General features: G+C 39.1%; 18 protein-coding genes across 31 annotated transcripts in view; 11 read left to right on the top strand and 7 right to left on the bottom strand.

The window, feature by feature from the left end:
- gria3a (glutamate receptor, ionotropic, AMPA 3a) overlaps positions 1 to 87,293 on the bottom strand; it is an 87,806-nt gene extending 513 nt beyond the window's left edge. The window contains exons 1-17 of one of the 5 annotated variants that reach the window (XM_028030991.1): positions 87,079 to 87,288; positions 86,834 to 86,947; positions 85,077 to 85,235; positions 70,376 to 70,615; positions 48,959 to 49,143; positions 34,134 to 34,187; positions 33,787 to 33,948; positions 30,261 to 30,428; positions 29,865 to 29,969; positions 26,866 to 26,973; positions 25,074 to 25,280; positions 22,725 to 23,098; positions 20,828 to 21,026; positions 12,225 to 12,472; positions 5,105 to 5,219; positions 2,122 to 2,370; positions 1 to 895 (exon numbers count right to left, since the gene is read on the bottom strand). The exon at positions 1 to 895 is cut by the window's left edge and continues 513 nt beyond it. In XM_028030991.1, coding sequence (XP_027886792.1) covers positions 2,125 to 2,370; positions 5,105 to 5,219; positions 12,225 to 12,472; positions 20,828 to 21,026; positions 22,725 to 23,098; positions 25,074 to 25,280; positions 26,866 to 26,973; positions 29,865 to 29,969; positions 30,261 to 30,428; positions 33,787 to 33,948; positions 34,134 to 34,187; positions 48,959 to 49,143; positions 70,376 to 70,615; positions 85,077 to 85,235; positions 86,834 to 86,921 — 2,658 coding nt within the window. In that variant the 5' untranslated portion in view covers positions 86,922 to 86,947; positions 87,079 to 87,288 and the 3' untranslated portion in view covers positions 1 to 895; positions 2,122 to 2,124. Of the gene's footprint in view, positions 896 to 2,121; positions 2,371 to 5,104; positions 5,220 to 11,342; positions 11,458 to 12,224; positions 12,473 to 20,827; positions 21,027 to 22,724; positions 23,099 to 25,073; positions 25,281 to 26,865; positions 26,974 to 29,864; positions 29,970 to 30,260; positions 30,429 to 33,786; positions 33,949 to 34,133; positions 34,188 to 48,958; positions 49,144 to 70,375; positions 70,616 to 85,076; positions 85,236 to 86,833 lie in introns of those variants that run through there. The other 4 variants (XM_028030990.1, XM_028030989.1, XM_028030992.1 and 1 more) reach the window with 4 other exon arrangements.
- A 13,155-nt stretch (positions 87,294 to 100,448) lies between these two features.
- cchcr1 (coiled-coil alpha-helical rod protein 1) lies at positions 100,449 to 112,973 on the bottom strand. 3 transcript variants are annotated; one of them, XM_028032549.1, is made up of 19 exons: positions 112,640 to 112,973; positions 110,843 to 111,143; positions 110,591 to 110,752; positions 109,240 to 109,357; positions 108,814 to 108,996; positions 108,396 to 108,559; positions 108,177 to 108,291; positions 107,881 to 107,991; positions 106,145 to 106,288; positions 105,963 to 106,073; positions 105,629 to 105,735; positions 105,437 to 105,549; positions 105,271 to 105,343; positions 104,973 to 105,091; positions 104,682 to 104,870; positions 101,465 to 101,566; positions 101,160 to 101,305; positions 100,961 to 101,072; positions 100,449 to 100,862 (listed from the first exon to the last, which is right to left on the bottom strand). In XM_028032549.1, exons 1-19 carry the CDS (start codon positions 112,698 to 112,700, stop codon positions 100,729 to 100,731), a joined length of 2,565 nt encoding a protein of 854 aa, XP_027888350.1. In that variant the 5' UTR covers positions 112,701 to 112,973; the 3' UTR covers positions 100,449 to 100,728. The 3 variants fall into 3 exon arrangements, 2 of the variants coding, with proteins under 2 accessions (XP_027888350.1, XP_027888351.1); XM_028032550.1 differs by having other exon boundaries at positions 110,843 to 111,080; XR_003597410.1 differs by having other exon boundaries at positions 100,845 to 100,862; positions 100,961 to 101,067.
- Positions 112,974 to 119,636: 6,663 nt separating this feature from the next.
- On the top strand, positions 119,637 to 144,624 carry LOC114153487 (neuroligin-3-like). Of its 3 annotated transcripts, XM_028032068.1 has the most exons (7): positions 119,637 to 119,976; positions 127,420 to 128,090; positions 132,143 to 132,202; positions 133,008 to 133,157; positions 135,202 to 135,387; positions 138,736 to 139,525; positions 142,569 to 143,361. In XM_028032068.1, exons 2-7 carry the CDS (start codon positions 127,610 to 127,612, stop codon positions 143,359 to 143,361), a joined length of 2,460 nt encoding a protein of 819 aa, XP_027887869.1. In that variant the 5' UTR covers positions 119,637 to 119,976; positions 127,420 to 127,609. The 3 variants fall into 3 exon arrangements, with proteins under 3 accessions (XP_027887869.1, XP_027887871.1, XP_027887870.1); XM_028032070.1 differs by lacking the exon at positions 132,143 to 132,202 and having other exon boundaries at positions 119,640 to 119,976; XM_028032069.1 differs by lacking the exon at positions 119,637 to 119,976 and having other exon boundaries at positions 127,610 to 128,090; positions 142,569 to 144,624.
- A 5,756-nt stretch (positions 144,625 to 150,380) lies between these two features.
- Positions 150,381 to 156,586, top strand: plp1b (proteolipid protein 1b). 2 transcript variants are annotated; one of them, XM_028031945.1, is made up of 7 exons: positions 150,381 to 150,554; positions 152,360 to 152,543; positions 152,634 to 152,790; positions 153,004 to 153,181; positions 153,442 to 153,515; positions 153,635 to 153,700; positions 155,717 to 156,586. In XM_028031945.1, the coding sequence occupies exons 1-7, from the start codon at positions 150,551 to 150,553 to the stop codon at positions 155,786 to 155,788; spliced, it is 735 nt and encodes a 244-aa protein (XP_027887746.1). In that variant the 5' UTR covers positions 150,381 to 150,550; the 3' UTR covers positions 155,789 to 156,586. The 2 variants fall into 2 exon arrangements, with proteins under 2 accessions (XP_027887746.1, XP_027887745.1); XM_028031944.1 differs by lacking the exon at positions 150,381 to 150,554 and adding an exon at positions 151,749 to 151,971.
- Positions 156,181 to 170,265, bottom strand: LOC114153404 (fibrous sheath CABYR-binding protein). Of its 2 annotated transcripts, none has more exons than XM_028031940.1 (9): positions 170,144 to 170,265; positions 169,623 to 169,762; positions 169,446 to 169,536; positions 169,223 to 169,300; positions 159,341 to 159,433; positions 158,209 to 159,234; positions 158,057 to 158,119; positions 157,800 to 157,902; positions 156,181 to 156,912 (listed from the first exon to the last, which is right to left on the bottom strand). In XM_028031940.1, exons 2-9 carry the CDS (start codon positions 169,630 to 169,632, stop codon positions 156,808 to 156,810), a joined length of 1,569 nt encoding a protein of 522 aa, XP_027887741.1. In that variant the 5' UTR covers positions 169,633 to 169,762; positions 170,144 to 170,265; the 3' UTR covers positions 156,181 to 156,807. The 2 variants fall into 2 exon arrangements, with proteins under 2 accessions (XP_027887741.1, XP_027887742.1); XM_028031941.1 differs by lacking the exon at positions 170,144 to 170,265 and adding an exon at positions 169,870 to 170,130.
- On the top strand, positions 162,225 to 165,898 carry LOC114153405 (tigger transposable element-derived protein 6). Its single transcript, XM_028031943.1, has 2 exons — positions 162,225 to 162,529; positions 164,351 to 165,898. Exon 2 carries the CDS (start codon positions 164,357 to 164,359, stop codon positions 165,656 to 165,658), a length of 1,302 nt encoding a protein of 433 aa, XP_027887744.1. The 5' UTR covers positions 162,225 to 162,529; positions 164,351 to 164,356; the 3' UTR covers positions 165,659 to 165,898.
- Positions 170,266 to 171,969: 1,704 nt separating the features above from the next.
- cwc15 (CWC15 spliceosome associated protein) lies at positions 171,970 to 175,038 on the top strand. Its single transcript, XM_028031090.1, has 7 exons — positions 171,970 to 172,129; positions 172,519 to 172,660; positions 173,160 to 173,272; positions 173,385 to 173,488; positions 174,016 to 174,126; positions 174,261 to 174,388; positions 174,466 to 175,038. Exons 2-7 carry the CDS (start codon positions 172,530 to 172,532, stop codon positions 174,593 to 174,595), a joined length of 717 nt encoding a protein of 238 aa, XP_027886891.1. The 5' UTR covers positions 171,970 to 172,129; positions 172,519 to 172,529; the 3' UTR covers positions 174,596 to 175,038.
- A 260-nt stretch (positions 175,039 to 175,298) lies between these two features.
- On the top strand, positions 175,299 to 183,090 carry mtmr2 (myotubularin related protein 2). Its single transcript, XM_028031087.1, has 16 exons — positions 175,299 to 175,547; positions 177,197 to 177,299; positions 177,386 to 177,409; positions 177,607 to 177,673; positions 177,808 to 177,902; positions 177,983 to 178,087; positions 178,216 to 178,320; positions 178,398 to 178,481; positions 178,561 to 178,710; positions 178,787 to 178,975; positions 179,409 to 179,594; positions 179,680 to 179,886; positions 179,990 to 180,082; positions 180,170 to 180,283; positions 181,344 to 181,520; positions 181,604 to 183,090. The coding sequence occupies exons 1-16, from the start codon at positions 175,471 to 175,473 to the stop codon at positions 181,766 to 181,768; spliced, it is 1,941 nt and encodes a 646-aa protein (XP_027886888.1). The 5' UTR covers positions 175,299 to 175,470; the 3' UTR covers positions 181,769 to 183,090.
- A 683-nt stretch (positions 183,091 to 183,773) lies between these two features.
- fam76b (family with sequence similarity 76 member B) lies at positions 183,774 to 189,614 on the top strand. The gene is made up of 10 exons (XM_028031088.1): positions 183,774 to 184,327; positions 185,247 to 185,311; positions 185,404 to 185,458; positions 185,640 to 185,795; positions 185,886 to 186,073; positions 186,824 to 186,874; positions 186,971 to 187,048; positions 187,162 to 187,297; positions 187,415 to 187,516; positions 188,507 to 189,614. Exons 1-10 carry the CDS (start codon positions 184,241 to 184,243, stop codon positions 188,594 to 188,596), a joined length of 1,008 nt encoding a protein of 335 aa, XP_027886889.1. The 5' UTR covers positions 183,774 to 184,240; the 3' UTR covers positions 188,597 to 189,614.
- Positions 189,615 to 190,351: 737 nt separating this feature from the next.
- Positions 190,352 to 205,679, top strand: taf1 (TAF1 RNA polymerase II, TATA box binding protein (TBP)-associated factor). Of its 4 annotated transcripts, none has more exons than XM_028031031.1 (41): positions 190,352 to 190,668; positions 190,841 to 190,955; positions 191,062 to 191,185; positions 191,277 to 191,393; positions 191,905 to 192,024; positions 192,149 to 192,390; positions 192,507 to 192,722; positions 193,061 to 193,303; positions 193,372 to 193,609; positions 193,744 to 193,851; positions 193,936 to 194,103; positions 194,195 to 194,322; positions 195,223 to 195,330; positions 195,437 to 195,610; positions 195,897 to 196,070; positions 196,169 to 196,273; positions 196,365 to 196,565; positions 196,642 to 196,783; positions 197,233 to 197,363; positions 197,460 to 197,540; positions 197,622 to 197,771; positions 197,866 to 197,985; positions 198,183 to 198,358; positions 198,469 to 198,701; positions 198,796 to 199,003; positions 199,105 to 199,270; positions 199,422 to 199,633; positions 199,745 to 199,853; positions 200,908 to 201,006; positions 201,086 to 201,263; positions 201,354 to 201,421; positions 201,498 to 201,620; positions 201,728 to 201,820; positions 201,932 to 202,016; positions 202,097 to 202,164; positions 202,699 to 202,815; positions 203,112 to 203,219; positions 203,395 to 203,490; positions 204,219 to 204,420; positions 204,799 to 204,964; positions 205,075 to 205,679. In XM_028031031.1, exons 2-41 carry the CDS (start codon positions 190,842 to 190,844, stop codon positions 205,295 to 205,297), a joined length of 5,934 nt encoding a protein of 1,977 aa, XP_027886832.1. In that variant the 5' UTR covers positions 190,352 to 190,668; position 190,841; the 3' UTR covers positions 205,298 to 205,679. The 4 variants fall into 4 exon arrangements, with proteins under 4 accessions (XP_027886832.1, XP_027886831.1, XP_027886835.1 ...); XM_028031030.1 differs by having other exon boundaries at positions 199,105 to 199,276; XM_028031034.1 differs by lacking the exon at positions 203,112 to 203,219.
- Positions 205,509 to 211,590, bottom strand: LOC114152898 (SLAIN motif-containing protein-like). The gene is made up of 7 exons (XM_028031036.1): positions 209,987 to 211,590; positions 209,543 to 209,676; positions 209,323 to 209,442; positions 208,409 to 208,507; positions 207,982 to 208,269; positions 207,649 to 207,774; positions 205,509 to 207,553 (listed from the first exon to the last, which is right to left on the bottom strand). Exons 1-7 carry the CDS (start codon positions 210,397 to 210,399, stop codon positions 207,303 to 207,305), a joined length of 1,431 nt encoding a protein of 476 aa, XP_027886837.1. The 5' UTR covers positions 210,400 to 211,590; the 3' UTR covers positions 205,509 to 207,302.
- Positions 211,591 to 211,929: 339 nt separating this feature from the next.
- Positions 211,930 to 226,217, top strand: slc6a7 (solute carrier family 6 member 7). The gene is made up of 14 exons (XM_028031035.1): positions 211,930 to 212,908; positions 215,578 to 215,800; positions 216,264 to 216,395; positions 218,849 to 219,059; positions 219,804 to 219,942; positions 220,068 to 220,202; positions 221,193 to 221,296; positions 221,382 to 221,506; positions 221,597 to 221,709; positions 221,784 to 221,921; positions 222,794 to 222,893; positions 223,042 to 223,160; positions 224,102 to 224,275; positions 224,897 to 226,217. Exons 1-14 carry the CDS (start codon positions 212,837 to 212,839, stop codon positions 225,065 to 225,067), a joined length of 1,956 nt encoding a protein of 651 aa, XP_027886836.1. The 5' UTR covers positions 211,930 to 212,836; the 3' UTR covers positions 225,068 to 226,217.
- A 1,441-nt stretch (positions 226,218 to 227,658) lies between these two features.
- Positions 227,659 to 252,383, top strand: rb1 (retinoblastoma 1). Its single transcript, XM_028031622.1, has 27 exons — positions 227,659 to 227,931; positions 228,333 to 228,453; positions 228,629 to 228,732; positions 229,710 to 229,844; positions 229,928 to 229,966; positions 230,352 to 230,401; positions 230,650 to 230,760; positions 230,980 to 231,125; positions 231,209 to 231,286; positions 232,295 to 232,404; positions 232,493 to 232,570; positions 233,788 to 233,875; positions 233,975 to 234,091; positions 234,167 to 234,223; positions 234,323 to 234,354; positions 236,378 to 236,454; positions 236,584 to 236,789; positions 248,211 to 248,326; positions 248,585 to 248,742; positions 249,096 to 249,241; positions 249,338 to 249,442; positions 249,543 to 249,656; positions 249,751 to 249,899; positions 249,990 to 250,020; positions 250,672 to 250,811; positions 251,063 to 251,109; positions 251,226 to 252,383. The coding sequence occupies exons 1-27, from the start codon at positions 227,819 to 227,821 to the stop codon at positions 251,294 to 251,296; spliced, it is 2,739 nt and encodes a 912-aa protein (XP_027887423.1). The 5' UTR covers positions 227,659 to 227,818; the 3' UTR covers positions 251,297 to 252,383.
- Positions 237,604 to 243,944, bottom strand: LOC114153226 (lysophosphatidic acid receptor 6). The gene has a single exon (XM_028031625.1). The coding sequence runs from the start codon at positions 239,177 to 239,179 to the stop codon at positions 238,178 to 238,180; it is 1,002 nt and encodes a 333-aa protein (XP_027887426.1). The 5' UTR covers positions 239,180 to 243,944; the 3' UTR covers positions 237,604 to 238,177.
- On the bottom strand, positions 244,855 to 246,788 carry LOC114153225 (lysophosphatidic acid receptor 6-like). Its single transcript, XM_028031624.1, has one exon. It carries the CDS (start codon positions 246,399 to 246,401, stop codon positions 245,328 to 245,330), a length of 1,074 nt encoding a protein of 357 aa, XP_027887425.1. The 5' UTR covers positions 246,402 to 246,788; the 3' UTR covers positions 244,855 to 245,327.
- A 221-nt stretch (positions 252,384 to 252,604) lies between the features above and the next one.
- On the top strand, positions 252,605 to 263,537 carry LOC114153635 (short transient receptor potential channel 2-like). Its single transcript, XM_028032309.1, has 13 exons — positions 252,605 to 254,025; positions 254,293 to 254,985; positions 256,047 to 256,247; positions 256,332 to 256,496; positions 256,596 to 256,770; positions 256,855 to 257,055; positions 257,738 to 257,900; positions 257,982 to 258,074; positions 258,269 to 258,461; positions 258,544 to 258,671; positions 258,757 to 258,829; positions 258,911 to 259,025; positions 261,152 to 263,537. Exons 1-13 carry the CDS (start codon positions 254,011 to 254,013, stop codon positions 262,027 to 262,029), a joined length of 3,093 nt encoding a protein of 1,030 aa, XP_027888110.1. The 5' UTR covers positions 252,605 to 254,010; the 3' UTR covers positions 262,030 to 263,537.
- An 865-nt stretch (positions 263,538 to 264,402) lies between these two features.
- LOC114152927 (ribonucleoside-diphosphate reductase large subunit-like) lies at positions 264,403 to 271,590 on the bottom strand. The gene is made up of 19 exons (XM_028031091.1): positions 271,422 to 271,590; positions 270,658 to 270,746; positions 270,399 to 270,576; positions 269,944 to 270,044; positions 269,782 to 269,841; positions 269,669 to 269,708; positions 269,401 to 269,563; positions 268,743 to 268,884; positions 268,563 to 268,646; positions 268,295 to 268,456; positions 268,132 to 268,211; positions 267,839 to 268,040; positions 267,574 to 267,723; positions 266,622 to 266,843; positions 266,452 to 266,528; positions 266,217 to 266,352; positions 265,239 to 265,334; positions 264,965 to 265,153; positions 264,403 to 264,880 (listed from the first exon to the last, which is right to left on the bottom strand). Exons 1-19 carry the CDS (start codon positions 271,438 to 271,440, stop codon positions 264,689 to 264,691), a joined length of 2,382 nt encoding a protein of 793 aa, XP_027886892.1. The 5' UTR covers positions 271,441 to 271,590; the 3' UTR covers positions 264,403 to 264,688.
- A 2,226-nt stretch (positions 271,591 to 273,816) lies between these two features.
- On the top strand, positions 273,817 to 283,990 carry rnf121 (ring finger protein 121). The gene is made up of 9 exons (XM_028031093.1): positions 273,817 to 273,980; positions 275,874 to 275,911; positions 276,239 to 276,380; positions 276,730 to 276,884; positions 277,026 to 277,133; positions 280,138 to 280,258; positions 280,338 to 280,471; positions 282,433 to 282,534; positions 283,615 to 283,990. The coding sequence occupies exons 1-9, from the start codon at positions 273,903 to 273,905 to the stop codon at positions 283,733 to 283,735; spliced, it is 999 nt and encodes a 332-aa protein (XP_027886894.1). The 5' UTR covers positions 273,817 to 273,902; the 3' UTR covers positions 283,736 to 283,990.
- The last annotated feature ends 732 nt before the right edge of the window (positions 283,991 to 284,722 follow it).

Here is a 284,722-nt window from a genome sequence, read left to right as displayed (position 1 = left end):
GAGAGTTGGGAATTGTTTCGAGCTCAGTAATGAGCTGCTAAGTGAAAACAAGCCGGCCTCTTCAGTAGAAATGTCTTTTTTCTTTTCTTCCAAAAGTGGCAGTTTTAAACAAATGACGTACTTGATTTAAAACAAGCATCCAAGTAACTACAGAGTAGGTTGAATGTCCGGCAGGCTATGAAACAAACACCATCCCAGCTGTTTCAGATGTACACAAGCATGACGTGTTGAAATTGGAGTAAAAAAAGAAAAACTGGTAGAAAATGCTGCCAGTTCAACTGGTCCTTAACCTTATTATTGTTACTGATGCTTGTCCTAAATGTTCTGACACTGGAAATATCCTTATAATAATAACACAAGAAAAGGACTTTACCTCACTAAACATAACATTTATCCAACTTAAGGTTTCACCACAAAAATATCTCTTTAAAGGATTTAAATTACTTAAGTACCTCAGGGATTTCATTGCAAACCATGGCTTTTTTTTGTGTCGTCTTCAAAATATAAAACAGTAATTACATCAGTCCATCTACATGAAGCCATTTCTTATCCAACCGCCGCCGTTTCCATGGATTTCTGTTTTTTGTTTATCAAGTGAATTTAATTTGTTCTGCATTGCCATGACGCCAAAATGCTCCTTAAGGCACTACAAGAGGCAATTCCCATGTTCCCGCAAACAGAAGTCCAGATGTGTGTGATTGCCCTCTGTTAGTGTGACAGTTCATAACCCCAAATGAGCACTTGTTGACTTATTGGCTTGAGTCCAAGCTGATGACGAGGAAGGCATCACTTCCAGGATGCCCACCTTCGAGGGGTGGAGGGTTAACGGGGTCAAGTGTCACGTGTCGGAGTGGCTCTTTCTATCCTTTATGCACCAGTGGGGTTTAAGAATCACCTGCAAAACAGAAAAACCAGGTAGAACATTTCAGAGCCTCAAATTCCCAGCTGCTCGAATTTGGTGGGATGATCTTTACAATTTAGTCGAGAGGAGACAAATGAAGGAAAATAATCTACAATGTTGAAATCTTCTAATTAAAAATGACCAATTTGGTATTTATATTACCAGCAGACAAAACAGGTAAGTTTTGTCTGCTGGTTTAAGCATTTTGGCCAGCTTAAACTGGAGCTGTTTAGAGCCAAGAGAAGAAGAACAAATGACATTAGAACTTCTCAAAATGTGTATGACAGAGTAACGTCACTGCAGAGCTGATGTAAAGATACCTCTGTCAGAGTCAGCACTACTAACAAACACAACAAGCTGTTTACACTCCTGCTTTTCGTTGCACCATTTTCTATATTTCCACAAATAGTCTATTTTTGGACAAATATTCAAAATGCACAATTTGTACAGTTTTTGTACTTCATTCTATTTCTGTCATCATCTGCACAACTGTGTAGTTTTTCTCCCGTTGTGTATTTCAGTATATTGTACAGTCTACTTTGCTTTTATTGTTATTAATGTGCTTCCATTTGCTTGTCATGCTGCTTCATCACCAGCCACAAGCAGATGTTTCCTCCTTTCATCACCGCGTAACAAATAAATAATTATAATGATTTGTTTTATTTCTAGGCGCCTTTAGACACTCGAGGACACCATACAGAGACAAGAAGGACAAACAAAGATAATTCTGTTATATTCTATTTTTACTAATAAAATTATGGACCCACAGGCACTGAGAGCAAAGGAATCTGTGTTTAATGTTCAGATTTTTCTAGCAAAAAGGGGCTAATCTACGTTTGTGGCAATGCATGCTAGATAAATGTTTTCTTCTTAAATATTAGGAAAATTGTGCAAAGTCTGGTTAAGTGTAGAATTTTAAAAATGATAAATTTAATGCAAACCCGGAAGCCCTTAACATTACCAGTCCCCATAGCAAAATACAGCAGAGGAACACAACATCATGGTGCGAGCGCGCTTTTCATCTGGTCGTAATTAATGGGAAGATAAATGAACCTTGGTACAGGGCTCTCTTTGGAAGAAAAACCAAATCTGTTAGAGCCTGTAAAATGTTTGAAAGCGTTTCTGGAAAAAATTCTCCAGAGTTGCAGGTTTCAGACCCCTGATCTATCGCAAAGAAACCCACCGGTGTTAGTGAATGTGAGAAACGACAGAAGACCTACCAGTTAGATTTTCACACTCTCCGTCCCGTAGACGTTGTAGCCTTCACGGTATGTAGCAAAATTCTGGGCGTTTGCTGGAGGGGCTGGCTTAAAGTTTTGGGCATTCTTCGCCAGCTTGAGTTTTTTTGTTTCCTGCCGTGACTTATAGCAGAACTCTATCAAAGCAACGGTCATAGCCAAGCCGAGCCCCCCGACCAGAATATAGAAGACGCCTGCCACGTTGCTCAGGCTCAATGCACTTGTCTTGTCCTGGGGGAGGTACAGACCACCATTAAGGGGTTTTAAACAGACACTGAGAGGCACAAAACCTACATGAACACTGCTACTCTATCTCTAGCAATTACTCTGAGGAGGTCGCTAAATGTGTGTATAGACATCCTGACGTATAACTGCCTAATCTGACTAAAAACAGTACATGTACAGACCTCCTCCTCTTAATCAATCTAAAAAAAAAATCCCTGAGAAGGTGAATGTAGAGAGACTTGTCGACTATCCTGCTTTATGGTCTCTTTACGAGGCCACACATAGAGGAAGGCGGTCGTGGTCGTACAGGTCTACAGATTAGCTTCAATTTACTACCATAGCTGCTGAACTCAACCTTCACAACACTGCATCTGTACAGTCAGAGTAGCAAGCTGTAAAAAAGGGGAACTGAACCATTTTGCTGCCATTAAAAGCCAAACAGTAAGATTGAAATTCAGTTCTGCAAGTGTTACCATTTGCATTAAAACCCAATGGAACGGTTCCAAAACCAGTTAAATCTGCTTTTATATGGTAAAAGTCGGATTACTTGTCTGCAAGCTAGTTATTTTATGATAATTGAAAATGCATAAAAAATGTTTGTTACTCTGACAAGCCATCATACGTCACACTGTGACCGTTAAATACCTCCTTGCCACTTACTTGCTATTTAAGGGTCACTTTGGTGTTGTCAGGGCAACAATGGCCTTTTCTGTGTTCAAAAAAAGTTGGGCAGCTGCAAAAAAAATGCAGAAAAGGAAAGAATTTAACTTTTTCTTTTCTTTTTCAATAACATAATAATTGTTGAAAATAGCTTACAGAAATTTTTAGCAACATGTCAAAAAGAAGAGACAGGACGCTAAAAAATTGTCCCTCATTTCACAAACAGGGTATTATCAGAGTAACAAAGTTGCCACCATTGTTCCTGATTTATTCATAAATACCAGAGGCAGCTCAGTGAAGCATTAGTGTGCAAATACACATGAGGTTGCATTGCAGAACTATTTTTGGTGACAATCGTGTCATGGGCTAGAGTAGAGGGACAAAGGACCGATCCAAATCACTGAAATCAGGCCTTTCAGTCCCTCCCATGGCAACAGCAGGTTGATAAAATCCAGCATCTAGATATGCAGACTAATTCTACAATCATTTGGGAACAGATGGGTTGTTCTCCAGTAAATCCCATCATGGTAGACTAATTGGACGTGCAATTAGGGCTTTAGTGAAATTTCCTCACTTCTTGATAATCAAAAGTCAACTGCTAGTGGGGATGTAGCAGGGCTGAAGCGATTAGAACGGAGGTTCACTACTTTCTGCAAGGCTACAGCATTCAGACTCCACGCGGCCTTTAGATTAGTTTGAGAAGACTGTGTAAAGAACGAACAGCTGCATCCAAACTTTGTCCACGACCAAGTGCAAAGCAAAGAGTCATGTCATTGGGTGGATGACAACTGTGGCTTTTTGGATGCTGTGTGAATGTTGTCAATTTACTGGCCTTTAGAGCAGTGGAGAAAGTTTCCAACGAAAAGGGACTCCTACTGCTGTTGGAGAATTTTAGGCTAACTTAGGGGGAATAGTTTGGAGATGGTCTCTTCCTCTTTCAAAATAACTAAGTTTCAGGCAAGACCCATAAAGACATAGATGAGTGAGGTTTTTTATGAAAGAACGGGATTCGAGTCCTGACACTAACCCAACAGAACACCATTATAAGAAATGGAGACCTTGAGCCAGGCCTTTTTGTCCAACATGAGTGTTTGACCTCACAATTGCACTTTTGAAAGAATAGTTAAAGCTACATTCTCTCACCTAACGTTTGACCTGCCTGAACTGGAGTGATATGAACTCACATTCTTGTTTCTTGGAGTGTTTTAGTTGTGATCATTTCATACATAAAATACCCCAGTAATAAAAATCGATAAGCTATAGATAAAGTCACTGCTTAGAGGAAGGATTTCTTTTTTTTTTTTTTTGGCTAGATCAACATCTGTAGAAATAAGCATGTCCAAAAATACAATAATCCAAAAGAAAATGTTCCAATATTTTTTTTTATCTGAACATCTTCATGGGTAATAAACTGCACTCTAAAGAAATGAAACTATTTGGGGGTTTGTTTACAGTATCCTACCAAAAACTGCAACTGGGGAGGTCCCAGACAAATCTGTGCCCCATCTTTGTTGCCACCCTGGGCAACCACCTACATCCTCCCTATTGAAACTACCACTAAACATTACTTGTCCCTCTTTTTATAAAACATGTTGCTATGTTAATTACTTGTAATTATAATGAATTTCTGGGTTTCATTCAGTTGTGGAACATTCTGCACAGCAGCCCAAGTTTTTTTTTTCCTTTTTTGTCAAAGGGTTTAACAACAACTCCACATACAAATGAATAAGACCAACAGAAAACTAAATTTCAATAGAAGTTTGAACGAAAAATAGCAGTATAATGGTTTCAGTTCTTGTCGTTAAACTTTTTAAGAGTTTAATGGGATGAATACAAACTGTGTGTAATCATGCTGCAGTTTTATGTGTCTGCACAGAGCGATAATGGCGTGGAGTTAAAGTAAAGCCTCAGTGCCCTGTTGTGTAAATGACCTAAACTGTGGTGTGTGAAGGTAATCTAGTCTCCATGACTGTGTTTCATGCCAACATGTCTGAGGATATATGCTCTACATGTCTGCATATGAACAGTGAAGGTAAAATGCATTTTTTCCATCAGTATAAAAAGACCTGCAGCGACTGACCTTACTTCCAGAGTCCTTGGTTCCACATTCACCCTTATCGTACCACCATTTGTTTTTCAGCTTGTCTAAGATGCCTTGTTCACTGAGTTTCAATACTGCAAGGTTTACAGGAGTTCTTCACGTGGGAAATAACATAAATAACATTGTAATATGTTATTTTATGTTATTCAACTTTTTAAAACTACTTTATACTGTACAAAGCGATAGAGTAGGGTCCTGGCCAACATGTCACAGATAGCAAGCAGAACTACATTGTATAGCAATAAAAGACTTTCACCATCCATGGCTAACCTAGCATGCCAGACCCCACCTGTATCGCTTTGAGTAATCGGCACACACTGATCACAAGAACAGAAGAGATTAAACTGTGCAGAATAAAGCCGCTGCTGCGTAGCTTTCAAAGAATGAGGGAGAAACAGAGGCAATGATTGCTGAGAGCACTTCTTCTGGCTGTTTGGTAGCCTTTTGTTGCCGTTTGGCAAAGTGGATCTAACAGGAACCCTTTCCTGACTAACAGACAATAACAGCAGTCCAATAATTACATAAACACTGATTGAGATTAATGTCTCGCAGATTGACCCGTTTAAAAGGGAGAGCAAGTCCAAAGGTGTTCTACAAATTTGCGTTTGGTTTGCTCTTCTGATCGAATCGTCTGCTGCTCCACAACGTACAGAAACGACGACGAAACGAAGCTCTACGACGTTGAAGGCAGATGTCAGACGTTAACTTGTTCTGCGAGACATTATGTTCAAGTTTCAACTGCTCCATTTCCAAGCTTATTTCCTCTCAGAAAAGGCTCCAGTGTCTATAATCTCAAATCAAATATATTGTATTCACCACTGTGTTTCCAGAGACAAACAGATAGAGCCTGTTTTGTAATGAAAATTGAAGGGGAGAGGGAGGGTGGCGTTTCGTCCTGGTTTCCAGTCAGAAGAAAGAAAAGTTAATCTATGACAATTTTAGTGGGGCATATTTTCACAGCAGCAGGCAGAATTTAAAGTACAAAGAGAAATATGAATCTCATAGCCTTTTACATGTTATTCAAAGTAACTCATAAGAGGAGTTTTTAGGTTGTCTTTAATTTAATGAGTTATCTGAATCAAGAAATGTGTATGCAAGACTGTAAGTACGGCAGTTTGTAGTTGAAGACATTTTTGGATTACATTCATTAAAATGTACTTAAACAAGGATTCCTGCAAAGTTTTGAAAAAAGTCTGCCAAATATGTGGTTTGAATATACATTTTTAAGTCTAAATAAATATGAATGGAGGAAACTGTGAATGTGAGTTTTCAGACTCTGTTGTTCTGTTTTCAGATGGGGAACAAGAAAGTTGCAAGAAAATTCTGGGAGTTATGCTATGCAAGCATAGATATTAATTTACGAACTACGAATAAAAATATTAGCAAGCATGAACGAATTAAGTTCATAATAAAACATTTTAAATTTGAGATTATCTGGTCAGGATGGCCTGTTAAATGCCTTCGCCCAGCCGTCCACTAACCTCTTATAAAGCAACATTATGAAAATAAACATGAATCCTGTTATAGTCGCTGTCTTGGTTGTGATACTGATTGTACCAGAAAATAAAACAAAACATTTACAGCTGCCCGTTTACAGCTCTATTCTTTCCAGTTTCCCCATTCATCAATTTGCATCCAGCTCTCTCCATACAAAAAACATTTTCTACCCGTGTACATAATCACTGGATATGAGTTTATTTCTTTAAATATTTTGAATTTAGATTAAATATGGACATAAATAATGCCAAGAGTATAATTTAATTGAACATTATGTTCTAAAAATTTCATATTACACCATCCAGGCTTCCAATGATTATTAGCCAGTTGATTAAAAACAACAGACTGGAAACTCTGATCAAACCAAAACACGTCTGAGCGACTTCTTGCTGGGAGGCATCATCTGACGGACTCACATAACTGCATTTCCTGTGAGTAGACTGCTAGCAGATTATAAAACACTGCTATAAATCATCAGGTTTCAAAGTTGGTATTAAGCACCCCCCAAAAAATAAAATGTAATAACTGATTCAAGATCGGCACAGTGGACAGCTTCTTTTTGGGCCTGAAAGAGTTTGGTACAAACGACCCAATTTACAGTATGACAACATGAAATGGCAAAGGGAAGAAATGAGAAGAATCTTCAGATTTTCTATGACTTAAAATCTTTTTAAAAACCACATCAGTTGGATCAGTTCATTTTAGACTCAACCAGGTTAGCAAAATGACCCAAAATAGCCATTTTGAACAGGAACATTTGTATAAGTGTATAAGTAAGGGGAGCAAAAAAACAAACAAACAAATAAAACCAACATCTCAGCAGCTGTTAGTTATTGGTATACACTATAACATTTTTATATTTACTTTTTACAACATGTCCATACTCCGATTAATGGATTCAAACAAATTAAGCTTTGACTGATAAAACTTTTTAAGACATCAGTATGTCTTATGCGGTATGGCACTGTGTACCTTACACAAAATATATATTTTAATTCTAATTAATTTTATAATTAGAATTAATTAACCTAATCTTGGGTAGAAAAGTCTTAAAAGGTGTCATTTTGCACTCCCCTCACCATTTTGAATGCATTCAAAACTATCATATTGTTTTTGTGAAAATTATATAAATAAAAGTACCTTCTATTAATTGCAAAGATTAAAGTTTTAACTTTGTTGATGTATCTGCAAATAGATTCCAGGTTCAACTAATAAAAAAAACATTCTGATTCTGTTAAAAGAGAAAATATGACAAACACCTCTGCAAAATATTGTGATGGAAAAAAAAAAGAAGTATTTTTATATTACCGTTTTTATGTGAAGACTGTATTTCCTTTGTCCTTTTTTTTATTTTTGAGGATGGCTGGATTACATCATATAAAATCTAAGTGCCAAAAAGAGCACATTTGTTGCACAGGAGTTTGATTTGATGCAAGAATGTCAAGTCATGACTTTACCTTCCAGTCTGTCTGCAAAACAGGAACGCGGGAAGGGGAGAATGGAGTCCGAAAACACTTATGATCATTCGCACAAACACAAAACAGCTCATGCAGACAAAACGACGACTCAAAATCACAAACCATGAGGACGAATGAGCACACAGGAGAGTACGGTACATGTTTCAAAATCATTAGTTTAAAGACTGAAGGAAACAGGGACAGAAACAGGATTTTAAGCGTTCTGTCTAGATTCAGCTTTTTCTTACGCAGTTTTTGGGTTTGCTTTGGCACCAGTGGTTGTTACATACAATATATTTTCCTTTCCTTCCTAAATAACACGCATGCTTTTTCTGAAAGCGAAATAAGGAAACGGAAACGTGGCAGTCACATGTGGTACTGTTTGACTGATCATCTCGGCTCCTTCCAACCATGCCTAAAAAGCGCTGAGCCAAGCAAGAGGAGGAAGGCGTCTTTGTGTTATTCTCTGGTAGCTTCCATGCCCTGCTCACTCAGAAATGGATATCAACAGAAAATGACAGCAAAGTCGCCCTGCTCTCCTCTTTGATGGTACTGCTGTCGTGATGCAAGCTGGAGAGCAGACATGAACTCAGCGGTACCACAGGGTGATGTCTAAAACAGGAGGGCAGGGGTTTAATATCGTCAAAATGACTCTGATGTAGGAAAAGATCTGAAGTGCTCTGCAGGGCTGAGCTCCTGTACGGCATCATGCTACTAAATCTAAGAAATGCTCGCAGCATGACAAACGAAAAAAAGAAAAATCACAAAAATAGAAGTTCATCTTTAACATAAAATGTCAAAAGAAAATATAAAATGTAAATTACAGGAGTTATTTACTCATTTCGACATTTATTGGTACATCTCAATGAATTCGAGTATCGTGAAGAAGTTATTTAATTGATCATGTAAAATAAATTATTGTCTATTGTGTAAGATAATACATAAAAGCAAATATCATGTATTGTCTTACATAATAGACAATACATTAGTAAATATTTTTTACTAAATATTTATATTTACTAAAAATATAATACTACGGCAATGTCAGCCTACTAAAAGGTATGTCCTACAGAAGAGGTGTCCAAAGTGTGGCGCGGGGGCTAATAGTGGCCCTTGAAATTATTTTGTTTGGCCCCTGATCACACGTAAAGAACCATAAAAATTTGACAAATAAAATAGAAAACAATTAATGACCAAAAAAAGTCTTTTTTTTTCAATAAGGCAACATTCTGAAGTCCTATTTATGTTTTGGATATTTAATGATATACAGATTTCATTTAAAAAAATTACATTTTAGCAAGTAAAATGAAGAAAAAGCACAGACTATTTTTTAATTTAATCTATTTTTTGGCCCACTAGTAGATTAAATTTGTCAGTTTTATCCACAGGGGTAAAAAGCCTGGACACCCCCGTCCTACACCAGATTCTTGATCTGGGCTCCTTTAGCATGAATTGCTGCATTAGAGTGATGCTGCCAGTCTGTGGCACTGCTGATCATCAGCTCATCTGCACTGTTGGGTTTGGTGTCTCTCATCTTCCTCTTAGCAATAACTCTTAGTTTCTCTATGGGGTTCAGGTCAGGAGACATGGTAGGTCAGTCATGCTCAGTGATATCATGGCCATCAAAGAAGGTTTCAGTTTGTTTGGCAGTGTGGGAAGCTGCTCTAAAACTTCCTGCGCTGAATTTGGCCTTGATAAAACCCAGTGGACGACCACCAGCAGATGGCGTGGTTTCTCCACATCGTCACTGACTGTGGAAACTTCACACTGGACTTCAAGCAACATGGATTCTGTTCCTCTCTTAGACCTTGATTTTCAAATCAAATACATTTATTTTCATCTGAAAAGAGAACCTCTGAAAGAGAGAAAGAGAGTCCATTTTTTCTCCTTAGTTTGTTTAAGAGGCTGCTAACATTGTCTCTGGTTCAAAAGTGGCATTTTATTACATTTTTTGTGGCACTATAGGTATTTAGTCAAAGTAATTCAGACAATGAACGGGCACAGAGAGAAAGTGGCAAGATGGAGCAATTACATCAAGAATAAAAACCTCAAAAGAGTGAAGATCTGACACATTTTGAAAATATCTCCCAAACTCATGAATGGATTTTGTTTCACAACCTGCTAAAGGCTTGTGCAACTTTTGCTGCCACACTTTTTTTCCCCCACACAACTTCAATAACCATGCTTGGACACTGTGATTGGTTTTGTTTGTTTTTAAAGGTCCATTTTCCATCAGGTTTATGTAATATTCAGATTGTATATTGAGCTGTGAGGACACAATCATCAAAATTAACAAGAATAAATATTTGAAATATATACGCTAATTCTGTGCATAGCAAATTTAACAAGCATTGTGGTCTCACTTTTTAATTTGAATTACTGAATTAAGTAAGTTATCAATGATTCTCTAATTCTTTAAGACGTACCAGTGTCACAAAAAAACTCAACTTAAACGAGTCATGTGTCATTTTGGGCTTTTTGCAGGATGGGATAAGTTAGCAAAGGTCGTATAGTCTCACAGTTTTCTGTTGCTTGTCATATTTGGAGACAACATCTTACTGACAAGAGAATAATCAAATCAAATCCCTTCATCCCCCTCTGGCAGTTCTCTTTACTACAGCGGGTTTTTACCAGGTGAGGGTGGCCATGGAAAGACTTTTACTGGTCTTAGATCCAGACCATGCAAAAGGTGGGAAGATGTTAGAGGAAATAAAAAATAAAGACAAAAATAATGTTTGTCCTGTTAGTTGTCATTCTGTCATTAGAATTCTCACGTTTGCCTGAGATGCTTAGTCCCCTCAAGACAACGCTGTTTCCCGTGCCTGCCCTAAACTCTGAGGCGGCAGATCGGAGAGTGGATTCCTACCGGCGTTCATCATAGAGACATATAGAGACATATAGAGACTTCCCAATTGGCCTGTGGGTATAAAAAACTGAGGAAAACGTTGTTTCTGCCTTTCATAACCACAGGTCAAGCTGCTACTCAGTCACAAACACTACTTGTAGTACTTTTACATCACAGAACTTCAGGTTTTCTCACATATGTTTTTTCCTCCTCCATTAGCCAAGTAAAGGGTTCCCATGTGATCACAGCTGTAGATTAAAGGATGACTAAAACAACCTTTTAAGGCTGTTTTTTAAAGTTTTTTTTAAAATCAGTTACACATCAGTGGGCGCTTGGCCCCTGATTCTGCAGTCAGTGACGACAGCCTTGCCGATTACTCTGCTCTAGGATACCCGATTTTGGTGACATCGAGGCTGACCTTAGAGTCACCTCCCCCGCTGCCGCACTCTCCCTTGTCGTACCACCATTTGTTTTTCAATTTGTCCAAGAGGCCTTGCTCATTCAGTTTTAACACTGCCAGGTTAACAGCATTTCTTGAAACGATAAAACATAGCTTGTAAGAAAATGAACAGGTCCGTGAGAAATCTAATATGAAATAATTAGTAGGAAATAGTGATCACGATCAATGGTTCAGAAGGGCATCACGGGAGGGACAAATTGGTAAAAGAGTTCCACAGGAGTGGAGGGATAAAAAGCACTTTTACAGCAAAACGAAATGTTAAATATTAGAGAGGTGGCATGGAGGGTTACATTACTTGTAACTGAAGTGTGCGGGATGGGGACATTCTGTCATTGTTGAAGTAAGTATTAAAAAAAAACATCCAGCATGCAGTTTAACATTCATCACAACTGACAGACCAGCATGTAAAACTAGCAAAAAAAATGATTCCGGAATAAATCAGAGTTAAAGTAGAGGTAATGCAAAAAAAAAAAAAAAAAAAAAAAAAGGAGCACCACAGACAACAAGGAGGAGGAGAGCTTGTAGGAGAAACTGAAAGAACAATCAAGAGGAGGTGGTGTTGCACACAGACATCCAAGTGGAGACAGAGAAAGTGAGTCATATACCATAACGTTTCGGAACAAAACAACAAAAGCGACACAGTCAAACTAGAAACATAGGACAAGACAATAAATGTGTTGATTCAATTCAGATAACCCATAATACTGTTCACCTAGAGATGCACTTGGAAACAAAATAGAAGAATTAAGGAGTGAGGAAGAAGAGTATGACAAAAGGAAACATCAGGGTAGGTGGAATACTATAACAACAAAGAGGATATTGTTATATTATCCCACCCACCTTAATGCTGAGCTTTTAGGTGTGGCCACACCGTAGCCCTTAGAGTCGAGGTTGCCGCCAACTTTCATGGTGTCGCAGGGCTTCCGCTGCTCTATGTACTCATTCATTGTGGATTCGAGCAGAAAGGCAAACTTGCCCTTCGACTTCCGGACCCGGGAGACCCCGTCCGGTGTCGTCTTGACAAACACGGTGGGTTCGGCCGATTTCATGTACGACCACATTTTCTCATAAACGGCTATTTTGGAGCGCTGCATTCAAAGGGAAAAAGGAGAGAAGAAGATGGGAGGTTTAGTTGACGAAAGGCATGAAAACTGTCACACAAATCTGATGGAGACAGGAGCTGGCATTCAAAGTTGTCACAAAAATATAAAGACTATTTATAGAAAGGATAACTTAACCTAAGTAGAGCATTTAAAACAATTAAGTCTGTTTAAATAATGGATTAAGTTATTTTTTGCCGTGCTAACCGTATGTGCTGCTAACGGTGCTAACGCCGTTAGCACGGTAGCACCAACCGTCGCTGCCAACGGTTGGTAGTACCGTTGCTTAGCAGCAAGAGGGTCCTGGGTTCAAATGACAGCCTCGGACATTCATTTTCATGTTCTCCCCATGCAAGTGTGGGTTCTCTGGGGATACACTGGCTTTCTTTCCACTGTCCGAAATCATGCTTGCTGGATTAATTGGTCAGTCTAAAATTAGCGGTGAATGCGTGGCTGTTTGTCCCGTGTCTCTCTGTTGTCCTCTGTTGGATTGGCGATCAGTCACTGCAGCACAGAGGAGGTTGTGATTTGATTATTGCGTCTAGTCATGATCCTTGTAAAACTGCTTATAGAACCTCAATAACCAGCTTTAATATCTGATAAATACTGGTAAAAATCTGTTACTACTGATAGAGTCTGGTTTACGGTTCCCAACACTATTACATATTTTTACGAGAATATGGTACAGCTTGACTTTTGGAAATCTGCTGTGGAAGTTTATAGAGTTATAACAGTGTGGTAAAATTCAATCTTTAGCTGAGGAAGCACATGGGTAATTTATATTTTATTTGAACTTTTCACTAGAGTGTCCATAGCTGCTTCACATATCCTAGAGTCTCGTGAAGTAAACCTTGAACTAATCGCAATCATGTCTATCGGAGGAATGTTAGTATCAGCAGTTAGACATGCATGATTTTGGACTGTGGAAGGTCGAACCGGGAGAAATCCAGCAAAGACTTTCACAAAACACATAAACATTAATGCCTACCAACATATGAACATGAAATTAATCATGTTTTTTTCTTATTTTGGTTCTGCAAGTGTTATTTATTTTTTAATTTCAAAAGGCAGAAATGTGGGAAAGAAATTGTAAAAAAAAAAAAAAAAATCCCATGGAGAAAAAAATCTAACCTGATCGTAGGAATCTGATGGGTTTGATTCATGCACAGCCCTTAATGTCACCTTTCTGAGGTTCTGACTACATATGTTAGCTCCCCACTTAGCACACAGTACATCAGTTTTCTATTTACCTCTCACAGCATAATTCTGAAAGTCCATACTAGTAATTACAAGCAGCTGTAAACCAAAGTGAAAATAAGTGCTGCTGCTCCTTATGACCCCACTGAGGGCACTGGTATCACAGCAGGTATTCTAAATCATTAACACCATGCCATGATATCATGGATCGGGTCAAAGCCAGACGAGCAATGCGCTTGAACATTTCTGCATACATCAGCCTGACAGTTATCGCTCTCTCTCTTTTACATCAGAGAGGATTCACCGTTTGAATGCAAAGCACACAGCAGAGATATAGTGGGCTTTTAGCCAGCAGCCTGAAGTCGGACAATCTGGCAGCTCAGCAGAAGTAAACTCCAGACCCTGTTTAGTATCAATATTAATGGGCAGATGAGCCCTCCCCCGTCTCAGTTTATGCTCCGCCAGCAGGTGACAGCTGATGACACAATCATTCCATTTTCATATTTTTTTAAAGCCAATTATTCATAACGTCCTTGTCGGAGGAGTTTTTCATCATGTGCCTGCACCGTGCGTGAGAAGTTTTTATATTTTAACACAATGCATTTATCTTGTTCTAAAGTGCAGCTTAAAATGCAGCGTGAACATGTACGCTTATCCATAGTAGATATCCAACAAAACATCCTTATGAACATTTTTATAGTGTGTGACGGCAATAAACAATATTTTATAGATATACCTGTATATATATCTATAAAATATTGTTGAAGGTATGTGCTGCATTACGCTACAGTGGGTTACATCACAGTCAATATAAAAAGCATGGGATTGGATAAAGATGCTGCCATATTTCCACTAGTGAACTGGTTTTCATGATTGTTTTTCTGGCCATCTTGTATCTGACCCTGATAAATCTGACATTCTTTACCAAGTGATGAACGGTCAGATTTACTAAATTTATTTTAGTAACTCGTTTCACTTAGCAACATTAATTACATAGATTAACTATACACAGATTGATGTTTTCAAGCGTTTTTTCCTATTGATTGTGACTGCACCATGCAAGCCGACGTTCAGATGGCATCTATGATGGAAGATCAACCTGGGTCAGATATTATTTTGTTGGTTGGAACAACTTTGTATCGCTTACCAATTATAAAGTAAGGTGTGAATTTTAGGTTTCAATAGAAAATGATGACAGAAAGTGCTGTGCAAAAGTTTAAAGAACTGGTTGGGGACGTGATAATCTTAGTAATATTAATTTATTTTCCAAGTACACGGTGCCCTTTTATACCACAAATATGTTACCTTCAGTTGTTATAAAAATATTGTCGCTTAAAAGCTCAGTTTATAGAAATTTGGCTTCTGATTCCTTGAAATTGGACCTCTTCTCTCTTTAAGAACCTACTATCCTTTCTGATACTCCCCCTTCAATATGTCATTACTACATTGCTTCTCCCTGCCATTACTAAATGCTTTTAGGAGCGTTGTATTTAATAGGATGAGCTCAGCAGTTTCAGCTCAGCTGCTGCCACTAGTCTGAAGGAGCTTTGGGAAAATAGGTAGGAGATTTAAGGATTTCTCAAAACATGCATGAATGAGTCAAAGCAAAGCTCCAGGTATGTGTTTAATGAGGGAATAAAACACATACCTGTGTAAAACATTATCAAAATTATAAAACGTTATCAAACTTCTGCAAGTCAATTTTGCATAGTACTCTTTAAACTCCTGACGATTACCCAACTCAGACTTATTTTGATACAAGAACATATTATTGAATCCATGCCAAATGTTAAGTCAAATTTAAACCTCCAACGTTTCTGTAGTTTCCAGCACTGTTTTCTAAGGGCAGTCGTCTTTTAACACGTTTGACCCCTCCACTCTGAGACTGACAGCTTCACCTCTGTGGCCTAGTCAGCTGCCAGCTGGAGCTGCTACAGACGTGCACACCACAACCCCGATGACACTCAGTACGCTGCTAAAAATGGCCAGCGAGAGGCTGATCGCCAGTCACTGGGGAGCATGAGTACACAGCTGTCTACAATAGAGGAGAAAATAAAGAGGCTGCTTTAAACTGGGCTAACGTGACCTTCTGTTCTTGAATCTAGGCACCAAGAGGGAGGAGATGCGCCACAGAGTTAAATGTAAGCTTGAGTCCTCTCATATTTTAACATATGACAGCATTTTTTATTAATTTTTTTTTCTAAGCGGAGGGTCTCGTATATTTGCTGGCTCATTTGAAGCGTTTGATGGAGAGGAACCACGTCCTGTTTTCATCCAGGTTGCGGCATGAGTCAGCCCGACATCACGTCTCGCAGGTTAAAGCAAATGAAAACATCCGGGTGAGCTGACAAACCATGGCAGCTCGGTGTTGTGCACGGCAAAAATAAATAATTCATCAGACATGTAATGGATTTGTGGGCTCGGGCTAGTAAGTGAATCATTCTTGACATATGCACAATTTCAGTTCAGTGAAGTGTGCATGTAAACACACCTCACATGACAATAATGGCTGATGACAGGGCCTGGCCACAGTGTGAAAACAGCAGTACTCATTCTGCGGTGCACAAAGATGAACTGCTTGTCAGCAGCAGGATGGTCATCTGTGTGGAAAACCGCGTGACTCCTCGAGCTGTCAGACTCAGAACAACTGCTGAGAAACTTCCTCGCAGCCGCTGTTTTTCGCAGAGACAAAGCGACTGACAAATATTTCCAATTAATACCTGACTGAACCTCAACGTTGGATCTGACAAACTGCTGACGGCCTCTAGCAAAAGCAAAATTTACGTCTACGTCTAGTCAACCATTCAGGAAATGAACTGCCTTCTTCTCCTGCAGCTCCTAGTTGGTCTGTCAGCAGACGACAGAGATGAGAGTGATTCATGGCGCTGTGTATGTTTGTCACGCTACCCAAACAAAAACAGAGACGACAGCCCAAACAAAGCCGCCACGCTCTTACTGAAGTTAAATATTTATATGATAGCAACCGCTAGCTACATGCACGTTAATTATGAGTTAAAACTCATTTACTGCATTGCACTCGGTCAGAGAAGGCAAATAACTACAGCGGGTAAATTATAGTTTATGTAAAGCATGTCATGTTGATTTTGTCATTGTTATGTAAGATCAAGTTCTGCCATTTATGATTCCAAACAGGCGTTAAACTAATCGCCTTCGCTGTTTTGAAAAACTGATGTCATGGTATGTGATTCCTGTCTATGTTTCTGTTCATTTGGAAAATTTCACAGTGGAGTTTTTAACAGTGTCAAAGAGGATGAAAGATCACACATTACATGTAGTTTAAAGAAGCTACGACATGTAAAAAGTTTAAACCCCACAGAGGCTAAATTTCAACTTCAAAGCTTCATAAAACCCTGTGGGTTTAAAAAAAAAAAAAAATCCCCTTTAAAGACCGTGGCAAAAAGTAAAAGTCACAGTGAAATTACCATGTTAGTTATTTCCATTTATTATGCACCCGGAGCCTTATGATTTATCTGCATTAACTCAAGCATCTTCCTTGATAATTACCATGAAATTTCATAGCTGCTATCAATCATGAGACTTTTGATCTCCTAAATTCAAAAATTGTTTCTTAAAATGTCGATTCTCCCAGTCTGGCAGAAAAACTGCCTGACTCTTCTTGTTCCAGGCAAAGTCACAACATGTCTGTCAATTATCTGCTCATGAGGACCTTTAATAACCCACATCTTGCCAAACAGACACTTGATTAGAGCATTTCCTGACTTCAGCTGCTGCCTGTTGAGCTGATTTAGTGGGACGAGTCACTAAGAAGCCTCTACAATATTTCATTTCCAACTGTGAGGAAAGTTCCAACAAAACAAACAAAAGCCATTTGCAGACTAAAACACGTGTCGGTAATGTATAGTATGCAATTTTTTATCCAACTTGTTTCAGGAAATACAAGACACACTACTTTTTTCTATTTCTATGACATTTTTGGTTTTTCATCTTCAAGTTTCTTGTGATTATTCTTTAGCTTGAAAAATATTCAAATTAAAAGATTTCAGTAAAAAATAATCCTTAGTAAATATTCTGTACTAATACACTTTCAGCTAAAACCTTCAATTGTTGCTCTAACTGTTTGTTTGGAGTAGCCGTTAAGCTGAAAGGTGAACTTCTATCCCAGTCTCAAGGCAAACCTTCCCACCTCATCACTGCCACCATTTTGTTTCACTTTTGAGAGAGTGTTGGTTCCCTGATTAATGCTCTCTCCTCACAGGAAATAGACGTGTTTGGTGTGTTTTTTAGTCTTTTTGATGCTCTTTGATTTAATGACGCACATTGTCACATTTAAAAAAAATGCTATGTTAAAAATGTTTGGTTATTGACATAAAAATGATCTAAATACTGTAGACCTACGTATTTTATGGTTGGGGTTAGAACCTGACATGGAAGGCATTAAAAATGCTTTCATCTTTTATTTTTAGAATGGAATAAAATCATCCTAAATCCCCCAAACAGACTTTAAACGGATATTGCTTTCCATTGATTCAATTTGTTAGTACTTTTGAATTACAGCATAAGCGAGGTTCTAAGTTACATTTTCTTTTGCACAGTTGTAAAAAAAATGCTTCAGGTCACTCCTTCAGAACTTGGTTAACTTTGGCACTTAAATTCATCCTGCTTGAATGCCTTCGTTAAAGGCGTTGAGTCACAGTGATGTTACAAGTAGTCACATCCCTACCAATTAATTTCCTCTCTAAGTGGAGCTCCTTTAACAAAAAATAATAATAACAAATGACTTCTCTCTTGGAGTGTTTTTGAAAGCATTTGTTCATTTTACTATTCGAAGACTGGCTGTGTATTAAAATAAAAAGTCGTCTCTACCCAGCAGCAGACAATGAAACCCAACAGAAAGAAATCTGCTGCATTCCTGCTGTTTGGATCTCAGGAGAGGAGATTGGAAGATGTGATTATTTTTTTTATAGCTCCCAGTGGACTGATGTAAGCAATGCAAAATGCCCTCCAGATTGCTCCCAGTGTCTGAAGGAGAGCTTGGATTTTATATTTATCAAATGTCGCAGTCTCACTCCGAGCAATCGCACCACCAGAACGACAAGGGCTAAAAATAGAAACGGCTCTAAGCTGGACTCTGGATGTGAATGTCATTTCTATTTCCTAGGAACATGCGTCATCTAGGAGAAAGCACTTTTGTGAAAAGAAGCCTGCAGATTAGAGTCTTATTTTTGAGTTGTTCAAACTTTGTTTTCATCAGAAGGAGCGACTCTGATCGGACTGAGACATCTCAGTTTACACACTTCTCTGTGTATTTTTTATTATTTTCAAAATGACATAACTTTCTAAAGTATGAACTGCAGTTTGTGAATACACTGCAAATCTTACTGAGTAATTTTTGCCTAATTTCTAGTACAAACATCTTAGTTCACAAAACTTTCAAAGACCCTTTCAGCAAGATATAGGAGCTTGTTTTAAGACAATAAAGTAATAGTCCCATTGGCATATTTTTTCACTTAAAACAAGACACATTTCCCAAGCTATAAGTGAAAAAAGTACATCTTTAAAAGTCAACATTATGGAATTACTGATTTAAAATAAGCTCTTTTCTTACAGAAAATTTAGTTTCAAGCTAGTATTTGTCTTTTTTCTTAAGGTATTTCCACTAGAAACTAGACAAAAGCAATACTTAGTAAGATTTTGTATTTTTGCATATTCTATTTGCATCTGTGCTCTTTCTTGAAAAAATATTCAAGACCCTTACTTAATTAGGTTTGTGCAATTTAATCTCAGTTTAAATGAATCTGTTCTGTGAAGTCATTAGAAGTTTGTTGGCGGACATTGGAGGACAAGATGGATGGTGAAAAATACAAAGCAATCCAAAAAGAAACTCTGTTAGAGGCTGCAAATGACTTGACCTCAACATACAGTCAGATCTGCAATGGAAGGATTTGAATCAAAGCATATTCAAATTCAAAAATACTTTCTGGATACCAAAGGAAAAAAAAATGCTGTTGTAACTCATATTAATTCAAATTCTTCAAAGGGTTATTCTAAATAGTGATGGCTGTTGGCAGGAGAGCTCTCCAGTAGCGGCCTGTATTACAGTGAATTTGAAGAAACCTCTGACTGAAGACACCTTGCTTTCCCAAGACAGTCTCATGAAGAGGATGGCCAGAGTTGTCCAGAAATATCTTGATTTTATTAGGAATCCTTTATTGAATCATCTCCAAGTCCAGACGTAAACCAAACAAAGAATCAGTGCCAAGAGTCGAAAACTGACCTCCACAGAGGTTTTCTCTACAAACTGAATGAGCCTGAGCTATTTTGTAAAGAAAATGGCCATAAATTTCAGTATCTAAATGAGCAAAGCATATCCTGAAAGACCTGCAGCTGTAACTCCTCAAAAAGGTAGTTGACAAGTGACAAAATATGAAAAGGTTGCATGACTACCTTTACAAGTTGCTGTGCGTCTGAGGTGGGTTTAATAACTATATTTGCATTTCAGCAGCACTCCAGAGAAATGTAAAATAGAAATGAGTGTGCATATTAATGGGAAAGCTAATCAAACTTTGGTTTATGACTCCACAGACAGGCTCATGAGGGAGCGTAATTGTCCCAGATTCATGGCAGAAATAATCCTATTGTACGGGCGAGAAAAAAAAAGTTAATTTGAAGAAACCAAAGTTAATCTTGTGAATAAAATGCATTGTGGACACACCGTTTGCAGGCCTTCTCTTCTAAACTTTGTATCATCATTTAGTTGAATGTAACGACAGCAGGACCGAGGTTCAGCTCTATAAAAATCATCTTAGCTTTTCATCCCAAAGTAAATCGCTGATCAAGGCAAATGCTTGTAATTTTATTTCAGCTGTTTTCTCCTATGGTAAAGTGTAATTTTACTTCATAAAACCACATTTATGATGAACTGAACTAATCAGTTGAAACTGTAGTAAAACTTTCTTTGGCTTCTGGACTTTGAAAGTGCTGTATGAAGTAAAAAGAAAAATACAGTCCTAGGCTTTTTTTATTGATTATACTTCAATCTGCTACGTGGCAGGTAATAAATCAAAACCCAAAGGAAAGCTCAAGAGACTCTGAGCTTCTGGCACGAACCGGGTTAGACCGGGCCTATCTATACGCAGCGTGGGGATTGCTGGCTGAGACACTCACCCTAAAGAACTCCTTAGTTGAGCCAGAGTCTAGCGTGCCGTAGGCGATTTCCGTCTGCTTGGCCAGATCCTCTGCACTCTCGATGGGAGAGACCATCCTCTCCACGGTGAGGAAGGCAGCCAGGTTGGCCGTGTAGGAAGAGATGATGATGAGGGTGAAGAACCACCACACTCCCCCGACAATACGGCCCGACAGAGACCTGGGATGAGGAGGAGGAAGAGAAGCAGACATGAGAGCAGAGTGCTCGGATCTACATGAGGAGGAAGGGATCACTTCCCATCATGTCCGTCAGATCAGAACTGACTCAATCCATAAACAACTGAACAATAAAACCACATTTTCTCTGGTGGCCAATGCAGATATTAATAACATGCTAACAATCAGCTAAATACTGCCGCCTGGACAGATGATTCTTATGTTGAGAGCAATATCAAGTCTCATTAACTCGATGTGACTGTTTCTCAATGTAGTTTTCAAAGGTGTGAAATGCCCCGAGACGGAGCAGATGACCGGACTTCAGCCCAGGGAAGTTCTTTCAGTAGCCGTGACATTTGAAAACAGAATAAAAAGAATAAGATCTCAACCTGGTAAAACACTAGCTTTATGTAAAACGCTCCGTATGAAACCTACCGAGGCCCAATCAGCACATCATGAAATCGCCGGCTTGGTTTATTATTTATGAACGACTAAAGAACAAAACTGGTCAAATATTAAATACAAATATTAAGACCTTGCTTTACGGCGACCACATTCACAACGTAGCACATTGATGACTCTATTGCTTATATACATTTTTAATGATTGCCCACAGTAGGGAGGTTAGAAAAAAAATACGTTGAAGGTCATCCTCATTTCTTCTATTACTTCTCTAACAGAGAAATTGAAAATTCTAATCTGAGCATTTCTGATTAGCATTTTTGTTCAAACGTCCAAGTTTGTTTCACTCAGTTGCTTTTAAAAAAAGGTGTAGAATATTTTTAAAAACGGCAAAGTTTTTTTTGTTCCAAAGAAGGTAATTTTCTGAACTTATTGGACCTTTTAGCTTAAAATGGCTCACCATCAAGGAAAAATACTATAGCCACTGCGCATAGAGAGAACTTAAAGACAGAGTTTGTCACATATTTGTAAGAACAAAAACAAACATGGAACAATTAGATTATTTGATAATTGCATAAAGTTACAGAATCAACATCCGTCTTTACAGAACATATGACCTCTGCCATCTTTCCCAAGAATATAAACATAATTCATAAGGTAATATGAAAATATCTGATAAACCTGGTTATTTACTGTTTAAAATGATTGGGAAAGAAACAAAATATGTTAAATCCTTCTTCTAGAATCCTCTAGAAGAAGTCAACACAAGCAAGGTTATAACAAATGAAGAAATAGCTGGGTGGAAATGTGAAGGACTGGATGAAAATGCAGCACATGATGTCTTTTTAATACAACAATGAGGGTTGTTTTTGTTCACACAAAATACTTCATATGCGCCAAGATGATGACCGTAAAATGAGACATGCAGCAAAAACACGGTAGCCCTCCAAGAATCGTGAGGAGTTCAAGCTGGTGTCTTGGATGAATCGCAATGACCTCAGTGCATTTTACAGCCCTCAGTATGGTGGATATAAGTTATTTTGTGGATGGAGGTCATCACTGCCAGCATGCAAATCCAAAACAAATGAGTAAACAGAGGAGGAAGGCTTCTTGCTCTGAGAGGAGAGGGCAACGGAGTGGAGCATGAGATTAAGTGGACAGGAGAAAAAGCAACGCTCAAAATAACCCATATGCACCGCTGCAGGATGGAAATGCATGTACGGGACTATAAAATGCAATGAGATGATGTGATATGAAAAGGGCATCTGAGAAGTGGTGGAGAATAAACACAACAACCAACCTTGGTGAGATATCGCATCCTTGCTGCATGAAGGCGCCCAGGGAGAACCACAGGCTATTAAAAATCCCAAAGTCGTTTGGAGGGTCAGGGGGGCTCTGAGGGTCTTTGGCCTCATCGTTCTCATCCAAGTGCCACTCATAGGGGCTGAAACGGCTCACCAGGAAGAGTACCACGCTCACGCCGATATAGGCAAACACTATGCACATCCAAATCTCATAGGCCAGTGGGTCCAGGAAGGAAAACACGCCTGGCTTGGACTTTTGAGGCTTCTTAATCATAATAGAGATTCCCAAGCTCATGAAGGGTTTAGAGAAGTCTATCACCTCCTCCCGTACCAACGTAATGGTGAGAGGAGCCACGGCTATGTCAGCTCTCTGTAAACATGGAAGCAGGAACATCAGGAGGGAGTTAGACTTGCAGGAGAAACCATGAAAAAAAAATCAAGCACGGCTTTAAATATTAATCGCTTCAAGGAAATATCGATTAAACACAAAACCAAACCAATGCAGCTTTACAATGCATTCACAGAGTAAAAAGCGTGGACCTGCAGAAATGCAGCAATTAAGTATATATTGAATAACAGACATGTTAAAAAGCCGGTCGGAGCAAATCTGCCATTTGGAAATGAGTCACTCAGCATTTGTGTTGGTTAATGTCTTTGTCTCAATCCAAATCTCTGTCGTGAATCAAAGCGAGAGTCGGAAAACAGAGGAGGGGGAGCTGATGCAAGCAGTTCATAAATCCAGAACCTGCCTTGAAAGATCCTCTGCAAAACCCCTCAGACATGCAATTAGTATTAGAGACCGCACTGACAAATGCTGAACATGAAGTCAGTCAAAAGCTGCTTTCCATTGGCTATTCATCAGCTGTGGAGCTGATAAACAGCAATAAAATGTACCGATGATACAGAGGTCTCCTCATAGCCATTTTAATTACAACAAAGGGGCATCTCTGTCTAAATTACTAAAACGGACATTGACACAACTGCAGACGCTAGAGAGCCAGATCAGGAATTCTGCAGTGACAGTTTGCCTGCACATCTTTTTTACAGTCTCCTTTTCTGAGTTGGATTTCCAACATTAGTCATTCAGTGGCTGAGGTCTCATAAAAGATGCATTTCATTTTTTTAGAGCCAGTTCAATTGTAAGTTATTCCTGAGCTGCACGATAAGAACCGCTCAGTAGATTTTAGGGTTCAGAGTTCAAAAAGGTTTTACATAGAAGTCAATCACTAGTAGACAAAATGAATGTACTTCTACAGACCTTTTCATGGAATGTGTGAACATTATTGAATTTACTAGTATACCAATGCCACATCTTCGGTCACCTTGAAGCTGACCATCAGACATAATAGTGGAGGACGTGGATAAAGTATAAAGTTTTGTCATGAACATAATTAATATTACGATGCCAAGTGTACTCTGTTATGTGATAGAATATGGAACAGTTCCAGTTCATTTTCAAGTCATGAAAGCTTGATTGAAAGTCAGTACTACACTGAGAATAAAACTGGACTACTTGAACTGCTCAGGATTTTTCTATAAAGAGGAATTCTCATGCAACACAAAAATATTGACATTCCAACACACAGTTCAGTGCTTTTGTGTCACAGACCAATATTAAATAAGTATTGCATAAATCTGTACTGGAGGATTTCCATGGCTTTCAAAGGCTTTTCGTTTATACTTTTTTTTACAAATAAAAATCTGTCCTGCTAATGACCTGATGATTTGATCCAGGCGTGTTGAAGCCAAGGCACATCTGGCTTCAACACACCAGATGTGCCTTTAAGGGTTGGTAGGATACCAAGTTCCACATCCCTGGTCTAGGTGGACAATCAAGTTTGGGAAAGTTTGTGCTCTTTCAATTTTCAGTTGATGGGTTGAACAGAGCTCTGTCAGATGTTCAAAGTTTGGGATACTGTTTTGTCACTTAACAATGCTGCAAACTTCTCAACTTTATCCCTCAACCATCTGCTCTGTTCTTGTGTCAAAACAGCTGGATTTATACTGAGAAAAAAACTGCAAAAATATGGACTATTAACTTATAAGGCGACTTCTGAAGACGTCTGATTACACTTGAGTTTAATTAGGAATATTAGGGTAATTCATGTTATTATTATATAAAAAGTAAACCATGCATCACATATTTTACCACATACTTCTGGATTACGTAATGTTCTGTCAAATAAAATTCCAATTAAATAAATTGTCCAATGGGTATGAATACCTGTGCAAAGCACTATGACAAAATCACATGTTGTTTTTCAGCATTGTAATTGTTTGGTTTGGCATTTACTGACTTGAATTTCTCTTTTAAAAACCAATAAATAAGGCAGGCAGACACTCACCCCATAAACCAGTTCACCCACCATCCCGTTCCACGTCTTGGTGTCCGGGTCTCTGGCTCCGTATTTTCCATCTGGCACTATCGACAGCTTATATTTTATCCCCACATGCTTTGCAATTTCAGAAGCTAAATCGACACAGTAGCCTTCATATCTGTCATTGCCGTCCATCTGCATATAGTTTTTCTTGTACATCACATACGGCGCTTCCTGTTAATTAGACATAGTTTTGAGTTCACGGTGAAAGCAACAGCACATCCACAGCGGCCAGAGTTCATGGGTCGCACAAGGCCTAAATTGGTAAATAAGCATGCATGCATGCAAGGCAAGGCGAAAAACACAAAAACAATTGTGGGACACATAAAAAAAAAGTTCAAACACTTCTCAGGCATGTTACAAAGGGACAGGACATGAATGAGCGAGCAGGATGAGGGATTAGGTTGTTGACCTTGGTCATGCTATCTAAATGTGTGGAAATGCTTATTGGACAAAGGGTTGCATGTAGATTGTAGGACGAGCTGAATGGAGCACATTTCCAGTTCATAAAGTAACCGTCAGTGACATCCGAGACATTAAAGTCATTTCAACTTATAGAACATGCATTTGCTCGAGTAACCACTGGTAGCCACATCAGAGTATCTCCACCACAGCATTCTAAGAGAAGTAATTGTCTGTCTGCTTGTTGTCTAAACTACATAGTTTGAAAGATACACATCACCACTGCTTGTAAGATTTAAAGAAAACATCTTTTTACCCCAAATTGTAAAACATGTTAGCCATTAAAGATGAATCAATGTCACCTTGAGGTCTTAATCAACAGGGATTTACTGTATCACATGGCATGTACATGTTTTTCAGAGGTTATTTGACCCAAGAGACCGGCTATCACATTCCACATCTGCTGATGTGGAACAGTTTTGCACAAGTGCTTATAAAGCAACATGAAAGAATTATCTTTCATCGAATATGTGTCATTCTTTAATGTTATGAAGAGTTGAAAAAGCAACGTGAAGTCAATGAGATGACTGTGATGTGTCTAAAATAACAGCTGTCTTTGTTTAAATCAAAAGCATGCCTGACAGACAATAATGCAATGGCACTACATTACTACTTCTTCTCTCTCTCACTCTGAATAGCACTTCCACTCTAGCTGAGTTGACAATGAGTTTTCAGAGGCTGAAATGGGAATGTGTGACTATTACATTCTGAATTTGCCTAAGATGCAGACAAAATAGACAAAGTCAGAAGGAACGAGAAAGCCATGGTTTTAAATGTACGATAAGGAGCACCTTATCGTACATTTAAAAATGGCTAATGATTTCTAACCTAAAGCTAATGTCGCTGCTAGCGCTGTGTCTGGTCCTCATCCTGGTCTATTTAAAAAAAAAAAAACAACTAACCCTCCCTTACCTACTGATCATTTTAACTCTACGTAAACCACCATCACTGACAAATTACTTAATGAGGCGGAAAGATTTTTACTTACGTACGCACTGAATGTGAATAAGATGATGTCTATCTTTATAGTTAGTCTTTACCAAAGCCGTTATTGTGATGTCACTACTACAACAGCCCACTGTAATATAAAAAAACCAAAATGCTTTGGCACCCACACGGATACAGTTGAAACACTCTTTGTGAGTCGACTGTTTCAACATGTAGTGAGTGGATGGAAAGCAACTGAAAAGTAAAATAATTCTACCCTCCCAGGACAGATTGCAACAATGGACACCTTGACCTTGAGTGGCAGAAATCTTATGGTGAAACACTTAGAACCTGCTTTGAGAGTGAGTACCATAATAGTAGTGACCACAATTGTTCGGTTTTCCACAGAAGAGGATTCGTTGGTGACCTGCTGATCCATAATATATACAAATTTTTCGTACTCATTCCAGTAGCCGATCTGAAAAAGTGACACAGAGGGTTCACAGTTATCACAGGAAGTGGAAAGCACATTTTGCAGTGGGCTGATTCCCACTGTCAGGATGATCCAAGGTTTTAGAAAATTATTTTTAAAAACCATAAAAGTTTTTTGTCATAGCATTTTAATGATTTCAAGTCTTTCTACTGATAAGTAAGGTTTTCGTTTGTTGTATGGAGCATGAAGTGATGCACCTTTGACCCTTCCCCACATGTTTCTGCACATTCCCAGTTACCTGGCTTAAAGAAGGCTATCAGACTTTTCCCTCGCTGACTCGCTAATAAGCGACAGTGGAGCAGCTTGTTGCACTTGTGTTACTTTATAATAGCACAAAGAAAAGTGATATTTTGAAAAATTGTATAAAACATATTGCTGTTTATATTTCTGCTCATGTCAATTCTAAATATTCACGCATATCATAATTATTGTTATATTACTTTAATTGGATTTGGAATAAGCTAACTGTTGTGTTTCGATTTTAACTTAAATCAATTGTTATAATTTTTTTTTTAATTCAAGGTCAAATATGTTAAAAAAGCATATTTTCAAACAATTGTTTATTATCCCGATGTGCTGTTCAAGGTAAAAACAATGAATTTCAGTAAAAGCGACAGAAATCTGTGTAACATGAGTATCAACTTAAAAAAGCCAGGTGACGTTAACATACAAATACTTGTAGGTAAATAAATAATTATGATTAAAGTCACTAATCACTGTGTGTCTCTGTGGAAACTTGTATTATTAGAGGTTCTCATGCCTGCTGTGGCGCCACCAAGCATGTAAAGTGTTGTTCCGCTCCGAGTGTACAGCTGGAGACAGTTTGGTTTTCCTTGATTTATGATTTAATAAAAAGCTTGTAGCTGCACTCCTCACTTCACCTAGGCTACACTTCAGCAGAGTAGGAGTAATCTATTCCTGGCTCAGCAAATGTTCTCTTACATAACAAGAAACCAGCACCACTAAACCAACCAAACATGAATAAAATTAATACCAGTGAGGAAAAACCCAAGATATATATATATATATATATATATGTATATATATATATATACATATATATATATACTGCTCAAAAAAATAAAGGGAACACTTTAAGTGTTAAACACCTGTTTAAGTGTTCCCTTTATTTTTTTGAGCAGTGTATAATGCCTTATATAGCAAGTGTAGTCATTCTGTTTTACTTTAACGATACCATGCAACAGAGAGCATCATTGGACATAAAAATGGCCTTGTTCCGTCTTACCCTGAGATGATTCCGGTAGCTGCATTGTTTATTTCAGATTTCTTTTTTCTCCGGTGGAAATAATACACTGCAGACACTCTGTTGTCACTGCATATCATCTCACACTGAGACGGGACATGAGGGGGCTGCTGATGTACGACGTCTTGTGAGCTGAGCTGCACAGACATTATGGGGCCGCTCCCTTTTGCTGTCAGCTTCTGTGGGGCCTTCAGGGTCATAGAGCTACTGTAGCTACGCGCTAGAGTTAGCATCTTCTAGACAGCACTGTTCATGCCTTTGGCCTGCCTAATGTTTAATATCCCAAACACAACCACTGAACTCAAAACCAATGGCTAAAATGTAATTAATGTGTGTAAAGGTTCAACCTAAATATGTCTTTGAATTCACATATGGATTTGTTGGACGGTCTCAATGCTAACTGTTGATTGTGGCTTACAGGCAAACCGTTGGCAAGCTGACTTTATTCTACAGCAGCCCTGTCAGTGCTATAAAGAAGCTGTCCAGCATGTTAACTAACAAGCATTGACGTCTGTTACAGATGTCAAGTTAACAAACTAAATGGCTTTTCCAAATGAGTGCAGCTCCTAGTAGCAGGCGTTTGTTTGCTAGCTCCTCATAGCAATCCCAGGCTCAAGGTCCAACCTTGTGGGCAAAATGGAAAAGCTCCAGCTGAATGTTAATGTGAGCTGAAGTTCTTAACTCATGCCTACATTTGTGGGTAACAATGGCAGCATACTATTTTTTCTATTGAGTTTTAGATAGAGAGAAAATATACTTTTATGTTTGGACACTGTACATTTGATTTAAAATGCAAGATTTGCTTTGACTTTCAGTTCCCCAAAATAGGAGCAGCGGCAAATTCTTTACATGCACTCTATCAAAAGACACACGGCATAACCTTTAGACTATCTGACCTAAAAAAACAACTTTTGACACTAAGCAAGTAAAGTTGGCAAGTTAGTTACAAATCGGCTAATGGTAATTACAATGGTGTAATTATATAATAATTATATCAGCAGTGATTTTTTTAAAATTGTGCACAAACTAAAGGCTCTTTATTAAGTGTGAAGTTATGCTACTGCAATAAAAACGAATTAATTTTAAGATTGTTTGCACATTATTTCAGAAACAAACAATACTGATTATTAAGCTCTACCTGTAAATGAGTTTCATATGGAAGAAATTGCTGTTAAAACTGCATTTGTAAGCTTAGTTAAACAATATCACATGCAAATGTGTTCACTAATCAAAGCTAAATGTGGTTGCAGAAAAATATTATGGTGTGAAAGCTATTCTTTGGGCTGGGTAGAATACTCTCTATTAATAATTTCTATTTTTGTTCTACACCAGGCTATTGTTTTTAGCTGAAAGGAAAATTTCCAAATCAAAATCTTTGAGGAAATTGCATCTCAGGTGTCACAAGAAGGATTTGCAAGACTGAGCTACAGCCAGCAGCTGTAAAGCTAGTAAGGAAAGAGAAAACAAACCACAGTGGTGTCCTACACTTCCTTCTATTCATGACTCGATGCACACAGTGCTGATAGTTATATCATATGCTGGTCCTTCAAGAAACAAACTCATTTAGAATTAATTAAATTATGATTGTTTTTGACGCTACGTGCTCACTTACCCTCCTGGGACCTTTGGGCTTCATCTCGTACACATCAATTGTGTAATTAGACCGTCGCCCAAATGTGTCAAACTGGATGTTTCCTGTCATACCTGGTACTTGAACCTGCCGTTGTACCAAGAAAACAATTATCACACCTGTTCTGAGCACACAGCAAGAAGGCAAACACTCAGCCTGGCAGAAAATGTTATACGAGACTCAGCATGTTTTGTTATGGCACATAAAAAAAATGATAATAATGTTTCCATTTGCAGCAGAGGTCTATCAAGAGTTGTTATTTGTAAGTCTTCCCTTGCGATAAAAGTAATGGCACCAGACATAATCAAACACAAAAAGTTAAGAAATAGACATTCAGAATGTATCAGAAGTGAAGACAAAGCTTCTCCTCAGTCCTACCATTTTGAGTGCCCTCTCTATGTCGATGCCTTGGCTCCAAGGCACAGCGGGATTGGCGAGGCAGTCGCCAGCACTTCCTCTGCGTGACACGTCTACTCGCTGGCGCCGAAGATACCGGAAGGCCTCCGCGATCACAAGGATGGCATCATGGGTCAGTGCTGATGTGTACTGAGAGAAAGACCAAACGAGAACCTTAAAGCAAGACGTGACGTCACAGTGACCCAACGCAGCGCTGCACCATCACAGCGAGTGGCTACAAGTACAGTGCACTGAAACAGTATTCATACAAAAAGAACATTTTCACACTTTGTCTCATGACAACCACAGAATTGGAAAAAAGCAACAAGTTTTCATTTTATTTTTTGTTGTGTATTATGTGTCTGTTTTTATGTCTGTCAATCAACACATAATTGTGCTAGGGAAAGGACACAGGGTTTACAAAATTGATTACCAATGAAAGTCTGAAGTGTTGTATTTACTTTGATACCCCTAAATAAAAATCCAGTCTGACCTACTTCCTACAGAAGTCTTCAGCAGAGCAACAACCCTAAACGTACAATCAGAGTTACAATGCAGTGGTTTATATTAATGCACGATTATGTGCTTGACTGATCCACTAAATTTGAGAATTGAAAATTTAAATCCACAGTTGCTTTCTAACTTGATTTTGTCAGGATCTGTGTTTTTCTGTGTTTATTTAGAGTTTTCTGTGTCCTTGAGTCTCTTCGTTGTCCTGTCCTCCCCTTGATTGTTCCCAGGTGTGTCTCGTTTCTGTGATTACCCGCCCATGTATTTAACTCCACCTGTGTTCCTTGTTCCTCGTCGGGTCCTTGTCGTTGTATGTCGTTGTCAATGTCTAGTCGTCGTGTCCATCTGCCTGCTGCTCGTTGTTTGGACTGTGTTCCCGTCATTAAAATCATCATTTTCATTTCTACCTGGGTCTCAAGCGTCTGCCTCACCACCTCACACCGCACCGCTTCATGACAGAAGGACCCGACCAGACCGAACGGTGAGGCACGCTATTTTTACTTTTCATCATGGACCCAGTGGAGTTAAAGGAGCTGACGGAAACGATCAGCGAGTATGAGGAGGCTATGGCCAAGCCGTACGCTGCCGGCCGACGCCTCGGTTTCGCCATCCGCTTGGGACTGTTGCTGGACTACTGGGTTCCTCGTTTTCCGCACCCGGGGTTGGTGGAGTTGCAGAGGGAGGCAGAGTGGGAGCGTAAGGCGGCCCTAGCCGTCATGGCTGGCGAACCTCTGCCTCCCAAGCCGCACAGTTTCTCCGCCAGCCCAGATCCCGCTCCAGTTCCGGGACCAGCAACTCCAGCCAGCGTTCCAGCCGGCGCCCCCGAGGCCGTTTCAGCCGGCGCACTCCAGGCCGAATCAGCCGGCGTTCCGGTCGGCGCACCCCCGGCCAAGTCAGCCGGCGTTCCAGCCGGCGTTCCTGCCGGCGCACCGGAGGCCGTTCCAGCCGGCGTTCCTGCCGGCGCACCGGAGGCCGTTCCAGCCGGCGTTCCTGCCGGCGCACCGGAGGCCGTTCCAGGCAGGACCGGCGCACCGGAGGCCGTTCCAGCCGGCGCACCAGCCGGCGCACCGGAGGCCGTTCCAGCCGGCGCACCAGCCGGCGCACCGGAGGCCGAATCAGCCGGCGCACCAGCCGGCGCACCCGAGGCCGAATCAGCCGGCGCACCAGCCGGCGCACCCGAGGCCGAATCAGCCGGCGCACCAGCCGGCGCACCCGAGGCCGAATCAGCCGGCGCACCAGCCGGCGCACCCGAGGCCGAATCAGCCGGCGCACCAGCCGGCGCACCCGAGGCCGAATCAGCCGGCGCACCAGCCGGCGCACCCGAGGCCGAATCAGCCGGCGCACCAGCCGGCGCACCCGAGGCCGAATCAGCCGGCGCACCAGCCGGCGCACCCGAGGCCGAATCAGCCGGCGCACCAGCCGGCGCACCCGAGGCCGTTCCAGCCGGCGTTCCTGCCGGCGCACCGGAGGCCGTTCCAGCCGGCGTTCCTGCCGGCGCACCCGAGGCCGTTCCAGCCGGCGTTCCTGCCGGCGCACCCGAGACCCAGACCCCCTGCGTTCCACCCGAGACCCCCAGCGTTCCACCCGAGACCCCCAGCGTTCCACCCGAGACCCCCAGCGTTCCGACCGAGACCCCCAGCGTTCCGACCGAGACCCCCAGCGTTCCGACCGAGACCCCCAGCGTTCCGACCGAGACCCCCAGCGTTCCGACCGAGACCCCCAGCGTTCCGACCGAGACTCCCAGCGTTCCGACCGAGACTCCCAGCGTTCCGACCGAGACTCCCAGCGTTCCGACCGAGACTCCCAGCGTTCCGACCGAGACCCTGACCTCCAGCGTTCCACCCGAGACCCTGACCTCCAGCGTTCCACCCGAGACCCTGACCTCCAGCGCTCCGACCGAGACCCCTTGTGCTCCGACCGAGACCCTACCTCGGGGGGCTCGTCATCGCCGTCTGTGGGCGGCCCCCGGGACTCCCCATTGCCACCTCCAGCGCCGCGGACGGCCGCTGGACCGCCTCCGGGGGTCCCGCCTCCGTGGTTCCCGCCTCCAGCGCCGCGGACGGCCGCCGGACCGCCTCCGTGGTTCCCGCGGACGACCGCCAGACCACCTCTGTGGTTCCCGCCTCCTTTGCCTCCGCCCACCCTGTGGGTAGTTTTTTGTTTATGGACTCTTGGCCCTTCTTGTGTTTCCGCCCACGATGGTGGGTTGTTTTTTGTTTTTCTGGACTCTGGCCCCCCCCCCGTCCAGCGCCCCTCCGCCCACCCTTGTTGTGTTTTTTTTTTTTGTGGGCGTCTGGTAGCCGCCCTTGAGGGGGGGGTACTGTCAGGATCTGTGTTTTTCTGTGTTTATTTAGAGTTTTCTGTGTCCTTGAGTCTCTTCGTTGTCCTGTCCTCCCCTTGATTGTTCCCAGGTGTGTCTCGTTTCTGTGATTACCCGCCCATGTATTTAACTCCACCTGTGTTCCTTGTTCCTCGTCGGGTCCTTGTCGTTGTCAATGTCTAGTCGTCGTGTCCATCTGCCTGCTGCTCGTTGTTTGGACTGTGTTCCCGTCATTAAAATCATCATTTTCATTTCTACCTGGGTCTCAAGCGTCTGCCTCACCACCTCACACCGCACCGCTTCATGACAGATTTGGACATCGTTCGGCAGCTTTTTGGTGTCCAGATGTCTAAATTTGGAACAGACACCTAAAGGTCTTGCAGCCCTTTTGCAGAACAAGTGGCTAAATACAAATGTATGGAACACTGTTCAGATTCTTCTAAAATATTTGTTAAAAAAGAAAGCTAAAATCACAAAGGATCTTCACAATTATGTGTTGCTCAAACAGACAATCCATTGAATTTCAGGGCACAAGTCATCAAAGCATTTTTCAGCAAATCAATAAGGAAAAAATACTTTTTGAGTTACTTTAAAACTTCTGTACTTTGGAAAACGAGCAATAGGGGAAACGCTGCCTTTGAACATAAATAAAAGTATCGGCAGCTATGCCTCGCTGACCTTCAGTGGAGTGTTTTTGGCTTCTGGAAATTCTCTTTCATCCAAGCGCTCCCAGCGCTGGAGGAACTGCTGCACGATGGGGCTGTCTGGGTTGATGATTTGGAAGCTTGTGATGTTGGCCCCACCAGAAAAGACCTTGTCCAGACTCGTGTTGGAGATCCCCTGAGAGCAAAAAGCACGACTGGCTGATAATAAAGCAAGAGACTTTAGAAAGTGATTCAGCTTTTCTATCGTGGCCATAGTTGTGTGACTTTTTGCCGTGGAGTTAAATGTGAGGGTTACATTCTTTTTTACTTAATTGCATCACACCGAGCATTATTGTGTGTTGAGTCTGTGCTAGCTCTTACCAGGTTGGCTACGATATAGTGGTATCCCCTGGTGTTCTTCCCTAAGGCCACCACCTTTGGTTTTAGAAGAATACACACAGTGAGGTGGAGAACATTTACAAAGCAATGAATCAGAAATGACAGAGTCCCTTAATTTGAAAAATACATGTCGGAAAGAAAGCAAAAACAAAAACATTTCAAGCAACATACAGAGGGGCAAGTAGGGCCATGATAGCAAATTTGTTTGTTTGTGTATGTGTGTGCTGTATGGGCCCATGCAGGGTGGGGAGAAACCACCATGACAGTGCTTGTTCCTTCCCATTAACTTCAATATGTAAAATAAGGTCATGGCTCTGGCAGGCCTCCCTCTCTCATTCTGCAGCTGCCTGAGTTCCTGCAGTCTGCTTCTTCTCAGTCGAACATTAGACTTAATTGAACCCAAACATTGTGAAATCACCTGTAGGACGAAGCAGAGTCTGAGAAAGCTCAGTGATTTCTTTAAACTTCAACTCCTGAAAAAGTCTATTCCTCTGTATTACAGGGAATGAAGCTTTAAAAAAAACGCCATGGGGAGTGGAAAGTTTTATTTATTTATTTTTTTTACTTTCTGCACAGCTTGATACATTCAAACTGCTAGGATAGCCTAAACGTGACGTTTTGAGGTATTGCAATAGAAAGATCACAATTTGTTTAATGTAAATCAGGAGCTAAAGTATTCACGTCATGTTGAAACCTCCATGCATTTTCTGAAGAAAAATGCTTTGCAAATTAATCTAAAGCTTATAGTTAATCTCTTACAGTTATCAGATTCCCTATGAGCCTGTTATACATTATGAGTTGTATCAGGTCTTGGCTCTGCATGACCTTCTTAACAAAACTCTGATTCTTTACATCATTCTTCCTCCATACTATGGCATCTTGTTTTCCACATAAAACACAATGAATAGAGGACTTTGGACCATTGAGCAACAGTTCAGTTATTTTTCTCCTTGGCCCATTGCAACACTTCTGGTAATTCCTCTGGTTATCGATACATCTGTGTGAAACGTTTGGTTTTTGTTTAATATTGAGTTGCCATTTAATTTTTTTTTCTATAGTTAGTGCTTGATGTGCAGCTGAACTCCAGTAGTTCTAATGTTAAACAGTGGATGGTGCAGCCTGTTTCAAAGACTGTAAGCATAAGAGTCTAAAGTGGAAGTGCATTCCTAATACATCTCTAATTACAAAGATTGGCCTCATAAGTGCAGCTTTTAACCGTTTTGCAAGTCTGTCAAACTTGCAACAATTCCCTGTGTGTTTTTATTCACATGCTGGTAAAACAAACATGCTTTCAACGTCTCCCTCGCTGCTCGTCTCGTTTCATAAGCGCTACTTGTGGACTGTTATAAAATGGGAACGTGTGACCGAAGGGCCCCGAGACGCCTCCCCAAAAAATCTTTTACTCTAATCGCAAATCTTTCAATGCTGGGTGAAGTGACCCATCAGTCACCTTCAATGACACCTGAGCTTTCCAACCGGTTTCCAGGACAACACTGGCCACCACCTCTAGCTCTGACCCTGGATCTGCAATGTATTTACTCGGAGATACAAATTCACACCACACTTTTAAGATTTTATTTGCAAAACATTTTGTAAAACAAGTGCTCTTATAGGTACATATCTGTGCAATAATCAACATAAAACAACATAAAATCCCAATAGATACGCTGTCATAATATGACAAAATATGAATAAATATTTTTTTTGCAAGGCACTGCGTTGCGTTCAGTGTCTTCGCTCCCCATCCAGTTTGTTTTCTCCTTACACCTCTGCACCCTAAAGCCCTTTATTTATTCTCGTCTCACAGCAGTCTCTAGAGGGGGACCGTCCTTGATACTCCGAGGCTGAACCCACGACAGCTTTATAGCTTTGAGCAATTTCAACAATAAATCCAATTACCTCTCTCACAGATACGAACTGATTTCATTGTGTTTCAACATTCTGCGCTCAGACTTCACTTTTGAAGTCGCACGTCATAGATTTTCAACACAAGCACAGATTCCCAGCACCTTCTCTGACTTATTGTTTCCCAAATTGTCTTGAAGAAGCTCTTGATTTGCTTTCCAGTCATGTGAGAGGCGAGTCGCAGTGACCAAAGTGACATTTAATGAAGCTGCGGTATCTAGAGACTAGCTACAAATCTTAGGAGACACTTCCAAACGAGCAAATAATCCACACAGAGAAACATGCACAATGTTCTCTTTATAGAATAAAGGATTATTAAGGTGATTGTGTACAATAACACGAAAACATTTGGTGTTTATTGTAAGTGCCCCAAGCAAAAACAAGGAACTAGAGAGGGAATTGCGCAAACAAAGCCCTTCAGTTTAATGCTTCATATTAGCTCTTGCAAGCTTCAAAAGCTCAGATTCACTAATAAAATGGAAATCCAATAAATTTTATGCATCTCGGTTTAGTCAGTAAAAGCTGACACTATATCCTCAATCAATGAATGCTGACTCTGTATTGCTTCGCGCACATTTGATTGCTTCATTTATCACTTTTTCTTTCACTTAAGTAACTAATTTCAGAACAATCAATGCTGTGACTTGAGTGAAAACAAAAATTCCCAAACAGCTTAATTAGTTTGCGCTCAGTTGGCAGCGCGTCCAAACAATATCAGCACATAAAAAGTAAATAAGTCTATTTCAATTCTCTTAGTATCTTAATCTCGGGGGAGGTAAACGATGGTTCAATGTTTGTAGCTGCTGTTGGACTTTTTTCTATGCTTATTAATTTGTAAGTGTCAAAAAAATATATTTACTGTACGTGGGTTGAGTTACATATAGCTAACATTAAGGCAGTTCTTTATAACCACTGAATAAATTTCCTTTGAACTCACAGAAAATATGACAAACAATTAAAATTAGGGATTGAAAAGTGACAGGTGAAAAGACCTTCACGTAAAGTTTCTAAAAAAGCTGTGTTAAGGCTAATCAGATAAACTACTTCAAACCGACTTTCACCGAATTTGATTGGGCTAAACCTGGATGAGACCCTGAGCCTCAAAAAGTCACATTTTTAAAGGATTTCTCTAGACAAAAACAAGTCAAAGTTAAATATGCAAAGGTTTTATCTGAATGGAGATGCTTAATTTTCACTATTTTTATGTTTTCTCAATTACATTTAGCATTTATTATGTTCTGTAAGTCTGCTGCCCCGTGGTGAAAATTCTTCTGTTTTAAATTTGCTCGTGGTCAGTATAATGCAATGTTGTAAGAGGGGACAAAAACGTTAAACAGTTAATTATTTGGTAACATTTTATTTGAAGGGGTGTGCATAAGACCGACATGGCAACATCTGTCATGAACATGAAGGAGTCTTCATGAATGTTTATGACTGTTGTCATGAAAGCTTTAAAAGTTTTATTAAAAGTCTATTAAATTTGCCAACTTTGCATTTTTGAATAAATAATGACACTCTAAAGCAAAGATGTTCATACAGGTGTTATGTCGTATTTATGACAGTGTCATGTCAGTCTGGCTGTAAAATGTAGTTCTATATAATCCCTCTTTGAGAACACATTCCTTTAGTAATGCAAACAAATATGTTATTCTTAAACTGCTAACAGCAGCCAAAAAAACAAAAACAATTACAAAATTGAGTTTTAATTTCAAAGGCAAATCAGATCTGATATGCTAATAAATCAAATATGTTTCCTTTTCATTTTTCCCTTGCTAAATCCAAGCTCTCAGATTTTGTTTTGTAAACATTTTTCATCAGTTTCTGTTCTTATATCAATATGCTGTTAAACTTATTTTTTATATTCTTATGACAAATTATTAGATTTACTACACCCGTAAACTTCCCCTCTGATGGCCGGGTTGTTCTGGAAAAAAAGAAGCATCTGGGTATGAAAAATAGTTTTAGGACTCTGATGCTCCAGTTTCAGCAATCCCTGGATTCAAAACATTTTTTCTGCCTGCGTAAAAATCGCTCACCACAGTTAACAGACTTACTCATTTATTATTACATGACCAGAAGAGCCTTGGTTAAAAGAGAGCTATTTGAAAAGCTATTGCTAACAGAGAGTAGAAAGGAAGACTCCAGAACTTAAAACAATATGAGGTCCTGAAGTAGGCATCAACTAAACTCACTTGCTTTTAATTTTTAATGTTCATTAAATGGAAGAGAAAGCAAAATCCCCATGCCGCACAGCTATCTCTGCAGTCCATGTTGGCAAGAATTCGAACAGGATGCCTGAATCACAAAACAGAGTCGATTACTTTAACTCAGACTCTTCTCTTCAGATCATCCCAGATATCCTCAGAGGGCCACCGGTCTAGTCAAATCAGATTTATAACAGTACTGATCCTGAGGTCTTTAAAATTGTGAATTTGTGCTTAAGATCAAACCATCTCAGCATTGAGATGCTGTTTGATTTTATATTTCTGTCTTATTTTTATTTATTTTTGGTGTCAATATTTAAACCTTTGGTGTTTTTGATCTGTTCTCTGATATTTACTGTAACGTCCCTGTGGCCCCATCCGACCCCATAATCTGACCCCAGGAGGAGGGGAAATGGGACAAATCCCCATGGTGAGAGCCAGGAGGAGTGTCTTAGAGCTGTCAATCATGTTTGTGTACGTGCTCCTTTCCTACAGCAGAGCCTGCCATGAACACTCAGGCTAGTTAGCATAGCCACCAGTGATGGCAGACAAACAGTTTTCCTATAAGGGTAAGTTGTTTCTCCATAATCACTAGCTTCTGCAGAACATTAATCTTAAGCAGCGCATACATAAGTGTGATTGACAGTTTTAAGACCTCTCTCCTGGCTCTGATTGGTTGTTTTTGACAAGAAGCAGATTATCCCTGCAGATGGCACAGAGAGAAATCAAAGGAGCTCAATTTTCTTCACGGATAATCTGTTTCATGTTTTACCGTCAGGATATACTGAAAGTTTTAACAGATATGTAAAAAAACAACAACAACATATTTTTGTAAAGGTTTCTCGCAACTTTAATAAAGTGTCAGAGTTTATCTGGCCATGTAAAACAACAGAGTAACCTGTTGCCGCATACTGCCGGTTAGCTGACTAAAGGAAAGTTACACTTTTAGCTTGCTTGTTAGAAATTCAGCTAAAAACTATTTTCTTTCATAAAAAAACAGATATTTTGCACTTCTAAAAATAATTACTTGAAAACCAGCATTAAATTTAACCTTTGGTTTACCTCTGTTCCTTTTACCGGCCAAGTCTCCTAATATTTTTGCTTTATAGGATGAGATGTTCAGGCTGGAAAAACAAGAACCAATTCACTGCATAAAGATGTGTAAAACGCACGATGTGAAGTTCAGACCACATTTGTTTCAGGTTTTCTGGATTTGTCCATCTTTAGGGCTCTTCCCGCCCATCGTGTTGTCTGAAGCGTGGCTGAGCTGCAGGACAATCGACCTAAATATTCCTGGGGGAACTGACTCTAATTAAGCAGGCTGGAGCCACAGTTCTGCACAGAGTTGGATGTCTGCCCGAGTGTCTCAAAGAGGATTTGCCTCTCTTCTCACAGATAGTGGCTTTTCTCCGTTACACTGAATTGACTTATTCAGAACTAGAGCGCACATCCTGAAGTCAATGACTGTCCTGTTACACTGATAATCTAATTACAGTTATGATGCTCAAAAACTGGGCAAGATGAGAAAAGGAATTTAATTGTTAACAGACCTGGTTACAGAGGAAGAAGGACATGGCAACATATCAGACAAACGTTGCTTCAAATACCTCGGTGGAAACCCTCAGCGAAGCTGAATCTTTAATCAAAACCTGGCAGCAACGCAATAATGAAATCTCTGCCTGCATCAGCACGTTTGCAGAAGTACAGAAAAAAACATATTACTCTTACCATCTATCAACTTATTTCAGTATAACACAAGCCGTTAAGCAAGAAATGCTTTCCCTCTGTGCATTTCGAAGCTGCTGAATATTCTGTTTGTAGTAGCCCACCAGCAGCATAATTTTAAACATCACAGTTTTCTTACTGAGCAGCAGTTTCAAAAAAACTGAAAACTAAAAAATAAAATAAATAGGAAAATCCAAATCTGTAATGTTCTTAAAGTCTTTGTTGGAGCTGTACACCTGCCTGCCAACTCTCCTGCTATAAATGCGTTTGATGTCGTTTCTTTTTCCTGGATTTGCTTTTAACGCAGACTTCTCCAGGGTCTTCTTTAGATGCCTGACAACAAACAAACTAGTGCTAAACCCTCCTCTATTACGCTCAAAGTTGAACTGTTTCAGAAGCCTGAAGCCTGTCCTCTTGATGTGAAGGTGAAGCCAAAGAAAATTAGGGTTTATGTTCATACAGTGGTCTTGTAACTGGGATATATTTGATAGGCAGTATAGTAGAAGCTGGTGCACCACACATACACTTTTCATGATAATATTTGTATATTTAATTTGTTGCTAGAGGATCACTGCACTGCAGCCCCTGTTAAATAATAATAAAAAAACTAATACATTTCCCAACTTCTTAAATAATATTAGAAAGTGGAAATTTACTTTTCTTTTGTTAGCATAAAAATATAACAGGCTATATTGTAAAAGTAATTGGTTTAAAAATGATCTCTTAACTACTTATTTTGGCATTTAGCAAACATAAAAAGAGCAGGATGTCTTAAGGTCTTTCAAAGTTTTTCTTTAGATTTCCGCCCCATTTAGTCTGTATTTAGACAAGTTTAATTTTTTCAATTGTGATCTCAAAATCAACTCCAAGACTGGCAAAAAAAATTAATTTGCACACAAGTCAAAAATATATCTCCAGCCAAAAAAGCAGTACCTGAAAATCCATCCAGACAAAGGACCTTAGAGATGTGCCATCCTTTAGTATGGCAAGTTTTCAGCTAATAACTCCTGGGAGAAACAAATTAGCGCTAATGTACTAGTTTATGTCTTGCCAACTGTTTTATATGAAGTTATTTGAAAATAAAACTAACTTAAAAAGGAATTTCACGGTTGCCTCTGTCGAGCTTAGAAAGACAGAGCCATAACAATTGCTTAATTTTTAGTAAGTACACTAAACTAAACTACGTAGACTAAATTTGGTTTTAGGTTATTTGGAGTTACCAAAATCTTTCATTTATTCACTATTTGCTGAAAGCCAGAATATTGAGAGAAATATTTTGTAGAGAATATTTTTAAAACTTTTCTATAAAATCACAAGTTTACATACACAAAGATTATATTCATTCATGTTCAAAACCATACAAAATACCCACCAATGCGGTTTGTTTATCAGATTAAAAGTATATCTACAATGAACAATGTTATTATTGCTATTAGACATACTTTTCATATATATAATAATCTTTTTTTACTTTGGTCCTTTGAGATATTCTAATCTTTAATGTTGCGTTGTCTTCAACTGTATGCAGAAAATTATCATAATCAACAGAAATAAAGGCGTCAAAACAACAGTCTGTGTAATTTATCTATATAAATTTCACTTAGTGAATTATTTTTTTTTTGCAATGGGTCAAAATACCTGCAAACTATTGTGAGAAGATTGTTTGAGAACACCCAAAATGTTTGACCCAAGTTGTTTAGTTTAAAAGACAACGTTACCAAATTCTAACATATATGCAAACTTCTCACTTTGGTGAATGTAAAACGAAAAAATCTCCTGTAATTCTGCTGTTTAGCACGTATAATTATCTTCGGTAATCCTAACACACTCTAAAACAAAGTTTAGTCTTGTTTAATGTCAGACAGTGCGAAATAAAAAAATGCCTGTGTCTTTTTATGCTGCATTAGCAGATTTGCACATTTTTGCTATGCAAGGCATTTGGCAAAATCACTATACAGCTGACACGTCCCAATTTGCGACATCTCTCATCAACTGAAAGTCCAGAGAAAATAAAATAGCAGCAAGTATTTACCGAAAGCATCACTGCCAGTTCAGAGTTTAAAAACAATCCAACCAGATTCCAAAAAGAGATTGACAAAACCCAATGATTTCAGGACTCCGTGCATGTGATCCTCCGTGTTCTTTAGTTGGACTGTAATTCCAGGGCGCTTCTGGGTGCTCAGCTCTGCTCATGTTTCCATCTAGGCATCAAACTGACTCAACAAGATCGATTCCAACCGGCTCTCTGGCTTTCCACTGCACCGGAGGAAACACAGCTCTATATCACAATGTCACCAGGAGACTCTGAACCCACAAGCACTGAACAAATGCTTAGAACAAATCAATGCATGGGTGTGCCATAACTTTCTCCGGCTGGACAGAAACAAAACTGGAGTTATTGTCTTCGGACCTAAAGAGGAACGATCCAGAATCAGCGAGCAGCTTCAGCTATTACATCTAGAAATAAGTGATCAGTCCAAAAGTCTGGGTGTAGTGACCTGGAACTTCATGGAGAAAGTTGGCCTTTTATCAACAAAATTAAAGGACTAATGTCTCAGCAAACTCATACATGCATTTATCTTTTATTGTATTAATACTAAAAGAATCAGACAGCTGCAGCTGATCTCGAACCCTGGTGCTCGAATTCTCACTAAAACTAGGAAAGTAGAGCATATCGCCCCAGTTCTAAAGTTCTTACAGTGGCTCCCTGTAGCTCGGAGAACAGACTTTAAAACACTGTTGTTAGTTTATAAATTACCAAATGATTTAGAACATGTATACATCAAAAATAGGTTATCTATTATGCAAGGTTTCCCACAGAAAACCTGCTAAGCCCAGTGGTTGTTCACTGGGGCAGTCATTCATCCAGTCATGTTTTTGAGTTAAAATCAACTCAAAACGTTGACAGAAAATTGTAATATATCACTTGATAATTATGTGTTATTAAAAGACTGGATGATCAATGCCTGAACACCAACTATAAAGTCTTAAAAAATGCAAACATATTAAAGAGACTTAAAAAATAAGCAATGCTTAGCCTGGTGGGGGCACAAGTAAAGCCTGGTGGCCCATCAGGCTTATAATGCACTTGGGAAACCCTGATTTTGTCATGCAGGTGTTCTGGTTCAAGTCTACTCTGCATCTCCAGAACCAAACCCAAGCATGGGGAAGTAGCATTCATTTTTTATGACCCTTGAATTGGGAACAAACTTCCAGAAAATTGCAAAGATCCCTTTGATTAATTGTAACTGGAACATTTATTTGATGTACATTTGATGGCATTTAACAAAATACAATGCTTATTGCTTGTTTCATAATTGGTTACTTTATGTTACTCTGAACTCTGTCTGCATATTCGGAACGTGCATCAATGGTTGGCTAAGGCATCTGGATTGCATTGCATTCATCAAAAAAGAAATGAAAGATAAACGTCTCACTGATTGAAAAACACATCAAGTCCAGAGCAGCTGATGCCTGACTGATCTAAGTCGCATTTGCTCACTCCTGCCTTCATGAGAGATCTTCCCTCAGGCTAGGAGAGTAGGCTATTTATAGTAGGCTCATTGTTGTTGCTGCAACGGGACAGTGTGTCCTACTTACACAGGAGCTGATGTTACATTTAAAAAAGTGTTGATGTCACACTCGCTTGTATAAGGAATCATCCTCACAAGATGAGGGCGTGGCCAGCAGAGGGATGGATGCCGAGTCTGACTCGACTTCAACGCGCCGCAGGCAAGACGTCCTCTCAGAATCTGCTTCATGTGCTGCAGAGAGAGACCTAAAATGTCTAATTGGATGACTTACATTTAATGGGAAGGTAATCCAAAATTGTTTGAAGAAACACTTTGTGTGACTGTGAAGGGCAGATAGAGAAACTCATATTTCTCTTGGTTAATCACACATTTCCCGGAGCTGCATAAAACATATCCCCCCTGCGTCCAAGGTAATGGAAACAGATGCAGATGAAGGTCAAAGTAAAGTCTGTCTGTCCATCAATAATGAAGATCATTATGCGCAGGGCAGAAGCTGTCATATTCAGAAATATCAACAAAGAACAGAAGGTTAAGACATTGAAGCTTCTTATAAGGATAAGGCTGTGTTAAGACGCAAAGAGGAAGCACATTACTCTAACACATAAATCCAGCTGCATAGATTTTAAAAGTTATTTGAAATTACATATTTCTGAGCTTTTATCTTCTATGTTCTCCTTATTTTGTCTGTAAAGCACTACTTTTTTATTATTAATGATACCTGACTGGACTTCATTGGAATTGAATCCAAGTCTAAACATTTTTTGGTCAAAGATAATCAACTTACATGCCGATATCTGTATCTTCATGATGTGTAGAAGTCTGGATATTTATCAGAATAAGGATTTATTTCATCATAAAAAAAATTACACATAATCAAAAATTATAATTATTACTCAAATTAAGATCAATGGTATTTGGCCTGTACTTGTATAGCACCTTATGTAGTTTGTAGGACTATAAAACGCTTAAAGCTAGCTGTTGACGCACTGAACTGGTCCACCCCTGCACGTTGCACCTTTTGCGTTGCCATGGCGCCTGGTCTGAATTTTCACTCTGGCATTTACAGGAACCCTCTATGAGGGCTGATTTTCAGAGAATACTGCACCAAGGTACACATCAAAATTAAAAGCCACAAAATTGTTGCTCCATGCGAAACTCTTAAAGCATGACTATAACTCAGCCTTTACACTACATTCAGTCTCCATGTGCTGACTACTTGGTGTCCACAGCTGGCCTGGTGCAGAGTGACAGAAGCAAAGAGGCACCGGGCTCTGTGACCACCTGCAGCAGCGAGGCAGATGAAGTGTCTTGCCCAGGAGCACAACGACAGATTCGTTTGAACCAGCCACACAAGGTCAATTTACTAAAAAGCACAAACCTTTCAGTTGCCTTATTCTTAAGCACTTAGGACCCTGAGCGCATTGATTTTCCCAGCACCAGAATACCACCTTAGCATAAAAAAGCAGGGAAGAGACGGCCTACCTGAGGGTCTGAAATCAGGCTTTTGGCTCAGTCAAAACAAATTTATGTGGATTAATGAAGCTGTTCTTTCCAAATTATTGAATGATAAATATTCATAAAACAGATTAGACACCAGATGTTTTTCTTTTCAGCAAAAACATTTCTGGGCTATAACATTCAGCGTGTCAAAGACTTGGGAAAGATCCTTCGGTGTGGGATGAAAGGCCAACATTATTTTCAAGGTAGTTGGTGAGACCACTTAAATGTGTGTGAAAGTTCAGATTTGACGTGTTGGAGGTCACTACACATATTTTCTGCTACACATGAGCAAAGATGCAAAAAAGCACTTAGGTCATTTTAGTGAAATTATTCACATTAAGTCCAAGTACTCAAACAGCAACCCTGGTTATTTTCCTTTCCATCAGACTCTTAGTAAAAGGGCTAATTAGGCATAACCTGTTTTCTGAAGCAATGACAGCACATTTTAAAATGTTACAACTCAAGAACTAATATTTTTTTCTGTTCCTGGATTCAAGTCTTTTCACTGAGATGTCAAAGAAAGTGACGGTGTCACCAGTTGGTCGCGGGAACCGAAGAGCAACGCATCGCCAACCATCCCCCAACTGTTACTGAGCACTGCTCACCAGCTGGCTGACAGAGGGCAACTACAATTATCCAATGTTTACAATAAACATGAATTTGGGGGAATATTTAAAGTCTTGGAAAAAAAAAAAAAAACACAAAAAGTGACAATCAAACGTGCCAATGAGTTAATATCAGCTTGTTATAATTATGCTGCTCTAAAACAAACAGCATGACAAAGCATAACTTATGCTGCTAATTGTACATTTAGCAAGTGATAGAGCTAAGTGACAACAAATGTCATTGACTTTGACTTTACAACTGTTTTAACTAATATGTGACTGATGGAGATAAGCAAACTTGCAACCATGCAAAGACAAGCGTTTAGATAATGGATGGATAAATTATATGTTTCTTGTTTTTAACAGCAAAAAATTGAAGAATGTTTTAATTTTGAATTCTTTTGGCAAAATACAATGAAACTCAAGCAATTTTACTTTAGTGTAATTATCCCATACCCACCTATCTCTACAAGACAGGCACAGTGAGAAAAAACACACCCATGTTTCCACAGACTGTGCTCAACGCCAAAGAAAAAACAAGCTATGCGACTTAGAAAAGAGCCTGCAGAAATACAAAACATTACTTTTATTTTAAGCAAGAGATTTAGAGAAGTAAAACAACAGAAAGCTCTATGAGTCACCAAGGGAATAGGTTTGGGAACTACATCAGTGTTTGTGGATCTGGCTGCCCAGATTCGCTGACAAACACTGACGAGGAGTGATGAAGGTAAAGCGACTTGGTCAGACAGAAAGCCATAAGTGTGAGTAGATGATACGGGCGGACAACGATCAGTGCACTGCTCTATGAATCTGGCAGTGTGGTCAGACAAGAGTCACGCTTTAGCAAAAAAGCCACATAACGGTCAGCTGGGGATATCCTGAACAGAAGAGGAAAAATCCTGCCTTAATAAAGCAAATATGGAATTATTTGGCAACAATTCCCAACGGCGTGTGTGTGTGTGTGTGCGTGTGTGTGTGTGTGTGTGTGTGGGGTGGGGGGGTGGGGGGGCGGGGGTGTGTGTGTGTAGGTGTGTGTGTATAAGAATTTAAGCTGCTCATTTTGATTACCATCTCTGCATTCCAGATGCTGGCAGATGCAACGTGTTGCGGGGATGTTTTTCTTTTCTGATACAAGCTCAGGAAGTAGTCAGGGATGAAGTGAGGAAATGACAGGATTCTTTTAAAGAAAACATAAAAAGTCATCACAATGTAATACTTCATTGAAGATTTCAGCTTCAGAAAATTTCCAATAACTTTTCCAAGGTGGAAGAATCCCAAGAGGAGCAGCAAGAGCTGACTTTCATTGAGTAAAGTCGACTTCGTGGGTGAGGATGATATAATGGTGCGAGTAGCGAGTTGTTGGATTTAAAAGTGTAAATAAGCAGCTATACAAAGAGTTAATATCGTCATCTCAACGTGTGAATTATGAATGACTAGATGGAGGTCAGCAGCAACTCATCGTTGCATGTCTATGACAGAAGTATTAGGTGAAGAAAATAGAGGAAAAAATCTCTAACCTTGTTTACATTTATGGTGATTTTGGAGCAGCTGTGGACTCAGGTGAGTGAGTGAATATGTTAAACAAACAGCTATTAGTGATGCACTCCACAAGAAGAAGGTTACTGCTGAAAGAAAGGCAAGAAGTCCTGTTCGCAGTTTGCAGTAAACCAAGTAGAAAACAACGGTGCAACAAGGTCCTTTGGCCAGAGGAGACCCAAATTTCTGCATATAGGTCAACCTTTTGGCCTACATAGAAAATTCTTTGTGTAGCAAAATGACTAACACTAAAACATCACCCTAAACACTGCAGATGCTGCTAAATGCAGGAGAATTGTATTTGTAACTTATTTTCTTCTGCACTGAAGTCAAAGCTACAGAAACATAAAATACTGCCCCGTAGAATCAACTTATTTTAATATTTATTGGTGCTCTAATGGAACCAAAAGAAGAGAAAACAGTATTAAAAAAACAATTTGGATAGCACAGCCACTTTTTCTTGGTGTTTTCAAACATCATTAGGAATTTATAGTTGTTCAATCAAATAATCAAAATTAGACACAATCACAATAAGATACAGTATATAAACAAAAGCAGGTTTTAGCGGTTTTTATCTTTTTTTCATGACATAATTACACTGAAATTTCTAATAATTTTTTGGGATCTTTTTTTTGTCATTAACTTGAAAACTGTTTTTTTTTTTTTAAATATCATTTCCATTGAAGAAAATGTATCCATCTTCTTTTTGTAAGACATTCAATCTGACTGAACTTGACCAAATTTAAGAAATCAAACGGGCAAAAATTTCAGCCTTAATGTTGACAAATATTTTGGCATACAATTTTTTCTACCTACTAAAATATGAAAAATTATACCAGGTTTCTGGTATAAGCTACGGGTTCTGGACTCGTAGCTCGGAACCGAGGCGAACAGACCAACTCTGGAAAACCCGAGTTCAACCGGACCTGTTCTGGGATCAGCTGGAGAAACGGCAGCAGGACGTTTCTGTTTGGACCCGATTTGTAATCAGATACCAGAACTGTTTTCTGTAAATTTTATGATAATCCATTTTTTACTGGAAATATTTAAGTTTCTTCCAAGTTTTCAAATTATTTAAACGTGTAGATTACAGGTTTTTGAATGAATCTTAAAAAGTAAAACATTATAAGCTCAAATTCTCGGTTCCCCCCATTGAACTAATCCAAGAAAGTCAGAAAACTCTTAACTTGGTTCTTATTTAATAGGCTACATTAAATAAACATTAAAAATTCTCGAGTGAAGCAACAACAAGCAGACAAGTTGTGGAAAAAAGGGACTGATGATCACCAACAAAACACGGATGAGCAGGCCATCTAGCTCCTCTATGTGAATTAAACCCAGGTGACCTCTTACTACACACACACACGCATGCACACACATATACGAGTACATCAATAAAGAGAACAGGGAATAACAAGCTTTAATTGAAAGCACCCAGTTTGCCTGTTTTAACATCGCTTCCAAAATGAGAATTTTGAGATGTGAGGCAATCGTGATGCACTCGAGGAGCTTAGGGTAATAACAAAAAACGAGGGAAAAGTGTGGAGCCAAATGCCAGGAAAATTGTCCTATTTTACAGAGTTTGTTTAAGGCCATGAAGTCTGAAGAACGAGAGGAATAAACATGTTTTCTCTTTTTCAAAAGATAAAACATGCAGAAACATTGGGATAGAGAGGAAGAAAAAAAACATCATGATCTTAAAGATTTATTTTCTGATGTTCAAGGACAGGTTTGCTTCCAGTGTGCTACTTTTCTTTAGCAGAACTAGGCCGAAGCAGCAGTGTGTGTTGGCTCAGTACCTCCTGGAGTATTAAGTCGATCCTATCCACCTCACAGTCGATGAGAAAACGTTTCTCCTGTCGGTTGTCCATCTCCCTGATGATTTGTGTGTACGTTGAGACGTTCACGTTCCCAACAGAGCGAGCCGTCACCTGCCAGTTATTGGCTACAGCCGACTCCATTATGGCCTGGAGGATTGCAAAGCCTTTGGGGGGGAATAAAGAGGAGAGAGCTAAATTACTGAACTGTGTGGGGTTTTTTTTTTTGGGATGACAGAGAAACACACAAACATAAAAAAGTGAACAGAATTGATGAAGAAAGGCACAGATTCAGTTAGCAAAAGTTTAACATTTCCATAACAAATGTGATCGTGCAGTTAGGTTTCTAAAGAAACTCAGATATTTGTTACATTACTACTAGAAACCTTTAAATATTTGTTGCAATTTTAGGTGATAGACCAACTCAAAGTTGCTTAACTGTGAACTTTTTTTTTTTAACATAAAACAAATCATACATATGTATTTGTATTCAGCACCCCTGAGTCAAAACAAAATGACTTTTTGTGTCCTTGTTACAGTCTTCTTGGGGGGCACATCTTCACCAGATTCACACATGTAACCCAGGGTTTCCCCCAGAAAACTTGCTAAGCCCGGTGGCCTGTCATCTTTTTGAGTTAAAAAATGTTTAAAGTTGACAGAAAGTTTGAAAATATCACTTGATAATTATGTACTATTGGAAGATTATTGCTTGAATACTGACTCTAAAGTCTTAAAAAATGCTAACATTTAAAAAACCTAAAGTAAATAAACAATGCTTAGCATGATGGGGGCCCAAGTAAAGCCTGGTGGCCCGCCAGGCTTATAATACACTGGGGGAAATCCTGTAACATGAATTGCTTTCCCATTGTTCTTTGCAAAACACCTTAAGTTCAACAAGAACGGACAGAGAGCATCTGAAAACACCTATTGTTGAGTCTTGCCAAATCTTCTCAATTAGATTTAGGTCTGAGCCTAAACTGGGCTGTTGAAAGACATGAGGTTCCTCTGATCTACTCCATTGTAGTTCTGGGTGTATATTTTGGGTCAATGCCATGCTAGAAGCTAAACCACTCCCTCAATCTTTGCATCTCTTTGTTGGAAAAGGTAAATATCCTGTACACATTCAGTCATTCTCCAATTCACGCACACATTCACACACTGGTGGTACGTTACACCAGCAGGCAAGCCGGGTGTAACTGAGTCAGACATAGCAGGGATTCGAACCACCACGGTCAGCCCGACTCGCTCTTCCACCAACATCAAAACTCCCACCAGCTGAATAAAAGCCTTCCCACAAATAGCATTTTCTATTTATGCCAAAAACTACATTTGTGTTCTTCTGTGATCAGAGCACCTGGCAGCTGCTGTGTGTCCTACAGGGCAAACTTTAAACTGCATGTATTTTGCCTCGCCTTTAATATTTTCTCTACTTCTGCTACTCTTCCTTAAAGGCCAGGTTTGTAGAGTGCACAACTAATAGTTGCCTTGGCAACAGATTTCCATCCCTGAGCTTTGGATCTAGAGTTACATCAGGCCTGTTGGCTACGTACATGATAGATGCTCTCTTTGCCAAGGCTGTCAATGTAGGTGGACAGCCAGGTCTTGGCTGTTTCACGGTTGTGTCAGATATTTTCTAATTCCAGAGGAGGGATTGAACATTATTCTTTTTGATGTCCAATGCTTTGGATAATTTTTTATAACCTAACGCTGCATTTAAACCTCTCTGCCCTGTCTTTTTCTTGGTCTCCATGATGTTCGTTCACTATGTTCTCTAACAAACCTTCACAGAAGAGCTCATACTGAGATTAAATTAGCCACAGTAAAGACAAATGTTAAAAATAACTAAAACAACAAAGAGAATAGAGACTGTAGAGTTTCACAGACTGGTGCCACAAAAAGATTACGTAAAAGCTGTGGGTGCTACACCCTAAATAGCAGGATTAGAGTGGATAATTAAACCATTAACTGGGCAATAACGGCGTGTCCTCTGGTCTGGTGTTTGGTAACTAGATGTCTCATCTCACACTTGGCTGTTTCATGCCTGGTGGACGAGTTCAAACTAACAAATCCAAAACCAAGAATCAACCTGAACTGCAACAATAAGACTTGAGAAATCAACTGACAGCTATGCAGTAAAACGGGCTGCAGCTCAGACGACACAATTGATGCAACTCAACGGCGTGTTGACTCTGCAGAGCTCACCGCAGCGGGTGATGAAAGTATGTGAGGTATAAGAAAGGGAGAAGCTGAGCTGACAGTAACAGGGCTGAGCTGTGATGCTAAAAAGTCTCATCACAATGAGGAGAGAGTCTAAACGGTCGTAATTTTTTAAAGGTTTCGGGATTTATGGTCAGCAGTCATGACAGGTTGTCTATAAATCAGCTGAAAATAAACATAACTAGTTCTTTTCTTTTACTTCTTAATATTTTAAGTTTAATTAAATTATATAAATAAATGCTAGGCTTCAACATTTGCTTGAAGCACTTGACGAAAGTTTCTGGGAAATATATTATTTATAAGCAACTTTAGCATTTTTGTGGCCACTCGTTTAAGGATGTGAAAAACTTCATCTTTTAGTGCAGGAGGCTAATTTCCCAAAAAAATCCAACTTTTAATTCAAGGATATTTATTGAGTGGAGCAAAATCCCAAGTTCAGAAATAATTGCTTGAATTATAATTATAGTAATATTCTTACTGTTTTAAAAACCATTGCCACCCTTATTCTTACTGCAGCCCTATTAGCCCTTTGAAAAATTAATGAAATTATTTTTAATGTATACTTTAATATTTATTTTTTATTACTATTCTAGTATTTATTAGAACCTTACTTCAGAAAATTGCTTGTACTTTCTGAAGTTTAAATATGAAGCTGTTCTTCAAATTGGGAAAAGTGGAAATGTGACCAACAAGGCTGGTCAAAGTCTCAAGAATTATGCAATAAATGTAGAAATGATAAAAGCAAATAGGAGAACCAAATACCTTCAAGTAGAACTAATGTGTGTAAACTCCACAATAAATCTTGAAAAAAAATTTAACTGACATTATGTCACACAGCAATCGTTTTCAGCACCATTTTAAAGTCAGAAGTCACCTTTTCTAAAATAAAAAAATAAAAATACCCACAGCTGAAGCCCAATATCAATGTTTTGGTTCACTGAGCTGTGTGAGTTGATGTTGAGAATGGATGCCTGCAGAAAGTTATGTGTTGTAGCAAAAAGTGGCATCTTGAAGTCAGCAACTGTCCATAACAAGCACATGAGATGATCTATCTGCCAACGAGCAACGACTTAGGAGGCATGCTGGGAAAAAACAGGATCTGTTTGCAGATTCTTTCATTCTTTCAAATGTTGCTAAAAAAGGCACTTCAAAGATACTCTGAAACATTTTTCTGTACATTTTCGGTCATCTGTGTAGTTGTCAAAATTTGACAAATGGAGATGTGCCTTGATCATCACCGACTCTCATGGATAAACACATCCATAAAAGAAACTGATAGTTAAGATATGCAAGTTAGTCTTTTGATACGCTATGTTTTACCTGTTTGTTCTTATTTCCAAGTACAGAAACTTGCACTGATTTTGATGCTGATGCTGAGCGATGGCTGTCTAATGGTACTTTCATTTTCAAACCATTTCCTTTATTGAAATGAATAGCAATGTACGACTTTGCTAAATAAATGGAAACTTTACCTCAAACTCTGCATGTGGTGCTGGCATGAAGCAGAAGGTGAACATGTTGGGATGGGAAAAAGAGATCATGCTCTGTTAGGCATGGTGGGGGCGCCGTTATGATGTGGGCCTGATTCTCTTCCAAAGACTCTGGAAATCTTGTTGGAGTCAAGACGTCATGGGCTATTTGAAATACCAGATTTTAAATAAAATGTGGTCACTTCTGCTTATCAGCGAAAATGTTTATTTTTTTCTCTCCAAAACCCACCGGCTGAAAACACATTTGCAATTTAATATTAATTCTTCACCAAATAAAGCAAATTCTTCCACGGCAGTTTCAGTCCTCAATCTTACAAAATGAGATCAGGACACAAGATTTAACCAGACAAAGGAGAGAAACAGCCAAAGATGTCTCCGTATGCACAAGACTTATAAACTGTCTCAGAAAACGAAGCAGCAAAAAGGCGACGTCAAAACTATCAACAGGGTTGCCAATAATTATGGCACAGAGGATTTTGTAAAAAAAAAGAAAAAGAAACAATAAGGCTTCTGCAAAAAAATAATCTATCCTGGAGGAACAAAATAGCACCGGAGGTTGCTCTGTGTTAATTGATGGCAGGTAAAATAATTGAACATTTCTAGTTTTGTATATTAATGAACATGAAACAACACTTCTAATATTAAAAGCGTAATTTTTATTTTATAAGCTGCTGCGCAACAAGAAACGTTATTAGTTTTTACAGGTGCAGTAAGTAAACTAATTCCTAAAGGTTATTTACATATATTTAGATTGCATTTACTTTTCTGCTTCCTGCTTCTTTGTAAACCCAGCATTTGGCTAATAAATGTGCATGAGAGAAAAATGGGACAGAGCCACAGGCATGAGGCTTTTTAATATTATGTGTCCCTTGTCAAATGTCTGTATGCCTCAAACTGCACAGCTAAAATCGGCTTTATTTAGATGTCAAATGGAACAAATACATTTAACTGCTCGTGTTATTCGTCATATTACACATATTTATATTAAAAGACCTCACATTATAAGCACTCTAAGAGAATCATGCATGACTCGCAACATTGGAAATAGATCAGAAATGTGGATACAGAAAACATGTCAGGCGGTGAAAAAATATAAAACATTGCACTGAAGTGCAGAATCTTATTGAGTTAAATATACAGTATGTCCTAGTTAAAGACAAAAAATATGCTCCAGAATAGATACTGATTATACAAAATGAGAGGCATCATAGTATGTTAGAGGAAGAATTAAGCTGCAAGAAATTGTAGATATTATAGTTGCTGAAAAAGGCAATTTATGAAAATATTAGTAAATCAATGTTCACAGGTAATCTCTGTAAGAAAATGAATTTCACGGCAGGTTAATGATAACTGCATTAATGTCATTAAACATATTTAGGACTGAATGCTAAAGCAGTGTTTCATAAAAAAAGATGCAAAACTAAACTGACTGGAAAATAGTCTTTTACTGTGGAGGATTTTTTGCACCCACTCTCTTTTGAAGAACTGTTTTCATTCACCCTCCTTGGAGGGTTTTTAAACTCAAATAAACCGTCTAAGATTATGCCACAATCAAATGTATGTCCAAGGCATTCCTAAGGCACTTGAAAACATTTATTTTATATTTCAAGCCATTCTGAGGCAGAGTTGCGAGTGTGGTGCTGCCTAAAGGCACAACTTGATGATCAAATATTGTTTTGCAGCGTTTCATGAATCCGTGATCCCGTTAATTGCAGCAAGCTGACCAGATGCTGAAACAAAAAGCTATGTTTGACATCCTAAAATGTTGTTTTATATCAAAAGTTCCACTTCGATACATGGAAGTTTGTAGTTTTAACATGACAATATGCGAAAAACATCAACGGGTATGAATACTTTAGCTGTCCACTGTAGCTTTCCTCATCTTTCATTTGCTTCCCGTCTTTGAAGCATCTCTTTTTCAGCTACTTTTTGATCATGTAACTTCTTGATCTGGGCATTAAAGCTCAATCACCTGCTTCCCAGTCTAACAATCCTGCTGCTACCATGGTTACTCATTATAAAAGATTTGTAAAAAAGTGGCAGAAGCAGCAACGGAAATGACTCAGACAACACAGCCTCTATATCAGAGCAGAAAAATCTCTCAAAAAATTGCATTTTTAACCAGATAAAGAGCCCAACAGAAAACCTCAAAGCTGACGGCTGAAGCTATACATCTTTCCAGGGGGGGTTTCTAGATGCAGCAAACAATATGTTAAAAAGGTCTAAAATCTCTTAAAACGTGTATATATCTCTGAGCATTCAAAGGATCCAGAATAAATATGCGGCACATTTTTGCCCGTTTCTCTTCGTCGCTCCTGGAACAGAAACAACCTGCTGCCCTTAACCCGTTCGGCCATTTACTGGTAATCGTTTCAGACCTGCCGAGTTGACGTGTTCGGCACGGAGCTGCTAAGTATTCAGAGCACAGCAAACTTAGCGGACACATCCGCCCTCCCTTCCCCTGCCGGTGACCTTCACAGTGAAGTGCTCAGCAGACGGCGCTCAGGTCAGATTTGGCCTTTAAAGACAAGTGGCTCTCGCTGCGTGCCGCCACGCCAGCCCCGCGGGGTGCGGGGGTCACGGAGGCGAAAGAGACCCGCGTCTCCGTGTTTGATACGCGCAGAGGTTAAGCAATCAAACAAGGGTGGCGGTTGCACTGTCAGGAAGCTCTGCGAGAAGGTCTAATGATTAACAAGAAGCTGACCTCAGTCTGGACGTTATCGGCTCACATTTGCAGGAACATGTGGTCGTGTTTATACTTGGGGGGGAAGCAGAGCATCAGCTCTCCTCCCAGTTCTGCGACGTGTGGCTCTGAACGTCATAAGCTGGGATACGTATGACATTTTAAAATTTATTAGCAGCTGCTTTACAAAGGATTTGGGGGGGAAGGGGGGATTTGCACGTTTCCCTTGAGTGTTATTTTTCGTCCTTTTCCTCCTGTGATTTTGGACTGAGACGTTTGTGCGTGCAAGCTGTTATTTGTAAGAAATGAACTCAAACGTCCTGACCTATGAGTTCACAAGTATGCAAACCTCTAAATGAAGATATGTTAGTCTCTTGGAAAGTATAAACTCTGCACTGCCTTATTGGTTGCTGTCCAAAACGACTCGTAGTTGTGGTTGACTTTGCAAACAGATGGTGCATTTTACAGCAGGCAGCAGGCCGGACGACCGTTAAAGGGCGTTTTTACAGACTTGATTATTCAGCACTGACCCGAACAATTACACAAATTCAAAATTGGGAGCGTACTGTAACAATGCTAATTATAGCGCATCACACATCTCTCCCGCTGCAGCACTTAGCAAAACTACCTGGACGCTGATGGAAATGAATTCCAGCGAGCTCCACAAGTCTTTAGATGTGCTCCAGTCTGGAGGGCATTTAGCTGTTATTAGCTCTGGGTTTTTGTTGTTGTTTTTAGGTTTTACAACCTGCATTTGCACCGTTCATCTCAACCTTCCCGAGTAGGTAGCAGTTTGCAGTAAACAAAAAAAGAAAGTAGGTCAAACATTTTAAGAATCCACTTGCTTCCCTCTTGCTGTTAAGTGGAGACCAAAGGCTGCAGGCTTGTTGAACTGTTTGCTTAAAGAGTTAATATTAAATGCTGCAATGTGAGGAAGCTCTTGAGGAAACTAAGATGACCTTGCATTGCTATGTTTAATTATAAGGATGACTAGTAGATTATGTTTACATGTGGCGAAGCTTTTTATTGACTGATTTTATCTGAGCCGGTGTTGGGAGCGCGCATTGCAGCCAGACAGGCGGATCTGACCATTTTCACGGCGCTTCTGATTGATTTCTCGGTAAAAACAACTCATATAATCATGTCAAGGTTGTAACATTCTGTTTAATCGGCAGCTATTGTTTTACAAAGATAGCTGCTTTTTAAAATAACAAAATTGTAAAATAAATAAATAAACGAGGTCTTGTGTGGAGGACTCCTTGCGCTGTTTTGTGTTGTTGTTTTAAACGCCAAGAGAACCGGTCTTTCACCAACTTTTGTCAAGCCTGACAGAAATAAAAGTCAGTCACCAGACAGTTTTCCAACATGTAGTGTGTATTTATAATTTCTCATTGCTGATATTAGAGGATGTTTGCTGGCTGATGGCAGGGCACAAGAATTAAGACTTCCTGAAAAGATGAGAGTGTAGACTTTCTGGTAAATCCTGTTCTAATGTAAAGTATGACAGATTACTGGATTAAGGAAATTTCTAGTATACTACATGCTATCACACATAACAATTTTTGAGAATTTGGAAACAGTTGCTCTTTATTTCCCAAAGTTATGCGGGGAGGAGAGGAGAGAATGGATATTTCAGCTGCCTGAAATAATCTGTTCCCCCGTCCATAAAATGGAAACAAATTAATTTACCTGCAAGTCTTTACCTGTGTTTATTCCTTTCATCATCAACAATAAATCATGTAAGTTTGAAAACATTTGCTCTTTATTTGACAAAGTTATGAGAGGGGAACCATATATCTTAGCTGCCTGAAATAATCTGTCCCCATCCATAACAGGGAAACAAATTAATTTACCAATAAGTCTTTAATTCTGTTTATTCCTCTCATCATCAACAACAAATCCTGTGGACCAAATATTTTAGCTGTCTGAAATAACCTATTCTTTGTAGGGGGAACAGATTATTTCAACTAGGCCGTTGCATATAAATACGTTTTTTTTTACACTATTCCATTGCTGCTCGGGCTGCACGTTTAAGGTCATTGTCCCAGTGTAAGACGAACCTCCATGTTGAATAATTGAGTCTGTAAAAATGCCCTCCCTGAAACAGAAAGGGAGGGAAAAGTCTCCAGCGACGCGACATATGCTTCCTCTGAAGCTCATTTTGCACCAGCACTCGAACCGACAGTTTGCTCTTTTATCAGCTTTTGGCTGAAATCATTCTTTATGGACAGCTACTCAAAAGAGACTGGGAAAAGGACCGAGTTTTCTCCTGAAGAGATTAATGGCGACACGAAGCAGGCCTACGACGTAACAACATTGGTTAAAAAAAAACCCCTCACATTTCAGACGTCGTGCAAACGAGCATCATAAGAACCAATTAGACGGAGAAGAAACGCGGGGCTGCTGTGTTACATCAATTGCTCAAACGTTCTGTGTGGATTCTAATTCTTCAGGAAAACAACTGCAACTTCATGCATAAAATTGACTTTATTTGGTCGTTTGTTCGCCGCAAAAAACCCGAAGACAGCAGCAACTGCTTGGGTGTGTAGCACAATGCAGAGTTGGCTGCTATGTGGGAATCTCTGGAATATATGAGCTTTGCAGCCCACACAGCTCTGCCAAGGCGATCAGTATGTACTCTGCTGATATAGTACTATTTAAAGCTGGGACTGCTGGCTTTACACAGCAGAACATTTTAAGATCCAACTGTAAGCAAAATAAAATTGGAGAGGGCTCATAATCATTTATATTACTTTGGAAACGGGATTATTATTATTTTTATTATTATTGGCAAATTAGTGGATATCATTAATTAATGGTTCCCACATTGCTTGAGTTAGTCTACGATGCCAGGCCTAAATTCTTTTAAGTAGTGCAATAAAAAAATGTATATATATTTTTACTTAAAATGAAATGCATCCTGTTGGGCTGAAGGCTAATTTTCAGCCTGGATGGATGGATGGAAATGAAAGCATATATTTCCATACCATAACCAAAGTTTGTTAAAAGCCAAAATATTGAAGGACGGATTTTTTTCTTAACATAGAGTCATAAGTTTGCATACACCTACATGACTGTGCCTTTAAATGACTGTGGAGCAATAAAAAAACCAAGTTCATTGCTGGGTAAAACAATATTCAAAAAAATCATATGCACATATAAAAATCGTGGAAATGTCCAGCCAGTCAACAGGGTCATTAAAATGAGTACTGAACACAGGCTGAAAGGTCACTCAGTTAAGAAGAAGTCACTACTTCAAAAGCAACATAAAAGTAAGGCGGTGGCAGCATCATGTTGTTTTCAGAATGTACTGGTGTGTTTCACAAAACAGACAATCGGGACAACAAAACATTCTGTAGGAACATGAATGCAACACTTCAAGACGTGTTCAAGACGTGTTGGGACAAAAATGTGTTTTTCACATAGAAATTAGCTAACTCTTTTGTTGTAATTTATGTAAATGCCTCCCGATGGGATTGATCTGTCCTGCATCAGTTCTGTTTTATTATAAAACCTTTTTCCATATCAATAATCAAAATATGTAATAAATGTAATGTCTAAAGGAAATGGGATAGGGAATTCCATCTGGAAGTACAGATTTTCTTACACTCCCCTTTTCTTTTTCCGCCCTCCTCCAGAATTTTAACCACAGGATTTGCATCCTCTGTGTGTTACTGAAGCAGCTCAGGCGCCAGACTGTGTCCTCCTTCCCTTCAGTCTTGGGCAGCGGATCACATGACGAGTCACAGAGGAGCGTAGTGTGCAGCCTCAACTGTGACTCAGTCGATCCTCCCCCTGCACCGGAGAAGGTGACCTCCTTCCAATCCTCTCGGAGGCATCCCAACAGCACCGTCTTCGCGGGACGCTCCGAGCCAAGCGTGGCATCAAAGCGACCTTAGATAAGAACAACCGAACCCACTTCTGGAAAATCTCGACAAACAATCTCAGCCCAATCACGTGGTTCAACAAAGAAGGCGGATTTCAGTGGGCCATTCAGACGGAGGCGACAAATTAAAATGGATTCAAGTTGGCAGATGACAGCGAAAGGACACTTTTGAGTACAATTAGTCTGACAACACCCACTCCAAGTGAAGTCCAGTGTAGATAGCAGCTCCTTGCTTCCAATTAGATGAACTGCGATGAGCTCAGTCACCTCCACGCCACCCACTCCTACTAAATCTCACATCTGAAATAATCAGATAGATTATTTTCTACCTAGCAAAAACTGTAAACCTCCAGAAAAAAAAACATTTAGCGGAATCCACTTTATATATTCTTCTGGTTTCCTTCACAAGTCACAAAATATCACTTTCCCATTATAAAAAAGGATAAATCCAAATAGTTTAAAGTTATATAAGCTGCTTGGAGAAACAGAACTCTGGTCAAAGTTCTGCCTGAGTTACAGGCCGGTGTGATGTGCGTTTTGTTCGTTGTTTTGATTATTTTTTTCACTAAAATTCATGTGTGGATGCTGGTGTATATCTTTTAAATGCATCACCTATACCCAAAAGATGTTTAAAAAAATAAACTGACTGAATTTTGCGTATACAAATACTAGAATGTGTTGCATATTTACCAATCAGCTAATCAGAATTGTTTTCATAAAATTTTGGGTCAGCAATTCATTTCTATAAGACAGAATTACATTTATTTGAGTCCAGCAAAACTGAAATATTTTATACTGAAAATTTTTGAAAAATGGAAACTTTAGCTTAAGTGTATATACAGTATATTTTTTAGAAAATGATTGACTTTAGCAAAATCACAAGTGCCGCACTTGCTGGGACCCCCGGTGTCACTACTTTGCACACCATTATCTCGCACTATCTTGACGAAATGTCCTTGAAAAAGGTCAACAGAAGTTGATCAGCACAAAATGAAGCTTAAAGCCCAATAAAATAAAATAAAAAGAGTGATGGCTTTTAGAGCGAGTCTCCTGTCTGTTGGTCAGCCGAGCTCCTCATAACCCACGCAAAGTTCAGAGGTGAAAGGATGTTTGAAATTTGAAGCGTTAAATAGCATCTGATGGATCTGACAGCACATCTGATTGGTGCTCTGCATTTATTTTTTATAAAAGAGGCACAAAGGATTTGCTGACTCTTCTGTTCCTTGTCTCTCTTTATCTTTCCATGAGATGTGGTCCTTGTATTGTCTGTGAGACACCGAGGCAAAGCTAAGGGGAGAATTAAAGAAAGCCTTTGTCTCACTTGAAATAAGACTTGCGCTACCACCCCCATTCAAACTCTGAGCAAAACACGGAGAGGATGGGTTTCTGTTCTTGTTATAAGATGCAGTGTTATGAATCACTCATCGTTGGCTTGATTGCATCTTTGTGTCCAAATCCATTTCTACATAAACAAGGAATACGTCAAAGCTACAACTGCTGCTCATCTCCCATACATCCCCTGCATGTCATCTTTGGTCTCTCTGGCCCAACAAAAGTTTAATTCCTTTGTTTATTTCAGGTAAACTTCCTTTGTTTTAGCAGAACTTCTGTTTCTCCTCAGTAGGGTTGTAACGATTCCTCAAATGATTCGAGTACCTCCATTATTAAAATTCCTTGAGGAAAATTTATCTGCCTCAAAGCTTCGTTAAAATTATGTTTTATTATTTAGCTAACCGTGTTCTGCCCGGGTCATTATTTGTGGCGGGCAGCGCTCTCACTTCCGCCTGTGAGTTGTTGCAACGTCCTAGCAGCATGACGTTGAATTTTCCATCTTTTTGCCAGGTGTTGAGGGACAAATAAGTATTGTTAAATTGCGTGGCGTGATGTTGGGAGTACGATAGCTTTTCTGCTGTCAGAACGGAGTCGTTACGTTTCCGAGAGAACGGTAGGAAGAGCGCTGGAGAGACAGAGAGGGAGATATCCAAATACTCGATTAATCGTAAAAATAATCTATAGAGTACTCGATTACTAAAATATTCTTTTACAACAGCCCTACTCCTCAGTTGTAATAAGTGTGTTACACCATCACAAGGTAGTGCATAACTGTGAAGTAGACAGGAAATGATTTTCTAAATGGTTTACAAAGACATGAGCAGAAAACTGTGATATACATTTGTTTTATTGCACCAGAAAGTCTTTTTGGGTATTTCCAAGTCTTGTTAAATTCCTAATTGGACTGAGATCTGTCCTTTGATTGGGTCATTCCAGTTTTGGTGTCATTTGCTCAGAAGATCTTGCTCCACATATTTCCTCAACATGGCTTCTGTTTTTTGGCAGACTGCAAATGGGAAACCTAAACCTCAGTCCAGGTGAACAGCCATGTCTTGGTAGGTCTGCAATATTCTTCTCACTCAGATGATAGATGTAACAACTCTCTGCAAGTAATTCAAAGTTTGGATCAATTTCTCCATAGTTTCTCCCTGACCTGATGTTTATTGTTTGTCCACTAAAGTTCTCTAATACATATAGAACAGCTGGATTTACACCAGGAATAAATTACACAAGGAGAGGACTCTTTGCTATTTACTATTTAGGTGGCCTCTGAATGCAGTTGACTGGTTTTTCCTTAGGGGTATCAAAGTAGAGGGTGTGAATACATATGCACGGCCCACTTTTCAGAATTTTATTCATAAACTAACTTTGAAAACCACAAATCCTGTTCCTCCCACTTCACAATTATTGCTACTTAGGTGTTTACTGATCACATAAAATAAAACTAGAATTCTGCATGACAAAGATGTCAAAGGGCGTCAATACTTTCGCAAGACAGCAGAGGGATACCAGAATTCAGACAATGCCTAAATGGTGACGCAAATAATGAATAGTGAAGGTTTGCATGAACTGTCCACTAAGGATTATTTTGGTCTTGCTAGGGTTGCGAATTACCATTTTTGCTCAAGTCTGCAAGACTGACTAAGCCGTGGCTGTTTTCCTCAAAACAAATTTGGGAACACGCGGTGACGCATAGAGTGGAAAATCTATGGATGAGACCGAGAGCAAAGGGTGCAGCTCACCTTTTAAAAAAAAAAAAAACTGAGAAGACAGCTTAGGATTTCTGTGCTGTCAAGGCTATCCACCAATCATTTCAGAAAAAAAGGGTTCGTAAAATACATGAGGAGTTTTTTTTTTCTCTAAACAGACACAAAAGACAGAAAATTGGGTGGAAATACACCTCCTGATCTGCAGAAAAGTTTCTCAATTAATAATTTAACAATTCGGTTGCTTTTATAGGCTCGGTGCTGCACAGTGGAGATCTACATGCTGTTTGTTAGCTTATTTTAAAGCTGCACAGCCTCTCCATGTTCGAATGTGCACGGATCAATCGTTGCCATTTTGGGTGTCTGGCAGAGCGGATCAAGCGCAGTGTAAAGAGAGGAGGCTCGGATCATGCAGAAACACTTGGAGACAGCCAACGCCTCAGCTGTACCTTCTCAGTGGATGCACAGAGCTCTTTGAGGTTTTCACCAATGAGGTCAACCACACACACACGCGCACACACACTCAAAGATAAACATGCAGCTCTCAAGCGGCTTCTCCAAACACACTCTGTTTGCAGTAAATCTTAAGGCGAGCTTAGTCCCGCAGAGAAGCTCAAATTTATTCAGCAGGAGTAAAAAAAAACCTTCTCAGATGTGACTTCAAAAAAACACTGCCCAATTGTAAAGGTCTAACAAATTTGTTTGTTCTGTTTAGCCTTGAAGCTCCCTTCAAGTTCATTTGTATCCTTTGAAAGCAGCATAGAGGAAAAAAACAACAACAAAAAAAACTTTTTTTTGTTATATTCGCCTCTTTTCTCTTTGGACGTTCACTATGAAGCCTAAAGGAGTCCTTGAACGGAACCAGATAACAGCTCTCTCTTCAAGTAGAGCCTGGCTGATAAATTGGTGTCTAAATCCCAATATTAGGGTCTCGGAGTTTTTGAAAAAGAGGTTAAACAGAAGGGTGGTGGCTTCACAAAAGGGGAGCGCAGGATGTCGAGGCCTAGCGTTCTGTCTGGGAGTGAGGTCACGGCGCAGCGTTCTCGGGGAGGTACATCTGCTATCTCTCTTCCTCCCTTTTCCTTTGTTAATCAGCCCGTATGCTTAACTGCTGAGTGCAGCGCTTTAGCCATATGCAATTAATCAGATGTTTCCTCGCGGAGACGAAACCAAAGAGACATTCAGCAGCGGGGCAGTGTGATTACACATCAAATGCAAGCCCTCCACCAATCCCACTGTCCCCATTTGTCTGCAGGAGATAGCAGGGAGCGCTGCCATTAATGCTGCTAAATGGCGCTGCTTCATTTTGATGGCAGCCAAAGATCTATTTTTCATTATGCAGAGTTCATTAAGCAGCAGGAGCAGAGAGGGAGACGGAGAGCATTACAACGGGATCTTTAACAAGCACATTTGCTAATGCACTGTGATTTAATTCAGTTTAGATGAGCATGTGCTTTGACGAGGTACGCCAAATTGCTCTTTTTGACTAAACAGAAATATTTATTACTTATAGGCTGCTGCATTTATTTAAGTAGTTGCATTTATTTTACACTCTCCCAACAGCTGCAAAGCTAATAAATATACATCACTCATTAAAAACTAGATTATTACACATATAACTTTATGTAAAGTATGATGGATCTCTATCAACCCAAATGTGCACTGTGGTCATTAGATTTGATCTTCACTAGTTTTCAGATGTCTTCTGCTTAGCCAGGTACTATTTTTTATTAAGCTACACCCCTGAATTTTATCATATTTAATTGGGATTTCATGTGTAAATCACATGAAGGTGTGTTCATGTAATTTACATGAGCATGCTTGTAAATCACATGTATGCTCGCATAGAGTACCAACCACATTTATTGGCAACCCTGGTAAAAATGTGTGAAAAGCTGTAAAATAACAGCATCTTGCATTGCATAATTGTGAAATGGAAGGAAAGAGGACATCATTTTTATTAATCATAAAAAATCTGAAAAGTATGTGGTAAAGTTGCCTGGAGCTCCCTTTACCCTGACATCACTAAGGAAAGTCCAGTGCCATCGCAAGTTATTTATATCATAGACGGTCCACTTGTGTGTAATTTAATATTAGCACGTTCTCAGAGGTTTGGTAAAGAATAAACAGCATCATGAAGAGAGCAAGGTTGAACCAAAGTCAAAGTCACTGTTTGTGTCTGCAAACATGGCCAAGAACAATGACTCTCATTTTGATTCTGATATTCTCAAACGAGAGCAAAATCGATCTTTTTGGCCCGCAAGCAAAACTGTATGTGTGAAGGAAATAACAGCAACACACACATCCTTATCTACAGCCCAACATGGCATTGACAGCATCACATGTGAGGGAGCTATTCTTCAGCAGGGACTGTGAAGCTGGTCAGAGTGGAAGGGAAGCTGAATAGAGTAAATCTACAAAAGAAATGTGTATTTATTCACTTTTCATCATGAAGATGATCCTAAACATACAGATAGAGCTAAGATGAGCTGGGTAGATCAAAACATAACCATGCATCAAAATGGCCCAGAAAAATCCTTCTATGAATCTTGACAAAATTTGAAAATCAAAGATCACAGATGCTCTCCATCTAATCTCTATAAATTCAAACTATTTTGGCAAATTAGAACAGACAACAACGTCAATATCTAGATGTCCTGGTTCACGTCGACTCATTTGTATTCAACTCTTGAAAACTCTCGATCCTTTTCTTTCTTCTGCAATTATGGACAAAGTTCAAACGGCAAAGTATTTTGAAGTACAAAAATGTTTGAGTTGTAAATACTTTTGTAAGGCACAATCACACATCAGGGAGATCTAAACAGTCTGAAACCGTATTAGGAACGACTGCAAATGGCTCCTGTTAGCAGTTAAGAAGACGCTAGCGAGCAGAACATAGCCAACGGTAATGATAGCATTTTTTGAAAAGGAAAAACTATTGGAGCCGACGGAGACAGAAGTCATTTGGAGCCAAACAACTGTCAGTGGGAAGTGTGAAAGCCTTGTTATAGAAAAAAAACTTTAAATCCTTTTTAAGAAACATAAATAATTATTTATGACAACATCAAATGCTGCATGGGAGGAATTTGCAATAAATTTGCAAAAAAAAATAAAAAGAAAAGAGTTGGCAGGATCCTTCTATGAGCGGCCAGCTGGTGCTGACCAGATGTTCTTCAGTTCAAGAGGCCATTTCTGCCGGCAGCCATTATTCTATTTAATGAGGCCATTTCAAAGCCAGCACATCAGGATAAATAGGTAGTGTTGCAGGGCAGCACAAGAGCCTATATATTTAATGACCACAAACTTTTTTTTTCTTTTGCCTCTTTAGCTTTTTCTTCTGCTTAACTTCTGTTAATCTGCCAATCGGTTCCTTGAAAATGAGCTGCATGAATCGGAGCGAGAACCCTGTGAAGATCAGCCCAAAGAAAGAACTTCTTGCGGTTTGATAATTAATGCAAAGATGTCAGTGGAAACTGTTTTAGCTGTCGGAGCAGGCCAATCTCCAGAATCAAAGCGAGGCTGAACATATTTGATGTCGACACCATTTGGAATTTAAAATCTGATGTGAAACCAATTCTGGGCCACGTTTTGAAAAAAAAAAAAATCCTCTATTATCGTCCAAATCCATTAATATGGATAAAGGCTTGGTAAATAACAGAAAAATGTTTCATGGAAAGTGTATTTTATAAGATCTAAAAGGGATAGAGAGACACATTTTCATGATTTTTCTGACAACAGGATGACTTTAAGATGCCCTTGCTTTGTTCTGCATATTTTAAGGTAACAGACCTTTTACATACCAATTTTACATCCTTCTGCGGCACATTACTCGGTCATTGTCCCAAGCCAACTATCATTACTCACATCAGCATCTCTCAGAGACTCCTCACTGTCCCATAAATAAGGTCTTCTTCCTATAATGAAGATTAAAGTGACATTTGAATGAGGAATGGCTACACCGACTCCGGAGCATGGATGGCAATGAGCAAGACGAGTCAACACGGGACGACTAAGCCGTCTCTTAACAAACACAAGCTGTGCAGCATGAACTAATACATCCTCAGCTTGGGCTTCTTCTGCGAAAGCGGCTAAAGTGTTACAGATGGTGGCCTGTCAGCCTCCACGCAGCAGCAGGTGAAACAGGCCAACAAAGTGAAGCAGGACAGCATCCAAGGGCCACATCAGGAGGCACTTCAGACGAGGTTGATAATACCAATGAGAGGCAATAAACTGGGTAAATATTTTCGTCTCGCCACGCCACACAACCAATTATCAGGCGCCGCAATCTGCCACAGACACGTCGGCCAGATCAATAAGACCGAGGTTTCCGTTCGTGTGGGAGCGATAACAAGCTTCTTAATGAGGCCAAACGTAACTGAGCATACAGTACCAGCCACTCTTATTGGCAACCCTGGTAAAGATTTGTAAGAAAGACTTAAACTAACATCATCTTGTATTGCAGAAATACAATTTCATATCGGCATTGAAAGATAAAAGTCAGAATATATTCAGAGTATTTGACCATCCCCTTTTTGCAATTTTTTTCTTTTATCTCCATACTCTTTTCTTCAGCTTTAAGATGAGATTTAGGTCTGAGGACTGAGATGAACATATGAGCAGGTTGTTGCTGTTTCTGGTGAAATGTCTCCGTGTTGATTTGGTCTTACGCTTAGAATGGTTATTTTGTTAAAAGAGCTAATGACAACCTATTTTAGTTTACTAGCAGAGCCCACTGGATTTAAAAGAAATGTTCTAGTATTTCAGAGAGTTAATGATACTATTAACTATGTAGAGCCTTTTTGGAAGCTCTACATATTTCAGGTTTATGATTTTGCTCTATCACGGTTTCCATTTCCAACCATTTGTCATGTTAAACACATAACCTGGTGTTGAAGTGAGAAGATGAAAATGGCTGTGCTCTGTGTGACATCATGCTTAATTATTTATTTTACATTATATTTAGCATTCCCAGTTGCACTTTCTGCACCATTTGAAAGAAGGTTTGTTGCAGTTTATTTCTGCATTTTTAACCAAGGTAATCAGCCTATTGTTTTCATCAGTTTCAGTTTCTTTATTATTTATTTTACATTGGCTCCTAAATGCACTGGCTGAGCAAATTAAAGTTGTTTTTCATGCTTCACCAAGCTTGTGAAGCTATTGGTGTGTTTAAGGGTGATGCACTGGTGCAAAGTTATCAAATAATTTTGTAATTCAGGAGATTAAAAAAAATACATTTTAAATCAATTCAACACAATTTTTTCTGTATCAGCTCTGAATTGAAACCTCAGATGTCTGTATTGGGAGTGAAAAAAGTGCATCATTAATCTCTACCAGGTGTAGCAAAATAGATGGCATATGGATGTAAAAAGCTATTTTTTTGTATTAATACATATTTGAAGATGCATTGGCCTGCTCTGTGGTCAAGTGGGACAATCTGATTCATTGCTGCAGTAGATGTGACATCTGTGCTGAAGATGCATGAAATACAGCAGAGGAAGTTATAAAGGATCTTAGTTGTCCTAGAAATGCTGGATGAAGGTTTAAAAATAGCTGGAATCCACAGTTGTGAAAAGTTTGTCAGATTTCAAAGTCGGGCTGAAGCCAGCAACGTTCTCCAAATCTTTTTTCCTCTGAAAGCGGTGACATTAAAATATGTTGTGCATAACATCACACGCTGTACAATTTCAGTAACCTCCACCTGTAGCAGGTGTGAATGTCACTGAGAATCTCAGGTACGTGTTTGAACTGTCAAAAGCTTGCAAGAGTTTGACTTTTCTTAGGCTCTCTAGATCAGCATGTGTTTGGCTTTCATTATCAAAGAGCTCTCGCTGGACTGATCAACACACACCTACACAGGTAAAGACAAAACAGCTCAGAATCTCCCTCTTTTAAATCTGTTCAGAGCTGGAGACACTTTGCAAAGTTTGGAGCGCAACCAAAACTGCTGCTGAGCTCTTTCTGAACAGGCAGCAGGAGGAAGGCTGGAGTCAAGCAATACGTTTAACCTTAAGGTTTGCAGCTGAGCAAATGCATAAAGAAAAATTCTTCTGTTGGAAAATCATTTTCTGCTTATAAAACAAAAAAAAAGGAATGTTTCAAAAAATATTAATCTGAGAAAGTTTTTACAAAGAATTTTCAGTATGTTCTGTCCTAATTTCTTTAGAAAACAGATGGACATTGTTTCAAAGTTCTTAAAGCTGCAGCAGAATCAGAAAAGTTAATCAAAGTCAGTGGAGATAGCCAAAGAAAAGAGATATGAAACATAGAACCAATTCCTGAAGTTTGCTGATTGCTATCCGGAGTAATAAAGAAGATGGTAGCTGTACCTTTAAGTTGTGATTGACCTGTAATGATATTAGACGACTCGTTGTAAAAGAAGCGTGTATTAAATTAGAGACGTTTGGTTTCTAATTTATTGGCCAACAATTGGTTTTTGTTAGCCAATACCAAATGTTATTTTTTTATGAGGCTTTGACTATCCCACATTCGAACTAGGCCTGCATGAGTTGAATCTATAATGTGAAAATTTGATTATTGAATATTGTGTTGCTGTTATTGATTGAATTTCCCCACCTCCCTATAATTTGCTCTCTTGCAGAGCATCTTGATCACTGAGATATATATTGGATGTGGGCATAAAGAAAAATTAAACTCCATCCAACTGGCTAAATGTATTTTTGGCAAGCAGAGTTTGAATGCAGGGCACCTAAACCTTTTCAGCAAACCAAACGCTGCACGCAATCACTCTTTTACAGTCCCAGTACTATCTTTGATGTGCTATGCAGCTCTAATGCAAAATTATTTGTATAAAATTGGTTTTGAACCAAAACTTAAGGCATATTCCACTAAAAGAGAGAATTTTGCTCAAGCTGGAACAAATCTCTTTCTCCAACAGCAGTGACCATTTTTACTTTTCTTCACAGGTGTCTGAACAACCCCTACTGCAATGACACCATTTTTTTTTTTCAGAAACCCTGGAAGAAAGAAGTTTTTTGCCTTGAGGGTACAAAGCATCAAACCATGTGATCCAAACGTTAATCTGAGTTTAAGATTATGAGAGAGAATACTGTTACTTTTTGCATTTCTCCATAAAAAAATAGGGGTTTCCAGCTTATTTATTTAATTGCGTGGAGCGAATACTAATATTATTTCACAAAAAAAACATCTGCAAAAATATTAAGGCATTGTTGTTAAAACTGTATCAGGGAATGTTATCCCAGAACATCCAGTGCATCTTTGGTTGTATGAAAGATGTCACACCAGCATTATTTTTTAAATAATTTGAACTATTGATTATTAGTCTGAGCAAATTAAGGAGAAAATGCTGCTTTCTCCTTAATTGGTACATCATTTTATGCTCTATATCTGCTATCTAAATAAATCCAAGTAAATTAATAATGAAAAAGGAACTGATACTGATATCCTGGGGCGTTCACAATCCACAGATCAGTGCTGTTTGTGTTCATCTACAGCTGGTATGTATCTTGCTTGCAGTATGTTAGAAAACAGACTGCTCTGCCGTTTCTTAACGCCTACAAATGACGATCCTTACGGCCCTCACCGCTGCATAGATGGGGCCCACACGAAGAAAGTCAGAGGCCCTAAACCACGTAGAAAAGTTGGAGGTTTTTGCACACTTTCTTTACCTAATCCAATTAGAGCGAAGTTATAATCTGCCAGGGTTTTTTTGGGGGGGGGGGAATTATAGACTCAGACGTCTGTAGTCAAACTACAGCAGCACCTGTGAATGACTCATTTACCAGAAGCAAGGAAGTATTGAGTGCCTCACAGAGCCGGATTCACCCACATACAGACGCAATTTAGGATCATTACTGTCAGAGAATAAAATGCATCTGACTGCTTTGAATGAGGACTGAAATGAGGGATTTACATATTAAAGCCCGATCATATACAGTGTGTAATAAAACATCTGCTTGAGCTGGCTTTTGGTCTGAAACAGATTTTTCTCCTTTCTCCCCCGTCCGGATGTTTCTCTGCTGCGGCACATCTGCGCTCCTGATCTTTAGCTCGCTCGCTTTGCGGAGTGCATTGGTGTTGTTGTTTTCCCAGAAGGGGCCCGCTCACCTCTGTCGGTGTCGTAAAGATAGACGAACCTCTCCCACTTGTAATGGTCCAGCAGGCTGAGAATGGCGCCCCTCAAACTGGGCCTCATCTGGATGACAAACTGCACGTCGGCGTCGATGGGGAAGCTGGGCGTGATGAAGGAAGTGTGCAGGGCGCCGCAGAAGGAGGTCAGCGTGTTCATGGACTTGCGGTCGTAGAAGCCAAAGATGGCGTAGACTCCCCGGGAGAACTGGGAGCAGACTGGTGACACGGAGACAAAAAAAAACAAAACACAGGGGCATATTCAGGTCACAAAGGAAGAACGCAGCCTTTAAGTAAAAGTTTTCATGTAAAAGTTGCAGTAGTTTGCATGGGAGTTGAAAATATTAAACTGAGGTCGTGATGAGTGTTAATCATGTGGATAAAGTAGCGAGTATCTGAATAAATGTTTGCCATGTGGGATGTCTGCTCCCTGTGGCCATGCTCTGCTGCCCACTGCCCTTCACTTCTCCTTCCTGCAAATGCTGCTGCTTGGGTAATCAGCTAGAAATAATAGGGAAGTCAGTGCTCTGGTCACATCTTTTAATGGACAAATTCCCTGAAACATGAGCATGCAAATATTCCAGCACTGAGCATCTCTGTGCTATAAAAGATTTATAACAAGGCCTATCTGTGGCCATCTGCGGGTCTCTGGAAAAAAAATTGCAGCCATAAAAACATCAGATACTGATTGCCTTAAGAGACATTAGCTATTTTGTTTTATTTATGCATGATCGATGGGAACAAAGACAGTAAAAATAGACCCCTGGGAAATGTAGTGAATGATAGAACCTGCTGTTATGTCCATAAATCTTAACACAACCCTGAAGCCTGTCCGTAACATTAAATTGCTAAATGAGGTAATATGCTGTAATGTGCTCATTAAGAAGTGTATTGTCTACATTCATTGTCCAATCAGTGCTAATAAAAGTTTGTGGAGGTGAGTTCACTCTGCCTGCATGTGCTTTAAAGCTTGCCTGTGCTTATTAAAGACATTTATCATGTGTACTGTGACAATAACTGTGCTTTCATAGGTCTTTTGATGTGCACTTAACAGTTTCCTGGTCGGAAAACTGAGATGGGAATGTTCAGATAATCTTCTTTAAAAGGATTTTGAGCTGATAAGTGTATTTGTATCAAACCTCCCTGAGGAAATACTTTGTCCAACCACCATTTGCGGCAGTTGTAACTCATGGTATTTTGGAGTATGGCTCTATCAACTTTGGACATGTAGAGGATGAAATTTCAACCCACTCTGTAAAAACACTCCAAGCTCGGTCAGATTGTGTTGACAGCACGTGGAATCATCCATAAAACCTCACGCCAAATAGATTTAAAACTGATCCCTACCTGGGTGGTTTCAACACATGATCATGCTTGGATCAAAACCATCGTATTGTAACTGGCTGAAAGCTTTGGGTAATTGTCCTGCTGGAGGATGAAGCTCCACTCTGATTTTCTTCCAGGATTTCCCTGCATTGAGCACCAATCATCATCCTATTAAATCTGATCAACTCGTCTTGTTTCTGCTGAGGAAGAACAACCACGCTTCATAAGATCATATCTCATCATGCAGGATGGTGTGCCACCACACATGGTAATTACATTTTTGGATTAATCTGATTAGAGTATCTTTGTCCACGTATTTGTTGTGGGCCCTGCAAACATGACTTATGATCGACTCAATTAAACTAGAGCTTTCTTCTTGTCATTCTTCTGTAAAGCTGAGATTTGTGGATTGCATGACTGTAAATGCCATGAAAGGTTTGCAGTTGTGCCTCACTCTTTCACGCGATGGATTGGACAGAGCTTTGGCAGCTGTTCAAAGACTGGGAAGTTATCTGATAACCTAACCCGTGAAGTTCCTCTCAACTTTATCCGTGACCTGTCTCTTGTGTTCCTTGGTCTTCATGATCTAAAACGTTCTCCTGAAAATCTCTGAGACCTGCAGGGAAGAGTTGTATTTGATGTTAAATCACACAGAGGTGAACTTTAGGCGACTCCTGAATGAAGTCACACATTTATTTTGGTATTAGAGTAAATTTTTTTTGTAAAATGTGTTGAATATTTTCCTTGAACTTCACAACTATGTGCTACCATGTTTAAAAATTGGAGAGAAATTAGCAGTTTGGCCACCTATTGTGATGTGATGTGATTTTTGCATTTTTGAAAAAATTCTCTTCGCACCCTTTCTTTCTTTAATTGCCACCATCGTGTTCATATCACATGTTAATGTTTGTCTGAAAAAGCCAACGTTTCTCTTTTATAAATAGAAAACAACAGGACTGCAACCAACAAACCTTTTAAGCGGTCAAAATCGTCATTACTCCACTTTCATAATCAGGAACAATTTCTATGCAGATATGTTGAATTCAGCTTTAGTTCGAGAGCTTGTTCTTTGTTGTTTTTGTTTATCAGGAATTGGATAATCATGGTGGTGGAGAGTAAGCCTGTCACAATAATCAATAAACCAATTAATCGCATGAAAAATTAAAACAAACTCAATCATTTCGATTGGAATGATTTATCTTTTTCTCTTTCAATCAAAAACTGGCTGATAAAAGTCTTCTGTCTAGTGCTTTGTTCTCATCTAGTCATATTTTGTTTGAAGACACTTCATAATTCAACTTATTTGTTGTTTTGTTCATTTAGTTTGGATATTTAAAATGTCTTCCAGTTCCAGTGCTAAATGTTCATTAGAATTTAAAGTTTATTGATCTTTGAGAATGTGTTCTTGAATTATTATGAAATTACCATTATAGTACTTAAAAATGGTCCCAAAACAACATTATTATCATTTATTGCAATAACTTCTAGAACAATTAATCATACTGCAAAATTTCTTATCGTGACAGACCTAGTGGAGAGGTTAGAGCTCATGTCATGCAACACAAGAAGGTCCCCGGTTTGAATCCTGGCCTGACGTCTTTCTGCATAAAGGTTCCAAGTTCTCCCAGTGGTTTCTCTCTTTTTTTCTACAGTCCCCAGATAAGATTGTTTGGCTAATTTCTCACTCTAAATTGCCCTTAGCTTGTTTGCCTTGCCTGTCTCTGTGCTGTCCTGAGATGGCCACTGAAGCCACCGTGGCAGATCAATCCGTGCTAAATAATAAATTCACAGGTTTCTCTTTACTTCAGATTATTAGAACAATGCTGACAACCACAACACGGACAGCTCATCTAGCATTAATCAATCCTGTGAACATTTTAGTTTCTCGTGACGCTAGGAAGGCCACTCTCCTAAAGGACTAATAAAATAACGCATTTCAGCTCATAAACATCAGCCGCCAAGAGTAAATTCCTCTGATCCCAGCCTTAAATGAAGACACGCATCATTTACTTTATTGCAGAGGGGATGCTGTGGTATTTTCCTGCTCTGTGCGTTTCAGTTCAGATTATTAACATTGGACGTTTCTATGCATGACTAATATCCAGATGGAAAATGTTACCGCTTACTTTTTTTTCTTCAACTCCCGTCTTATTCATCGCTGTGCAAACACCCACATCTGCCTGTCATTGTTGAGTCTTTTTTTCCTCCAGCTCTCTCTTTTCTCCCTCACCTTCTGTTTAGCTTCAGCTCTCGCCACCTTGTTAGGCATGACTGGCAGGTACAGCATCCTTAGCAGCACCCCCGTTTTAAACACAACTTTGAACTCTGCTGCGTGGATGTCTGAGCTTTTCACCACACCAGCTGATGGAGGGATGCAACAACTGAACTCTGGAAGCTGCATTTCTGAACAGAAGCAGCGTTGGAGCTGCTGTGCTGGCCTGCGAGCTAGATGCAAGAACGAGGTCTGCGAAAAGAAAGCGGCATTGGGGAGCTGGGTAAAAGGAAAGACCCAAGAAAGACGAGGAGGTGAAATTTTCTAGGACAGAATCGCCAATAGGTGCCACAAGATTTAAAAGATGAAACGCTGCCTTGAACACTGCAGTATTTTTTGTGATAACAGCTCTTTGTGTGTATTGATGCTTGGTGGGAAGGTATTGTTACACCTTGTAAGGAAGGATAGGAAACTAGCTGGTCTTTGGGCTGTTATGTATGAAATACAGAACCGTGAAAACGTATCTTCCCCCTAACAGAATTTTTCTCTTATTCTGTGCCAAAAAATAAATGCCTCCCCCAAATCAACTTACTAGTTAGGGTTAAGCTGTCCTGCTCTAGAAGAAGCAAAACACTTCCAGACTATAACACCAACATTACAGTGTTTAATGAGAATTAAATGCTGTCTTTGTTTTCCATTAGCTTGGATAAAAATCTTCCAAATAATTCAAATTTTGTCTCAAGATTCTGTCAAATATTTCGCAAACTCTTGGGAATCATCAAAACTTTTTAATGGAAAATGAGAAATGCCTTTGTGTTTGTTTGTTTGGTTCGTTTTTTTTTATTATTATTATTTTGGTCTGTGGTGGTTTTGGGCCTTTTTGCCTTTACAATAGATAACAGTGTCAGATTAGCTTAGCAATAGCTTTAAAACAATTTTTATTTCCATTTGCTATATAACTAGTTGATTGTTAAAGACAGGGTGAACCTTAATATTATACAATAATATGTATAATTACATTGTAGGTGAATATTGAAATCACTTCAAATTAGCACAGTTAATCAAGGAGTTTGCACAGTATTATATCTGCAAAATGAAATACTGGCAATTAAATTGTCTTGGGCAAACATTTTAGGGCTGAAATGCAGATTTAAATACAAATCTGATTTGTAGGTTGGTGTGCTCATGGTTAACGAATAGGAAGAGTTTATTTCTATTTCTAACCCGTCGGCCACCGATCCCAACCAGTTAAGTAAAAACTTACAGGTAATATTGACTATAGATTGGTTCGTCTTCAGCCAGAACCACTGCAGGTGAAAAGGCTGAATCCACCTCATCAAAAGAACTTACTTCTAGATGTTTACAGTGTTACTCACCTTTTTATCTGCAGTTGAGGCATTTTAATTAGCGTATTATATTTACACAAAATAAGACCTCAGTGAGGGTTAGCAGAAGACACTAAACAACAACGATGATGACCAGAAGTCATTCCCCCCTTTTCAGTGAATAAACTGCCTGTCAATGTATCTCACACCGTCCAAAACCATTTCAATTCATTATAATGACCCGCTGGTTCAGTTAAGAGTGTTAAATCACATGGTCTGCAGTATAGTCGAAATGTGACTCAGTGACGCTAAAGGCAAAAGGCACATGGCTAAAATGATATCTTTTTGTAATAACATTTAAGCGGTTTTATATGCTTAAACACATCACGCTCTGCAGTGTCGCACAATTTGTCTCAGATGACCAACCACATTGAAAGAATAGGGCGCATATAAAGTGAACGCTGAGTAGGTGTTCCTCCTCAGGCGGTGCTGTTACATGCTGGCTGGAGTTCCCTCTTGTGAAACTACATGTTTTCCCTCAGTGTGTGACTCCATGTATATATATTTATATATATATATATATGTGCTCATTATGCACTTAAAGAGAGCGGCAACAGTTGCTGGATAAACTCTAAAGTGAAGAATACCACTAGATGCGGTCCACATGCTAAAGCAACATGACGGGCGGGAAATCTACAGCAGTTGATGCATAATGTCGTAGACTTGCCCTGCGGCCACCGGGGCGCTAGGAAGACGAATAGACTTGAACGTTTCACTGCATGAAGAAGCAACGCAAACCTTCCACCTACACATTCTTTACATAAACTGCGAGAACATCATCCGAAGAATGACTCAAGAGGAGATAGAGAGGGAAAAAAAACACTTAAAGACGGAAAAAAAAAAAACACTGAAAGTTTGTGAAAAATGAATAATTTTGCTTTAACACATGAGATAGCGTTATGTGATGCACTGAAATCCTGTTTTTAATTAAAATGTTATGGATTGTTAATATTTCGTCTAAGGAAGGAGTTTTAATCAACTGAGTCTTCTGCAGCCTTGCAACTCTTTAATAAAAAGGTTTTAATTTCAACTCAGCCTCTTGAAATATTCTACTTCCCGTTGCGCAATTTATCAGCACTTACACCAATACTTCAACCACTTTCACGACAATGCCCCAGCAGGAAATGAATTATCTGAATCAAATGCAGATAATCAACCTGACAGAGGGGAAAAAAAAAAAAAAAAAAAAAAAAAAAAAATCGGTCTAATCTTCAAAACTAACTTCTACAAATTCACAAAAGCAGCTCTTTAAGAAACTCCCTAAATTATTCACTGCACAGATATTATCTTTGGATTCCTCTCTTTGACACTACTCCGCGTGGCTCACGGCTTGTTGTCCTTGAATAATCCGAGGCAGAGCTGAATGAAAAACAGAGATTTCAGCGGTCGAGGACATTGTGTAAGCCTGCAAACGAACTGCTGCAACATCACTGTAGCTTGTCAGTAGCGATCACCATCGCTCTGTTACAGCGCTGACATGTAAGCACATTTAGATACACGGGATGAAAGACTAACTGCACATCTCCAGAGGTTTGGCCCCGAAGCTATTCAATACTATTCTGCCATTTCACAGCCTTATCTTTGCTCAGAGTTTAGTGACTGGGTTGGAGGAAAACTAGAAATGAGATTCGGAGTTGAGATAAACAGGCTGTGAGCTTGTTTGGATAAGTTGGGATTTAACTGATAGCCGCAGCCTCACTCGGCTGTTATTTAAACGCTGCTGCTGAAGTTGAGGACATTTACTTCCCTTTTCAAAAAAAGAAATGTATTTATGAGCACGATGGTGCATGAATCATGTCTCACCCTGCAGCGGTGGACGTTAAAAGTTCTTATTAAACTAAGGGTCAAACACTCTATTCATGTCGGTGAATACACTGCTTGCAAAATGATGTGTGCGTGTATTTTCTATTTCGAAACGCCACAACAAATCTAAGAACGACTGCTTTTCAATTCCTCGCAGTTCACCGAGCTGACAACCCACTGGCTGCAGCAGCTAAAACTTGAACATTTCTAGGTTATTATCAGAAGAAGACATGTGTGGAAAAGTGTATCCCTAAATAAAAGACGTATGCAAATTAGAGATGCACTGGGAAATGTTAAGCTTGCTTAACAAATTCAACACTCAAAGAGGCGTGTTGAATTTGCTGTTTTAAGTATCTATAAAATGAAATCAGAGGAAATATAGGAGCTATTGAAAAGGAAAACATTTTCCACAGTATGTTGAGCTGAATCAGAGAGAGAGCAAGACTTTCAGCAGATAACAGGAAGGATCAATGCAGTCGCTCAGTTTTATCCATTAGCGTTCTTATGTCCTGCGGGCAGGGCATGCTACATGAATATATGATAGCTAAGATTAAAAAAAAAATCATAGCTTTTATTGAAAAGCTATTATTTCAATCATGTATGCCAATGACGGATACAATCAGAACTGTAGACACTTTTGTCAAACTATTCTGAAATGCAAAATAATGTCCAACTCACCATTCAAAGCCTCATATCCTTGAAAGAAGTGAGACATCACAAGCCGACAAAGCCCTTGTGAATTCTTACATTCACAAGGGTCCAAATAATGTATAATTCCACAACACTCTTACATCCAGAATGCAACATAATCTACTGCTGGAAACCTTACATCTATTCCTCACAAATTTTCATCGTAATTTCTGTAAAGCGAAATGGTTCGTATTTAAGTGTTTTGAGTAAAAATTGCACAGCCTTCAACGTTTGTCTATTACGAAGCAATGTTTGAAAAGGAAAACGTTGGCACATACTTGTCAAGTCTCCCGTCTTGGCCGGGAAAACTGCCGCTTTTTACCCTCCTTTCCCGCCGTGCTCCCGTCTTAGTATTCTACTGTAAACGCGTATTATGGCGCGTTAGTTTCCCCCCTCCACACCACCAAAAAGTGAATGAGTTGGCATCCTACTGGAAACCTCAGGTAAGACTCTATTATCCTTCACACTACAGCCTGAAGTGACCCAACTCCGATTTTTTTTTTTTTTTGCTGTAATGCGACCTGTATCTGACCTTTTCATGGCAGTCTGAACAATACAAGTCGGATTTTTTTCGAATGCAACCCAGGCCGATACGTATCCGATTCAAATGTGACCTAACGTCCAGGTCGCATTCATCGGATTGAACGTCACTGATACTCGACAAACGTCACTATTCTGCGTCCTGATACGCAACCCCCCCCCCCCAAAAAAACAACAACCATGGCGGACGATAATGGGGATTAAGTTGTTAATATGCTGCTCCGGTCGGACAACAACTTCAAAATTGTAAGCTATGCTAAACCGTTAACATCCACGTTTACTTCCGCAAACACTGAGCACTTCCTCTTCTTTATGGCGGTTGGCAGAACACTGAGAACCCTGACGCGATTGCGCCCTCTACTGTGCATGCGGGAGACTTTCGGGTCGTTTGCGGTTCACACTGAAGAACACATACAGTACAGGTCGCATAAATATATTTGGAAGTGTAAACAACCATGGCAAAAAATAATAATAAGAATTGGAATTGGGTCACTTCAGGCTGCAGTGTAAACATAGCCTATGAGGCTGCTTCCTTTGTCATGCTAGCAGTGCTAATCACTGTTATAACAATCTTGACAGGTAAGCTAGTAGCTGCTACATGATTTTTTACTCTTCATCTCAAAATATGATCACCACCAAATACCACCATTGCATCCCAAATCCAAATGTTTTCTTTCCTACTGACCTCAGTACTCTGCGGAAAAGCAAAGTGAGTAAATATTTTATGTGTGCCTGCGCTATTATCACTGCGGTCTAGCTGGGGATTAGGATGGAAGCTATCACAAGGACTGCTCTCCTTCATGCCAAACAGTTTGACAACCTCGTCTCTGATGTTCATGCATCATTCATGACTGTCGGTTCACATGAGTTCCCAGGGTTATGATGAATTTAGGGTTGTTTTATGTTGTTTGGTTACGCTCGAGCGTGCTTGTTTTGCTTCACTTACTGCCACAGAAAATTATGTAAAGCATTGTCAATCGATGTTTGCCCATGAGATATTACAATATTCTCACAAGCTCCAAAACTCTAATCTAAAATAGAAAACAAGAACAGATGATTCATTTATCTTTTCATATCCAGTAGTGTCCCAGCTTCATAAACAAAACAAAAACACTGTCAAAAATGTTAGTAAAATTATTAGGACTCTTGACTCTCATTGGAGCATTGCAAACTTGAATATTTGTTCATCTAATTTTGGTAAAAACAAGCAAGCCTGGCTCAACATAAATAATCATTATCTAAAAGTCTGATGAATCTGTGGAAATTAGGAAAATGTATGAAGTATCTCTCTGCCAATTCGTAGCAGCAATGTTTCTCTTACTGATATTCAAAATAACAATTGCTGATAGAATATTTTTTTAGATATTTAAATGTATGTATTTTTCTCCGAGTTACTAAATTATTAGGCCTAAAATCTACGATGGGGATTATTTAAAAATAATATCTGCTGTGATTATCCTACCAATTGCTTCTAACTTCTATGATGCAAATGACACATAACACTTCAAAATATGAGGGGAGAGTTTTAATCAAGTAAATACCCCATTAGCTTACGCCATCAAAGTTGTGTGCACATCTTTCACAGGCTAATGTGAATGCGAGTTCTGCAAAGACTAAAAATCTCCTAATCAGCGGATGGCTGCTAATGAATCAAAGTATTGAGCACAGTGTTAACAATGTAGAAGAAAAAGAGCAGAAGGAGGATGAAGAGGAGGAAATCTGGCTGCATGAACTGGTCTGTGCTGCATTAGTGGGACTGTCCGTTGCCTACACACTGAAGTGCTCTAACATTAGCCTCTGTCTGAACGGCAGCACACTGGTTGAGTCACAGCAGGGGGAGGATTGATAGCTTAGAACAAACACTCTTGCAAGAAACACTGTGAATATTTTGGCTTTCCTTCCTAAGAAAAAATAGCTTTGAAATGTAGTTTAGAAATCTACAAATGTCTTTTATTGTACTATACAATAACATAGCTTATACACAGCAATACAAATGAGAAATTCATGTTTTTTTTAGTAAGCATGGGGTCATCTTTTGTGTACTTACAGGACCCTAATGCAGACAGGAAGTAGGCAGAATCATAAAGGAAGTGTTGAGGAACAGAGGAAGGAAAGGAGTCCAAAGATAAAATAAAAAAGCGAAGAACTCTGGAGTTCAGAAATCTGATAGGCAACAGCAGAGAGCTTGAACACTTGATGCTCACCTGACTCAGGAACAAGTGGGTGTAAGAAACAGCTGTGTGGAGAGCACAACTGGAGGGGCAGAGGGAAGGTGACTAATTGACAGAAAAACTCTTAACTTAACTAAACAAGGGGAGCCAGTGTTATTCTCAAAAAATAAAATCAATAAAATACCAAAAGAATTAACATGTACAAGAATAACACAAAATTGAAAAGAAAATAAATAAACTCAAACACTTTAGGATCCTCAAATACTGTTTACTGTTTTCAATTTATACCAATCTTTTTAAAGAAATTAACCATTTGTACAGAATTACTGGCTGTGCGCTGCAGGTAAGCTGGCTGATAAAAGGTTAATTATGACATGTTTATTTGGAAAATGTTCTGTTCAAGAACAAACTAAAGGAGTGTCACACATCACTCTTTTGAAGGTAACACTGATAAATACAAGAGTTGGTTAAGCTACAAGCAGCAAGCCTGTCTAGTAGCTGATTCTACCATCTACCTGAGCAGATAGGCTACCCAATTAACCAGCTAATTAAAGTTTGTTTGACCAGAAGAAATCTTAATTGCAGCAAATATTTTTTATGACACTGTAAATATGATAACTAACTTTATTGTATTGGAAAAAGTAAAGTCTTGTGTTATTTTAGAAAATTCAGGGAATAAAACAAATCAGATCATATTATGTTTTCTTTCATCACTACATTGAAACCAAGTTATCTTTATCCATGGTTATCATACGAATGCCATGCCACCTAGTACCTAATGTCCAGCTCTCTCTTCTGTTGTATTTTCTACTCCTAACCTTAGTCTTAATGGATATGACCTTCCCATTGCCACTTTTATGCATGCAATCAGTCCCAGCCTGCAGCAACGTGTCACGTCAATACGTTCTGCAGCCTCTCTCCAGTCACAAATAGGTGGTCGAGAGATAATACAGCACAGCAAACTTCTCTTTGTCAGAATTCATTCAATCACAACTGGGAACTGTTTGCTGCGGTGCACTATTGACCTCATAGTTTTATGGTCACTTTTACATGTGCAGTCAAAGCATCACAGCTCAAAATGCAAGTGTTTCTGCTCAGGGGAAAAGTTGAGGGGGTTAAAAGAAAAGAAAAAAGTTTGCCATGAATTGATTTTTCCATACTAGGGAACAAGCCAGAGTCAAGCATAAACACAAACACGCCACCGCCGGCCGGACGACGGCCGTCCACCTTATTGATCCTCTCTGCCAGCAACAACAGAGTCATTTGCCATCAGGGATTTGTAACAGCCATTACATACCGATTGAGCTGGGGGGAAAGAGGGTGAGGAGCGGCATTGTCCTGTTTTTTTACTCCAACCCAAATCCATAAAACAATCACAAAAGACAAGCTTTGACTTACCACTAATTACTCTGACCCTTTCATTATTGCCCCTCTCTGTCACGTCTCCAAGAAGAAGAAATAAATACTGAACATCCTTTATAACATCTCAGTCATCATAACACATGCTAATATTTTTTCTCAATCGATGATGCGAGTTGTGGGAAAAAGCACAGCTCGGACTTTCCTTCAGTTCTTGCCAAAATAGATATGTGTCACATCCTCATCACAACATCCATCGGAAACATCAACACCTGCCAAGAAAAGCAGGCCATTATGCAATTCCGCCTGCTATATATGTAACCGTGTAGCTTGGTGCTTTTTGGAGTCACCGGCTGAACCTGGCTGGTCTGCATAATGAGCCACTCAATGTTCTTTGTCAACTAGTGAGTATTATCCTCAGCTTGCGTCAGCTTATCACACTGAAATTAATCCTTCTGATTATCCTTTATAAGGATTTCCCTTAAAAAGGGAATCCATAAGCTCCTTCTAAACACAATGGAGTTTGGATTTAGTCTGTGTTAATTCGGGGGGAAAAAACGTCATGTTCCCCACCAGATCAGGACGATCCCAGCAGGTAACGTGCGTGTCTTCCTCAGCACCGCCTGCTGAAGTGCCCTTGAGCTGAGCTGCTTCGGTGTAATTACTCAGCTGCCAACGGAGCAAGGTTGCAGTGGAACACGGGCGGCTTTGTGGCGTGAGACTGTGAAAGTGTGTCAACCTGCCTGTGGCAGCGATTGCTCCCCTCCGGCTGCTGCTGCTGCTGCTGCACGCCAGACTCCACTAAATGCAGTTTGCGAGCACCGCCACCGCTTACCGACAATACGACAGCAGTCCACCTACAGGACAGCCGATGGAGGGGGTGGGGGCCTGAATGTGGGAGGCGCCACTGCGTTCAAATTTCCCTTTCTTTTAGCAGGCTTGTTCTCACTTCATTAGCTTTCACAGTCATCTCTGAGACAGCTGACAGAGTTCAGAGAGCTGCGGCTGATCTTCGAGCGTAAAGTGTTAAGTGCTGTTGGTGGGAAGAGAGATAACAGATTAATTCTCCAGACAGGACTCAACACCCTGCACGGCAGGGGCAGGGGGGCACGTCGTGCAGCTATCAGGCAGCGTCACGCTCCTCGCTCCTTCGTATCAAATTCATCATGTTTGCGGAGACTGCCACGCAGATTTCACCAGGACAAGGATGGCACAATGAGCTATTTATATTCGGAGATGTAGACATAGACACCTACAGGCTAGGTTGCTGAGGGAACCTTATGTGATCCTCAAGGTTGCCTTACAAAAATATATTTTAGGGATTTAATGGGACAGATCAATAGGAATCAAAATCAAGCAAGCTAGAAGGAAAATGACACGTGGTTTTCAAATCCCTTTGTTACTCCTGCACGCATATGTATTCAAAATCCCTCTTTACATTTAACCCCAAAATAAAATCCACTTTAACTCTGAAGGATCTGTAGAGCTCCAAAGCTAGGATTGGAAGAACATGCCACATTATTTGTAGAATGAGTAATTGTGATATGGAGACCAAATTATACGTAGAAATATTTAAAACGTGGGAAGTATTTAGACTCTGCATTCCAGACTGAGATGCACAATGTATAGAGTGGATGAGTCAGTTAGGGGTAGGATTTAATGAGCACTGGCTTCTTCCTACTCCTTTTCAAACCGAATAAGAAAGTTTTAGTTTTATGTTTTGGTGTTATTCCTATGTTTATTCTTGTATTATTTTTCTCCTCTGTTAACATTAGTGTTTTTATATGTTCGAAATAAAGATTTCATCATCATCAAATCGGGCATTCATAGAAGAGAGGCAAGAAGAAATTTGTTGTTGGAAGGAAGCTGTGGAAAGTCCTGTCAGCGGGTTGTCACAAGGTGGAAGAAGGTGCTCTGATTAGACAAGACAGAATTTGAACCTCATAATCTAACACCATTACTTTAGCCCTGAATACACCATACCCGCAAATAAACATGGCAGTGGCTACATCATGCTGTGGGGACGCTTTTCTTTAGCAGGGACAGGGAAGCTGGATTCATGGGAAGATGGAGAAAGCAAAATAGACTTGCTTCCAGCATGACAACAACTCTGAACGCACAGTCAGGCCTAGTCAAAGTCCAAACCTGACAATCTGAGGTCAGAGTTCAAATCTGGAATTCAAATGAATCTGATCTATTTTGCACAAACAAAAGGGCATAATTTACTGTCTCTAGGTGAACAAATCTGGACGGCAGATGCCTTTAAAAAATTGCAGCTCTATGTTGGTTTGTTGTATGAAATTTCAATAAAATACGGTACATTTTGTGGCTCTAATGTAATGTCAGTGAATATGAAAAGGTTCAAAAGCTATGAAATCTTTTGCAAGGCACTGTATGACTTCGGACGTTGATGCCAACATGAACAGCCACCCATAAAACGTGACAGCAACGAGGAACAAAGTGGAGATCTAAATCTTTAAGTGACACAACTAACTTATACCAAAGCATAATTTCCAACTTAAACTATCGAAGTTAGCAGGGTAAATAAGAAAAAAAACGGATGTTAATTCTTTAAGTCTATGCTTTTTTTTAACTTAAGACATCAAAAGCAATTTTTTAAACATTTATAACCAGCCTCCTTTATTTAATGTGCACTTTAGCACAATTTGAATATGTTGAGAGCATTGTTCAAATATTCCGTTTGTTTATGATGTGGACCTTCGTTACCCACTAGAATAATTAATTTCCCCTGTTCAACATAAACTAAAATGCTTTTTATTACTCCTTTTTAGTTTGTAGTACAACAATCTAAGAGCTGCTTATTGTCTTAATTATTCATTCGCTTTGTTTCCAAAAAGAAGGCCTGGTTGGCCAGTTAGAGACCATCAGGTTTCATGATCCAGATGGAGGATTCTGGATGCCATAAGCGAGAAGCGAAGGAATCACGCCAGACGCTTTGGCAATAGTTTTAGTCCTTTCTTCTTTTCTTTTTTTTATAACCACAAATGTCTTTATAAACCCCTGTGCAATTGTTTTGAATACAACACAGACAGGCTTAGCATAACCTTTGTGCTGTTTTGTGTTTCACTTCAATAATTGCAGTAATTTTGCATCCATCGAGGGCAGGACATAAACAGCACAACTGAGAGAAGAAAATAAAACAAAAACAACAAACCAACAAGACAATTACTTACAGGCATGTGTGACAGAGAAACTGTTCGAGGACTCCAAGTTGTCAACATTATAATTGAGGTGAAAAGGTTTTTCTGTCACATTCTGGTTGGTGTTGTAGAGCTGGACAGCAAACCTAAAGGTGCTGTGCTCCTGCACTGTGGAGCGCATGAACAGTCCACCTGCAGGAAATATCACACACAAAAAGTGCCTGTCAGATTTTAGAAAGAGCTAACAACAGCTTCTTCTTTTTTATTAGCTAAATGTTTTGAAAACATTTCAGACCAAAGCTTCTCAATAAATATGTAACCATAAACCTCTTCTGTCAAATTGAATCCTTTGGCATCACAAAATGATGGGCCTGTGTGCTTTCAGCGCACACGGCTGAGATTGTGGAACTAAAGGGGCGTGGCTTCAAAATCACAGCATTCACCTGGACCATGTTAAGATCCTCATGAAGGATCCTCGAGTCCATCAGGTGGCTTTAATCAAATTTGTTGCTCACCATCCTCAATGTTTAAGGGTTAAAGGTTTAAAAGCATTGGAATTGGTCTCCGCCTATTTGCCAGTTGTTAGTAGCATGTGTAAAAGTTGTTATGATTATACTGCTGGCTCCATTGTCCCCTTAAAAATGCATTATACTTGAGATTTGTATCCACCAGAACCATTATTAATTTACCTGAAGACCAACAGAGTTTGTTTTAATAAGCAAATGTGTTTGTTGAATAATGTTTTCAAAGATATGCCAATAATCAACCAATTTAATTTGCTAGTGCGTGCTTAGCTGGTTACACAAGGTTAGGATTCCTCAAACAATTGGAAATAGCTTTTATTCTAATGTCAGGATGTAACTTAAGGTAAAATATTCTCTGCTACTGATTCTAAGGGTAGAAATATAATATCCTACAGCAACACACACACTTTTGGCGGAAGAAATAACTTATAAAATTCATCTAATGAACACTTATTTAGACGACAAAAAAGGCAGAACATTCATAATTTAATTTAAATGCCTGAAAAATCATACATATGTATCTACATGTACTTTAAAGAGTTCATTACCCATCAGAATGAGTGGGCAGGGCCTAACACTGGCATAGAGTAGCTGATTGGTCTGCAGTTGACTTCTGGTGCAGATTAACCAATCAGACATCCGGGTTTATTTGAAGAGCCATGGTGACTCTACATTCTACATTATTTGTAGAATGAGTAATTGTGACATGGATTTTTAATATTGTTTAATATTTAATATTAAACTTAATGTTTAATATTAAATATTAAGCAATATTAATATTGTTTAATGATGGACTTCAGTACAGGTAACAGGAAATAATTCAATATTAAAATACAAATTTTGATCAATTCTTTCCACACTAATTTTAATTCATTCTTTTTCAAAACTATTTTTAATGGTGCAAAAGTGACAAATTAAACAGTTTTCATTTATTCCATTAACTAACATTTTATTTTAAACATCACATCTAAAAATATTTATACAATAAAATAATTATTTATTGTGTTCTGACAATTTTAGGACCCCTTAAGATTTCAACCTAGTTATTATTATTAATTTTTTTTATATAATGATCTGCTGTTTGTTAAACTGGCGATGTACAGTATCTGGATTTGCCCTATTTTTTATTTTTTTTAAATCTAAGATCGCTTGGGTACATAGAAGTGGACTAAGTTCGCAGTCGTCTAAGTGGGTGAATACCAGAAGCCAAAAACTCGTCCTCGATGGACAAATGTGAGCCTTTAAAAACACCCGAGTTGAACTTACCGATGTTGATTTGGTTTGGAAACCCTGCCAGCGAGTCCCCGATGAGATGAAGTAAAACCAGGACCGCCGCAACTCTGCGACTCCACATTTTTCCCCGAGAAGTGAAATCAACTCCTGGCGTGTTTGTGGGCGAGGAGAAGCAGGGAGAATCATGAACACAGGCTGGAGCGCAAAGAAATCCACAAGATGCGGCGGCGGATCTCTCTCTCTCTTTGGCTTTGTCTCTCTCTCTCTCTCTCTCTCACCGTGTGTGCGCCCACGTTGAATGTGTGCCAGCGCAACTGCAGCGCCAGCCCACTACGACTGCCGCTGCCGCTGCTGCTGCTGCTGCTGCTGCTCCAAGAACCTCAAGCCAGTGTTTTATCTCAAAGATGGTGGTGGTGGAGTGGAGCGCAGGAGACGGGCCACCGGATCTCCTCACTGTGTGGATGGACACCACTGAAATGGGCCAGAGCGAGAAAGAGGAGGAGGATGAAGGAGGGAGGGGAAGAGTGGGATGAGGGGGGTGTGGGGGAGGCGTTTATCAAACTTGTTCTGACGTTGAATTATAATAAGTGCAGCCTTCCTCCCCGCGTCACTGCAGAATTGGCGTGCGTGTGTGTGGGGGGTGGGCGTGGGTGTGGTGCAGAGGCTGAGCAGCACGCACAGGCATTAAAGTCAAAAGGGAGCAACGACTGATGTGTGTGTGCGTCTGGGTATATATATATTCCCATCCATCCATCCATCCATCCTTCCCTGTTGTGCGTGTGGGTGCAGTGTAGTTCTGCACAGCATAATCCTGCGCTGTCCCCTGCAGGTGTTTCAGAGTAGAAACTGTAACTGCGGGGCCAAATGGGCTGATTTATTCCCGTTTAATCACAGCCTGTCTAACCATCTAACAGATGTTATAGCCTATATTAAGATACGAATAGAAGCATAGAGTGATTAAAAAAAATAAATAAATGAATGGGTACAAAGAAGGAGGAGCTTCAGGTTAGGCTATTTGCATGGGCAATTCTAGAATGCTTATTTATTTCTTAATAAAATAGTAATGGGGGTCGTTGCAAGACGTAGTAGTGGCGCAATTGCGTTGGGACGAAGGACGTGTAAAAGTGTTTAATTTTCGTAATTAGTTATTTTTGTAATAATGATATTCAGTGGTACTCAGATATTCTGTGAGGCAGAAGCCTGGAAACTGCAGCTTCGAGGAGGAGTTTTGTCCTCTAAGGCGGCGCTTGGTCCGCTGAATGGTTGCCATGGGATATTAAAGGATTTGTCACACATGCGTGAAATAATCACAGCGACACTCCAGGTATGTTTCTGAGGAGGGAATACAATTATAGCATGATGTGAAGCTAAGAAGAAAAAGCATAACACTGCCCCTTTAAATATTAAATCAGATGTCATGATCAATTACTCAATACTTGGGTAGCCATTTCACCAGATACTTTTGTTCCCTTACTTGAGTGTTTCCATTTTATGGCAACGTTTTGCTTTTATTTGAGTAACAACTGAAGTAGTGCTACTCCTACTCGAGTACAATTCTGCCTCTGCACATGAGGACACAATAACAGGATATCTGAAACATTATTAAAGATTTAAACAAAAATATCTATATATTTTCCTTTGAGCTCAAAATAAAGTTATGGTGTAAAAATCAGAATATTATTGTCTTCCATTCAGTTTAGCTACGTCGTATCGCTGTGTGGTTGCAGTTGTTTACTTGCTGCAGCTTTCCACATGTGGCTACAAATTCAAACAAACCATGATGATGCATTTAAGTACCACTCATGATCTACATAACTCATATCATATTGAGTGTAACAGATTTAGCTCTCATAATCCATAATTGCCTTGCAGGCTCAGAATCACTTTTCCCTATTCTCTTTTAATCACGAAGCTCCTTTTCTTGTGATTGCTGTACTGTTTTCTTGTGTCAGAAAAAAAATATTTAATGCACAGAGGGCTACTGTTTGCTTCTGATAGTTTTCTTCTACTCTATTAAAATTATATTCATATTCATAAAGCATAGGCTTATAACACTGCCAGGGCACCAGGGGAGAGGCCAGCATATTTATTTATTTTGGTGGCCATTGCAACAGCTAAGATAAGAAGGGGTGGCATGATTTCAATTTTAGTAAGTGTGGCTTTGTAAATTAGCAGGAAATAAAAATATGTTAATACACAAGACATATTTTAATGTCCAAAATGTTTTTGTACGAATCACTGCTGAGGTTCTCTACTAGTACAACCAATTCTACAGTATAAAAAGAGGAGAGAGGCTAAAGTCGGTTTCTGCACAGTGCACATAAAAAGGGTCATTTTTAAATAAAAATAAATAAATCCACACAGTAAAGATTTTTCAATCCAGGAAAGTTCCTCTGAATTCAGGTGAGCCGTCTCAAACCACACTACATGCACCTAAATACCAGGATCCTCCATAATGTAAGAGTCTGGGAATTAAATGGACCTGCCTGCAATGCAGACCCATACGTGGTGCATTGTGGGACGAGAACACATCAAAGCGCAGGCGGTAGTGCTGCAGCTAAACCTCTTTATCAAAAAATGTTATATTGGGCTCCGAAGACTGTTAGGGAATTGTCTTAAATGGAACAATCTGACCCGCCTTGTAGTAATTAGCACATGTATTTAATTTGAAATAAAAGAAATGCAAATAACAATGAAATTATTTAGAACTGAATAGTTTTTAGTGATCAACAAAAAAAAGGGTATTTAACTAATTCATTATAATATTGCATATTATAATAACTGACTACAACATTTCATATGAACCTCAAAAATATTGGCACCAATAGCAAAGATAAAACTCTAAATGAATCTTTTTTTTTTTGCAGTGGCGTCATGTAACTGAAATACTCCAAAAATGGAGATTTCTTTGACTTCCCTTACCATTCTGCTTCCAGCCTCTTTTGTTACAGTTACATTTGCGTATATTTATTTATTCATTGAACTGACTGTAGATAAATCAGATTTTGAACATCAAGTCTTTCCCATTTTTGAAGAGTAGCTGGGATGAGACGGACCGACAGACGGATGGATTTCAGTTCAGTTTGGTTTTTGAAAGTACACATGCAACAGAGATATTACGCCACTAGCATGACCCTAAAATCAAACCGTTATTACATTTTTGGGCTGCTTTACCTCCCGTTCCCACATGTTCCACTAGGTGAAACTATTAGAAGCCGTCTAAAAAGCTTCCCTTTTACATCAAATGTGAATTTTCATTGTTTGCTATTCAGCTGTTTCTTTTCATGTCTTATAGCACTTTATGACTTAAGACACATCATGATGCTGCAGTATGATGAGAAATGACTTTACGCTGAAATACCTTTATTAGATTCCTCCAGCTGAACTTCCACTGGGGTGAACATTTATCTCCCTAATGATATGGAAAGTTAAATTGTTTTATCCACGCTAGTATTGCTTACTCGCTGCAGGAGGCTGATGTAATTTGATAAATGAGCTGCAGAAATGTAAACTGATTGTGTAAATGAGGCTCATGCAAAGCATGCACTCACTAGAATCATCTGCACATCAAACAAACCTCAAAAGTAGAGCTTTTCTGCTCACTAAGCTGCAGTCTCCCTGCTACACATCTGCGCACGTAAATAAATACTCTTTTCTGTTTCTGGAAGTTGAGCGTGTCCGCCGTGTGACGCTGAAGCAAGCCACAGTCAGTACAGAACTAACATGTCCAATGACTCGCCAGCACCAATACGTCTGTTTCTGAAAGTGGTAACCTTATTTTATAAATAGCAACTGCTTGTTATAACCCTCAGAATTATGCACACAAGTTGTAAGCCTCAGGGAGCAAAGTGTCCTAAATACAGGCACATCCAGTGTGAGAATTAGTTTTCAGAGATCGCCCATCTGCAATCAAACACATCAGACACAATTTGACTACGTCATCAAAAAAAAAAGTCCAATGACTGACTTTTAATTAGTTTAGTATCAATTGTGAAAATGTGGACAGTGTTATTGTATGAGACCTTCATAGTACAGATGTAAGGGTTTGTAAGGACATTTTGTACAGAGTTTGGCTGCAGAGCTTCAGAGAATCAGGATGAGTAAATACAAGTGTATTATGCAGGTTTGGAGTTAGTCACAATTCACAGAAATATGGTCTCACTGAAGCTGCATCTCTTTTTCACCTTGATGACTGTCCCGTCTGTCTGAAATTTCAGTGACTGTCTCTAAATCAATAACCCCCCCCAGTGGCTAAAGCACACTAGTCTGTGCTTTGGTGTTTCCTGCAATGAATTGCTGAAACAGTCTGCGTCTTAGATACCAACCTTCACACCTTTAGATCCCAACGGTTGGTCATATTTTCCTTCAGTGCACATGGTTATTGCGCTAACGCCAGCATATTAATTAATGTGCAGAATTAAATTTTATGAACCAGAACAGAGGAGGTGGCCTCTCTTCATTCACCAGACATAAAAATAAGCAATAGAAAACTTTTTTTTAACCTTCATTCTGCTTTGTTTGCATGGTAGCGTATCTTTTGTGACATTCTTTTGTGATTTAACAGGAAGTATTCATGTCCAAAAATGACAAATGGTACTTTTAAATCAAATCCAGCAGACAAAACTTTTTGTTTCGGACTTAGCCAATGATAAATAAAAGCCTGTTAAGTTTCCTAACTTTTCTTTGTTTGATTGCCAGTTGATGAAAGAAAAAAGGAGGCATCATCCTTCCCCATAAGGTTACAAAAAAAAAATGCACACAACAGCCTTGCTGAGGCTATCTCCCTTTTACCCCTTCAAAAAAAACAGGAGCATGTTAGATTTGAATTCCTTTGAGAGCATCGCAGATCGTCTCAAAGTTGCTTTGCACATTTCTGTGCATTAACACTAATCTTATCTTCTGAAATGCTGATTGCAAGCGCTCTTATAATTTTTAACACTGTCATCCACAACAACATTGACTGTTCTGGAAGCATAAAGCAAACCATTTCTGTCAGTAAGTCCTTGACCTGCTGCCGTAATGTGTTCCTATTTCATCTCATGCATCCTTTGCTGTGTTACAACAACAAACAGCAGCATATGCGAAGGGGAGCCTACGGCCATGTTTTTCCTGTGGAAGACTGAATCAGAGTCGTCTGTTACAGCAGAACTCATTTCTTCAAATCTAATGCTGACAGATATTGTGTGCAGACGGTAGAGACGATCTTCCACATCACCTCAGTTCAGTGTGCGGTAAACTATGTCTGTCATAATAAAAAAAAAGTAATAACGCACCACTGAACGTGACAATAACCCTCCAAGCTGTAAGTGACTTCAGAAGACAAAATAGCAACTAAATTAAAAAAAAAAGATACTTAAAAAAAAGAAGATTAGCAGTAATTTTAAGGGAAATAAATCTGTTAGAAACTGCAGCTGCACCTTAGAGCTTAATTTGAGACATAGAGAGAACTAAATGGTGAAAAAGAAATACAGATGAAGGATATCATACAACAAATTGACAGAACCACAAGATAAATTGCTTAGGTACCAAAATATAAAATAAAAATTTTTATTATCAGTGTACTAATCTCTTTTCCTCTTTATGAGCTCATAAAGCCCGGTAGGAGGTGGGCTTTGATTGTTAAGATTCAATTGTACAGCATACCCATTTTAACGCATAAATACACTTTGATCCAAATCAATTCATTGTACCTCTGGATCCATGTTACAGTTATAATTTCTAAATCCACTTTAGTCCCTTAAGAATGGGAATTTAAAGAAGTTGATGTGTAAATGCATTTTATTTTTGTCCCAATTCACTGATAGATTTATCCGGTATTCTCTTCCTGACTCTGGTCCCTTTCCTTGTCTCTGCAGAATAAAAGCTTTTCTCCACACAACTCTGCTGCTGCCATGTTTCACCGACGGAGACACAGCAAGGGTGATGTTTAATGGTATTTCCCACTACACATTTTGCATTTAGGATTTTTTTCATAGCTTTAAACTCAAAGGGAACTATGAAAAATATCAAGCATATCGGACCACGCATTTCCAAAACAAAAGGAAAAGAAGATGACTTAAGACTGGAGTTAAATGAAGCATCAGCAAAAAGCAGGTTAGCACATTACATTTGAATGAAATATGTTTAAGGCACCAAGTTTAAAAAGAAACATTATTTTACATTCACCTCAAACCTTGATTTTTTGTGCAGGTTTGGGTTGGATGGAAAAGTTTGCATCCTGCTGTTAAACACAGATTGGTATCATTCCCAATATTAAATCTTCAATTGTTTAGTTTACACTAAGAGGTTTGTACAAAATATGCCAAATGCTGATCATGACTATTTTCCCAGCTGATCTGATCAGAGTAAACATGTCTCTGTTTTAAGCCCAGATAGGTAGGACTTATTTATTTTTTATCTCATCTTATAATGAGCTAAAAATAAATTGCCTATTGTTGTGTTATAAACAAGTGAAGCTTAGTCATAGTCTTTCAGTTCAGCCTCCTAACAGGGTTGAAGCTCAGGCATCTGCAGACTTGCCAGCAGCAAAGCAACACAACGGCAGCAAAATAAATAACCAGCTAAATGATTAAAATTCAAACAACCCCAGGAAGGAAACGGTATAAACTTTTGTAGTGACTTGAGATTGGACAGTTCTCTTTACTGTAAATGCCTGAAACAATGCCCCACATTGCCTGGCTGCGGCTATAAATAGGACTCCTTGGCGGCCTTTTCTCACACAGCCACTGAAGCTGCTGTTCTGCCCTGCAGCACAGCAGCTTCCACGGCAGCACACAAGCATCCACAAGGATCTCATGCAGCACGCAGCTCTGGTGGTCTGCAGCCCTGACTCGCTGGATCACATCAGCTCAGTTTGCCACGACCCTGAGGCCCGGCAGAACTTTAGAAAATATTTTGGATTACCCACGACACTTTGGCAGAGCTAAAAAATAATAATAATAATAATAATCAGAAATCTGCATCGATTTGATCATTTTGTGGCTCAGCTCGCAAATCGCAGATGGATAATAAGCATAAGATCAGATACTTTTAAAATAAACACAGTGATGTGAAAAAGTGTTGCTAACTTTGTATTTGCTTTTTGCATGTTTGTCCAGTAGAGACAGTGAACTCTGGTGTGATCTGAGGGGCCATTACTTTTTCCACACAGGGCCTTGTAGGTTTGGATTTTCTTCCTTTCATAATAAACACCTTCATTTAAAAACCGCATTTTGTGTTTACATGTGTTGTCTTTGACTGATATTTAAATTGAGTTAAGTTTCCAGGCTTTCTCGCTCACACATGCCTTCTCTCCCCTGTCTAAACATTTTCTTTGCGGCTGACGCTTTATGATGGGCACTCCAAACATGATCTTTATCCTTACGACACTTTGTAACTGATTCAACTATGTAAATTTGGGTCATTGTCCATTTGGAGGACCGTTTTGTATTCCAGTTTTAACTTCTTGGCTAATGACTTAAAGTGTCTCCTCAATACCCCCCCCCCCCCCCCCCCCCCCCCAAAATCCTCTTTCCTCGTGATGCCATCTATTTAAAAAAAAAAAAAAAAAAAGCATGTTTCTCCCGAACCACAACACCCACACAAAATTAGATTTGCCTCCCAGCTACTTCACAGTTGTGACATTGTTTCTAGGCTTTCAAGTTTCTTTATTTTTTTTCTCCAAATGTAACAATAATTATCATGGTCAGCCAGTTTTAGTTTCATTAGATCACAGGACATGTCTCCATAAATTAAATGTCCATGATGGCATTTGTAAGCTTTTTTTCAGGCTGTAATGTTGCTTTTGGAGCAGTGGCTTCTTCCTATTTGAGTGGCTGTTCAGTCCTAATCTGCACAGAGCCTCATTCATTGTGAATAATGACACTTTCTTAACAAAACACATCCAACTCTGGGACACGTCTCCTTCCTGATGGCTGCACATTCCCATGGTGTTTAACTTCTAGTATTTAGACAGATGTGGCACATTTAGGCATCTGGAAATTGCACAAAAGGATGAAGCAGACTTGTGGAGATACACATTTTTCTACCTCGTGTATTAGCTTATGCTGTAAACATTTTTCCAAGGAGGCAGCGTGGATGTTTAAAAATCATTTACAAGTGTTCCTACATTTCACAAAACCATCACATTTTCAACCTGGGATTTCCCAAATTTCTAAAGGCAGATTAACCTTGTTGTTTGTAAACTTATACATGTGTAGAAAGTTTTTTGTTTTTTTTTACATCCCATTATTTTGGCATTTAGCAAATAAGTCGTTCTCATATTCCCAACCAGCCTAACACAGTAAAGATTTAATCTCATTCAACGTTAAACAGGGGGAATAAAAATGCCGTGTGTCTTTTATGCAGTGCATGCAAATAATTATGTTTCAACTGTAGAAGAAGTAGAAAATAAAATTTAGAAAACACAATAAGATTTTAATTTCAACACCTACAAGAGCTTGCAGTGGTAAAAAGAAAAACAACTCATTTAAAGGCTTGCCAGACTTAAATGAGGACTGCCCCCAAGAGAAGTCTGCTTTGGGGATTTTTGACAACGTGTGACAAAATGGATCGCAGGTGGTGTCATTTCTAGCTTTCACTAAAATTAAAGCTCCAAACTTGACTTTGGGTAAAGTAGCTAGTGTTACAGGAAACATAGCTTTCTGATGAGAAGCCCTAAAAGGTAAAAGTGAAAATCACAAGGAATAAATCCAAAGACTGACACTTGTGTATGCTATTCACAGAAAATTAAATCAATATTGTCTATGGGACATCTGGCCTAAATATTTTCAGTATGATCTCCATAGATCAGAAGGTAGCTAGCAATCATTAATGTTTCAAATAGCAAGATAATTATTTGTGCAGCAGAAATACTTTTTTTTTTTTTTTACAGGAAATGCGATGTGATTGACAGTAAAATCTCCTCTTGGTTGTTGATAACACATGTCCTGATTTTACACTGGTGCGATTGCAGAAGCAAACACCATTACAGACAACACAGCGCTTTCCAATCGTTTGATACCAACATTAGTCAGTGAAGCAGGAATTACACAGCTGGTTTGTTTAACGCCAGACAGAATATGTCTGCAAGTTCTCCATCACTTCCTTGGATTCTTCTCTTTTGGGCTACTTGGAGTATTTTCTCACACCTAAATTGTTAACAAAATTTGTCTTTGCTTTATTACCTTTACAATCTAATTTTCCTCAGTGGACTGAAATGCTAATAGCGTATTTATGAGTTTCCCCAAACATGATGCACTGTCCCCTTCTCCCCTGCTCTCAATAAAAAAAAGCCTTATTAATGCGTTTCTCCAGGCTGTTTCATGCAACGTTCGTTTTTGTCCCACTCAAATGCAAAGTTTGAACAAGAAAAATAATAATAATAATAAACTTGAACAGTTGATGATCCAAAGTGTCCTGGCTGAGAATTATTTTCAATATATGTATGTGTAAATTAGGATGCACATCTCAGTTTATGTCCTGCAGGAAGGATATGCTGATGCAGGGCTTTATTAAATTCATACCTGTCAAGCAATTTCTCCTTTTTTTTCAAGTTTAAACTGCAAAAACGTTTCTGCATTTTAAGGGGATTTGATGTGCCTGTTATTTTATGTGATTAACCATGACTAAACAGTCCATGATTATAACATGATTCCATAATAAAATGAAATAATATATAATAAAAATAAACATGATTTTCCTATTTGTTTAGAAACAAAATCTTTGGCAAGCGTTTGTATTCTTCCTCATTTAATCCGATTTCTTTAATCTAACACCGCCAATTATCTTCAGAAGTCATCTATTTACTAAATGAGTTCAACTATACCTAATTTAATCTCAGTATAAACCCAGTTGTTCTGTGAAGGCTTCAGAGGTTGATTGCAAAATATTAAACAGGATCAGGAAGCCCAAGGAACACAGCAGACAGGTGAGGGAGAAAGTTGTAGAGAAGTTTAAAGTTAGGTCATCTTAAAAAAGCTTTAATCAGAAAAGTGTCTCATTGCGCCTCTGGAGGAGGTTCAGAAACCTGTTGCCAAGACAACTAACAGTGACGCTGCTCATCACTCTAAAGTTGAAACTGATACAGATACAGATGCTTAATACTGTTTTCATGTCTGCCATCGTACAAAAACCCAAGAATTCAATGTATTTTGTCTTGTACGCCACTATTATTTGCCACTTTAAGTTAGTGTGTTCCACAAAATCTCGACTTTAAAGTTTGTGGTTGTAATGTAACAAATGTGAAATAATTAGAGGTTTAATTACTTTTACGCGGCACCGTAATAGAAACGCCTTTCGTTGGTATCTTTTAATTTTAATATGACTTTGAAAAATGGTCCATTATACACTATAATGCTATTATATAGCTAAAAAAAAAACAACTAAATGAAAAAAGTTTTAACAGAAATCCAGAAGCAGAGACTAAATTAAGTTGACACAGTCAAAGAAATAAAAGGCCTCAATAAAGAATTTGTGGATATAAAAGCCTTGAAGTTATAAAGCTTTAGTTGAGCTGCAGGTAAATAACCAAAGAATAGCAACCAGTAAAACATACTGGCCCTACTGGGATTCAGATTGTATTTCAATAATAACCAAAGTCCACTCTTCAAACGGGCTTTAGATCGCTGGACTGTTTTCGATGCTGAGAGTTTTGACAAGACTGCCCTCTGCTGGATTTAAGATGCATAAGAAGACAGACAGCGTGATTGAAGCAGCTCTGCTGGAACAGCTACTAACATGACACGGAATTATTAATCTTACTGGGATATTTATGACGCTGCCTAACACCACTGCTCGCAATGAGATTTTAAATACCAGCCACAATATCGCCCTGATGATCAAAGGTTAAATATTAATTATAGTGACAATAAATTATATATAATCTGGCACAGGTTTAGACTAAAGTTGTTTCACTGTTTCCTCTGTTATCTCTCTGATCTTGTAAATCAAATGTAAGCAGGACAAAGTTTCTCAAACAGCGTTATTCTTCCAAACTATTGCATGCGATGTGTTTGTCCTTTGCTTGAAGTGATGAATCACCACCCGAAGTAATAAGTGTCCCAGCAAATTATCTCAGAGAAGAAGAGTCAGGAGTTTATTAGTGCGCTCACTCTCACCGGGATCTACATTAGCGGGCTTTACCTGAGGCCTGAAACTTTGAACTACTGCGAAATTTGCTAGAACCCATGACAACATGACAAATAGCACAATTATCTGGTTTATCATGGAGTTTATCATCATCATTCCACATGACTGCTCTGTATTAAAGAATTTTGAATAGAGTTTACACACACATACACACACATTACACCTTTCCACAATAAGTTTCCCTAGAAAATGTTCACAAATCTTCCAAATGTGCTATGAATGGTCAGGACAAAGACTGCACATAAAAGTACCAAATCTGTACAACCACTCAAAAACGCAGATTAGGGAACACATCTGCAGTACACCGACTTTCAAAGTTCAGTTAAAGTTGGACATAACTGTTAGTCTGTGTAGAATTTGGTGGGACTGTCTGTAACGTCAAAACTCAATGACAGGTAGCAGAGGGGACATTTCTTCACTTAGTTCCAGAAGTCTTTAGAACAGAAACATAAGCCCTCTGTTGTGGTGGAGGGGGAAAAGCGTTAACACGCAGTCTTGAACCAGACTGGAGATTTTTTCAAAGGTCAGTGGTCACGCTGTCCCTGTTGCTGTTCCAGGTAGGGTTTTTTTTCCCCAAGGGAAACTGTGTTCACAGCTCACTGATGAACTGGAAATGTCAAGCACACAGATATAAACTTATGGAAGTCTAAAAATGCCCTTTTATTTAAACAACTTCCATTAACAACACTGCAAAGCATCAAGTTACCAAGATGTTGGGAACTTGGTGGAGCTCTGCTTCCTAGTTCTCCTCCCTGACTACATAGTGATGCAACATAAGCAGTGTGCATGTTTTGGTAACTTTTTTCTGAAACCTCTCCTTTGAGACTCAAACAGACATGATGGATGTTTTTTCAGAATTGCTCTTTCTGGCAGTATGTTACCAAGCAGTCCAGCTCTTCCAACCACTAATTAAAAGGGGAGGTGAGGGGATTATATTTAAAATCAAGTTTGTTTTAGCTTTATATCATGTTATAATGCTATTTCCTCATCTAAAATATACCAGGAGTGCTGCTTTGATTTTCTTTCTGGGATTCCCTTTTCTGCACTTTCAGCTCCTCCAGACTAGCGGCAGCAGCAATTAGCAAACACCTGGAGGAACTGAAAGCCTGTTGAGCTTTTCATATGAGCTACTTCTCTTAAGAACAGGTTGCTAATGGCTTAATGGACAAACATTGTGGTGATGACATGCTGAAGGCAGAATGTTGGAAAGAGCAGGAACTTCTTAAAGAGACAGAGACGCAATTTGAAGGCGTCAAATTATGAAGTCAAATCTCTTCATGTTTGATAAGTACAGCATTTTTAAAACTGAAGGTAACAGTTGATTAATTGTGCTGTAAAATCACACTGTGTGCCTTGAAAATACATAAAACCAGCCTTTTTAAAGGATGTGAAATACAAAGGCTCATCAGTTTCCCATTGTCTTTTCCTTTTTGTTTTTAATTCATAATCACATTTATAATTGAAGGTTTATTAGGGGGTGCCATGTCGGATCTAAGGTGAGCTGTAGCACCACCTAGAGCCGCCACTGATGAAGACCAAGGAACAATGCAAACAGGTCAGGGAGAAAGAAAAAGGCATTTAATGTGAGATTAGGTTTTAAAATGTCCCAGGCTTTAAACACGGAGCTACTGATCTACACTGACAGATCAGAAAAAGTGAACAACAATCAGAGAAACACCTAAAAGAACCATAACTGTAGAGCGGCTTCAGAGACCCACAAACCAGGAAGACAAATCCTTTAACAAGACACTTAGACATGCAGACCTGTAAATAAGAAAGCCATAAGACGTCCAAAGTGCAGTTCGCCTCCAACCACGATGTAGGGGACACAGTAGACATGTGGAAGAAGGTGCCATTTAATTTATATGGAGTCTAGACTCTAGGTTTGATGGAACACAGCAAATACAGGGCAATAACGAAGCCAGCCAGATGTTGCAAGAGGCTTGCATAGTATGCTAATAAAAATTCACACACCGCTGTTAAAACACAATTTTTTCTGATGTATAAAAATAAGATGAAGACAAATCATTCCTTCCTGATTCAATTTAATAATTGCCTTATTTGGCATCCCATGTAATGGAATGACCGTATTGCCGATGCTACCTAGAAAAAGTTCTCCACCGTCCCCCAAAACCTTTTGGGAACTTCAGCCAGAGGTGGATGTTTTCTTTGGAAGAAAGGATTTTCTATTTCAACCCAACTTCTTAGACCAGACATGGAGAATTTACGTAGCTGTTGTCACATGTGGAACACAGCCAGCATTAACCTGAAATCCCTGCTTCTCCTTCAGCATAGCTATCAGGCTTCCATGTTTTATTCGGAAGACTTCTCTTTATAATAAATTACGGGAAAACATTCAGTGTTAACTTACTTTTTTCAATTATTGATGTCTGTCTTATTGTACCACAGTGTGATGAGGCTTTTCACCTTTTGGTGCCCTTGCTCTGACAGTTACCTTCGACAGTAAGATCACTTAGATTATTTGGAAACTCTCAAAGAAAAAAACAACTCTATCGCAAACTATACTTTACATAGTTTTATTGAAAAAGGAACTACAAGAATTTAAATACATATATACGGTAGATTAAAAACCCAGTATGTTTTGACAGATTTATAATTTAGCAAAACACATTTATACTGTCCCAGCACACCTTGGCTGTTACATCCCTAAGCACAGGTTTTCTGATGTCTGGCTCGTCCACCTGCTCCATTAGGCTTTAAGAGGCATCAACACCACTTCCCACCTTTATGCACAAATGTAATGCGCCTTCTCCTTGGCTTCAGTGACTCATCTCCAGGTATTACTTGTGCAGACTGTCTGCTGATGGTTTCACACCGCCGTCACTCTGTCCGTCCTCCTCTGCAGAGTCCTCTGAGCTGTTTACCACGGCAGCGCTGAGCGTATGGAGCTCCTCCAAAACGCTCAGCAGTCGCTCTGTGAAGATACAGACAGGCTGCTGGTCAGACCGGAAGCACCTGTGTAAATGTCATAACTTAAAAAAAAAAGGTACGGATTAGGACATTTATTAATACCTGTAGGAAGATGGGCTCCTGGGAGGTTTCCTTGATAGCGGTGAGGAAAAGAGTTTTGTCCAGCTGTTGTGTGCCTATTGTCTCCTGTCGGCCATCTTTCAATAACCCTGAACTGGGACAAAGTTATTTTATATAGTGAAGCAAAAATAAAAACATTTCAAATGTTTTTTGGAAATTATTTTTTTTATTTGTTTCTTACAGAAGCTGAGTCGTTGCTCTGCTCCATCTCCTTCGGTTGTTTATTAAATGCTTCGAGCTTCGTCTTGTAAACATCCAAATGTCGGGTTTCTCTCGTCTCATCACGTCTCCTCGCTGCCTCTCTCTGAAACTCCCGCAAAGTCATAACTGCAACAGACAACACAGACATCTCATAAACCACGGGGACAAGCTGGGATATTGCGTCGCTACACACTATGCAAACAAATCCAGTCGTGTTATATCACAGCCTTAAAAATATAACTTCCTTCTCCTACGTTGAGAATGTGTGTGGCCTGAGTACAATACCTGCTTTGGTGTGTTCTCTCCTGGCCACATTGACTTGCACCTCCATCTCTCTCAGTTTCTCTCCACATCGGTTTTCAACCTCGGACACTCTTTCCAGCAAGGCTGAATGAGAAGAAATAATAATAATTTTAAAAAAGCATAACCCGAACCACCACAACAAAGAGGTCAAAGAAAGGCACCACTGTTTCACGTATAAATCAAACTGTTGGTTGAAAGCATGTCTCCAGTTGACTCCCTGTGATTCCAGCCTTCCTCATCCCCTTAAAATCTGTTATTCATGTCAGCTTCCATGTTACGAGTGTAGCATGGAATCTCGGGTCTCTGCTCCAATCCTTTTCTTTTTTCAGAGCACAAACATCCATGTATTTAAAAGAAATCTAATGGGACAGAGCATCGAAAAGCAGTGCTTAACTGTGAAAAGAAAAACTTAAAATTGCAAAACATCTGAGAAGTGTGGGGTGCATTTGCATTCCACCCTCCTAATTCTGATACCCCAAATAAAATACAGTGCAACCAATTGCCAAATCTTACACCATTTTGCCAAATTGTCAAGCTTTATACCTGCAATATAAAATGCACTTAATGTGAATAATTAGGTTTTTAAAATTAGATTTAGCTTTTAGAGCTAAAAGGTTGTGAAAACATTTTCTTGAATGAAACATTCTATTCATAGAAGAAAAGGATTTAGTTTGTGGCCTAATGACAAAGAAATCACTTAAAATAAAAGCTTTCATTCATTAGTGTCGTTCTGTTGAGACATTCATTGCAGAATTTGTATAAAAATATAAAAATACACTGAAAACTTACTCAAACTGTCCCTTCTGTTCAAAGTTACTAAGAGCTTCTTAGGAAGCTGTTAGTACAGCCACGTTTCAGGCCTTTGACTTAAACTGACAAATTTGGCAGTGAGAGCATAAATCAGAGCAGCGAACCCATGATAACTGTTTTTACAACAGCCTCCTTATAAACGTGCAAAGAATGGATTAGTCAGTATTTTAATGGGTATTCTGTTTGAAAGGTGAGCTGTAATGGTGAGCTGAGACTGCCACCAATAAATGATTCAAACTCATTATAGCTCTGGCCCCACAATAATAAGTACTGGAAAGAGAAGCGCAGGAAAGATTATTTAAAGAACCCCTGTGGAAACTGAAGAGGGCCTCAGAGAACCAGGAATGTAAGTGATTACTAAAGCAAAACGCACCTAAAGCAGTGCCAACTTTAGTCTCTGGGCCACTTGCTTGCAATATAAAAAGTGCAACACAATGAGAGAACATTCATCCTACATTTGGATTCGGTTGTTTTGTGACAGAGGGAGAGTCAAAACGGTGTGTCAGTGTGTCGTACGTAGAGATGTTTGTGGTGACGTTTAGCCGGAGCTCAAGGAGAAATCATGCTGTAGCAGCTAACAAGCAGCCTACAGCTATGTGAATGGAGAATGACCGACTCTTTGTAAGTTGGTACGACTCAGGAACCCAATTTAACTGCACCGGAATTCCAGAAAATAATCTGATGCTACCCAATTAACAATCAAGCATAATTACTGTTTCATTTAGACGGATCACAGCTGGAAAAAAACTGGGTTCCAGTGGGTTTATTTCATTTCAATATTCCAGGTTGACTGACCCAAATTTCACTCGGTTTTCTGTCATTCTGAACTCTCAAGCAGAAACGTTTTTATTGTGTTTATGTTAAAAAGAATCAGTCATAATGATGTTCTTAAGTGTAGTGTTTTGTTGGGTAGGTTTGGCGACAACCTCATTAGACTGCTGTTTAAGGCAGTGTGGGTCATCGCATGTTTGCCTGCCAAACGGTCATCCAGCCATGCCTGCACATCTGCGTCTCATCCACCAGAGTCCTACTTATTCAGAAACAAGCTTCTGATGCAACCTTCTGAAGTACAAAATAAACCAGCAAGAAACTAAACATTTAAATGATGGTATGATCATGTAGCTTCAGTACATTTATGGTCAATTAATGATAATTAGATTTTTGTTCATATTTGGATAATTTAGCAATAAAAAACTTTTTTTTTCTCATAATCAAGTAGGAAACAGGACAGAGATGTTGGGACAGTGATAGTTAGATTTTTGCCTAAAAAGCCTAAATTGTAATAATATATTATACGTAGCATTTATTTATCATTCTATAAATGACTTAAAATGTTGCTCTTGAGCAACTGCATGAAACAGGAAGAGGGTAGTTTTTACAAAGATACTAATAGTGTTTTCATCACTATATTTTTTTCTTGATAATAAAACAGTTTAAGAAACAAAACTGTAATAATAACAGCATACATAATTGATAGGTTATATGTATAAATTATGACTTGTTAGATTTTATTAGGTTAATCAGGAATAAGTTATTAAATTAATTACTGGTAATAATTTATATAAATTATATATGTATATATATATATATATATATATATATATATATAAGGTTTGGACACACCTTCTCATTGAAATCAATGAGAAGGTGTGTCCAAACTTTTGGTCTGTACTGTATATATATATATATATATATATATATATATATATATATATATATATATATGTATGTATGTGGATGGCGGTACGAGGACATCTGAACCAAGGCGGTCAGGGTTCTTTGGAGACAAACGGAAGGTCTTCTCTATGCAGCTGTAGTCAGGTGAACGCAAGCCTTTGGTTTTAGGCGGAATTGCAATCTGTCGACGTGAGAGTTTCTAATATATATATATTCTCCAGTAGAATATATATTTTGCTGGAAGCATACTACAGACCCTACGAAATCCTTTTAATGCAAGTTTTGGCCAATTAAAACAAAAAACATGACAAACAAAACACATTTACTCTTTTTATGCATCTATAAACAAAACACATTTACATGCATTTTATCAAGTGTATGTTTACTGTTGGATATTTATTTTTGCTTTGGGGACTGGTTCTTATTTTTCAAATCATTGCGGCTGTTTTACAAGAAGCTGCTACTCTAAGCTGCATCTTCGCAAAGAAAATAGTTACTTTTCTTTGATTCTGAAATCAAAGATTAATTATTCCTGACTTCCTGAATCCAATGTGCTATTAAGATTGTACCAAACCCTCAAATTGTTTCACTGCAGCTCCTGATTACCTGGATCTACCTGTGTGACCCCAAGTGAGAAGTACAACCAGAGGAGGAAAAATAAGGGAGAGAAAAAAAAGGGCAGTGAAGGATCCTAAAATAGCAGCTGCCTCACCATGCTCGCTTTGCTCTTGCTGGCGAAGCAGTTCACAGCGGAGTCTCTCCAGACTGCCGTTGCTCTCCTCCAGCTGGGCTTGGATCTCCTGCAAGCTTTGCTCAGCCTGCTCCTTAGCAGCCACAGCCAGCCTGACCTCCATGCAGCTGTGTTCCCAGTCCTGCTGCTTCTGCCTCACTTTACTCTCATCTGTGAAGGACATAAAAAAAGATATTTAAAAAAATCACATTCATCAGCTAAAATATGGATTCACAGTAAATTATAAATTACATTTTATCAAAAGGGTCTCACATTGTTCTTTTAGGTCGGCCAGGGCTTTCTCGATGAGCTCTGGGGTTCTTCTGAGCTCTTGAGCGAGTTTGTCTCTCTCTTCGCACACCGATCTGTGCTCGATCTTTAAGTTTCTGATGCTGCCAGGCAACAAGAACCAAGATGGACGAGAAAAGGGGTAGAGACTTTAGGCTAAAAGAACCATTAAGAGAAAGTGACTTTCTGTATGCATTGCTTTGTAAAAAAAAAAAAAAAACAATGTCTCACAATTCTTTACAACCATGAAATTCAAGAAAAAAACTAAAATTTAAAATTCTACCTGTCGTTATCCTGTTCCAAATGTTTGGAAGCTTGCTCTACTTTCTTCAGAGCTGTCCTCCTCATGACCAAACCTGCAAAGTAAAAAGTGTGATGAACTTTCTCTTCCACATAAACACTACCCACATTAAGCTAATAACAATCAACAACCTCCAGCACCTCACTACCTTGGATTATCTCCACTCTCCTATTAGCAAAACAAAGTCTCTGTCCACAGCTGCTCAGTCTTGCTTTAGCTGCTTCCACTTCTGCCAGCTTGATTTCAAATTGCTGTTTGAACCTGTAATTCAGGAATTAACTACATTTAAAAAATGATGTTTCATAAAAACACTTGAGAAATCCTGATGATGTCATTGTACCCTTGAAGAGCCTCAGTGAGCGTTTTACTGTCAGCCTCTACCGTCAGGTTCTGTGACATCAGTTCTGTGTTTTCTTTGTGAGCCTTAGCCAGGTTCTGTTTTAATGTCTAGAATGAAAAAAAAAACCCACATCTGTAACAGGATATGCAGGAAAAAATCTGTTAAGGTCACTTTTTTCAGATCTCTTCCATTCTTACAAAGTTTTTGAGCAGTCAGCATCGCGTATCACGATGCTGACTGCGCTTGTGATGAACACACCTTTTCCCATTTCCTAACTAGACCCAAATGTGTGGTGTGTCATCAGGTTTCACACATCGAGTGTTCTGGTTCTCACCTCATTTTCCACTCTCTCCAAGTCCAGCTCAGCTATTCTATCATGCAGACTGTGCTGAAGCACGCTCGCTCGGTGCTGCTCCTGCTGGAGCTGCAGCTCCGTGGATCTCACCTGAAACGAGCGATAACTCCCGTTATCCCCCATTCCAACATTCTGGATTAGACAGATAAAGTTTTACATACTTCTGAGAGAAGTTTGTCCTTCTCTCTTCGTATCTCGATGTCTTTTGAGCGAAGCTGGACGCACAGCTTGAATACTTTCTCCCTCCACAGGTGAAGCACCTGAAGGCCCCCACGTCCACTCTTCATCAGAGGATCTTCTGAGGTCTGCAAGAAACTCAAACATCAATAACTATAGCCAAAGCTCAACATAATTACAATAATTTCAGAGTGTTATTTTATGGTAGAAGGTAGAAGTGTGTTTTAACGACTGACTTCTCCACAGATTTATGTACCATCTGTAAAGATATTTATAGTGCTGTATAAGTAACCTTAACATTTGATTTAACTGTTTCCCTATGACTACAGAGCTGTAGTTCCTTGAACTTCCACCAGTTCAAAGCAAAACTTTGGTCTTTTATGGCTGTAAATTGGTTAAATTGTCACTATGTCCTGACAGTATAATATGAGATAGATAATCTGTGAAAAAAAAATCAAGCTCCTCTGCCTCGTCTCTGTGGGCCAGCAGCCATCTTCAGCAATAAACTGCTTGTTCAGAAACAACCAATCAGAGCCCGGAAGAGGGTCTTAGAACTGTTAATCATCCTCATGTACGCATGACTCAAACCTTCCCCCTGGCTCTCTGCCTGCCATGAAAGCTAAGTAGCATAGCACGGCCACTGATAATGGCAGATAAATGGTTTTCCTGGAACCCTGATGTTTGAATCCATCTACTGACAAGTGTTTCCAGGAATTTTATTTTATTGTCAGTGCTTTATTATGCAACAGCGCATCACTGAAGAGCAACTTCCTCTTTAAAAGATGAAAATTTCTTTACACTTAAGATTTTAAGGCATTAAGATATTTTCAAAGCAATGTTTAACTTAACTACCTGTAATGATGGCATTCAAAACTTAAAATGTTGAAGACGACATATATATATATATATATAAATATATATATATATACACGTAATTTTTACAGCGCAATTCAAGCCAGCTGAGGGAATTGGGGTTTTGTGTTTTTGTCTGACATTGTTCCTGTCCTCACTTAAACTCTCTGTGACCTCAAATGGAAAAATTTGCAAGTTGATGATTTATTTAGCCTCCCTCCACATTTAGTGGCCCCCCTGAGAAATTTGTGTGAAAAGCTCTGGAATTGAATACATCTTTTATATCACTAGTTTAACCTCACCAAGAAATTTTAGAAAAGTCCAACTTTTAATTTGAGCATTTTTTTAGCAGGTAAAAATCTAAAAAAATAAAATAAACAAATAAGAAGAAAAGATTTATTATAATTGTTTGTTGTTGGTTTTGTTTTGTTTGTTTTATTACAAAAACATTGCTAGCATAATACTACAAGGTGGAAGAATACAGAGAAAGGGCTTTTAAACAGTTCCTCTTGGCACATTCTCTCTAGATTATCCAGAGTCCTGAATCTTTTTTGAAGCTTGAAGGGGAGATTTAGAAGAACAACTATTTGTGGCACTTGTAATATGATGTATTGTAAACCAAATCAGCTTACTCAAATTAAATGTCAGGGGGAGATTTTGCTGTTGCAAAAAATACACATTTATCTTTAACCTTTTTTACCTGGGGTGCCAAAACATTTTCCTTCACACCTGGATGTGATAGTAAGATTTTCTTTGAAAACATTACAAATGGCTACAGACATGCAGCAAATGGTGCTCAGAGTGTTCAGTTAAAAGGCTTTTTAACTGCATTGCTGGGCAGAGGGGGGAAAAAACCCGAAACACTCACACTTTTCACTATCTCCTCTTCTTGGAGGGCAAGAATCTCATTCACAGAGTTAAGCCTGACTGTCAGAAGCTCTGTGGTCGTCTCAAGAGCCGCTTTCTCTTTGCTCAGCCTCTGCAAAATAGACAAGATTAGAACAGAAAAGCTGTGGATTATTGTGATACGAGTGTTGCTGCATAAATTAGGTTTTCACTTGCTTAGTTACTGCTTCTTTTAATAATGTGAGAAGAGAAAATAAAAGTGTCACGCAGCAACATCGCGGAGGTTCATTCGATCAGTATACTTTAGATTCTATTCACCTCAACAGCTTCATTTAATCGCTTTCTCTCTCCTTCCTCGGGGGCGAGCTGGCCGATGTAATTTCTGAGGCTGTGCAGTGTTGCAGATTGTGTCTCAAAGGCTTGTCCCATTTGGCTGAAATATAAGCAACATTATCAGACAAAGAGGAAAACAAGGGAATCTCGCTACAAAGTGCTTTAGATGCTTTGCTCCATTTTGCTTTAAATTAATTGTGGGACCTTAAATGTTCTCTCAGCCCGTCACTCTCTGTAGATACCTCCATCAGAGCATTTTTCAACTGCAGCACTTCAGCGGTCAGTGACTGAAGTCTGTCCTGCAGGTCATTGTTTGCTTTTCTGGCTGCACCCAGCTCTGCACAATGGGATACATTCAACTGCTGAAGCTGAGCAAAAGAGAGGAGAGAGGCAAACAAGGAGAATCCTAGGGCACCAACAAATAATGATGCAATAGCTTAAGGTGAAGGTTTCACTCCACTTGCTTCACTGTTTCAGCTCAGCTGAGTTGATGCCACCTAATGAGCATTTGCTAGTCATATAGCATTTGCCTAAAAGGAAGATCATTACAATTTGGATATAAAAAGTTTAGGATTATGACTGTTCATATTTCCTAAACAAAAAAAAAAGATTAATGTCATACCTCCAGTTCATGTTTCTTCTTCAATTTTTGACTTTGCTCCATCAGTCTGAGACCGTGCTGTTTGGCCTCCTCTTCAGCCAGCAACTGGCTCATTTCGGCCTTAAGAGCGAGCTCCCTGGATAACTCCTCGTTCCTCTCTGCATCTCTCCTTAGCTCACTGGACTCTATTTGCAGTTTTTCAACCTGCAAAAGAGATTTCAGCTCAAACAACAGAGCAAAACAACAAAAACACCCTTAATTTCTGAGTCTTATCATGTTAAAACCTGCTAAATTAAAGGTCACCGTAGGCTATTAGTAAGAGTGAAAGCTGTATTAAAAGCGCAAAGTGTCTTGCAAAGATGAGTGTTACAAGATGAGCGCAACTCCCAGGTGGCTGTTGTCTGCTGGAGTGTCGAAATGAAATGTTTTGTCAGTCAACATCATTACCTGTAAGCTCATTTCCTCCTTCTGCTTACTGCTGAGACTGAGCTCCTCTCTGAGTCGGTCGAGTTCAATCTTAGACTTTGACAGTTCTCCATGCATCATTTCCATCTCCTGCCTCTGTCTGCTCCCACATTAGGTTGATTGAAAAGAAAATATATATTTGCGGCTCATAGTTGATAAATGTGCAAGTTCAAAAGTGTCACAATCCAACAAAAACAGATTAATTATAATAATTCTTACAGTTAATAATTAAAATAACATTTTGAATAAATAAACATGTCAATATTTAATTAAATATGCAATTAAAATGAGAAATAAATAAAATTTTTAATGTAACTGTAACTCTATGTAAAAGTATAGACACTGGCTGGTCAAAAGTATTCACAATGACTGATCATTTTATCAAAGCGGCTGTATAATGTATTTTCCTGACACATAATGCCATTTTATAATACAATCAAGTAACTGTTAAATTCAGTTTTAAAAAAAAAGCAATATATAAAATGAAATTTGAGGTGTTGAAATTGGGGTTGTCTCTTTAAGAAACTCCTACTTTTTCTGAAACTCCGCCTTGAGGAAGTCATCACAACAGCTCTCCTCTGTTATTAACCCTTTAAAAAAGTTTTTACCAGCATTTCACTGAGCATTTCACTCAGCAGATGTGCAGTTCCAGCAGGTGTTTGCTAATTGCTGCTGGCTAGTCTGAAGGAGCTGAATGGGGGGAGTCACAGAGGAGGACCGCATTGTGAGGCGGAACCTCGAGAGCTTGGAAATTGAGGCTCTGAGGAGGAGCTGCATCTCTAAGGCAGCACTAGATCCACCATGGCGTTTTGCACAGCACCATGGTACTTTGTGAATGGCTGAACAGCTAATTGTGTAAACAGGTGTGTGTAATAAGGTGGTTGGTTATTTTATAATTATTTAAATTTGTACAACTTAGTTTTTTACTGAGATGTAGCACACAACAAACCTACTTTAACTACTACAGAGGAGCTAATTGGCTAAACGGCATAGCACTTTTGACCAATCCTCTTGACTGGAACAGTTTTAGCCCCGCCCACTGACTTTAAATTCAGAGGACTGGCAGATTAAATGAACTTGTTCATGTGCTGCATGAAATATTTAATTTACTAGGGATACTACTTGCGTGCTATTTGCAACTAAAATAAAATTAATATAAACTTGACACACTATTTTGCAATTACTTTTTACTTACAAACAATTTATGACACATAAGAATCTATTGCTTTATTTATTAATCGAATTGTGGCACTTTTGACTCTCCCTAAAGTCGAACAAATATAAAACTAAACTACGACAACATTTAATTGCACAACATGAACTGTTCGGATACCTGCTCAAAGTGACGTCCTTGTCTCTCAGTTCTTCCCTGTACCTCTCTGATGTTTCCTTTAGGGCCTCCACTTGACCCTTTGACCTCTCAGCTTCGGTCTTGAGCTTCTCTGCCTCCCGTAGCCACTCTGAATCCCATCGAGACCACTGTTCACTCCACTCTCTAGAAATGCATTAGAAGAGAGTATAACATCCAACCCACCTGTGCTTATTTTATGGCTGAGAATATTTCAAAGAAACCCAATGGAAATACCTAGTTCCAACATCTGACAGGGGATCTGCAGACATCCTTCCTCTTCTGCTGTTTCCTTGTAGCATCATGATTCTCTGATTTTCCTTCTTCATCTCAAAAATTTCCTGCTGGTTCGGTGTGATGGCGAGCCATGGTTTGACAATGCTGGGAGCCCCTGGTGGTGTTCTTGTTATTGCTTGGTTCACCCAGCGCATGTGTGGAGGATGTGGTTGGGATGTTGATCCTGAGGCTGTCTGTGCTTCAGTAGATGGGACAGTCGATGCAAAATGTGAGGGAGGCACAAGATCCTCCTGAATATTCCCTAAATTAAGTTACACAAAGTTTAGATAGACATGCATTAATGAGCAGTGCAAACCATCAGTAAGTGTTCCTTGTCTTTCAAAGCAAAACCTGATCAAATCCACAGTTGTTCAAGATGCTGTCTCATATTCTCACATTAACCAGAATATACTAACAGAATATACTAACTCTTTAATACTAAAGAGTACACAGGACAAAAAGCTGCTAATTTTGCTTTGTGTGGATTTCAGTAGATGGAATCCTAAGGGGCATCAACATAGTGGATTGAAGCTGTACGAAACATTGGACTTCTAAAACAATCTTAGTAGAATAATTTAACCAAACAAAGTGTTTTTATAGCAGCTTGACTTGAAATGATTACTGAAACTTTCTAGACAATAAAATCTGCCAATTCCAGTCTGAACTTGTTCTCTTCACAAACTGCTCTACTGTAAAAGGTTTCTGTAAAAAGTGTAATTTAAAACCACTGAGATGGACCCATATAAATTGTACAAATTTACTGAATAAGTTTATTTTATTTATTTTTAGCTTACTTTAAAAATTAAATATGATAACTCTAACTTTGTCAACTCAAATGTGTGCTTTTATGTGTGGCTTCAATTATTTTAGACCCAGGATTCGTAACTTTGACACTAACAATATATGGTAGGTTCAAAAAACTGTAGAATCAGTATGGAAATTTTCGTTTTCCATTCAAACCTTGTTACATACTTGAATGGAAACTTTTTTACGACTAAGCAAGTGATAGGGAATAACACAGGAACATTTCGATTTTAACTGCCTAACTTTACAGTAAGCCAGTTTCAGACGCAGATTAACTGACAGTGTTATTGTGATGCTTCATGGGGCTTGTAGTTTTGTCACAGAGTAAAACAAGGCACATTTCTATGCCAAAGCTTAAATGATTAAACAGCCAAGAAAATAATAGATCGACAGCTAGATCAACAGATATACAGAAGCAATGATTGAGCAAATGTACAAAATTAAGACTAACACAAATACTATTCAAGACATAGTATTGAAAAAGCTGGCCATCATAGTAATAAATTGAGATTTTTAAATTTAAAACCTTCAAAGCTGTTATATTTTCTAAAATCCAAACACCGTTCATACACTTGGTTCAAACAGCAGTAGTAGTTCAGAGTACAAATAAACATCTTTGAAGGACGAATGTGAGTGAAAGCATGCAAATATAAAATGCTATATTAAAAAAATATTCTTTTTAAATAACTGAGCAATTATTGACTTATCATTTACGTGATGTCACTAGAAGCATGTTTGCATTGAAGCACTTTAAAGGCTGGGGTGGGTTTTATCGAGACTAAATAATTTATGAACAAAACGATACAAAATCTGACTGTGACATGATGTTTTTAAGAGATGCATATTAAAAACAGGCATGCAGGGTAGATAGGACCCTTCTCTTGGGAGTTAGTAGGAAAAGCTAAACCGAGATGAATCTAATATGAAGTTGAAATAAAGTTAAACGGAACATACTTGGTGTAGTGAAGTCAGTTGGCACTATTAGCCTCTCCTTTCCGAAAATGTGCTTTTCCATGTGCAACAGGAGACTGAAAATCCTACAGAAAAAGAGACTGTTGGAGTTGTTCGGGCGAATGTTGCTGTTTTACTCTCCGTCGTGTTACGTCAGTCCTCGTTGCCGTAGTAACGAGTTATAGCATACTAGAGCTGACCGTTAGCATTATGTTTTAACTGTAGCTTTACTTTACGCCCAAAACACGCTTGACATGACGCTTGTTTAGCAGCATGTCTTAATATTTGAACAAACAACGTTCAAATGCTTCTTCAGCAACAAGCGCAGTGCATCACGGGAAAGTGGAAGGAAGTTACCCAGAAGTAACTTCGGGTGTTCCTTTTCCCTAAGTACGGTCTCGCAGGTTTTAGCCTCTCAGTAGCTGAAGCGCTTGACTGTCATAGTTCTCACAGGTACTGGTAGCGCAGTTTGGACTTTGCGTATTTATTTTGCGCTTGGTAAGCATAAAAGTTTATATAGAGCTGAGCAACATCAAGACCAGGAAAGATTAGCTATTCAAACACATTGGTGCATTAGCACATACTTTTAAAGGAAAAGCGGAAAAAACGTAAAGAATGCAATAAAAGACCTATTTATTATTATTTGTAACTTTTAAATTTGTATACATTCATAATGCAATTCAAATCAATTAAAACATTTTATATAATACAATCGAAATGTTGGGCAATTTTGAAGTAATTCCAATTCAAAAATAACCAAAACCATAAAAAAGAATTCCGATGCATTTTCTTTAAAAACCCACTGTGAATGATGTAAGCTGAATGTATTTGGTGAGAATCGCTGAATAATTTGAAGTAAATTGCAGAAATGTAATAAAATGTAAGAATTGGACAAAATGCATATAGAAAAACTGTTGAAGAAGAGCGAAAATTTTTAGCAGAACACTTCTGTCAAATCTATACTCACAGGAGAAAATAAGATAAAATTTGGTAAAAAGCTAACGCTGGCTGAAATACTAATGATAGCATGTAGGCTATCTCTAGGAAGTTGACCTACAGTAAACTACATGTGGTGTGAAAAAAAAACTATGTAAAATCTAAAATTAGCTAAAATGGTAAAACTAGCTAAAATACTGATGATAGTATCTAGGCTACACTAGCATGTTGACCTACTGTGACGTATTTAATGCCGTGTGAACAAACCCATGTAAAAGCTGAAATTAGCTGATTGCTAACACTAGCTAAAAAAACTAAAGATAGCATCTAAGCTAGCAGTAGCATGTTTTAATCTGGCACATGCCAATTAAGTGACTTATATGACGTAATCGTTAGCACTCTGGTCTTTGAATCTCGTGATCAGAATTCAAGTCTCAATAGGATTTTCAGGCATTGCTCCTAAATGTTTACACAAAGTAAAATTTTTCATACAGTAGCTGTTCTTAGTCTTAATTTATGGACTCTAGATATCAGACAGCAAGAGAGTTTTGACACTTTGTTCATCTACAAGTTACTGTGCTCTGTGAGAGAATCAAATGCCTTATAGCATGCTCTGTTAGATTAATATTTGGCATTGTCTACAGCCCATGCTAAAATTAGCCTTTGACAAATTTTGGACCCTCTTCCAGGAACTATCTAATTGTCATATTAAATAGGTGATGTCTAGTCTTAAATTTCCTTTGGGTTGTAAGCAATTTACAATTTATGTAGAAACATTTTTGATTTAAGCCACATGGTTCTCTGAATCTATGCGGCAACAGTCTTCAAGAAATGCCGACTTCTTTGGATCGTATTATTGCTCCTTTTGTGGGAATGTTCCGACAACCAAACCATTTCTGCCGTACAGACACAAAGCAGGAAGGGATAGCAAAGAGCTATCTTTGTTGTAGGGTTTAACATTTGAATGCAAAAACTTATAAAGCTGTTTTCTGCTTTTAATAAGTTTTATGATTCAATTTTGAGTGCTGTTAGGACTCAAAATTGAATCCTAATTTTGAGTCCTAACAGCACTATTGAGCTCTGAGTTTATTTACATATTTGTTATCTATACCCATTGACTGTTTTTATGCCTTAAATTGTAAATACATCTCCCTCTGATTAAAAGATCAAAATCCACACTTCAGATGAACAGGAAATACGTGTATCTTGTGCTTTATATTTTCCTCAGGCAACAACAGCAACCATTTCTCTCTGCACTTACTAACCGTATATCCTGTTCCCCACCGCTGCCATGACCCACTTTCCCCCTGGGGGTTCATTAAAGTTTAATCAAATCTAATCTATTTATGCTTTATTCAAGGGACAAAGAGACATTTTACTTCAACTCATTTACATAGCTGATCACATATAGATACAAGAGAGAGCGAAAGAGCAGATGCAACTAATGAATAATTACCTTTAATAAAAACAAAGTATTGGGAAGCATAAAGAGAGATTAGGGGTGGCATAAAGGCTGTGTATCTTATATGATTTAGTAATGAAGTACAGCACAAGAGGTGCTTACTGAACACAGTAGGAGTGCTGGAAATGTTAATATGCACCTTTGAACTAAAGCTGTATCCCTCTGGCACAGGGCTCTCTGCAGAAGGTCCTGAAGTACAAAGCAGAGGAATAAAAGAATTAGAATTAGCCATCAGGAACAGAACGAATAAGATCTCTCACTCATCAAAATCAGGCCTTCTGCTGAGGACAAACCATAGCTGATTGGAGCATCCTGATAAAGTCAAACATCAGATAGTGAAATGTTAACAAAAATATTCACTTCTATAGATCTGAAATCAGAATATCTCATCAGACAGCTGATTGTGATTTACTTCATGCCACCATGAGTCTCTTTCATTTTTATGACAGGTTTTGAGAAAGCAGTGTTTACAGTTCTTTTTTAAAATTCTGTTTTAACTGTCAGCTCTATCTATTAGTCTATCAATTATTGTACAATGCCAAAATAAACACAATATAAATATGTTCTTACATAAAATGTTCCATAAGTTATGCCATACGTGACTGCATAGGAAAAATCCCAAATAAAAACTATTAATAAAGAAATCAATGCTCCAAAATGTGGTGTACATAGGCTAAAAAAAAAAGGTTTCTTGATTGAAAAGTCACATCTTCCTTTAACTGTACCAAATCAGTGATAAAACTATAAATTAGTATTGGAATACAGCTTTAATAGATACATGTCTTTATTCATATAACAAAAATCCTACGTCCTCAATTCAGCTTACATATTTTCTCTCATTTCTATGTTTCAAAAGAAAAAGGCTGCCAGGAAAACTTGTTATTCCAATGGAGTCCCACCTTTACTGTGTTCTCTGTGTGGAACCTGGAGACATCCTAAGCAGATCTCCTAACACCAGGAGGTTGTTTCCAGTTTGATGGAAGAAGTCCTCAAGTTCCAAATGTGAGTAAAGAAACATCACATTTGCAGAAATGCAAATGTTTTCATGGCACAGTGAGACGGCACAGTAGTTCCCCTTTTTGTCGCAAAAAGGGGAACTACATTTTATGAGTGCAACAGAAAAATTTTAAATAGTGGAAAGGAAAATGGTTTATGAAATTAAAAATAGAAATCTAAATAGTGCACATGCGTAATCTGACAGACACTTTCTCAATACTTGTAGAATCACCTGTTTTGATTTATGCGTATAAGCTTTGCACATATTCAAATCAACTTTTGGTCAATTCGTCTTTGCCTTACAGCTCAAGCTCTATCTTTGAACACCCATTTTCAAGTCAGATTATTGATCGTATTTAGGAATATAACCATTATTTAATCTATTACGTGAAAACATTTCAATCTAAACTATTCCATCATAGCTCTAAACGCTTTTAACCTCAACAACATTGTCTTAAGTCTTGTGCAACCACCAAAAGATTTTTCTTCAAAGGTTGTCCTGCCTTTAACTCCATCCATCTTCCTATTACCTTTATCCTGGTTAAATGTCCTTGCTGAATCCGTCCAATGTCCCTGACGCCCAACTCGTCACTTCACCCTTTCACCACAGCATGCTCCCAACGCTGGTTTTGATTTATTGTGATTGTACGATTAACTCTATTTGATGACGCTTAATCAGCCTGTTATTGCTGAGAGAAGCAATAATAATGCTTCTCTCAGCTCCAAGATGAAAGCCTTTCCCCAACAAGAACAACATAAAAGTCTATTTTGTGCTGTTTAGCAATAAAATTGAACTAATTAATGCAACTGGAGGTAGCCAAAATCCCTGTAAGTTATTCTTTTTTTAAGAGCCATATATTTGTTTGTGGGGCTTTCATTTCAGTGCTCTACAATCCCAGCTATAAAGTATATTGCCAAAAAATAAATCAACTGCAGGGGATTTTCAAAAACGTTCTATCAAAATAAATAAAAAATATATATTGCGATAAACTTTTACTTTTTTTTTTTTTTTCCAACCTTACCATCTTCACTTTCTAGATGCCTCAAATGCATTTCTGCTGGCAAGAATAAAGATGGGGCATCTTGTGGATCTCTCTTAACAATGGCTTTCTTCTTGAAAGCCATATTTTTTTAGTTGCGTGACTAATAGTTTTCATCTTCACCGACCTGAGCTGTGGATCTGTGCAGGTCCTCCCGAGTTACAATGGGAACCTTGGCAAGGTCAGTCAGTTTAAGTGAACAGCTGTATCTTTGTAGATTTACAGTTTATTACTCTTTAACCTTTTATTGGAAATGAGTCTCTGACCCATCTGTTGTATTCCATGGTTTTTATCAGCTGGATTTATACTGAAACTATGTCACACATATGGGCTTTATTTGTCTCAAGCAATGCAACAAAACTACATAGATATTTCCAGTTGTGACGTGACAAAACTTTAGCAAGCTCACAAAGTCTTAATAGTTTCACAGAGTGTCATGTTCCGTGTTTTTCCTGTGTGTTTATTTCGAGTTTCTGTGTCTCTGAGTTTCCATGTTGTCCTGTCTTCCCCTTGATTGTCCCCAGGTGTTTCTCGTCCCCGTAATTACCTCCTGTGTATTTAATGTCGCCTGTGTTTTTGTCGGGTCCTCGTCTCGTTTGGCGTCTTGTCTGAGGTTGTGCTCAGTCCATTCATGTCTCCTTGTCGCTACCTGTGAAGAGCCCTGGTTTCCGCTCTGCAGTGCTGCCTTGGTTGTTGGACTACAATTTTGGATCATTTCTGTCATTAAATATTCTTTATTTCACTTACCTGGATCTCCTGGCGTCTGCCTCACCACCTACACCACACCGTTCGTGACACAGAGAAGTCTCAAATGCTTGTGAAAACATCGCAACAGTCGTCATGGTTTGATCAGTCTCTGTCATTTTGACACTTTAAAAGAGTGTTTAAATTATTAACTGCTACTGTGGAGCTTATTGCGTTTCATTAGGAAAGAAAACTTCAAAACAAAGCACACTGGCTGTGTTAGCCAACCCTTTGGTCACGGAAGCTGCTTTTCTTTATCCCCAATCAAGCTGATTCAGCCTACACTTAGGGTTTGTGTGGAGAAAGTGTCAATGACTGCAAATATGTGGACCGGAAAGTGTGTCTTTAATTAAAATGTCTCAGTATGCAAATTAACTTGGACCCTTTATATGTGACAGGGGTGCTAATAAGCACCGTGCACACATTAAAAAAAGGAACAATATGATACCACAGGGAACATGCGCCTAACTTGCTTACAATCAGCCTCATGCATTAATCAATATACTTCAGCCATAGCAGAAATGCTATAGAAACCCATCTTTCAAACGGTGCATCAGCTTCTGAGCGTGTATGAAAAAAACTAAACAAAAACCCCAGTTTAGTTTGTGTTAAAAGCTTTTGTATGGTAACTGAGCTTGAAAAAAATGTTGGCCTGCATTTCTCCCAAGAAGTGTGAAAATCTCTCTTCACTTATGGATCACATCTATGGCCACAGGGCATTATTAAAAAAAGAAAGGTATCTGGGGGAATGTCTGCTCTGTCAGCAACTGTGTCTGGCCCACACAGACTACTTACTGTAGGTTAGTGAGTAGTTGCCGTGGATTTTTGATAGCATTTTCTATGTTTATACTGGGAGAAGAGCAGAGGTTTGAACCAAGTAGAGCGTTCTATTCTGGGCACAGTGCAAGAAGCAAAAATCACTTTACTTTCCTCACCTTTACACCTTCTTTTAAAACCCTTACACTGTCATGACAAGGCTAAATTAATACCTGAATATCCTACTGTGTAGATAAAAATAACCCATAATATGTGCCTAATACAGCAAGGGAGTTCAGGTACAGGTAAAACTTATTATTTCTTTAATACATACAGAATCTTGTAAAAGTATTCTCACCCCTTGGACTCCTTTCCATTTTTTCTTGATATCACCACAGACCTTAGTGGATTTGAAGATTGCAGTGAGATATTAAAAGCTTGGGATATTATTATTATGCTATAAATTTCTCCCTTATCCTATCTCGGTCTTAGTGTTGCAATTTAGGAAATTGCACAGTTGAACAATATTTACAAATTTGGTTATTTCTGAACTGGATTTCATTATGGGTATCTCAGAAGGGGAGCAAGCAAACGCTTCCTTTATTATTATTATTATTTTTTCCAAATCCATTTTCATGTTAACATCTATTTATATATAAAAGTTCAAGAGCTATGAATACTGTCACAAAGTAGCGAACACTTCATAGGAATGTTTCCGTCCTTATTTTTCTAGGGTGCATTCGTTTCTCTCCACGGTCACAGTAAGCTGAAACGCTGTCGCCAATGCAAACCGTGTATTCCAAATGCACGGCATCATCTCTCCTTGCAGACCTGCTCACCTCTTGAATAGCCTCACTCTTTTTTCCTCTCTTTCTCTCTCTCTCATTCGGTCAAAGGCAGATGGGTTGCACCCGTCAACAAAGCGCTGGGCTCGCATGAGTGCTGTCCGAGGTCGAAGGTGTTTAGTTGATGGTTTGTAAATTGGAAATGAGTCAGGTTTCTTCCCCCTCCCTCCCATACTGTTTTATTTATTTTATTATTATTAGTTTTTGGGGATGGGGGGGATTTAATGCGCTGGCGTATCCCGGTGGTTGCCTGGTAACGCGCTGGCAGTGGGCGCCGTAGAGAGATCTGTGTGGTGGGCGCTCCATTAAAACCGTTGGCGCTCCTGACCTTGGCGTCGTGAATGCGCAAAGCACACGGGCTGTGCGAAGCAGCAGATAAGAGCGAAGATTCGTGTGTTTGATATCCTAAAGCCGGAGGAATATTACAGATCCCCACCACCACCACCACCACCACCACCTCCTCCTCCCCTTTCTCCAGCTCCTTGTCTCGCATCCTGACTGACGGGAATGGTACGGAGGAAAATGTTGGGATGGAGCGCGTTTCAGCTGGTGTAGAAGCAGGTGAGTTAACCTAATGATGCTGGGTTTTTTTTCTTCTTTTCTCTCTCTTCCGAGAGACGAATCTCTGTCCTGATTGATAGCTGACATCTGGGCTGATTGTTTCACAAACCCATTGCTCTGTTATGCATTGGTTTCCTTTTCACTCTCGATATTTTCCTTCCACGTTGTCCGATTTTTTCCCACCGTCCTAGACCTAGATTAAACAAGCTTCCTATTCACACCGTCAGACACCGCGCACACACACTACAGCAGTTTTGTCGATGCTACGTGGGCTGTGGCTTGGTTTTCTCTGTGGGTTTGGATCCTTGCGTTAATTTATGAAGCAGTGATTATTATGCTGAGTGTTCCCTACATGCTCTCCTTATCCATGCATCCATCCCCACTCCTGTCTAGTCCACTGGCAAATTCGGGTTAGGGAAGGAGGGGGGAGAAAAAAAATTGGGGGACACCGTTTGTTCCAAGCCAGTCGGATTACAAGGACATTGTGCAGCCTGGTCCCGTTGTTTGAAATCATCTCAGCTGCTTTCATTTCTAGCCTCCCCCCTCAAAGGTATCAAAACCCCTACAATCGATGAGATGACCCACAAATTTTTATTTGCACTGAATGGGTGTTGAACTGTGTGCTTGTTGTCGATGCTGTAGGTGTAGAAATAGTATTGGTAGAGTGAAACATGATTATAGCAATCCATCTAATGGGTTTGTAACCCTGGATGGAGTCAGCAAAATGGGACTTTAAGGGTTTAAGGATTTTCCTTTATGAAACAGGGACGCCTCCAGAAAGTTTACAAAGGGGTTGCTTATACATTCATTTACCGACCTCTAAACCCCCAGAAAAAAAAAAAAAAATCCAACAGACTTTCAGAAGCTTTATTATGTTGTTATTAAATGTTGGATGTGAGGGACTGGTAAGTGATTAGCCGACATTCAAATGAGCTGCTAAGTAAGTAATGAATAAATAATACATTAATGAAAGTATTCATACGTTAATAAATAAACAGTTGTTGAAGACAATTGCTCCAGCCATCGCTCTCCTTATCTCGCTCTCTGTGGGCATAATTCCCCAAACTAACATGGCATAATTATAAACATCTGGCTGTGGTATGACTGTAAAACATTAAGATTTAGTTGTTTTTTTTGGGGGGGGGGCATGTTGTTTATTCAATTCTGGGCATACTGTCTGTCTAAGCTACCCAGTCAACTTAACCCATGCAATGTTCGCCATAAAGCTTTTCATCCTTCTCTCCCATTATAGATTAGAAAAGTGCTTCTTTCAGCTTGTGCTGTGGTTCATGTGAATAATGTCAGAATGCTTTATAATGATAAAGCAAACCATTTGAACTTAACTAATGCAATAGGTAAATTGGTACATCTTAAAAAATATGTCCATCCATGTTCTTTAACGGATGGACTGATGCTGATCTCCAGTGGTCAAAGAGGTGGGGTACACCCTGGACAGATCTAGTTCAACTACAATCATTTAAAAATGAAAAAAGAAAAGAAAATGGCAAAAACAAAAAATGTCCAAGAGCCACATGGTAACTGGAGGAGCTTCAGAAATTGGCTGCATTGTGCTGTTGGAATGTGCTTCATCAGCATGGACAGGGAAACTGGTCAGTGTGACACTAGAGGAACACAACAACCCCAAACACAAACACACCCAGCGCTTTAATAGAATGGCTTAGACCTATTTTGGAATGACCTAGTCAAAGTCCAGGCCCAAATCTAATTGAGAATCTGGGGCAAGACTTAAAGATCACTTTCCATCTAATCAAACTGAGCTTGAGAAAGTTTGCAGAGGTAAATATGCAAGCAAGTCTACCTCTAAATACGCAATGTTGCTAGTTACATACCTAAAAGTAATTGCTGCTGTAACTGCAGCAAAAAGAGGTTGTAAAAGATTATGGAGTCTATGTGATCTAATGTCTTTGCATGTTTTGATTTTCAGATGGGAATTTGTAAAACATTTAATCATATTTCTTCCACTTGTGTCACTTACTGTTGGTAGATCACACAAAAATATCTCAGCCGGTTATAACCAGTTTTCAAAATGTCAACAAAACTCTAACTAACATTAAATTCTTTTGCACAAAGAGTGCAAAGCAGATGGATTCAGTTTCACTCAAGAATCATTAACATGCGATATCTGTCCATTTATATTTTATGAAATAAATACAGATACAAATATTTGCCAATCATCAGTGAATAAAAAATCAAAGTGACAGCATGTTTATAATGTTTTCCTTCTCGAATCACCTTATAGCACACATCTAAAGCCTACACGATCAGATCGATCTGTACCAAATAATACCAAAGATACAGTTTCACAACTGCAGTCATGAATTTTTAATTTTGTTTTACTTTTTAAAAAAATAGCATGAATCAAATAGAGAAATTAATTCTCATTTTCAAATGAAAATAAAATCGTAAAAGTTGCATACAAAACTCGCGGATATTAAAGTAAGGCTTCAAAATGTGTATGACAATAAAGAATTGCAAAGATCAACATAAACCTCTGTTTGGTAAAAAAAAAAAACTGTAACCAACAAGCTTGTTTTCTGTTTCTGCTGTGTTCTGTATGTTAAAAAATACAAAAATTACCATTTTTGGTCAGTAAACTTTAAACTTTATTGAAACAGACCTATTTTATCACTTAAGTTCAGATCTATTCTAACACAATGTCTTAGCCTGCTAGCATAATAGCTGGATTAGCACACTTGCTAATGTAGCTCAAACTGGACACAAGTTTAAATTCTTACTACAAAATACAAACTTTTGGAACATTTGGTGAAAGTAGTTAAGTTGTACTATGTTTTTTCCCCAATAAAACCAATTTTACCGTGTATATTAGGAAGCCTCAGTATTTCCTATTTGAAACTGGACTTGACAAACAGGAATATTACTGGCAGACAAACCAACTTTGTGTTGTATGGTTTGTTAACAAAACAAAGCAGTTAAAGTTGTTAGAATTTAACCTTAATTAAATATTCCATTTACAAACTCATAAGTTTCATTAAAATTTTAATAATTCCACTCTAAAAATTCCTGTTTTATAGTGTATGCCTCTAAAATAATCCACAATAGCTTTGCACTGCCAGGTAGATGTTTGGTTTGAAATCAAATTGAAGAAAGGCAAATGCTGACTGATACTTGCGCCATGTCTGTGTAATTTAAAGGGAAATCATTTTAGGAATTCATTTAAATTTTCTGGACCTCCAGTTGTTTTTAATCTCTTCTGTCACCGCTTCCTCATAAACTTCAGGCAACTTACCATTACAACATCTTTTCCTAATAAAGCAATTTTCCACAACGACTAAAAGTGAAGCCTTTTGGGGTGCATTACCCATGTTACCTACACAAGAGGTTTCCCTGTCTACACAGAAGGAAGCCAGGTTCTCTGCTACTTCCTTGTTAATGTCGTAGGAGCTTCACATCATTGTCATGGCAGATAGATGACAAAGGAAAGCCTTGTCATTTTCTCTTTTTTTATTGGCCGTAGGGAACATTCATGACTGTTAATTAATACAGACAAAGCTGGACCCGGAACAGACGAGTCCAACTCCTCTCACATGAACCTCTGTGATAGCGAGAGAGGGAAAGTGATCTGATTTGTCTCATCGCTCACAAATTGGCAGGCAGTAATGATGTTGTTGTTAGCTGATACACAGCACCTGTGAAAGATAGACAGAGCCACCTTTTTTTTAATGTGTGTGTGTGTGTTTACACTCCCCATAGTGCATATAAAATGGTGCAGAGGCAGAGGAAAGCTGGGTGCATCAGAAATATGGTTAATTACTTTAGCGAGTTAGTCGGGGGAAATTGTCCCCTCTGTTGATAGGTTCATCAGATTAAAAATTGAGCTTGTAGTAGCAGTCTTTTTGACGAAACTCATCAATAAATCTGATTAGGTTAACAAGCTTGTTTTGCTTTGTTCATTGACAGGCTGGCATAAGACAGGACGCAGGTTTCTTTCATCACAAACCGGCTAAATGGAAGACAAGCAATACAGCTGTTCCTTTCAAGCTTGTTCTAATGTCCAGCTTGTTAACAGTTTGGGTTTAGGGATGTGGTGGTGACGGGGTTTATTGTCACAAAAAAAGCAAAAATAAAAAAGTCAGCTGTTAAGGGCAAGCAGATATACTGTAGATGATGGATAGATGATTTTAAAGCAAACTGTCTGTTCAGGTAGATTCTGGTTTTGGCTGTTATAAGATTGACAAATGGTACTTGTTTAATTTACACACTAAGGTTTTTCATGTTTCTCATGACTGGAATCATCTTCAAGTTGCCAAATTTGTTTTTGATGTAAGCAAAGAAAAAGTATGATACCTTTTTTTTTTTTTTTAGCTGTCTGACCAGCAGTGTGCAGGAGCAGGTGTTGAAGTGCTGGCTCACTCTATGCGCCATACAGCTGCAGAAACTGACAATCTGTTAAAAATGGTTTTGAAAGTAACTTTTTAAAACCTTGGTCTACCCCAGGACTGGTAACCAGATCATAATCTTTTTTAAAGTCTTCAATAAGTAAATGTTTTATTGCAACATTATAATATTATGTGGATGTTTTAAACTCCCTAACTCTTCTCTTCCCAGTCTTGTTTGTCACAATCTCGGTTGTTTCTACTTAAGTATTACTCAGACTTTAGATACGGGCAAATTTAAGTAGTCTTGATTTCTTTTAGCCATTTCCTGACTTTTATAAAGCAATACATGGAACATAAATAGCATGTTCTTGTGTCTTTCCCATTTTGAAGAGCGGCTAAGAGTCATAGTGCCCTGTAAAGTTGATGTGAAGACCAAATAAAAAAGTTATGCTGTATTTATTTTGTAGGAACTGTAGGAAGGTGCTCTTGCATTTGTGTCTAAACATTTGATTTTTTTTTTACCCACTGAATAAATGCGCTTAGATTAAGAGTTGAATTTTACAATAATAAAAAAAAAAGCATAATCAATGACATCTATTCCTGTGTGACATTTAGAAAGAATGTTATAAGGTGTCATGTTTGAAACCAGAAAATGATTAGATTCATAGATAAATAAAATCTTTCTCTCTAGCAATCAGAAAAAAAGTGAAACAAAACCACATATTTTTTAAAATCCACCACAAAGAAACCTTCAACACAGATTGTTTCAGCTTTCTGGAAGATTTCATCGAATCTTTCAGCGAGCCTAAATTTACTCTGCTGTATGTGGAGGGTTTGGTGCCTGTGTGGTCCCATCAGACATGTTTATTCTGGGAATGTGCAACACTTCCATTATGCATCTCCATGTCAGTCTCTAACAGAGCTGCTTAGATCTACAGAAAGATACACGAAAGATACAAATAATCTATTCATTGTGCAGAGGTTTTGAAAATTAAACAGTGAAGCATCGGCAGGTCAGAAGCTTTTATATTCTTGGAGAGTGTGCCTTTTATATATGAAAGAATTTTATTTTATTTCATTTGCCATTTGTCTTGTTCCCTTTACCAAAAAATCAAAAGGAGCTTTTAACGCCTTTTATCTTGAGAAGTGCTTTTCAGATTTCGGCTCGACTGATAAGATAGATCAGCGGAGATTAGTATTCTGCAGTATATGTAGACGTGGGTTTTTTTTCCCCTTTAAGGGTAAAAGCGTGTGTACATAGATTTGGATGCTGGGAAACATTAGATTCTCTAACTCAAACAGTTCTCAATTATCTCTCTTTTCCCCTCTTATTAAACAAAGACAGAATTCTGTGCATAATGTGATTAAATTAAAATGCAATGATTTGTAACTCAGCCAAATGATGTGTTTAAATTTAGAAAGCACAAGTTGAAAGCTGGAGCTGAAAAATTTTAACTTTTAAAAAAATATGTGCTTCATTCCAAATTGGATTCCCAGAGCAAAGCTTTGAACCACTTCTGAGTGGGATTCATCTATCACCGCGTGACATCACCTCTTCCTGTAAAAACACTCGGTAAGCTTTTGAGAAAAGCCGATGTTAATTGCTGTAAGTTGGAAAGTAAGTCACACTGCTTGATACGCAGATCCTGCTGCTGATAATACATAGTACCCTGGATTTTTTAACAAAGGTTAGGCACACAAAGTTTGAATTAATTGTGGAGTTTTTAAATATTCCACGCTGGATCAAAATTGCGCATTGAGGCTTGAACATAAAGGTAGGCTATAGTTTTCCAGTGAATTAGATGTTAAGCGTAGTACCACAAAACTTTACAGTAGGTACTGCCTTCTTAGGTTTGGAAGTCGTACCTTGACTTCTCCAACCATCCTTCTTTTCATTGTTTCTAAAAAGCTCAATATCTGCCCCATCTGGCCTTAAGATGTCTCTCTATTAGGCATTAAAGATATTTAGAGCAGAGACTTCTTTCTTCCGAGTCATAGCTATAAATTATGTTAACACACACGCTGCTTTAATAAAGCCAGCCAGCAACAACACTGCAACCAGCAACTTTTACTTGAACGCAGTATATCAGAGTACGATTTTACATCACTTAATTTGCAGTTTAAGTTTGTGATGACTCAGCACCGGGTGCGGTTCAGCCTCTCCAATGACAGCCGCTCTGCATCCGCGATGCGCCTCCTCCAGTTCACACAAACACGCTTCCCCCCTCGCCTCCTTGACACAAGTCTCCACCTTTGCTGTGTCATAAGCCATCCAGGTCAGCTGCACTGATATGTTCTAAACACCCTCAATTATCCTCTCGAAATCCTTGCTTGGTTCAAACATGTCAGTGCTGCGCTGCAAAGGCACCGTGGCACGAGACAAATCCTCCATCGTCGGGGAGTTCAAACCTCAGAAGGAAAGTTCTTGCCCTGCAAAAAGTACAACTCAAATGCAGAATCAAAAGCTGAAAATCAAAATGATCTCAATCGAACTCAATCGAACCTGCCAACCTGTGACCAGCACTGCATGTTCATGCTATGAACTGTCCTTCTGACATAAAGAAAAGCCTTTCCGAATAAAATCGCCACACTTTGGTAGCCAAACCAATGTATCATAATGGTTATAAAGTGTGTAGCTTACTCGTCTCATGAGCAGCAGTGCGCCTTATTGTAGCCACAGGTTATTGTTTCTTGTGCCGTGCATTGATGACATCCTGTTCTCCTCTTTAGCTAAGAGGGAAACAGACCATAATTTAAAAACAGAATCCCAGAGTTCAATTTGTCACAGAATATTTTTTCTATCTCAGTCAAAGAGCATCTCAGACATCGGCCTTCCTTTTTGTTAATCTCACATTGTAGACATTGCAATAAAATACATATAATATGAATTGTAAATTGTAGAGTCTCTTCTCGTTTAGATTTTTTTCCGCATTAGCGTATTCATTTTTGCTGGAAATTCAAACTAAGTGCTTAGTTTTCTAAGTAAAAGTTTTCACTTCAATTTCTTCACTGCACAGTAAGGATTTTAAACGATTATTAAATGTTGCGTGATCTAATTATCTTACTGATCTCTTCTAATTTTCAGATCTATACGCACTGCCATGAAAACACGCAGCAGGGCAGATCCATTCCTGACCGAGGTGCATCTGGATTCGATAACTATTGGATTTCAAGACGAATCGAGTGATGCCTGTTTGACGGGGTCAGTGCAGAGGGTCTAATCAGACACTAGAGTGTGCGTTTGTGTTGTGTAACAGCACTGTCCTGCCCAGACCATGTGGCTGGCTACACTCAAAGGCCATCTGTTGCCTGCACACCTGCTCCATCAGCAAGGGACTGCAACCGTCGCTCACTGTGCTCTTCTTTGGTGGATGTTATGTTCCTCCTGGTCTTTGACCAAGGCGACAAGCCAGAAATTCTACCCAACTGTGACCACCCAGTTTGGGAAACTGCGGGGCCTCCGGGTGCCCGTGCCCAGCGAGGTCCTCAGACCCGTCGATCAGTACCTCGGGGTCCCCTACGCCGCTCCGCCTGTTGGTGAGAAGCGCTTCATGCCCCCCGAGCAGCCCTCGCCGTGGTCCGGGGTCAAGAATGTGACCCACTTCATGCCCGTGTGCCCGCAGAACATCCACAACACGGCGCCAGAGATTATGATGCCCATTTGGTTTACCTATAACCTGGACACAGTAGCCACGTACATTCAAGATCAGAGCGAGGACTGTTTGTACCTGAACATCTACACTCCGACGGAGGATGGTGAGTGGGTGGGGTAAAACCGATAGCCATGATGGTCCATGTCTGCCACTTGCCGCTGTTGCTGCTTGTTGTCCTGTGATCACCATGAACTCTGCGACCACTGCTCATGCCACTGCTACAACCGAAAGGCTGGTTTATCATTCAAAGCAATGCTGCCATTTTTCTACCTGATGCCATCATCTCACAAGCAGAAATGTTTGTTTTGTGAATTAAAATGACCCTAAAACCGACACCTATCGTGTTGTGAAACTACACAGAAAGTAAACAAAGCTACTTTATAGATTTGAAAATAATAATAATAGACGTGTTCAGAAGGAACGGGAGCCGACCAGTTGCCGGCAGGTTATACAAAGTTATATTTTCAAAACTTCCCGCAGTTTAGAAACCTTTTAATGAGATGTCAGAGAAAGTGCCCGAGTGACAGAAGGTTGTTTTTCTTTCACCCTGTGCAGAACAGAGAGTAATGTAGCTTTCAAACATCATAAGCTGAGCTTGCTGTGGGAGTCAGTGGTGGACCCTGTTTCCCACACAGCAGAGTTTTATGTAGTAGAGCACAAAAGAGACAGGGTGCTCAATATAAAAAGAATAGATAATGGATGTGGTTTTTTGTGCAAAACTGCAGTTTTATTACCTATGATGTTGCATTTGTTTCGTGTTAAAATGAACAATAGAAGGACCAGTTTTAGTGAGGCAAAGGCTCGTCTTGTTGATCAAACTGGGAACATTTTTCCACAGAGACTTATTTTTCTAAAACTTCCATTTATCCTGGTTGTTTTTCTTTTGTGAGAGATTCTCACTGTGGAGGCAGGAACAGGACCATTATCTCCAGAGAGTGGTGACTCCTTACAATTCAGCAGTTTTTTTTTTTAATCCCGTCCAGCCACTGAACATTGGTGAGCTGTTCCAGGCCTTATACAGTACTGCAACCAATGATTATGTCACAACTTTAAAACTTTAATACAGTCACTACAAAATCTAACCTAGCACTGCCCTTCCCTGACATTTTGCCTGTCAGCCAGCAGAATGACGGTTACTACACTTTCCTTTGGTTAAGAAAAAGAAAAAATTGGCTGTTTGGAAAAGCAATTGTGAAAAACATAGACAGTCATTGTGCAACAAAAAGCAAACAAATGCATCAGTCTTATAAAAGGTCAGCAAGCTGCGAATGCCTGGTCTGCTTAGTAGTGCATTGCTGACTTGCTACCAGAGCAGATAGCCTGACTAATCAACCAGCTTGTAGTTGTGCTTCTCAGAAATAAGCATTTAACGACACAGTATGTTACTTTTAAAAACAATATTTTTTTTTCCTCTTACATATTTGTTAAAACTTGTCATTATGTCATGATGACAGTACAACATGAAACAAACAATCTGTGAAAAAAAATCAAGCTCCTATGTCTTCTCCCTGTGGTCCTTCAGCCATCTGCAAAAATATGCTGCGTCTAGTCAAAAACAAACTATCAGAGCCTGGAGGAAGGTCTTAGTGCTGTCAATGATGCTCGTGTATGTGTTGGCGGAGAAACAACTCGCCGTCACAGGAAAACTGGTTATCCATCAACATCAGCGCCCACACTTATTAACCTGTGTATTCATGACAGGCTCTGTTGTGGGAGTGTGTGAGCAGTGCATACACATGCATGATTGACAGAGCTAAGTCCCTCCTCCTGGCCTTGATTGGTTGTTTTTACCCAATTTCTAGAGATGACTGTGTAGAACCACACAGAGAAGACAGAGAACTTTTATTTATTTTCTGTCTCATGTTATACTGTCATGGCACAGTGATGGTTTCAACAAATATGTAAAAAAAAATAAAAAATTTTTATAAAAGTCACATACTGCAACTTTAAAACTGCAAAAGAATATGTAGTAGGTGTTAATTTTATATTTTGTTTTATCTAAGACTAAATAACAAAATAACAACAAAAAATAAATAAATACATGTTGTCAGTCAGATAATCATTTTCCCCAGTTTACAACCAACAATGGCATATTATATAGATATTACAGAACAATGGTGAGGCTGGTATTTCATCAGAATCTCATTTCAGCCCTTGCTTTGTAAGGGCTGAAATTACTTTTTTTTTGTTGCCAAAATCGTCTTCTTATTAATGAGTCACTGCTTTGTTCAGACAGTGTGTCTGCTGGGGGCCAATTAAAGAAGCGCAGGAGTCAACTGACTATTGCATGCTGAATCCTTTCCTATTTCTGAGCTGTGAAATGAACCGGCGAGGGAACACTTTGTGTCTGCTGTGAATCTGTAGATTAACAGAACATTGTAATACGGCAGCAACGCTGGGTGATTTGGAAATCCAGCGCTGACTAACAGTTTTCTCTTTATTCCCGTTACTTTAAGGTGCTAATTAAGCACAATTTCTGAGAGGCTTTCACCTCCCCTCACAGGCGCTCAGTGCAAAACATTCAACATTCAGAGCTGAACCGGGTTCTGTTTGTGTATTTGCCACACCGCTCTTTGAGACTGTTTTTTTTTTTGTTTGTTTGTTTTTGCCTGTGGTAGCATAGCAACAGCCCATAAACAGCCTGCTTGAAAGGTAGCTGTCCAAAATGGTGCAAGATATGCATTTCAAAAATCCCCTTGCCTGAGATCCCTACGGGCCTGGCCACCTGGCACAAAAGCAGGTCAATTAAATTTCTCCTTTTCAAATGCATTAGAAAAGCAACATGACCTGTTTGGTCCTCTGGTTTTTTGTTCATTTGAAATGCACCTTGTGCATTTTGTGATTCAATATTTATTCACTTTTGCTCGGGTGTTTTCTCTAAAACTGATCTCCAGCGCTTCCAAACAAGGTATTTTCTTGATTTCTGAGCTTTTTAAAATGCACCTTCTGACTTGTTAGTTAATCATTATACTGAGTAATACACTTTGTGTTTTTTTATAATGTATTCTGCAGTGATTTACTTGAGCAATCGACATGGTAGTTGCAGGAATAATGAAGGATTCACCTTCAGTCACTCCCATCTAAAGAATCATTTCTGTGTTTAATCCTGTAGCGCTGTGAAGATGCCTCCCATTCTTGACAGATTTGTAACATTTTTGCTTATTTTTGTCACACTTAGATGTTTCAGATCATCAGCAAATTTCAATATTAGACAAAGGTTACATTAAAGATCAGTTTTTAGGGCTTTATTTAATTGATTAATTAAAAAAAGGCTGTCCAAACCAACCTGTCTAAATGAGTTATACATTTTCTCTTTTTTAGAAATCTGAATTCAGTTTCACCAGACCCAATTACTGCCAGACCTGTAGAGTCAGGGAATCACTTAAACAGAACTTCCTTGAATTAGGCTGAAACATCTCAAAACGCCTCATCCTGCCTTAACCTACAGAAATTTAAAAACAGATGAATGTGGCGCCAAGGCTTGTCTGTCTGCCTTGTCTGTCTGTTGCCTGATTTATAGACATTTGTGGAATTAATAATATAATTACTCATTTGGGGAATTAAAAAATGATCTCATTAATATGCAAATTATGCTCTGGATGGAAAATCATCTTGGAATTTATATTTAACACGCAGAAGAATTACCAAATCACATCAACTTGACATATATAGCCTGTAGGGGATATATTTACAAATGCAGTTGTGCTTTGACAGTGTTATGAAAATTATTTCCTGACATCTAGAGTGAAATTATGATGAAAAGTCATTAAATAGGGAATCAAAGTTTGTAAAAGCTTCGAGAAAATAATGCAACAATGACCAAAATAACATCTTGGAATTGATGTTGACTTTTAAATTTTTTGAATCTATGACTATCAAACGTGATGGAGATCTACTGGTTACAGAAATGTAAGCACTGTACTTAAAAAAACAAACTTTTCCTTGTTTAAAGCACCAGTTTGTCCATTTTTTTTAAACTGCCATACTTAAAACTGCCTGATGTTTTTCTTTTGCCCGAAAGAGATTCTGGCTCTTTCCTCTTCATGCTGCCTCTTTGATTGGAGCGGTATATTAAATAAGAGGCGCAGACAAATCTACCTTGCTTTTTTTGAATTTTGTACTTCTTTTTTTTTTTTCCTCCTTTCTGAATCCCAGGAAGCCAACACAAGAAAAGGGGGGCGGCTTTCTCACACGCTGAGATTCATATATCTGAAGGTATTTTTTCTACCAGCTCAAAAGTCTTGATGCATGGATTCTTCTTGTTCAAATCTCTTTTTTTCCCCTTTTCCAAACAACTGTGTTCTTTTTTGCTTTCTCTCTCTTTGAGTGAAATAAAAATAAGGCCGTCTGATTTATGACGACATAGGTTTTCTATTAGTGCATCTCCTGTCCTGAATTGAGAATTGTTGCAGTCTTTTCAGTAAGTGCACCGTCTCTATTGTTCCAGGCATTGATCCACAGGCTGAAATATCTTCTCATCTCCCTTAAAGGTCCGTCTAAAAAACCTCATTTGTCAGTATAGTGAACTGGATCTCTTCCTTTTCTGGTTCATACAACCAGAGAGCAAACGTTTAATGTGACCTTGTCCTTATGAGTTCAAATATGGATAAAAAAAATATCATGTATATTGCTTTGATCAAAGCCTTCTTCTCTCTTAATATCCAATGGAGAACTTTAGATTTAGTGCACATGGCAAGTCTGCTTGGGCCGACACCTCCATACCTCATAAAAAAATGTTGATTAGTTTCATAACTCTTGTCAAAGTGTATTTACCATGCATTTTTGATTGTCATTGCAGCTTTTATGCCACAGGCCTACCACTCTGGCTTGCTTCCAAGCACATTTTCCTAGCAGACCTCTCTCATACCTCATACTAGGCAGTTGTGATATAAAGTTTCAGCAACAGTTCTCGATTAATTCTCCACTTCAGTGCTGTTGTCCCTGCACTTGTTTGCTGAGCATGTGTGTGGGTTGTGTGTGTGCGTGGGTGGGTGTGTGTGTGTGTGTGTCAACTTTGCAGATATAAGGGACTCTGAAGCCCGACCTGTTATGGTTTACATCCACGGAGGGTCCTATATGGAGGGCACTGGGAACATGATGGATGGCAGCATTCTGGCCAGTTATGGGAACGTCGTGGTCGTCACTCTCAACTACAGGATTGGAATATTAGGTAACTATACCGTGTGTGTGTGGGCGGGTGGGCGTGCGTGGGGGTGTATGTGTGTGTGGTAACTTCAAAAATGCAGTAAAACCCTGTTTAGTCTTATTAACGCCTGAGTTTCCAAGCAGTGCCGATCCGAAGCACAGTTTAAAACTGTCCTAAATGGAGCGCCGTCGATCCAGCCAAAATTTGTAGTACCGTGATTCTGCCACACGTTGCGCTTTCTGAAAAATTCCAACGGTTTCTGAAAGGGGAGACGTTGCGCTTTCCAGCCAATATTGAGTTATTACGGTAATTTCACTCCTGCCGTACCAGGGAGCGAATTTAATCTGAGGGGCGCTCTTTTAATAGATGGTAAATTGCGAAAATAACTTGCTAGATATTGAAAGTTCCAGTTGTTATGGATAAATGGGCAAATATATATTTACTCACAGGACATTTAAAGAACTGTGTGCAATTAAAATAAGCAAAAATATCCAGGCAGAAATGTTTAATTTAGGATATAAAGGAATAAAGAGAGCCCATTTCAAGATAAGCATTTTTTATGTAAATATTCATATTCTTTTATTTAATGAATAGTAATTTAGATAAAGTGTTTTAGAGGGTTAAAGCTGTTAAATTATTGAGTTTGGGTTATTTCACTAGCTTGGCTAACCCATTTCCTCCGTTACATCTGCTCTTCCCCATTTTAACACAAACTCAGAAGAGTCAGGAAAGATTGGCTACGTTTAATTAGCTATGCTTGCACATATGTATGTAAACGCATTAGTTAGTAAAGAACATAAAGGAAAGAATCTTACAAGGTTACAAATTTGCTAACAATTTCTGTCAGTGTAAAGAGTTTAAAGTCTCTTTCACCAGATGCCAAAGAATTAGCTGGAATGAGTAGATTTCCCTGCAGGTGTATTTAGCATAGGGAAAACACTGGCCCTCCCTCACCTGATGCTAAACACCAACAATCAGCTGGTTGAAAGGAAGCTATTTCACTTTCTTCTCCACCTGAAAGAAAAGCTAATTCTGTCTGTATATACATATTTCCTGCTGTGAAAACCCTTAAACATCATGGTATGAAATCTGAAAGGAAGCAGCATCCATCAGTCATATTAATGTTGTTTTCAAAATTCAGTTTTCAAGCTTAGAGCAGCATTCTCTCAGGCAGAGAGCCATTCAGTCTACCCAAACCTGACCTACTAACAAGCTAATATTACGACACCTGTGTTTCTCCATAAGCAGCAGATTGGGAAAAAAGCTGTAATATCCTGCTGAGACTCAATGTCAAAATCAAAAAGCCTAATATGATATATCTGGAATAATGAATGTTATGGTATTTTATCAGCAATACAACTTTACCTCTCCACATGAACCACAGAATTACCTAACAAAGTGGTCTTTATTTTCCACTATTCACTATAAAATAACACGCAAATGTATGGGAAAATCTGACTAAGCTGGAAATGCTTTCTGTCATTTTGTTTGTGGAATAACAACGCAAATCCTCATAAATGCTTTTTGCACAAAGTTTTTGTTACCCCCAATTATTTTGGTTCACATACATTTATCTAATCTGGACAAAATTATCAACCTGTATTGTTCTTGGGAGTGAAAATGCTTTAAATAATAAATGCTGCAGCATTCACAAGGTCAGTGCTGCTGTTGCTGTTGCTTAGTCTGCTTTCTATCCGGGAGTTTTAGATGCAACTAGACAGGGAGAACAAGCAGAAGAATCAAGAGCACCTCTGAGTTTTATGTTGTTTTATCAATTTAATTCATGCACATTACATGGGATAAAGTGACTATTCTGAGAGGAGATTTTAGGTTTGATGAGTAGCACATTCACAAAGAGGGGTGCGATGCTGAGGGACTACCATAAGGAGCTGACTACAGCAGAAAAATACAGAGGGACAGAGTAAAAGCATATTTACACCTGAGGGGAACCTGTCTCTGTTCATTGAGATTCCCTGCAGGGCAACACACTTGGATCAAAGATGTGACTACACTGTAGTACACAGCCTTAATCTTAGCTTTGCCTTTCTTGCCTCCTCGTATACATCAGGATTCCTCAGTACTGGTGACCAGGCGGCGAAGGGAAACTACGGCCTCCTGGATCAGATTCAGGCTCTGCGCTGGATCAGTAAAAACATTGGTTACTTCGGAGGAGATCCAGGCCGCATAACCGTCTTTGGGTCTGGGATCGGAGCTTCGTGTGTCAGTTTGCTGACGCTGTCCCACCACTCAGAGGGTAAGAATGTGCCATTTACCACATAAGCTTCATCAGTCAATATCTAGGTCATTCATTTCAATATGCCTCGTCTGGGTTTTCCCATGTTTTTTTTGTTTTTTTTAAATAATCATATTCAAACCAAGTACTTTTATTTTAGAACTTTCTTCATGTTTTATGCATAGCTCTACATGCTCTGGCAGGGAGATGAAGTGTTATGATGACAGGGTGGGGTAAATGGGGTATTTGTTAAGTAAGTGATTGCTTTTGTCCCTCTCCACACAAACTAATCAGTCTAAAAGCTCTCTCTCCCCCCTAAAATGTGAATCTCTTAAAGAAGCCTGTTGTTTTTATAAAGTTCTCAGCATGAAATTGGGTCCACCTGAGAATATTTTTTTTTACCAATATAGCTGATTTGCTTTTCAGATACGCTGCAATGGAGTTGTTTACAATTTTGTGCATGTCGACAAAGTTGAGTAGTTACCAAAAACAGCAGTGACTTTTCACAAATCGGTTTAACTTTATTTCAAAACTTTAAAATAAACAGTATGTTTTCACCTAACGGACATTGTCGAAATAATAATTAAAAAAAAGTCTTGAATGACTTGCAAAAATATTTATAGAACATTATGTCACTTTGTAGCCACAAAGTGTAACTTGCTGGGATTTTAAGTAATAAATCAACACAAATTGATTTACATGGAATTGGATGGGAAATTAAAATTATGAATGATTTAAAAAATGCAGCAATAAAAATCTGAAAAGTGTGGGGTGGATTTTATATTCTGTCCCCATAAAATGTAGAAAAAACATTAGCTTAAATTAGAGCAGCAAATCTTCTGGGCTACGTCCAGCTTTGCACATTTGGAGACATTTTTTTTTTTTACCTTTCTGATTAAAAATTAGCTCAAGACTAGTCAGATTGGATGACTCTGGACATCACCTTTTTAAATCTGGACACAAATTCTCAATTGGATTTAGTTTTTTACTTTGGCTGGGCCATTATAATAACTGAACATGCTTTAATCCAGTCATTTGTAGTTCAGCTGCATGTTTAAGACTTTTGTTCTGCTGTAGGTGAACCTCTGTCCCAGTCTCAGGTCTTGACCAGCCTCAAAAATGTTTCCTTCCATAACTGAAATGTATTTAAACTGTAAATTACTATTTTAGGTATATATTGTTCCACTTTTATACCATGCATTAAACTGTGCCCTGTGATGTACTATTGTTTTATAATCTAACCCTTGTGTTGGCCTCTCACATAAATTCCCAACAAAACATATTAAACAGTTTGCTGGACACTGTATTCCCTGCAAAACTGGCGCGTTGTCTCAAAAACGGCCCGTTTTGGTAATTTAATGATATCTCCCAACGAGAGAGCAGATACTACCCACCACACTCGGTGATTGAAACTCCTTGAAAAGCAGGTAGCACAGGGCCGTTGCATTTGATAGATGTCCTCTCAAAGCCTCCCTGTGAGTCTCAGATGTCTGTATTTCAGCATCTGAGGATTGAACCCTCTTATTGTTGCTTTACTAATCTTCCAGCTCACTCAATGATGCTGCACAAAATCAGAAGAAGGGCAGAGATTGTGTTTTCATCAGTGCCAGAGAGGTTGCAGCAGCTGTCCTTTGTAGGAATCTGTATTGGATGTGCTCTCTCTTGCTGCAGCCAATGCACAAAGACCTCCAGCTGTCTTTGAAGTAGACCCACTCACTCACTGCTGCCCTGAAATTGAGAAAAATTTATTTTAAAAAATCCCCTGCAAGAACACTACTGCTGCACGATTCTTCTGTTGAATGTACACATTCAAGCACCTAGGTAGAGTCGTGTCACTTTACATGCAAATTCCCCAGAGACAGAGGTGATGCACCACATGTAAACAATTCAAAAGACCAGCTTGTTTCCTGTATCAATATTGAAGGCTCAGGGTTACTGCATATTCAGCTCTCTGCATACACCCGCCCCCTGTACAGTTGGCGTCAGCAGTCTGTGTAAGCCCCGCAGCTTGTTAGAGACACCATATTAACGATTCTACAATTACAGTATGTTTGCAAAGAACTGGTGGAGTAAAAACGCGACGCCTACTCGCTGACACAGTGTTACAAATTGACCATTAGTTTGACATGCCCAGACGTGATCTGCATAGAGAGGCACACAGATGAAAGACATGAAAGGGACAGCAGACTAAATGTTGGACATTTTTATCATTGCATTAAAAAAAGAGAAGTTCTACACACTTCTATGTCACCAACTTTCCATTTGCTCTGATTTCATCACTCTTTGCTCCTCTATGCCCTTCTGACCAGTTATCAAAGCACATCACAAATTTCCTTGTTTGCTTTCATCTGTCAATCCCCCAATCCCCTTGCTATATATAAATCTGGGGTCTTTTTTGGCCAGATTCGTTTTTTCTGGGGTGAATTTAATAATTTTTTCTTCAATTCCATTTGTACAATATGCCTGTTCTATTAAATACCATATTCTGTTTCCCTTTCTGCTCTGTTTTGTGTGATGGACTCCCATTCAAAACACATTTTTGAATGCACCACAATTGCATTTTAATTTCCCCACATTTTTTTTACATTTTCACTGTTGAAATCCCTTTAACATTTCTTGATTTTAACAAGGTCGAAATATTTTTTTCACGTATAGATGGAAGAAAAAGAAGTGCAATAAAAAAAAAAACAAATACAAAAACAAGGACTTTAATTATTAAAATGAGGATTTTACATTTAAAAAATCAGAGGATTCACAAATGTTTTGTTTGCATGGTGAGGACATTAGTTCAAGGTTTCCCACAGTAAACCTGTTAAGCCTGGTGATTGGGCACTAAAACACATCGTGTTTTTGAGTTAAAAATGTTTAAAGTTGACAGGAAATTTTAAAATTTCACTTGATAATTATGTGTTATTGAAAAACTGGAAGATTAATATCTGAACACCAACTATAAAATTGTCAAAAAATGCAAACATTTTTAAAAGACTTAAATAAGTAAGCAATGTTTAGCCTGGTGGGGACACAAGTAAAGCCTGGTGGCCCGCCAGGCTTATAATGTACTGGGGGAAACCCTGTAGTTTCATAAAAACTCATTCATAAAAAAAGACAGAGCAGCTTACAAGTGTACACATAAATTAAATTGAACAGAATCAGTATAATGTTTCCTGTCAGTCACCATATGTGTAAACCGCATTTATGGAATGAAAAACAAAAAACAATAATAACTGTGAATCTACATCAGTGTGACATGAATCAGGATTCTGCTCAAGGCTTTTCTTAATGAATCAGAAAACATTTATTAGGTTAAACACAAGCTGTTATCCTGTGTTTTTTTGTTGTTTTTTGTAATTTTGAATTTTCTCTTTCAAGGTCTGTTCCATAGAGCCATCATCCAAAGCGGTTCAGCACTCTCCAGCTGGGCTGTCAACTACCACCCAGTCAAGTACACTCGCATGCTTGCAGAGAGGGTTGGCTGCAACGTGTTGGATACAGTGGACATGGTGTCCTGCCTGCAGAAGAAGAGCGCCAAGGAGCTGGTGGAGCAGGACATCCAGGCCGACCGTTACCGTGTGGCTTTTGGCCCTGTCATTGACGGCGACGTGATCCCGGATGACCCAGAGATCCTGATGGAGCAGGGGGAGTTCCTTAACTACGACATCATGCTGGGCGTGAATCAGGGCGAAGGGCTGCGCTTCGTGGAGAACGTGATGGACCTGGAGGACGGGGTCTCCGGCAGTGACTTTGACTTTGCCGTCTCGGATTTTGTGGACAGCTTGTACGGCTACCCAGAGGGTAAGGACACCCTGAGGGAGACTATTAAATTTATGTACACGGACTGGGCTGACAAGGACAATCCGGAAACCCGGAGGAAAACACTGGTCGCCCTCTTCACTGACCACCAGTGGGTGGAGCCGTCAGTGGTGACAGCTGACCTGCACGCCCGCTACGGCTCGCCCACTTACTTCTACGCCTTCTACCACCACTGCCAGAGCCTTATGAAGCCTGTGTGGTCAGACTCGGCGCATGGAGACGAGGTGCCGTATGTGTTTGGCATCCCGATGGTGGGCCCCACGGATCTGTTCCCCTGCAACTTCTCCAGGAATGACATCATGCTCAGTGCCGTGGTCATGACGTACTGGACCAACTTTGCAAAGAGCGGGTGAGTTACATCAGCAGCTGCCAACAAGATCCCTCACTGTGATTTGTTTATTTGTTGTAGTTGACCTCCTGATTCCTATTCAATGTCTAATTTAACCTTCCCGGTGTGACTGAGAAGTAGCTTCAGCGCTGGTTTCTCTCTGAAGTAGAGTCCACTAATTAAGTTCAGCCTGAATTACCACTTACGCTTCTCTTACATTTATCTCTTTTTTTTTTCTTTGTTATTATTAAGCTGAAATTCTCTCATGGAAAAAAAAATTCTTCACTTTTTATTAAAGTCCTTAAAGTCTAAAAACTGAAATGAGGGTCTGCTTCCTGTGCTGTGACTAATTTTAATTAGGATACATGTCAACAAGCTCTTTAATTTTATTCGGTTTTCCTTTTTTTTGTGTCACTATTCATGTTGTACACAATCACAAGTACAATATTTTTTTGTATTTAAATGTGAAGCAGATGCAGGATTTTACTTATCAAATTTATCTTGCCACTTCAATGCAGTTCTAAGGTCATAGAGCAGTGCATAGTGGATGGATGGATGGATGGATGGATGGATGGATGGATGGATGGACCTTCCTGGTTCCATTTATGCACTAGTTTGTATTAAATGGAAAACAAACTTAAACTTTATTAAGTATTTAATAAAATTGTAACGATTTAACCATAAAATGTGTTAACTTCTGAAATGTATTAACTTTACAGAAGATTTTCTCTTTCATATTGAAAATGCTGATGTAGAATCATAATTCACTGATATCAATTTGTTACTCATGGGCAGAAGCAAAGGATGTCATATTTTTTTCTTTTTCCGATCTTTAATTTGTTATGAAAATTTATTATTTCTTTTGATATGACTAAAAAGCAACAAACATGTATCTGTCTGTCTCAATGTTTTTATTTCTTCCCATTTCAACTTGGGGAGATTTGAAATCACATCAAAAATTAATTTTCAAAAAGTTGTCCATGGAGTGCAAAACGATGCTTATTATTCGAGACCAACTTCAATTTGATGCTGACTGTTTAAAAGGAAAACTCTCGTTTCTCAACAGTGCGAAGCTCTGCAGGCCTTTTTCTAAGCAAAGCCTTGCTGGGTCTTTTTTTTTCTTTCTTTTTTTCACTGAGCCAAGAGACACTTAAGTGAGTTTCACTTTAGTGGAGGACTCCTCTGCTGCTTTGCTGGAAGCACTCTACTGCTGTAATAAATCTTTGTGTAGGTTGACCCCGGCAGAAGGCAAAAGCACGGCACAGGTCACCGTGGGCTGCTAATGCTGCTGTGTAGGAAAAAGTAAAAGCTGTTTCTTTGAAGAGAGATGGGAATATTACACTGTGTGCACCTATTTAGCACTTTCTTTTTTTAGAAATCTGTTTTCCCTTTTGGTAGAATTTCAGAAAGGCCTTCCTTAAATGAACATGGTACCACAGCAGTGCCTTATAAACGTATCAACACTCCACGAATGGAGTGTTTCTTTCAGAGTATTGCCTTCAGAGGTCATATAATTAGTGAATGGCAGGCAACTGTTCTAAAAGACCCCTACATATTTCTTGGAGAGTATTAGTGAACATTGAGCAGATTGTGGAGCACTCTTCAATTCGTCATTTTGAAACAAACTATGGCACAAAACAAAACATGTTATTATGTTTTTATATGCTAAAAAAAGGATAACATCAGAATTTCTTCTATATTTTATTACTTTATTCTGACTGCATATCCCATATATGCTGTGTACAATGTGCTTGCTGTTCTTTGCAGAACTGCTAAGATGCTGGACTGTATTTTACTACAGTTTTTATAGATGTGTAATGACAATAATCTTTCAAAAATGTAATCTAATCTTTGTCAATGTCAGCTTTGTTTATGTACCACATTTAAAAACAACAGTTAAAGTGATTCACAATTGCATCCACAATCATAAAAGAGCAAATAGAAAAAGCCGTAATAAAAGTTTATGAAACAGAATTATAATTTCAAATAACTATTTAGCATCTCATGCATACATAATATAATCTAATTAGTGGTGACAATTACATTTTTATTGAGTTAATTGCAGGATCTGTAATTAATTAACGCAGCAGTGTTATGTAAATTCATCTTTTTAGCTTTACATCATGTTATAATGTTATTCCTTAATCAACAGCACACGTAGGGTGTTGCTTTGCTTCTTTTATCCATGTTTGAGAAATCCTTTAATCTCCATGACAACCATTCAGCTGTGCAAAACACCTAGGGGGACCGAGCACCGCCTCTGAGGTGCAACTCCTCTTCGAAGCTTCCAATCTTTCTCCTCACAGAAATCCCATAAATAAATTGAGTATATATGAGATTTCTGGAGTTTTTATAACAACTGACGGTAACATAGCTACTGAATTGTGCTATATAATAGCCCTATGCGCCTGAAAAAGATATAATACTGCTCTAAAAGCAAAATTAATAGCATTTTCATCAAAAAACATGTATCCACAAAATAAATATTTTCAATTCAAAAACTGATGAATTATTGAATATACACATGAGTTCAACAACAAAGAGATTAAATTCTTTTTATCTGCACTTGAAACCATCATATTGTTATTAAAAAAGTGTTATTGGGATCTGGTGTCTCCAGAACCTCTAATCAGTCATATACTTTCTTGGAGAACAAAATACATCTTTAGAAATGTGGACATAAACACTGACATTAGCATTGGGGGACGTTTTGTTGGGGATGACGTGTTTTGTTTTGAGATAGTATTTTAGGGTTTAACAACTTCAGTAATTGGCTAACTCCTTTTTTGCACAAATTGTACAGAACAATAGTCTTTTTCAAAGCAAAATCAAACCTCCATTGGGCCAAGAAAAGCAGCTACCACTGTTGTTTGTGGATGTATATACTAAAGTTTTGGTTTAGGACTTTTGTATGTGAAAAAAAAAAAAGTGATTAAGTTCACTGTAAATTTTTAACACATTAAAATCTATGTAAAAGTTCCAACCCTAAATCTAATCTAATCTGATCTAATCATGAACCTACTGTTTATATTGTTTGCTAAGGTTCTCTGTGTTGTATTTACAGGGATCCTAACAAGCCAGTGCCGCAGGACACCAAGTTCATCCACACCAAGGCCAATCGCTTTGAGGAGGTCGCCTGGTCCAAGTATGACCCCTACGACCAACTGTATTTGCACATTGGCCTGAAGCCTCGGATCCGCGACCACTACAGAGCCACAAAGGTAGCTTTCTGGAAACACCTGGTCCCCCATCTCTACAACCTCCACGATGTTTTCCACTACTCCTCAACGACCACCAAAGTCACCCCTCTGGACCCCACCCAGTCCAACGGCAAGAGGTCCGGCAGCACCGGCCGGCCTCCCATGTCCACGTCTCATGGTGACGGTGAGGCCGGTAGAGAGATGGGTCCCCTCATCATGCCCAATCCCAGAGATTACTCCACAGAACTCAGCGTCACCATCGCCGTGGGAGCGTCGTTGCTTTTCCTCAACGTCTTGGCCTTCGCCGCCCTGTACTACCGCAAGGACAAGCGCAGTCGCCAGGAGACGTCCCAGCAGCCCAGCCCCCAACGCGAGAGTAAAGGCAACAATGCCAGCCACACCAACACGGTAGATGAGACCCTGTCGTCCCAGCAGAGGAGCCCATGTGAAGCCCTCCACAATCCTCTTCACGCCTCACCCAGCTACTCTCTTAGCCAGCGCCGCTCCCCAGATGACATCCCTCTGATGACCCCCAACAACATCACCATGATCCCCAACTCTCTGATGGGCCTCTCCAACATGAGTCCATACAGCACCTTTCCCGCTGGCTACAGCTCCACAGGCTTGCCCAGCACCCACTCGACCACTCGGGTATAGCCTGGCACGAGGGCGGATGTGACAAAATGCGAAATACGAACATTTAAAGCTGTCTTTAGAATGTGTACGTAAATTAGGATCGAATATGTTTGTTTCGTCTTTTCCAAAGGTGTGCAGCCAACAACATCCTGCCTTTGCTCTCTCATAGTAGGAAGTCTTACTTGCAGAGTCATTTTATAATAACCATTGTCGAAGGCAGTTTAAAAGAGAAAAAAGTGCATTTCATTTTCCACTTTCTGGAACTTTACCTAGCAGGAACTTAGTATAATGTTTATACAGTTGGATTTGTATGGGAAGCTTTTTCTTACTCTGTGATATCTATTTTGCTCTCGTGGAACAAAGTGACATTACGATTCACGGTGACTGGAGGGGAGTTCTTGGAAAAGCAGAGAAGCATTACTACTGTTGCTATTATCAAGCTATTTTATACGCATTTCTCATGTCATATTGCTTATTATGAAAAAGTATTTTTACTGTAATTACTTTCAAAATGCCTTGTACATCGCTTAAACACTGACTTACTGTGGAATCTTAGCTGCAGTGAATGAATGATGGCCACACTTGATGGAAATGTCCAACTTAGCCAAAATGTTCTGATCCGGTGGTGCAAATATGGCATCCGCATGTGTGTGTGAGTGGGTTGGCGTGGGTGTGTGAGCGTGTGGATGTGCTGAAATCTGTGCTACAGAAATGTAAATTAGGCATTGGTTAAAATTAACCTCTCAGTTTTGCATATGTAGTGTTGTGTATTTTATTGTAGTCCACTTGAGTATCCTTGCTATACTTTGGCTCTATGTGATTTTCATTTCTTTTCAGCGAAGTACACTGTAGGGATATAACTTGTGCTTCACTATAAACAAAAATATTGCTTAAGATGTGTTTTCCTACTCTAACTAACTCATGGTTTTGGCTTTGGCTTGGCTTGTTTGTACAGAATACACTTAGACTGATATATGATTTGTTGTTTGTTTATGAATACTGTAAGCCCTTCAGAGAGATGACTGTAATTACTTTGTAGCTGTATGTATACCACTTCAGTTATCCATCATTTGAAAAGAAAAGAAAAAGGAGCTCTATGACTCTTTATGGCATAACATTGCTCCTTCTGCAAGTGGTTTGGACCCACACTCTTGTTAAATGCTGGAGTTTTCCAACACTGAATGGACATGATGGACATGAAGAATTGAGCTTTGATTTCTTTGAACCTATCATAACATTGTTTAACCTAAATGAGACAGCTATTAAAAGATTTTTGAAACTACATACATGTCTTGTCGAACATTGAGATTTGACTGTACATGGCCTTTACTCTCTCCTTCCATCTTCATTTTGTGATAGATCTACATTGGGGTCTTAATGTCAAACACCTGTGAAAGGATGAAATATGAAGGAGGCTGAATTAAATTTTATGAAACAGGAGCGTATAAAGGCTTAAAGGTTTTAAGGTTTTGAAGTTTAAGAGCGTATGGGATTTTTTCAACGTTCTACCAGAAACACATTTATGAGGTCAGGCACTGATGTAGGATGAGAATGGCTAGATTCACAGTCACTAAATCGTCCCAAAGATGTCCAATGGGATGTTTGGGGGATGTTTTTGTGAACATTCATGTTGGAACACAAAGGGGACATCCCCAAGCCGTTTGTACAAAATTGGGAGCATGAAATTGTTCAAAATGTCTTGGTATGCTGAAGCATTAAGAATTTCTTTCACTTAAATTAAGGGTTTGAGCCCACACTTCTGATGAAGAGCGCCACAATTATCTCAACTCCTCTACCTCCGTCAGACCGGTGCTGTTCTCATGGACATTCCCAAATCCAGATTCATCCATTGTGTTGCTCAGTCATGAACCTATTCAATGAAGCTCTTTGTGCATTAACCTCGAAATAATCTGACAACCACATAAAATTCGGAGGTCTGTAGTCATCGACTCTGCAGAACTTTGAAGACCTTTGCACACTTACGCACCTCAGCTTTCATTGACCTCACTTCTTTATTTAACTGACCTAACAATTAGTTTCTAAGTTGCTATAGTTCCCAATTGCTTTCACTTCGTTATAACCCCACTATTCCAACTGGTAGTGGAATATTTAGTTGCCAGATCATTCCACAACTGGACTCATGGCTGGATTTCACACATTTGTGGACATGGAAGTAATTTAGAGGGGTGAATAAAAAGCAAAAAAGTATTTGACACCTCCACCAGACTACAATAAACGTGTTCCACTGGATTAAATAAGAAATGGCAAAATAGTAGAATGGCGCTGTATAGTGAGCTTAATGACATTGGATTGTCAATGACTTCAATTCACTATAGGTTTGATTACTAAATAAACATTAGTATTTTATCTGCTAAGCTTTTAGCTCAAGCTAGTGTAAGACTCGTGGGTGTCCAGATACTGTGATTCTCCTTTGTAGAATAATCCACAGAAACAATTGAGCTCTTTCTCAGTGTTGAGCATTTAATTTCTTTTCCTCTGCTCAATCAGCTGTCACCGAACGTTTGCTCTTCTCTCTGTCTAGGGAGCCTTTCGAAATAAAACTTTTCCAAAACATTTTGCAGTTTCATAACACTAGGACTAGCTATGTTCAACATTGACACTTTCACCAAAGTATTGGTTTTAAAGTCAATACAGACAATGTTTTTATCCAGATTCAGTTGCACATAAATGTGTAATGTCAAAAGGATAGTATTATGTATTTTCCAGACACCAGAAAGCCATTTTATAGCACAATCAAATAATTATGTTACCTTCAGTTTTTATAAAAATGCTGTATATCAAACTTGACTTAAAAGAAATTTGACTTTGCAATTTAACACCTTGAAATTGGGCCTCTGTCTCTTTAAGAAGCTCCTGTTCTTTCTGACACTCCGCCTTCAGAATGTCATCATAACAGACTTTCTCCATTTAGCATTTATAACATTCTTAGCAGCCTTGCACTGAAAACTATATTGCTAAGTTTATAATGGTTATAATGATAATGATTTTTTAGAAGCTGCAATAACTTGAGATTAAGGGACAGATTATCCTTCCAGCACAATAATGTTCCCAAACATAGAACCAGAGAATCTGTGGCAAAGCTCAATTTCTATAGACGTTCTCAACTCTTCAGTCTTTACATGTGCAAAGCTGCTGGAGATATATGTGGGGGACCAGTTGCTGGGGACTTTAGATCAAGGACCCCCCCTCCCATTAAAATGATTTTATTCTTGTTCCTATGAATATTTTGCTTTGTTTTGTTATTTAAAAAGCACTGTGATTGATTGTCCATGTGAAGCTGTACATTCATACATATGTGGATAACTATTCTGGCTGAGAATGAGAAGTTTAGAAAAGCAGGACTTTTGAACAGGCGCGTAGGGCAGCCTGGGGTCCTAAGTGTTTGTTGTGTAGAAGAAGCCGAGTAGTAGAGAGCAGCCTGAGTGTGACGCACGTTAGACTATTGATATTGTTCGTGTTCGAGAAAAAAAAAGGAGTAAAGAAAATTTACCACAACCGCATGTCTCGATACCATTTTTGTTCGAGTGTGCAACATATACCTCAACATCACGCCACGTTTTTCATTTGTTATTTTGGCAAAACATTTTTGAAAACTGTGTATAATTTTTCTTACACTACACAATTTATTCTGTGATAGTCTACCACATGAAATGGCAGTACAATACATGGAAGTCTTTGGTCGTAACATGACAAAATGCAAAAAAAAAAAAATGCATAAGGGATATGAATTCTTTTGCAAGCACTTCTCTGAAGTGGCAACCAGTCATTTCTTTGACAGACTCCAGAAATTGCATGGTCTCACTGTCAGACTATCAGACTACATGTCTGAGAGTGCAAGCAAACGTGAAGATTTTTTCAAACTGTGTGACTACTTGCATACCCTGCAGGCTTCAAACACACAGCCACACACAGAGCCTGTAATAATCACAAAAGACAATCAAACACACAGGCATATAGACACCCAGCTGGAAAACAGCTCAGCCTGAACTTTCCTTCATCACTCAGCAAACCAAATAATTTCAACTCTCAACACGGGAGGTCATCACAGCTGAATTATCAAGGGTTTGTTTGTTTGTCTGATGGGTGTTTGTCTGGTTTGCCACAAAAAGATAACATAAGAAGCGTAGACAGTGATCACAGGGTGAAAAGGAGGACGCAAACATAGTGAGAGCCCATGCATATTGCTGCGTTTAGTGTGCAAATATTAGCAAGTGCATCTGCCTCACAGCAAACAGCCACAAAGACAACTCACAGAGATCCCACGACCTCTACACACAATCCCATACATGCTATTGACATGTGGATCGCTTTTACATAGCTGTTTATGCAATCAAACCCAAATTTGCAGTGTAGCTCATATAGAAATTCTCTCTTTTTTTGTCAAGCAAGTAAGCAGTTCTTTCGATAATCAAAGCTAATGCTAATTTTTCACATCGACAGCCAATCAACTTCCTCTCGGAAAGAACAGAGGTTAATTGATGCTCCAGGTCTCTCCTCTGTTTTATTGCTCCATGCTTTTCTTTGGTATTTCAAAGGCATCATTCCCACTACAGCATGTTTCATTAATGCTCTCTTCTTGATCTTTAACCACTCTGTTTTTTTAGGACATAAAAGGATTGAGAATGGGGAAATAGAAACCACTGAGATCTTTTTTCTTTTCTTTTTTTTAAAATACCATCACAAAATAAGCCTGTTAATGTTGGTGAGCATGTCAGACCCCAAAAGGGTTAATCAAACAACTTTGCGTCAGCTGCAGTCTAAAATAACTGCAGTGTCTTGCAAAGTGTTAGATTGTTTAAAGAGTGATGACATGCAATTAAGCTTAAATTTAAGTGAATTCAATTTTAATTGCATAGGGCCTTCTTTTGCAAAGCATTGTACATTTATAGTTCCTTGCTAAAGTTCAAATAGCCCTTGAACCTTTCATGTTACTGGGATTTTACGAAATACAAAAATACACACAGTAACACAAAATTCTTAAGTGGAAGGAATATTATGCACGTCTTTTCAAAGTGGTTTGCATGTACAAATCTGCATGCATTTGTATTCTCCTGCCTGAGTCAACCCTTTGTTGAACCACCGTTCATGCAATTACTACTGAAAGTCTTGTGGGAGTATGTCTCCACCTGCTTTTCACATCTACTGTGAAGGTTTTGACAAGTTGAGTCTGAACATCAATTTTTAGTCATTACACAAATCCTCAATTTGATTAATATGTAGACTTGGATTGGGCCATTCATTCACATTTCAACCTAAAGCATTTTATTTCTTTTTTTTTTCTGTCTCTTCGTTTAAGGTGGTCATCATGCTGGAAGGATCCACCTCAGTCTCAAGTCTTTCAGAGCCTCTAACAGGTTTTCCCCCAGGATTGCGCTGCATTTAGCTCCATTCATCTTCCCATCGACTCAGGCGGCGCTCCTGTCACTGGCAATTAAAAACACCGTCACAGCATGATGCTGCTTCTGTGTGTCAGTGTGGGGATGGTGTGTTCAGAGTTATGAGCAACGTTCGATTACCACCACACATACGGTTTTACATATAGGCCAGAAAGTTATGTTTTGGACTCATTTGATTGGATGGTAATTTCCACATGTCTGCTGTGGCCCCAGCATGTGACCAACTGGAAAATCCAACTGCGCATAGCCTTCTTTCAACATTGGCTTTCTTCTTGCCTCTCTTTCATAGAGAAAATTTATGTCATTCTGTTTTATTACTCTACTTCCAGGTCCCTCTTGAAAATGACATGTGGATCTCTCAATGGGATTTTACCTGGTTAAATAAAATAAATAAATACAAAATTTCTCCGCCACTTCACCCTGAGTTCTGTCTTTACCGCTGTGTTCTTTCTTCATGATGCTGTTTGATCACTAATCTTCTCTTACAAACCTCTGAGGCCCTCATAGAACAGGGATCAAATTGCACACGGGTTCACTGTATTTACTGTATTCAACGTGACTTCTGAGGGCAATTAACCAAACTGGAGTTTATTATGGGTTATCAGGGTTATTAGCAAGTGCTCACCATTTTTTTATGCTTTTTTCTTTTACATTTTGAAAACTATTAATCCTTACTCTTCCCCTTGACAATTCGGTGCTACTTCTTGTTGAGCTATGGTATAAAATCTCCCAAAAATACAGCATTTGATCCTAATGTGACAAAATCTGGATCGCTATAAAGGCATCTGATTGCCTCTGATACAGTTGAATATTTTTTGCTTCAACAGAAAATAAAAACAGGATGAAGACTTTCTCTCTAATAAAGGACAGTGCAATGTTTTCTCCTGTCCCACACTGGCTCCTTTGTATCGAACTCAGCTTTGACATCAACTGGGTCAAACTGGAGGGAGGGAAGGAGCACAGCAGCTGGACCAAACCATCAATGTCAGCCTTGTTAGCCAACTTCATCAATGTCAGCCACCGTTGCGATTTATTTCACTATTTTCACTCTGCATACCTCTTATCACTTTGTCTATGAGTACGCTGGTTAGAGGAGCATTAAATTGTTCGACTGTGTATTGCTGACATCCAGCATGTGGAGCTCGCAGACAGACGGCACTGGCACGCTGACAACAAACACATTTAGAAGTGAAAGTTAATTGGATGCATCCTGCAAACTACTGTGCACAAAGTTAAACAAGTCTGTGATATAAGAAAGTTAAACGAACAGGGACGACAATGTATTTTGTACTTAGAATATTAAATAAAACAGAAGAGGAGAAAGGGAAAAGGAGAGGACTCATCAAATAGAGTCAAATATTCTTTATTTTGAACAGGTGAGTAGGTTTAAATAGATTGAGACTTTATGCAAATATAGCTTCAAAAACTATCTCTGCTTCTAAATTTGTGTTGCAGTGTAAAACCACCTTTTATAAAAATGCTGCAGAGGAAAAACAATTATACTCAGAAGAGTTCCTATATAAAGTAAAACAAGTAAAGTTTTGATTAGGATTTTGGCCTCTCTTCTCGTCCCCCTTCCTGAACCTAGCGGCTACACAAATAATGACTGGCAGCTGAAATGGGGCTTTGTGACTTTAAGATGTGACTCGAGGAGATGTGCTCTATGTATTGTTGATGAGACAAAAGCTCGAGTCAGATTCTTATAAGGGTGGCAGGGAATAACTTCTCATATCCTCATATCAGTCACAAAGCCGTCCAGCTAAACCTCAATATCCCCGCTCTTCTTTCTGGACATGGGTGAGTGCACAGAATTTTTAATAACTCTTATCATCTCTTATTAATGAGATTTGAAAACTGTGAATTTCAATAACTTGCTAATGTTGCCTTTTAATATGTCTTTGGACACCGTGTTGACCTTCTTGCACTGTGGGCAAAGCATGCTCGCAAATTATTCCTGCAATTTCCATGTATGTAAACGCATTTCTAGGTTCAAATATTCATTTACAGCTGGATCACCTTTCAAGCTCAGTAAGCAAAGATGATTTCAAACTTAATGGAAAACACCACAAGTGCTCAGTGGGGACTATTTTGCAGTGCAGAAAGTGGTCCTCATCTCCTTCAGTGATCTTATGAAGCATAATTCAAAGTCAAATCAGAGAGTCTGAGATTGAGGGGGAGTAAATCTGATCTTGCTTAGTCCATGCCGGGTCACCCACGAGAAGGAGATTTCTATCATTTGCTTCTAAAAACGTTGTGGGCTTATTTTAGCATGCTTTTTTCAGCAACCTTTGCATATTTATTGCAACTAATGTGAGATCCAGTTGAATGAATTCTAAGCAGAGGCAACAGTGGCTTTTTTTTTTGCAGTAGTTTGTGTGCGACTACATGCCGCTATTATTATTTTTCGGAAACTATTGCGCTTCCTTCTGTTACGATTTATAATTTGGGAAGACAGTAGCTCAACACATGGTTTCTTTTTCTGCATTAAGAACACAGATGCTTTGAGGACCTTTTAGAGACTTTTATGAAACCACACATAAAGATTTAAGAATCTGCAGGATTTCCTGTGTAATTGTTGTAAAGCTGAATGTTGTTGTTGTTGTTGTTGGGAAACTGTTTGAATTGCCCCCCTTTCTTCTCGTTTTCCTGCCACCCACTCTTTGAACCTTTGAGCCCAGCCCCCTGCCCACACTGACACTCAGTGCCAGCCTCAGCCAGCTGTGGATAGGCAATAGTCACACACAGCCAGCGGTGCTGAAATGGTCCCGGTGACCCCTTCTGCCATCACGCACGACACCGTTTCTGGTGTCATGATGGCCTTTTGTTTGTTTGACATCACTGCCCTTTGTTCATCTCCGATCTCTCCAAACACAATGGATATTGTACCCGCCAGCCACAAAGAGAAACTCTTTCTTCAGGCCCCCCAGGGTTTCACCACCATCCCTGAATGGCCCGGTGACGCCTGTGACCATCGCAGAGAGAGGGGCCGGGCCAGATTTAGTTGGGACTAAGCTGTGAGGAGTTGGCACAAGCAGAAGAGCCATCAGATACGTATGAAATCAGCGCAGAAGCGTCGCAATATTGTACAGTAGCGTAACCTCGCAGGCAGCGTTGTACATCACTGCTTGGTACTGGATCTTTTCTTGTTGCAGAGCAAGGCATCACCGGCAGCAAATGTTTCCGGTCAGACAACACTGGCTTTGCAAAGCCTTAGGTGCTTTTCTCTATCCAATTTCTGGCAACACATTTATTATTAACCCCTTGGATATTTGCTAAATGCTTCAACACGACTGCTTAAACCGGAAGACGTGCACAAGTCTGCTTGTGAGGGCGGCGGCGACTGCTTTAGTTTGGACGCTTTGCTGGAAGACGCTGTTTGAACTCTTGTTTGTTATTGCTGTCTAATTGTGTTTTTTTCCTTGTTTTCTGTTGCTTTTTTGTGGGGGGTTTGACACGTGCTCATGGATGTGCCGCCAGAGCGAGACCTTCCTCATAGCTCCCCAACCGGGTGAAAGAGCCCCCCTCTGCAGTGACGTTGATGTGTTGTGTGGTTATATGTGCGGTATGTGCCGCCTGTGTGCTGATATATTATGCCCCCTCAGGTTGCTATGATTGCTGTATCCGGTGCATTGGGGCAGTGCCCTACCCATCCCTGGTGGCCACCTTGTTGTGCTACGCCGGCGTGGCCCTGTTTTGTGGCTGTGGGCATGAGGCGCTGGCCCAGACGGAGGAACTGGTCAAGACTTTTGCCCGCGACCCTAAGGACTTTGAGGTCATGGCGTCTTTGTGAGTTATATACTTGGATGAGTTCATAAGAGCTCTCAAATATTGCTTTCATTTTCCATTCGACTGACTTTCCCCCTGTAACTTTTCCAGTATTAAATACTTCCAGTTCGTGATCTATGGGCTGGCATCATTTTTCTTCCTCTATGGTATCCTGCTTCTGGCTGAGGGTTTCTACACCACAAGTGCGGTCAAGCAAACCTTTGGGGAGTTCAGGAGCACCCAGTGTGGCCGCTGCCTCAGCCTGACGGTGAGTCGGGGAGGAACATGACGTCAGGTTCTTGTTGAGATGCTGAATGCTGGTTTGTGTTAATGAAACCCTCTTTGTTTCTGTATCCCCTCCTCCCCCTCCTCCTCGGAATGATTAATTATGGTTGATGACCAATTTGAACGAAAACACATTTTTCAGGTTGACACCTGAGCGCCTGAAGGCAACTAATCTATAACTTTCTTGTTTCAACAGTTCATTATAGTCACATACATCTTGGCCTTCATCTGGCTGGCAGTGTTTGCCTTCTCCGCTATCCCGGTCTTCTTTCTGTTCAACATGGAGCACACCTGCCACAACATCAACATCCTGGCTGAAACCACCCCCAGCATTAATCAGCATAGCTGGATCTGCATGGATGCTAGGCAGTATGGTGGGTTTCTCCTACAATGACTGACTGCATCCCCCCTCCCACCAATGAGAGTGTTAATGTGTCCTTGGGAGCAAGGGGGATTAATCGACGGGGAGTGGCCATGAGACCGATGGTTGAATTTGCTATGAAACGATGGAGATAATTCTTCATCGCTGTGTCTCTGATGTGCTGCGTGTAAAACGGAGCGTTCATGCATCACAGCCCTGTCATGATTCAGCATTAGTTGGAGAGCCCTCGCTCACGTCATGTTTTCATTTCAGGTCTGCTTCCTTGGGATGTGATGCCGGGCAAGTCCTGTGGAATGACCTTGGCGGCTATTTGCAAAACCAGCGAAGTGAGTTATTGTCAAGGGATCACTCATATTTGTTTGATGCTACATGCTTGGAATGCATTTGTAGGAAAGTCTTTATTTAATATAAGCCAAACCAATTGTTTTTTTGTTGCTTCTTACAGTTCCATACCACCTATGACTTGTACATAGCCACATTTGCAGGAGCCGGAGTCACCCTTTTGGCGCTGGTAAGGACTCAATATATTACAGATTTTGCTTAAAGTTTAAAGAGGATTATCTCTTTTTTAAGAGTGGAGTATTGTACAAACATTGAGAGTAATTTGGATCTTACTAGGATAGACGATTCTCTTAGAATTTTCATTTTGATGAATCAAAGATATATTTTCAAGCAAATGCTATTAAGAGTGGGCAGAGACAATATGAACAAAATAGAAGCATGGCTGAACCTAAAAATTTAGGTTTATAAACCTGTACACCCTTTACCACACTGGTCATATATGGTTGTTGGCATAGTAACCTGCTGTTAAAGTATATTGTTGTCTTCAGTGTGTACCACACCACATGACATACATAAAGAAAAATTAAGGTGGGATGAAAGGCAGTAGACAATAATAATCACTTGATTTGCTGCAACCTTTTGGTTGTTACACATATTGAGTCTTGAGAACCTGTTTGCTCCATGCATCCTGTTTTGAAGTGTTTCATCTGGGATGGTCTTTGTTATGAGTTGTGGACCACTGCTGTCTTTACAGAAGCTTCTACGTAAATGACAGGGTTGTAACTACATCCAGCTATTCTGGAACAAACTTCCAGAAAACTGCAAAACAGCTGAAACACTGACTTCCTTGTTTAAATCAAGACTAAAACTCACCTGTTTGGAGTTCCTGGAGTTGTTTTTCAACAATAATAAGTAGAACATTGACCGCCATATTTGATGTGTATTGAAGTTTTTGATTATGGCATTTTTGTAAATGTAAATGTTTGTCACTGGTTTCTGTTGTTTTTATGATTTGTTGTGTTTTTATGATGTAAAGCACTTTGATCAGCCTTGTTGCTGAATTGTGCTCTACACATCAACTTGATTGACTGACTGATCAAAATGAGCAAAATTCAGGGGGAAACTAATAATTCCAATTTCTTTAATCACTCCTGAAAATTATTGCACATTTATAGCTGGTTTATATGTTTTGTTTTTTTATGATCACCAAATGCCATACAGTCATACTGATAAAAAAAAAAAATCTCTGAGGATCCTTCTGTTTTATGTTTTTACAAATGTAACACGGGTTTCATCACTCTTAATCTCACTCTTAATCTTATCCATTTCATGTTTGATCAGTATTTTAGATTTAAATAGAATTTGGTGCCTATATGTCTGATGCAGATGCTGACTTTAGCTTCATTACCAGCTGCTAGTCCATCTTAGGGTTATCACAGTGCTTACAAATCAGTCATATCTTGTGATATCTCTTACAGTTTAGATTTTCTGTGAGTACCCAAACTGTTGCAAGACAAATGGAATGCCAGGCTTCTTTATTGTTTTATAGCAAAGTCTGGCCAGGCAGAGTTTGCCAGACAGTCTTTGTTAGTTGATTCTGTCAACAGAACCTGACAATTCAAGAGCTGTTTCCATTCTTATTTTAAAGATATGACTTCAAATATCACTAAGAGTTTCAAGTTTGAAGCACTCACTTTTATGCCCAGGAACTGTAAATGTATCTTGGACCTACTTCAGTAAACAAGGTCATATACCCTGCAGCAAGAAGGTCTGTTCGTTTGAATCCAGGCCAGGGCCTTTCTGCATGGAGTTTGAATGTCTTCTCCATTTATGTGTGGGTTCTTTCTAGGTACTCACGCTTCCTCTCACAGACATAAAACATGCATTTTAGGTTAGTTGACCTCTCTAAATTGCATTGTTGTTTCTCCTGCGTGTCTTTGCTTTTAGTTGGAAGCCTGTTCTCTAATTCATCTGGTTCCTATTTTAGATTTTTCCAAGTAGACTGTGTAGAATAACAAGGAAGCTGTTAAACCTGATTATTGCCGCAGGCATCAGGAACAATACTCCAATCAATTTTTGAAGTCCTGAGCAGAAAACATCCACATGCCTTTTTCTAACCATCTGGAACCAAAGATTGCATTGTATTTGTTTCACTCTGCGTCTGTTTACTGAATGTTATACACTCTCAGTATATACCTAGAATATTAATGCTGTTTCATGTCTGTCCTTGCTTTTCTTCTTTCAGATTCTCTATCTGGCTCCCACCACCTACAACTACGCAGTCTTGCGGTTCCTGGGCAGAAAAGGAATTCGCTAAGTGCTTCACATCTGGCTATGAGATACTCGTCCAACTCCAGGTTTTAGTCCTGCCTTCTTGAAACAGAAACTTTTCAAACTTGGATCATCTGCAGTCCTTTTTCTTTTCTTTTTGGATAACAGATCAATGTCTGTCTTTACTGTTACATATGAACAACAGACAAAGAGAGGAAGATAATTCACCCACCGTAATGAGCCCCAACCTGTTTCACAAGTCATCCTTTCAGATGATTCTCTTAGCTTTGTTGTTCATTTTCTCTCTCTCTTTCTCTTTTCCTCTCCCTCTCTCTTTCTCTCTCTCTTTTAATTCGCTCTGTGAGGCTTTTCTGGAGCTGATTGTGATGTATGAGGTTTCATGAATAATTAAGAGCAACGACAGCTTTGCTTTGCAAGTCATAACTGTGTGCATCCTGTACAGTGTTTACTGGTGCAGATATTGGTTTGTGAATATAATTTTTGCTGCTGCCTTATTATCTCCAACTCGCCCATGAGCATCATGAGTCTAAAGCAGGTGAAGCTGAATGTACCAAAGTTTCTCCTGGAGCTTCTCTCTTCAGAAGAAATCTGCTGTGCATTTTATTTTATTTTTGTTTCTCTTAAACGTGAGTAATTGCCTTCATGATTACCTAAAATTAGCAACAGAGAGGTCGATATTTAAATAACGGCTCTGAAGCTGACCAGTGTTGAGTGTGCTTATTTGTAATTGAGGCTAATTAAGTGATTGATTTGATCTAAAGGATTTGATTGTAATTTTATTTTAATCACATCCTGTACATGGCATTAAAATAATTTATGCTGATTATGGAGCATTTTATTCAAGCATCTGTGGTAATTAGCACTGTGTAATTTCTTTGTAAATACACGATTTTTAAACATCACATCACACCATGTCCTCCTTTTCAGTGAAAGAAAACATTCAGTAAAACAGTGTACAGATCAAGGGCAAAACCGGGGAGATTCTCAGAGAGCACATTATTCACTCTAAGCTTGGTGACAGAAAGTATTTTCCGCCAGCAGAATTCAAAAGTTAAGAGCTTTTTCAAAGCAGTCTCCACAGTGGATCACTTTGCCAAGCAAGAACATGGCGATCGGCATTTCTCCCAGGGCCTTAGCACAAACGCCGCACTGCAGAACACACAAACATTGGTTAACATTAAGCAATGATAAGCGTTACTATTTCAACCACACACCGTATTAACGCCTTTTTGTCTTTAAAGCATTTTGTCCTGTTCAAACCACAAATCGCAACATATTTTATGGTGATTTCATGGTGCAGATCTACACAAAGTAGTGTTTAATTGTGCGTGGAGGGAAGAAGGTGAATGGTTAAAAAATGTTTTGCAAGTAAAAATTGGATATGTGTGACGTGCAATGCAACCAGTTCTAATCAGAGGTCACCTAATTACAGAGAAAACCATTGGGTTAGTAAGTGTGTGTCAAATGGCCTCCTGGTTTGATTACAACAAAATTTAAACTTTTTGGAATGAGAGGAAATCTTTAAAAGTACTAACAGTAAAACAACACCCTAAAGCATGCATTGTGAATCATGGTGATTGCAGTATCACGCTGTAGTAATGCTTTTCTTCAGCAAGGACAAGTAAGTTTGTCAGAGGTGCTGCTCCCAACTACGATGGAATGTCTCTGACAAAAGGATATTATGTAGAAATCAGGACCTAAATTGGATTGAGAATCTGCAGCAAGACTCAAAACAATTATATTTAGACACCCTTTACAATATAGCTCACTATTTTGAAAATAGAAATGAGCCCAAACTAGTTTTTCGATGTTTAAAGCAAGTAAAGAAATACCCAAAATACTTGTGTTTGTAATTGCATCAATAGTTGGGTGGAGAATGTTTTAGCTTACTCTGAGTACTTTGTGTAGACTATGAAATAAAATCATGATAAAATACATTAATGTTTGTGGTTATAACCTTATGAAATATTTTAAAAATTCTATGGGTATGAAAAGTTTGTATTTTAAGAAAATCAAATATGGAAAGAAATGCAAACCTTGAGGCATTCTTCATGGCATACCATGGGCGGTTCGCTCAAAGTGATCTTCACGTTCCCATCAATTATTTTGTTGCAGTAAGAGCAAAAAGGGGTTCCGTCACTAAAAGAAATGTGAAAACATTGAATTACCTCACAGTGTAAAGCTTCCAGTGTTAATTATAACTTTAAATACCTTTTACACCTCACATTTTTCTATAAGAAATGCCAAACCATGCTAATGCTTAGAGATGTGACATGACCTACTGAAAACTTACCTGGATATTTCAAAAACCTGGGTTGAATTTAGTTCTTCTGCAGGCTTCTGAAGGCCTTCAGAACTACGGTATATTAAAAAAAATCATCAATAAATAAATAAATATAAAGTGTTTTATCGTCATGTTTCTACTGCTTGTGAAAGCATGCTCACACCCTAGCATCGTCAGGCTGGGGATTAGGTTCCTCTTGATGAGGCTGTTCTTGAGCTTCAGTTTTAGGAACAGATTCTTTTTGGGGTGCCTCCACATGCAGGGCATCTGTCAGATTAATGGGTCTGTAATCTGAACTATTCTGAACAGCTTCAGGATCTGCAGTCGGTATGGGTTTAAGAGCATCTTCAATGTTCAAATCCATGGAATGTACTTCATCTCCAAATGATGGCTCAACACTTTGTTCAACAACAATATTGTCAACTGCCTGGATTTCATCCTGTGACTCGGGTAGAGTACAGGCGACTGGTTGCACACTGTTAAGTGGAGGAGCCTCCTCACGGGGTGTTGCATTATCAACATCGGGGGTTTCCACCTCCGCCTCAACCTCAGCTTCAACAGTTTCATTGTCGACTTGCTCTGGGGGTTGTTTTTCACTACTGGCCTCTGCAGGTGTTTCATTTCCAGGCTGAGCAGGTGACTTGCTTACAGATTCGAACTGCATGTTAGGTTCCACGCTGGCTTGAGGAGGAATGTCTTCATCCGGGGTAGCAGTGTTCACAATAAATGGAGAGGCAGCGGGTACAATTTCTTCTGCAGGTAGCAGGGATTTCTCTCGACTTCCCTCTGTAGTTTGGATGGATACTGTCTCCCCTCCGTCCTCCAAACTACTTGTGTCTGTTTTGATCAAAGCTTCTGGGGGTGGAGCAGGAATCTCTGCAGTGCCTGTTGCACCTGATTTTACCCCAAGATCACGGGAAACCTGATAATCAGTGTCAGGGTTTTGTTCTTTGACTTCTGCAGTTTTATGGACAGGTGGTGGTTCTGCTGCATCAACTTTACCATTTTCTGAAGAAACTGGTTGAATTTGTTCTTCATTATTTACATCTGCAGAGACCTTAACATCCTCCCCGTTCTGCTCCACATTGGACTCGCCAGCTGGTGCTTTGAATTCCACCTCCTTCTTTTCATTGTTTGTATTTATGACTGGCTGTTGCTCTTGTGCTTGTTTGGATGGTGATTGGCGTCTGTAACATAGCATGATATTTATTTATAATTAAGAAAACACTTGATACACAGTAGATCTACAGCATTTTTGCAAACACAGTTAAAAAGAGGATGTTCTATACTAACTTTGTATTTCTCGTGGTATTTTTTCTTGTTTCCTCAGTCGAATCATCAGGTTTAATACAATCAACATCATTGTTTGTCTGATTAGCTGAAGGCCTACAACAAAAAGGTGAAAGACAACTTTCAGAAAAATTCATCTGATAGCATCAATGACAATTTACAGTAAAAGTAAAAGCTGAGAAACCTGGAACCTTATTTTAAAGTTCAGTACGGTGGGAGTTTTTATTACAGCTGATTGGAGAGAAGCAAAGATGAAAGCAGAATGTCATTATAGCTCAAATCTGAGAAAACATTGTGGAGGTTTATGGAAAAGCAATTTAGCAAACCTAAATCATTTTCACATCTACATTAGGTGATTATCTTTAAAGAAATAAATAACTATGTAAACAGGAATTTATGATAGGAGGCGAATTATCAAGCATCTTCCTTTGTGATATCTATATATATATATATGTACAGTACAGACCAAAAGTTTGGACACACCTTCTAATTCAATGGGTTTTCTTTATTTTCATGACTATTTATAAGGCAATAAATCCCACTTATTAACCTGACAGGGCACACCTATGAAGTGAAAACCATTTCAGGTGACGACCTCTTGAAGCTCATCAAGAAAATGCAGAGTGTGTGCAAAGCAGTAATCACAGCTAAAGGTTGCTACTTTGAAGAAACTAGAATATAAGGGGTATTTTCAGTTGTTTTACACTTTTTTGTTTAGTGCATATTTCCACATGTGTTATTCATAGTTTTGATGCCTTCAGTGTGAATCTACAATGTCAATAGTCATGAAAATAAAGGAAACTCATTGAATTAAAAGGTGTGTCCAAACTTTTGGTTTGTACTGTATATATATATATATATATATATATATATATATATATATATATATATATATATATATATATATAGGTTTATATGATCACTCACTAAATGCAGCCTTTACAAGAGTTATCTGCTCTATATTTTCTTTCAGCATAAATCCAGATTGCATGAACCCAGAGGCTAAATCTAGGTGCACCACCAGTCATTTTCCTGTGTGAAACACAACTGAAAACAGAATTATAAGTAAAACGGCATAGAAAGCAAAAATATCACAGATCTTTGTTTGGTATTTTATTTATTTATTTATTTATTTATTTAATTTTATGCAAGAGAGTTACTCTACTTGGAAATGCTTGACCTCGTTCTGTTTTCACTATGTGATTTTACACAAGAAGATCTTGGAGGGCCCACTGCCTTCTACCTCCCATGAACATATTAATTCTCTTCTTAATAAATATCCACCCAATGCAAATATAAAGACAGTTTAAAGGCCAATAAGATAATGTTTGTGTAAGTGTCTACAACAAAATTATAGTTGTTTTCAATCTTTAGAAATCTGTTTTGCTTCATCACTGCTTTTGAACAAGTCAACCAGGACTAACAAATCTGGATTATACAGAAAGATCTGTATTGCAGGTAATATATTACTTTACAACATCTTTACTAGAACTTCATCCAAAGAATTCTGATCATCCCTTAAAACATGATTTTGCAGATGCACAAAAGGAACCGACTCACATTGCACAGCTTGTTCTGAATTAAAATTCAATACATACGGCACACTGTCTGATGTTAAAAGGTCAGAGTAAAAAACACAACTGAAAGTGAACTTTGTCACTTAAAACCTCATATTACAAATCTCTGGAATATTTCCATGAGGTTCAAACCAACTCAAAACTGCAGTCACATTTAAAGGCTCTACTGTCAGATACAGTGGACTTTTTCATGCTTTTGTTGGGGTTTCAGAACATAATGTAGTCTCCTTTTACAATATAAGCCAAGTAGTGAGCTATATTTGCAAAAGAAATATGCACAAAGAATCTGCTCTGGGAGATAAACACAGTGAGTATATGAGCTCCATAACTAATAAATTCTGCTTTAAATATCAACACTGTGTTTGTTCACAGCTTAATTCTCACAGGACACGTTGTTGTGGAACAGGAGAGGAGACTGGTAAATGAGTAGCGGCTGCCCACTATAGATATAAAGCTTGAATGAAACGCGGACAAAGCATCATAAAGTCACTTGAGCAAATGGCTTACTCTTTATGTAACAATATATCAGAAGACAGCGGAAAAGTGTCTCATTTGATGATGCTTTTTAACAGTCAACTGAGACATGCAAACATGGTGAATCAATAAATCAATTTGCTGGACACTCCATAGAGCATATATAATAAGACCGTCTCCAACACAATGCAAAGATGTACAGAAAATTATTCCTGCCAAAAAATACACAAAACTAAATTATTTATTTACAGCAAAAAGAAATTGAGTAAAACCTGGATTTCACCCAAGAATTTCAATCGCCATATTGATTATCAGCAATTTTCTATTATTGGATTCAAAACCATTGTAAAAGGTGTACGTATAGAAACCATTTTATCACCTGCTCAAGTTTAACTACCTTGTGTGCTTTAAGGTTCTATGTTAACTATAAATTAATTTAAACTATAATTGTTTAAGTTGTATTTCAAAAATATAAGCAATAAATAAACAAGCAAAAACAGACATTTTTTTTATTCATGTGACAAAGTACATGTGAGAAAAGCTTAATTAATAAAATTATGGTTTAAAAACATCTGAAATAAAAACGCAATTAAACATTTTTTGAAAAGAAGTAGGAGAACGCAAACACGTATTAAATCTAAAGTATTATGTTAAATCTTCTAAATAATTACATAAAATATAATCAATATCCAACCTAATTATATAGGCTAAATAAAATGCAACAAAATGAACTCAGAATTTGAACATATTTTTCTATTGATTTTACTTTTTAATTTCTGAAGTTTTGGGCACTTATTTTGGTAATGGTCGCTTTAATACTTTTGTTTTGAAATTAACCCAACTTTATTTCCGGTTGCGCTCCTTGCTGTAGCAGTCTTAAGCTAGGGGAAGACGAAATGTCTCCACTCCTGCTATATAATATATAATTTATTGTGTTTCTGGAGCCGGGAGATGAAATAGCGGTTAGTATTAAATGAACAAACTGTAACTATTATGTTGTCAACTTCAAAACTACCTCAGAAGCCTTCAGACTGCACAGCATCGTACTTCACGAACAGCAGCCTTCACGTTTCATCACGGAGAAACCAACACAGGAGAAATTATCACCAGATAAGAATATTACGAGGATCTTCCCTGGCCCGTAAGTACGCTTTGACAATTTTAGAGTCGCAAGAAGACGTCTTTGTAGCAGAAAATATATATATATAACGCAGTATAATTTCAAATGTTTGAACGTCTCCATCATGAATCTCCTTGGAGTCTATGCATGGTGTATTTTGATGCTTTCAGGCTCTTAAAAGTTAAGGAGAATCGATTTTGTCGCTACTGCTTTATGTAATGTATGTTGTCAAAAAAAAAACATACAAATAAAGCACATTTGAATATTTTTAAAACCTAATTTAGGACGTAGAAAGTTCAATTTTGGTCTTGAAAACAGAAGATCAGAAAAAAAGAAGCGTTTGAAATTTCCGTCTTCCGACGTCCGTGAAGTAGTCAGCAACCCTTTTAATTCAGAGCCAGTTTTGCCTCCGCTGCTACAAAATAAAATGTGTACACAAAAGAGATATTTCATAAACCTGAACTAAATCAAATGTTTTCGTTTAAAATCTATAGAAATTACACTAGAGGGTATTTCTGGGTGTTTTTTTTAACTAAATTAATTTTATCAATTTTACAAAAGGAAACTATTTTGTAGAATGAGGCCAGCTGAGTGAGCTGAGAAGTTATTTCAAACTGAAGGGGGAAACATCAACTGTTAGGTCGGCAGGTGTCCTAACATTTATACTGTTACAGAAAATATATTTTTTCCTTTTGTTCAATCAGTACTGCAAGGTTAATTGTAATGTTCGCCTATTTAAATCGCTCTCTTTTGCAGAAATAAATAATTAAAAAAAACAAAACAGATAAGACATTGGTAGGTGAATATTTCTGTTGAATTGAATATTTGATGGATTGTCCTACTTTATTGTGGAAGTAACCGAGCTGCAGAAGCATATGAAAGGTGACAGGGACATTATTATAGGAAGAGAAGGAGGGTAACTGCAAACGATATTCTCTTTGCACTTTTCAACAATATTACCATAATGTTTTCCTAATTTTGTGCAGCCCTAGTTTGTTTGGTGAGTCACTTAGCTCTCACCTATGAATTATTCAGACATAAAAAGGCTCCTGAACTCAAGAGATGAAGTGTTCTGTCAACACACAATAAAATAATTAGTCAAGAAGAACAGGTCTGAAATTGGACCTTAAGCCACTTTGTTACCCTCAGACAGCCAAAACCTGTTGCCATTTCTTAAAAAGGTTTGTGAAAATAGTAAGAGAGGTTGACAGACTTAAAATAATCTTCTAGCTTAAAGACAGTGCTTTCATCACCAGTTATTTAATACTTTTATTATTCTTACATTTGTCATTTTTCATTTAAAAAATTTTAAGTTTCATCATTGCTGTTATTTATTTCAATGATAATAATAAGAGAAAGAATGAAAGTATTAAAATATGAATCATCTTAAACAAGGTTTCCCCCAGAGCACTTGCTAAGCCTGGTGGTTGGGTGCCAAGGCAGCCCATCGTCTTTTTAAGTTGAAAAATGTTTAAATTTGACAGGAAATTTGAAAACATCACTTGATAATTATGTGTTATTGAAAGATTGGAAGATTAATACCTGAACATCAACTATAAATTCTTAAAAATGCAAACATTTTAAAAAGACTTCAATAAGTAACGCATAGCCTTGTGGGGGAACAAGTAAAGTCTGGCGGCCCACCAGGCTTATTATACACTGGGGGAAATCCTGCTTAAATACTAAAAATATAAACTACCATATATTTTTATTTTAGTACTGATTTGTATCTAGATGCCAAATTGTGAAATTTCTTAGTATATTAAGTGATGTTTATATTGGTTAGTTCACAGATATGAAGTGAATCTTTAAAGTCTAAATTTCCTCTGCCTGTCTGTTTAGAAAAAAATGCCGTCCAGAAACCATCTTGACAAAGTTGGGCGCAAGAAAAAGAAGAAATGGACGGAGGAGGCCATGGAGCGTGCTCTGATAGAGGTGAAGTCTGGGAGGAGCACAGTGAGGCAGGCGGCTAAGGAGTTTGGCGTCCCCAAGTCCTCGCTTGGAGACAGAGTGAGTGGACGGGTGACACCTGGGAGCCGCAGCGGACCGGCTCGGCTCATCACCTCCGCAGACGAGAAGCTGCTGGTGGAGTTCTCCTTATACATGTCCAAGCATGGATTCCCACTTACCAAGCAGCAGGTAGTGTCCTTTGCATCGTCCATTTATAAGCGGCAGCACCGGAGGGTGGCATTTTCCAAACTGGGCCAGACGTGGTGGCTCAATTTTAGAAAAAGGCAAGAAAAGAACATTACTATTCAGCCAGCAGACAATGTTGTGCGTGGGAGGACAGTGTGTGTCAGGAAGGAAGCGGTGGATCAGTTCTTTCGTCTGTTGAGCACGATCGCAGACACACACGGGCTCAGAGACTCGCCGAGCCAGATCTACAACTGTAGCGAGACGGGCTACCAACTGGGCAGGAGGAAGGCCGTCCTCTCCAAGCCCACGAGTCTGGGCTACAAGCCAGCGCCAAGCTCCAGGGACCACGTCTCTGTCCTGGCTTGCTTCAACGCAGCTGGAGAAGACATTCCTCCGTTTGTTATCTACTCCAAGGCCTATCCAGGAGGAGTGTGCTACAAGACTCAAGGTCCACCTGATGCCCTTTACGGGTGGTCGGAATCTGGTTACGTCAACTCAGAGCTCTTTAAGAAGTGGTTCCTCAAACATTTTCTCCTTCATGCAGCAAAGGAGCGTCCTCTGCTGCTGATCTTCGATGGCCACAAGTCGCCGGTGAGCCTGGAGGTGGTGGAGTCGGCTCAGAAAGAGGGCGTCATCCTCCTTTGCCTGCCTCCCCACTGCTCGCACATCCTGCAGCCGCTCGACACCAGCCTCTTCGTGGTCCTGAAGCAGCGTTTCGCTTCTCTCTCCGGGGACGGCGACAGCGGCGCCGACGGCCACTTCGCCCTCAGCAAGAAGGAGTTCTCGGGGGTGTTAAACAGAACGTATCAGATAGCAAAGGAAGAGGAAGGTGTCCGGATTGTGAAGGAAGGTTTTAGGAAATGTGGCATTTTTCCGCTTAACCACTACGTGCTTAATGAGGTTCATTTAATGCCTTCACACAGCATCGACCCCGCTGCTGGCGACTCCTTGTTAAAATCGACAGAAGGCATGCACTCTGTAGCAGAGCTCGCAGCACCTGGACCCTCCTCCTAGCTCATTACCAATTCATCAAACTGTCTGTACCTTTGAGGTGAGCGGGGTCGGTTCTCCTGAGGAAACCGTGGCTGGTCACATTACTCAGCCAAACCCAATCAACTCAGACTAGTCCCGCTCATTAAGATGCCGAGTGAGTTTGTAGTCCTGCGGGGACGTCACGCCGCACCACCCCCCTGCTTCCGTGCAGGACGCTCTGTTTATCCACCGGCCAGAATAAAGGGATGTGTTGATATTTAATTAGTTTCCTGCATTGTGTTCAATGCCAATCTTACAATGCTTCACTACTTTACCTCCCAGCCGGTTAAGGTAAATTGGGACAATACAGTGTGGGCCACATTTATTGGCGCCTCTTGGAGAACTATAAAAACAGTTCTTTCTATAGAACAGTTTTTTAATTAAATTAAATTACATTAATTTAATTAGATTAATTTTTACTGCAGTGGCATAACTAAGAAGATCACCATTTTAATCGGAATACATTCCCTTACGTCATCAAGAATTGGCCATTTGCAACAAAATGACTGGTGTGACAATTCTTTGAACCTCTAACAAATAAGTTTTTTTAAATGTATTTTATATTTTCATTTACGTTTTGCTGCATGTATGTGACACAATGCAATAGACAGGATAGCGTTCTTCATAAGCCAAGAAACACTGCAGCTGTCGTACATTATTGTAAGAGAACTGCGGCAAAGAGTGACATTTTAAGGTCACCGAGTCTCCATGACAACAATTACATACTATCTGCAAGCCAATTGCTTGCATGCTTGCCAGAAAAAGCCTTTTCTGTCCTTCTATCAAAACATAAACTCTGCTGGGAGTTGTTCTTTTTTTTAGATGAGACTAAGACTGAGCCTACACGGCAGAGGATCTGTCATGCTGTGGGTCATTTTCACTTTCGAAGGGCTTGAAAACCTTGTCAGAGTGCGTAGCATCAAAGACACTTAAATTGGGTCATTATTGGGTGTTTTACAATATGTTGTAAAACACCAAAAGTACCAGACCTAGTCTAGTTTTTATTGCAAATATCTTAGTACAATTGAAATAGGACTAAACTAACTTACCATTAACTTTTCAGCAAGAAATAGGAGCTTTTTTTAAAGTAAATAATTCCTTAACATTGATGAAAAAGTACTAGCTATAAGTGAAATAATCTTCCAGTGGAATAAGACATTTTTCCCATAACATAAGTTAAAATGTCTTGCTCCACCAGCAGATTATTTAACTTCTAACTAGTAATTTTAATTCAAAGGAATTATTGACTTAAAACAAGCTCCTATTGTGTGCTGAAAAGTTAGTATAAGTTAATTTTGTCTTATTTTGAGAATACTAAGATATCTGCGTTAGAAACCAGATAAAAAATTCTTGTTTTTGCAGTGTAAAACCAAACCCACACAAGCATTTCTCAGCACACACTACATCATTTCTTTTCCATCTCTCTTCCTAAATGTGAATCCTATCCATGATATAAGTTTAAGGGAAGATATTGTTGGAGAAGGCTCAGTGTTTCTCTGTTGGTAAAAGATGAGGTAAAGAGTTAACAGCAGGGGAGCCAGTAATTGTGGCCCTTTGTGATTTTTTTTTTTTCTCTCCCACTCAATAGATGTAGTCACATTACATATTTGGTTGGTGTTTTTTTTATAATATTGCGTGAATCTATTTTAAGGATTTGCTATTCATCTGCACCAGAGGTGCCAGTAAATGTGGCCTGCACTGTACGCAGGTGTCAAACTCCAGTCCTCGAGGGCCGCTGTCCTGCAGTTTTTAGATGTTCCACAGGTACAAAACACTGGAATGAAATGGCTTAATTACCTCCTCATTGTGTATATCAGTTCTCCAGAGCCTTGCTGATAACCTAATTATCCTTTTCAGGTGTGGTGCAGCAGAGGCACATCTAAAGGTTGCAGGACAGCGGCCCTTGAGGACTGGAGTTTGACACCCCTGGTCTAAAGAGCAGAGAAAGTCTCGTTTTTCTCGTGTTTTTCTCCCTATGGTCCCCGATTCTTCTGGGTTTTTTATTTTACTATTATTTAAATTTAAAACGCACAAACACACAGAGCCTCAAACACATTTCAAAAGCTTCTAAACAAAGCAACGCAAGGTCAAACGTCCACTGCAGAAACGTAACTGTTGGCTGTTTAATATCGCAACCGGTGCAAACTTAACGTGTCACAGCCAGTTATTTAGCAACTAAAACTCTGCAGTGGCTGCAGCCGCGCTGACAGATGTGCCATCCCACGTCTGCAGTCATAATTACAGATGCAGCCTCTTCAGCTGTCAGTGGGCGGGCTGGTCAAGCAGATCTTCAAGTCTCCTCTCTCTGAATGCGACCGTTCAGGCTGGTGCTGCCACGGCTCAGGCTGCACGAATGCGGTGGGAACAACACAACACAACACATGATGCGGTATAATAATCCAGCTCATCCTTGTCACCAGAGGAAGAGCAGACCTAACTGAAGGGTTATTTGAGAGTTATCAAATGTGTGTTTGCGACTTTTCAGAGTTATTTTTTCTCCAAGTGCAATCTACTACAGTATTTTGTTCTTAATTTAGGAGTTTTAAGTGAGTGTATCCGAACACTGCATGCTCTATTTGCTATTACCACAGAAGAATGGAGCCAATAGCATGTTCTCAGGGAGACGATTTAAATAAAATGTTTTTTTAAAAAGGTATACTTACCTGTGTGTGTTTGTGTGAACCCACTTGCCAAAATTTCGCAAAATAAAAAATTGCACCTTTTACTTCTGAGTTCTATGAAAGGCCTTGTTAGCCATTTCCATAAATAAAAATAGTAATGTGCAGCTTTCTACATATATACATCAATAAACCAAACCAAGGATTGGTGCTAAAATAATTTATCTTATTCACACCATGTCAAACAGCAGAGTTGGTGGGAGAAAAAGTCACATATACATATAAAAACTCGTCATTTCTGCTGTGAATTTCTGTATTATAAACACACAATCACTTACTCTGAATTTAGGCTTTTTGGTTTCGTATTTAAAATGCAGTGCTCACTCAATATTCAAGGTTGGTAAACGATTGACAATTACAATCAGTGATTTATCTTTTAGGCTTTAAGAAGAATTATTTTGTTGTTTATTCTGTGCAAATGGGTTTTCCCTAAGGGTAGAAAATGCTTCAGTATATATTTAGCCCAATGTGAAGTAATTAAAGTCCAGGTCACTTTCACACTGTAGGTCTGTAGGGAATCAGCTGATGGACAAAGTTAATGTTTATGTCTGTTAAAGTCTGAGATGGTGAGTTGGGCCTGAAGCCTGGAATACTTTAATTACTTTAGGGTGATGAAATTCTTGGAAGAACAATGTCAACTTGAGCAACACAACAAGAAGCAGGTTTTTTTTTGCAAATTGCTGGATCTAGAAATGTTAATGAAACATTAATTGGAAGAAAATGTGTTTGAAAAATTTACTAATTTACTGTACTTTGAGTAACTTTAGTTAAATAAGTTGGTTAGATGTTATACAGGTGGTATTATTTTTAAAATAAGCAGATGGGATCAAATCTTTAGCTACAACTGAGCGGCTTTCGTGTAACTCACTGGAATCTTTTGATCCTCGTCTGGACCAATGAATTCTTTATCGCTGGAGCAGGTTCCTGTTTCGCTTCAGAAACTACCCTAAGGGACAGGAGAAGTTTTTGTTATTACTTCTAACATGTCATTTCTACAACTTCCTTTTACAAGGTTGGACAAATTAACCATCTTGTTGCCTGCTCAGTTATCCTGTAGCCTAGCAGCAAATTACTGGTTTAACTTTACTCACTTGTCATTGTTAGAACTTTGGATCCACCAGCAGTCCTTCTTAGTTGATTTTCGCACCCTGATGTTTTGCAACACCTGATTTCTGTCAATGTCTAAAAGATACAAAGCATAATACTTAGTAATAGCAAATATTTATAATTTGTCTAAAAAAAACATTCCTAAACATTGAGCAACTTGCCTTTTGACATGGTGTTTCTCCGACGTTCGACTTGAGATTTTCTTACGATGAGTAAGACTAAATGAACTCAGCCTTATGTTCTCTCTTCCTGTCCGTTTATCCTGAGCTGATTAATGAGCCGCAACTTGTAAGACATCAACCTGCATTGAAAGAAATGACTAATTGCTATTTAACAAGTTTCACCCTAACCACAACTCGACATAAACAAGTGTATGATCTAGTTTACTATCTACTCTCAGATATCTACCTTGGCCTTTATTTACATTGTCAGATCTTGTCACATCTTCTCTGTCTTCCCTCTGAGGCGCTGTTAACATTTTGACCTGTGCTTCGTTTTTAATCTCTTATAATGAATTTAAATAAGGATCTGCCAGCACCAATTAACCAGGTCAAATTTGCTATGCATTGAAAATGAAGCCAATTTAGACTTTCTAATGAGGTCTGGCCGTGCAAACAAGTCAAAGACGAGATCAGATCCACTGTGAAAAAGGCCAATTTTTTGGGTTAGGCTGTGCTCTCACCTGTTTGAGTCAGCTGAGTTGTCAAGCCTCCTCTGTGTCCTTGTGGCAGATTGGTAGTGATATTTTAACTCCCACCTCCCCACCCACAACCTGTCATTTCAGATTCCACCCCCTGCGAGCGTTTAGGTTTCTACGGTTGGATGTTGGAGAGGTGTATCTTTTTTCTCTCTCTTTTTTTTTTTTTTTTTACTCTTTGGAAAGCCACATTCCAAAGATGTTATTCATTAAGATTTGTGCAGCAGCTCTTTCTTGATAAGAAAAGGTAAGCACGGTTCATCATCTCAGCTGTGGGAGAATCTGAAAATGTTTGAAATCACTGCAGAAATGTAGTTCTGGTTGACGCCTTCACTCACTGACTTTATTGTGGAAAAAACTGTAAACCCGTCATCGCTACATTACGTTCAATAAGGAAGCTGCTTGCTTTTGCTTTTTTTTACTGGTTTTCCAGCAAAACATTTGTGGCAAAACATACCGTTCCACTTAACAAGATTTCAGGAATCAGAAAAAACCGGATTTGAAACTACTGAAACTATTAACAGTTTCCTTATTGGAGACTTGCATTATCATTTTCACTCAATGGCATTCAAGTGCAAATGACACGCAGTGATCTTTGTTGCCAAGCATCTTACTAAACTTGAATGAACCTGTTTATGCCAATTTATATCCAAAAACAGCTCACAGCCTGGTTTACTCTCCTATTTCACTGTTTTCCAGGTTTGGATAAGTATAGAAGAATATTTGTAGCTTCACATTCCTGTTACATTTTCTAAATGTTGTGTCATTCCCTTCTTACCTTCCATTTCATGTCTTGCTCTCTTTTTCTTTGTGTCCTTCTTTCCACCTTTCCCTCTGTCTTTCCTTTTTGATACTGTTTTATGTCAATAATTATTTTTTTATTACATTTAATTCACCCTTTCATTAAGCAGTATAAAGAAAAATTTACGTTTTCCTTGGATCCACATTGTCTAAACGATCTTGTCCTAATCATGGAAAACCCTCACTTGATAAACTGCACAGCCAAAAACAAATACATGTTCAGCTCAACAGAAGATTAGTTAGAAACTTTTGAAGTGGGGAAAAAAGTAAACCCTAATAAGTAAAGAAAGTTTTTTTTAAAAAGACATACTACAAAGGCAGTGGAAAAAAGAGAAAACAACAATTGAAGAGTTATATTGCATTTCACATTCCCACATAGCAATTTAATTATAAATTGAAAAGTTCTACAGCTTTCCTTTTTGAAGAATAATTTTGGGTTAATAGAGATATGAATCTTACTATGTGCCTAAAAAACTACATTGCTAGTTTACAGGGTAATGGTTACAATATCCATAATATTTGTATGAATCACAGGTTTTATTTAAACGCTTCAAAATTTCAGTTCTTTCATCAAAGAAAAAATTCATTTCTTCTCAAAATAAGTGACAGCTTTTGTGCAGCACGTTTTATGTTTTTATAATTTATACATCTAAGAATTAAAATGCAATAGTTTTCTAATTTTGATCTAGAAAGACTTGCTTTCTGGCGTAATGATTATGTCCTAGTATTCAAGTAAGTTTTGGTTCTTTAGGCAGGATGTTTAAAAATAAAATTGCTTTTGTGCCAGACGAACATTTGCATACGAACAATAAAAACATTTTGGCTGTAAATGACAACACAGGTTGAAGGGTTTATACATTTTCTGCTAATTCCTGCCCTCTACCGTCTCTTCCATAACACTGCACGTTTTTCTAAAGCCAACACATTAGAGTAGACAAGTGGGTCGTTTTTATCTGTTGACACCCGTTTAATATTTTACAAATAAAATTGTTTGGAAATACAAATATATTCCACAAAGTTATGATGATACTATTTTGTACCAAGATCAAAATATATATTTTGTCCGAGTTCTATAAACGCATCTTTTCCTCTTTTTTTTTTTAATGTTTATTCCGGAAATGACGCCACACGGATTCGAGAAGCTGTCTTTTGTCGTGTGCTAGCAGCCTGGTAAGTATTGAGCCTTTGGAAAAACCTACTTATAACCACGTATCTGATATAGAGAGTAAAAATTTACACAGCTTACTATTTAAAAGAATATTATACTTTCACTCAATTTGAGCGGAACATTTATGATACACAGTTGACGAGACAAGCGCGTTGAACCAAGTTAGCCTGTATTTAGCATTTCTAGCTAATATGCAAACTTTGTCTTTAAAGTCCGTTGAAAATTTAGTAGGATTGTCTAATTACAGTTAGATTAAGCCCAACAAACAATGCAGATTTTTTTTTTGTTGCGTTGAATATTCTAACGATGATGTGAAATACTTTAAGACAAAACTAATAACTTGTTTTCCCACCATATGTATTATTTAATGTGTTACGTTTGAATAAAACAGAGCCGTCCAAGATGACTACAGCTGCAAGACCCACATTTGAGCCTGCGAGAGGAGGCAGGGGGAAAGGAGAGGGAGATCTGAGTGCTCTTTCCAAGCAGTATTCCAGCCGAGATCTTCCAGGTCATACAAAGATCAAGTACAGGTCTGTAGATCGAATATAAGGGCTAATTCAAATTTTCATGAGAGTAGATTTTATGGTTTTTCAAAGGAGATTGAGAAAATAAGTTGTTTTATATGAAAGAGAATTAATAAACATTTCAAATGATGCAAAGATCATAAGTGTGCGTTTAAAAAAGAAAAAAAAAAAACATAGTAATTGTTGAAAATAAAAGCTTAAACAAGCATGCTTTGTTGAATGTTGGGATTTGTTGATGGCTTAATTGGCTTGCTTGAATTTAATTGAAGCAAGTCTGACTGGTAGAGCTCTGGATTCATCACTCAATCTACCTCCCAGCCTACTCCCTCTATCATGACAGCTAGAGCAAAATCCTCAGGGATAATGAGCTAATACTTGCTTTCTCTGTTGGGTGTTCATTTGGACGAGATTACAGTAAAGAGACTGTTTTGCGTCGTCATAAGTTATTTTTAGGTGTTTTTTTTCTTTTTCTTTTGTCCTACAATAAATACTGTCTGGTGCTCAGGCAACCCACCCAGGATGCCCCCGAGGAGGTGCGTGCTCGTGACTTCCGCAGGGAGCTGGAGGAGAGGGAACGTGTCGTTTCCCGTGACAAGACCAGAGAGAGGGGACCCAGAGGTTTTTGTTTTAAATATAGAATAATATTCTTAGGCTATATTTCTGACACAGTCCCTAATTTTTTAATTGTTTTTTACATACGGGATCAATTATTAGTATTTGTTTTTTCCAGAACACACCACAACCTCCTCATCATCCTCTTCATCATCTTCAAAGAGGCCCAGACTGGATCAAATCCCAGCAGCAAACCTTGATGCTGATGACCCTCTGACTGACGTAAGTTCGGACTCACAGTGGTCAATATGGACATAAAAGTTTATCTTGATGTTTTGTTGTATTTATCCAGTAAAATTGATTATAAATCATATTTAGAAATCTACTATATTGCTTTTTGATAATATATCGAGTGCATGTCAATCTAGTTAAAGCTGCTCTCCTAAAACAAAAGTTCACTAAAGATAACTTACCGATTATTAAATAGCCTACGTCAGGACATTGCTCATGCAATTGTGTCAGTAAACAGCACAACATAACTGCATTAAATCATGGTTTTGAAGGTATTGTTACTTTTTGTACTACTTGTGTAATCACCCATTGAAAATATAGGGGGAAAAAACAATTCTTGTTGTTTTTGGGTTTTGCAGTTTATTGGTTTCACAACAAATCAAAATTCTTCTGACAATAAACGAAGTTCACTTGAACAATTAATGGTGTGATATTCGTGAACCTTATTGCTAACTTTATTCATCCTCTTTAAAACTCTCATTGGACTCCCCATCTCATTTTCTCTTCATCCTTCTAAGGATGATGAAGATGAAGACTCTGAGGAAGACAGTGACGATGATGACACTGCTGCCCTCCTGGCTGAACTGGACAAGATCAAGAAAGAGCGAGCCGAGGAGCAGGAACGCAAAGTAACAACTGAACACTCGTGTTTCTGCTTATTGGATTGAAATGGATGTACAGTTATTAAATGTTAGAAAGGAGCTGAATGATGTCTCTTTAGGCTTAGTTCCTTTATTTATTTATTTTTTGTTTTCCACTTCAGGAGCGAGAGCAGAAGGCAGAAGAAGAGAGGATTCGAATGGAAAATATCTTGAGTGGCAATCCCCTGATTAATTTGGCCGGCCAGCAGCAACAGAACCAAGTTCAAAATACATTTAGAGTCAAAAGGAGGTATATTTCTCAGAAAACCTTTGTGTGTGTGTGTTGTTTATCACCACCAGTAACCTTCTCATGTATCATCTCTTTAGGTGGGACGATGATGTTGTGTTTAAAAATTGTGCCAAAGGGGTGGATGAGGCACGGAAAGAGAAACGCTTCGTCAACGATACGCTGCGCTCAGAGTTCCACAAGAAGTTTATGGAAAAATATGTAAAGTAAAGGACTTGCTCTGTGCTTTATTGGATCATTTTTATCATTTTTGGTCTGCAACCCTCAAATGGTAGACAGCATCTGCTGCCATTGAAATTCATTAGACTTTGCAGAGTAAACAGGTAAATGGCTGTATATAAATGAGTTGCATCCTCTGTTTAAATTTTGTGAAAACATTTTGAAATGTGATTTAACATTTATTTCTGTGGTTCATTTTTTATTTCAATAAACAATGACTTGGCTCACAGTATTTTTCCCATGAAATGCCTCTTCAAATATAGTTATCAGTGAATGTCAAACAGAAGTTAAATTTAAAATCTTTCCCATAGAAAATAATTTTACATGTGTTTTTATGGTAAAATATTTGCTAGTAATGCATTGTGTCCCTTAGTAAAAATTGATACACTTTGGGCATCTGAATAAAGAGAGATTAATTGAAATACATGCCACACTTTTCAAATTTTAATTTGTAAAAAAAAATATTTCATGACCCATCACCATTAAACTACCTAAAAAAAGTTGTAATGTGGCAACTTCACCATATTATTTATAAAAGAAAGTCTGATACAAACTCTCAATGAGTGTCCTTAACCTTTTAATTCTTTCTAGTTGCATGTAATAAAAATAATTTTTGTAATAATCTCAAGTATCCCATGGACTGCTAATATCTCAGATAACCGACAGAGGGCGCCATCCTTCACAATGTCCTGTTTGTGACAGGGATTGGGAGGCTTCTGGGGGAAAAATGGCAGCTTCCTTTTGTTTGTGAGGATTTGCTATGCTGGGAGTGAGCATTTAAAGGCGGTGTTCAGCGGAAACCCCGGTCTACATCACGTTTTCGGAGCTCGTCCTACCTTTTACTTACATTTTTGAAGCAGGAGAAGATGGAGAAGAGCGGTAGCGTCGATAGTTTGGGCTCGAAACCCTCTTCCCGACAGCCAAGTGTTGATTCATTGTCCAGGTAGCTAAACCCTTCATATCTTATTGCTTTTAAATGTGGGTAAAAGTCTGAAAATTGACGCACTAATGAATATAGGGGCTTCTTAAACGTATTTAATGTTTTCGTCCTCCAGTGTCATAGGTGTAATTTTAGTAGTGAGTGTTTAAACTCCAATAATTAAGAACGCCTCCTAAATTGTCACAAGACGATCACAGATGTCATTAAAATAGGACAAGAGCTTGGCTTGCATGTATTAGTTTTTCTTATTGTTTCTGAGTTCAGTTGTTTGTCTGACATAAAAGCTCATGGACGCAATAAAACCTATGCAAAACATTCTATTTAAAATCCAAAGTGTGTGTAAGACAGACATGGGCGTTGTGCATTCTGTTATACATCAATCTCAGACCCGCCTGCTTTTCTATTTAGTTCAGTTGTGTGTAAATTGTATTCAAATACATAAAGTTCTAAATTATCCTTATTATAATTCAATACTTTCCAGAGTTGCAGTCTCGATAATTCAAATCGAGACTGTAAAAGTCCCAGCAAATTTCACCCAGTTGCTGGCTTTGCAGCGATTCCTCATCCTGAACAAGCATGTGGTGACAGTGGAAAGGAGCCTCTTGTTTTTATCAAGAAAAAACCTCCAGCAAAACCTGGCTGAGTTTGAGAATTTAGGAGAACCACAGAACCTGTAAGATGCAGGAAAAGTATCTGCCATTATTTATCTTGTATTATATTATATACATATATAATCCATTCCCTAACATTCTTGTATATTCTGTATAATCTGTGCATATAGCTCCCATATTTATATTTATATTTATACACAATATCTATATCTCTTTGCTATAACCCCTTATAGTCCATACATACATAGTCTTGTACATCTGTAAATAAATATTTATATCTCGTAGAGCACTTCTGGATAGATGCAAACTACATCTCATTGCTTGTACTTGTGACAGTGCAATGACAATAAAGTTCAATTCAATTACACTGCCGATTTCTAAATAGAAATGGGCATTTATTGTATTATCTCAGAACATTTCTTCCTGTCATGATAAGACTATTGATTTATAGTGACATTGATAAATTCACAATAACAGCATTGCACAGCCATACAGTTAAATATATATATATATTTTTTTTACCCCTGCAGGGGGTCTTCTGTGGGCTCTAGTGTCCCTTATATGACAGTGGGCTGACAGGAAACGGGGAAGGAGAGGGGGGAAGACATGTGGCAAATATCGTCGGGTCCGGGAGTCGAACCCGCGACGGCCGCGTCGAGGACTCAAGGCCTCCAAATATGGGTCGCGCTAACCACTACGCCACCACGGCACGCCCCACAGTTAAATATTTTTAATAACTTTTATTATAATCACAATAGATAACATTAAATATCATGATCAGGAAAGCAATCCGAAAATATTAATTGAAGTTCATGGTTATATGACAATAGTTGATAGACTTGTATGGATATAGAAGCTTTTAACTTTTTTTTACTATAGATCTATAGTAACGAGATGAATCTGATGCAAAAGGGGTTTTAGCTGCAGAAGGCTGGTTGGATTCATATAGCTATCAATTTATTGTCAAACATAAATCTAAGTTAAAGGAAGAAAGATTAAATCATTTTCTTTATCTTCTGTCTTTGTTTTATCTGTTCTCAGCACTTCCACCTCTCGCTCCGACCGCTCTGCCCAGGCCAAACCTCCATCTGTTTTGTCCTCCGACTCTGTGTCGACGTCTGCAGAGTTTTCTCCTGAGCTCCGGGTTAGTTGCCTGCGTTCAGCTCATTGATATTCTGCAGCTTGATAAAAATAAGTTTTCATAACTCTCCTCATTTATGCATCCCCCAGGTGAAGCCTAAAGCCACTGCCAAGGTATGCTATTGCATAAGTTTCTGAGCCAAAATCAGCAACTTTTCAAAACTCTGAGTGGAACTTGTAATGTTAACGTTGTAACGTTGCATTAGTTCTGCATGATTTATTTGGGTATTTGAAGATTTTTCTATAAATCTGTGAATATTAAAGTCATATTTGAGATGGAATGACTGCTTTGCATGTTGGATGTTTTGTAGAAGGCACATAGAGACTCAGATAAAGAAGAACCACAGTTACTTCCGAATGAAACTGTGCAAGATATGGGTAATTTATTTCCTTTTTTGCTTGGGGCTTAAAGGGCTGGCACTGGAAGTAAACTATTATTTTCAAATTACTGAAAAGAAAAATTATTGAATAATTGAGCTTGATCTTGTTTTTGTTGGGGTTTTTTTCAATAGCATATGACATTACCTACTTCTGTCCTTTCACTGGAGCACTGAGGGGAACAGTGATGGTCACCAACTACAGGCTTTTCTTTAAGTCCATGGACAAGGTGCGTGCGGACCATGGTAAAGATGAAAACGCTGTTAGTAGTTTGAAGAATTATTTTGTTAATTTGTTGCTCATATCTAGGATCCGGCGTTTATGCTGGATTTACCTCTCGGAGTTGTAAGTCGAGTGGAAAAAATTGGAAATGCTTCGAACCGTGTTGACTCGTCATATGGAGTAGTTTGCAAGGTGAATACCTGACGTTGTTTCATACGTAGATACAACCGGTTGGTTCATCACACGTCACTTATTAAAAACCTACATTTCTACTGTTGCTAATTTTTTGCCATGGTGACAGACTATTTGCTATTTTGCAGGACATGCGCATTCTGCGATTTTCACACAAACAGGTGGATGACACTCTCAAGAAGTCGATTTTTGAAGTTCTGATGAAATTTGCATTTCCTGTTTCCAACGGACTGGTGAGTCGCTCTCCAGCTCACTGCTGCTGTCGCATTAACGCTGCACAACCGCTTCATTTCTCCTCCTCACTACACAGCAAATCTTTGCCTTTGAATACGGGCAAGTTTTTCCTGAAAACGGATGGAAGGTGTATGATCCCATATCGGAGTATAAAAGACAGGTAATTCCAGGAGCGCGAAGCTTTAATGTTTTTCTTAATCTTATTAGGAGCATTCTTACAGATGTTTTTTTATTCTCAGGGTATACCCAATGAAAGCTGGAGGATAACGAAGGTAAATGACCACTTTGAGCTCTGCGATACATACCCATCCACTCTTGTGGTTCCGGTCAACATACCAGACGAAGACCTGAAGAGAGTGGCAGCTTTTAGAGCAAAAGGCAGGATACCTGTGAGTAATCCAACCCAAACATCCATGACTTTGTCTCGTCGACGGTGCTGATGTTTTCCTGACCTTCATGCGGCAGGTGCTGTCATGGATCCACCCAGAGAGCCAGGCCACAGTGACGCGCTGCAGCCAGCCGATGGTCGGAGTGAATGGCAAGCGCAGCAAAGAAGATGAGAAATACCTGCAGGCGATCATGGATGCTAATGCTCAGTCCCATAAGCTTTTCATTTTTGATGCCAGGCCGAGCGTCAACGCCGCTGCCAACAAGGTCGATATTATAAATCTTTAAAAAGCAGTTTTTACTTGAATTTTATAGATGGATAAAATTAGAGCTGCTAGAATTAGTTGGCAGCATTGAGCAAAACTTAATACAAAAATGGCAGCATGAATTTAGAGGTACGACTATTTTTATATTGAGAAACAGTCATTTCTCAGCACCTAAGCAGGTCAAAAGTGATTTCATGCACTCTTTTATTAGCAGAAAAGATTATGCAGACATACATTAAACTCCTGTGTGAAAAGTCTTAAAATAATTGTTTTATTGTGGTTTCATTTCTACAATGAAAACTGAAAATCTCACTTTTTAATGTGACAAAATATATTCTTTTGCTATTTTTACTATGCACAAGGATTCTGTTTTTAATGATGCTTGAATTGAATATTAAGCTAGGAAACAATTATTTCTCTCTTCCTTTCTGCAGATGAAAGGCGGTGGATATGAAAGTGAGGACGCATATCAGAACGCTGAGCTCGTGTTCTTGGACATCCACAACATCCACGTCATGCGGGAGTCGCTGCGCAAAATCAAAGATTTAGTTTACCCCAATATCGAGGACTCCCATTGGCTGTCCAACCTGGAGTCCACTCACTGGCTCGAACACATCAAGGTGGGCAGGATTATTTATGAAAACAAGCCACCCACCAACATTTCTTAGTTACTTTGGGTTTATTTTTCTGCTGGTGTGTTTTCAGCTGATTCTGGCCGGAGCGCTGAGGATCGCAGACAAGGTGGAGTCTGGGAAAACGTCCGTGGTGGTGCACTGCAGCGACGGCTGGGACAGGACCGCCCAGCTCACCTCTCTGTCCCTGCTCATGCTGGACGGTTACTACAGAACCATCCGCGGCTTCGAAGTGCTGCTCGAGAAAGAGTGGCTGAGTTTTGGACATCGCTTCCAGCTGGTAAACTGAAACGTTTTTATCCCTTTAAAAAATATATATATATATATTTGTATGTTGTAATTTAAAATTAAATAAGCGGCTTTCCTCATCGTGGGTCTATCAGCGTATCGGTCACGGCGATAAAAACCACAACGATGCAGACCGTTCCCCTGTCTTTATCCAGTTCATTGACTGTGTGTGGCAGTTGACTCGACAGGTAAGTAAAGGACAACCGCGTGATACATTTCTGCGTGGAGAAAGTGAATCTTGAAAGATAATATGTATCCTTTTTTTATTATTGAAGTTTCCTGCAGCTTTTGAGTTTAATGAATACTTCCTGGTAACAATCCTGGACCATCTCTACAGCTGCCTGTTTGGGACATTCCTGTGTAACAGTGAACAGCAAAGGTTGAAGGAAGTAAGGGTTCTTTTGATTCTGCAATGAGTCATTTTTTCCACTATAAGTTGCTGTCACACTCGTCACATATATTGTGAAATCTAAAAACACGTTTCACATTTTGTGAAACATCAAATCCTGTTGCATTTGTGTGTGTTGCTCAATATTTGTATGGTGAATGTTTTGGGGGGTGAATAGTGTAAAATGTACAGATTGTATTGCATTAGGACAGAGTAAGGCAATTTTTCTTTTCTTTTTTTCTCTATGCTTCTTGTGTGGGATGAAAGTTTAATGCTTTTTGCAAAATTAAAACCTCCAAGTTGTAAAAAATGTTTTAGCTGAAGTCAGTGTACACACATTTAGAGTTCACCTCGTCAGCATTCTAAACTAAATTTAGTCTCCACTTTATGCGCATCATTCCCTAATTAGCATGTTAATTATTATCACTTAGTATTTGCCACCTGGCCTTTGTCACTGATTTTACATCTTTTTAATCCTCTTTCGCTTTGATTACTCACTTAAACTGTAATTTAATGTGGCTTAAGTCTCTATAAAAGGGATCCTATTTACATATTTTCCTGCCTTAGTTGCCACAAATTATGATGAGTGACATTTTTAACTGGAAAATGGTCAATTAAACCTCCATTGGTAATTGCATCCATTGTTAAAGCTCATTGATATAGGTGGCCTTCTCAAATTATATTATGGTTCTGTTTGAGCATGGGTTTTACTTTACAATGGTCAAAGAAAAAAGTTTTTAGTTGACTTTAAAGTGATTTATATTATATGTACATGCAACCTGTCCAAAGCCTACACACTTAAACACACAGCAGGTACTAAGCTCTTGTTTTTGAGGGGTGAGGTAGCTACTTTTTTAATTCAAAATGATCAGTGTTTAGTTCGGACTTGTCATGTAAATAAAACAGATTTATTAAGTTGGAAGCTTTCAGCAGTTTCACGTATATTTTCATAGAATCATAACGCGGATTCACAATAGTGACAGAATAATTTAAACAAATTATAAAAACAGTCAAGATGATGCAAAAACATTAATGCAGTTGTTTTTTCTTCTTAATTTAAGGAGATTCCCAAGAGGACGGTCTCGGTGTGGTCCTACATTAACAGCCAGCTAGAGGAGTTCACCAATCCAATGTATGTAAACTACTCAAACCAGGTGCTGTTCCCCGTTGTCAGCTTGCGCCACCTGGAACTTTGGTCTGGCTACTACATCCGCTGGAACCCTCGCATGAAACCGCAGGTATATCATAAATTCTTCTGTTAGTTGGTTTTTAAGTGCTCCAAAGCTGAAAATGTAGGCTTCTTTGTTCCGTGTTCGACAAGGAACCTATTCACCAGCGCCACAAGGAGCTGCTGGCGAAGCGAGCCGAGCTTCAGAAGAGAGTGAACGAGCTACAGAGGGAGGTGACGAACCGCTCTGCTTCATCGTCTTCGGAGAGGGCGGGCTCACCCACACGCTCCATCACTCCCGTGCAAACCTTTGTTTGACACTCAATGTCTTTATGAAAGCAGTGTTTTTATGCCTGGGAGAACATTGGAAAACCTAGGAATCAGTGTCACAACTGGATCCAAGAAGAGCCCGTGTGTCGATCCGCCTCTTTAGGGGACGAATACACTACCACCTTAAGTTTGAACACGCAAAGATGTGTGACTGTTCAGGTAGAGTGTGTTTACGTTGGAGATGTCTGAGATCACTGGACTGCAGCCATATATAAAATATTAGTCTTGTGAGGTAGGAGGGCATGTAAAAAAATAAATAAAGAAGGACTTTAATGCCTGTTGACCCACCCACAATCAGTGTTAGTTTTTACACTAGTTACCATTTGGGTTATGTTTTTTTATGCCTCATAGGAACACTCACTCCACTACTTCATGTTCATTTCGAAGCACAGCAGCACAATTTGTGAACACATAGTGCTGCAAAAACACACAAAAAAAACCCAACAGTCTTTGAGTTTGTACATATTTGTTTCAACCGATAACTAAAAAGAAATGATGCTAACATTTTTAACACTTGCTTTGTCTTCATAAATCAATACTGTTAGACTGTTGCGACCAAATATCTGTTTTAATTTGAGAAGGGATACTATGTATAACATTCCTTTTACTGAGCAATTCAACTTTTGTAAGTTTAAGTTCTCTAAGAAGCTAACATTATTTATTATCCTGTAGTATGGACTTGTTATGAACTGTAAGCATCCTCTTTCTCTTAGTCTCATAATTTTGGGGGGTGATATCAGTTAGTTGTAAAGGATATGCAATTATTTGGGTTTGTTTTGGTTATTAAATGTAATGTAATAATTAGAATCTGTGCCTTTCATATAAATAATCAAGAGTAAAAACTCAAATGTGCACAATGATGATAAAAACACTCACATGAAACACTAATCAGCCTCATGATGTTTTCCTCATATGTAAACTGTTGAAATGTTTGGTAACTTCCCTAATAGCACTAGCAGTAATGATCTCTAGTTTATAAAAAAAGTGCCTTTCATGGTAAAAATAAATAAGAAAGGTTGACTCTATTGGTGGGAACTCTTACATTGTTATGTTTCTGCATTGTAGCGTTTAAATATCCAATACCCACTAACAAACTAATTGTTCTTAGGTTGTTATTCCACTACATCTTTCTCTGTGTTCATCTCTGTCACTGATAATGCATTACTGTTTCTTTAAAATGTAGAACTATTAGTCATAAACGTCCACACCATTCCTTATACTGTGCTCACTACCTTTATTCATCTATTTCCTGCATTGTCAAGTGTACTGTCAGATGTCAAACCATATTAAACTATTTAATAAAAGTGACACTGTGGAGTCATTTTTAATGTTTATTGATTATGAGTGGATAATTTCGTATTCTGTCACTTTAGATTGACACATAATTTAATTGGTAGTTGTGCCATACTGTTTATGCATGTGTTTTGATTTTCTGAAGATTAATTAAACGGTGACCATTGAGATAGGCAAAGGTTGGGATATTGTAAGCTTTACACCAAATTTCTCCCTGATCTGTCTGCAGTGTTACTTGGTTTTCATGATGCTATTTAATCACTATTGCTCTCTCACAAAACTCTTGATGCCTTTACAGAAGAGCATTGGGTTTTATTTAGGGGTATTAAATTTGTCTGAACACCACACTTTTCAGAATTTTGTTGGTCTGTCACATAAAATCGCAAAGAAATACATTGAAGTCTATGGTTGTAACTTGCCAGGATTCCCTTGATTGGATAACTTCAGATTGAGGTTAAATTGAAATTTGTTCCTGATATCCACCGGAACTTCCGTGTTATCACTTTTTTGCTTGCAAAATGGCTTCCAATCATATAAACACCCTAAAGCATTTAAAAATATTCAAGCCAACTTGCATTTCATTCTTTTAAGTGTATGCGATATCGAAAAGTGAACATTTGTGCGGGCCCCCTGATTGGCTGAGCTCATTTCAAACTGTAAATCCCGCGGACGGATGTTGTGTCGCGATAGGTTTCCTTCCTTCTTCGTGAGCTGTCGGCCTCTTCCGGTTACATGACACAAAAAAAGAGACACGGAAAACACAAGGAAAATAACATTCCTCGGCGAGAGCAGCGGAAACTTGAACCCCGCGGAGTTCATTGTTGATGAGGATTAATTCCCGAGGCGACGCCATTAAAAGCCAAGGAGAAGCCATCGGCGGCGGGGCGACGCAGCGAGAGAGCCCGGAGATCAGGACTTTATTGTTCTTCGCCGCTCGCTCGCTCGCTCCCTCCAGCTGAGCTATTTCTGTATTTGCCCTGCGCTACGTAGCCGAGCGGGCTAACGTCGGATGCCAACGCGGTGTGTTTTTCCCCCCCCCCAGCTCTCAGTTGAGTAACAGCGAGCGGCTCTGACGGTAGAAACGGCGCGGCTAATCCGTTCAGTTCGCAGCTGGACCTCGGTGCTCCTCCTCGGCTAGGTCGGACGACTGCTCAGGTTGGGGCGAGAATGGCAACGTCGGCTCTGTACGCCTGCACGAAGTGTAATCAGCGGTACCCCTTCGAGGAGCTGTCGCAAGGCCAGCAGCTTTGCAAGGTTGGAGAGCATGAGAGGGAGGACGACCCAAACAATCACGACCTTAGGAGTGTAGTTGTGTGCGGGTGTTTGGTTATGGCCACCTTGGAGAGATTTAGCAAGGGCTCAGATTATGTAACAACTTGGAAAACATCCACATGAACGTAATGTTCCTTTTATTGTAGAGTTATATCGGTGTTACCACACCCTGACCTGCTAAAACATTTGTTATACGGGTCACTTAGTGTACATATTTTTCAGACGTGTTGCTCCTGTGGTGCTGCTGCTTGTATGGTGAGAATTAAAGGCCTTTTAAGTCACATTTAAGCCTTTATATAATTTCCACATGCCCTTAATTAGCTTCTACAAATTAATGTGTTTCAGATTTTTCTTAAATGTCCCACAATCACCTCTGGATTAACTGCTCTTAAAGTTTTTAACTGAATTAAGTCATTAATTGCCTGCCATAATGTCTTTATAATGTTGAAGGATACCAACTTAAAACAAGTAAACAATTTCTCCTGTTATAATGAGTCACAAAAGGAAAAAGGGAGGGGAAAATGAACCGTGTATACAGGTAAAATATTGGCATTCCCTGTAAAGATGTTAAATAAAATAAAACTTTAAAAGGATATTTTATTGTGCATTAGCAGAATCTCACTTTTTAAAAAGTTAAATTAAAAACTCATTGCCTCCTTGCAATTCTCTAAAATGGGAAAAACAAGAGAGCATGTCATTCAACTGAAGTTGACTTGTCGATCTGGATTAATAAATAAGAAAATAGATGCAGTAAAGAATCTATGAGGCATTCTCCATCAGATTGGAAATATAAATGCATCTCAACATAAAAAATCTGAATTTTAAGGCGTTTTACACATTTTTATACCAAGTGTGCCAATAACTGGGGGCTTCTGTACTTAATTTTTTTTTTCTTTTGCAGGAGTGTCGTATTGCACACCCAATAGTGAAGTGTACATACTGCAGATCTGAGTTTCAGCAGGAGAGGTGAGAAGGGCTCCACTATTTTCTATTACCTCTTATTTGGGATGTTTTTTTGTTTTTTTTTGTGGAATCAAACCCCGTTTGTTCCTCTACAGTAAAACAAATACAATTTGCAAGAAATGTGCCCAGAACGTCAAACAGTTCGGAACGGTGAGTAGTAGAATCTTCCAAATCTGTTTTAATGCAAAGTTGACCTGAGCTTGCGTTATATTCTCGCACTAGTTCTCCAAACCGTCAGTCTTTTGAAATAGACCTCGCATATTGAAATTACTTGTGACTGTTTCGTGTCCATATCCTGTTTTCAAAAGTTTTTCTTCATCTGTTTTTGCAGCCCAAACCCTGCCAGTACTGTAACATTATTGCAGCTTTCATCGGGACAAAATGCCAGCGGTGTACTAACTCGGAGAAGAAATATGGACCCCCACAGACCTGCGAACAGTGCAAGCAGCAGTGCGCTTTCGACCGCAAGGAGGAAGGCAGAAGAAAGGTGAAAACTAGAGCGATGTCCAGTCTGAGTTTGCGGCACGTACGTTATGGGCGGAGTCTCACCACCTACTCTCTCTTGCTTGTGCTACAGGTGGACGGCAAGCTGCTGTGCTGGCTCTGCACTCTGTCCTACCGCCGCGTCCTGCAGAAGACTAAAGAACAGAGGAAAGGCTTCAGCTCCTCCAACTCCTCATCCCTGAATGAGAAAGACCACCACTCCAGATCGCATCACCATCATCATCACCACCACCAGCACAGACACAGCGGCTCCCACCACAAGTATGTCTGCCACAGGTTGTCACTTCTAGTCAGTAGAGATTCACCAATCTGAACTTTGTGTCCAGTTCTCGTACATGTTTTTACCTGCAAGATTTCGATTGTGTGTGATTCTGATTTCTCCCCAAGAATGGAAACATAGGAAAAAATAAGAATAGCATTAAAAAAAAGTATTTTCTGGTCTTTCTTCAGTAATTATCAAGACCAGAGTCGATGTTGCACCACTTGTTTGAGAGAGTGTGGACTTGAAAACAGATTTACCAGTATTTTAAAATAAACACGATGAGTACACAGATGACAAAACACGATGAGACAAAATCAAAACTATAAGGCAGTAATTGATATTACGTTAGCGATTAGCGTGGCTAGCCTTCCAATCCCTGTGTGTATTTGCTAGAGAATGTAGATCTTTACCTTAACTATGATGCATTTCCAAAATCGGCATGTCTTCATGGCAGATGTTGAAAACTTCAAATGAAAAAGTAGAGCACCTTTGCTGTAGAGACGTCCTGTTATCTGCTTTACATTTTTATTTTTTACTTCACTTTCAACCTGAATTAATGGCAGAAAGTTTTTCTTTTACATCGTTTTTTACATATCTGTGCTTCACTTTAAGACATCTCACCAGTACTGAAAATGGCTAACTTTCAGCCATCGTCAGTATTCTTGTCTGAAAATCATTCTTTTACTATAGTTGGAGTAAAAAGTTTATACCATGAAGTACAATTTGCTAAGTTTACCCATCTTTCACAGACTGAGTGGGAGCTTGAGTCCTGAGCAGGAGCCTGGACTGTGGAAGCAGAGGTACAGCAACTTCAAGTTCGTTAAGTTGCACAACAGCGATTAAAATTATGTTTAAATATTCACAGTTCAGTTTTCCTCTTTGCTTTGCTTTTGCAGCCATAAATCGTCTTCAATCCAGAAGGAGACTCCAAAGAAGAAACCAAAACTGGAGCTGAAGCCATCCAATGGGGACAGGTAGCCCCGGCGTGTCACTTAAGCTCAACTTTATAGCTGCATTATATTTGTCTCACATGTTCAGGAGCTTTTTTTTTTTTCTTCATTATTTGTTTGCTTGTTCATCCCAACAGTAGTTCAATCACCCAGTCCATGGACTCTGGTGGAACAGACAACTTCATTCTCATCAGCCAGCTGAAAGAGGAAGTTATGTCACTAAAGAGGCTTCTTCAGCAGAGGGATCAGACCATTCTGGAGAAGGATCGAAAGGCGAGTCGTCTTCCATAGATGAACTCCAGCACTAATTATTCAATCAAAGCTCTGAGTTTCTGCTTTTTTTTCCTTTTTTTTAATCTGCTAATTAAATGTTGCATTTTTTCCCTGTAGCTCACAGAGCTTAAAGCAGACTTTCAGTACCAGGAGTCAAATATGAGAGTTAAGATGAACCAAATGGAGAAATCACACAAAGAGGCCATGGAGCAACAGCAGGTGGGGTAGTTGGTGTACGACCGTGCTCTGAAATGGTTTGATCTTAAGCTGTTGTTTTGGTTATTTTTAGCGTATCCTAGCTAGGTTTTGGGAAGCTTCAAGGCTATACATGTTTCAAGAAAACTTGGAACATGGTTTTTAGGAACTGAACTCAGATCTCAGTACAGTTATCAACTTGCTGTTGTACAAGATTTTTAAGCTTTGCATCTCAAATCCACATGTGCAACAAAGGGGTTCACATTTTCAACATTGTGTTGCCCTTTATGCTCACACTTTGCCATTTGTCTAACTTTTGCTTTGTTTTTTGTCATTTTATCATAGAATATAGGCATTAACAGTTCAAAAGTTCAACGATACTTTATTAGTTTTTATAAAGAAACATTTTTTTCTTGTGAGGGAGTGATGTTTACACTAAATCAGACTTGGAGGGGAGGAAGAGGTGAAGAAATGTAGTTTGAAATGCTTCTCATTTCGATATCAAAAGGATAATATAAGTCTTATTACTGTCACTAACTATTACATTGCATTATTTAATACAACCTGAAAATTCAAATGTTGTTAGGGTTGGACGCAGTGATCAGGTTTTAATTTTCCATTAAAATTTTACCAGACAAAACGCAAAAAAAGTTTAGCTTCTTGATGGAGGTAGAATTAAATTCAGCAAAACACTAAGGAAGTAGAAAATTATCCAGATTCCCAAACTTTGACAGATTTATGGAAAGGAAATGAATGGAAAAATAGCCTATAGTTGTTACTACTTTATTTGTGTCTTTATCAGCACCGACTTGTATATGTGTTGCGATACATCGTTAAATTATTGTTGACAGTATGTGGTTACATCTTTTATGAATACAATGAGGAGACCAATTATCAGTTTGTTCTTGTAATTGAATTTGCACATCATATCTTAGAAATGGCCATTATGTTTGGTTATTGAGAAGTGGAGAGAAATATATCCACTCTGATTTCACTGTTTGTGTCTTTCCACAGTCCAAGAACAGGGAGCTGATGAAACAAGTGGCCGCCCTCTCAAAGGGCAAAAAGTTTGACCGGACTGGAAGCTCACTGCTGTTGCCCTAACAATAGGCCGGTCAGCGGCTAACGACGAAGAGCGGCTTCATTCTCGTAACACTGTGAGAGTCTCCCTCCTGTGTTTCCTCATTGCCATCTACTTGATTGCTTCCGACGATGCTGAAGCCAGAAGCCATGCTGTAAAAGGAAACCAGCTGTTACATTCAAGAAACCAACCTCTAAAAAGCAGCGTATTTTAGGTGTGTCGTGGCAAAATTGCCTCGAGGGCTTCAACTTTAGATGGCGTGGAGGATGAAGCCCTTGTTTCTAACACTGTCGGGCCAAAACAAAGCAAGCTTGGTGTGCTAATGTGGAGAGCATTCTGGTGACTGATTTTATGGATGTCATGCATTTATTTATTCAGCTGTATTTCTTAGCGGTTTTTTTATTATTATTTCCTCACACCATACTGGGACAATAGCCCACATTCTGGGGGTTTCTTCAATAGCAATCATCAGTTATATTTTTCTAAGTGGATGCAAGATGAGCTCTCATTAACAGAAATTATGTGAAACTTTACAATGTATGCAAATGCCGACTGGGCTACCATCAAACAGCAGAGAAATCCCTGGACCGATTAAGAAAAACAACCAGTGAGCACTCTGAATGGCTGTCTGAGGCCTTTTGGCCTCCCATTTTCTCACTGTGTGACAGCTGTAGTGCTTTACTGGTCCTCTGTACTGGAACGGTTGTACACTGCATGATTTTACTGCCAGAGACCAGAATGATGTTGTGGCGAGACTTCTTTCTCCTCCTTCTTTTAATTACGTTTTTTTAAGGATAACTTTTAAATGTATTTCTGGGCTCAGCCATTGTATTTAAACCATTGCTTCTATCTGTTTTAGTGAGTACATTATGTGTATAGTATGGCCAGTTGAAATACACTTGTCTGTAGAAAATGCTTTTTAAAGGAACACACCTATCACCCTACATTACTGGGTTGGTTTCATACTGTGGCGTTCAGGATCACTTTTGTACTTTTTTTCAAAACTCAAGTGTTTAAAACTATTAAACTGGCTAAACTGTTGCTGTGTGCTTGTTTTCTTGACCATTAGCTAGCTAACTTCATATTAGCTGTCTAACTTCATAGCTAATATGAAGCTATCCAATGACAGATGGATATATAACAGTCGTTTTTTTTAATGATTTGTACAAATATACCTGGCATTTCAAACGATTTAGAGGTGTACAGATATTTGCACCACTAAAATGTATGTAAAACAAATTAGGTTGAAGGATTTTTGGTGACATTACTCAAAACCTCTAAAAACTCTGTTAACCATGCTTCACATACGACATGACAAATATGTGATATCATTTGGGAAGGAGACGTGTTCCGTGACCCAGAGATGAACATCTCTGTCACTGAGCTAGTCCTCCACCGACACGGGCTGTAAGGCCACTCAGAGAGGCAGAAGCCATTTCTCGAAAATCAACGTAAGACTGATTGCAGAAGATTAAAATTTGGCCACAAATGGACAATGTCTCCAGGAATACCATCAACCTAGTTGCAAAGTGGCATGAGAACGAAAAAGAAGCTGCTTTGGGGTGGACGTCACATACCAAAATGGCCCACAAACCAGACTCAAATACACAATTTCTGACAGGCGAAATGGGTCGAGTCCATCAAACATTTTTATTTATTTATTTATTTTTACTTTATTGATCATATTCTTTACTTCAGTATTTTACTCTTTGTGTTTCAACAGAAATTTCAACAGAAGTTTCAACAAATTTCCGAGTAGCCCGTAAACGCGTCACGCTGTTCTTCCGGGTCGCGGTGGGGTTTCCGCTCGTTTACGGATAGCTTCACTGTGTTGCACAAATAAAAACAAAACTTCGTATCTAATCGGGTTGTGTCGCGGTTTTGTTAAATACATTAACATTATTTATCATAGCCTGGCCAATTTAACCTAGGCACGGAGGGAAACATGCATAGTAACATAGCTTTTAGCTTACGTATTGCAGCTTTTTGAGTTTAACCGTCGTTAGCTAAACCTTTTAGCGCTTAGCTGCCTGTGTTAGCATGCAGTGAAAATACCAAAACAAAACATACACAGTCTCAAGAAGAACCAGAGAAGGTAAGTACAACATAATTCCCTTCACTAAATACAGTACCGGTCTTGTAACTTGAACACTAACGTGTAAAACATAGTCATTGTTGCATAGCTTACGTTCCTTCGGTTTAGCTGTGTACCTGACAGAGTTTGAGGATGAATAGCGTGTTTATAATGTAATTTATTCTTATTGCAGGATGTCTGATTCAGACAGCGATGAAGACCAAGACCGACCCTTTTCCCTCACTGGCTTCCTGTTTGGAAACATCAATGAAGATGGCCAGTTAGAGGGAGACAGTGTTCTGGACAATGTGAGCCTTTTCAAGACTTTTTGTTACAATATTATACTCTGTACGTGAGTATATTGCCAGTTTTTAGGGAATATTTGTCTCTGATTTGCTTATTGTCATGCTCCAGGAGTCCAAGAAGCATCTTGCTGGTTTGGGGACGTTGGGTCTGGGCTCTCTCATCACCGAGATCACGGCCAATGAGAGCGAGAATAAGGAGGAAAACAGAGAATCTGTAAGCGTGGATTCAGAGGGTGAGTATGAATGATGGTAGCGCTTGGCAAGACTATGACCAGCAACCAGATGTGATATATTGACCATATATTTTTGTATCTCCTATTGCAGGTTGGGTGAAAAGCACAGACGATGCAGTGGACTACTCTGACATCAGTGAGGTTGCTGAGGATGAGACTAAAAAGTACCACCAGGCAATGGGGTCTTTGCAGCCCAGCAGGAAAACAGGTGATTATCTTAAGCCTCAATCGTATCAGTTTCAGCTCCATTTTTGTACCCTTAGATTCTATTTCTATTTTCTGCCTGTAAACAAACAGTGTCACAACGCTATGCTCAATGGTTGTTATTTTTTCTGTCATCACAGATTGTTGTGGAATTATGGAGATAAGTAATCACAGCTGTGCTCAGATCCCATGTAATTTAATGTAATTGCATATCACCTCATGAAAACTCTTAAGTTACACCCTATTCTGCAGTATTTAACTTGTAAAATATGTTATAAGTTAATCCTAAATCTTGATTTAGGATTGTGTTTCAACAGACATTCTGCTCTGACATGTCATTTATTGGCATCAAAAACCAAATTTCCTTATAATATACCAAGGTTAAAATATGAAAAGCGATTTTACTTTGTTAGTTGTTGCGGCGGTACGATACCCTTATTGTTTGTTTTCTTAACCTTATCTTTTACTCTCTATTTTTTGGTGTGTTACCGCGTCTTTAAATTCCTTCCTCCTAGATGATGAGGATGATTATGATGCCGACTGTGAGGATATTGACTCAAAGCTTATGCCTCCTCCACCACCGCCTAGTCTTCCTACTCCAGCTAAGAAAGAAGAATCGCCCGCCGGTACAAATGGTAAAAAGAAATTATAAAATATATTTTTAAGGGCTGTCTGTAAAAAAAACAAACAACAACTTGTGCTTGTATTAAAGTTGGATTACTACTTTACTCCAACTTTAATTTTCCTCTGTATTGGCAGTTGGGGAAGAGGGCGATGGCATCATCTTGCCCTCCATTATTGCACCATCCTCCACTGCCGATAAGGTAGATTTCAGCAGCTCTTCAGACTCTGAGTCGGAGACGGAACGGCCCTGCCAGGGTTCAGGAGTTCTAGGGCCTCCGGACAGTCTCACCCTTCCTCTTGCGGGGATCATGCAGAAGGATGCTGCCAAGGCGTTACCAAGTGTCACACAGCTCTTTCCAGAGTTTAAGCCCGGCAAGGTAAATCCGTTTTTCAAACATAAAATAAATCTGATGCTGTTTGAGAGTCATTTTTTAACTAAATTGAAATGAAACACGTAGTCTAAGAGGTTTTTTTATTTTTTTATTTTTGTCAGGTTCTTAGGTTTTTACGGCTGTTCGGTCCTGGTAAGAACATGCCTTCAGTTTGGAGGAGTGCCCGCAGGAAGAAGAAGCGGAAACACAGAGACCCTCAGCCGGGGACTCCTCCGCCAGAGGAAGACACCTCAGAACCAAGTCAGGAGAAAAAGTCTGGATGGATTTATGAGTACGCACTCCCTCCACCCCCAGAACAGTGTCTCTCTGACGATGAGGTAAAGCTTTCGATTTACAAGGTCTTGTAGTTTATTCTTAGTTTTCGAATGCTTTTATGAGTTTTAAAGTTATTTTAAGGATTGAAAAAATTTTTTTTTATGTTTCCAGAGTTATTTTGTATCTTAAAGGATAAAAATCAGAATTAAACTGTCTAAGAATTATTCTTAACTTGTTTTAAATTCCAATTGCATCAGTTGTTTTTGATTTGCCACATTAAGTCAGATCCAGCAGAAAGATGCACACTCATTGAAAAATAAAGAAAGATCCATTTCACTGTGATTTGTCACTTCTTTCTAGTTTAAAACATGTTTTTCACATGTTTTCTACGCGCTGTTAGATAACCATGATGGCTCCAGTGGAATCAAAGTTCTCGCAGACATCCGGGGACGCGGACAAAGAGACAGAGTCTCGACCTAGAGTAGCAGAATGGAGATACGGTCCGGCCCAGCTCTGGTACGACATGCTGGGAGTACCTGAGGACGGAAGCAACTTCAACTACGGGTTCAAACTCAAAGAAGATCAGCCCAATGAGGCTGAAGAGCAAGATATGCCCAAAGAAGTAACAGAACCTCCTGAAGAGGTTTGTTTCCACAGACGAGGATTACATTTATTCGACTAGTGGTGACTCTCCATTTTATATTTCTTCAGGTTCTGAAGGAAGACGACAACATGGATGTAGATGACGATGGTGGCGATGGAGATAAAGTGAGGCGAATTCTGGAGAACGAACTTTTCCTAATGGTCACTCAGCTCCAGTGGGAGGACGATATCATCTGGAACGGAGAAGATGTAAAACACAAGGGAACCAAGACTCAGAGAGCCAGCTTGGCAGGATGGCTCCCCTCCAGCATGACCCGAAATGCTAACGCTTATAATGCCCAGCAGGGTGCGAGTTGACGCCTGGATAATATGCACAAATAAACCTCGTAATGTTACAAAAAAGTAGCTTTGTTGCTGCAAATCTCTCAACACCAGGTTCCATGAAAAGGGAATAAAAGCATAAACTTTATGATCCTTCAGGTCTGACCCGAAGCAATTCCCAGCTGGTCCCACCGATACCTCTGCCTATTCCAAAAGCTTCCTCGATCTCTGGCTCGAAGCGGGAAAAAAGCAGCCACGACAATCAAGGTGTTCTTTTAGTTTTCTCTGCACAGTTATTTTGTCAAATAGTTTCCACTTTAATGTTTATTGTTTATTTTTGTTTCTTTGCAGCCTCTCTAGAAGAAGACTGTTCGTGGTTTTCCATTTTCCCCATTGACAATGAGGAGCTGGTGTACGGCCGCTGGGAAGACAACATCATCTGGAACGACCAGGAGATGGATCACTTTCTCATGCCGCCGGTCCTTACACTGGATCCCAATGATGAGAATATAATACTAGGTGAATTAGAAACCGTAACCTCACCGATCTCAATTTCTGTGAAACATGTTTAACTTCAGCTGGATATTTACTGAGCTCCTGTGTCTTCTAGAAATTCCCGATGAAAAGGAGGAGGCAACGTCTCATTCGCCGTCAAAGGAGAATAAGAAGGAGACGGCAATCAAGAAGAGTCGGATTCTGTTGGGGAAGACCGGCGTGATTAAAGACGAGCCACAACAGGTATATCAGTCCATCAAAGCAGACAGAAATTCTACAACCTTCAATGACTTTATTTGCCATACAACATATTTTCAGAACAGATGGGACTATACATATTCATGGTTATCAGTGTTGGATTTAAGGAAAAACAGTAGTTAACCCTATAAGTGAGCATTAGCTGGCTTTTTTCTATGCTGTGTTAATTTGGACCTGCTTGTGGAAGATGACATATTTATACTGAATACGTTTTTTCACACTTCATGTGACGTCACATCAAACTTCCTTATAGTTTTGGGGACTTTTATGAACCAGAATGGAACAAGTACATGGTTTTCAATATCTTTTATAAACATCTGAAAAGTGTTGAGTTTATTTCCATTTATCTCCTTTTTACGCTAAATTCCAGTGTAATTAATTGCCCTCAGAAGTTGCCTATTCAGTGAATAGACAAGCTGTGCGTAATTTAATTCAAATTGAAAGAAAATTATGAAACTCTGAAGGAGCTACAGAGATCCCTGGCTCAGTCAGCACTAAATAAATCTGATCTCTGTGGAGGAATAGCAAGAAGAAGTCATGTTTGTTGTTTTTACATGTCATGTAGGAGAAGGTGCTCAATGATAAAAATTAAAATAATAATAAATAAAAAAAACGCTTTGGCTTATATGCAAAATGCTATTTTTTATATCTTATTATCATTAAGATATAAACACACAACTTAGCCTTCTTTATGGATCACTGAAGATCATCAGTGGATGCGGCTTCTATTAGCAGGACCAACAGGACATAGCATTCACCTGAGCTATATGCATGTTGTGTTCTTTTTTTTTTTCTGTTCAGACTTTTGTTAAAGTTTTGTTAAGAAAAAAAAAGAACATTTGTAGTTGTAACATGACATTTTTTAAAGATTTTTTTAAATCACAGAACATGTCCCAACCTGAAGTTAAAGATCCCTGGAACCTCTCCAACGATGAGTTCTACTATCCCAAACAGCAAGGCCTGAGAGGAACGTTTGGTGGCAACATTATTCAGGTAGCTAACAGAGACCAGACGGATCAAATGGGTTTATACCATATGTTGCCAAATCTTTCTTTGTTTGTTTCTTTTTTTTTATGAGTTCTTTCTCTGTCCTGCACAGCACTCCATTCCAGCACTTGAGCTGAGGCAGCCCTTCTTCCCCACTCACATGGGTCCAATGAAGCTTCGGCAGTTCCATCGACCGACCCTGAAGAAATACTCTTTTGGAGCTTTAGCGCAGCCGGGTCCGCACGCTGTTCAGCCGCTGCTCAAACACATCAAGAAGAAAGCCAAGGTAAAGAAAGCCCCGCTTAAGACAAACGCGAATTTATCCTTTTGTCTTACATGAAGCTAATTTATTATTACACCTCTGTGAGTCGGCAGGTCTCTGGGATCATTCAGCAGATTAGTAAACACAGATGGAACAGGAATGAATAAAAACACAAACCAGAGAGAAATACAATTCAGCAGCTCCCCCTCACTGTCTTCTGCAGGGACTTATACAACGAGGCTGTGTTGTGTTAGCTGTTGTTTTTCTTTTTGTTAACAACACGATGCATATACTGTGCGTTGGGGAATAGATGCGAGAGCAGGAGCGGCAGGCGGCAGGCGGCGGAGACATGTTCTTCATGCGAACGCCGCAGGACTTGACCGGTAAAGACGGGGATCTGATCCTGGCGGAGTACAGCGAGGAATACCCACCTCTCATCATGCAGGTTGGCATGGCGAGCAAGATCAAAAACTACTACAAAAGGGTGAGTAGTTTCTTTGTTTTCAGCTGTGACTTTACGTCCGTTCGTACTTGGTCATTGTATAAATGTGTTTGTAAATGCAACATTCCTGTGTCCTGCAGAAACCCGGAAAGGATCCAGGAGCGCCTGACTGTAAATATGGAGAAACAGTTTATTGCCATACCTCCCCTTTCCTTGGTTCTCTTCATCCTGGTCAGCTTCTTCAGGTCTGCATCCCCACGTTTTTGATTATATATAAACAATTAGATAAAATCTCTCTGACCTCTGGCACACGGTGATTTTCTCGTTTTCCTAAAGGCGTTTGAAAACAACCTCTTCCGTGCTCCAATCTACCTGCACAAGATGCCAGAGACGGATTTTCTCGTCATACGAACTCGACACGGCTACTACATCAGGGAGCTCGTGGACATTTTTGTCGTCGGTCAGGAGTGCCCGTTGTTTGAGGTTCCTGGTCCAAATTCTAAACGTGCCAATACTCACATCAGAGACTTCCTGCAGGTTGGTGCATTCATCTCGTCGCGGCGCATTGACCTCACCTCTTTATGTTGCTAAAGGTCATCTGCGCTCCCTGCAGGTTTTCATTTACCGCTTGTTCTGGAAGAGCAAAGACCGTCCTCGGAGAATCCGCATGGAGGATATAAAGAAAGCTTTTCCCTCACACTCAGAGAGCAGCATCAGGAAGCGGCTCAAGCTCTGCGCTGACTTCAAGCGTACAGGTAACACACACACGCGCACACACACACGGACTGAATTTGGGAGGAAAAGCTTTAGACGTTCACACATGGCTTCTAGTGTTGATCAGAAATGGTAGCAAGAGACAGGGATTGTTTTTACTTAGCTGTTCATTTGGCTGTCTTTTCATCTCTTTCTAGTTGTGTTGTGTGTTTTTTTTGCTTGTTTTTTTTTTTTTTTTTTTTTTTTCAAAATCTTGATATCTGGAGATATCTGTCGTATATTCATAGCGTACCGTCATTTATACTTTAAAAATTGACCGAGATAATGGACTGAGAGCTCTAGAAGGCCTAGAAGTGGAGACAAGTCTGGAATTTAGTTGGAAAGCTAGTGAAAAGATTGTGAGATTTGTCTTTGCCTATAACACTGTGTCCTGAGATCAGGGGAACATTACCAGTACAGGAAAACTCCAAGTGTCTTGTCTTCGTGTCAGGAATGGACTCAAACTGGTGGGTGCTGAAGCCTGACTTCAGGTTGCCCACTGAAGAAGAAATCAGAGCCATGGTTTCTCCAGAGCAGTGCTGCGCTTACTACAGCATGCTGGTTGCGGAGCAGAGGCTTAAGGTAATAATGGTTATCTCATCTTGGGGGGAAAAAAATAAAACCGAACAAAAGCAAATGTTATATTGTGTTTAACTTTGTGTTTTCCATCCATTGCAGGATGCTGGGTATGGTGAGAAGTCTTTCTTTGCTCCAGAAGAGGAGAACGAAGAGGATTTTCAAATGAAGATCGATGACGAGGTGCTTGATGACGTGAACAATGTTTGAGACGAGAGGAAGCAAAGCGTCGTTTTCGCACTAACTCTGTGTCATGGACCGCAGGTCCGGACGGCACCGTGGAACACAACCAGAGCCTTCATCTCCGCCATGAAGGGGAAGTGTCTGTTGGAGGTCACGGGAGTGGCAGATCCCACTGGCTGTGGAGAAGGTTTCTCATATGTGAAAGTGCCGAACAAGCCCACTCAACAAAAAGTCCGTTTTCTGAAGTAGATTCCTGTCATCCTGGTATCATTTTTTCCAGGTTTTCTGCCTTTTTTTCCATATATTTGTCTTTGTTTTTCATCAGGATGACAAAGAGCCACAGCCTGTAAAAAAGACTGTGACCGGAACGGACGCTGACCTGAGGAGACTCTCTCTGAAGAACGCCAAGCAGCTCCTTCGCAAATTTGGTGTGCCAGAGGAAGAGGTAAAAACCAAATAATGTCTGGTTTGTTGGCAGGTATTTACTCAAAACATACAGTTACTCATACAGAACTGGAACTGCTGAATGCCATATTCAGCTTTATACAACTATTCATCATGATGCTGCCACCATGCTGTTTTCTCTGGGAATGGTATTTTTGCTCCATTTTTCAGCAGTCCTTTTTGTTGCTCTTGTGTCAGATCAAGAAGCTTTCCCGTTGGGAGGTTATTGACGTGGTGAGGACCATGTCCACGGAGCAGGCACGTTCAGGCGAAGGCCCGATGAGCAAGTTCGCTCGAGGCTCTCGCTTCTCTGTCGCCGAACACCAGGAGCGCTACAAGGAGGAGTGTCAGAGGATCTTTGACTTGCAGAACAAGTGGGGCTTATTTCGTAGCATCATATTTATTACCCTGAAATCACCCTGTGCAAGTTTTTAGTTTTCTTTTTATTATTATTATTATTATTATTTTCACCCCTCGATGGCAGAGTGTTGGAGTCCACAGAGGTGTTGTCCACAGACACAGACAGCAGTTCAGCTGAAGATAGCGACTTTGAGGAGATGGGTAAGAACATTGAGAACATGCTGCAGAATAAGAAGACCAGCTCACAGCTTTCCCGCGAGAGGGAGGAGCAGGAAAGGAAGGAACTGCAGAGGATGCTGATGGGCGAGGAGAGCGATCGTGACAACAAGGGACGCAAGGAGCGCCGCAAAGGCTTGTGTAAGCAAACGAGCGTTTCAGCTGTACAAGAACACGTTCTACCTGCTGAAACGCGTGTCTCCACCTTCTCATGTGACCATCCTTCCCTTTATAGCCAGTGCCTTGTCCACCAGCTCCCACAAAGACGACGACACGTCCTCCGTCACCAGCCTGAACTCGTCGGCTACGGGGCGACGACTCAAAATCTATCGCACCTTCAGGGACGAGGACGGCAAAGAATACGTGCGCTGCGAGACGGTTCGTAAAGCGTCCGTCATCGACGCCTACACCCGGATCAGAACCACCAAGGACGATGAGTTCATGTGAGTTTTGGCTTTCGATCCCAGAGTTTTAGGTCCGTTTAGGAGGAGATGGATCCCTCACACCTTCATTGTGTCTTTGTTTTGCGGGTGTGTTGTTTCAGACGAAAGTTTGCCCTCTTCGATGAGCAGCACAGAGAGGAGATGAGGAAGGAGCGCCGGCGTATTCAAGAGCAGCTCAGGAGGCTGAAGAGAAACCAAGAGAAAGACAAGATCAAAGGACCTCCGGAGAAGAAGTCCAAGAAGGTCAAGGAGAGACCAGACCTCAAGGTAAAAGTAAGCTTGCTGACTCAGTTTTATAGACATTTTCTTTCCCTTTTACAAGCTCACTTTGAGTTTATATAGTTTAAATTTGTAGCATATACTGATCACGTAGATTATTATCGTGTTCCTTAATGTTTGCTTCTGGGTTTTTTTCTAGCTGAAGTGCGGCGCGTGTGGAGCCATTGGACACATGAGAACCAACAAATTCTGCCCGCTGTACTACCAAACCAACGCCCCACCCTCCAACCCGGTCGCCATGACGGAAGAGCAGGAGGAGGAGCTGGAAAAGACTGTGATCCACAACGACAACGAGGAACTCATCAAGGTGGAGGGCACTAAGATTGTACTGGGCAAGCAGCTCATTGAAAGGTACCAGATCGTTGTTTATTTAATTTCTAATCTATTCTCATAATATATATGCTTTATATATTATGTTTTATCCTCTTTGATACATGTGAGCTGCTGCTGCTTCTTTAACAGTGCCGATGAGGTGCGCAGAAAGTCTTTGGTGCTCAAGTTTCCCAAGCAGCAACTACCACCAAAGAAGAAGAGACGCGTTGGCAGCGCCGTCCATTGTGATTACCTCAATGTGAGCACGATTATCAAACATTCAGTCCACACCTAGGACTGACCAAAACTAACCCATTGTTATAAAAGAATCAAATCAATAAATTAAAACTAAATAATTTAAAGGTTAACTTCCAGAGAGGAAAGTGATACACAAATAGGTATAAGGGTTAAAAGACCACAAAATATGCAAGTGAAACACAGTGCGAAATGTGATTAAACTAATTTTTATTAACTTTGCTACTAATTGCAATCTAACCACTCTTCAGGCCAACAGAGGCTCTATAAAAACCGAAATTGTAAAGTTTATGAAAAACTGTCACTGTAAACTTTTGACCATGAGTCTGTAGACGAGTTAAAAGAAAGGTTTTGGTCAAAAATGGCCCCAAAGCAGTGGAGTTAAAACGTTTTGCACACCGAGTTGAAGTTGTCAAGTTTAAAGTTCCCGTTAGCTACAGTTCTTTTTATTGTTTTTTGTTTTAACTTAAAAAAATATTTATTCCAAAGTTTTGTACCTGCTCAAGAATAATGTAAATACGATATGTTGATTAAACAATCAAAAGAAGTAATATTTTTGTAAAAATAAGCCATTTTTAAACAGGAATGTCCTGTTAAAACATATCTTGTATTTTTGGAGTTTATCAATTTCTCAATGAAAAATTTTCATTCTACTCATTCGACAAAACATGATATATGGTTCATGCGATGTTTATTTCGCGAGGATAAATATACTGACGTCTACTTTTGAAGTAATCGCGGGATATTTGTGAACGTGCACAGTGTACTATGAGGTTAAAATAAAAAAACAAACCAAAAAGCAAAAAACTTTTGCTTTTTGGTTAAAGAAAAAGACACTGTGTTTAGTACGTATCATTTTCCTTTGAAACAAATTTTTAATTAGCTGCCTTCAATTTGCCTGTCCTGGCTGGCTAAGTTTGTACAAGTTTTGATTTCTTGTTATGAGCCAGACAAAACCCTTTGGCCTCTATGTGGATATTGTTGAAAGTTAAGTTTCCTGGTAATCAGATGCTCTGACGTGTTTTTGTGACTCTGTTTTTCTTCTTTTCTTTTAACAGAAACCACACAAGGCAATCCACCGCAGACGCACCGACCCCATGGTCACCCTGTCATCGGTGCTGGAGGGAATCATCAACGATATGCGGGATCACCCCAACGTAAGATCTCAGAAACATGCTCTAGTTTGGGTTTCTCCCAGCCCAGGCTCATCAAAACCATTCCTCTCTCTAAATCTAGACGTACCCCTTCCACACACCGGTCAACGCCAAGGTCGTCAAGGATTACTACAAGATAATCAATCGGCCCATGGACCTGCAGACGCTGAGGGAGAACGTGCGGAAGCGGATGTACCCGTCGAGGGAGGAGTTCCGGGAGGCCGTGGAGCTCATCGTCAAAAACAGCGCCACATACAACGGTGACTTTGGATTCAAAACTCTCTTCACGTGCCTTCGAATTTTCCCGTCAGTGTTCTGAGATTGATCTGTGTTTTTTTTTTTCCCACCAGGAGCGAAACATCCCATTACACAAGTGGCGCAGTCCATGCTTGACCTGTGTGATGCTAAGCTGAAAGAGGTGAGTTAGAACCAGAATATCTTTATAATATCATTAGTTTCAGCCATAACCATCACATTTCTGCCTGTGACGGCAGAAAGAGGATCGGCTGGTGAGGCTGGAGAAAGCGATCAACCCCCTTCTGGATGATGACGACCAGGTGGCGTTTTCCTTCATCCTGGACAACATTGTGACTCAGAAAATGATGGTGGTTCTTGATGTGAGTCTGCTCTGCTCTTTCTTACTAGAATCAATATACAGAGTGCTTGATCCGTGATAGAATTGATTCTCACTTGTTCCCTGCTCTCTCACTGTTTCCTTCAACAGTCGTGGCCGTTTCACCATCCTGTCAATAAAAAGTTTGTGCCGGATTATTATAAGGTTATTGTAAATCCTATGGATCTGGAGACTATCCGGAAGGTGAGACACTAACAAAAAGGCTGTAATTTAAAAAAAAGGTGTCAACATTATAAAGAAATCAGGCTGAGACGGCTAAAATCCTACTGTCTTTTTTTTTTTTTCGCTCTGCAGAACATCTCCAAGCATAAATACCAGAATCGGGAAATATTCCTTTCAGATGTCAGTCTCATCCACGCCAACAGCATCAAATACAATGGTGCTTGTTTGTTTGTTTTTTTTCTTGGTTTTTTTGACTTTGTGTAGAACAACATGTAACAGAATGTGCCTTTTGAACAGGTCCAGACAGTCCGTACACCAAGACTGCCCTGGAGATTGTAGATGTGTGCAAAGGAACCTTAGCAGAGGTATGTTTTATTTGTTATACATATTATCTCTGTGTATAAACCAGTGGTGATATCTTTTAGGGATCTTTTTAAGATCAAACACAAGAGTTGCAGGTTTTGTGTTGAATTGTGAATGAAGTGAGGATTAGCTTTACAACAGTAAGGATTCCCATACAGTCTGGAAAAGTCTGAATTTTAATGAAAACATATCGGATCCCTAAAACTTTATTCCCTATGTTAGTGTTTAAGTCTTTTCTGTGCATTTATTTATCCATTGAAACATGTCTTACATCAATCCATCCTTTTTTATTCACCCATCCACCAGTTCTCTTCTGTATTTTCTGTTTTTTGTTAAGTAAAAGGAATCATTTTTGTCACGTACAATGTGATTGAATCCCATTTTTGATTTTGTTTTTTTTTTTGTTTTTCTTGTCACACAAGTATCACTTTAGAGGAAGTTGAAATTTGATTTTAACTCTGACATTTTTGTTTTCTCGAAATGGTTGACACTAGAGGGTGGAAGTTTTACTGAAATAACGTTTCATGTCTTTTCAGTACGATGAGCACCTGACCCAGCTGGAGAAGGACATCTCTACAGCCAAGGAGGCAGCTCTGGACGCAGCAGACTTGGAGAGCCTGGACCCAATGACACCCGGGCCGTACACCCCGCAGGTAAGCGCGTCCGCAGCCCGGTTAGGTTGCCGGCATAGAGGATAGAAGTGTACATAGTTGTACATGTAGTAGATTCCTTGCTACATCGTTCACTGTTATTCCTGCCCTTTTTTTTTCTGACTTCTTTGCTCTACTAGCGCTCCCCTCCAGATTGTGACGTTGTATTTGGTTTCTTCACCACAGTGTCTCCTTTTTTTTTTCCCTCCCCCACTTTCCAACGTGTTTCCTGTGCTTCACTCCTGCCTTCATTTCCTTTCTCTTTGTTTGTGTATGCCACTGTGTGTGGTGTTGGCCAGCCTGCTGATCTGTTTGACAGCGTGGCTTCAGGGAGTCTACCCAGAGAGCCCAGCAGCCTTTTCTCTGAGGGACCTCTGTTGGTTGCTCCAGAGAAGAGAGGGGGGCAGGTATGGAGGGAGACACATGCCACCTCTCCTCAGACTTTCCTCAGAGCATCGGGCAATTTATTTTACCTACTTGCCAAAAAAGTTGTCCAGTACAAAGCCTTTTTTAATATAAAATGCTTTCATTTCAGCAAAGCTGGTCTGTTTGTGATTATTTTTGTTTCATTCTGGCTCTCAGGGACGGCACATGAGGAGACCAGGAGAGGAGGACTCAGATGTGGACATCGAGGGCTTCGAGGAGGAAGATGATGGGAAACCCAAGACTCCTGCTCCTGTAAGAAACATCAATTACTTATATGTGAAAATGAAAAGATGGGGATTAATCTTGTTGAAACAAAACTTATTTAGTAGTTGATTAATTTTAAGTGGAGTATACAGACTAAAAAAAAAGGCAAATTACTGAAAGGACAACATACTCAAAGGTGTAAAAAAGCCTAAAATGTACTATATATATATATATATATATATATTCTGCATGAAAGATTTTTAAAAATCTGTCTGTAACTATGTTCTACCAAAAACTTCTCAAGTGGCATAGATTTAGCTTCAGTTGTTTCAAATTCTGCAAAAATATAAAAATAGGTCAATCTTTTTAAGAACCTTTTGCTATCTAATTAATAATCCAAAAAATAATCACAGATCAGCTCCTATACTGTATTGATGTTAAGTCAAGCAGAAAGGGCTGAAATGTTTTTTAGCTCCAGACGTACCCTCTGCTACAAATCATCAATCATCTTATGTTATTTTCTAGAAAATAAGATGTTTTTCTTATTAAAAAAAGAACCAAATTATTTGTCTATTAGCATCTTTCAATGTATTTCTAATATTGTATATAAAAAAATCTTAAAATAAAAAAAACGTCAGAATGCGCCAATTTTTTTTTGTCCAGCTGTCAGGATAATTAATAACGTAATCAGTCGCTAATATAATCATTAGTTGTGTTGTTATTCTTGAAATCTTAATTTTATATTTTACACTTTCATTTCTTTGTCTGCTTTCCAGGCAGAGGACGCCGATGGAGATCTGGAGGACGAAGACGATGAAGAGATGTTGCTGCCGCCTCGCAGGCGGCTGCACGACGATGACGAGCGAGGACACGGGCGGTCGAACCACCCGGCTCAGTCCAGTGTGCTGTACCAGGATCTGCTCATGTCTGATGGAGAGGATGATGCCAGCGACGAAGAAGGGGACAACCCGTTCTCTGGTGAGTTCATCAGAAACTCTGTCAAAAGTACTTGAACTGGACTGGATTTTATCAAGGAGTATCCAATGCACTCCACACTTTTGAGATATAAATATATTTTTGTAATTGTCCTTTTTCTTAGCATTTGAATATATTTGCAAGGCGCTGTGTTTTAACTCTTCCCACAGCTTATATTCTTTGCCTTTCTACAGTTGCATCTTAAATTTAGGATTTCATTTGTGATCTTAAAGTTTCCCTGCCTGTGTGTTGATTTGTTGTGTTTCCCTGCCTGTGTGTTGCGTTTCCCTGCTTGTATGTTTATGTGTTGCGTTTATCTGCCTGTGTGTTTATGTGTTGCGTTTATCTGCTTGTGTGTTGATGTGTTACTTTTCCATGCAGGCATTCAGCTATCAGAAAGCGGCAGCGACTCTGAGAGGGAGGTGGATATCCGACCCGCGCCTCCGCGGAGAGCTCAGGATACGGCCCGCATGGGCATGGAGCAGGATGAGAGCATGATGTCGTATGAAGGGGTTGGTAATGAACACATGGAAGACAGCAACATCAGGTAAAACAATAAATAGATGTCTTTTCTCACATTTCTCACTTTTGAAAGCTTCATACAAAAGAAAGTCATTTTAAATGTTTGCGTTTTGCTCTCCCTTTCGTTTCTCTCAGCTACGGCAGCTACGAGGAGACGGAGAGTCGCAGTCAAATGCAGCCGTCCAGCATGGGAAACGGCGAAGAGTACGGCATCAGCGAGGAGGAGGAGGAAGACGAGGAAGATGAAGCGCGGAGAAGAGGCCCAGCTGTCCTGTCCCAAGCCCAGCTCAGCGAAGACGAAGACAGCGAGGAGTTCCGATCCATCGGAGGAGACAGTGACATGGACTCTGATAATTAGTCGAATTTCATTTTCCTGACTGGACTTTATCAACTTCAACATTGTTGGAATTCCAATTTCAAAACAGAGAAATCAGATTTCTCAGGTAAATACTGTATGTACAAACATTTTGTAAATGGTGATCGCCGCTACTGTGGAAACTTCGAGAGCAGAGCATTGTAAATTATAGCTTGTTCCTTTTTATGTAAACTGAATAATATCCATCATGGTGGATTCCAACATGGAGGTGTGAGCTCAGTTGTTTTTTTTTTTACTGTTTTAACTCAGTTAAGTATGCAACAATTGTTGGCTGTTTCTAGGCTACCATCAAAGTAAAAGAATACTGAAGAACTATAAAAATGTCTACAAATGCTGTCAAAAATAAAACTTCAGTTCCCCATTAGTTACAAGTTTGTTTGATGAAATATTTGATGAAATGTTCTCACCTACAGCCAGTTTCTCGGATAAGTCCCAGGTATTCGATTACTTTAAAACAACAAAAAAGGTTGGAACTATATGAAAACAAACTAAAACTACAATTTTTTTTTTGTTTGTTTTTCTGGGAACTCTAAAGAATTCTTTTCAGTTCTTTTTAAATTTACTTAATGGATGTTTTGTCCAGCTGAAGTAAGTGTGTCGTTTGGAGATCATTTGTAGAAAACCATAGATTCTCCAATTCAGGCCTTGAACAGCAGATGGCGCTTCAAGAACAAGCCAAATGTGATCCTTACTATTTGTCTCCACTGAAATAGAAGTTAAAGGAACTGACTGGTAGAAATGTTATTTATGAATAAAAGTGAGTCAACAAGCTTCAATGAAAAAGAAAAAAAGATCCCTCTCCCTCTGACCTGCAGCATGTAGACTAAATCTGAAGGACATCCTCTTTAAATGCTAACTTGCTCTTGGCCTCTGTTTCCGGCTGCTGACACTTCCTTTCACACATTATTTACTTGTATGACTTCTTCTTTGGCATGATGATGGTAAATTGCACACTTCCTGTTGCAATCATTCCTCTCACAGCAGACCGTTCCGTTGTCAGTCGCCCTGAAGAGAAGTGTCACTGCACTTCCACTTTCATACCAACCTTCAATCTACACAAATAGATTTGTGTAGATTGTATTTTAATCACTCGTGTTGCAGATTATAGCTTGTCAGGTCTATGTGTCTTATCAGGTTCAGCATATGAGCAAAGTTTATCAAATAAGCGTAATGTTACGTTCAGAGTTTGACCAATCAGAAACTTCATCTAAAGAAACCACATGATGATTTCACCTTGAGCAACATACAACATGTCATTGTGGCAAACAAATGTTGCCTTCGTCTGAGTTTTCTTCAGCAATACCTTTCCTATCCTAAGTTGCAGAGCTTACACCCTATGGTTGTCCTGTTAACAGATTATTTGAACAGAACAGACAAAAACTAGAAACAAAAAAATAAGACAATCATGCCAACTTTTATGCAATTGCACACAATTTGTTTGAGAAGATTGTCTATCTGGATTCTTTTATCACAGGTAGACAATAAAACATCTTGTGATTTCCTGCCATATTTTCCAATTTTTTACGTTGGTTTATATTTGTACTTTGCTCGAGTTCATAATTTAATCTATTCCATAGATCTACCCCGCACACTGACATACAAAAACTGATGGGTTACCATGAGCATCCTGGCTGCTTCTCTGATTAATACTCTCTGTTCAGCTTAGGCTGTTGGCCATGTCTTGGAGAATCAACAAACCTCTGTGAGAGGGTGAAAGTTTAGGATATTGGATCAATAGCTGTCCTGTAAACAGTTGGGATAAAAAAAAGCACACCACACTTTACAGATCTTTATTTTTAAAAACCATCACTTGCTTTCTACTTCCCAGCTATGCACTACCTTGTGTTAGTCACATAAAACACATTGAGGTTTGGAGTTGCGGTGTGACAAATGTGATAAAGTTTAAAACAGTACAAATACATTTTTAAGCCACTTTTAGTGTTCTTCCTCATTAGTTTGTCTAATGGGGATTTCCCAGTGAAATTTTTCACCTTTGAATGGATGAGGCATGCCTGCCCCAGGCCGCAGTGGACACCCTGTCTGGCGAGGCAAAAACTCGCCCACGAACAGACGGGTATCCCTTGGAAGGGTGAGCAATCCTGCTGGGACTGAGGGACTGGGACCTCTGCGGTCTTTTCACCGCCGTTATTCTGTCTGGGGATTCTCTCATCAAGCTGGCGACGTCGCTGGAGTTCAGATATGTGGCACGGCTTGACGCTGTTGTGGAAGATGGAACAACTGCGACGCAGGGTTAAGTGGTTAGATGTAATAAGAGACGTGAAAAAGATCAAAATTATTTCTGCAGTTTGTTGACAGTGTAGAATGATAGAAACCTGGGGGATGGTGGTTGCTGTGGCCAGCAGGTTGGCTGACATCAACCTCTAAGCTTCTGCTGTTCCTGACAGCCTGGAGAGAGCGCAGGCTTGTCTGCAGAGGTGACCTCATCCTGCCTGGCGATGCTGCAGACAGGAAAGGATCAGATTTACTACCACTTTTCACCCCTAGAATAAGCAGTAGAAAATCCTAACCATAACTAAAATAGAAAGTTCTGCAGATCAATATGAAAACATGGTTTAAAATCTGTAATAAATCTCTCCATAGCCAACTGCATGAGTTGTGCATTGTGGTACAATTTAGTTATGACTGTGTCAGTGTGTGTACCGTACCTTTATTCTGGGCAAGCCTCAGCAGCTTGAACTGGGTTACTTGCTGGTGAAGTTTGGTCAGTTTTGGGCTTTGGCCGCCCTGCTTAGCCGTTGGCGTTGGTAACTTGCAGCTGGAAGAGCCTGCAGCTGTCAGACCGGGCCTGCAGGCAGAGTCTGGAGCAGTGTTTTTATTTCTGGAACTGAAGTCACCAGCATGGTCAGCCTCGGTATTTAAAAATGAGGAAAACGCGTCTGAGTTTCTCCTCAAGGCAGCTGCAGCAGGCATGGAAATATAGTCCTGTCTTAAACCTGAAAAGTGAGAGCAACAAGTCTTATAGTCTGACCTTGTTTAGGCGCATAGGGTAAAATAATCTAGAAAAATCATGGATTACCAGCTGAAAGATAACTGAAATACATGCCACCAGGTCCCTTGTGTTCTTATACTCACTGTCTTCCTGTATTCTGGCCATTATGTGGACATCTGTTATATCCTGTAGTCTGTAGCCTGTGGTTATGAAGTCATCAGGGTGGGTCACCTTAGCATGATCTATGCAAAGTAAGAAATGGAAACCTTTTGGTGATAACTGTGCTAAAGTGTCAGATCTAGGCCGTAGGAAACGTATTCATTTCAAAAATGTTATTTAGAGTTCTTACTGTTAAATAGACATGTATTTTCTAACTTTTTACGTGACATTTTCATAAAAAGCTTCAAAACCACTGACTCGTATGTTGCATCATCTCTCTGCGGTAAGTCTGATCTTTTGAAATGCACGGTATCTCTGCCTTGTTATGCTTCACATCCCGCTAACACAACATGTTGAGGAGTTTTTATTAAAGTCCACTGCGCCATTTCCACAATATCATAGTAAATGTTTGACATACTGGAAGTTTGCGTAGGTCGACTTCCTTGTTTTCTGTCTACTTCCTTTTTGCCTTTTCTCTGTCAGGACAGAGTTTGTCTTTTTTGTTTGCTTTATCATTCTGCAGGGTTTTCTGCATATTTATTTAGAGTGTAATATGAACTCTTAAAGAATTCTGATGTGTTCTCCTAACTAGTGTTCATCTTGAAAATAATATACCCAACTATGTGCTTCTGTAGATCAGTAACCTGTCATACCAATGTGATTGATGTTCTCGATCTTATTATTATCATAGTTCAACTCTTTTGCAAAACTAGACCACCTTTGGACTATTTTCTGTAGAACCACCATAGCTGTGGAAGAAACATGTTGCAGTCCCGCCCACATTGTATCCTAAACTTGACCTTTTGACATATTGCTTAGTGCTTCTCTGAGTAAAAAAGTTTTGCGTTTCTGCAAATTGTCTAAAGAGAATATGCCAGCGCTTAACTGCAGATTTTACCTAAGCTGTCAGGGTCATTGAATGATGTGTTGACTGATGTTTTGTCCTGAGCGAAACCCAAGGAGACACTCTGGGAATGAGTGGAAACTGCTGCATGTCTGCAGAAGTAATATCTTGATCCTGGCGATGGTAGAAATAAAGCAAACCAATGACCATACCACATTTCTTTTAAACAGATGAACATTTGTAAGATCCTAAGTATGTGAGGCTGATTTCTAACTTGGATCCAGCTTGTTCATCAGCCCACGACGGGCAGCCTCCATCTCGGGGCTGGGGTTATCCAGAACGTGTCGACACCACCTGAGAGCAGACTCCTTCTCTTCGAACGACGGCCTATTCGGAGGCTCATATAACCTGTGAGAAAGAAAACGTGATCTATTTATATGCCTCGGACATTTTCTGCTCAGGGAGTTCAGGGTGATGCCGAGTGTTTGTTTTCTCCCACATCTACTCTAGCACAAAATCCAAAAGAGTCTAAAACAAGTAAATGAATGTTTGTGGTTGTAACTTGACAAAATGTAAGAAACTTTTGCAAATTTCACTGAAGTGTAAAACCAAACATTTTTACCATGCCTTCTAAAGTTTATAATTTAGACAAGATTGGTGTAAATACATAAATAACCACAAGGTCTGCTCAAGGAAACTCAATCCTAGCAGAACCTACCAGCTCTCTTCATCTCCTATGCTTTCCTCCATATCAAGGATCTCCACCACGTCCAAAGCAGACTGCTCTTCCTCTACGTCTCCGCCATTCCAGAGGTCTTTTTCACTGTCATAGTAGTATAAAGAGTTGTCCAAGTTACCCCAGGGTTGAGGTGAATTACACCCAGACTTCAGACTATCAAGTCTTAATCTAGCATCCATGGCAAATGATCTGCTGGTCCAGTTCTTGACTCTTGCTGGTTCAGAATCAGTCCAGAAGTTGCAGTATAGATGCGCCTGTTCGTCCAGCTGTGCATTGCTGCTTTTTACCTCGCCACTGATCGCAGGCCAGTTCGCTGTCGCACCAAGCTCTGCCTGGGTTTGACTGCACGAATATTCTCTCCAGCTGCTTTTCGTGTGGTCTTGATGCTCCATTTTCTGTGCAAAATCCTCAAACCTCCTTGTGGCTCCAAGTTCCCATCTGGGAACGTTGACAAAATCTTCAATTGCTCTCGTTAAAACAGCTCTTTAAAGATGGAAAATTCTGCTGGTTTTGTTCATCGCATACAGCAGCAGTCACATCTATTGACCCAGATTCATTGAGTGAGGTTGTTAAATGAGGGACTCAACAGATTGGATGGATTTAGAGAAGCATCACGAGCTTAAGTGGATTAGCACAGGTAGCTACTTAGAAAGAGCGACCCAGTCGGCATCACACTGTCATGGCTCATATTGACACTAAATTTAGGCAGCAGAAATAGCCAGTCACACACATCACCATGTTCCATGTCTTTATCTTTATGTTGTCTTCTCTCTGTTAAGTATTAAACTTGTTGTGGTTCTTGTGACATATCCTGTTGCATTCTGATCCCTGACGACCTCGATTGTCCAAAGACCATCGATAAGATTATGAAGTGCTACCATCAGAGACTCTCCACAAACAACAGAACCCTACAGTGGACAGTGACGGGAGCTGAGAAGGTCAAAACATTCATTTGACTTGGTTTGATTTGACAAAGGCCAGACTGAGAGGTGTGGTTTTTATCCACAGGCGGATAAGCAGACTTATTTACAGCTTTCCTTACTACCAAGTTAAACTCAAGATTCTTCTTCACTCACAAAGTGTGAAGAGCAAAACCTTCTTTGGTTTTGTGGTTAAACACCAGCTAAGAAAAAGTTAAGAAAAGAGTCCAGATGAATGTAGCGCCATGAAAATGATACATTTGTACACGTACATAACAGATGAAAGCAGCAGAAAAACATGTGCGACATAAGGTCTTTAATTTAGTACATATTCATTCCACCACATAAATCCTCAGAACGTAGGAGGAATAATATGTTGATGGAGGCGTGAAAAGGTGAAGGCCTTTTGAACCTTTGAATGCCCCAGGCGTGGCTCAGTGCGTAAACAAATGTGTATGTCGTAAAGGCGCAGAAGACAATGGTCTGCTTTTCCATGGCTCTGAAGATTAACACCTACGTCTGTTGACGTGTTAACCATGTCTCTCTTTATGTGGACATCATGAGATAGAAAAACACTTGTAAAAAAAACTTCTGAGTTTTGGTCTGAGCCAATAACTCTCAAAAACCTGACAAATATATTTTCCTCTGTGAGGACTGGTGACAAATATTTCCTCCTTTCTATAGAAAGAAAAGATGAAGTTGCCGTTTGACTTTACTTTTATTTGAGCTCTGTTTCATTTTTTTTTTTTTACCAATAAAAATGTTAAATGCGTGTTGCACTTAAAATAAAATGCTTTAGAGCAAAGCATTTTCATCAGTCAGAAGAGCAGCTGTATACCTTGTCTTTAAATGTACCTGCAAGGCTTTATAATAATTTATTTTTATATTTTTTAATTGAGCCTTTACTACAAATTTTACCCATAATGTTGATCAATTGAATAGAGTTAGCATAACGGTGCTAAAAATAGAGTTGTAGTTAGGCTATGCTAAGCTAAACAGGCTAATCACGTAACTAGAAAAATGAGTCTGTCCCCTGCCACTGTAACAAACAAATCTACTGCACAGTTTTTGCATGCTAAACTTGTCCATGTGTTTTGTTTGGGTTGATAAACAGTTTAGTTATTCAAGTTTCAGCCCACTGTTCATTGTAATCTAAGACTGCAGGGCTTTTAGATGAAATTGCAATCTTAGTGTGCCACCCTTCTACAGTTTGCAGACATGCCTCCGGCAGTAAGAAGAAGACACATACTTTATAACAACCTCTTCCCTCCATTTACCTACACACACGCGCGCACGCACGCACACGCACAAACAACAAGCCGAGAAAGAAGCATGAAAATACACAAAGTTGTATCAGCTCCGGGCGTTATATGTGTTTAATTATGTTCTTTACAGAAAGTAGCCCAAAACCAATGAGTGAGTTTGAAAAAAAAAATATATTATTACTTCTATAGGTTTTGCAATAATAAAAAAAGACCCGAACAGCTTGCATGGCTTAAACTTACAGCACACAGAATTTACCACAAGCTGGTTGCCGCTGATTGGTTCTTTAAAAAACTTCAAAGCATCATTCTGCATTTGTTTCTACGTCAAATTGTCCTAGTTACTGTGTACACATCCTATAAACAGTCGCCGCCTCGTTTTAAAGTGGTAGGTGGAGGTTTTCTCTTTCATGATGCAGCACCTGCGTCTCCTCTCCTCTCCCCGCCCCTCACCTCACCCTCCGCCGGACTCGGTTCCTCGTCGTCACCGCTGATGTCCACCTGCCTGGTCTGACTCTCCGACTGGTCCACTCCATTGAGGGCCGCCGAAATACTTAGGCAGCTCAGTGTCCCTACAGTCTGTTGCATAAAATGAGGTGCAGCGACGTTGAATTTAGACAGTGAAGCGCCACCTCTGCCGGGTGGAAATGCACGACGAAAGCGGCAAAGGAGCAGCCGACGGAGGCTCCGCCGGAGGAGGCACAGCAGCGGCAGCGCAGGTAAGAACTGAGCTTTGTTTTGTTTTGGGTTTTTTTTATTATTATTTTGTAATTTCTTAATTTTTTGTTTTGTTTTGAGCTCCCAAGACGTCACTCTATAAGTGCGTAAAATGTACAAGGTTTTTTTTTCCGCTTTAAATTTCACCGTCATCAGATGAAGCGGTCTAACCTGTCCGTCGACAATACTTTTTGTACAGATGTACTGGACGCGCCTGAGATAAAACTGAGATAAAACTATGGACCTGCTCACTCAACACATGTATGCATACAAACTATTCTCAAGAATAGTTTGAGAATCACACTGATACAGGTGATCCGCCAAGGAAACCGTCTTTTGTTCCGTCTCTAATGTAAGCTAAAATAGTTTCTTCCCAGGTGCAGCTTGTTGTGAACTCATTTGACTTATAAACTTCTTCTTGAATTCAGTTATAATCATTTAAAATCTCTAATTAGTTAAAGATAATAATAATAAGAAAAGAAAACCACTTGCTGTATTTTCTGCTCTGTCAGATGAAGATAATAATAGTAAATCTTTCTTATCTCTGCATAGTTTTGGTGATCACTTCCTAAATGTTTTTGTAACAGTTATTTATATAATTTATTTGTGTCTGCAATACAATTTCAGGCCTTCCTATTTCCTATACTTTACCAGGTTTTTTAAAGTATGTAAAACTTTTGAAGTAGGTAATTGATGACACCTTTCAGACTGGAACATAAAATGTTATAACAATAAAACTGAACTCATATAAATAATTCATCTTTAAACTCTGAACAAATAGTGTGACAGCACATAAAGCAGAAGCTCTGCTCTTATCTCCATTAAAGTTCCTCCTTGTGACCTGGCATAACTTCCTCTGTAGTTTAGATGTTGATTGTTTTTGTAGGAAGAACTAAACAGTACATTATAATTCTATGGTTTTGAGTTTCGTCTGATACATGTTAAACAAAGTGTTCTTAGATCTAAGCTTCAAAGTGTCTTTCAAAAGTATCGATACCATTTGAAATGTCTGACGTAATGTTTATTGAATAAAGCAACCGTTTTTATTTACTCTTAATATAGAAATATCATTCTCACTGTGAAGCATGGTAGTGGCAGAATAATGCCATTACCATGTTTCCAGTCAGCAAGGAGAGAGAAGCTGGTGTTGATTTAAAGACACCAAGATCAAAATTCAGGACAATCTTCTTAAAAGAAAACATGTTAGAAACTACCTGTTTGTTTTTGTTTGGTTATTTGATTTCTATCGCTGTTATTCGCTCTATTATCTGGTTAATTATTTTGTAGATCAATGCCCCTTTTGTGCTTTTTCTCACTCTATAATGTTTGTTGTGTTTATGTCTGCTGGTGAATAATAAATATGTTAAAGAAAACTTGTAAACCCAGTGGTTGGGCGCTGGGGCAGTCATTCATCCAGCAGCCTGTCGTGTTTTTGAGTTAAAAAAATGTTTAAAGTTGACAGGAAATTTGAAATATCACTTGTGAAATATTGGAAGGTCAATACCTGAACACCAAAGTGTTAAAAAATGCAAACATTTTAAAAAGACTTTAATAAATAAGCAATCCTGGTGGCCCGCCAGGCTTATAATACACTTGCTGAAACCCTGTAAAGACCTGAGACTGGGGGAGAGATTCACCTTCCAGAAGGACAAAGCACTACAGCCAATGAAATGCAATGAAATGAAATGGCGTCTTTCCATCAACACAAGCTTCTCTCTCCTTGCTGAGTAGAAACATGGTAATGGCATTATTCTGCCACTACCATGCTTCACAGTGTGAATGATATTTCTATATTAAGAGTAAATAACAATGCAATGAAATGGTTTAAATAAACACATATGTGTGTGTTAAAATGGTCAGCTCAAAGCCTAAACATACATCTAGTTGAATATGTGAACATTTCTATGAATAGATGTGCACAGCTCTGTTTGACTTTGTCTCTTTTCTGGACAAACGCATTAAAGGAACTGCTGCTGCAACAAATGCGCTCTGCTTTTCCTCTTATAGCATCACATCACTGTTGCCATTAACTGTGTAGTTTTCTTTCTGTTAAAAGGGAGTTGCTCCTTTCTATTGTTGCAAAATGCTTGCTCGGTGTGACGAGATTGCTGTAAGCTTACGGACTCAATCAGTCCTTAAGTTTCCCAAACTTGCTTAGATAGAAGAAAACTTTCACCAATTGGCATTATCTACAGAATTTAATAATCAATCACATGTATTTTATTGGATTTAAATTGGTCTATGACTGAACTGGATAATTATCTGTATTAAATCAAAACCACAAACAAAATATGAGTTAAGAGGTGTTAATAATGTAAAGTAATTCTTGTAGTATTACATCCACTAAATTTCCTTATAGTTATGAACAGCTTTACATTGATTAGCTATCAGTAACAATCAAAGATTTCTCGCATTGGAATGTATTTTTTTTTTTTCCATTTTTTTCTCCGAAGAGTTTTTGCGGCGCTAGTGGCTCATATTTTTTCAACAGTAGGCAGGTGAGGAGAGGGGGGAAGACATGCGGCAAAGGTCGTTGGGACCGGGAGTCGAACCCGCGATGTCCGCGTCCAAACATGGGGCGTGCTAACCCCCTGCGCCACCACAGCACGCCCCATTGCAATGTATTTCTACTAATGTCATTAAATGTGCAATTTAATTTTATATCTTTTAGAATGGGCATACTGTTTCTCCAAATGGCTACAACCCAGCAATTACACCGACCCCACCGCAGCAGTCTGATACCCGAGTCTCCAGTCCCGTTCCCGCTCCGGCTGCGATTATCCCAAGGGATCAGTGGGGCGGGAAGTACGAGTTCCTTCTGTCCTGTATCGGCTACTGCGTGGGTCTGGGCAACGTGTGGAGGTTCCCGTACCTGTGTTACCGCAATGGAGGAGGTGAGCTAGCATTAAGCATGCTGCATATCCTGATTTTAAAACCGAGGCATGTGTGCTTAATGGTTCCCGGCTTTAATTTGGATTAGAGGTTGTCTTTGCATAAGTCCATGGGTGTTGGCTTTGGTCCTCAACATGCTGGCTTATTTGGCAGATTCTCTGCAAAATCGAGTGTCTCACAGCATTTACAAACCATCTGAGCAAAAATAGTATTTTCCCTTGATTACACACTAGACTTGAAGTCTGTTTTCTATCCACTCATCTGAGATTAGACATGTTGAAGCTTGACTGACTGTAGAAAAGATTAGCGTCTTTCTATGAAGCTGTCTCCTAAAATTGATGGTTTTATAATCAAATCTGCCTTCACAAGCAGTATAGAATCCCAGAATATTACTGTCATTTTAAAAAAAGAAATTCATTACCAGCTTTGGTTTTCCTCATCTTGGCCTGTTTCCCTTCTTCACAGGCGTGTTTCTCATCCCGTATTTCATTATGCTGTTTGTGACGGGAGTTCCTCTCTTCCTCATGGAGCTGAGTTTAGGCCAGTATGGCTCAGCTGGCCCAATCATGGTGTGGAAATGCTGCCCTCTGCTTAAAGGTAATAACCTCCCTCATCCAGTTTTTCTGGCTGGTTAGTATGCCCACCTTACCAGTGATAATTTATAAAGACTTAATGTCTCCAAATTCACCATGAACTGCAGCATTAATTCTTCAGAAATCTCCATGTTGTCTGTTTTGCTTCATGTCACGTTGCTCCAACCCAACAGCACAATCCGGTAAAATTACAGGTTTCTGACTCATGTTAGCGTGCCACCTCATTGCTCATGTGTCTTGCAGTTCAAGCTAAACATTCCTGACTGCTTTAGTTGCCAAAAGTGAAACATATTTCATTTTAAACAAATATTGGATCTGGATGAAAGTAGCTAACACAGTTCAACTATTTTTTTAAAATTAATTTATGGTTCAGGTTGTGTAAAAGTTCACAATACAAGTTGCTGAGTCACTAAGTTGACCACATCACTAATTACACAGTGACTCTTACAAGTGTAAACACCGTCGTTAAAACGCCTGTTTTTTGGTTTTTTTGTGACACACAATTCAACTGAAAAACATTGGTCATATTTAACATAAAAAGTACACTGCAAAATACAAAATCTTACCAAGTATTTTTGGTCTAGTTTCTAGTGCAAATATCTTAGTTTTGTCTTCTTTCAAATACACTAATTTATGGGTAAATTTTCAGCAAGATACAGTAGCTCGTTTTACGTAAATAATTTCTTAATATTGATAAAAGATAGTTTCATTGGTAAATTATTGAATTTATAACAAGACATTTTCCCCCATGTGATAAGAGAAATAAATCTTCCAATGGAACTAGTACTTTTTATCAATATTAATGTATTATTTACTTAAAATGAGCTACTGTATCTTGCTGAGAAGTTACTTATAAGTTAGTTTTGTCTTATTTCAGGTATACTACAATTTTAGGTTTTTGCTGTGTAGAAACGTACAATAATTTGTTTGCATGAGTGTGTCCATTCATGCTGTATTAAATCACAGTTACAGTCTCAACATTTAGTCTACTTGTGTTCGCACCTCCAATCGATTACTGTGAGCCGAATCTGATGAATGTGAAATAAAGATGAGCTGATCTAGCAGGAGTTTCCTCTTTCCCTCTTTTTCATCTTTTAACAAAAGCTTCGGTCTTAAAACAGGTTACAAAATGTGAAAATGATCTTATTGTACAAAGGTATGAGTCACCTGAAGAATACCAAAAAAATCTGTGCATTATTTATATGCCGTGGCTCAAGGAAGGCAGTCGACAACCAATATGAAAAAACGAGACTGAAACTAGGCAGAGGTTGCCAAGAGGAAAACAGCAACACCTAAAAGAGCTTCATGAATTTCTAGCTAGTCCTTCTTGTGATCTACATGTGATAAAACTTTCTGTATTCTGAATGTTTAGGTGTTTGCAAGAAAGCTGAAGATGATATGTTTGAGTATCACTGAGACCGAGCAAACACCTAGAGTAACAATAGATAACTTCATGAGAGGAAAATCAAAATTCTAAGGGCCAGGCTAGCATTCAGTACTAAATGTGACAAAAAAAGTGATGTTCTCAAAAAGTTTTTGTTTAAAGTTGTGTGCGCTCTTATTCAGTTGAGTTCCACCTTTCCTTGTTTCGGAAAAATGTCACATTATTTGTAGGGGAAAAGTTTGAAATGATTAAACACAATCTCATTTTCTTTGCCAAAATGACATGTTTTTGTAAAAGGTGTGAAGACTTCTGAGAGCAACTGTAGTTAACACTACCTAAAAATGCAGTTCAACTTAATTTCAATTAGCAAGCCAGTTGTTCAATCCAGGAAAGCTTCCAGTTGTTGACTCACATAGACTCACCATCACACCGTATGCATGGTGTAGCTAATGCTAATGATAAAATCCTGATACATCTGCAATTTAAAAGTTCAATATATGTGTTTAAGGGGCGTGCCGTGGTGGCGTAGTGGTTAGCGCGACCCATATTTGGAGGCCTTGAGTCCTCGACGCGGCCGTCGCGGGTTCGACTCCTGGACCCGACGACATTTGCCGCATGTCTTCCCCCCTCTCCTTCCCTGTTTCCTGTCAGCCCACTATCATATAAGGGACACTAGAGCCCACAAAAGACCCTCTGGAGGGGTAAAAAAAAAAAAAAATATATATATATATATATTATATACAGCATACTGTACATATATATGTGTGTTTAATTCAAAAAGCAAATAGCATGAATGTTTTTATTACAAGAAACAAAAATAAATCAAACTCGAGTTGGTTTTACAAAGGTAAACAATTTGTTGAAGTTAAAATGCCAGAATCACATTAGCATGTTGAAGCTAAAGAACAAAAAAATGTTTTCATTTTTTTACAGTACAACCCAACGTATTCTGAATATTGCAATTAGGGGAGAATATGATAAAAATTTTAACATAAACCTTTTTTTTTTACACATTTTTACATAATAGTGTCTGGGGTTTTTTCTTACACTCATACTTGTGTCTTCTTATGCAGGCATTGGGATTGGGATGCTGTGTGTGTCCACGTTGGTGTGTCTCTACTACAACGTGATCATAGCGTGGACGTTTTACTACCTGGGCAGCTCTTTCCAAAGCCCCTTGCCCTGGTCATGTGACGCCGTGGCCAATGTCGCTATCTGTGCTAATCGCACCGTTGGTAATAGCTCCTCGGAAAGACCCCGATCCCCTACAGAGATTTTCTGGAAGTAAGTGCATTGTTTCCACCACAGTTCATACTTGAAATACAAATTGTGTTTCTCTCTAATGTGACTAAACAAAAATTTTAATCAACGACATCCTCCATACTTATTAACTCCCACTGCAAAGAAAAGCATTAAAATAAATGCATTTTCTAACAGTGTAATGTATGGAGGGAATCCCATGTTAAGAATTTTCTTTAGAAAAATAGTCAAAGATCTGTCTTCCTATATTTGTAAAATGTTATATAATGCTGAGTGTGGTCGTTTTGGCAAAAGGCGGTTGAAAAAGGTGTAAAATTTCTCATTTATTTATCTGAGGTAATGTAACTTCAATGGGTTAATATTCTAAGCTCTTTTAAATGAAGGTATTAGTAAATTTAAAGGCTGATTTAAAGGTAGATTAGTTTTTAAAAATATTAAATAGATTTATATCCTCTTGTTACCTATTGCTAAAATCTATTTTTCAGCAAATATGTGGACATTCCATACATCCAATCATTATTTATTATCAAAGCTTATTTCCACACTTGCAATTCATTTTAAATTTGGTAAACCAGGAGTGCATTTTAATAAATATTTAAACTTTTCAGAAAATACTACCATTATTGGAATGTTGCACTTGGAGAAAAACATTTTTAGGGACATAAAATTCTAAAAAAACAAATACATCTAAAGATCAAATATAAATGGCATTAGTTAAGCAGGTATGATTTAAAATGCTTCCATAATTAATGTTTGCTCATCTTACAGTGAGAAAGTACTGGGCGTTGTGAACAGTGAGGGTCTTCACGACCCGGGCCCTGTGCGGTGGCCCCTTGCTCTGTGCCTGTTAGCTGCCTGGATCATCATCTTCCTCTGTATGCTTAAAGGCATCCGCAGCTCTGGCAAGGTGAACTACTGCAATGTTTCCACCAAACAATAAAAAATAAATCAATTTTGAAACTCCCAACTCAATCTGTTTCCCATACTTCTCTATTTTCTGAATTTAACATTTGTGACGTCTGTGTTCTTTAGGTGGTTTATGTAACGGCCACCTTCCCATACTTTGTCCTAATTGTTTTGATCATCAGAGGTGCGACACTGGAGGGATCGCTCCAGGGCGTCGCTTTCTACCTCACGCCAGACTGGAGCCGTTTAGCTAACGCACAGGTACGTCAGAGCTCAATGCATGTTGCTTTGTAATACTATCCACTCCTCTTCAACTTTTTCATATTTTGTGACTTTACAACCACAGACCACCGTATTTTCTCTGTTTTCATTGATGGACCAATGCACAGTGCATAATTGTGAAAGGGAAAGAATATTATATGATTTTAAAATTTATTCACATGTAACAATTCAGCAATTCTAAGCATTCAGCAATAGTTCTAGAACATTTCTTTGTTATTATAGCTACAGCTGTTTCTGGCAGCTTTGCACATTTAGTGGCTTAAGTTTTTGTGCATTGTTCTTTGTAGAATGCTGAAATTCAAACTCATTCAGATTGAAAATTGAGCATTTGTGAATGTTCATGCCCAAGTCTCATCACAGGTTCTCTATCAGATTTATGACGTGTTGAACAGTGCTTCATGAGGTGTTCAAATCTTGGTTACACTGAATTTTCTGTAGGGATTTCAAAATGAAAGGAACCAAATATAAATGCATGCCACGCTTGTTCAAAAACCCTGTGTTTTTTACTTTAATAATGCACGAATACACACTCCTTTATGTTGGTCTGTCACATAAAATCCCGTAAAATTCTTTGAATTTTGGATACAGTGTGACAAACTGTGAAATTGAAATAGCTGACAAAGCCCTGCATGTAACATGTAAAGTCACAGTTCTCAAATATTTCAAAAAAACCTAAACATAAAAAAAGCATCCAGCACAGACAAATAAATAAAATATTTATTATATATGAGTTAAAATTCATAACCTAATTAAATAACCATGCTAAATGTGCTTAATGCAAACCTTCCAGACATTGACCAAGGCAGACATACAAATTCTTAAAAAAATAATTTAATTAAAGGAGGTGTGACAAACTGTGTAAGCTACACTACAAACTCTCTCCATGACCCAATTGGGCTGAGAGGTTTTTAAAAAACTTGCATATTTTTTTTTCATGATCCACACTGAATTTTCCCTGAAACATTTCAGGTCTGGAATGACGCAGCCTCTCAGATCTTCTACTCGTTGGGCATTGGGGTTGGTGGGCTGCTTTCTATGGCATCTTACAATAAATTCGACAACAACGTCATCAGGTAGGTGGGCTGTATTATGCACTCTATCAATACAGTCAATCCTGAACACTTTATTTCTGTTGATAACATTTGCTGTTGACTTCAGGGACACTATTGTTATCACAATCGGGAACTGCGGCACCAGCTTCTTTGCGGGATTTGCTATATTCTCCATCCTGGGTCACATGGCATGGAGGAAGGGAGTGCCTGTTGGAGAGGTGGCAGACAGAGGTAGCCGCCATGCTTCTTTATTTGTCCACATGTTTGGCGTTGCAGCCACTGACCGCAGAAACCCTAAACATAATCCATTTGTGTCCTCAGGTCCTGGTTTGGCTTTTGTTGCTTATCCAGAAGCTCTTGCTCTGCTGCCTGGCTCAGTGTTTTGGTCAATTATGTTCTTCCTCATGCTGTTCATGCTTGGGGTCGATACTCTGGTAAGATTGACTGATCAGGAAGAATGGGAATCTGTTTGTCAGAGGGTTGACATCACACCTTTTTCTCCTGGCAGTTCGGTAACATGGAGGGCATCACCACAGCTGTACTGGATGAGTTCCCAAACCTCAGAAGGAACACCTTCCACAAGTCCTTGTTCCTGGGAGCCCTGTGTTTCACCTTCTACCTAATGGGCCTTCTGTTAGTGACAGATGTGAGTCATTTGTGAATAATGTGGATTTCTTTCCCTTTATGATGATGGATTGCTAACAGAAAAAGTGAAAAAAAGCTGTTAGAGGCTGCAAAAGACATAAGGTTGAGACAAAGTTTCACATTCCAGCACAACAATGGGTCTTCACAAGCAAAGATACAATAGAAGGGTCTAAATAAATGCATATATCTGTGTTAGAATGGCCTAGTCAAAGTCTAAACCAAAAATCCAATTGAGAATCTGACGCAAAATTTGAAAACTAAGGTTGACAAATTTACAGACCCGTTCAATAAATTAAAATATTATTGGAAAATTTGTTTGTTCAGTTGCTCAATTTGTTGCGAGAAACACATTATATAAATTAATTACACACAGATAGATGTTTTTATGTCTGTATTTCTATTACTTCTATCTGTGATTTTTGATTTGAAGATAAGGAAAACACAAGCCAAATCAAAATAAATTGGTCAGAAATGTGAGCTTAATGAAAAGCATGTCTTAATATCTACTTAGATTATTTTCAAAAGATACTTTTAAGCTGAAAAGTGAGCCTAATTGGATTGTGTATTCTGATTTATTGAATATGACTGTATATTATATATTCTTGCAAAGATTCAGTAAAAATCAAACTAGATGTGCTAAGCTGGCAGATGTATCCACAAACAACTTGAAACTGTAATTGCAATAAAAGAAACTGTGTTTCTACAAAGCATTGACTGGGAAAGAGTTTAATAAGAGTGCTTACCACAATATTTAGATTCTTATTTATAAAAATTAGATAAATTATGATAAAGTTTGACAGTCATAAATACTTTTGCAATGCACCGTTAAGTTTTGACATTCATATTCCCTCCCTGTTGTTCGTGTCTCAATAGGGAGGGATTTACTGGTTCACTCTCATCGACTCCTTCAGCACCAGCTTCGGCCTCATCATCATCACCCTATTCATGTGCATTGGCATCTCCTTCTTCTATGGTATCCCATCTCACATTCCTTACCGTCACTTGCCATCCCTAACTAATCCCATCATTCCACTGTACGAGTTTCAGGGCAGCTAGTCTCTGTTGTCCTGGTGATAATTCAGTTTCTAACATGCATCTCTTCGCTGACTTAATTTTGACAGGAGTCAACCAGTTTTGTCAGGACATTATTGACATGATCTGCCACTGCCCTCCGTGGTGCAGCAAAGTGCTGATCTACTTCAAAGCCTGCTGGGTTTTCTGCACACCGTTTCTCCTCCTGGTGAGTCCAAGCAAATGTGTATGAAATCAGTTATTTCCCACTCTTTACAGGAAAACATCAAATTTACTATAAATATGTCAATATGAACTATTTTAGGTTAAGATAACTTGTTAAGATAACTCCCAAAATCCTAGTTTTTGTGAGTTATGCTCAAAATAATCAACATCCTCTTGTGTTAATCCTAAACTGAGTTATATTTAACCCTTTATGACCTAAATTTCAAATCTCCGCCTGGATATTTTTGCTTATTTTAATTGCACGCAGTTCTTTAAATGTCCTGTGAGTAAATATATATTTGCCCATTTATCCATAACAACTGGAACTTTCAATATCTAGCGAGTTATTTTCGCAATTTACCGTCTATTAAAAGAGCGCCCCCCTGATTAATTTCACTCCCTGCTACGGCGGGGGTGAAATTACCGTAATAGCCCGATATTTCCTGAAAAGCGCAACATCTCCCCTTTCAGAAACCGTTGGAATTTCTCAGATAGCGCAACGTGTGGTGGAATTACGGTACTACAAATTTGGCTGGATCGTCTGCGCTCCTTTCGGTCTGGAAGGGTTAATTCACTCTCAGTATTGTTCTTTGATATTGTTAACCTTAATTACATCACTCACACTGTTATTACAGCTCTTTTATTGTGTGTTACCTGAAGCAGTTTTGCACTTGAAGTGAAAAGGTAACATGATCAGGGCTCGCACACACTGAATGAAGTAAAGAGCTGAAAGAAAGGAAATGATTACAGAATCCCAAGCTACCAAACAAACTAAAGTAATTGTAGTTGCTTTTTGTCCTGGAATATGTACCCAGGTTGAATATTTAGGGCAGAGACTCAATCTGATATCTTCCCCGTCTGCAGCATTTGTGTTGTCTATTTCTCCGCTGCCATTGATTCTCTCACCAGAATCATTTCTCTTCCTCTGTGCCTCTCCCACCACAGTTCATCCTGATCTACATTTTTTTGGAGATGTACAACACACCCCTCCATTACGGCTCTTATGTGTATCCGCGGTGGGGTAAAGGTTTGGGCGTGTGCATGGGTGCGACCTGCTGTTTGCAGATCCTCATTTGGGCCGTTGTGGCCATCAGCAAGGAAACTGGTTCGCTAAAAGAAGTGAGTATGCTGCTGGATTGGCACTGTGGGGTCCGGTTACAAGACTTTGCAAAAGTAGTCATGTTCTTTAAAGTTTTTTTCATGTTTGACCACATTATAACCACAACAAAGGTGTATTTTATTGGGATTTCATGTTATAGACCAACACAAAGTAATTGGCGACTGAAGAGTAGAAGGAAAATCAATGAGGCATTGTAGGAGTTCATGGACAGAGCTAATCCGTTTTAGAATTAAGTCCACAGTTGTTTTATATCCAATAAAACTGAGCCTAAACTATTTTGCAACAAGAAAAATAAAACATGCTGGTCTCTGGATCTGTGAAGCTGCTAGAGGCTTCACAGTCACAAAAGAGTTGGAGCTTTAATTGCTGTGAAAGGTGATTCTACAAGGAATGACCCTGAGGGGGCTGAATCCTAAAAAGCAATGCATGCATGAGTTTAAAAAACAACACTTTTTAGTACTCTTCTTCTTCATAACTATACAACATTTTATGGTGTTAAATCCCAAGGTTTGTGGCTGTAAAATACCAAAACATATACCCTCTTCACCTCTGTCATGGTCATACAAACAGTTCAAATCTCGCTTGATTAATCTGGTGCGGCTCTGACTTCTCCTTCGCAGCGCTTCAAGAAAGCAATCCGACCTCTGAACTCCTGGAGGGTAAATAACTCGAACAGTGAGGTGAGAAGTCAGGAGCACGTGGAGCCGGAGCGAGTGGAGGCTCCTTACACCGTCACGCTCACAGACCAGGACTTTACAGCAATTACATGGGAAACGGGAAGCAGTGCATAAGGAGGCAGCGGGAGGAATCTACAACAATGAGCAAACTATGATTTTAAGAGACCTTTTTTATTATTATTTTTATTATTATTTTGCTACCTGCTCCAGCAAGGCTCTGGTGGCAGATCAGACTGTGTCCTGCAGGCCAGTGTGGAATGAAAGATTTATTTATAATACTGTGTATGTACTGTATGTATGAATGATATTTTTAAGCAATTTATCTTGGATTGATTATGTTATACAAAGGTAAAGTTGAAAATTAGTTTGATTCATTTGTTATTATGTCGTTTTACAAACCACATATTAATTGAAAAACCAAGAAGGAAAACTATTTATGCTAATTTACCTGGAGAAGTGACTGCTCTTCATTATCCTGCCAGACTAAACTACTTAGTCATAAATATATTTTAACCACGTGTCTTATTTAAACTGAATGAAAAGTATGTCTTGAGAAGAAATACTTTTAAAATTACTTGCTAAATCAAGTATTAAAGAAGTGTCTATGCAACAAATTATTATTATTTTTTAAACTTTGCCTTACATGGATATGCATGGAGGGAAAATTCCACTGGAAAAGACCCTTCCCACTATGAAACATGGTGGTGGCAGCATCATGCTTTGGGGATGTTTTTTATTTGAGCAGAGTAGCTATAGGAAGGGCAATCCTGAAAACCTGCAGGCTGGAAAAAAGCAATGTATTTATTTTTATTAGCCTCCCTGTCCTATAGGCAAATATAACAATATCCTAGTAAAACTGCAGTGGTATTGTTGCCATGTCCTTAAGTATCAGAAATAGATATTTTTGTTTGTGGTCGTCTGTAGTGACAGAATGAACATAAACCTGCATATTTGTTTCCACTATGGTTGCACTTTTGACCCTGTGTCCCTGGAGACGCAGTTTGATTTAAGAGAGCATCTTGACTGCTTTGTGGCTGCTTGTGTTCAACGATCTGAGACCATCAGACTGTTGCTTTTCAAACGGTTTCAGTTTTACTTTGATTTTGTTGTTCCATGTTAACTTCAGATTCAGATCTCCAATTTTTGTTAAACATTTATCGGGCTTGTAATGTACTGAAAGTCTCTCCTTCTCACCTGGTGACAGTTTGATTAGACTCCAGCTCCCACATGACCTTGAATAAAGTTGAAAAATCTGGAAAATTAAGAATGAAATCAAAAATGCTTATTCTGTTTTTACTATGATGCTATAAACTGTATTGTGCAACTTAATTTTTGAAAAATATAATCATGGTTTCAACAAACCTGCTGCTGGGAAAGCAGGGATCACTGACAATAGTGTGCTTTGATTTCTCCTGCGTGTTTAAGACAATTAAACCTAATTTAGAACATTAGGAGACAGATGATGGCCACAACAACCACCTGGAAACGAGACAGAGTGTGTGAAATACAGGAGCACCACAGGGATCTATACCGTCACCATTCTCTTTCATTCTGTATGTCTCAGATTTTCAGCAGTCCTGTTATCTGTAGATGTACTCAGATGACAGCAGTTGGACATAAGAGATGGACAAGAGGATAACTAACGAATTAAGATGCCACAGTGGAGCCATGTAGAAAAAAGGAAAGAGAGCTGAGGAAGCTTTGGGCCTATCTTCTTCACAACAGTTACTGAATTAATAAAGGCTTCTTCAGATCTGCTGCAATAGAGGATCCTGGCTGATCACATCTGTAAACATCTGTAATGGCTTAGTGAAGACAGTAACGTTTCTTTGACATCTAAGTTACTTTTTAAGACGAGTAAAGTATTAAGACATTGCAAAATGATTGCCGCATTTATAGCTGCATGAATGTAAAAATACAGCCTACACGACGATTAAGTTATATTTACATAGTATTTTGAAGAGAATCACATAGTGGTTGTAATAACACTGACTTTGATAATCGTCTGTCAGTACATTAGATGTCATTAAGTAGACTTATAAAATCAAGATGTAAGTTGTAAAATGATTCTGCCACAAGAGGGCAGCACTAATACTAAAGACAAATAGTGGGAAATGTCATTTTGAGTGTGCTGTGTGTTTTACATTCAAAAGGGATTCACAGTAATAATCTGCACTAACTCCCAGAGATAAGACGGAAACAGGCTAACTCATACATGTATAACATTAAAACACTGAACAATGTTTTAATGTAACATGTTGTTATTATTTACACCATTGTTGTACAGCGTGCTCTACTGAAAACGGAAACTGAAAACAAATCAGATGCGAAGGCGTGACAAGCGCAAATAAGAACATAAACGTTCACGTTCTCGCTCTCTGTGGCGGGACAAATGCAAATAAGCGGATGTTGCGTAGATAGTTTTCCCGCGTTTTTGTCTCGTGAGTTTGGGTGCACTTGATTTTCTGCTTCTCTCACAATTCTAATGAGGTCACAATATGTCGTCTGAAGAGCTGCAGATAAATTAAAAGGTTTTACTAAGATATATGTATATATAAGTATAAATTGTCTTTATTTGGTTAAAAAAGAGGTAAAAGAAGTGAAGAAAAACGGCATTTGTCAGGCTTTTTCTTTGAACTGGAACCATAAACTTGGCGTCCCCGCCCTTCCGCCGTGTGCACTGGTTCGGAAAACAAACACACGTTCTAACTGTGTTTCAGGAAATAGGGCAGAGTTTGGTGTATTGTTGTGACGGAACTTGCTCGCTGGGTTTTAAATCTACCCGACGTTAACTGCGGTCTACAAAACCACCTGTCTGTGTTTTGCTTATTTGATTTGCTCTTTAGTGAAGCAGAGGCTGTGAGAATGCCGCCTAAAAAACGCCACTCTGGGACGACACAAAACAAGGAGCCGAAGCCCAGCGCTGACAGCGCTTCTCCTCCAGACAAGCAGGATAGCCCAGAGTTATCTGAGAAAAAGTAAGACAAGTAATTCGGAAAATCAAGAGAAGGCAGCATTTCAGCACCAAGCTGTTCGGTTTCTTTGTAAACATGTAGCCTTGTGTTTAGTTTATTAGCCAATATGTCAAATTATTCAACCCATTAATGTTAGCTTGACTAACGATCTGTTAGGCCAGCTGTTTAGCTAATTTCAACAGTAAGGCCTGCTATTAGGATAACACCAGTGAGTTTACAGCCTTTAATATACAATAAACACTTCCGCAAGATATTAGCTTGGAAGTAGCATGAATTATAACGCTGTCATAAAGCAGGAAAATGATTTGTGTTTGAACTATGTAGTACTGCTTCACTGGGATGCTGCTGCTGCTGCTGCTGTCAAATGACTTGAATGTTTTGCTCTTCTTATTCTCCACCTTTAGACACAGAGAAAAGCACGCTGAGTTTGTGAGTCTGTGTAAGAGCCTTCATGTTTCAGACCTGGTGTGTGACCGAGCCTGGACCCTGTGGGAATCCGTTCGGGAATCCATGGATAAAGTCCCTGTATGTATTTATTACACACACAGCTGTTTCTGCACATGTGTAACTTAAAACCTGAGGAGCTATATAAACCTTGTTAATGCTAATGATATAAAACTAATTTTACTTTATCCTTTATAAAATGACTGGAAAGTTTCCATTTCCTTTCATTGTTCTGAATATGTTTTTTCTCATTTAGGGCAGTCAGCAAAGACTTTGGGGCGCTTGTCTGTTTGTGATCATTACAGACATGGATATTAGTAGCTTTACTGTCACCCAAGTTTTGAAAGCTGTCAGTCTGAAGTAAGTGGTCTCCGTTTATTATTAGAAGATTTAATTCATAGTATTCATGTCTGCATCCATAAACACTCATTTCTATTCATCAAAATACACTGCCACGTGTTGTCCATAACTCCTCAAACTAATATCTACCATAAAGTTGGTGGTGGAAATAAACTAAACAGGATGTAGAGTTTGTCTGAAAAAAGCAGGTAGTTATTAAGAAGACTGTACAGCTAACATGACATAAAATAAAGACGACAGGTTGTAGTGAAATAATCTAAAAATCACTTCGCAATGAAGGAAAACGTTGGAGCCGCCAGCTTTCCTTCTTTAAAGGGGCGTATTATGTATTTTTCTGACCCATTGTGCAATTTTTTAGCTCTATTAAATACGTGTGTTACCTTCATATGTTGTAGACATGCTGCAGATATCAAACATAACTTAAAAGAAATTTGATGTTATAATTTGATGCCTTGAAATTGGCCTCTGTCTCTTTAAGAAGCTCCTGCTTTTTCTGACTCTGCCTTCATCACAACAATGCCTTCTCCAGTATGCTGTTTCCAACCGTTCTTATTAGCGTTAAACTGAGCAGTAGTAAGTAGTAAAAGTCAAAAAAAGTGATTTTACATGATACCCCCTTTAATGTATTGGCAATATATGTTGGTGTGCTTTACTACATACTGTGTTTTTTTGGTTATTTCCAGTTTTGCTCGCTGGGTTTTAAATTTACCCGACGTTAACTGCGGTCTACAAAACCATCTGTCTGTGTTTTGTTCATCAAAATACACTGCCAAATTTTTTCAGAGAGAAAATTTTCATAGATTTTCTCTATGAAAACTTAAATCCTCATTTACTAATAAAGTTTCTTAAAATATGTAATTCAAGAAGACCATTGATTGTACTGCACAAATGCTTATATGCGCTGGATTCACCATATAAAGCTTTGTAGTCTTTAGTAGGAAATGCATTCCCAATTTTATGTTTTTGTTTTGTTTTAGTTTGAAGCAGTTTTTGGCTCTGGTGAGACAACTGGATGTTAACCTGGATACAATTAGCATGAAGGTCAACTCAGCACTGACACGACTGGAGAAGAAGTACGACGTAATGCTGGCTCTTTACCAAAGATTTGAGAAGTGAGTGAGCACAACAACGGAGAAGAGATTTCTGCGAAATGTGGCACAAATGTAGCTGAATGCGAAATCTGTTTTTGTTTCAGAACGTGCAAGAACATCTTTGTTCTGACATCTGATGGCAGGTAAGTTGGGTTTAACAGTTGTCAACCATCATTGGTGGCACAGCTCTTTGAAAAGGTATTAAGTCCTCTAAATGTTTTTCACTTTGTCGTAGTACAAGGACAAGCTTCAGTCAAATTTTCTAATAAAATCTCAAAAGTGTGGCGTGCATCTCTATTTAGGGGCATCTGTGTAAATTGGAATACCACAAAATTAAAGGTGTGATTATAAAAGAATCCATCAAATAAAATTTCAAATAAAGTCTGAAAATATGTGATTATAAGTAGAAAAAGTACCGGGGTATGAATACTTTTACATACCGCTGTAATTCTTTTAACTTTTTGCAGTCTTGTTTAAGAATTGAGAAAAAAAAAAACACTGTTAATGCTTTCTTATCTCTTTTTCAAGGGAGAGAGAGACCATGCGGACCTGCTGGACAATGTTTCTTTTGGCAAAAGGTAGTTTTATTTCTTTTAGGAAGTTAAAAAAATAAAACAAGATCAGTAGAATCATTTTCACGTTAAGCCGTCCAACGTTTTTTTTTTTTTTTTTGCTTGTTTTTTCATGACTTCCCGCTCTGTGCTGTATTGTAGCTCTCAGTTTAATTCAAACATCAAGACTGTCATGCCAAATGCCGCCTTGTTTTTATCGGTTTGGGTGTTTTGGTGTCGGAGCGTCTCATGTGTTTCTCCTCGGCTGTTTGCAGGAAGAGCTTTGCAGATGGAGGATGACCTGGTCATATCCTTCCAGTTGCTGCTTTGCACGCTGGAGTTGTTTATCAAGCGCTGCTCTTCAGACCAGTTACAGTCTTTATATCGTAAGCCTCAGCAACATTTCATTCAAATTTCTTCGATTTAGGTATTTGAGCCACCTTTTCAATAGGAAAAGGAGATAATTATAGGAAAGCAAATAATTATGACTTAAAAAAATCACTATTTAAGGTTATATGCTTAAATGAGAACCATTCCAAGCAGATCTCTTTAGTAATTTAAGATCTTTAAGTATCGGATATTTAATTTTTAATTTTGTTTGGCAGAATCGGCCATTAGCAAGGTCCTGAGCCCACCGACACGAACATCTCGCCGCAACCAGAGCAAAGCCAAGTCCCGACCTTCAGAACCAGAGGTTGATGCGCAGCTTCTTGAAACCTTGTGCAAAGACAACGAATGCAATTTCGAAGAGGTTTCACAATTCTCTTCCGTGTTTGCACATACGAGAACATTTAACTTTTGCTCAGCTGTCCCGTTTGTTGTCCACATTTGCAGGTGAAGAACGTGTACCAGACCAGCTTCTTGGCTTTTCTGGACTCGACGGATCTTTCGAGATCCATCGACTTTCCTCAGGTGAGTGCCTGTTCTCAGAGCACCTGCTCCACTGTTTAGTTTTACTCTCTCCCCACAGCACTCACAGTTTCCATCATCTCTGTTGCAGCCGATGACATCTGTTCATTCTCATCCTTGAGTATTTGTTCGCACATAGTCAGGAACAGGACGTCCAGTTCTTTTATTGCAGAGGCAGAAATGAAAGCGTTGAGGCAGGAGGCTTCTGTTTACTGACATTGACACACTTCTGTGAAGAATGATATGGGAGATATATATTTTTCTGTAATATTGCCCCAGTAAAGGCCAGATGGTCAACATTACAGACTTTAGTAGTATATGTGTGAATGTTTGTCCAACCTTATTTATGCTACCGTGTATTGACCTGAATAAACAGCTTGAATCTTGGTAAGATTCGAGGGTACATAAACACATATTTTGCTTTCATTAAGGGGCAGCAAAAGAGAGTTTGCAGCTTTTTCTACAGAATTATTTTCCATATTAATTTTGCATCTGAAATCTGAACAGAGAGAAACAAAATGCAATGGCTTGTTAAAGTATTCATTATTTATTGAAAGATATCAAAGAGGGCAGGATACAAATGTACATCATCCTTTCAATATTATTTATTCATGACTTTCCACAAATATCTTACTGACAATAAATTTTTCTGTTTACCTGTTATGATACACAAAGCGACAACTTTAGGCTGGGCTTTTCCATTGTGACTCCAACTCTGTTAATTAATTTTTTTACTACATGGACCAAAATAGTCCAGCTGAAAGAACTCTGTCCAAACTGGTTCATTAACCTATACAGAAATCAATCATTATAAAAATGCAAGAATGATTATTTTTCTTGTTCACTCTGAGCAACAAGAACAGGTTAAGGATCAAGCTTTCAAATTATTTACAGTATTTTTGCGAGGTTTAATAAATGTGAATGCCCAAGTCTGCTTTTGGATTTTGTCTTTCTCCATAAAAGCTCCTTTCACAAACATCATGTCTGCTTGTGGTGTAATCTTCTCCTCAGGTGAATGATGTCAACCAACAGTATGAAGAGCTCTACCTCAAGAGCAGAGACATCGATGGACGTCTGTTTTTCGACGGGGATGAGACCGTTCTTCCTCCTAAATTCGAGATGTAAATCTTAAGATTCTCCCCTTTAGTGGCTGCTGTTGGCTTTAGCGAAAAGAGAGAAGGAAAAACAAATGTAATATTCTTTGTTCAGATCAAAGGTGGAGAGAACTCCAAAGAAGAACCAGCCAGAGGAAGATGGGCCGATGATCCCTCCTCAGACTCCGATCAGGTGAGTGTCAGAGGCTCTGCGTTCAGGCAACTGTGCGGCGACAAGGCAACAAAATGCAGTCGAGGTAGATGTATTTGGAGCTGCAGGTCAAAGTTACACCGACACCCATTTTCACAGTGAGAGCGAGAAGCTGGCATTTAAACCAGAGGGAAGTTCACCTCTTATACCAAGTAAAGGGGTGATGAAAAAAGAACAAACAACAAACACTACTTATACAAACCTAACACCAAAACAATAAATGGTACCATCTCACATTTACATGCATGCAAATCATTAGAACCAATTAAGATCAATCAAAGAATAAACTTAACTTAATATAACTCCTCAGAGTATTACCCCTCCTAACTGATCACTGAAAGTGGTATGCTCCAGGAGCTTTTTAACAGCACCTGGAGCACTTGTCTCCCTTTGCTGCTCCACCCTGCTGACGAGACACACACAGAAAGGTAAGCACTCAAACAATTAGCAAACTCAAATTAAACCAGTCTAAATCAGAAACAAACTGACATTTTCCCCCACGTTCTCCCTGAGCAGGAAGGATGGCCAGTCTCCCTGGCCCAAAAAGAATGTCCAACTAAATGTCACAATGTAACTGAAATAAAGAACTGACACAAAACACATTTGGTCTGTAAATAAATTCAATATAATATCAGTCATCATTTATTAGAGATGGAACCTCTGGTCTCCATCAGGAGTTCCAACCAGTTGGATGTCTTTCACCTGGTTGGTGCTGTGGAGAATTTATCCGTTCTCCATGCTAACTTCTTGATGTATGAGGTTGAAAAAGAGTCAGTGAGTTGAATTCATGAATTCCATTTATTAATACCAAAATACAGCTGGTCCTTTTCTCATGCTACCCTTAGGAGTTAGCAGGACAAAATGGCATCAAACAAAAATTTTCCATTCCTTTTGTTAGCCTCTATCTAAACTGCGCCCTAAGAAGGGTGTTCCCTATTGTGTCATATCCTTTAACCCTAGCTCTCATTTGCATTTTCTAACATGTCATTTCCTTTAGCTTTAGCTTAGCCACTAGCTAAAAGAGATGGAAGAAAAACAGAATTATTTATTCTCAACAGTGCCTTAGGGAGTTAATAAAGTTTCACCATAATAAGGGGAAACAATCATGTATTAAAAAAAAACCTTGTCATGACAGTCATCATTAAATTTTTCCTTCTGGGTTAATCCAGTTCCCACATTATATTCTGTTTTCTCCTCAGAGCTGCCATGACCTCTATCCGGATGCTCAGAGGAGATCTTCCCTCCAACGGGGATCAACCTTCTACTACACTGACCACATATTTCAAAGTGAGTCTCTTACACCACAATTAACCTGTTATTAAACTTGAGTTCTTCTAGTTTGATTAATTTAAGATGTTTTTGTGTGTCCTTTGTTGCTGTGATCAGAATTGCACTGTGGACCCGACGCAGGATGTGCAGAAACGTTTAGAGACACTTGGTCAGGCTTTTAGCCAGAAGTTTGGCGAAGCAGTGGGACCTCACTGTGTTGTGTATGGCAGGCAGGTATGAAGCTTAAAAGCACCACATCCTGTCCTGGACTAATCTTATCTCTTGCTAAAAGTTCTCTTCGTCTTTCAGAGATTTGCCCTTGGCGTCAGATTATACTACAAAGTAATGGAGGCTATGCTGAAATCGGTATAGTAACTTGTTTCTTTGTGCTTGGAAATTTTCAGTGTTAAAATGTGTCGAAATGGCTGAACTCATTGTAATCATTTGTTATTTTTTATGTTCTAGGAAGAGAAGCGTCTCTCTGTGCAAAATTTCAGGTATTTATAAGGTTCTTTTTGCAGTGCAACATAAAAAAATTATTCTTGCTGCCTTTAACTCTGATTTCTTAGTAATGGATGCATAACTTGTGCAGTCGGAAAAAGAAAGTACAACCTTGTTCAAATCTAGAACATATTAAAATAGTTTGGGGTCCCGTTTATAAAACATTGCGCAGGATCTGTGCTAAAAGTGTACTTATGCCAAAAAGAAAAAAAATTCGGATTTAAAAAAAACTATTCACACGAACATCAGAAAGAAATTTCCCCTCTATAAATCATAACTGCATAACTGCAAAGTTTGCTTACCACTTTCTGACCGCCTCATGTTCTGTCCTCTACACACCCACATTCAACCGTAAATGGTCAGCGCAAAGTACTTCATGAAGGCTGTGGTGTTTTTACATGAGCCTGCTGTTCAATGTTATTTTGTGGTCACCAATGGCAACCACAGAGAAAAGAATAGAACACAATTTCACAGAAGCAGAAATCTATACATACGTCATAAGTACATCGGGTCCACATAGTTTGAATTTGTATAGCTAAGGTTCACCAGCAGAAGCATAAATGACATTATTCTGTTGAATGCTGACAACAAAGCTGATTAAAGTTTGATATTTTGTGAAATTGAATGTCTTGAGATGAATTGTGATGCAGGGTAGCTTCAATTCCTCACCTCACCATGTGTGTGGTCGGTTTCCTCAGTTTCCACAACGAACGTACGTGCGGGTCAGAGTTGGTGTGAGAGAGCGCACCTTCTCCCGTCAAGTTTATTTTTTTTATAGTTCACGACCTTTATGTAGAAAGCAACACATGCCAATTTCAGGCCCCGTTTTGTGTCTACTCCAGCTTTATAAATGGTGATTGATTAGATTAGAAAATAATTTCAATGCAACCAATATAGTCAAAATGGAAAAGCAAACCAAAGTGAAATGGTTGACTCGACGGCTTGTGGTAATAACTGTTGCGAATCAAACTAGTTATTTTTATGATACTTTGTGTTCTTCTACGTCAGTGTGCTGTAATTTTATCTCTCTCATCTATACAAACGGCTTCCGGCATTTTGAAGATTGTGAGCGTTCTAGGTCTCATCACAGCATTTTATTAATCTTGAGCTCTGGTCTTTGACTGGGTCATTGCTCAATTTTTTATTATTAAAAATGTCTATCTATCAACCAATCCATCCGTTAGAGTTGCTGCTGTGTTTTGAACCTTTGCCCTGTTGACGATCTTATCTTTTGGTTCACACACAGTCATTTTTCTTAAAACAAGCCCAAATCTCTCCTCTGCGCCACCATGTTTATAATCAAACATCTCTAGTTTGGTCTTATCTGTTCAAAGGACATAGTCTTGCACTTTGTACGATTTCTCCTGGCAACCACAGAAAACGAGCCATAACTTCTCGCTGTTTGATTCTTAACATATAACTTTAAGCATTTAAAGTTTGGCAGCTTTTTTTCTTTTTTTTTTCTCATTTTTTCTGAGTGCTGTACTGTTTGACAGTGTAGTGAATTTGTCAGGATGTTCTTATCTGGTACCTTAAATACTTTCCTCTGGTGAATAATTTTTTGGTCAGCTCATTTAAAAATGGACTTCTAACCCTCGATGTCTGGCAATAACTGCTTCTCTGACCTTCCTGACATTGGGTTAATATTCATCTGTATTCTCCATGCTAGCAAATTTCCATAGTTTCTTGGTTTATAGAAGTGGTCACATCTGCTAATGAAAGGAAAGTTTCTACAGAATCTAGAGAAGTATGGATTTTAATTTGTGTCTTAAGAGTTTGTTCCCATTTTCTAAATTATTCTGATGAATCTGAAGTGTACCTTTTTCTGTTTTTCCTTTCTGGCTTGGACTCTTATAAGAAAGTTGATCATGTTGTTGATTTCTGTAACCTTGAGGCCAGAATTAAATAAATCCAAACCAAATGATTTTAAGTCCTGATTTGTGCTTCCTGTTTCTGGTATGTTTTTGTATTTCATTATCTGCCTTTTAATTGAACCAAATCATGTCATCTGCTTTCTAGTAAACTCCTCAATGACTCCACGTTTCACACATCACTCCTGGCCTGTTCTTTGGAGGTCGTCATGGCAACATATGAAGGTGCTCCCTATAATCTCCTAATTTGTTCAGTTCCCTACTACCTTTTCGTTCAATGTTATATTTTAAGTTACACCCTTCATTGCAGAAGATAAACGATTGTCTTTAACTTCTGCTCATTTCTGTGACCAGAGAGTAGTTTCAAGAACGGAGGAAGTGACCAAACTGGAACGAACTTGTGCTTCCCCTGGATTCTGAACGTCCTCAACCTCTCCGCCTTTGACTTCTACAAAGTGATCGAGAGCTTCATCAAGGCTGAACCGACACTGAGCAAAGACATCATCAAACATCTGGAGACCTGCGAGAACCTCATCATGGAGAGGATTGCATGGAGGACGGTCAGTCTCGCCACAACAGAACACACGAGCTGGTAATATGATTAGATGGTGTTTATTCGTCAGTGAGCAGGAGAAAAACAGTAGCCTTAACAGAGTATCAAATTCAACATTTTATAATATAGTATTTGAGTTAATGTATTATTTCAGAAAAATACTTTAGCCATTAAATGCAGTTGAGACATCATGTGTCCAGACAGCTGCAGGTGTTCTGAAAGTAGCATCCCGTCGAGGCCTGGTCCTCTGCTGGAGACCTGAGAAATGTAGTGCAGTTTGTTAATGCAGGGCTTTCCACCAGTGCATTATAAGCCTGGTGGGCTGCAGAAACTCTGTAGCCATTGCCTGTCTTTACTGGTCTTTAAGCTAACAACTTCAGCAAACAAAGTGACAGGTTACGCATAAAGAATAAAAATATTTTAGATGGGGCGTGCCGTGGTGTCATAGTGGTTAGCGCGACCCGTATTTGGAGGCCTTGAGTCCTCGCCGCGGCCGTCGCAGGTTCGACTCCCGGACCCGACGACATTTGCCGCATGTCTTCCCCCCTCTCCTTCCCCTTTCCTGTCAGCCTACTATCATATAAGGGACACTAGAGCCCACAAAAGACCCCTGGAGGGGTAAAAAATATATATATATATATTTTAGAGACTTTGATTAGGATGAAAGAACTGAAGTGCAAAAAAATTGTTTAATTGCTTTTTTATGTTTGCCTTTTAGAAGACTTTATAGTTGGTGTTTAGGTATTGCTAATAATGTCTTCCAATAACACATAATTAACTAGTTGCATTTTCAAATTTCCTGTCAACTTAAAATTTTTTTTTTACTCAAATACATAGTAGGCCGCTGAATGACTGCCCACACCGCAGCGCTTAGCAAGTTTTCTGGGGGAAACCCTGTTATGTCATAAATCGCTTTACTCAAATGTAGTCCTTCACTAATCAGAGAGTAGTTATTTTATTTAGTTTTAAGAATTATCTTATTACCTCTTTCCTGGTATTTCTTACTAGTAATTGTTGTTCAGCATTTATAAACCCACCTGTGTATTTTTTTTAAAGCTGCCTATATTTACAAATGAGAGTTTAACAGCTGAAAACAATGCAACAGAGCTTTCCTGCTAAAATATCTGCGGTAAGTCTTGCTCTCGCTCTCTGTTTCACAGCCTGGAAGAACCATAGACTTGCTCTTTAACATTATAGAAAAAAATAATGTGGACTTCCTCTGACCATCCTGAATTAACAGGTGACACAGAATATTTTAAGCAGTTTCCTAAAGCTTTTATGTTTCCTCTGACACCTCACTAATACAGAAACAAGGCAACTTGGAGTTCACTTTACTCACCAAAAACCAGTAGTGTTTAGCATTAAAAAGTTTCAAATAGGCTGTAATCCTTGGAGTTATCCTCCTTGGCATTGAATGCTACTGCCTCCACCTCCCGAAGTCTCCCTGTGCACCAGACTGCTGGAGAAATAATAGATGAGCGGATTGAGGCAGCAGTTAAAGCTTGCCAGTGAGAGCACGATTGGGTGCACAGTCTTGGTCAGCTTGGCCAGGCCACAGTGTGGCAGCAGCTTCATGTGTGTGAAGGTATAGCCAAGCAGATTGACATGATAGGGCAGGAAGCACAGCAGGTAGACGCCCAAAACCCAGTAAATAATTTTAAGGGTCTGCCGACAATTGCGGCGCTGGCTGCGACAGCGATGCCTTGACTTGCGGAGCACGCTCAGCACTCTGGAGTAGCTGTAGAGGAGTATCAGAGTGGGCAGCAGAAATGACCCCAAAACTAAACTCAGGGAGATCAGAATGAAAGTTCTGTGGCGCAGGGAGGACGGGTCGAGCAGACAGGGCCGGTTTTGGTGAGAAGCTGCCAAACGCAACAGCGGCAGACTCACGCTGAGCCCCAGCACCACACACCATATCCCCCCGCTCACAATCTGCGCAACACGCCGCCTGCGGAGGTTCGGCGACAGAGGGTGCACGACAGCAAAGTATCGGTCCACTGCAATGCACACGAGGAAGAAGATCCCGCCGTACAAGCTGATGTATTTGAGGATGAAGGTGATCTGGCAGAAAGCTGCTCCAGGAGTCCAGCTGGTCAGGTCCTCAGTCTTCGACCAAGCTCGAGCCTTTTGGTGGTAGTAGTAGATTCTCATAGGTAGAGAGATCACAAAGAACATGTCGGCGAAGGACAGGCTGGCCATGTAGACGGCTGTGCTGTTCATAGTGCAAGAGGACGTGTAGAGTCTGTGCAGAGCCAGGCTGTTGGTGACCAGTCCCAGCAGGAAGATGACGCTGTAGGACACCTGATAGAAGGTGAAACGGTAGCTTGTATCCACAGTACAGTTAAACAAAGGCGAGCTTGGTTTTCCCTCCAGTTCTGTTACGTTCCACAGCTCCATGTCTCAAACGTTTTCTAAATCGCTCGCATGTCCAGAGCGGCGCGTTCTGTGTTGCTTCTACTGGAGATATTATACCTGTCACAAGATGGTACAAATTAAAACAGGGTTTTTATGAAGGTAATTTAGCTTAAGTGACTCCTTTAAATACTCCTATGACTGACATGGTCAAATGCATCCAGCCAATGAAGTTTTAATGCCAGCTTTTCCTAATAAAACATGTAAACATTTGATTTCATTACATTGAGAACGCAGCACTTCTCAGTATTTCACTATTTACACATTAAATATCTCGTAAAGTTTATGCTTGATTGAGATGGGTTGACATTTTAATTTTGGATGTTGGCACGTAAGCAAACATGTCGTTAAGCATTTTTCAGCGTTATGATAGGCTTTGACTGTAAGCACTTTTTATTAATGTTTACTTTGTGTTATGAGACATTTTTGGTATTTACACAGTTGATCAGCTTCTCTATTCTGTCAAAACCACTTAAACCACAGCTAGTGACAGTTTACGCTAAGGATGCACGATATAGTGCAAGTTTATCATTATTGTGATATTACTGTATACAATTTGGTTAAGAACTGCTTGGCCAGTAAGTGAATACTTATTTTTATTTATTTAGGTACCTTGCATTCAGATGCTGCAAGGCTGTATTTTATTTAGTGACACTTTTATTCCGTATATAAAGTTTAGAAGGTGAAGAGGTGGTAAGGTTATTATTAAGAAACTACAACTGAATTGTTTTATTGCCAAAACAACAGACAGAAACACTTCTTCAATAAAACATTGTTGTTCAGATGGATATAATGGATTTAATTTTTCTTTCAATAGCTAAATAAACTACTTTTCTGGTGTTTATCTATAAACCCTAAGCAGAAAGAGGTTAACACAGCTGAGAAGTCATATTCCTATTGCAATATTCACCTACATAATCACATATCAGGTGTTCCTGCATAGCCCCAGTCTGACTTAAATTTTCTCTAACTTCATAGGTTCAAAGGTATTTTAGCAGCATTCATTTATTTTAAATAATTCATCATCATTATTATATATAGTAAAGTATTTGATTGCTGAGCTTTTCATTGTATTAACAAAACATCTTGACTGTAAAAGCACTTCGGGTTTTTAAAGGTGCTGTGCAAATGCATGCAACAATCTTTAATTGGGACTTTAATGCAATTATTTTGATTAATTAATTATAAAAAAAACACTCGTATTAAAGGAAAATTCAGCATTTAATTCCACTGTGAAGTGTTAACTCATAGTATTAATGCTTAAATGAGGAAAACTTAGATGTTTGAGTGCAAGTGGATACAGAGCAGAATGATCTCAGAGTTGTGTGACAAACTCTTTCCCTCGTATGTTTTACTAGTGGTGGAGAGAAGTATTCAGTGATTTAATGACGGGATTATTTCAATAAAGAGCGCTGGACAGCAAAGTATTAAAATGTATGACATCCCAAACTTGTGGTTTATTTCCCCCCAGGACATTTTGCCTGAAAACAAAACCACAGCTTTCTAGTTTCCAGTAGATCACAGTAGAACCTGTTTTACATAATCACAGCCCAAAATCTCAGTGTAATTTGCTTGTCTTGTCAAATGCTGCTGTTTCATAAAAATGCAAATACAAAGCCTCTAATTGATTACAAGCATTTTTCTACTACATCTTACCAATAGTCTTTAAAAAATGTTATTATTCTTATAATGTGCCTATGAATAATTAGTAAAATGGTCTTACTGTGAACCTGAAATCAAATAATATTTGCAAAATGTGTCAATTTTCATATATTTGATCAAATTTATATTAAGATGCAGAAACTTCATATCCAATTTTTGCCACCATCTGACTTAAATAATGTAGAAAACATATAAAATATATATTCTAGACATTGTTTTATATTTTTTTGCAAAAGCAGTGGTGCCTAAGCTTCATTAAAATAGGTAAATCAGTAGAACTCACCGATATCAAGGCCAGCAGTGTGATAAATAGCGAGCTGGAAATGGGCACCTATTACTCCATCCTGCTTCACCTGCATGCTACTGATCTGCTCTACAGACAAAGATCTCTACCGTTTTCTCTCCTCTTGGTTCTGCTCTGCTCCCACCCTCCATCCCTGCACACTTCAACATTTTCACTGCACAGTTTAAATATTTGTCATTTAGAAAACTTTACATATCCTGATCAACAGGTTATTTGTCTGATAAGATAGTTTTCTTACTAAACTGTAAAGTCGTTAGCCTTTTGTTAAAGCTAATTTGCTTTATTAACTCCTGGATGCAGTTATATTTACATCTCTTTAAAAAAAAAGCCTTTAGAAATTATTCTTATTAACCATATTTCTGTCTATTTGGTAGATGAATAACAGGAAGTTGCTGCAATCATATATCCTTATAAGCCAATGATGGGGTAGATGCTCTTTCAGTCAACTTTTTTTATACTATTTGATCCAGATCATGTAGCTGTCTATCAAAACTTTTGTTTTTCTGTTTATCTAAAAGATTTCACACTAATATTTATGATAAAATTTTGCTTGGCAAAGTATTTCCTTTATTTCAAACTCAGTACTTTTACAAATTTTGATCTGTTTGAGGATCTAACATGTTGTATTTACTGTGTAGAGAAGCAAATGCAAAATGCATTTTATCAAATGAATTTATTTTTAGCATTTTGTAAGTGGAAAAGCCCATAGAGAAAAAAGTAACTCCCTACCTAGTTAAGTAATTAGTTAAATTTGATTAACCACATTTAAAAAACAAATTGCATTTAGTTTCACATGCCCCACCCAGGCAAGATTACTTCCTGCCTGTAGAAATATTAGGTCATTGAAGTAGAACCTCTCTGGCAATATAATGGACAAAAACATTCTCAAAAACAGAATGTCATGCCTGGATCCCCCCCAAAAAAATCAAGAAAAGAGAAGAAACAAACAAAAAAAACACCTTTCAAATCATTGTTCCACAATAAATGTACGAACAGAAACCCGCTGTTATAGATTAACTTTTTACTTTCACATCATGCAAACGTATCTACTGAGACCAGGGGATGCGTGTGTTAAAGCATGAGATTACAGGACCGAGGCTTCCATCATTTATTGAACAATATCCAAGGCACAAAGCTAAACTCTTTCACTGTCCTCTTGCAGGATGTTCAAATGCACTTAGTTCACTTCGAACACAAGCAAGGTTGTTGTGCACCATTCTCAATATGTTATCATTTTGACCTTTTGGTAATCAACATTTATCAAATGAGACAGACAGGAAAATCATGCGGTGCATCTGCTCTGTGTACACAGCAGCCCCCTGCAGCAGCTGCAGATTGTATCATATCAGTAAAGTACTTATGTTATGCAACCCAATCTTATCCCTTATAGTTTATAGTTTGTGATTTTCTTTGTCTCGGTTAAGGCCAGTGTTAGTTACGGTATCTAATCATTAGAGAAAGACTTGGCCAAGAAGACCTCAGTGGGAGTAATCCCAGGTAAAAAAGCCCCTAAAACAACAACAAAAAAAACATTGCACACCAAAAGGAACACAAAGACCCATCTCACATTTGCAAAAAAAAAAAAAAACTTGAACACAAAGACCTTTTGGGAAAATAATCAGTGGACTGACGAGACAAAACGGGTTGTTTTGCCATTTCATCTGGTGTAAAACTAACTAACAGCATCTAGGACATCGTACTACCCATCAAACGCAGTGCTGGTAGTCATGTAATGGTCTGGGGCCACTCTACTGGTTCAGGACGATAAACGATAATATTGTTGTCTTGAGACCAATTTTCAAGTAATACAATGGTATACAAAGCAAGAACACATTGTCAAAAAAATCAAGAAACTTTAAATTCTAATGAAAATTTAACACTATAACTGGAAGATATTTGAAATATCCAAAATAAACAAACAAGACAGCAAACCAAATTAATTATGAAGGCTCTGTCAACAAAACTGTCCTAGGTGAAACCAATGCACAAAGACTGGAGACCTTTGTTTTCCAGTCTCTGGTGGAAGTAAAAAGAGAATAGAGAAAAATGATAACCCATACTAATGGAAATATTGAGCTATTTTTAATGTATTATGCAATTAATTGATTTATTACTCATTGGAACAGGCCTAACCATCAGTTTATGATCTTGAGTTATTTAACCAGTGGGTTGCCATGTTGAACCCTTGCTCTGTCGGTCTGTTGTTGTGTCCTTGGGCAAGGCACTACTAGTGTTTGCCCAGTGCAGCCAATTGCGTGGATTCTGTCAGTCTGTTAAACATGCCAACTCTTTGCAGAAAATACCCCAGCCTGAGATTTTAACCTGATTGCTGCTGGGCCGCAGGGCAACCAACTATGTCACCATGCTGTCCAAACTCTGGTTATACCACATGATAATGATGCAAAGTACACAAGCAGGTCATAATGAATGTTTTAGAGAGTCCTAGTCAAAGTCTGGACTTTAATCTGATTGAGACACTGGCAAAACCTTAAACAAGCTGTTCATATTCAAAACCATAATTTGCAGCTAAATTCAAGAAATTACGCAAAAAAAGACTGGGTCAACAGTGACCGTGATCAAAAACGCTGGTTGGCAGTTGTGGCACAACTGTAATTAGGTTTAATTTTTTGTACAGTACTTATTCAAGTTTCTTTTGTCCAGTTTTAAAGGTTGTTTGTTTTTTAAAACAATAGCTGTTAAGAAGACAACATAAATCTGTAAACAAATAATTGTATGTGATCAGGTTCATCCTACCAGCAGACTGTAATCCAACCCGTTTTTTTTTTTTTCCACCCACAGATTTCATTGAAACCTATATTTCACTCTAAATACTTGTGGAACAGCTGCTTCCTTCCTCACTGTGTTTTGTGAACATTTTCACCTCAGGAGGCATGCTTTGGCTCGCATGCTTTGGTTTCTCTGTCACTGGAGACGATGAGTCTATTCTTGTTTGCATAGACCCTCAGGCCAAGCCGTTCAACAAAAAAATGCAGTAATGCTCAGTCTTGCTGTGCAAACCTTCACAAGGTGGAGCAAATATTTCACAAGCTCCACGGTATTTTGTTTGAAAAGAGCCATGGTTTCATTGGCAGGCGGCCCCAAAGCACTTCACACTACATTCAGCCATTTATACATTCACGCACACATTCACACGCTGAATTAAATGCAAGCTAAAAACATTTTAATGTGACATATTTAAGGTCCTTTCTATATGGCCATCTGGAAGAGTAATTGGGCAGGTCCAAATTAATCATGTTCACATTGTTTGTAAAGGCTTCAGCCAAAGGCCACACCTGAAATGTTTCTTCAGAATCATTGGCACTGTTGTGGCTAAACTCTAACTGCACATAGAGAATGTAAATTTAAATTTCAACAATTTCTGGGTATAGAAAAACAATATGAAAAGACTAGATGTTTCCTGATTTTATGTTTTTGTTCCATTGTCTGAAAGTTTTAATGCATCATCTTAGCCTGTAGTTTTGCAAGTTCTGTTATGAAGCCTGGCTGTGACAGAAATTGCTGCCATAAATTAATCATACTCTTCTGTAATTGCAATTGGTCTGCAAAAGTATGGGATTTTCACTAGAACTGTTATGTTTGGACCCTCGATACACAATGTGGTATTAACCAGTAAGACAAATATGCTCACTTTACACCACCTTATTCACTTAAAAAATCAAGTTCAACTCGAATCTTAAATAAAATAGAAGTTGTTTTATTTACTCAATTTGTAATTCATTACGAAGAATGCTATGCTGTAAGGTGCACATTGGGCTCATTGTGACTACAGAATACACAAATGACTACAAATGTCATACTACATCACCTTAAAAGAGCAATAATTCTGGTTCAGCTCTTATAAATAAAATTACAGATACAACATCACATGTGCAACAATTATTTAGAGCATGTAAATTGGTCATTTACACCCATTTCCCAGGTATAAGCTGTTATATAAAAAGTTGCAACACACCGTTCTTCTGTTTTATTGCTTCCTAGGGATCATCATCATCCTTAATCTCAGTCTAAAGTCTGGTGTTTTCTGTTTAGAGTAACTCCTTATTACTATATTTGTTTGGACTTCAAAGTCACTGTGCTTCAATTCAAGTTTTACCAATACCAACTCTACTTGTTGGGTTACTGCTCATATTAACAGTATAACTGTCATCAAACAGTCGACTCATTTATTTTGGATCTGATGCCCGTTGATGGTGCCCTCGTGATTGCCGTATTTGAACTGGTTTGTGAGCTGTCTGTTTGCAGTTTGTGAAATAGTCTGGTCCCGTGATACCAAACTGTCGACTTTCGCTTGAAGGAGCTTTGAATTGTCTCTGAAGTGAAGTAGTAAACAACTGGATCAAAGCAGCAGTTGGTCACTGCTATGCAGAGAGCTATGGGGTAGATAGTTCTGACCACATCCTCTGCATTGCACCCCTGTAAGACTTTGGTGCGCACCATCGCGTAGAAGATGAGATTAACGTTGTACGGAATGAAACAGAAGCAGAATATGAGCAGATGCACGATGACCATCCTCAAGACCTTCGCCTTGTTGAGGCTCCCCCCGCGGCTGATCGTGTGAGGATTCTTCAGTGTCCGTAACACCATCACCGAGCAAAATATGTTGAGCATCAGTGGTAGAATGAAACCCACGGTCTCAATAAAAACCACCACCTTCGACAGCTCAGTCTTCCACTGTTTTTTCGAGTAGTTCTCGAAGCAGAATTTTGAGTCGTTAGAATTGGTGTTTGCTTCTGAGGTGGTGTCCAGGTATAGCCCAATGGGTATACTACCAGAGAGAACCACTACCCATACCCCTACGCAGGCCAGCTTGGCGTTTCTCTTTGTGCGGATCCTCTGGGATCGGAATGGGTGCACAATGGCTAGAAAGCGGTCCATGCTGATGCAGGTGAGGAAGAGGATGCTGCCGTACATGTTGGTATAGAACAGGGAAACGGAAATCTTGCAGAGGACGCCGCCAAACATCCAGTTTCGTTTGATGAAGTACACAATCCGAAAAGGCAGGCTTAGGACGAAGAGGGTGTCCGAGACCACAAGGTTCATCATGTATGTGGTGGTCTCATTCCGTACTTTCAGTGTACAAAGAAAGATGTACGCCGCTATTATGTTGAATAAAAGTCCCATTGCAAACACCAGGCTGAAGACCACGCTGTATAGAGGGTACTTAAAGTCATCATTTTTCTCACAGCTGCTGCTGCTGTTGTTCATGTTTAGATCCTGCATGTCAGTTTAAAATCTTCAAAAAATAATACTCTCTTTGCCCTTAATTTTTTCTCTTAATCCTATGCTCAACAGGCAGGAAAAAGTTCAGCTGTGCAAATTACCTTCTTTTTTCTTCCAGAGTCTTTTATTTTCTCCTTGTGAAATATTTCTATTGTCCACTTGGAAAAAAAATAATAAGTGTGGTGTCCTCTTCACCGTCTCTCTCAGTAGAGTGGTTTAATCCCTTTAGAAAGAAGAATCATGTGTTTCTCGTCAGCTCTGTGAACAGTCGAGTGGCTCTTCCCCTCTCATGTTCTTCCGTCCGTTCCTGCAGCGGGCACATGGCGATTGTTAACTCTAGTCTTGGTTTACTGTAAATCATAAAATCACACAGCTGTCTGCACATATGTAGCTCGCAGGAGGAACTGGTTGGACGGTTAGGGCAGGGAGGAGCCAAAGTCCTCCCTCTGATACAGGGACACTAATAAGCACTGACACATTTGGAAACCTAACATTTGCATCTATCACAATCAGTTCTGTCTGTGATATAACAAAGATAAGGTCATGCTTTAGTTTTTTGTCAGAAGAAATAGTATAGATGTGTTATCTGAAGACATTTGAACCAAATTACTTACTAAACCTGCTGAAAGTTTGACTGTAATGATATATTGTAATGTATGTTATTGAAGCCATAAAACAGTTTGTGCTTTTGAAATTTCAGTGATGTCAGCAGGGCGTGATATAATGTTCTAGTGGCACGTCTGTGCTGGTTTGAGTATTTCTATTACCACATGCTTACCCTCGACTCCCTTTTTATGATGCTCTAGTTTTGTACTGTTTTGGTGCATAATGATAATAATACCACAATTCTCTAACTAAACTAATGTTCTTAATGAAATGACCAAGTGTTAAAGCTCGGATGTGTGTAGGGGTGAACTTACCTGTGTCAATGTACCTACAGTTGGGAGTGTCTTGTGTCAACATGGTACGAGAAACAGATGTTTTCTATTCATAGATATTTTTGAGTTGTTTTTTTTTTTTTTAATAACAATTTTGCAAGGGAAATTTGTTTTTGTCCAACTTATCACAATATTGAAGAAAGCTGCAAATAGAAATATATGCTACATCACTTTGAAATCTCAAGAGTTGAGTGTGGTTTGTTGTTCATGATAAAAAAAATAAACACTTGTATTTGTGAATTAATTAAACCAAAGTACGTGAATATGGTAGCATCATGCTTGTGCCGTGTTTTACTAAAGTCGGTGGAACGACAAAGAAAGACTACCTCCAAACTCTTAAAAATCATTTCAGATCACTTTCCAAATGAATCCAGATATGTCCTAAAACTAGTTTGCAAACTAACATTCAGATCTCTTACCTTTATTATAAAATATTTGTGAACTTTGTGGCAAATAACCCAGCTAATTCAAATAAACTACCATTTCTTTTCATAACAGTAGTCCAGCATCCTACCAGCATCATACCATAGGTATTGTTGCTAGCAACAACACCCATTAAACGTTTGAATGCTTTGAATTAAACTCTATCAAAGTACATGGAGACACAAAGCTTTTGCTTACTGTGCGCTTTGTTGCCCGAACAATTTATCAGGTTATTACGTAACACTTATACAGAGAGCAGAGTTTTAACAGATGGTGAGTAAATATTCTTTGATCACATGCAGGAAGATTTTAGAGCAGCACTGTAATTAGACTTTCTCCTTTAAATGAACTGGTGTGAGATACATTAATCAGTGTGGAGAGCAACGATTCTTTGCATGAACAAGATGCACATGCACAAAGTTGAAGGTAAATCTCTGTGTCTTTGCAGGGCTCTCCGCTGTTTGAGCTTCTGAAACAGGAGCATGCGAGCGCAGCAGCGGAGCCGGTGGAGACTCCAGCCAGTTTCAGCCAGCCGCTGCAGCACAGCCACACCGCCGCGGACCTGTAAGTTGTCACACTACCAATCTGATTTTGACTTCTTGTGAAACAGAGCCCAAAAACGTTTCGACTATTACAAAACCACTATGAATCATAAATGCCGTTATAGGGATTGGTCAATTCCATGAGTCATAACAAGTTTCCTCTCCACATAGCGGTGAAGCTTTATCAGTGTTTAGATTATCATTAAAGTGGAAAGTTTTTAGACTCCGTTTCGATACTTTGACAAACTCCTCCCTCTGCTTTCTGTATTGCATGTTGCAGATATCTCACACCAACACGCCCAGCATCGCGGGTCTTGCCTCCTGATTCCCCGGCCACGCCGCCCCAGCAGCCCACTGCTTCTCAGTCCACCTCCCAGGCGCCCTGCCAAGCTCCGAGGCAGCCAAAGTCTAACTCCCTCAGTCTCTTCTATAAAAAATGTAAGATGCGCTTTAGTCGTTTTGATCATTCTTTTATAAGGATGGCTGTGGTACTGCCTCCTTGGCAAATGTTAACATATCACTTGAGTTCATGTAAAAAGGGGTTATTACAGAATCCAGCCAGTGAAACTGATTAATAGATCTGAAATTACACTCGTCTCAAATTTTATTATAAAGAAAATTTTAAAAGGTGATACTCCATTCAACTTTTTGTGGTTGTATTATGACTTGATGCAAAAGGTTGAATACAAATCGTATCTTTGCTAAACACTGTAGCTGCCAGTTTAACACACTGATTGCCTCCTATCACCCACTTTTCTCCTATCACTTATTTATTTTATTTTTATTTGTAGTGTACCGCCTGGCCTATACAAGGCTAAAGACTCTCTGCTCATATCTGCTGTCCTCTCACCCTGAACTGGAGCCCATAATATGGACCCTGTTTCAGTACACCCTGCAGCATGAGTATGAGCTGATGAGAGACCGCCACCTGGACCAGGTACTAAAGCGGAGTGAAGTTCCCATTAATTCACTTTCTGAGTTACTTTCATCTTTCTCCAACTTCTATATTTTTTTCCCTTTCTTTCTTATTCAGCTGATGATGTCGGCCATGTACGCCATATGCAAAGTGAAGAGTGTCGATCTGCGCTTCAAGTCCATCGTTTCGGCCTACAAGAACATGACAAACACCAACCAGGAGGTGATGCAGCTTGACAAACATTCTACTCTTCTGACGCAAACTTGTTTAAAGTTAAAATTATGACACACTAAACCCTCAACTGTTTCTCCGACTTCTGCAGACCTTTAAGAACGTGCTGATCATCGAGGGCCACTATGACTCCATCATTGTCTTCTACAACCAAGTGTTCATGCAGAAGTTAAAAACGAATATCCTGCAACATGCGTCCATCAGGGTGAGACATCACAAGTCACAATTACAGCAAAGTTTTTATAAAAATAATTTCAGAAACGTCAGTACTTAAATGTTACTTCTTTTACTTTTTGCAGCCGCCTCCCCTTTCTCCAATTCCACAAATTCCTCGCAGCCCATACAAGTTACCCAACTCTCCTCTGCGTGTGCCTGGGAGCAACAACATCTACATCTCCCCTTTGAGAAGCTCCCGCATGTCGCCGGGTATCATGACTCCTCGCTCCAGGTCAGTCCTGCCCTTTGTTGGTAAATTTAATATTACACACTCTAAATACAGACAGCGCTTTTAATGCATTTCTGTATTTTACCTTTGCAGAATGTTGGTGTCCATTGGTGAATCATTTGGGGTGAGTAGTTATCAGAATTGAAGTTGCACATTGCTTTGCAGAATTGTTCAGAATTAGAGGCTGCAAAAAACAAATACTCAGTGAAAATTTTGCTTCAAGTTGATGAAATCTGACTGAACCTTAGGTATATTGGGAAAAAGAATGGGCAGACATTACAGTCTGCAGATGTGCTGTAAGAGCTGTGAAAGTCATTTCTACAAAGAATTGACTCTTAAGGCTGAACCTAAAGAAAGGCACCCTTTGAAGATTTTTTATTAATAAAAAAGTTTGAAAAACTGTGTCCTTTTCCTTTACAATGATGTACTACTTTGTGTTGGCCTATAAGATGAAATGTCAACATAAACGTTTGTGGCTGTAATGGGATAAGATGTGGAAAGTTTCAAAGTATCTTTTGTAAGGCACTGCAATATTCACCAGTAAAAGAAAAGTTATACCACCAGTTATTTTCTATTAGTTCCATTAAGACAATATCAAGGTACGCAAGAGGTATTGTTCATGTTTGTGAGGTTTGAGTGTGTTCAGTAATTGATTCATTTCTACAAATATTGTTTGAATTTGTCACAATGAACACCCGGACATATTGTGATGAGATTGACAACTGTGCAGTTAGTTGAATTTCCCTCTCTGGTTTTGCCTCTTCCGTTCCTGCAGCTGGGCAATCGCTTCCAGAAGATCAACCAAATGGTCAACAGCGAACGTTCCCACAAGAGAACGATGGACCAAAGCGCCGCCATCAAGCCTCTGAAGAAGCTGCGCTTTGACGTGGACGGGCAGGATGAAGCAGACGGCAGGTTGGTATCAAATACCTTAGCCAGGGCCGTACTAATTAGACGCTGTCATGTTTTATAATTCCTATCCGAAACATATTGTTACACATTTTGCCGCATGTGAATAAAATAAGAATGGATTTTCTTTTTTCCAGTTTAAATGTTTTTGTTAGAGCATGAAATGACAATTCCTGTGTTTTGGAATCAATTAAATATCAAGTTTGTCAAAGGATTCAAATGGTGCATTTCAGCTGAGTTTGTTTATTTTTATGCAGCAAACCTGGAGGGGATTCGACCCTGATTCAGAAACTTACAGAGATGAGTAAGTGAAAGTGGCTATCAGTTCCCATTTCTGCTTTTGTTGGTTAAATTCTGCGTGTTTTTGTAGCACTTTGGTTTGTTTCGGTTGTTCATGAAGTGTGGTTTCCGTTTCCTCAGGCTCCACTTGGAGTCGCATGCATGAGCAGAAGATGAAGGAGGAGCCCGAAACGAGGGACGAGCCACAGTAAAGCCTGCCAGGCCCACCTGCACTGTTTGTCACTAACACTTCTGTTAGTTCACACATTAAGTGGAACATGCAGCTTCTCTGTACATTTAATAATGTGTTTTAGTTTTTATTTAACTTTGAGGATGTGGAAGACTTTCTTCTCTTTTTGTGTTTAGGCTTGAAGTAATTTTTATTACAGGATTTTTATTGTTCTTTGGACTTTGATATTTCCAAAGAACATTTTTTTTTTATTTTAGGAGTGTGATTAGTTATTTCTCGTTGAGGAAGTCATTGTTTCTCCTCATGGATCTTCAGTATATCAACACATGATGCTTTTTTTTTATATAGCAAAAGCCTTAATTATGATTCAACATTTCTAGTGTTAAATCATGGCTGTTGTCTACACAGTAGGAGTAAATTTTTTGGTTTTTCTTTTTTTTTTTTGCCAATCAAATCCTAACATCGGAAAACTGGACACAGCGGGGGGTTTTCAGATGGCCAATATGGATCACTGGCCGGGGTGGTATTCTGTCAAGGGGGAGCACAAACACATAGAAATAAAAAAAGATTATTTCAGTCTACATTTTTGCACCAAACAAGTTTCTACACTCATATTTTCTAAAACACTGATTTTTGATTTGTGAAATCCATAGGATGCAGAAGGAGTAGCTTACCCAGGGAGTGGCATTCATATTATACACAACAGGAAGTCAGCCATGATGAACAAAGGACACAAAATATTTCTTTGTGGCCTGAAATATAAAATTTTCTAATGATTGTTTTTTAAAAAAATATTCTTAAAACAATACAGATCAAATGCAAAAATCTCCAATATGATTTAAACTCTTCTATTAGTTTTTACACTTGTAATTTTGGGGAATAGAAGTAAAAGATCCAGAAAAGGTGAGAAGTTCATCACTGATCATGTGTAGCAAGAACATAGAGCAGTACGTTGTGTAACGATAAATGTGTTTATAGTCTAATCTATTTAGTAGATTCCACCAAACCAAATGTAAGAAAACATCCGTCAAGTTCTGACTCTGTCTGTTTTTCATTTGTTGAAAGCAGTTTTTTCTTCTGCTGTTGCGAGATGGTTAAACTGATTATTGGAAAAAAAAAAAATGTTGCTCAACTGATTTGATTTCTGTTTTGTGTTTTTTCTTGAAATACAAAATCTTTCAAACTTTTAAAGGCTTTTTCTTTTCTTTTGTCAATATTCCTTATTTTAAAGTTTTTAAGAGTCTTTTTTCCTTCAAGTTGAAACATTTTACCTTTTTTTTTGGTAAAGCTTTTATTTACACTTTAGCTTCTATATGCTTTTCTCACTTTGTTTAACTCTGTATCTTATTTTACATTTAAACTCCCAATTTATGGATTAGATTAGGAGCTCATGTAAGCTGTAATTTCTGCTACATGAAGTCATATTTGCATGTGGCAGAAGTTCACCAGGCTTCCCTTTTAGATAAAACTGTAGTGTCATCAGTTCAACGATAAGCCACTTCCTCCTTCAGTAACCGTATTTAGATTGAAATTATCCCTTTAAATTTAGAGTGGAGAGAAAACTGACTCTTATTAAAACCCCAATCAATGCATCAGTAATTGCTCATTATTACTTTTGCATTACAGACACAAATTTTAGGTTATTTTGTTTAATAGACTGATGCAATTTATTTCATAACTAAACTACCAGAGTCAATACCAGGTAGAATCCACTGCTGCTGTAATAAAAGCTGGAGGTGTTTTGGGGCGGCTCTCTTCCTGTTCTGATCACTTATTGACTGAAATTGTTGCCTGGCCATCTATTCTCTCCTGCTCTAACTTGTCCCTTCTGGTTGCTTCTCTGAGCTTGCCAGTTTAGGGGGTCCTGACTTGTGCATTTCCATCTTCTTTCCATTTTGGAATGGTAAAGTGAATGAGGGCTCTATCAGTTGTGCACAGCTTGGGCTTGGCAAACTGAGTAACCTCAATTTGCTTCATCCGTCTCCACAATGTTATCCTTGATTTGTCTCCAGGGTTTCTTGGTTTTGATTAGGCTCTTTTCCAAAACATTTGGTGACTTTACAGTAGAGCTATGTTTTTACAGGTGGAAGAGTAGACATAGGGTGACTATAATAGGTAACTTCTGAAGGCAATTGCCAGATTTTTTTAGGGACATCAGAGTAAATTGGAACGAATTCACAATAAAATATGCGTAGTAAGAAAAAAGTTTGCTTTTTCTCATCCCGTTTGACCTTTTATAAAGTGCACTGAATGTTGAGAAAACGGGCAAATTAATTAGTGAATCTTTAACTGTGAGGTGCTTGTTTATCCAGGGTGCTTTGCGCTTCCTGCTCCTCATCTGGGGAGCAACAATGACAGCCTCTTTAATTGTCCTGTGGTGCTGTTACTAATGGGGAGACCAGGGATAATTCCTGTTTGAAACAGTTTGCTTTCAGCCCAGCCAAGCATGAAACACTTTAACCAGGTTACATTTTAATTGGCCCTGGCCCCGGGGACATTCAGTTTTGTTATTGAGTTTATGGAAGATGATGAATCCATCTAGTCAGGCGGTAGCACATGATCGCCACAGTGCTCAGTTCGCTGATTGAAAGGGAACATACCAGTCTTTTGGTATCTTTCACCTCCATCTCTGAAGCGCATAATAGTTGGTGGATATCTACTTCATGTCTCCAAAGACTGATCAGGCTTTCGCTTTAGGATCACAACGTTAAAGAGTGGATTGGTTTGTCATCAACAATGGAAAACCTCACGGTGAGTTCCTTTGTATTTATGTGCTTTACAGAATGGGCAATCGCAAGGAGAAAAGGGTAGCTTTACACTTTTTTTGTGCTGCAAATATGCTTTAATTTCTGTCTTGTTTTCCTTTTTAAGAAGCAACATGTCAATCAATTCTATCTTTATCAATTCTATCTTTATCAAGGCTAATCAGAAAACTTTGCTTCACTTGCATGAAATATTAGCTGTTGAATTCACTGTTCATTTGTGACTAGATGGTAACTTGCTTGCATTTTTCCACAGCCAGAGCAATGGCGAGAGATCATGAACAAGAAGATGCGCTTCCCTCCGGCGCTCCTCAGTGCCATTCAGGAGGGAAAAATAGAGATGTTGTGTGGACTGCTGAAGACTGGGGATGGCATCATTCGCCAGCTGGATGAGTCGGAGGACCGCCAGTGGAGGGAGGCTCTCAACCTCTCCATCCGCCTGGGCAATGAGGATGCCATGGATGCCCTTCTGCAGGGAGTAAAGTTTGACTTCCGGCAGATTCACGAGGCTCTGCTGGTGGCTGTGGACACAAACCAGCCCAAGGTGGTGAAACGCCTGTTGGACCGCCTGGACCAGGAGAAAGGCAACAAGATGGATGTACGATCCTTCTCTCAAGCCATCTTTGACCGGTCCATTGACAACTCACAGTTTGCCCCTGGTGTCACACCTCTGACACTTGCCTGTCAGAAAGATCTTTATGAAATAGTCACCATGCTCACTCAGAAAGGGCATGGCATCCCCTGGCCTCATAAGATATCCTGCGCCTGTCTGGAGTGTCGCAACGGCCGGCAGTATGACCTGCTGAAGTTCTCCTTGTCTCGCATCAACACCTACCGTGGCATCGCCAGCCGTGCCTATCTCTCCATCACCTCCAGCGATGCTATGCTCAGTGCCTTCAGTCTCAGCAGAGAGCTCCGCAGGTTGTCCCAAAAAGAGCCCGAATTTAAGGTGCCCTCTTAAAGTTTTCCTCCTTTTTTTTTTTTTTATTGCCCCGCAAGGGGTCTTTTTGTGGGCTCTAGTGTCCCCCCTTTCAAAGCAGGCCGACAGGAAAGGGGGAAGGAGAGGGGGAAGGAGATGGGGAAGACATGCGGCAAACGTCGCCGGGTCCGGGAGTCAAACCCGCGACAGCCGCGTCGAGGCTACGTTTTGCCTGAATGTGGGTTGCGCTAACCCCCCCGCCACCACGGCACGCCCGTTTTCCTCCTTTTCTTTTGGTTTGTCACACGTAAATGCATCACATCAGACAAATATAACCCTGGTAAATAAAAAAGCATTTTACAAATGAGGATTTTGTATACTGGGAGAAAAAAAACTATCCAAATCAGTATGGCTCTTTATGGAATCAGTAGGTATAGCAACAATAGCAGGAACTCGCAATCAGTCTGTAAGATCATTGTGGCAAAATTTCGTCCTAGTTGATTTTGGCAAGTTAAAGTCATGCCAAAGAATCTTCATTGGATTAAAGTCTGGACTTTGAATAAACCATCCTAAAACCTTCATTTTGGAGTCAATCAGGATTAGACTTCAGATTGTGCTTTGACCCTGCTGCATAACCCAAATAGGCTTATGCTTATGGTCAGAAACTGATGGTTGACCATTGGTCCCAAAGTCTTATAAAAGTTTTCCCAACCCTTTCCAGACTGTTTGGTGCCTACATTTCTTCAGATCTGAACATCATGTCGTGCCTTTTAGTTTTGCCTACAGGTTGTAATTAAGTGGTTTCTTGGTTCAACATGTCTTTCAGTAATTAGGCCTGGGCGTGGCTTGTGGAATAAATGCAGCATGGTTAATTCATAATTTATCAAGGTTGGCGATCCCTATTTCATATAGACCCATCTCATTGTTTGAAAACTTACAAGATTAATATTTTTGTCTTTCATTCTTTCTTCATTTGAGCTAAAAAAAATTGTGTCAACAAAGTAAAAACAAAAATAAATAAAAGGCAAATACTTTTTGCATATCGCTGTTCGTCTCTGTTTAGTTGGAAAAACTCATTGTTTCTCCTGCAGCCTCAGTACCTGGACCTGGAGCAACTCTGTCAGGAGTTTGCCGTCGAGTTACTGGGCATGTGCCGTAACCAGAGTGAAGTCACCACAATCCTGAACAGCTGTGGAGACGAGAGCCAGGACGCTTTGGACCAGGAGGCCTTTGAGGAGGGAATCCCCAACCTGTCACGGCTGAGGCTTGCAGTCAACTACAACCAGAAGCAGGTGAGCAGATTGGGACATGGTTAGCTCCATGTGAAAAAACTCTTATTTACCTTAATAACTTTATTCTCTCTCTGTGTTTGTTAGTTTGTGGCCCATCCGATCTGTCAGCAGGTTCTTTCTTCCATTTGGTGTGGAAAACTGGCAGGGTGGAGAGGCAGCAGGACAGCCTGGAAGCTCCTCGTCTCTGTTGGGATCTTTCTAACCATGCCTTTTCTTTGCCTCGTCTACTGGATAGCTCCAAAGTCGAAGGTTGAATAAAAATCGCTACATATCTTGCAGAGTTTTAAGTCTAGAAGTGACAGATGTTATATGTGGTTTATGCTCAACAGTCCTCTTGTTTTTCTGCAGGCGGGAAAAATGGTTAGAATCCCTGTGATCAAGTTTCTGCTTCATTCTGCGTCGTACTTGTGGTTTCTCATCACATTACTCGGAGAATCCATAATTATGGAGATGTATCGTGACAAATTTGCATCCCGTCAGCAGAATATTCTGCACAGCTCATTCCACATGGTGTGGGTGGTTGGTAGGTCCAGTCTGTCAGGTTTAACATGAGCTAACACCTCCAATCTAACTGGAACGTAAAGGGAGTTCATTTTCTATCACGCAGGATTCTTCTGGTACGAGTGTAAGGAAGTCTGGATTGAGGGCTTGCGAAGCTACTTCCTGGACTGGTGGAACTGCTTGGACATGATTGTGTTGAGCATGTACTTGGCATCCTTTGCCTTACGTGTGCTCATCATGGTCAAAGGTCACTTCCTGTGCCATGATCAGAGCAACAGTGATGAGTGCATCTACTTTACTCAGACTGGTGAGAAATTGGTGCCAAGTTACTCAGCTAAAGTGCTTTAGGAAAAATATTTACACACATTTTGGAACGTCATAACATAATTGTATGTTAAATAACATACAATTATGTTATTTAAAAATAAATGACATAATTGTACACAGTTATGTTAAAAAGTGTGAGCTGTATTCATATTCACCTTGCATGAGTCACTAAGGTGTAGAACCACCTTTTAGTGTAATTTTGGCTTGTTTATCAGTTTTGCACAGGTAGATAGTGAATGTTTTGCTAATTTTATCTCTTCAGAATAGCCCAGGCTCCATCAGATTAGTCAGGTAATAATTGGCTTTCACAGAGCAACTTTATCTTTGATAAAATTTTGCTTAAATTGTCTCTTATTTAGTAATTAGGTGACTTCTAAAGGTAATGTCATGCATGCAATGGGTTTTAAATAGAGGTTTTAGAATAAAGAGAACCAAATACAAATGAAGGACATGCATTTCATTTGTTTTTGAAAAATGTTTAAAACAGCATAATCATCCTCTCATAATCATCTATGCCAAACAGATCACATAAAATCACAATAAGAACCACTGAAATACAATTGTAACGTCAAGTTTTAAGGGTATAAATGCTCTTAGAAGGCACCGTAAAACGATTCTAAAAAGCTTTTGTTATATTCAACCGCTTTGTGTTTATGTATAAGGTCGTGACAACTGGCGCCAGGAGGACCCTCAGCTCATCTCCGAGGTGCTGTTTGCAGTAACCAGCATGTTGAGCTTCACCCGGTTAGCCTACATCCTGCCGGCCCACGAGTCCCTGGGAACGCTGCAGATCTCCATAGGGAAGATGATTGATGACATGATGAGGTGACGGCATTGCGACATCTGGATAGTCGCACAGCTTAGAGAGGAACTCGAATCACATGAACAGATGTTGCTCTTTCACAGGTTCATGTTTATACTGATGATCATCGGGACGGCCTTCCTCTGCGGCATCAACAATGTCTACGTTCCTTATGTCATCTCCCCACATCTTGGCAGGTGAGAACATGGGCAGTTCAGGTTGATAAATACTGCAGGATTATAGAAGTAGTGATGATATGAACACAGTAGCATGAGCCTTTGGAATGCATGCATTGTATCTGCTGCAGTTTTCTTGCAAACATTTTGAAAGCCTTTTATTTTTTTTCATAAAATCAATCTCATTTTGTTGATGCTTCACAACTTTACCGCAGGTTTAATGAGACCTTCAACTTCTTATTCTGGACCATGTTTGGTGTGGCCAACCAGGACTATGTGGACATGCCGCAGTTTGTTTTAGCGGAGTTTGTAGGAAGGATCCTGTACGGCATCTTCACCCTCGTTATCGTCATTGTCCTGCTCAACATGCTGATTGCCATGATCACAAACTCCTTTCAGAAGATTGAGGTACGGAGCAACAGGTCTGTAGCTGTGTTTGGTAGAAGATGAAGCTCAAAGATGAAATCTGAGGTCCTTAGTGTGATTTTAGGACGATGCAGATGTGGAGTGGAAATTTGCCCGGTCTAAACTGTACCTGAGCTACTTCAGAGAGGGCCTCACCATGCCTGTGCCTTTCAATATCATCCCTTCTCCCAAAGCTGTGTTTTACATCCTGAGGTAAGCTCAAATCTTCCACTGCACTTTACATGTTTTGTTTTGCTATTAATGCTGTGTTTTATAATTTTCTGAAATTGTGTTTAAGGGGGTTTTTTAAATGTCTCTGCTGTTGCTGCAACTTTAACTCGGAGCAAAAATACCCTCCTGTAGCCTCTATGGTAAGAGTGTGTTCAGTGCTCTTTGCTAATCACTTTCTGCGTTACTTTAATGCATTAGACTAAATGTTTTCTTTGAAAAAGTCTAACGACAAAGGAACGGAGGACAACCTGCCTTACCGACAGCAGGTGATCAGAGCTCTGGTGCAGCGCTACATCGAGTCAGCTCGCAGGGAGTTTGAGGAGACCAAGAGGAAAGGTAACAAACTCATTATATAAACACAGTTAAGTTGCTATAATGTGGTCTGTGAGACATAGAATAATACCAGTGTTTTACAGTATGAAAAGTAAAGTATCACACTGTCTGCAAGTTGCATCTGTTACGATGATAAGTTGCATCTGCTGATTGGTTTAAGTAGAGAGGACTGTGCCAATTTGCTAATGTAATGTATTAGAGACGCAAACAAAAGGGGGAAGTCGCATAGTGCGATATTTTTCATACATAAATCTCTGATATGGTCACTAGTTAATAAAAAAGTAAGCTATATGATATAAAATAATCAAAGAAACTTAAAAAATAAACGGAAAAAAAATGAAGCTGATGACGACAAAACACATATCAGCAAGTGGTAGAAATAATTAAGACTTAAAGAGCAAACATTGGTAATGTTAATTTGTTTTTTATTTTCATTTGCGTTTGGCTTTATAGTTCATGATAGTTATATTAATTTTTGTGCTCAAAATCAAGAAATTGGGAAAAGGTGTTAATTAAAAAAGTAAAAACACAAGGCTAATGTGATTCTGTTAGGATTCTGGGAGGTCCAATCTCTGACCTCGTCCTGACCAGCATTGTTTCCAACACCAGCGCATTTATCTCAACAACTTTTGTCAGCAGAATACTTTATAATGGTGCCCTAGTTTCGACATGTTGTTTAGATGGAAGAAGTTGTACTAAGCTAATGCTTCACATGTAAAAACACTGATGACCAATCAGACGGTAGCCGCAGTCAAACACAATATTGTGTATTTGGCATAGACTGGAAGGATAATTAGATGCCTCAGGCCATTTTTTTTAAAAAATTGGAACGTAAGAGTGCTCACTCCAGTTTCTGTTTTCCAATAAGCGATGACACATCGATGAGGAAATTTAACTGCCATACTATTCAACCTATTTCGGTATGGTCTTTTCAATGAAGAAATATTTTCAGGTCAGATTAAGCTGAGAACTCTTTGCTGTAGATTTTAATGAACTAATAATTAATTTAAGATATCAAATAAGTTTCCCTTTCAGCACTCCATCCAGGAGCTTTGACTATAAATTATTGTTAGTAATAAGGCTGTTCCCATCCTCTTCAGCCTGGAGGAAGCAGTGTCCATGATTTCCGCAAACAACTCCATAATTTTAATTTATCAAACCATCAAATAGTTTTGCGCTTTAGCTCAGTTCAGTGCATCCTATTTCTAGGCCCGAGAACAATGAGCCTATTTAAGACGAATGTTAAAACTTTAACATGCATTTGTGGATGCTCTGAAAACCATGTACATTAACAAGGAGGTTATTCTGAGTCTGTCCTGGGATTTTAATTCAAGAAAATGTTCTGTTCTAATGTGGTGACTCATGAGAGCCCAAAGATCACATCAGTTTTCTGCTTAATCTTGTGTGTAGAAATTAATTTGGATTCCCAGAATCCGCCAAGATGTTTTTTCCCAGAAATCAACCAGTTCTGTGCCGTTTTGTAACTGGATTTTTCTGTTGTTTTTAATTGTTTACACAATGTCTCATAAAACGTTGAGATTTCCCCCCTGGAGCTTCTTTCGACTGTAAACAACTTCTCTAATAATGTTTATAACATTGCTGTGACCATCTTTAAAATAATTTATGTACTCCCAAAGACATGCTCTTAGTGTATTTAGAGATTGCATTTGTACATCGTCGATCTGACAAAGAACTGACAACTTTGATTTGCCACGTCACAATTTGATTTAAATTGTTTACTCATCATTATTTTAGGTTTTGAATAAAACAAAATTAAATGTTTCATGGTTGGTGGATCCTGTAGATGAGGCCAGATTGCCATTTAAGCTGCTAAATGTTATTTTCAACACAAACTTTCAGAATTTTCTATTTTCTGAAACCTCCCAAAACAAATCTAGAGGTTTGAGACTGGTAAGGTATCAAATTCGTAAATTAAAGATGTGTTGGAACCTTGAAATTAAATCATGCCGATCAACAGAAACCATAATTTGTGATGATTACAGTGTGAAGCCTGCATAATCAAATATCCATAGTGTTAGCCTTTTCTATTAAAGAAGAGTTTCCAACTAAATTTAATTGCCATTAGCAAACCTAATTACTGTGATGTGATTTGTGTTTTCTCCCCGTAGATATCGGTAACCGAATCACGGAGCTGAACAAGGCGGTCTCCAGGATGCATCTTGAAATGAAAGGGATCCAGCAGCTTCTGATGACTGATGGACACGCTGCAAACGACGCACTGACCAAGGACGGTTCTTCTGTGCTTGGGAAATACATCATCGGTGCCAAGAATAACTTCAGAGGTTTTAACAGCAGCCAAGATGACAAAAGCACATCGCTTAAAGTGACAGTTCATCAGAAAGAGGAAGGGGCCGATGAAAGGAAGGCCGATTCAGAGGCGCGGCAGGACACAGATGCACAATTGGATCAGGTGGATGAAAGTGAAGAAGAAGAATTGGGTAAGGCAGCAGACTGCGAGGTGGTGAAAATGGAAGAGGGACGAGCGAAAACAGAGCTTGGGGATTGGAAAGAAACTGAAAATACAGAGCTTGTAGAAGTAAGCAAAGGGGATGATGGAGTAAAAGAGGACTTCTCAGAAGGGATGGGTTTTATTAGAGTAGAAGGAAAGGTGAAAGCTGAGAGCATACAGGGCAAGGAGGCTAAAAGGGAAGGAGATATTGACCCCAAGGTGACGGAAAATCTTGCAGAGATCAGACCTGAACACATAGAGAGCAGCAAAACTAGTTTTGAAAAAACAGATGCGAAGAAAACGATAAACAAGTTCAATAACATGGAGTTGAAAGAAAAACCAGACGAGGCAGGATGGATGAAGGGAAAAAAGTATGGGGGTAATGTTGTGGAAAGATCTCACGTAACCAAGGGGGACGAGAAAACCGGAAATAAGAAAGTGATTCAGTCTCCAACAGGGAGCAGCAGCTCCAACGACACCGGCTTTGGTTCACAGGAAGGGGAAGGATCGATTGACGGCACACCAGTAAAACCATGATGGGTCTCTGAAAACCGGAAAATTTGAGAAGTTTAAAAAGAAAAAAAGGCTCAGTAGATAAATATCACCGTACATACAGATATTTTCAGCTGTAAGACTGCATATAGCCGACGTCTGTATAGACTAATGCATCAAAAAAGTAACCTGGAGTGCAGCTAAGCAAGGACTAGACCCAGAGGAGGACAGGTTCACACAGAAAGCAAACGAATATCTTATTTAACACAAACATTTTATATTCTGGGCAGAAATGTTTTTATTTACAATACTATTGCTGAAAACTGCAATTGCAATATTGACTGAACATTATTTTTGAAATGTCTCTTCTTTTGTTAGCATTTCATAATCTCCCCACTACTTTCCAAGAGCCTCAGCATCTCAGCGACTGAGGAAAGAAACCTGCTCTGGGCATTAAAGGAAGTCAAATCTGTTCAACATTCAACAGATTTTTGGTGTCAATGCATGATTTGATAAATCTCTAATTTCTGTACATTTGAGGTTAGATTTATATTACTGGTAAATAGCAAATCATTAACACTTTGAAACCCTAAAACTAATATAAGGAGTAGTTTCTTTTTATTATGACTACTTCTTATAAGCATTTCATTAAGATGCCGATGACGTCTGAACAGTAAGTTGTTTCTCTGCCATTAGCACATTTATCAGCGCGTACACAGAGTTGATTGACAGCTATAAGACCTTCCTCTTGGATGTGATTGGCTGGTTTTGACCTTGAGCATTTTTTTCAGGCGGCAATAGTAGCTCGGGGAGGAAGTGAGGGAGTTTGATCTTTTCTCAGATTATTTGTCTCATGATATAATATCCCGACATGGTGAGACTTTGAACAAATATGGACAAAAACATATTTTTGTAAACAATACAAACTGTAGCTTTAATAGTGACACATTTTACACTGTACGATTGAAGAAGCCAGGCTGTATGAATTGTTGCTGTGGCAGAGAAATCAGTCCAGCAGTGTATGGACAGCAAGACGGAGATTAACGCTGTTATTATCAGAACTGGACACTGAAAATAGAGAGAGGCTGGAGGGAAAGGAGACAGCGATGTTTTTTGTCCAAGTGTCTGGAGCCACTTCTACAGTGTTTGTACACACAGGCTGCAGTCATACATCGCCTACTTGTACTGATATTAGTAATCAGTCTCAGTTGGACTTCTGACAAATATTGAACTCAGCAAATTTCTCACAAAAAAATGAAGCCAGGATTCAATCTATCCCACAAAACTGAAGAAAAATCCCACTAAATTTTGTTCTAGTTTTTGGTTTTTAGAACAAATTGTTGAAATGATTTTTACATTAGGCGCACTGAATAAGTTTACTGCTTTTTTTATTTTGTTATAACCAACAACCTTGTTAAACCTTACTACATGTAGCTTTTCTGTTGTGAAGTTTGTTTACCTGCTGAATTAACAGTGACAGCAGATTAATGTTGCTTAAAGAATGAAATGTACCAGTCAGGCCAATAAAAGTCGTCACCATTTCAACTGTAAAATGGCATGGTGTTTTTTTTTGTTTGTTTGTTTGTTTTTTGGCAAGACCATTCCATTAAAGATTCTCTACTGGTCAAATATTTGAATATAATTGGTTTCAGGTTTCGTTTTAAATTAAATGGAATTTGTTTCTTCTCCGTTAACTGGGCTGTAACTTATTAGATGACTGGGTTCACAGATGTGTTCCTTCACTTCCTTTTCAGTAAGCAGTTTTTCTGTAGTTTATGCAACAGTGTGAGAGATGCAGGTCCCTGCTTGTTTAGCACTGTTTTCCCCTCTGGGGCATGAACCAGCACACCAAGTCATTAATGTTTCACCTGCTGCATCATTTGTCCCAGGACACATTATATTCTCCTTCACTGGAAAAACACTTGCGATATCACCTTATATTTTTGTTGGATAAGAAACATGTCCTGCTTCCATTCGACTTGTTTCATGTCAGCCTCGGTTTAGTCGGTTCAAACCAACTCAAAATGTTTCTAACAAAGGGCTTTGTCTTTTTATAATTATTGGATCGGGAGGCATCCTGGTGTGGAGCAGCTGCTAAAAAAATCTGAACAAAGATGGAACAAAATATGCATAAAGTACAGAACATACACATTACCCACTCCTTTTTATAAAAATTTTTTTATTGTTGTACAAATAGAAAATTATCCCTATTTTGATAAATAAAAGCAAAGCAACCGACTATGAAGCAACTGAAGTAAAAAAAAATGACCCAAACTTACAAGCTGACAATTTTCAAAATATAAAACCCTACGTATTTAATGCCACCCCTCTTGTAAATTTATATTTAAAAAAAAAAACTAAAAAAATGTTTTATTGCAGTAGTAAAATGTGACAGTAAAAAAATGTGCAGTAGGTCAGTGAGCTTTGGATTTTTTTTTTTTATATCTTCATTAGCATCCTTAACATTTAATGCCAGATGGCTGATTTCATTTAAAACAAAGATCAACCTGAAATTCATAAAAAATAAAACTGCATTGATGACTCTAAGTAAAATATTAATTCATGAAATCCTATTAATTCAATACAATATACATTTTTATGACTTAACATTTTTTTGTAAACATTAAATAACCCCCAAGTACTTTATAAAAATATAAATCGGCAATGATTATGGCGATGGAGCTGGAGAGACTCGTTCCTTGTCTTAGGAGCCGCACATCAGGCATTCATCTTTGTTGGCTAAGGAGCAGACCATGGCTGCTGTGTTGCGCTCTCTGGATTCCTCCTCCAGGCTCTTTGTTGACTGGCTCTCCTTCAGTTTCTCCTTGTTCAGGGTGAACTGAATCGGGTTGGCAGCGGGCTTCGTTCTGAGGTAGTACATGCCGGTTTTCAGGCCCTGCAGGCAAGAAAGGACAGGGATTATTAGGAGTTCCTGCTGATACTCTGAGTTTAGATATTTGTCCTTTGGGTCCAGACGTACCAACTTCCATCCATAAAAGTGCATGCTGCTGAGTTTGCCGTAGTTTGGCTCAGCAATGTGAATATTCAGAGACTGACTCTGATCGATGTAGGTGCCACGATCTGCTGCCATCTTGAGGACAGTTTTCTGGGAGATTTCCCAAACTGTTTTATAGAGCTGCTTCAGATCATCTGGGATCTCTTTGATGTCCTAAGCAAGAAGCGAGAGCATGTTATAAAATCTGTTTCTTGAAAAATAAAACTAATTTTCTTGCAGATTTTTTATTTTGTTTCACCTGGATGGAGCCGTTGTGAGCAATCAGCTGGTTCTTCATATCCTCATTCCACAGTCCTCGTTCAGTGAGGTCCTTCAGCAGGTGGGGATTCACAATCTATACGACAAATTTAAAAGATCTTAAGGCAATCTTTTCTTCCTTTATGGATGTCTTAAAAATCAGTCACATTTCCAATCCCAGCAAATGCTTTCCAGGACTAAATTCAACTCCGGTTGTAGGCTTAATCTGATTTTATCCATTACACAGTGCAGTGAGTCGTACGTCTACAATTTTTACAACCAATAAAAACTTGCAAGCACACATTGTTTTGTCAAATTACAGTAAAAGAGAGATGGCACTGCCTCAATGAAACCCAGAAAACTTTTCATGTAGTTACACAGAAAGCAGTTGAAACATTTAAAATTAAATTTTATGACATTTAAAGCAAATATCTATGTTTATAAAGCTAGAGAGTAACTTTTTTTTTAATATAGGTTTTGTCTCCACATGTTTAGGTGCAACCACAAGGCAGACTATCAAGAGCAGCTAATACACATGCTAGCATTAGCCTAGCAGTAGCACCAGTCAACAGGAGCAAGATTTAAGTTTCTTTATGACTGTAGCTGGATTTGTCGTGCCAGATGCAGATCTTTGGCTCTTAAGAAACTTCTGTTTGGACTAAATATTTGTCACTGCCAAGAAAACTGGATTCTACAGAATCCAGAGCATCACTGAATGCAAATAAATGAAATGGGATACATTCCATTTAATTTTAACAGTATTTACGTGAATCATTTAATACAGTTCAAACTATGTATCTAAATGGAACAGATTTCAATACACTGATTACTAGTACACTGGACTAGTACACAGTCTGCAAATCACTACTATGTGAACAAGATTTGGATCATGACTAAACTAAATCCTGATGTTTGTTTCTTTGTTGTTTTTTTTTCTTCTTTTTAGAGATTTAAAGCAGCAAATGCATTCTGCGCTGACCTGAAACTCTCCTGAGAGCACCCTGCGAGTGTAGATGTTGCTTGTGTATGCCTCAATGGACTCATTGTTACCCAAGATCTGGGCAGTGGAAGCTGTGGGCATTGGGGCCAAAAGCAGACTGTTCCTCACACCGTGCCTAAGGAGAAACAATTTAACGCGTAGGGTTAATAAAGGATCTGCTACAGGAAAACAGATGTTTAAAACAAGAGGAAGTGAAGATTTCACATAGACTTACTTGGCAATTTTCTCCTTCAGTGCCTTCCAGTCCCACAGGTCTGTTGGGGTTTTTTTCCACATGTCATACTGAAGGGTCTAAGGCAGAACAGCATGATGAGCACATAATTTAAGCTCTAATCTGCAGATTAGAGAGATGTTTCTCCAGATGGGTGTGTGAAGACTACTCACTCCCTTGCTGACAGGAGAGCCAGAGTAGGTTTCATACGGGCCAAATTCTGCTGCCAGCTCACAACTGGCCTCCAGGGCGGCGTAGTAGATGGTTTCAAAGATGTGAATGTTGAGTAACTGGGCCTCTGGGCTTTCAAATGGGTAGCGCATGAGGATAAAGGCGTCAGCCAGACCCTGCACACCGACTCCAATAGGCCTGTGACGCTTGTTGGACTTTTCAGCCTGTAATGCAGGAAGCAGGAGGTGGTGTTTAAAAGAAAAAATCACTGTTTCAAGCAATGGTTTAAGTACATTTATTGCTAATGAATCGATTACTGTAATAATTGTTTCAGCTCCTTTACTTGATGATTCATTGTTAGAGCATACAAACTCAAAAGAAGCCAATTGCAGAAAGAACATATTCAGAGCAGTAATTGGACAAATAAATATGTGGATTTTGAATTTAAAATAATAATAAAAAAACTTTTTCTGTAAATATGGTCAATCCAGAACTCCTAAAGTAGTAGTTTTAGTTTCACCTAGTTCAAATTCAGTAAAAAAAAAAAAAATCAAATTAAGCACCTTCTGCAATCCAATTATTAATCGATTAACAAAAAAAAATCTACATATTATCCCTAAACTTTATAGATTTTAAGTTGAGTATTAAGTATTTTTTATCTGCAGACGAGCCCTTTTCTACAAATAATCATGCGTGCACTAAAGGAATGCTATATTTTAGACAATAAAATGTTCTTTTTTTTATTTAAAAAGGAATTTACTTATTTATTTTTTCTGCATTTCAAATTTTTTGTAAAATAAGCTTCAGGGGTTAAATTAAATATCTGCAGAATATGCAAATTTCTGATCTGATTAATCTATTAATCATCATAATGTTCGATTACATAAACATCTGACTAGAACTGCAGCTGCAGGGAGGTCAGCTTCCCTGGAGGCATTAGCGCTGGAGTCATACCTCAGGCACTGGGTAGTAGTTGATATCGATGATCTTGTTTAGGTTCCTGACAATCACTTTGGTTACAGATGCAAGCTTGTTAAAGTCAAAGCTCCTTTCTGGGGTGACATACATGTTGAGGGCGATGGAAGCCAGGTTACACACTGCAACCTGAGTTAGAGACAAAGCAGAGCTGATTGAAAATACCTGTCATCAGCTCACTGCAGAAGGCTAGTCATGGTGCCACGTAGGAACAATCTCAGCCTGTAGGGGTCAGCATATTCACCTCATCTTTACTTGTGTATTCAACAATCTCTGTGCAGAGATTGCTGGACTTGATGGTGCCCAGATTTTGCTGGTTGGTCTTCCTGTTGCAGGCGTCCTTGTAGAGCATGTACGGCGTACCCGTCTCTGTCTGCGACTCGATGATGGCGTACCAGAGCTGCTGAGCCTTCACCACACGCTTTACCCTGCCCTCCTTCTCGTAACTGGAAATGGATGTGATCAACAAGGAGGCGTTAGCCCTGAAAAACACACTGCTTGGTGAAAAAAAAAAGCTGTTTGTCGTGTCGTGTTTACCGAGTGTAGAGCTCCTCAAACTCTTCTCCCCAGCACTCATCCAACCCAGGACATTGGCTTGGACACATCAGAGACCAGTCCTACGGGGACAGAGGAATGGACACAAGGTTAGTGATAAATCCACCCCAGATCTACTTGACAGGAAATTTCTCTCGGGATTCACCTGATTGCTTTCCACTCGCTTCATAAAGAGGTCTGGAATCCACAAGGCAAAGAACAGGTCTCTGGCTCTCTGCTCTTCTTTACCCGTGTTCTTCTTCAGCTCCAAAAACTCAAACACGTCAGCATGCCACGGCTCCAGGTACACAGAGAAGGCCCCTGGTCTCTATAAACACAATGGCCCAGTGTGGCTAAGGGTTTAGGAAGCCCTTCAATTACCTTTTTATGCGTCACTGTTAGACTCCTTCAACGTCTTTGGCACGAATTCTCACCTTGTTGCCGCCCTGGTCCACATAACGTGCTGTGTTGTTGTACACTCGCAGCATGGGAACCAGCCCGTTAGAAGTGCCATTAGTCTGAAAAACATAACATATACATTACATCTGGTTGTTCAAAAGAACATATAAACCAGTTTATTTGGTTTTAGTCTTTGCTGCATTTATGTGGCTTACACCAGCAATGTAGCTGCCCGTTGCTCTGATACAGCTGACCGCCAGGCCGATGCCTCCTGCTGATTTGGAAATGAGCGCGCACTGCTTCAGTGTGTCGTAAATACCGTTGATGCTGTCTTCACTCATAGCTAGCAGGAAACAACTGCAAAAGTCATCCAAGAGGTTGAATTACAAAAAAGATGAACTTCAAAGTTTAGGTTATGCTTTCTCTGAGCACAATACACTTGTCAGGAATAGTCCTGAAAGTCCTATTAATTTTAGACTTTTAATGTTGCGTTTGAGTTTTTCCTTTCCATAAAGGACTGACGAGACAAAAAATAGCTCCAATGAATTTCAAAAATGGGAGCCTAGCAAACAAGTTTGAAATAATTCACTTTTTTTTTTTTCTTACTGGTCTAGAATTACACCAACATACACACTATTAATGTTTGCGTAACATCCCTTAGTAAACTATTGACTTTTTAAAGCCATCAATAAACTTATGGATGAATATCTGACCCCTCAATCGATTAAAACGTCTCCACCCAATTCATTAAAGTCAATTCTTGCTCAACTGTCCAAAAAATGATTCATAGGCATCATTAACTTGAGTCATTCCTTCCCATGACGAGAGAATTTTAATTTCTCACAGGAAGTGTACAGTGTTCACCTTATTTACCTGGACAGCTGAGGCCTGGTGGTGCCAGCGTTGAACAGGGTAGGAGAGGCATGAGTGAACCACTTCTCTGAAAGCAGGTTGTATGTTTCAACAGCTGCCTCAATGTCTCCTTTATGAATCCCGACTGCCACTCTCATCAGCATGTGCTGGGGTCTCTCAGCAACTATGGAAAGCGGTGGGCAATAATTTAGGGTCTTAAAATGCTAAATAATATGATGGGGACATTTACAGTCATGAAAGTAAATTCTTAATAAATAAGGAAACATACCTTTGCCGTTGATCTTCAGCAAATATGATCGCTCAAGAGTCTATAAAAACAAAATAAAATCTGTCAATGTGCTTGCTAATTGTTAAAATGTTATACCAAAAACAAAGTCTTACCTTAAAACCAAAGAAGTTGTAAGAAAAGTCTCTGTCGTAAATGATGGCTGAGTTGAGGAGCTGCAAGAGTCGAGATTGCCATGTTAATACCGGCGAAACATAATTAGTTCAATTTGAAAACCAAAAGCACAAGCATATGTTATTTCCCTCATGTTTACTTACGTCCTTGTTTTCGAGGACAATGTCCAGTGTCTCCTTGGAGATCATAGGGGAGTGACGTTTGTTTAAGGGGTTGACATAGTTGTACAGGTCTTCCATCACGTCTGTGTGAGAAGCAGACAGGTTGTTGATTTTAACGTTGAGTCGTGGCAGAGGCAAGTAACTTACAGGAAGCAATGGATGTCATTATGAAGCTGCATAGACTGCGATACTCATGTGGATGCAAAAAGTATCAAGTGGGCTCTGGTTACTAATTATGTAACTTATTAAAGAAATAAGTTGCTCTTCTTTCCTCTTTACCATTATGCACTATTTTGTATTGATCTGCCATATTAAATCTTAGCAAAATACATGGAAATTTGTGGGTGTAATTTGACAAAATGTGCAAATCTTTAGGGTGTGTTAATACTTTTCAGAGCCACTTGCACTTATTATGAAACAATCAACAGCAAACATACCACTGAAAACTTTCTTGGTCTCTCGGTGCAGGTTGGACACAGCGATCCGAGCAGCCAGAATTGCGTAGTCGGGATGTTTGGTGGTGAGAGTGGCAGCAGTCTCTGCAGCCAGAGTGTCCAGCTCCACAGTGGTGACCCCACTGTACAGACCCTGTATCACCTTCATTGTAATCTGGGTCTGTGTAAATAGAGAGGCAAGGTTATGACAGAATAAAGTGTACATTCCTGTTTGATTATAATTTTTGTTGTTTGAACTTACAGGGTCCACAAAGTCGCTGTTGAGCCCATAGCAGAGTTTCTGAATGCGGGATGTGATTTTATCAAAACTAACTGCCTCCTGGCGCCCATCTATAAGAAAAATGTTAATAATTTTTTTTTTATTATTATTAAACCAGGCACTGAAATAAATCACTAGAGCGGTTTAATGATATTAAATGTCATTGAATGTTTTATTTGTTGTTTGACGCCACTCAAACAACATAACAACAAATAGCTTCCTGATCCAGATGATCAGGAAGCGCACACTGAACATTATGTTTTGCAGCGCCAAGATAGGAGCGCGCCAACGCAACAGTAAAAGCTTATTTTGACATTTATACAAAATAAATTAATTTATTTAAATAAATTGTGAATCGATTTTGCATCAAAATCAAAGTGAATAGACAAAATAAACAACTAAACAAGGCCCATTTGTTCATTAAGTTTCGGTTCAGATGCGTTTGTTTGAGCAAAAAACATATTTTGAATGCAGAATATATGTACATATATATTCTTTTTTTAAAAGGGGAAAATCTTAGAACATAGATAGAAATCGTCAACTCTGTTGTTTCATAACTGGATTCTTTGTTCTGTTTCGGCGGAAACTGAAACTGCACACAAAGAAACTAAAACACGCCACAACGTCTATGATATGATATTATACTGTAAAATAAAACACGCATACTGCCTCTGAGAGGTTGGACAAAGTTTGCAGAACAATAACTTCATGTTTTCTGACAAGGAGAAAAACGTTGATTACAATACCTCGTTTAATCACGTGCATGTTGACGGAAGATCAGCTCTTTATTCCTAAAATGAAGGTTTTAGTACTTTCTTCTCGGTCGGAGACAGAAAGAGAATAAAACTATTAAACGATTGTTGCAGCTTATTATCCTCTGCAACATTGAATCTCAAACTAAGAGCGCCAACAAGTCAAACGCGGCTGAAAGGCTGTCGCTGCGGACAGTGCTGGTGTTTCCAGCCAATCAGCGCTGATTTGGGGAGATTCTAACCCAATCACAAGCAGAGCGCAGCCCATTAACATCCTGCTCTGAATAGTCTGGCGGGATGTCATATGTATAATGTTATTATAGCAGACGGTTGTTATAAACACATTATATGGCTATGGTTGTTTCTTTGCAGTTTGGTGATAATAACCCGAACAACGATCTGTTCGGGTTTTATGAAAAGCCCTCCCCTTTTTATATTAATGCTTGATCATTTTTTAGTTTTAAATTAACACCTTTTGTTTACAGGTAAGTATAATAAAGTTATATAATTGTGTTGCGTTTTCTGTGACAGTCAAATCTAACATTATTTAGTAAATATACCACTGATATCGTGCTAATTTTGAACAGTTTCATTTTCATATTAGAAATTCAGGCTATTTTTAATTCTGGTTCTATAATTTTAGCTTTTAAAACAAGTTCCCGGAGTTTCTCTTCACTTTTACAGTTCAGTTTAAGGAAAAAGTGCATAAAGCTAACAATAATTAATATTTACTGTGCAAGAATGTAAAGCCTAAGTTATTATTAATAAGAAAAATAAATTCACAATGGATATTTCTGTTTGAAAATAGAACCACGAGGAATATAAAGTTTTATGCAATGGGTGCAACAAATCCACACAGTTTTTGGTGATAATAACCCCAACAACGATCTGTTTGTTTGTGTGTTTGCTTGTACACACAGCAAACAGTACACACAGTTTGCTGTGTGTACTGTTGATAGAGTCGTAAACATTTTTCTTTCTTCATGAAATATAACAGCTTTGAAAGAGAGAATAGTATTATGCTTGAAGAGTCAAGCAAGCAGAATATTTTACAATTTTATAAGCTAAGCACATCTGATTTACTGTATTCTAACCCATTTAAAACATTCTAAATATTAGCTATTATGTTTTTTTTCAGCAGGGTCCTGGAGGGTGCATGGGAGTTCGCCCAACCAGTCTACATGTGTTTTGTGGACTTGGAGAAGGCGTTCGACCGTGTCCCTCGGGGAGCCCTGTGGGGGGTTCTCCGGGAGTATGGGGAACCGGGCCCTTTGATACGGGCTGTCAGGTCCCTGTATGACCGGTGTCAGAGTCTGGTCCGCATTGCCGGCAGTAAGTCGGGCTCGTTTCCGGTGAGAGTTGGACTCCGCCAGGGCTGCCCTTTGTCACCGATTCTGTTCATCACTTTCATGGACAGAATTTCTAGGCGCAGCCAAGGTGTTGAGGGGATCCGATTTGGTGGCCTCAGGATCTCATCTCTGCTTTTCGCAGACGATGTGGTCCTTTTGGCTTCATCAGATCGTGATCTGCAGCTCTCGCTGGATCGGTTCGCAGCCGAGTGTGAAGCGGCCGGGATGGGGATCAGTGCCTCCAAATCCGAGGCCATGGTCTTGAGCCGGAAAAGGGTAGAGTGCCTTTTCCGGGTCAGGGGGGGTGTCCTGCCCCAAGTGGAGGAGTTTAAGTATCTCGGGATCTTGTTCACGAATGGGGGAAGAAGGGAGCGGGAGATCGACAGGCGGATTGGCGCAGCGTCTGCTGTCAAGCGGGCGCTGTACCGGTCCGTCGTGGTGAAGAGAGAGCTGAGCCAAAAAGCGAAGCTCTCGATTTACCGGTCGATCTACGTTCCCACCCTCATCTATGGTCATGAGCTTTGGGTCATGACCGAAAGAACGAGATCGCGGATACAAGCGGCCGAAATGGGTTTTCTCCGTAGGGTGGCTGGGCTCTCCCTTAGAGATAGGGTGAGAAGCTCAGTCATCCGGGAGGGACTCAGAGTAGAGCCGCTGCTCCTTCACATCGAGAGGAGCCAGTTGAGGTGGCTTGGGCATCTGGTCAGGATGCCTCCTGGACGCCTCCCTGGTGAGGTGTTCCGGGCACGTCCCACCGGGAGGAGGCCCCGGGGAAGACCCAGGACACGCTGGAGGGACTATGTCTCTCGGCTGGCCTGGGAACGCCTCGGGATTCCCCCGGAGGAGCTGGAAGAAGTGGCTGGGGAGAGGGAAGTCTGGGCCTCCCTTCTGAAGCTGGTACCCCCGCGACCCGACCTCGGATAAGCGGAAGAAGATGGATGGATGGATGGATGGATGGATGTTTTTTTTCTTGAGGGGTGGGGGGGACATGATAACGTTGGACTTTACAAATTGACCTACATTTAATTTGGAACTTTATTTTGAAGGTGTTTGAAACAGGAAGTGACTCTCCTAAGCTGCTCCGCTAATGCTAATGGCCCCGGAACATTAAAGAAGCTCTCTGAAGATGGCTGGCGTGTTTGAGGTGGAGGTTGACGGTGTGGAGCACGACCACGGGTTGGAGCAGCATAATGAACCGAACCAGGTTAGACTAATGAGAATAAACAGGAAGCCTTAGGTTAGTCTGTGAAAGGAGCTAGCTTCTGAGTTAGCTCCTGCTCCCAGATTTAGCTAACTACTAACTACCACGATTAACTTAACAACCATGACCAGGCAGAGTGTCTGGGAGGAAGGAGGTTGTCAAGTGAACTAACAGCTAAACTTGTGGAACCAGGACGTCAAATGCAAACAAAAACAAAAATAAAATTACAGCCTTGCTAAGACCATGAGCATCACCTGCTACTACTCAATCAAAGCTACTTGTGTGCTTCCCTTTCTCTCTCGACTATAATTTTTTTCCTCCTTTATAATTTTGCTAAGCTGTGAGTGACATTTTAAAGCAATCTTTAGTATAAGATGATGTGGCTGGTGGGGCTCAAAGGTCAGGTAATTTCAGTGGAAGTAACTTTAGCACTTCCTGAGATATTTCAGTGTTTGAATTAAACTCAGCTTTTTGAAAGGTGCAATGATGAGACTGCGTGTCAGTGTGTTAGGTTGTGTTATTGTTTCAACTTTGTGTATATGAATAGAAATAATTTTGAAATACTCCTAAAATTCAGATGTTGATCAGGCCAAAGGATAACCTTTGGCCTGGTTATCCTTCATCACATTGAGGACAGTGAAATAACAGTATAATAACAAATAGGATCCAAGATTGCGCTAAACTGATCACGTTCAATTAAGAATGATTGCCTTATTCAGTATTACTGCACAGAAATTAATACAAATTATTACATACTAGTAGTACATCTCACTTACATGCTGTGCTACAGGGTGATCGCCTCTATAAGCTGCATTGATGCAGTAATTCATGCACGAGGATTCCCAACTAAGTATTGAGTGCATAAAAATGTACATACTTTTCAGAAGGTTGGCATTTGTGCTTAAAACATCAGTTTTTGATTGGTCTAATATGATATTCTAATTTTCTAAGACACTGAATATTGGGGTGGGGGGGTTAACCTGTAGACCATAATCATTAAAATTATTTATAAAAAATAAAAATAAAGTTTGAAATATTTTGCTCCATGTGTAATGAATTTCTATAAAATTGCATTTCACTTTCTGAGATGACTGGCAAGAAATATTTAACTTTTACGCTATATTCTTAATTTTTTGAGATAGTACATCTGAACCTTCACTTGGACTCCTGCTTAGAATGACGATTAATATTTCTCTGTTGTTCCAGGTAATTATAAGGAGACAGGTGTATGTCAGTGATTCGTACCAGTCTCTAAATTAATTTCAGGTTGCTAAACAAGCTCAACAACGTGGGAGGGACAGCAGCTGTTGGGTGCAGTGAACAATGTTATTCCAGAATGCTTTATTTGCTTTACCTGTCAGAGGCTCACCAATTTGGCTTTTACTCGACCAGTGCTTTTTATTTACTTTGTTTTGGTATTTTTATTCCATAAAAAGTACTACGTGTACCTCGATGGGAATCAGCAATTTGAATTTCCATTTGAGCATCAAAGAGTCTTTAAATTACAAAAATAAAATTTTATCATTAATTTACCCACCAGAATTCATGATTAAAATAAAATTGATTGTTGCATAGTGATAACCGCAACTAGAAAAGGTTTTTTAAAAATACAGGTCTAGTTTTAAACGAGAACTAGTTGTCAGTTGTCTCACCTCTTTAAATAAAATAAAACTAACATCAAGTGATACAGAGATTAGGCTTTTTAAAAAAGAAAATTATGACTGATTCCAATTTTTGGTTTTTGCAATACAACACAAATGACCAAAAGAAATGTGTTGCAGTTTTGGGATCTTACACAGAATGAAGGAATTACAAAATTGCCAGTCATTTACAAACAACCGCTTTGCAATTTTATTCCCTTTTTAACTTTCTATCCTTTTCTCTGCCTTTTTACAGTTTGATGTGTCCAAGCTTTCACCAGAAGAGAAATGGAGGTCAGTGTATGCATCACACTCAGACTTATCTGTACAGTTAATTGTTGCACGTCAGTAGGTTTTCAGCTGATAATGCACAAGGTTTTTTGCATAATACATCAGTAATAAATCAATATCTGTTTCTTCAATGCATTTATCTGAAACATAATCTAATCTTACCAAGGTCAAAATACACAACATTTTACTCTTGTTTTTAAAGATGACACCATTTGCAGTATTTCTATCAGCACATGTGCCAGCATGAGCACATATCCTGTTTTGGTGTAAATCTTCCGATCATGCGGTTGCTTGTTAACCTACATTGCTCATTTACATTTCTATCGACAGAGTGGAGCACGCAAAAATGCATGCCAAACACAAAGGTCATGAGGCCATGCACGCAGAAATGGTGCTGATCCTCATCGTCACCCTGGTCGTCGCCCAGCTGGTACTCGTGCAGTGGAAACAGAGACACCCAAAGTCGTACAACGTAAGGCACAAAAGACACAAGCTCTGAGTGTGAATTTGGAAATATCATCATGTAAAGGTTTGCATACTGAGTCTCAAAATCTGTTCAAGTGGGACAAGAGGTATGTGTGTCTGCATCGGCGTGACAAGTACTTTTGTGAAATCTCCAGTGTTGAGGAACATGCATCTTTACATTTAGATTATATCTGTGGCAGCACATTGCTGCAGTGTCGTTTGCTAAATACAGAGAAATAAAAGCTGATATTTTCATTCTTGTTTTTCAGTTTCCCTCATCTCTGATAGCATTGACCACTTAGTTTTTTTATTTTGCTCAAATTCACTATTGATTCTGCACATTTCTTGTCTCGTAGCTGGTGACACTGTTTCAGATGTGGGTAGTTCCGCTCTACTTCACTACAAAACTCCACTGGTGGAGGTTTCTGTCCACGTGGTTCGTCTTCTCCGTCATCACAGCGTACATCTCCTTTCGTGCCACTCGCAAGCCACTGGCCTGCACCACACCGAGGTGAACCTCATTTTTAGATGTGCATAAAAACTTCAGACATAGACAAATATCCACATAAAAAAGAGAAATGACAAATTAGTGCTGCAATAATTATAAAACAGTCTCAAGTTAAACACATTTACTGTCTGATTGTATTTGTAGGTTGGTGTACAAGTGGTTCCTCCTCCTGTACAAGATCAGCTATGCCATAGGAATATTTGGCTACAGCGTGGTCATGTTTACACTTTTTGGTATAAACCTTATATTCAGGTATGTATAATTGCACAAAATTATTTTCTAATTTTTAAAAAATATTGTACATTTTTTCAGTGGGTGATGTGTAGTGTGTTTTTGAAAGGTGCACAACTCAACCAATTGTTTTAGCTTTTAGCGCTCCATGATGTGTTGCACTTTCTCACCGCCAGATGGTGCTGTTTTCAAATTATGTGTAACAACTACTTTAAGTATCCATCTACCGCTTCACCTAAAAACACTAGAAGGCTATCAAAAAGCTTTTTATTTTAGTAGTTTAAGTAACAAAACTTAAACTTGTAATATATAGAAAATTTTAAGCATGACAAAAATTACTGCAGAAATGCTAATCTTTTGAATTTTCTTCATGTACTGTACAAGATTGACATTAAGTAAGGAATCTTGGCTGCTTAGCAAGAATTTCTGAGTTAATGTAAGGTGACATGAATATCGCCAATCTGTGATTTTAAGGAAGCCCAGCTTTCTTTAATAGTGTTGATGGGTTTGGTGTTCTCTATGGGGATTTGGTCAGATATGTTTCCTTGCCAATCAAGCACAGCCACTATGAGCAAGTCCCAAGTGCAGAGGGAACCATGAAGTGGTACACGGCTCCAAAAGTGAACTTGATATCACACAGTGAACCGATCTACCACCTGCTCGTTCACCTTTTCTATCATTTCTTATTCAACAGTTTTACCAGAGAAAGCATTCATATCATTTCTGTAGGGGTGTCCCGATATGTTTTTGTTCTAGACTGAGTAGAAGTGCTTCAGTTTAGGTACTCACTGATACCAAGTACTGATACCACACAATAACTTCTGAAAATAAATTTATTTAGTTTAGTCTATGAGTTGCACAGCACAGGAGGAAAATCCAGCAGAACTGTGGAATCTGTTTGGAGTATTGGCTACGAGTACTTGATGCTGGTATCGGGTATTAATATTCAGTTTCTTTATTGGTCGTATGTAATATTCCAATTTTCTGAGTCACTTTATTTGAGTTAGCAACCAAAAGGTCTCTGTGGTTGAGGTTTAGTGGTGGCATGAGATTATAAATGGAAGCTGTTGTAGCTAACCCTCTCACTTGTAGGGATTTTTTTAGCAAACGCCAAATATATCGGTAGCTTCTTTTCTTGTGACCAAGCTCTCTGACACAGGACTATTTCATTTCCCCATTGTTGCATCTGACTTATGTGTCAGAACACGTTAAAGGGCAAAGGCTAATAATCCTGTTTATGTAATTACTGTTCCATTTGCTAATTTGTCTGGTTTTGTAATGACAGTGCTCAATAATATTTCCCAAGTATTTAGACTCTATATTTTTACTAATGTGGATTTTAACTGAACTTGACTGGATTACTTTAGAACTAGGATTGAATTGGAGTAAACTGTGCATCCAGTCCTTTGTTTTTGTTTTTTTCTACATTTCTCAGCTGAACTAAAAAAAACAAAACAATTCACATTGTCATATTTGGGTATTTGGAGCAATTTTAAGGGTAAATATACACTTTAAAACAATTATGGATAAGGCTGTAGAAAATATGGGAAAAGTGAAGCAATGTGAACACTTTCTGGATGTGCTGTATGTATTTGAATTTGAATCAATTTTTAATTTCTGTACTCAAATTAGATTTTTATCTTGGAAAGTGCCCCGTCATCGTTATATATGCATAAACTGTATTGAAATGAACCACAACCAACCCGACTGGAAATCATTTAACTAGATTTCTTTGGATAAAAAGTGAAATGACTCGGTCCAGAAAAATGTAGCCTATAAGAATCAATCTGTTCCTAAAATTGCAAAGGTTAATGTAAACATTATGTAAAGAGATTAAGCTTTCATGACAAGTGAGACATATGATCTGTACGAAAAAAAAATGTCTGTCTTCCTCTTTTTTCTTCATGGAGATGGTTGCCAAGGAGATGATTGCTATTGTTTTCAGTTTCATAGTTTAAAGATTAAGCAGTTGTTTTGTTTAGATGTATTTAAAACATGGTTACAGCTATTATAAGATTTATTGATTCTAAAGTACCGTATTTTCCGCACTATTAGGCGCACCACATTATAAGGCGCTCCTTCAATGATTGGCCTATTTTAAAACTTTTTTTCATATATAAGGCGCACCGCATTATAAGGCGCATAGAATAGACTCTACAGTAGAGGCTGGGGTTACGTTATGCATCCATTAGATTAAACTGCGCTAAAGGGAATGTCAACAAAATAGTCATATAGGTCAGTCAAACTTTATTAATAGATTACAAACCAGCGTTCTGAAAACTCCGTTCATTCCCAAAATGAACAGCTGTTGCTTCCTCCACTTCCGCACCATTGATTCGTTCATGTTAAATGCTCTCGCTGCTGCTCTATTCCCGTGTTCTACTGCGTGACTGATCGCCTTGAGCTTAAACTCTGCGTTGTAAGCGTGTCTCTTAATAGGAGCCATTTTGGGGTCTTTACACAAAACCCAGCGTGCACCGCTGGCTGCATCGGTGGCTGCTTTCCCCCGTTTCTTCTTCTACGGGGGAAAATGAAGTCAGCGGCTGCTTTCCTCCGTTTCTTCTTCTACGGGGGAAAATGAAGTCGGCGTCTGCTTTCCCCCGTTTCTTCTTCTACGGGGGAAAATGAAGTCGGCGGCTACTTACTGTAGTTGCGAGACCTGTTGTGGCTCAATATTGGTCCATATATAAGGCACACCGGATTATATGGTTCACTCTCGGCTTTTGAGAAAATTGAAGGTTTTTAGGTGCGCCTTATAGTGCGGAAAATACGGTAAATCTTATTTATAAGATTAGATATTTATATCTAATCTTTATCTATCTTATTTATAAGATCTATCTATCTTATCTATAAGATAGATAAAGGCTTTCTATTTGAAATGATTAAGCATCCTAAATAATTAAAAGCAAAGTTTGTAAAATAGTGAGAATTGATCATTTAGGTGCAGTGTTAAGTCTTTTTATTAGTTCACTTTTCTTTATTGGTCTATTGTAGCTCTTGTTTATCACTCTGATTATAATTGCAGGATAAAACCAGAGGATGCTATGGATTTTGGCGTTTCGCTGCTGTTCTATGGGCTGTACTATGGAGTCCTTGGTAGAGACTTTGCTGAGATGTGTGCAGACTTCATGGCCTCAACCGTTGGAGTAAGTAGCTACATTGCATATTTTAGAGGTAGTGACTGACTCTAAATGTTACTTGAACCATTTGTGCTTTTCATTTCAGTATTACAGTGCATCAGGGATGCCAACCAAGCACCTCTCGGACAACATCTGTGCCGTGTGCGGTCAGCCCATTCTCGTAGATGTCAGTGAGGAAGGGATAATCGAGAACACCTACAGATTATCCTGCAATCACGTGTATCCTGCCTGTCACTGATACAGACGTGCTTTTTAATTTGATCTTATCAGTGAAAAGAGAAGTTTTGGTGCATCATGGGTTGTTTTCAGGATTTGTTTTAGAAACCAGAACATGCAATCTCTCACAATGTAAAGAGGAATTAGCTTGACCTTTATCCCAGAATGTTATGTCTGTTGGTTTAAAAATACCCCATGCTACTTCCTCAGTGCTGATTGGAATTTGCCGAACGTTGTAAACCGCACGATTTCTGCCTTTTTCAAACTCTGTGTTTTAAAACCTGGCACTAACATGTTTTTTTCATGTTAGCGTCCACAGCAGTGGTCTGCAACCTTAACATTCTAGAGTGTTATTTTTCCAGCTAAAATTTCATTTAGGTGTGCAAATGTTACACGGGCTCTTAAACACAACTTAAATATCTGCTGAGAAAATCTGTTGTTTTTAAATAACTGCCATTTTATTTCTATTTTTAGCTTTTAATATAGGGGGAAAACGTTTGCAAAAAGAGGATGGATGCAATTTTTTATATGGGATTTGTGTGTAAATGCTTAAAAAAGCACATTGTTTCCAACAAAATGACAAGACAAATGGATCTAAAAAACATTGCTGTTATCTTTAGAGACACATTATTGTGGAAATTCAATGTAATTATTTCATGAAAAACTTGACAATATTCTAAAACCTTCATTTATTTCTTTATTTTAAAATGTTTGCTGTTCCTTCTTATAAATTAGAGCAACACAAAGTAGGGTCTAATAAGATATATGGTTTTCATAATCTACCACTAATTTATCTTATTGGAATTACAGCTGCATTGTCTGTATAAGTTTTGCACTCTGAGAGAAATTCTTGTCCATTGTTTGCAAATTCTGCAAACAGACCTTATCGAAACTCAGATTCTAAGTTGCATATTGTTGACTTTGACTAAGCCATTATTATGGCTGAGTTTTTAGGGCCATTGTCCTGTCTAAAGAGGAATTTCCCCGTATTTTGCTCCATTTATCTTCCCATCAACTCTAACCAGCTTCCCAGTCCCAGCTTCCCAGTCTCTGCTGGGAAGCTGGGACTGGGTTAGGGCTTCCCAGCTGGTTAAAGCTTCCCAGCAGGAAGCTTTAACCAGAGCTACCTGCTCTGGTTGAGAGCAGAACGTTATTTAGGAGTACCAGAGGAGAATGGGCTCAACAGAAATTTAAAAGATTTATAAACAAACTTGATTTGCAGCTACGTGATGTTATGAGCAGAAATGCACAACAACAGTGAAAATAATTCAAGCCATAAACCAGCTTACTAAATTATTATTATTGCAGTTAAATTATGATTAGGAAAACAACAGAGAGATTATCGGATGTACAAGACAAAATATTGGTGAATAATCAAGAGAAAGCAATTTACATATGGACATTAATGTAATGGAATGTAATTTAAAGAATTTACTTCTCTGAGTAAAATATTTTGCACAGAATATCCATTACAAATCTTTAATGTTTTGCTACAATCCATTCCAAACATGGCATTGGTGTTTTAGATAGAAGTAGCATTTTTATACAAGTCCTAAACTAAACTAACAACCAAACTCCTGCCATGTGTGAAAGAAGGGATATAGTCAACAGTATACAAATCATATTCACTTGCCTGCTACATTTTATATATTTAAAATTGCATGTTTTTAAGGGTTTTTTAACAGAAATATAACCCGGTTGAATTCTGAGAATATTCCCCATCACTGCCACCTAGTGGTATGTTTGTTCCTTTGACCTGTCAGCCTCCAAATATGGGCTGTTTTATGTTTTCATGTCCATTTTTTCCCCATGAACATCTGGAATTATCCAATCTGGTGGGATATGAATCACCTGTTTGCAATCAGCGTTTTCACTGCCACTGTTCTGTTGTTGAGGCTGTGAAACGTTCATATCCACACTTTCTAATGTTCAAGCTGGTGATGAAGCCTTAACTCCTTGTCCAGTTTCCATGAGTTCTGCATAAGAGGCTGGTGCATCGTGGGGAAGAAGCAGATGTGTCCGTACTGCAAAGAGAAGGTGGATCTGAAGAGGATGTTCAGCAATCCGTATCCTTCTTGTTCCAGCCGTAGAAGATTTTAAAACAGAACTTTATGAAATACTTTTTGTGCTGAATGTTAAATCTTCCTGTTAAGTATTATAAGAAGTCAAGCTAAATGATAAACTTGTTAGAAGTTTAAATTGAGTGGAACAAAGTGACTAGACGCTAATTAACGTACTAGAAATTTATAGCTTGCATATCAAGTTATTGTTCCTTTTCATGGATCAGTTAAAGACACATTAGACGCATGTGACAGCAGTTCCCCAAAACAGAAATGGGATTCTACTAAATTAGACGATCACTAAAAAGTTTACCTTTAGCACTTCAGTTCAGGGAAAGAAAACCGATTTATTATATATCTTAAGTGTTTATTTTAAGTTAGAGGATTGTGAACAGAATCCCAAAAAATTTAGTATTTTACATAAGGCCAAACAGAAATATTATTAACGTAAAAGTGTTGTGTCCCATCCAGTCTGCTGAGACGCCCTCCACAAGGGGCATGACCCACAAAACAGTAGGGAGTGCTGTATCCAAGGATATCAGTTGAAAGTTGAGTGGAAGGAAGAAATGGGTTGGAAGGTGGAAATGTACATGAAGCGGGCATACGCGTGAATGTTCACTAGGTGTGGTTTGTGCATCAAGAGCCGCCACACAATTACTGGACTGTGCACCTGCGGGTCTTTAGTGACATGACTTTTTGCAGAATGACAGGCTCGTCCATATCATGCTGCACTGACGCAATAAGTCATTTTAAAAGAGGCCTAACCCAAGTATTCAGTGCATATGCTGCACTGTACATGCATATAGGTTTTCAGCATGCTGTTTAAAGAGTAGATTTTTATTAACCTGGTTATTGTGTAGTTCTGTAAGCAGCTGAATTTAGGGTTTTCATTTGCTAGAAGCCATAATCATCAAAATTAGCAAAAAATAAACTTGAAATGTATCAATTTGTTTATTTTTTTATATGGTTAGTGTCTTACATTAGGTTGAGTTTCATTGATATTCTAATTGAGTTCCTGATTCTCTGTTGTTGAGGTTATATTTCTTCTGATTATTTAGAGTTGTTCTCCTTCACTGTTTTCTTCAGCTGGGAGAGGCCACATGTCATGTATGGACAACTTTTAGACTGGCTTCGATACCTGGTAGCCTGGCAACCCGTCATCATCGGGTTTGTCCAAGGTATCAACTACGTCCTGGGTCTGGAGTGATCCCGGACTAAAGACCTCAATGGACTGAGAAGATATGCACTGGCTCCAAAAAGACTGTGGGCCTAACATTAAACTAAAACACCAACAAAAGTGTCTCTACTTTTTGTAAATATTTATAGGCGCATATCTGTATTTACGGTTTATTTGAATTTTATTAGTGTTCTCTCTCTGGAGGTCTGTTAATTTCCTGGGATTTGTTTCACACCCATGTGATTTCTTATTTGGTTGAACTAGTAAATTGGTTTGAAAAAGGTGCTTCTTACTGATTGGTCTTAAATATTTGAAGGTATCGTGCTTGAATCATGTCAAATCATGTCTGAAAGTTATGAGTCATGCATTTTTACGTCAACATTTTGTTACTTCCTCAAATTGACACATTTTCTTCTTTCAGTTTAATCACTCATCTCACTGCTTCACATTTGTCGACGTATTTTTAGCTCAAAGTTGCATAGGTTTCTTAAAACTGATGTCATACGTCTTCTGACTAGAAGCGTCCAGTCAATGGAAAAAACCTTTTAATCGTACAAAACCTAGGATTTTATGAAACTTTCTGATTACCCTGACCTAAAAGTTACTGTCGGGGTATTTTTAGCAATATCCCAATTTTAAAATTTTGTAGCTCTGAAGTAATGGAGGTTATTTAATTGGTCTCAGTATTATAAGACCAAGGGAAAACCTTTTTTTCCCCAAAACTATAGTACTCAAAGGCATCATACTGGTTAATTAAAAAACATAACATAATGATCCTGGTCAAACTGGCTCAATCAGGGTCTCCTCTTTAATGTACAATATTAAATATATATATATAAAAAAACAAATGCAGACTTTAGCAATTTTTTCATGGATTGTATTGAAGTACCACAACAGAATGAAACTGAAGTTCAAGTGTCATTTTTTTTTTTTTACATCTGTTTTCCTTATTAGGTTGGAAGTGGTGTTTTTTGTTTGTTTGTTTTCATAATTACATCCAAGGTTTCCCCCAGAAAA

Source organism: Xiphophorus couchianus, chromosome 11 (genome assembly GCF_001444195.1).
Source record: "Xiphophorus couchianus chromosome 11, X_couchianus-1.0, whole genome shotgun sequence".
Classification (NCBI taxonomy): domain Eukaryota; kingdom Metazoa; phylum Chordata; class Actinopteri; order Cyprinodontiformes; family Poeciliidae; genus Xiphophorus; species Xiphophorus couchianus.
This window is presented reverse-complemented; position numbering and strand designations above follow the sequence as displayed.

Bases quoted from the DNA above. Each gene is read 5' to 3' on its own strand.
- LOC114153404 (XM_028031940.1), bottom strand. The intron at 169,301-169,445 runs GTGAGTAAAGTT...CCTGTCCCTTAG, and splicing joins CAAAGTTCTAACAATGACAA to GGTAGTTTCTGAAGCGAAAC. The intron at 159,434-169,222 runs GTGAGTTACACG...TTTTTGTTGTAG, and splicing joins ACGAGGATCAAAAGATTCCA to GCCTTCAGCTAATCAGACAA.
- rnf121 (XM_028031093.1), top strand. From the start codon at position 273,903: ATGGCTGGCGTGTTTGAGGTGGAGGTTGACGGTGTGGAGCACGACCAC. The intron at 280,259-280,337 runs GTAAGTAGCTAC...TTTTCATTTCAG, and splicing joins TCATGGCCTCAACCGTTGGA to TATTACAGTGCATCAGGGAT. The intron at 280,472-282,432 runs GTATCCTGCCTG...CTCCTTGTCCAG, and splicing joins AGATTATCCTGCAATCACGT to TTTCCATGAGTTCTGCATAA.
- LOC114152898 (XM_028031036.1), bottom strand. From the start codon at position 210,399: ATGGAGCATCAAGACCACACGAAAAGCAGCTGGAGAGAATATTCGTGC. The intron at 209,443-209,542 runs GTTAGAAATCAG...TACCATCGCCAG, and splicing joins GATGAACAAGCTGGATCCAA to GATCAAGATATTACTTCTGC. The intron at 208,270-208,408 runs GTGAGTATAAGA...CTCACTTTTCAG, and splicing joins GGCCAGAATACAGGAAGACA to GTTTAAGACAGGACTATATT.
- taf1 (XM_028031030.1), top strand. From the start codon at position 190,842: ATGTCTGATTCAGACAGCGATGAAGACCAAGACCGACCCTTTTCCCTC. The intron at 196,274-196,364 runs GTCTGCATCCCC...GTTTTCCTAAAG, and splicing joins ATCCTGGTCAGCTTCTTCAG to GCGTTTGAAAACAACCTCTT. The intron at 201,621-201,727 runs GTGAGTCTGCTC...TTCCTTCAACAG, and splicing joins AAATGATGGTGGTTCTTGAT to TCGTGGCCGTTTCACCATCC.
- slc6a7 (XM_028031035.1), top strand. From the start codon at position 212,837: ATGCACGACGAAAGCGGCAAAGGAGCAGCCGACGGAGGCTCCGCCGGA. The intron at 220,203-221,192 runs GTACGTCAGAGC...GAAACATTTCAG, and splicing joins GCCGTTTAGCTAACGCACAG to GTCTGGAATGACGCAGCCTC. The intron at 221,922-222,793 runs GTGAGTCATTTG...GTGTCTCAATAG, and splicing joins GCCTTCTGTTAGTGACAGAT to GGAGGGATTTACTGGTTCAC.
- mtmr2 (XM_028031087.1), top strand. From the start codon at position 175,471: ATGGAGAAGAGCGGTAGCGTCGATAGTTTGGGCTCGAAACCCTCTTCC. The intron at 178,088-178,215 runs GTGAATACCTGA...GCTATTTTGCAG, and splicing joins CATATGGAGTAGTTTGCAAG to GACATGCGCATTCTGCGATT. The intron at 178,711-178,786 runs GTGAGTAATCCA...TTCATGCGGCAG, and splicing joins GAGCAAAAGGCAGGATACCT to GTGCTGTCATGGATCCACCC.
- fam76b (XM_028031088.1), top strand. From the start codon at position 184,241: ATGGCAACGTCGGCTCTGTACGCCTGCACGAAGTGTAATCAGCGGTAC. The intron at 185,459-185,639 runs GTGAGTAGTAGA...CTGTTTTTGCAG, and splicing joins ACGTCAAACAGTTCGGAACG to CCCAAACCCTGCCAGTACTG. The intron at 186,875-186,970 runs GTACAGCAACTT...TTGCTTTTGCAG, and splicing joins CCTGGACTGTGGAAGCAGAG to CCATAAATCGTCTTCAATCC.
- LOC114153405 (XM_028031943.1), top strand. From the start codon at position 164,357: ATGCCGTCCAGAAACCATCTTGACAAAGTTGGGCGCAAGAAAAAGAAG.
- rb1 (XM_028031622.1), top strand. From the start codon at position 227,819: ATGCCGCCTAAAAAACGCCACTCTGGGACGACACAAAACAAGGAGCCG. The intron at 230,402-230,649 runs GTAGTTTTATTT...GGCTGTTTGCAG, and splicing joins AATGTTTCTTTTGGCAAAAG to GAAGAGCTTTGCAGATGGAG. The intron at 234,092-234,166 runs GTATGAAGCTTA...TTCGTCTTTCAG, and splicing joins GTGTTGTGTATGGCAGGCAG to AGATTTGCCCTTGGCGTCAG.
- cchcr1 (XM_028032549.1), bottom strand. From the start codon at position 112,700: ATGGAAAAGCACATTTTCGGAAAGGAGAGGCTAATAGTGCCAACTGAC. The intron at 106,074-106,144 runs GTATGTAAAACT...CGCTCGTTTCAG, and splicing joins AGGACAAACTTCTCTCAGAA to GTGAGATCCACGGAGCTGCA. The intron at 105,550-105,628 runs GTACAATGACAT...CCTGAATTACAG, and splicing joins CTCACTGAGGCTCTTCAAGG to GTTCAAACAGCAATTTGAAA.
- cwc15 (XM_028031090.1), top strand. From the start codon at position 172,530: ATGACTACAGCTGCAAGACCCACATTTGAGCCTGCGAGAGGAGGCAGG. The intron at 172,661-173,159 runs GTCTGTAGATCG...TCTGGTGCTCAG, and splicing joins CATACAAAGATCAAGTACAG to GCAACCCACCCAGGATGCCC. The intron at 174,389-174,465 runs GTATATTTCTCA...TCATCTCTTTAG, and splicing joins ACATTTAGAGTCAAAAGGAG to GTGGGACGATGATGTTGTGT.
- LOC114153487 (XM_028032069.1), top strand. From the start codon at position 127,610: ATGTGGCTGGCTACACTCAAAGGCCATCTGTTGCCTGCACACCTGCTC. The intron at 132,203-133,007 runs GTATTTTTTCTA...TCAACTTTGCAG, and splicing joins TGAGATTCATATATCTGAAG to ATATAAGGGACTCTGAAGCC. The intron at 139,526-142,568 runs GTGAGTTACATC...TTGTATTTACAG, and splicing joins ACCAACTTTGCAAAGAGCGG to GGATCCTAACAAGCCAGTGC.
- LOC114153225 (XM_028031624.1), bottom strand. From the start codon at position 246,401: ATGCAGGATCTAAACATGAACAACAGCAGCAGCAGCTGTGAGAAAAAT.
- LOC114153226 (XM_028031625.1), bottom strand. From the start codon at position 239,179: ATGGAGCTGTGGAACGTAACAGAACTGGAGGGAAAACCAAGCTCGCCT.
- LOC114152927 (XM_028031091.1), bottom strand. The intron at 269,842-269,943 runs GTAAGTAAACAT...CGACTCTTGCAG, and splicing joins TTGTCCTCGAAAACAAGGAC to CTCCTCAACTCAGCCATCAT. The intron at 268,647-268,742 runs GTAAGCCACATA...TATGTTTTTCAG, and splicing joins CGGGCAGCTACATTGCTGGT to ACTAATGGCACTTCTAACGG.
- plp1b (XM_028031944.1), top strand. From the start codon at position 151,932: ATGTTTCCGGTCAGACAACACTGGCTTTGCAAAGCCTTAG. The intron at 152,544-152,633 runs GTGAGTTATATA...TAACTTTTCCAG, and splicing joins TTTGAGGTCATGGCGTCTTT to TATTAAATACTTCCAGTTCG. The intron at 153,182-153,441 runs GTGGGTTTCTCC...TTTTCATTTCAG, and splicing joins CATGGATGCTAGGCAGTATG to GTCTGCTTCCTTGGGATGTG.
- LOC114153635 (XM_028032309.1), top strand. The intron at 256,771-256,854 runs GTAGGTCCAGTC...TCTATCACGCAG, and splicing joins CCACATGGTGTGGGTGGTTG to GATTCTTCTGGTACGAGTGT. The intron at 258,075-258,268 runs GTGAGAACATGG...ACTTTACCGCAG, and splicing joins ATCTCCCCACATCTTGGCAG to GTTTAATGAGACCTTCAACT.